This window comes from Sinohyriopsis cumingii, chromosome 19, assembly GCF_028554795.1.
Source record: "Sinohyriopsis cumingii isolate HCF-2022 chromosome 19, ASM2855479v2, whole genome shotgun sequence".
Taxonomy (NCBI): Eukaryota; Metazoa; Mollusca; class Bivalvia; order Unionida; family Unionidae; genus Sinohyriopsis; species Sinohyriopsis cumingii.
This window is the reverse complement of record NC_142979.1, coordinates 18,687,339-18,951,362: the sequence shown is the minus strand read 5'-3', so window position 1 is coordinate 18,951,362 and position 264,024 is coordinate 18,687,339. Positions and strand designations below refer to the sequence as shown.

General features: G+C 37.3%; 1 protein-coding gene and 2 long non-coding RNA genes across 3 annotated transcripts; 2 read left to right on the top strand and 1 right to left on the bottom strand.

Annotated features, from left to right (window-relative positions):
• Positions 1 to 34,369: 34,369 nt before the first annotated feature.
• LOC149775222 (uncharacterized) lies at positions 34,370 to 182,221 on the bottom strand. Its single transcript, XM_089943720.1, has 2 exons — positions 178,572 to 182,221; positions 34,370 to 48,802 (listed from the first exon to the last, which is right to left on the bottom strand). Exons 1-2 carry the CDS (start codon positions 181,378 to 181,380, stop codon positions 48,198 to 48,200), a joined length of 3,414 nt encoding a protein of 1,137 aa, XP_089799846.1. The 5' UTR covers positions 181,381 to 182,221; the 3' UTR covers positions 34,370 to 48,197.
• On the top strand, positions 99,311 to 148,464 carry LOC149775223 (uncharacterized). Its single transcript, XR_016416527.1, has 3 exons — positions 99,311 to 99,406; positions 100,649 to 100,724; positions 148,159 to 148,464. It is a non-coding gene; the product is annotated as an uncharacterized LOC149775223 (long non-coding RNA).
• Positions 182,015 to 202,682, top strand: LOC149775221 (uncharacterized). The gene is made up of 3 exons (XR_016416528.1): positions 182,015 to 182,093; positions 185,970 to 186,118; positions 202,284 to 202,682. It is a non-coding gene; the product is annotated as an uncharacterized LOC149775221 (long non-coding RNA).
• Positions 202,683 to 264,024: the final 61,342 nt, after the last annotated feature.

Genomic DNA, 264,024 nt, shown 5'->3' with positions numbered 1-264,024 from the left:
TTTTAGATTGTGTCGTTTGAATTACACGGCGGTGATAGAAATTTCAATGCCAGTTCGAGAATTCCTAACTTACGTATTGGTTCAAAGAGTTTATTTTGAAAGTTCCATTTCACATGTTGAGTATTTAGATCTCATCTGCTGAATCACTCAGAGCTGGCCCAGTGTCGAGGTTTTAGATAGTATCTTCTACATTGAATTAATGAACAGACTTGCCAACTTATGAAGTTCCTTATGTGCTTTTCCTGAATCACTTGGACTCAGTCCCCACCACCGCTCTGGCGGTCTAAGCGGTTAGAGTGTCCGCTTCTGCTGCGGGAGGTGACGGGTTCGAGCCCCGGCCGAGTCATACCAAAGTATCGTTAAACTATACTAGCAGCTGTCTCGCTTGGCGCTCAGCATGAAGAGGTTAGTGCTAGGACTGGTCGGCGTGGTGTCAGAATAATGTAACTGAGTGGGACATGATGTCACATATCTGCGGTATTATGCCCCAGTGCAAGACATCACTATACACTGTCACACTGATTATACCGTGGCGATATGACTGAAAAAATTGTTAAAAGCTACGTTCTTCTTATCTTCTGTTGTCTTATTATTTCTTTCTTGCTTTTTTTTTAGTGTACCCTTATTTCACACTAGTTTCGTTGCTTCTTGAATTTTTGCGACCAAATACAAGACACATTTTTGTCCTTCATGATCTCCAGACGATCATGTAGTACGTTATGTAATATTGATATGTATGTACTCGTATATGTAACCATGTGACCTGACCTCAGCATAACAATGCAATCTTCTTGAATCATATATCGAGTGACTAGAATATATACCCAATCCTTTGTCTGGCGACATGTACGAGCATGCACATAAATGCACACACAGACGAACTGCACAGAACCGTGCGAAAATTCAGTCATGTATTTTCGATTACTAAGAAGGTAAAAACAACTACCACCCGTCTCCATCGTATGGCTGGCTGGATATATACCCGGATATAAATATACTGGGTAATGGAGGGAGAGGAAAAATCAACTAAACTATACATGAAAAAAGTGTCGTAACGCAATTTAAAATGTAGAGTATTGCATAATTATTTCCTGGAAGGGTTTACATACTTGTTGCGTGATATGACTTTGAAACTTAATATCCTCTTATCACAACAGTTTAAAAAAGCATGTTGAGATACTGAAATTAAATTGAAAAAGTTAGCATACTGATTGCACCGTATAATTCTCTATCCATTAGAAAGGTTCGAAAGATACCACCCACTTAAAACTCTGCACAAACATAACTTATAATGCTTTATACCTTTCCAAACAAATTAACATTTGCATTCAAGAGGTCCAAAATGGACGACATTCATAAGCTGGCTTATTCAGACTACCGTCGAATTTTTTGTGTGATTGGCGTTGAATATACACAGCCGGTCTGAATGACATTCATTGATGTAAGAGGAATTTAAGAAAGGAATGTAAAGCTTTTATTGACTCGCTAAAGAAACACATGAGAAGAATTTCCACCGTAAACTTCTGCCTTGAAAGACTAGTGTGATTTGGTGTTTCTATGGTACATACGTCCGATGCATATTTTTGTCGTGCGGAAATATTAGAGGTTGTTCGAATGAAGTAGGAAGTGCCTTGCCCGTAAACTAAGCATGGTAGCCGATTCGAACTGATCTGATGGTAGGAATCGAACCAGCACCCTAGTGGTCATGTTCATGATTCCAAAGCCTTGACCGTTTAACCACTGAGGCGTTTATTGGTATGAAAGTGAACACCAACTGTAACATTACGTTAACCCTATAGGGAGATGCAGGAGACGCAACTATGTATGTATGTATGTATGTATGTATGTATGTATGTATGTATCCATGCTTAATTTGTACTGTTTCATATTTTTCTGTTCTTCTGTTACATTAACTATTTTTTCTATGTATTATCAGGCGCATGGACAGATTCATATATATATATATATATATATATATATATATATATATATATATATATATATATATATATATATATATATATATATATATATATATATATACACACACACACACACACATAATTTGTAGCAAATTTAAGTGTAGTACACCTCTAACATTTACAACTAGAAATTACCTATTTGTGTGTAGTCATGTTCGCTTGATCGAGCAAAATTAGTTACCGTTAATTATTTTCTAATGTAATTAATGGGAAGATTTTTTTGTATCAAATAATCATGACAGCAAATATCAATGTTTATTAGCCTTTTATAAGCTCCTCGTCAGCTTTATCTATCTATCTATCTACCTACCTATCTATCTATCTATCTATCTATCTATCTATCTATCTATCTATCTATCTATCTATCTATTTACTTAATTCCTATCTATTCAGATCTGAAGCATGCAGAATCCAGTTGTATTTTATTATACTGTAAGGGCTGATCCCTAAATGAAACGACCTAATTTTGGTCTTTGCAATAAAATCTTATGATTGCTAGCTGCGATTAACAAACCATAGTATATTTGTCTCAGTTGCTATGCAACGTTTCATATACTAGTCACAGTTGCCATGCAATGGTCTGTATAACTGTTATCATTAACGGTGATATGTCAGCTGTAAAGTTAAATTTGTCTCCAGAGATATAGACAATCTATTATCTGCAGTTATGAAATGAACAATTGATTTTCACGGGACTCATTTCAGCTGCGGATGACATAAAGTTGTGTTGTTCTATTGTGCGATCCTTACGCCGGATATTGGCGGGTAATTGTGCATGCCGATTTAAATGGCAACTTAATGGCCGTTTGGGACATTTTATATGAAGGATCTGTTATTTTGAATTTATGGTTCTGGGTTTGAGGTATTGGAGTAATATAAGTTTTATCTCGGTGTCTTTCACAAGCATATAAGCAGGGTCTTTTATTATCAAGTTTATTTCTACATCGACTGTTCTCATAATATTTAGGCGTCGATGTCAACTCAGTCCATCCATTGAACGCCTGCGTTGCATTAAGGTTACAATATGACAACTTTAATTAATAATTTAACCATTAATTGGTTGTTCGCACGTTTTATTAGCAATTATAAAGTGAACCAATTTTGAAATTCTCCTTTATAGGGTTGCTCTTCTATGAAGGGGTAGTGTATATAATTTGTCATGCGTAATTGACCTTTGTCTGTCATTGAGGGTAAAAGTTTCGAGTACCTGAATAATTGTTGTTTAGTAAACAACATTATACATCGTTAATATTTGTCTATGATTTTACATTATATTTTAAGATCATTATTACTTGGAGGTAAACATGTTTACAGATGCTGAGTTCAACGTATTTTTTTTCTTTCTTAGAATTTAAGAATTTTTCTTGAGGCTAATCGTTTAAAACTTTGATTGGAAAATGACCCTCATCCTGGTTCTGTTATTGTGCCTTAGCTTTTTTTTAAAATATAAATGTTCTTTACTTTAGAATTACTCATTACTTATCTTAAAAATCAGTCTTAGTGGAATAAAGTTTAGTTGTATTTCAGTTACTATTTGAGGGGTGTGTGTGTGTGTGTGTGTGTGTGTGTGTGTGTTGGATTTTTATCGTAGCTTTCAATTAAAAAAAATCAGTCATATCGCTACGATGTCTGCAGCGTGACAGTTTATAGTGATGTCTAGCACTGGATCATCATGATGCAGATATGTGGCATCATGTTCCACTCAGTCATACTATCTTGACACCAGGTCGACTAGTCCTAACATAACACCAGCTTCTTAATGCTGAGCGCCAAGTGAGGCAGCTGCAGGTACAATTTTTATGTCTTTGGTATGACACTGACGGATTTCAAACCCGCGACCTCCCGCATCAGAGGCATGCGCTATAACCACTAGACCTCTACTAAAAAAAAACAGGTAACAAACAATACAGACCAGAACAAATCACCATGGTTACAAAAACCACCAAGGATTAACAATGAAGCTACCAAATTAGGCAATATAGAAGGACAAGAAAACTTACTAAAACCTGTTAAAATATATACCGATGGATCAAAAACAAACAACCCACCAAGAACAGCAACAGCAATAGTCACCCCTGAATTCAATATACAAACGGGATCCAGATTACCTGACAATTGCTCCATTTACACCACTGAATTCTGGGCTATACTTGAATCACTACAATGGATCAAAGACGACCAAATACCTAAAGCAGTCATTATAAGCGGTTCCCTAAGCGTTATCAAATCGATCCAAAATCGCAATAGGGAAGAATTCCTCGACAGAGCATGCCAATTAATCGACGATATCACCACAGCACATCAGTTAGTCGAGCTCATGTGGATACCGTCGCACATTGGAATCTGGCAACGAAACAGCAGACAAAGTTGCACAAACCAAACTAGGAGATCAAAACTCTATCAAGTTTAACTATAGCTCTACAGAAGCACTAAGCTTCGCACAAACATATATAGACCAAAAGTGGCAAGATTTTTGGAACTCTTCCACAAAAGGTAAAAAGCACCATGAACCCCAAAAAACCGTAGATAGTAACATACAGCTACCTAAGGGTACCTATTTAGAACAGAAAACCATGAACAGGATAATAACTGGAAAAACTAAATTAGCAAGCAGTTTTGGAAGGTTCATAGGACCCAAACCAGCAACCATTAACTGCTTTAACTGCCACACCACCGAAGATCTACACCACGTATTCAATATATGCCCAAAATATCAACCCGCTAGGAAAATATTTATCAAAAACCAAAAGAGATTGGATCACCACACACATACCCAGAGTTACTTATGGACTCTAATAAAAATAAACAATCAACATATAAAAATATAAATAAATTCATAGACTCAGCAGGACTTAGGAACAAAATATAATTACTATCCCCACAAAACCAAAAGACCCAGTAACTAGCTAAATAAATTTAGAAGCAACCACATAAAAATCCATAACATATCATTAAATTTTATAAAAATAATAATAAATAATTCACTTACGAAGCACCTATAAAAAACTAAGGAAACCGCAAAATCGGATGTCCTAGATGTCCTTAACGAACCGAGTAATTAGCTAGGACTCCGGTCCTAGATGTCCTTAACGAACCATGTAATCGGCTAGGACTCTGGTCTTTTGCTAAATAAAGTATGAATAACATTCAATCTCTAAAAACATTAATAAATAAATAACTTAAAGAGGAAAAAAACTTATAAATAACATAACGTAGGAAGCACACCCTAAACACCTCGACATTTTGAAGACCCCCCCCCCAAAAAAAAACCCCACCCCACCAAGAAACACCAGGCAAATGCAACAAGAAACCAGCGATGTGAAGCAACCAGGACCGTTCCCGAGCTCTCATTCTCACTAATGACAGCCAACCATTCAACTGTAAGTGACCTTTATGGACCCACAGATTGAGGCCAAACTGTCAGGGTTCCTTGAAACCATAAAAGCCTGGGGGAGGTGGTACCATTCCCTTCCCCAGGAACAACTAGCAGGCTGCGGTGCAGTCAGAAAAAAGTGACACATGCACAATTGTGCGCACGCCACTATATTAAACTCAACAGCAACAAAACCTAGACTACCGGAATGGTAGTATTTGTGAGGGTTCATTTATTTAATTATTCGTTGGATCTGCAAAGTGCTCATTAATATTTTTCGGACTAAAACACTATTTTGGGATTATTGTGTTGTTGTTGTTTTTGTTGTTGTTGTAGGGTTTAATGCCATTTTCAGCACATAATAGGCTATACATGGCATCCAGCATTAATAGTGGAGGAAGAACCCGGGAAAACCGCGGAAAGAATCACCGACCCACGAGAAACTACAGGAAGCTTTCTCACATACCCACATTAGCCGAACCCGAGACTCGAACACATCAGACAGAGGTAAGATGGCAGTGATCCACTCGGGGCCTCCGGATTATTATGATTTCAGTCAAGGACATTTTGGATGATATCATTGTGATACATTGAGACTGTTAGAACGTCAACACTATTCCAGGCTATTGGTACGTCAGCAATTTCAATGTTGGAATTCATTCGGAACACCACTGGAATTATTTCGGAATACTCAAAAAAAGTCCAATTTCGGTATAACTTTTAGGATTATTTGGAATTAAAATCACAATACTGTCAGTTATTTTTAGATTTTCACTTTGTATTCTACGGAAAGATAGTATTTGTTGAATAAAACCTGTTGGTTTTTGCTCGTTCCTGTTACTTAATTTAAGACCACAGAGTCGTAACAATAGCACTCTAGCGAACCCTTACAAATGTCTCCTATGTATAGCGTCTTTGAGTATACAGTAAGGCAGCTTTTAAAAGGCGCTTTCTTTCTAGCTGTCAATTTTGACGCTGGTCACGTGGAAATTACACGTACAATGGATTCGCTATTACTGACCAGCGGTGTACTTCAGCGTGTAAAAAGTATTTGCTCCCGTATGAATAACCGAGTCTTTATATTCACTGTATTTACTTCTTTAAATTTCCAATAATTTTGTTTTATCAATTGAGTTTGATATCATTTACTTACAATTATTTTCTGATGTTTTTTTAAGCATTTGTCTAATAATTATTGAATGCTTAAATTTAAATTTAATTTTATAAAATCTTGTTTTCTAGACGAACGTGCTATTTGTTGAGTGTATGTGGAGGCTAGTTTATCTGTTATTCTGTCACAGTATTCCTTGCTCAGCATAACAAAATATGGAGAATAAATATAAGAATTCAATGAAATCATGATGAAAGAAACGAAATCGTTCACTTTATTCAAGGGAAATAACTTACATTTTGTAGCACTGAAGATTTATAGAGTCATACCCCTTTACATTAAACAAAATCCACACACAAACAATCCTCATCGTTGTTTGCATTAACAGAATTTGATTCTATCACTTTGATTGTATAACTATTGTATACGGCATACTTATTTTGTTCATTACAGACAAGTAAAAAAAAGGATAGTACAACAGCACATGTTTTTGAGTTTTTTAAATTGAAGAGGATTCTCCGTACATCCGATAAAGTTTCATTCACAAAACATGCTTATTAAATCAATATAATAGAAATACAGTTTTAAAAATCGCTTGAGAATTTTCTTTTTACAGATGGTTATCTCAGATAATAATGTTTCCGGAAGATATTGATTTCCATATGAAAAACTTGTTTCTATCACTATTTCACTTTGCAGGGAAATACATTATTATTAACGGTCTCTTTGCATATCGAAAGAGCTCGAATTTTCAACTGGAGCTGAAGATCAAATTTTGTAATTGGACTAATTCTTAAATCGATTTGAGCGGTGTGAAAATTTGTAGAATGCCTTGTGCTTGGGGAAATCTCGTTTCACCTCACAGATTCCTAAGTACCTAGAGATTTCTTGGCCTTTTCAGTCAAGCCAGAAAAAAAGTAAGTAAACGCCACTGCGATTTTGCTATCCAATTTTAAATATGTCCATATTCCTACCAGTCTGGCGGACATATATGTATGTTAAGAGGCTAACAAATAGTTCCAAATGCATGGCCCCTTGACGTATTTTATTGTGATGACCTGCTATAATCTATCTAATAAATGTTTTCATTGTAATTTGCACTAAGTAAAATTTTTCTAAAGATTTCTTGATGTATGTTTATGCAAAACGTAACATTGCCTATGGTCATTGGTGTACTTAAGTTGTCAAATTATCTGTTTCAGAGACACATAACTTTTGCACGTTGGCAAGCCTTTTAGTTTCAGAGGTCAGTAAAACTTGCATGTAGTCCGCAATCCCATAATGCCTAAGCAGAAGTGATTGATTTTGACAATCATGGAACTTATGAAGTTTGCATCTTGCGTTATAACCCTATCCAGTGACGTCATTCCCCCCCCCCCATTTGCATGTGCTGTAAAATTGCTGTAGCCTATATACGAAAATTAACAAGCCTGTCAAGCCTTGCCCCCACCCCCCGAAAAAATTGAAATAATCAACCTTCTATTATTATCTATCTAATCTGTTATTCAGCCTGACTCAGCGCGTTGGTATTTGCATGAATGAAGTTTTGCCCCCCCCCCTTCAAGTTTTGCCCCCCAATCAAGTTTTCCCACCCCACCCCCCGAAAAAAAGTTGAAATGACGTCCCTGACCCTATATACACCTTGGCGAATCGAACAGATAAATATATTGGTACTTGCGACATATATTGGATTTCATGAGTTGCTTCCCTTAGTATGTTATGGCACTTAACCCTAATAGTGTGGTGCATTGCACATCGGCCGAAAAGGACGGGGCAAGTGAACTAAGAAAGATACACTGAAGCTTAACATCGAATGTATGACTATGTACCAGAGAGTAGCCATTACATGTGTATTTGAGTGAAAGGTATTTGTGCACACATGGGCTGGAAAATTGCTTATTTATCAGCCCATTCCAATAGTGCGCTCCCATTGTCTCGATCATCTAGGAACAGTGTTAAAATTGTACAACTTAATTTTGTTTGGATGCTGTTGCTTGCCGCCGCATCCTATGAAATTCACTAACCCGAAGCACAGAAATATCTGCTCGATACGCCAAGGTGAAGATAGGGTTATCAAATCGGAACCTTGGCTAGCGAAGATGAAGTTTGTTTAATATTCGAGGACACTAGGAGTGAGGGCGGAGTGACGAACCAGTCCTCTATGAGAAGAAGAGTTATTCCAATACTACGGAGGACACTTCCGTTCGAATTCTCTAAATGCGCGCAACATATACAATCATTAAACCGTGATGTTATTTTTAGGTATAAAGCATACGAAGATCCAATCCCAAACTTTTTATAAGCTTTATATCAAATAAAATGTAAATTGTTAGAATAAGAGTTCTGACACGAATCTGGATATAACACTCAAGCAAACCAAATGTTTTCAGCCAGTGGAAACTGAATTTCGGCCCGTATGCTGAAGTTATGGATTGCTTATACACCTGTTAAATATTCTAAACTTACGATTTACCTCTTTGTCAAGAAATAATTTAAATACGAATTGCAAAAACAATGTGTGTACGGTTTCATCTGTTCAGTAACCCACTCTTTCTTGGTTTCTACTGCTACTTAGAAAAACAGTTAAATTTCTTTTCCCTGAATGAGGCATGTGTCGCTAATTAATAATGCTGAATTACATAACCTTCACTATGGCGTGTGTCGCTAATTACTAATGCTAAATTACCTGTCCTTCAATATGGCGTGTACTGCTAATTAATAATCCTAAATTCCTGTTCTTCAATACGGCGTGTACTGCTAATTACTAATGCTAAATTACCTGTCCTTCAATACGGCGTGTATGCTAATTAATAATGCTAAATTACATATCCTTCAATACGGAGTGTGTCGCTAATTACTAATGCTAAATTACCTGTCCTTCAATACGGCGTGTACAGCTAATTAAGAATGCTAAATTTTTTATGCTCAGGCTAATCCGGTGTATGTTGCTGAAGATTTCACGAGAAAAAAGTACATTGGTTTGGCGTTTAAATTCTCATCACGCATATGCTTAAATATCATACACATGCAAAGTAGCGGCATATTAATTTGGTCGTCTGTCCTTCTGTACACCCGTCTATCCGTCCTGCCATCCCGGCCATCTCGTAGGCACAATTACGCGAAAAATTCATCCAGTTTATTTTCTTTTTCCAACTTCTACTCAACCGTTTACGATGTTAACAATTAGAATGCTGGCATGGTTCAAATGGAGAAAGGGAGAGGATGGTGTGCTATGTGAAGTTATTGGCTGCAATCTGTTGTATGGGGCCTGCATAAAAAATACTTGTATTGTTTATCGTTTCCGTTATGTGTCTGATTTTTGGAGCTGGTATGTGCATGAGGTTTTTTCCTCCTTGAGATTCATGTGTATAATCGTGTTTTCAAATGCAGAACAACGTTTGAGGATGGCTCATCTTTCATCAGGCGACTGTTTTTCATCACTCCACCTTCCACTTAACATAGTGCACAAAAAGTGGCAAAAACTCTCCAATTTTAATTACCACTTGAGCATTTTTTTAATAATAATAAAGATAGACATTAATTGCAACACATTTATGTACTACCTTGAGTAGCGCTTAAAGTTAATGTGCCGCCAAAAAGCCGTTTCGCACTGATCGACCTAGGTACACGTACAGCTTCTCTATCACGTTTTCAAGTCTAAAATTTGCTTTTGTTATTGCTATTTTTTTAAACATTCATACTCTCGTTATAATTTATGTAATGTTTCATTTCTATATCAAAACGGAATTTAGGACTATACTATTATTGTTTTATTTGTCTCGACCAGTCTTATAGATAAGAGGGGACTTTTGTTATCTTTTCACATTGGCATCATTAAGCAACCCATCTGCAATACACAGTTGGAACTCTGTGTATTGCCTTTACCTTGGCGGTCTCAACAGGTGTTCATTGAACGCCAATCTGACTTTCAAAGTTTACAATTTTAGGGTAAACATAGCTTTTATGCTCTTTCTGAAGGTGAGGAACTTGTCAACGTGTATTTTGCTGTTGGAAAGTCTTATCTGTATTTACAATGTGCATTTGGACTTCGACCCTAATTTTTCGTTCAGGAATGTGAGAAAAAGATTCCTTCGTTATCACCATTGTTTGGTAGAAATAAGTTCACTCAGGATGAGAATTTGTCGCCAAACTTCTTATTCTTCAGTAGAATTGTTCTATCCTACACCGACTCACATGCGTAGCCGCATTAGCCCAGTGGTTAGCGTGCTGGTCCCACGACCGAAAAGGTGCCGGTTCGAATCCTATCGTCTGTGGTGTGTCCTTGAGCAGGGCCCTATACTCCAATTGCCTCAGCACTAAATAACCTACTTGTGTTGCTGTGCTGTCAAGCACCAAACCTAACAACGCATATGAAGGGTCCAACTAGCCGCCCACGTGTGGTGTCGTTGATGTCGATTTCAAAGAGCCACCAACAGTACTTTATATACGTTGTTGAACGTTGTGCAGTCGATGTATGTGCAGATAAATGTTTACCCTGGTCGTTGGAAGTATTGAGCGCGATGAAAAGCGTAAACCATAATCTACCATTATATGATGCGTTTGGAGATAACAGTTTGCGCTGTTCTTTTGAAGTGACTAGCACAACGATGAGTTGTAACACTGATCTTGGTCTATGCCGTCACTTAATTTATAGGCAGGACCGTTTTGTATTATCAGCAAAACTTCCGTTCTTTATAACATCAAAGTTATTTTTTTGAAAATTCTGTCTGACGCCTCAGTTTTATCTCATATCCAAACACGGTCCATTTAGTCCTGTAAGTGTTAGTCATTTCGTTTACGCTGCAACATGATTGTGTAAGAAATTAAAACTTTTAACTGCTTTCGAGTAGAAAGTTTAAACAAACTTAATTACATTTTGAACTGGGATTATATGCAAAATGGTCTCAAGAAGTAATACCGAGTTCTTAAGAGTCATTAAAACCCTCTTCAATCGATTCAACATGAACAAACTTACTCTTCATTACCGAACTGTAATCTGTATTGCAATTGAAGTGAGAGTCCTACGTATTGCAAAGGTTGCACGAAGTCTTTTTGCCAGCAAACTTTATTGTTTTGAGAGTGTTACTCTATTCTTCATAAGGAACGAATCATTCGGATCGAGCTTATCCTTTTTGTTATATTAAGCAAACTCGTAACCCAAGCAGCGTTGATAGTTCTATATTTTGAATCAATCCTTCTTTTATACCGTGTTTTTTTGGTTTGAATTGGAAATACTGTAGTCAAGATTGAAGGAAATGCAACACAAATGAATGTTTCCTCACATTTCTTCGTGCAGAGAAAGCATAATGCACTTGTAGAAATAAGGTTTCTTCATCTGTAGTGGAAATGGCCAAGGACTATACTATTTTGACTAGGTAAAGCTACGTAACGTTTCGTCCAAAGGATCTTCTTCGTCAGGCGAAATAGAGGAAACAAATAAAAATATCAGAAATCCAGCAATTAATATATAACAACTCAGTGATATCGGACTTAATGTAAAATTGAGCATTTTATTAAGATTGCGATGGATATCCACACAAAGACCTGGAATCAGTATATATTTTGACCATCGCTGACGAAGCCACCCTGTATCCGGAAGCATTTCCACTGAAGGACAAATATGCCAAAACAGTGGTCAATCCTTTACTTGGCCTATATAGTCGTGTTAGCCAATTATCGCTACAGACCAAATCGACATATATTCTTCTACATATACTCTTCTACAACAGCTATATGACATGTTTTATATGAAATATGACATGTTTTAAATGAAATATGACATGTGTTATATGAAATATGGAACTATTTAGTGAGACGTTGAATGCTTGCACGGTAACTGAACAACCTATATAATATTTTACAGAACTTTAATTGCCAGGGCGATGGTAGAACATTTCAAATGAATGAAACAAGGTAGCTACATAGAACTGAACATAATCCGTAATTTATCAGTGTGTTTGAAAACTTAAGCTTTCTCATAAAAGGGAAGTTGTTTTAGGCATATTTCCAAACGTTTCCTTCCAATTTATTACGCAAATATTGATCATGATTAAGACAAGGGGTATGCATGTACAGGGTGGTGTGATTATCAATAAGACAAGGGGTATGCATGTACAGTGTAGTGTGATTATCATTACGGATCACTGCCATCTCACCTCTGTCTGCGCCGGTTCGAGTCTCAGATTCAGCCAATGTAGATATGTGAGAAAGCATGCCAGTAGCTTCTCGTGGGTCGGTGGTTCTTTCCGGGGTTTTCCCGGGTTCTTCCTCCACCATTAATACTGGCCGCCATATATGGCCTATCGTGTGCTGAAAAATGGCGTTAAACCCCACAACAACAACATCATTAAGACAAGGGGTATGCATGTACAGTGTAGTGTGATTATCATTAAGACAAGGGGTATGCATGTACAGTGTAGTGTGATTATCATTAAGACAAGGGGTATGCATGCACAGGGTAGTGTGATTATCAAAAAGACAAGGGGTATGCATGTACAGTGTAGTGTGATTATCATTAAGATACGGGATATGCATGTACAGTGTAGTGTGATTATGATTAAGACAAGGGGTATGCATGTACACGGTGGTGTGATTATCATTAAGATACGGGTATGCATGTACAGGGTGGTGTGATTATCATTAAGATACGGGGTATGCATGTACAGGGTGGTGTGATTATCTTTAAGATACGAGTATGCATGTACAGGGTAGTGTGATTATCATTAAGACAAGGGGTATGCATGTACAGGGTGGTGTGATTATCATTAAGATACGTGTATGCATGTACAGGGAGGTGTGATTATCATTAAGATACGGGGTATGCATGTACAGGGTGGTGTGATTATCAATAAGACAAGGGGTATGCATGTACAGGGTGGTGTGATTATCATTAAGATACGGGGTATGCATGTACAGGGTGGTGTGATTATCTTTAAGATACGGGGTATGCATGTACAGGGTAGTGTGATTATCATTAAGATACGGGTATGCATGTGCAGGGTAGTGTGATTATCAATAAGACAAAGGGTATGCAAGTACAGGGTAGTGTGATTATCATTAATATACGGGTATGCATGTACAAGGTAGTGTGATTATCATAAACATACGGTATGCATGTACAGTGTAATGTGATTATTTTAAGATATTCTGTATGCATGTACAGTTTAGTGTTTGTTTAAATTAATTTTAACATAAGGTAATGTTAGAAACAAGTTAGACAGGTGTCATAAATCTGATCATAATTATCATCCTGGTCCGTGGGATTTGGGCCCGTGTCCTGTCATCACTGTGAATGTTAATGAACCCAGAGTTAGTCTCTATTCTCTGGTTTTCCACTGTCAAGTTTCTAAAGGCAAGATTAAAATTAATGTGGGAATCTGCTTTTGTGTTGGATATTATTATTTGCACCGTTTGTATCCCGTAACACATACATACATACATACATACATACATACATACATACACACACACCTACCGTTCTGGTGGCCTAGTGGTTAGAGCGTCTGCCTTGGAGGTCGCGGGTTAGAACCCCGGCCGGGTCATACCAAAGACTTATGAAAATGGTACTAACAGCTGCCTCGCTTGGCGCTCAGCATTAAGAGGTTACTGTTAGGACTGGTCTAATCCGGACACTCGTTGGGTACATTCTGGCTGATAGGACTGGTCTAATCCGGACACTCGTTGGGTACATTCTGGCTGATAGGACTGGTCCAATCCGGACACTCTTTGGGTACATTCTGGTTGATATCAAGACCGACTTGGATAAAGTTTGTGGATGCAGTTCTCTGTCATAACATACATGTTAGAACTGGCTTCGTCGTTTTAGAGATATTATCACTGACATTAATTTTGTCAGCTGTTTTTAATATATGGTGCTGTATACTTGAATTGTATCATTTGTTGGCTTATGCTAATGGCTGTATGTTATGCGTACCTGTATTTTGACCTGACCTTTTTCCACAGTCATGCTTATAGTGTATCTGACCGGTGACATTTATTATGTATTCAACATAAGTAGTATGGTGGGACGGTCTAGGGACTAGGGGAGTTCCATGTTAAAAAGGCAATATCAACTCTGGGGACTATGTAAAATTTAACATGGGAGAACAAAATATCGACTCTGGGGACAAGGGAATTTAACATGGGAGAAAAAAATATCCATTCTAGGGACAAAGGGAATTGAACATGGGAGAAAAAAAATATCCATTCTAGGGACAAAGGGAATTGAACATGGGAGAAAAAAAAGCAATTCTAGGGACAAGGGGAAATTAACATGGGATTTTTAAATGAAATAAAATAAAAAAATAAAAATAAAAAAGGGGTAGGCAATTGAAAGTCAATCTCTTTTCGAGACCTATGAGTGGCCCTGAAAAGGGCCTTTGGTTTTCTTCTTCTTCTTCTAACACCTCCACTTCTTCCACCATCTTCTCACTTTTTCCATTATTCCTTTCTTCTTCTTTTCATTTTCCGGTATCCAGTCCGGGTGACCCATGGCTCGGAACTTCTGTTGGATTTTTATCCAGTTAGCGTTCAGTTTCTCTAGTTCTTCCTTTTTCTTTCTATTTTCTTCTTCTTTTCTATCTTTTGCCCACCTGTCCTTTATTTTCTCCACTTCTTTATCTATCACCTTTCTCATCTTTTCTTCCCCTTTTTTCAATCTTTCAACACTCCTTTTGACAAAGGGCCACTCTGACCTTTTTTCTATCTCTTCCAAAAACCTTCTTACTTCTTCTACCTTCTCCAGGGCCTCTTTGAATGTCCCCACTCTGACATAAGGGGGATTTATTAGCCCTCTCAATCTCTTCACTTCTTCTTCAATTAATCCTTCTATCATCTCCATGGCTAATTTTAGTTCGTTCACGTAGTGCACACTGGTTCTTAACCTCCAATCTCTTTGAATCCTTTCAACTCCATATTCACCATCCACCATCCAGAAATAAACATGCCTTAAATCATTAAACAGTTGGGACACTTCCATCTTCTTTTTTTTTATTCCTTAGAATGGTTTGAACGACGAATACCGTGGGTTCTTATAGTGAAAGCGCGGACGTGATGGAAAACATGCCCCTAAAACAAAATTGATCTTACCTAGATCATAACCAAACAACGCGCGTACGTGAAGGAAAACATTCCTACTTTTTCTCATTTCATATGATCTACTATCCACATACGTGAACCAGCAATAAACAAACCCCAAATCTACTATTTACACACTCAAATCATTAAAACTAAATCCATAATCTACTATCCACACAATCGTACGTGAACGGTTACAAAACCCAAACTATACTCTCCACATACGCTAGGAAACAATAAACAAACCCATAATCTACTATTCACACAAACGTACGTGAGCGCTTACAAACACAAACACAAACACATACCCTCACACTAGGAAAAAAAAGAGTCAGTGTTTATATTCACACTACTCTACCTACACATTGGCAAATCGATTACTATTTCTTTTCTAGAGTATTGGGTAGCCCTGAAAAGGGCTGTTTTTTTTTTTTGAACTTCATGACACCTGGTTAATGATGGCACCTTCCAGGCCTGGCACCACACACACATCTTCTTCCCCAGTCTCTTTTCACTCTTTTTGGGGGGAGAGCAGAGGCGGGATAAGTGGCTTCAGAATCCCAATTTTCTGTCTCTGGGATTCTGAAATTTCCTCTCTCCTCTTCTTTGTTTCTTCTCTCCTCCTCTTCTTTGTTTCTTCTCTCCTCCTCTTCTTTGTTTCTTCTCTCCTCCTCTTTCATCCTTCCCTCTTCTACGATGGCCTCTGCAGCCAGCTCATTCACTATACGCCTGACATATTCCAGGTGTACATGAAGTTCAAGCAGTTTAGCTAGTCTGGTGTTCATTCTGGTGGTGTTGATCAATCAACAAGGGTAGCTAGACTGCCGAACGATTTTTAATTTATACTGAAAGCGCGGACGTGATGGAAAACATCCCCCTAAAACAAAATTGATCTTACCTAGATCATAACCAGACAACGCGCGGACCTAAAAGAAACACTAACTTTTTTTATACTGCCCATCACTATTCTAAAAAAATTTATTAAACAAATAATATACTATTCACATACGCAAAACAATCCAATCAAACCCCAAATCTACTCTCCCCACACCTCAAACAGCAAAAAACATGATCTTAATCTACTATCCACACAAACGTACGTGAGCACTTACAAACACACAATCATATACACAAACACATACACTCACACTATAAAAAAGAGTCAGTGTTTATATTCACACTACTCTACCTACACACATTGGCAAATCGATTGTTATTTCTTTTCTAGAGTATTGGGTAGCCCTGAAAAGGGCTGTTTTTTTGTTTGCTATGGCAATCTTTTAGTTTCTAAGAATGCGACGTCCTCTGAGGATAGACTTTCTGACGATAGGTCTGCTTCTTCGGAAAGAGAAGAAGAACTCTTTGGTGTCGATACTACAATCGACAAAGCCTCTGTCAGGTTCAGGTTGCTGCTGCTGCTGCTGTTGTTGCTGTTGCTGCTGTCTCTGAAGTCTGTACTTCTCTGTCCATTCTTCTTTCTCTCTGTTCACTTCTTCTCTGAAGAGCTCTTCTATCAGGTCTTCAGTGACTTTTAACATTCTCACATTCTCTATCTCTTCTGGCTTCGGTATCAGACTGTGTCTGACCCTATGCAAATTCACGTAGGCTTCGTTTAGCTTAGCTAGTTTGGAGCACATCTTCGTAGGAGGATGAGTCGACAATGGATGGTTAGACTGGAAACTACCCCGGTTCTTAAAGTCAAAGCGCGGACGTGAAGGAAAACATCCCTCTACGGTTTTCGAGCCGCAACGTTCAATGAGTGTCATGAGAGGGATAGTAAAAAGTCAAAGAGCATGAATCAACATTCTTATAGCCAAACAAAAGACAAAGGCATTTTTTCAAAACACATTTTTTAAAATTCAAAATCACTTAACACTAACCAACAACTCTAACATTTTTTAACAATAATCCAACAATATAACATCAAACATTTTTTTTCAAATCTCAAACATTTTTTTCAATTAACACTCTACTTTAAACAGGGTTGACAACGTTGTGAATGAAATTGTGATTTCCACTGATGGAAGTCATTAGGCCATTGATGGACACTACGTTTCCTAGCTTGAGACAAAAGATAAGCATAATGGTCACAAAACCATCGATCTACTTTCACATCGTTTCTAGAAGAAGAACGAGGATCAAAATGAGTCACTAAATGTTCTAAGGAATAGCCCAGGCTGCGATGGTGCAGAAAATACACACAGTACTGTCCACACACCAAGGAATCTGTGCCTTGTAATTTCACGTTATTGAATCGGGTGGTCTGAGCATTTCTTCTCATAACGTCAATGATATCGTCTTCCAAAGGAGGCAATCCGTACGAATCGAAATATTCCACTCATCCTTCTTGAGGAAAGTAGACGGCTACCGAGTGGGTTCCTGGGAGATGACTGTCGTCCGTGTTGATCACATAATTAATGGTGGACAAGAATGTTCAAGCAAGCCTTTATACCACTGATGCAACACGACTTCGTCCGAGATGAGACTCCAAGCTTCGTCCAGATACTCATTCAATTTTTCTTCTTGACTCAGCATCAGGCATTTATCGTGTTGAATTTGACTGGGATGATCGTTTTGACATCCACAGCAATCTTTCTTGATCAATTACGTCATTTTTTCGACCAAGTGTTTGGCAAAACAGGAGACTAAATTGGCTTCTTGTTCTGGCCATCTTGACTTCATCATAACTTCATCGTCTTTGTCTTAGGATTCTCCTTCCACGGTCTCCTCACATTCCATCTCCAAAGTTTCTCCACTAGGCAAAGAGGGATAACAGTCTTCCATGGCTTCTAATAGTCTAGAATGACTTCTCTCAAACTGTTGATTTCTATGGTATTATCGAATTCGGCATACAGGAGGACGTTCACCGTCTCTGTTAGATTTGTAGTAAACTGAATTTCCACACGAATCTGGCCAGATTTTATAGGGTGGAAATGTCCGTCCTCGCTGCCTTGGTCTGGAGTGAAATCGAAAGCCCACAAAGCGTAGCCTCCTGCGCAATCCTCGTACGTAATGCCGTGACTGGTGTTGGTTCCTAACTGACCGGTGGCTTTGTACAGGGACAAGTACGACCTTAAGTAATTCTTCTTGTCAAAGTTAGGTTCGAAAGGTCGGGTACACAAGGTCTTGCCATCGCGACTGACTTCGATCATGGACACGTCAAAGTGTTGAAAGTGGAAAGGATTTTTAGCCAAAGCTCCCTTGAAGGCTGCATTCTGGACGATACCAAGGATCAAACGCTTGGGTAACTGTCATTGAAACAGATGATCTTCGATCATGGATCGCAGCCCCGTAGGAATGGTGAAGGTTTTCACTTCCACGCGTCGTATGGGATACTTGGCGGTCGTTCTGCTCAACGTCTGACTGATGTCGTTACCCACTTTAGGTAACACTTCCACGCGTCGTACGTAGAGCCTGGCTTCCTCGATGACAGTTTTGCAAGCAGTAGTACCTATCAAATGGAAAGCGGCACTACTACGATTCAGTCTCAGGCGAACATTCACCCCGTTCAGCAAATATTTCTCTTGCAACCACATGTCCAAATGCAAAACGATCCATCAGTTCTAAACTGTGTCCGTCTTTGATTTTGTCTCTTCGTTCTACAAATCCCGCATTGTGTTCTTTCTTTGTATCAATTTCGAATTCTTCAAACTGGCCTGCATCGTCAGCTTCCCATACCACACAGGCATTGAGATGAGTGTTCTTGGCGTCTATTCCGTACGTCAAGAGATTTTCCAGGTACGCTCGATAAGGGTAAGTATCCATGCTGCTACTGACTAGTTTGTTATTCAAGTACAAGTCCACTCCACTGAACAAGGAATGCATGAAATTGTTGACGGGAGCTATTACCTCATCACCATCTAGGGGCGTATTATCCTCATCGACAACTTTGACTTTCAGGTACAAGTAACTGCTATTCAGATCGATGTAATCATCGGGCTGTCCTTTGATTTCAAACTCGATGGGAGCTGAGGCTGTCAAAGAGGAGACGGGGTGAAATTCCACCCACTGGGATTCTTGCATGGTCATCATGGTGGGGAGCATGGCAAACAGATCCAGTTCCGACTTGGAACAAGCGCAAGATTCTCGGTGCATCATTTTTCTGTGTCTCAATACTTTAATAATCGAAAAGGTCTAAGTCTCTGACGGTTCTTATTTTCTTTCTAGCTTTAGAAGTGTGAAGTCTGGTGAAAGGGTGTTTTCTTCGTCGTCTCTTTCTGCCTTGTCCTTGCTGAATGCCTGACTCGGTAGCGTGCAGGGCATTTATAGGTGTTTCTCGTCGGCTCAAAAGGTCTTTACCCGTTTGCAGCAAGACATTTTTGCCTGCCCTCATGAAGGCTTCTTTGGGGTTTTGTTTGTCGATGATGACATTTTGGAGAAATTCTTTGCCTTGTGTCAGTGCCGCATCTTTCAAGGCGTGCAATCCTCGTGTCACTATCGGTTTCAACACCGGAGCCACCGAACGAAAAGCCGATTTCAACATATCTCCTAAACCGTGTCCTCGCTGTCGAGCAACCCCTCGGTACACTGGATACATGACTTACGAGTCGTGAGAGAACTGTTTTCGAAAATGGAGTTTCACCATGACTTTTCCTTTGGTGAATGGAATATTTTGTCCCAGATCTCCTTTTATAGCAATGTTGACCGTGTCCAAATACGACTTACTGACAGGCAAATAGTGAGGATGTACAAATTCGCGGTGGACGTGATAAGTGTTTCCACCTTCCTCGTCAGCGATCGTGGCAGAATCCATTTTGAAAGGAATGACACGCAGTAACGGTACGGAGGTGTGTCCCACCACGTTGTACTCCACCACATCGGAGTACACAAACATCAAATTCAGTCCTTGGTTCAGTTCTACCGTGGCACGAAATGAGTTGCTAAAAGACTCGCTGTCGTAAATGATTGGCAATTCGTTTTTCTTGAGCATGGCCATTCTCATGTCCATGTCTCCGCCCAACATGTCAAACAATTCAGGACAAAATAAAATGGACACGATTTTACTCCCGTCAAATTTCATCAAGAAGCGACGAGCTGCTTTGTGGTATTCCATGGTGACATTTTTTTTGACACTTTCCAAAGCTTTCAGAAACACGACATTAAACCTGGAGGTAATGGTGCTCACCAAATGTTGACCACTAAAATAATAGCCTGCGGGAATGAACAAGTGATAGGTGGTGTACTTTTAATTTTTTTGCAAGGGGTTTTCTTGTCATATTTGCTATGGGTATCCAAGTACTGTTGCATTTGCTCGTCATAAACTTCCACATCAAAAAAATTTTGATTGGGAAGGACATTGAGGACTTGGGTCGGGTGAATGATTTCCACTAAAGCCACTTCCCAATGGGCTTCGTGATCTAATGGGATGGCCTGAGGTAATTTGGCCGTGTAACAGCACAACGTGTTCTTGGGAAACACCTCCATGGAACTGTCACTGGGTAAGGTTAAGTAAAATTGGTTTTGGTGACTCATAATTCCAGAGTTCTGTGGCTGTCCGAGGGGTTACTGGACGTCAGAGGTGTGTCTCCGCCCAAAATGGGGTTGTTGTTGTTGTTATTGGAGTGGTGACTGGCACTGGCACTGGACACAAGGTTCCCCTGGTTCCCGTTGGCAGAGAATTTCAGGGAGGGATTGGGAAGCAGGTAACCGATGCAACTGCCCAATAAAATGGTCCACAATTGTTTGTCTCCTTGTTGCAAACTCAAATTGGCGATGGCTGCCCCGATGACACAATACGCCACGAAGATTTGACAGAAAAAGACGATTTGCGTTTTAGGCACACGTTCTCCACACCACACCCACAAAGGTTGTTTTTGTAAATCTTGCAGAGAAGAACTAGGTGAAGGAGTGGTCGACGTAGCTGCGTCTGTGTGAAAAGGCATGATGGTCACTTCTTTTTATAGTCGATGACTTGCGAAGCGTCAATCCAAGAATCAAAACTGGGTGGATATCCTTTCCAACGTACTTTGACTTCTTTGACACGTCGTTTGCCCACTTTACGGGTTCTGCGTTCGAGAATGCTTTCGATGTCGTACACGTCGTCTTCTTTTTTGGTGACACGTTGTAACTCGGGTAAGTAAAACGTTCCTTTGAGCACTTCTCCGTTCATGTCTTCCAATTTATAGACGGCAGGATGACGGCCATGCACTCGTCCAGTGACACGAAACAATTCGGTCGTCCAGTTAGGTAAGTAACCTTTGTCGAAAGTGCGTTTGGTTTTGCCAATGCGCTCCCAATCTCCTACGGCCAACACTCCACTTTTCTTGGGGACAGCCCTCGTCGGGGACGTACCAAACAGGCGCTCAAACACCAACACTTCGTTGTCTGAAGTCACTTCTTGCGGGGCACGTCCGATGCTTCGATGGTAAGATTGGTTGTACGCTTGCACCAGGTGCGGTAAGATGTCGATGTACTTCAGAGTGTGGTGATGCGTAAAATATTTCCACATGCGTTCTTTCAAAGTGCGTTGAAAACGTTCCACGATGCTGGCTTTGGTTTCGGGATTCTCGGTGGTAAAAAAATGAATGTCACGTTTCTTTAATTCTTTTTGGAAAGCTTGCTTCAGAAATTCGGTACCTTTGTCCGTTTGCCATCGAAGAGGGTGACGACCACTTTGTTTCAACACTCGTTGCAGGGCTCGCACTAACTCGCTGCTCGATTTGGAAGTCAAGGGTACGACCCAGGCAAATTTGGAAAAGACGTCGATGACACAAAACAAATATATATAGCCACGATTGTAGCTGGCCAAATGAGAGACATCGGCTAAATCGGCTTGACATTGATGATCGATGCCTTCCACTCGGGTGCGACTTCTGGCAAACTTGCGTCGAATGGGTTTGTGTAAAGTGTAGGTAGCTTGTTCTTGTAACCATCGTTGCACTTGAGGTAAACGGAGACTTTTCAGTCGCATTTTGGCAGCACGATACAATTTTTGAACTCCTGCGTAACCTGCAGGATGCGAGGGATCGTAGTAAATGCTGGCTAAGACTTTTTCCATTTTTTGTGTTTGTTTGTGTGTTAATAAGTTACCCACTCTTCGGTGTTTCTTTTTCTGGGGGCTTCTTTTCTTTTTCCGGGGTGGTGTCTGGTAAGAGGAGGGTCCCGCCACTGGAGAAGTTCTCCTTGGGGGCCTGGTCTTTTTCTTCTTCTTGGAGCTTCGTTTGACTTTTTTCTTGGGGAGAAGTTTGGGGGCATTAGGATCCCATCTTAAGAGAGAGCGAATGATGACCCCTCCTAGAGTACCGCTCCCTCCAGGTTTCAAAATGATTTGTTTTTTGGTTTGAGTGTCGATGCGGGGATCGGCCAGTTGGGTCAAAGCGACTTTGTTTCGATCAAAAAAGCGTTTGGTTTGATGAGGAATCTGAATGATTCCTTGGAGTAATTGGCGTGCCGTCACCGTGAACCATCGTAAGACTTCTTTGAGACTAGCTTCTAAGACACGAGCTCGTGTTTGTGGATTTTTTTCTCGACTGATGCCATACGAGGCACGAATCAATTTGACGGGAAGATGCGACTGAAGGGACGTCATGTTCAAAATGTGTGTGAGACAGACGAAAAGGGTCTGAGGTTTTTATAGATTTTTTTGTGGAGTGAAATTAAGTCGAGGACGGAGACGTGTACAGGACAGGCCCTCCGTCTTGGCACCAGTGGTGAAACAAGTGGGTACGAAATCGCAAATCATCGGGGGTCGTAGGTTTCAAATCGACGAGTAAATAGGCGTGTGGCGTTTGAGTGGCATCGTCGTACGCCTGAGTCAGCCAAGGCGTTCCTAACTGTTTGGCTAAGACTTGCACTTGCGATTTATCTCGAGGGCTTTTAAACAAGACCACGTAATGCGCATTGAGACTGATGGTGCGATGGGCTTTACTTTGTTGAAACAAATTTTGGGTGATGTAAACGACACTGGCATTACGGTGATGCCCTTTGCGCGTGAACCACAGTTTAATTTCTTCTTCGTCTTCTCCTAACATGTCGTCAAAAATGACCAAATGGGTTAGACGGGAGTCAGAGACGATGCCGTCGTCTTCTTTAGGAATGCCTTCCACAAACACGATGGAATCGCCTTGACTTTCTCGCAAGAGGCTGTACACCGATTGCCACTCTTTGTAACACCACACGATCCTCTGAGGTGGTCGATCGATCAAATGATGTTTATGTTCGATCAAACGTTTGACGAATTCGGTTTTGCCTGAACCGCTAGGTCCAGCAATGAGCATGTTAAAGGGATGGCGAAGATACAAAGCCTCCCAACGGGCACGATATAAGTGTTCGTCGATGACTTTAACAGTGGAGGAAGAGGGAGCAGAGACCGAAGAGGTAGCCATAGTGTTAGGAATGTCACTTGTGACACGAAAACAGACAAGACGAGAGTTTATATACTTTTTTCAGGACACGTTTATTGAATGTTTTAAACATGAATACGAAAGACAAAAATACATAAAAGCCAAAGGCTTAAGTACAACGATAAAAGGCTCATGATAACCATCAACGTGGAATAAACACAAGTGTCTGTACAACAACATGTTTTGGGTAATGTTCTGACCAGTTCTATAGGGGGTAAGGTCAGACAAGTGTCCTCCCGAAAGAGTCTTTCAGGCATGTCCACGACAGTTCTGTCCTGAGTGACGGGTTCTTCTGGCACCATCACTAACACTGGTCGAAAAGTAACTTTTTTCTTTGGACGTTGAAAGGAAGGATCACAACTCTCGAGCATACTGGGCCACTTCTTGGGTCCAAGCCTCAAAATCCCATTTTTTCCAGGCACGGACATCTGTCCAGTGGGGGTGTAAGTCTCAAGCTACACACACATCGTCATACACGTCTTGGGTAGCTAAAGGTTGACGAATCTTTTTTTCCCGTAGCGGTCGAGAAGTATCCAGATGAAAACGTAAGGCTTCGAGCAAAAGGAGTCTCTCGTGAACATTTAAAGGCACCACTTTCATGTTGAATGGGTGGTAAATACTGTTTGTAAAGAGTCCACAAAGAATCGGCTGGTAAACGAAATCCCAGAAAACAAGTCACTAAGACACATACCACTTGTCGACCCAAATTGAATGGATACAGTTCTTGTAATAATCGATGGTAATGATCCACGGTTTGAATATGGTCATTGAGTTCCTTCCACGGAATCTGTTCAATTACATGCGATAAAAGTCGTGGCATGGTAGCCTGTTTTTATAGTCTCTTTGTTTCGGAAACAATACACGTAGTTTCTAGCCAGAGATCTTCGTTTTCCAGTGGGGAATTTAAATGTTGCATACTGTAACCGAAACGTCAGAGTTTGTTTAGAAGTTTCCTCTTCCGCTAAGTAGATTCCACGTAAAATATGTCGGTAATCCTTTACCTTGTCTTCGTCAATGCGTTGTACTAGGTGAATCTCGAAGTAACCAAAATAATCAACACGTGGATCATCGGGGTCCTGGAAGTATTGAACAAGGTCTGACCACTGAAACAATTTCTGACGAATCAGTTCTCTTATACCATTCAGGTACCAGTGGTTAAAGATCTGGTGACGTAACGGATGCAACTGTTCTTTACGTTTGACTTGTATTTTGACCAGCTCTCGGTAAATGCGTTCTCTCAACTCCACAGGCAAAGCACGAATGTTCTCTTGTAAAGTATCCATGAATAGGTCAGTCCGTACAATTCACAATCTTCTCCTAGAGCAAAAGTAATCCACATAGTGAGTAATTTCTGGTCACTGCCATTCAGGGTAACGTCCAAGAATATCACTGAACTCTTTTGACGTAAACGGTCTAAAGCGATATAATAGGACGAATGCACCCTTGACCCAAAGAAATCTAACACACTGGTTGACTTTTTTCACTTTCCTCTTGTGAATTTCTCGACACAAAAGTTCTACAGTGACCCATTGAGATTTCACTCTGGCAAACCCCTGCCAAACTTCTTTGTAAATCTTCTCTTGCAGTTCTTTAGGTAATGATTCAATATCATTTTTGACATGAAGTTTAAATACTGGTCTCGGTGATGTCCAACATTTGACTCCTAACCAATCTGATTTCTTCTTCGTCAACGACATGGTAAGTTACTTCAATGTCTCGGTCCCACTAAGGGTAAGTAATGACAATTCGGTGACCATCGAGCATGTTCTACGTAGGCCGAATCTTGTGGTTCCCAGTGGTGAAGTGACACACCGCAACTGAAGCACTTGACTTTATCTCCTTCGCCCAAGTAGAACAATCTGGCTCTGGCTAATTCTTCGGGGGTCGGTCCTCCCAGATACTTAGGCCATTTTCCTTTAAACGATTGAAGACGATTTTCAAAGTCGCAATATTCCGACAAACGCACAGGAAACGCATATTCGTCTTTCACAGGTTCGTTTCGATGAGGGTTGGGTGACATGGACAGGAGTTTGCTCAGGCCTGGATGACATCCGTAGGGGGGTAGACGTGAAGATGAACATCCACCTTTAAAACGAAACCCAGTAAAATGTCCAAGAGGACGAGCGGCATCGCTTTCGCATCCCTCAGGTTTGGCACGCACAGCATCACTTTCCATGATAGGGGTAGTGAGAACAAAGTTCCCATGATGCTTTACGGCATCGCTAAGGTCACAACGTACAGCATCGTACCCATCGCAAGGATCACAATCGCATTCCACTTCCGAAGCCCCACACTTGAATTGTGCCTGTCTAAACTTGTTTTGTGTTTCTCTGAAAGTATTCATCTTGTTCGCTCGGTCTTGGTAGTCCCAATGAACTATCGATCTTAACCATAGCCACTTTTTATACTAGTCGCAATGCAGTCTCAAGCTTGTACATCGTTCCTTTTTTATGTTTTTTATGTCTTGTTTTGGAAGGTACCGTCTCTAAGGTACCGTCATCATTGTACCGTAATGTCATGGGTGGAAAGGCCATAGAAAGGTAAGGGCAGCGTGGAGACCATGGAGTATGTTCCAGAATAGCCGAATCTTTATAGATACATAGATCCATTCGTAACTTCAGGCCACAAGCGAAACACTGTACTTCATATCCCAATCCTGACTCAGGTCCCAAGTAGACAAATCCTGTTCTAGCTAAAACATGCGAAGAAGGTAATCCTTCCCTATCCGTAGGCCATTTCTGAAACGTGTCCAATCGACGGGCACAATCACAATAGTCAGGTAAGAAGACTGGAAAATGGTAGGGTTTGAACTTGGAGTTATCATCGGGTTTCTCACTCGATTCTTGCTGTGGCAAAGTCATCCTTCTGGTGGGTGGCTATCCTCTTACAACCAATGTTTTATACCAACGTGTCCATACGGCAAAGTAAAGTGGTTGGGTAGTCGCACTCGCTTCTGGTACACGATTTGATAGACTTTTTCCAAGGGTCGACTGACGATGTGGTGAGTGGGTAAACGTACAATCTTGTTCGGTTGATAGGTGGTCACTTTAAAGTGTTGATCTTTTCCAGACTGCAAGGCTTCTTTCAGTACCACAAAGTTGACCACTCAACTGGTACGATAATTCAGAGTCAATCCTTTCACTTTACACTTCGTGTGCACTTCTCCTTGTTTGTCCCGGTATTCGTAGCCGTAATGTTTTGGACCGCCACTGACGAAACTTAGAATCTTGTCGTCGGGATGCTCGTCTGTCCAGGCTCCTAAACGGTCTCCTTCGATGTCAGGGTGCTGTTGACTCGGGTGATGGATGTAAATGCAACTGTCCGTGTCAAAGTACAGGACGCGTTCTCCTAACAGTTCTAAAGCTTCGTACAATTTTAAGCGAGCATGAGCTGCCACGTAAGCCGCAATGATGACATTTCCAAAAGGGTCGTCTTGTACAAAGTCCATATCTTCTTCGTAATTGACCAAGATCAAATCCTCACGAACGACGTCCACGTGTTTCATGTATTTGGTTTTGTCGTGAATCATCTGGAAGTAGCGGGAAGGTTCGGTCAAATATTCCGTCTTGGGTAAACACGGTCGTTGTGCCATTTTACCCCACAAGCAATTTAACATCACTTTGGCAAACGATCGCCTGCCTTCGTTTTTCTCGATGTGATCTAAAGTGATGCCTTCTTGTTCATAGTATTTCTCTTTGAATGTCTTTTCGTCTTCGGGAGTGTGACACCAAGAAGGATAGCGCTGGCTTCTTGCTTCAGTTTCAAAAAGGCATCCACGTAGTCGGCGAAAATGCCTTTCTGCGTGGGGTCACCCTTGTGGTATTGTTGTGTCTTGGGAAAGTGACAAATTTCGTACACTTCTAACAGTTGGTATCCCATGTCCAGAGCTTTGAACAATTCTACGCTGACCCAGGTTCCCGTCAAGTCCCGTTCTTCCTGGGTGTGCTGACAAGGTTGGTCTTGGTTGCACGTTTCGGCACAAGTACGGCACAAAGGAAACATCAGTTTGCCTTGGCAATTGTGAGGTAACACGAGATGGTACAAGTCCTTGGGAGGCCAAACTTTGCACTTGATCAGACCTTCGTATTGTCGAATACTTTTCAGGTCGATGTGTTCCGTCAACAATTGTGGGTGCCCTACAGGAAAGCGACAATATTTGCACACGTAGGAAGTATTTCATTTCTTCTCCTTTCTCTTCGTCGGCTTGGTACAGCAAACAGGTGGCATTGGTCCTTCCTCCGTACAAACTATCCCTCGGGTTCAGCGGGTCCATGAACTGGTAACTTTCCACAAGGCGTTTAAACTCGGGATCGGTTTTCATACGGTGATCGTACTCGTGTTCCCACATTTCCACCACTTGGTATCCTTGCTGTTCTAACTTTAGGCGTCGCTGACAAGTGTCCTGGTACAAGTCTTCCATGGTTCGTTGTAAAAACTGATTTTTAGTGCCACGGTCAGGGTAACAGACGGGACATCTGTGAAATAAGCAACCGTTAAACTCGTACACGATCTTGGGGTTTTCTAAGTCCCAGCCATCGACCGAATGCGTTCCGATGGTCTTTTCGCCTCCTCCGTTGCGGGCATGCTGAATCCATTTGTCTTCCTTGTCACACAAGTAATGTAACCAGCGTAGGGCTTTGACCGAGTATTGACGTTTGACATAGTTGGTCGTTTGAGGACTGATGACAGCCACGGTGTTTTCAGGCATGAATCGTTGTCGATACACTAAGGAACACGCTTTGGCAATGGTGCAAGCTTCTTTCAAAGGATCGACCCCTCCGTGTTCCATGAACAGTTCTCGAAATTTTCCACAGCAACGTCGTAAAATGTCCACGTCGGAACGACAATACATTAACATTTCTTCCTGAAAGTCGAAGGGGTCGGAGGCATGAGCCTGGTACCAAGCGTAGAAAGCTTCTCGTTGTTCGGTACGCATGTTGTCGGGGTCGTAATAGTGAGCCTCAGGTAAATGGGGTAGAACGGCGTGTTGACTGTCTTCCGTATTGAAAAAGTGTGGAAAGTACCCTTTAGCCATTTCTGTCATTCCAAACGTTTTAGGCATTCGGCTCAAAGGCATGGCCAAGTAACTCATCGAATCTTTAAACTGCACTTGTCCTACTTGCATGAAAATGATTTTGGCTCCGTTCAAAGTCACTTTAGGACGTTCGGTGCCTTGTTCCGTATAGTATCTCAAAAGAAACTGTCCATCGTATCCGGAAAAATTGTGAGCCATCACTGTGGCATGACGATGACAATCTCCGTAACGTTCGATGTCCTCTTGGCTCCACGTCTTGTCGATGGGGTCTAAGACCCATTGGGCAAAATCGGCTAACGTGTTCGGTCCTCGAAAGATTTTTTCACGCCCTCCGGGAATCTTACTGCAGTGAGGGCAATGACTGAAGATAGGTTCCTGAATACACTTCTCGCACGCTCGATGAGCCACGCAGAAATTAGGAATGTGAATACCGGTCTCTTGCATGCATTCGAAATCGAAAAAGATGAAATTGCCTTTCTTCTTGTGACCGTCCTCTTTCTCTGGTGGGGGTTGGTATTTTTGCACGTAGCATTCGTGTTCCAAGTCCACGATGTGGTGACAAATGTGACATTTTTTCTTTCCTGAATATACGTGTGCCTTGGCATTATTGATACGTAGGCCTTGTCCACACGTAGGGCACAATCTCAGCAGTTGACAAGCACATTTCTGCTGTGAACCTTGCGTCTTCAGATGTTGTTGGTAACAGACAGGGCTGACAAACGTGCGCAGACAAGCAGGACAATGCAATGGTTTTTGCCCTTCGCTCAGACAGGGTGGAGAGGCCAAACATCCTGAGCATTTCGATCTGCAATGCTTGTGTTGCTCTCGATTATTATAGCCATAGTCACATTTCTCACAGTAATATTTGTATCCCAGGAATCCGGGGATAGTGGTAATGGTATCGAAATGGTCATCGTGATGATAAAGGTGAATGTATTTTCCATCCTTAAAGTCTTTCCCTCGAAACAACAGAGGCCCGCGCACTTCTTGAGGGTGCATTTTCAAGGTGTAGAATGAAGCTAGGACATCTTGCAATGTTTGCATTTCAGGAATACCGCAGGGTGTGTCTTTGGACAGGCCAGCTTGTTGTAACAGGAGTTCTGCTTCACTTCGTTGTTTGGCTCGGTTCGATTTTCGAATGTTCTCCCAGGCTCTTTTCCATTCTACCTTGTCGTTCTTGCTGGCATAGGTTCGTCCCACCACGATAGCCCTGGCTAAACACATCTGGTCTTGAGGGTTGTGAATTTGGACGAGGCTCGTTTTGGTGATGCGAAGGTCGTTCACCAATAACACCTTATTGCGTTGTCCGGTCCCTTGAGGAGGAGAGACGTGGGTCATGTCGAGTGTGGCTTTTCCATCGGTGATGTCAAATTGGTCATTGGATTGTTGTACGTGTTGAATCTTGTCCATGACTTTGGAAGCAGTCAATTCTGCAGGGGTGCTAAACTCGATCCAAACAGGGGATTTCAAACCGTCGTGTTGTATGGAAAGTCTCAAGCGATCGTCTTCTTTGGGTTGACATTGTCGCTTGAGTGTGGTGAGCAAAGAATCCCACCCACACCCCGGTGATGAACCCTTCTGCTTTCTCTAACGGTACTTCGGCCTTGAAATCTTTAAACTTCACCGTGTATTTGTAAGCCGTGGTTCTAAATTTTCTAGAGGAGCACTTTTCCGTCTCTCGAATGGAATAGTACTTTTCAGGGTTGACTGAGCGTGGTGAACTTTGTTTAGAGGGTTCGGATTCTGTTCACTCATGTCCTCTTCAAAATCACTGGCATGAATTTGTGCCAAGACTTCAGCCCTGGTACGAGGCGATAGATCGCGTTTCTGCCTCTTACTTTCTTCTTCTTTCTTCTCAAATGAATCGGATCGTTTCATCTTGAGTGAAAAACGTCAAATGAATCAAGTTTAAACACCATGGACTAATTTATAGTCCTGGCAGACCAGCGTATATAAAAGGGTGTGTGTCTTGTCCTTTCACTATTCATTTCACTCTCAAACCGAGCACAACGATGGAAGAGACTACCCAGATGGAACGTTTCATCAGAGCTTTGCGAGGGGTCATTAGAAAATTCTCTTCAGACCAGCCTTTCCTTCCTTTCGAGATAAAAGTGAAGATACTTGCTATATCTGTCAGAAGAAAGGGCATTGGTCTTCAGAGTGTCCAGACCGTCAAAAAAGAAAAAAAAGGGGCTAGAAAAGACAAAAGTCAAGATACCTGTTATTAATTTCAAGAAAAAGGACATTGGTCTCCAGATTGCCCAAAAAAGAAACAAGAGGAGTCAGAAGAAAAGCGGGATTCTTCAGAAGAAGAGAGGGATTCTTCAGAGGAAGAAAGCAGCCAGGTAAAGAAAAAGAAACAGGAGAAGAAAAGAAGAAGGGAAGAAAGCGATGAGGAAGAGGAGGAGGAAAAGACTGTGACGGTGAAGAAATTTAAAAAACAGAGACTAAACAGTGAGACAGAAGAATTGTATGAACTTTTTAAAGTGCTCTGTTGTGAATTGTGAATTGGATTGTAACTATTGATAAAAGAATACATTAATTATATAAGGTAAGTGTCTTTGGGTTTTGATTTTAAAAGAACGTACACTCACGCACTCATATACACGTACTATAGGGGTAAAATGGTTTTTTTTTTTTTGTTTTTTTTTTGTTGAGTTATTGGCAATTGAAAGTATATCTCTTTTCGAGAGAAGTGGGTGGCCCTGAAAACGGCCTTTGGTTTTTGGTGTAGGGGTGAGTTTAAGCAATCAACTTTAACTGCCTTAAGCCTTTCCCACGGCCAAGGCCTACTTCTGATGATGATGATTGGGTTGAAATCACTAAGGGTGGTATGGTAGGCTTAGTCACAGGGTTGGCGTGTTTAGCTTCGGTCGTGATAAAGAAGTCTGATACATTTGTTTCAGACTTCTTAACTCCGCTAAAATGTCTAACAGTACCGTGACCGTTTGATTTTCACCCTCTTGTTTCTTTGCTGCTGCTTCTTGTTGTTGTTGTTGTTGTTTTCTTACCTCTTCTTGCTGTTGTTGCTGCAAAAGAAAAGCTTGTTCCGCTTCCTTTTGTCGTTGTATAAATTTCTCCAATTCTTCTTTCTGTCTCTGTCTAAAATTCTCCACGTGTGGTAATGAAGGTGACGAAGGTTCCGGAACAAATTCTTGCGAGGTAAGAAAATCCACAAAATCCCAATTCACCTCTTCTGAAAGTAAGTCCGGGTTCCCTTGGGTGGTCTCCACTGCTGGTGCACCCCAATGAATCGTTTTCTGAATTTCCGTCATGTTGAATCACTGTCGCATGGATTGACACCGCACAGGCGCTAGCGAATCTATATAGACCACGTGACGTCACAGACTGTTCTCTTCGGATTGGATGCGGACTGACTGAATTTTGTAACGCGTGTTTGGATTGGTCAATGAACTCAATCCGTTTCAATCCTTCCTCTACATATAAATAAGCGCAGTTCACTGCATTGATTCACCTGTTCTCGGCGCCTCAAGATGTGGACCACAGTCGAATCATCCACCCTTGTGTCTTCAATGATGTTTAGGACGGACATGCTAATGTATGTCCGATCCAAGTGGACCGTTGTCCACAAGTCAGACACCAGTCTGTGGATACGAAGAGTCTATGTGGAAAGACAAGGTTGCCTCAAGAGGACTCTGATTTATGGCCCTACACTAAGACGCAGCTTGAGGACAAGAAGATGCCGCAGATGCCATTTATGTTAAGGGAATATTAACATAAATCCAAAGGCCCTTTTCAGGGCCACTCAAAAAGAGATTGACTTTCCATTGCCTACCCCTTTTTTATTTTTTATTTTACTTAAAAATCCCATGTTCAATTCCCTTTGTCCCTAGAATGGATATTTTTTTCTCCCATGTTCAATTCCCTTTGTCCCTAGAATGGATATTTTTTTCTCCCATGTTCAATTCCCTTTGTCCCTAGAATGGATATTTTTTTCTCCCATGTTAAATTCCCTTGTCCCCAGAGTCGATATTTTTTCTCCCATGTTCAATTTTACATAGTCCCCAGAGTGGATATTGCCTTTTTAACATGGAACTCCCCTAGTCCCTAGACCGTCCCACCTTACTACTAACATAATACATAGCTAATATTTATCTATAAGTGTGGACGAAATATTCAGATCATTGTTAATTTAAATATGTTTACCTAACTTTGAGTTAAAATATACAGCTTTGATTCTGAACTCAGAAACTTCTAGAATGGAAGTATCCATTAAGTGACATAGTATTTTCAGAAAAGATTAAGTGCGACCTTGGTCAAGAGAGGGGTATACAATCTTGTTGAGGGTTGATCAAAAACAAAAACCCGGATTGAAATCACCATACTGGTACTCGCCAAACATGAAAAGAGTAACCAGAGAGATCTGAACGAAATTATCACAGGTCCTGAAACAGGGATTTTCATTTCTGAACCCGACTTAAGAGGAAATACTTAAGATTGGGTCAGAGAAAACGAGCTGATACCGCAAACTGATCCACGTAGTCGGATGTCAAGAAAGTTTCAAAGGCATCAACATTCGATGCAGAATACAAAATGGCATTTAATAACTGAATAATCAGACTGAAAAATTTATATAGGTGCATGAGGAGTACTTTGAAGGGATGCGATGGCGTACTGTTTACTAATAAAGAACTTTGTTGTACGGCGCAATCATATTCGGAACTCATTACATACCGCTGGTACAGAAACAGTCTTAACAGTTGTGTAGATTAGTCCGTAACGGGGCGCTCTAAAGATATTACGTACTTTTGAGAGAGTGATTGGTGTAAGGTGAAGTTGTTTGCATATGTAGCATGCACAATGCAACTAATGTTGGCATAACTCTATGCTACTTTCATGTACTGTGGGTGAAATTTACATATTGTTCTTGTGCAAAATGTAAAAGATTTTAGCACACAGCTGACTAAAATGGCTGCTCTCATGATCTCGAAAAAAATCAGCCTGAATTAGTCTGAAGTAGAGTAACTTTAGCACATTTTACAAGAGGAGAAACGAATTTTGCCAGAGTATACAATACCAGCTTTTGAAAGTGTAATGCATTACAAAATATATACAAAGTATAGCAAAAGTGATCGGCTCGTTCTTTTATTATTTGCTATTGAAGTTCAAGAAGTTAAAATGACCAAGCAGAGCTAGCTGTGTTTTGATAGGTCCACATCTGAAGTAGGACCAAGATTTATACTCATTAACTCAAATTACACTCATCAATCAATCATGCGCCAAAATAAGTGATTAAAAGTTATTTAAACAATATCAAATATTTTTTTAAAGCTAAGATAACCAGTGAGGAAAATCTGGGAACTTCTGTTTCTTTCAAATCTAATCGTGTGCAAAATACGAAACTGTGGAGCGCCACCTTTAGGACTTGTTTTTGTATCTTTCTGTGTATGCGCATGCACATGAACATGTAAAAGCTTCCAAAGACTGGAGCAAGTTGGATAACTCTTTTAATTACAAATTCAGTAAATGAAGGCACATTATTTTTTTCTGATAATATTTCCTAGGATTGATAAGGAACCATTTCAACAAGCAATACAAACATTTGATAATGACTCATTGTCAATATTACATTTCTTCATAATATAAACGTCACTACAAGTCTCATCAACCATAACAAAAGTAACTAATTCCGAAATATACAAATAAAATACTTATATTCATAAAATTTATGTTTTCCCTGTATAATTTCAACAATTAAAAGTTGCCTGCATTTTGTTTAGGAGGCAAGTTAGTTTTTGATCACGTTGCCCATGTATTTGTTGAATCCTTCGGTTTGAAAATGCAGATAAAAATCTAGCAACATTGTGTGAAAGTAATACAGTCAGCAGCAAAGGATCATAATTATTAAGGACAGAATGGGCTTTGTGAAGTTCCTGACAGGAAATTGTGACCCCAGACTAAGAGTTCTTTTTCTTCTTCTAAAATTGTAAACGAATAGCACATTTGATAACTGTACACGCTGTGGATACAATGACTACGCGTGGAATACGCTCAAATGCGTTTCAATCACCTGGCTAAATGTCCGCCCAAGGTAAATTTTACTTATTTTCTACTTTAAGTTTCATATTTTACAAAAAGGTTTTGCCCACGAAGCATATTATTTACTCTCATCTCCAAAAGAAATCATTCACTTGTGTTAAGTACGTTGTGTTATTTTCAATATTACTTTCGTCACAATGTGCCTAGTGTATGCAAGAATTTTACCGAATTCTTTATTTCATGTACATCAATGACTAACGCACCTGTTTAATGGCAGATCAGACTGTAAATAGTAAAAATAATTATAGCTTCCTGGATATCTTGTTTTGCATTTCACTTGCTTGCATTTCACGAACCACATTGTAAAAATGTTTTGAAATTACGATGGGCAATGCGATTGATTAAGCTGGGAATACAATAAATTAGCGATTTCTGAATTGTGTTTATAGGTATATTTCACACTCTCCTTTTAAACATTCTTTTTGATTATATAAAATGCGTCAAAATAAAAAAATAAAAAAATACAGTAAACGAAATTCAAAAACAAAAAACAAAAACCAAGCAAATACTCGAAGAATCCAGAGTTATCCAGAAAGGCGAGTCAAAGGGGTGATAGCAAAGGTATGGATAACATCAAAGACACAAGAATGAAACTCGAAAATAGCAAAACCCGTTTGTGCTAACAAAAAATATTAAGTTCAACAAGAATTTACGAGCGAATGATGCCGGTAAGTGCAACAAATTGACGGAGTGACTGAGCCAAGCTTCATTTTAAATTATGAAAAGAGTTTCAGGAATCATTTAATCAGTTATTAGGCATCAATAGAGGCATCTTCAAAGAAGTTTATCGAAAGTTTGGAAAAATTGAAGAGTGTCTGAAATGCATTAAAACACTTAAATCGCTTTTGATCGTATTCCCAGCATAACTGAATTAATTGCCCTACTAATGCCTAACATTTGACGTTATCGTTAACGAAAAGCAATAAAGCTTGAAAGTAATAAGAAAAAAAGGACAGAGTATCCTACGGAAAACACTCTTTATTAATCTGTTCAAAAATGGAGAAAATTGCGACAGTCTCTAATTTATATATTTTAAATCAGAAATTATATCAAATGTTGAAAGCAGGCCATATTCTTATGCATACAAGGCGCAAAGAATCCAAATGAAAAGACCACAACCTATTTATCGCAAGCGACTTCTACCCGAGGCCAGAGTGATTGTAGTATATTTACATCGATCGTAGTGTTTTGTGGACTACGGTGATTGTAGTGATTTGTGGACTAAAGTGATTGTAGTGTTTTGTGGACTACGGTGATTGTAGTTGTTTTGTGGACTAAAGTGATTCTAGTGTTTTTTGGACTACAGTGATTGTAGTGAATTGTGGACTACGGTGATTGCAGTGTTTTGTGGACCACAGTGATTGTAGTGTTTTGTGGACAACGGTGATTGTAGTTGTTTTGTGGACTAAAGTGATTCTAGTGTTTTGTGGACTACAGTGATTGTAATGTTTTGTGGACTACGGTGATGTAATGTTTTTTGGACTACAGTGATTGTAGTGTTTTGTGGACTACGGTGATTGTAGTGAATTGTGGACTACGGTGAATGTAGCATTTTATGGACTACGGTGATTGTAGAGTTGTCTGGACTACAGTTTATCCTTAAAGTATTAATAGATCAGGCAAAATAACATTATACTAGTATTTACAACATATCTGGAATGTATTCTGCGCGTAATTACACGCGTATTTTCCACGTACTCCGAGCGTTGTCAGTGTTTCTTCAGTGTGTACAATTATATCCCCTGAATACAGTCGCTTATTTTTCTCACATTCCTACAACAATTAATTGATCCAGATTATTATGGCGGAGAAACTACAAACATCAGCATTTGGATCAAAGGCAAGCAGATATCAATTTCATTTCATCGGATGCATTCGTATGGCTTGGGCACGTGTCACATGTGCAAACAATATCAAAGATATCTAGGAATGACAGTGATTGCTTGCCAGTACATTTTGGTTTGCAAAGCATTAGGTCAAGTTTCATATTTCAACCAAATATCACCGACATGAATCCACTAAGGTAGACAGTTTCACAAGAAATTAAAGTTAATATTTATATGCTGGTAGCATAATATTCAACCTACAACACTTGCCAACAAGGAGACGTGCAACATGCACTGTTCATTATAAACTGCTCTCTCTCTCTCTCTGGTAAAAATGTAACAAGTACAAACACGCTCGATTTCGACCAAGTTCCAGAATGTCTTCCAAAGTTGAAAATTGTTGGCTCTTAATCATTTACAACAATGTTACGCATATACGTACGTACGTACGTCCATGCATGCATGCATACATACAAACACACACACACACACACACACACACACACATATATATATATATATATATATATATATATATATATATATATATATATATATATATATATATATATATATATATATATGAGATCAAACCCTAATAAAATAGTCATGATTTCGTTCAAGATTTCACGGCGTACCACCAGGCGTACAATTAAATTTTCTAATCGTGTTTAAGTTAAAAAGAAGTATTGTCTGGTTTTGCATAAATTGATTCAATTTAGTCGTTTGCATGCAATAAAGAGTACTGTTTTGAGTGGAAAAGTGATTGGACTGAAACTCCGCTAAATCCACCTCTGCGATCAACGTGGAAGAAAACTATTCTTAGCTAGGATTGCTGACACCGTCGTAACTACTCGCATATTGCCGTTATCCCGAGAAAAACTTTGAATGTTTAAGATAGGACATTGGCGAATGTCACATTATTTGTTAGTCAGAAGACTGCTTCCTTTTTATTTTTTGTCGTTTCATTGTTTGTTAGCCAGAAGACCGCTTCCTTTTTAGTTTTTGTCGTTTCACAAATACAACTGTGGTGGTTGTAGTACTAAGCTTGAGTTTTAAATATGTTGCCGTCCTCGGCTAACACCAGTTTAACAGAATGATTGCCTCTTCATACGTTAGATACAGGTCCGGATAACCCATTGGTCAATAAGGCTACAACCTTAGGCTCTCCTAATTTGAAGGCCCGCCTTAAGTCCTCCATTTTGAAGTAACACCTGGGCCTCTTAACCTCAGACCATTCACAACCTTAATTCGGCCCTGATTAGATATGCATATTCTAATTGCCCCTGACTGAATATGCAAATTCTAATTGACCCTGGTTGGATAGGCATATTCTGATTGCCTCTGATTGGATATGCATATTCTAGTTGACCCTGGTTTTGCTATGCATATTCTAATTGACCCTGATTGAATATGCAAATTATAACTAACTCTGGTTGGATATGCAAATTATAACTGACCCTGACTGTATATGCAAATTCTAACTGACCCTGGTTGGATATGCAAATTCGAATTGACCCTGGTTGGGTATGCATATTCTGATTGCCTCTGACTGGATATGCATATTCTTATTGACCCTGGTTGGATATGCATATTCTAATTGCCCCTGACTGGATATGCCTATTCTGATTGTCTCTAATTGGATATGCATATTCTAGTTACCCTGGTTTTGATATGCATGTTCTAATTGACTCTGATTGAATATGCAAATTGAAACTGACCCTGGTTGGATATGCAGATTCTAACTGACTCTTGACCCTGGTTGGATATGCAAATTTTAATTGCCCCTTGACCCTGGTTGGATATGTAAATTCTAATTGCCCCTGACTGGATATGTATATTCTGATTGTCTCTGACTGGATATGTATATTCTGTAACGGAAATGCTAGAGAAGTTGCGTTCGTCTACATCAAACACAGAAATTACACAAAGACGTTCAGATTTAGAAATTTCAGTACTTTAGTTGGTTAGATACATATGTAGCATTTTTATGCGAATTGGGCGGATAAGTTTTCGCAAATTATAAGACGGTTTTCTTTACCAAATTACTTTAAGATATGATGTGACAGACATTAGCGATAAACTCGTCTTAATCGCGCATATATAGATTAGGCACCGGAGCATGGAAGTAAAACTAATTTCATATTAATAAAAAATGTTTTCTATATCTGGTTGAATTCATAAAAACTTAACCATGCGTCGAATTCTTTTTCTGAATTTTCTAGGGCTGTTTCCTAAGTAAAAAATTAAACAGACAAAACGTCAGAAAATTCTTGGATATTTCTCCGAGACTGATGTTCAAGTGATTACTGAAAATGGTATTAATTCTCATATATTCACATAGCACGTCACAAGTACTTTTCCTTCTTTCCCATCTTTTACAGCATTTTGTATTTTTGTAAAACAATTTGCAACGTGTTAAATAATCAGAAAATGATTATATTACATTTATCCAAAGAAAGCCATACAGTCAGTTAAACACTACAGTATATTGAAACAAGGAGATATGACACTTTGAAATAAACTACTGTTAAAATCTCCATAGAGTTCTACCCATCGAACAGTCAAATTGCGGATATTCATACACCAGACTAAACTATGATGGAAATCGGCTTAAAGTGTAAACTATTTCTCGGCAAGAAGACACTAACAGTGGCGTAAACGGTAACATCATTATCATTATCTGTAATTGGATATAGCAGACGATCTTCATCCCGAATTTTACAATAAAATATATTAAGTTATCAACTGAAAATGTGAATAAGGTTTGCTATTATGAAGCTTCGTTTTTATTAAATTAAATTATTTTAACTTTAAATTATTTTAACTTTAGATTTTGTTCCCGCAGTCCGTATTTACTGTATTTACCGACCACCTACCTCCGTGTAAGTAGATCGACTGCGTACTTCGGTCATCAGACATTTTGGATGGACTGAATAAATGCCATTTGTTTAACAAAAATTTGGTGCACATAGAGTTCTACAACTTTCCCTCGACGAAATTTCTGCTATGTAACTTTTTGTGTAGGTGGATACGGATGCATTCCAATATCAGACTAAAACTTTAGGGTTATCGGTAAATGGTGCCATAACCAGTCTTGGCTGGCATAGCCAGTCAGAATTTCTGCAGATAAATGGGTTCTTAAACTAGAAACATGAGCTTTATAGACAGACGTTTCTTCACGAATTCAAACAACAGATTTGCTAGCATACGAAGTCAGTTATTGCAAAAAATTCCCTCTTTATTATGCTTCAATTCCGTTACATTTTATTTCAAACCTTTTAGAAGAACAATAAATCTGTCATTTAATATGAAAATATAAACATATTACCAAGAAGTTATTTGATAGCAAGATTTTCAAATACATGAAATATATAAGATACACGCGATGAAAGTAAACGATTTTCCAGAGTTTCAAATTTGACGCGCCGTATGCTGTAACTAATACTTCTACTACAGCCATACCACACATGGAAATTGTTCTGCAATCTGCTCCAACAATTGATATGGCTAGATTGAGACGGAAATGATATTATAACCGATTTCCGAGAAACTTTTTATAAAACTCTAGTTTTGCTCATAAATAGCATCCATCTGAATAAACTGAAATGAATAGGCCATCAAAATGGAGCTTACTTTCTTGGTAGATAATTTGCCTGTTACAAAAAGTTATTGGCACAGTCTTTGTCCACCATGCTACTACTATTACTCATAGGGCCGTCGTAAGGAACGTACGTTAAGGGCAACCGCTTATGGGAAGGGGGCTCCAGATCGTGAACCATGTTCTTTTTATTTTGTATTTTGCTGAAATAAACCTACGTTTTCCTTAAAATATATACATTTAGTTATAAGTTTCGAGACTATAAATACACAAAAAATAAACAGTATCCGGTGCTTTTCGAGGCAGAGGGGCACATAAGGCGACGCTCGCCCGGGGTTCTATTTGACCCGTGCAAAATTGCGCTGACTATTGTTGCTGGTGGTGCTGCTGCATCAACATTTTTTGGTGACGACGTAACAGCATTACGATGAACCAATTAGCAATAGTGTTAGTAACAGCAGCAGTAGTAGTAATATTAGTGGTACCAACAGAGTAACAGTAACAGCATATGGCCAAAATAAAAAAAACCCGCAAAAAGAGCGGAGTAAAGTACCCTGCAGATCTTTAAAAAGTCAACTTTTATTATAAAATCGTGTAAAGCTTGAATTATCACGTAAATCAATCCTTATTAACTTTATATTTCATTTTATCGGTTGAAAGTTTCTTATTTTCTTTTTTTGAGAACAATCGCCTGCAATAGAACGCATTGTATAGTTCTGCTAAGTTTTAACCAAAAGATGAAACTTGTGACGCAGTAACCAGTTTTCCAGCCGATGGATATTATTAGCACGAGTTCTAAAAATAGATTGTACACCTTGCTTGTTCGAAAACAGTAAAAAGTAATATATTCGTGAGTTGATTTGTAGAAAGGTTAATTGGTTATCGAATTTTTGTTTGCTGAATGTCCTTAATTTGTAGTTGAAAATATCCCTAATGTACAATATTGTTTTCGGAGCTACTCCTGATGTATAGGAACGATAAATTCGTACAGTTTAACAGACGTGCCAACGCAATGCAAGATTTATGACACTACTGTCTCGTAATAAACACATAGTTTTTACAACAAAGTTTTGACAGCTAACTAATTGACTCGCAAAGTCCGGAATACTTTTGCTAAATTGGGCTCTGGCATGTGTATTACTTGTGCACCACAGCTGCAGTTCTCCAAGGCAACGACGTGTGTGTCCAGCCCGAGAAAAAACATAATTACCCTATAAATTCTCTCAATGGGTAGATATCTACATCAAACATATCTACCAGCAATATTTATAACACTAATATAACCCAAACAATCTCTATTGATCACGTTCCGTGAAGCTTTAACTGACACGAAATTCAACAGAACAATTAGTCTGAAAGATCAAAATCTAATTTAGTCCACATCCTAAAAGAAATATGTGAAATGAATAAAATTTACAGAAATGTGATAAAATGAACGTTGCTAAATAAATTTGGTCTAAATAAGAAAATATGTGCCACACAATTTTATTGTTTCCATCATGTTTTTAGCGTCTTTAAAACTTGTTTAATATTTGAATAATTTTACATGAGGTGCACAAGATCGGTGGTTAGCATGCTGGTCTCCTACCAAGGAGTAACGGATTCGATTCCCAGACCAGGTTGGATCGATTGCCATGTTGTGTCCTTGAGCAAGATACTTGATTCTCGTTGCCCATCAAAATCACTAGACAGACACTTGAAAGAGGGTTTAGCCAAACCAAATCAGATATGTTACATTACAAAAAGGTACAATAATTTTTGTTTACAAATTATTCTGTCTGGTCAGGGTAGGTTTAATTTCTTGATATATGTCTATCACCTTGTGTTCTTATACAAAATTAATGAATCGGCTTGAATTTATGATAATTTTACGAAGTTGCATCGAGTTTCTATCTTCCTTACTCCAGACTGCCTTTTTGGGAAGACCTATTACACGGAGAAGGGTATCATTCTCATACAAACATCCCTTCCCCCCCGACCATATCCCCCCAGACCATATCCCAGTAATCAATATTAGGATCTAAATATGCGAAGCAAATTGTAAGACATAATGTTCTCGACTTTTGAATTGCTCTTGTACTAAACAATTCACCAACAGTGTATATGCATTTAGTTAACACAATGGCCGCTTTATGAAACGATGTATATCACCTCTCCAGTTCAAGATTTCTTGAGCGATGTCAGCTTCCTTTTAGGAATGAAAAAAAATCTCTTCAAACTCCTGCCTCATCCCTTAACCCGTGAAGCCAACCGACAGATTCCAAATCGCCAGATAGCTTACAAACCAAATTGACAAAACTAACTTTAACCCTCTCTAAATCACCAGCCAAACAGGTAAGTTGAAAAGGATGACATTATGTTTAAACTATTACTATTTAATTTCCCGGGGGCCCCGAGTGGCTGAGTGGTCTAAAGCGCTCTTCGTTACTGATCACTGCCATCTCACCTCTGTCTGCGTGGGTTCGAGTCTAGGATTCGGCCAATGTGGGTATGTGAGAAAGCTTGCCAGTAGCTTCTCGTGGGTCGTTGGTTCTTCCCGGGGTTTTCCTGGGTTCTTCCTCCACCATTAATACTGGCCGCCATGCATAGCCTATCGTGTGCTGGAAAATGGCGTTAAACCCAACAACAACAACAATTTAATTTCCTTATGGTATTAGCCTCCATAAAGGAATAAGTATACTTTGAATTTTTACCAGGTATTGATAGTTAGGGACGGACTATATAATGTTCAGACGAAGATTCTTCATTTATATCCAGAATTTTTTTTGTTTGGCGTATTTAGATTTATACAAATCAGAACAAGAGTACCTTTTCTCAAGCTATGTGAGGGTCACATACCCCCTCCCCCAGATCCCTCAGAAAAGTCAATGGTCGGTCCATTACCTTACTGATATTTTACTTCGGGAACATCATTAGGATGATGATGGTTTTGACGTTTATGCAAATGATGATGATAGTAATATCAAATTGTAATTGCGTTGTCGACTCATCCTGCGATAATTTCTCAACGTCGACTCGTGGTCATGTTTTCTCTCCCATATATTGATTGTTGACTTGTACATCTGGGGTATACCCGGATGTAATACACGACGTCACGACATCTTTTCCTAAAGTGGCAATAACATGTTTTCGTTTATTAACCACGTGGCAGGGAAAATGGCAACGACCGAGTCATTAACCTCATCGACTATCTCAGTAACCCGTACAGGAAACACCAGAATGCGATGCTGACATCACAGACATAAATAAATGAAGTGATCAGCTAGCTGTTTATCGAGGAAACTTGGGAATGTGGCTTGCACATGGGTAATTATTTCATGCTTGGGTGACTCTGTACTTAGTAAAATCTTCGAGAATATGGTCTTATTTTCAATGACACTTCTTCAAAACGTGACAAATTTATAGCACCGAGTTGTTCAAATCTGTCTGCAAAACTTTTTCTTCTAACTTTCCATGTCAATTCTCATAGTTTACGTTCGTTCGTTACCAAAGGCGTTGATACTACCATCACGTGACAGTTTTATAAGCACGCTCAGTCCGTCACGTGACAGTCTTTCGGCGTCATCACGCAGATTACCGTCGAGAAGCAGCGGGTCAATAAACTGAATGGTATTAAGCTGCCCTTCAAATCGCACAGCCCTTGTATTCCTAGGAATGCACAAGAAGAATTCAGGACAATAACGTATATGTTCTTAGACACTTAACGGAGATCTCGGTATTCCTGCAGAGAGAATATTTGTCTGCAATTCCCATTCCATTCCTGATAATGTTATAACACTGCTTATAAATGAACTGCAAAGCACGAGCTTTTGTGAGCAAAATTTCCAAGCTCTTTTTCTGTCTTCAGTGGAACATCTTAAGGTGTTTCCCTACTTTCCTTTAATATGTTTTGTTTTGATTTAAAAAAATACAAACATTTCATTGTACTGCCCCCAAAATAAGGGTAGGTTTTTTATACAAAATATTTTTATTTGATTTATTATTGCATATCGTTCGGTGTGTTTAAGATCCCCCCCCCCCATCATCATCTTCATCATGATGTATGTCTTTTTATATAAATGGATTGCAGAATTTTTTTTATCAAGCACTTTCAATTACGTACATTTGCCACCACATTTGTTCACACACATAACTTAAAAAATATAAGAACATAACTGATTCGAAATTTCCAAGCATTTCTCATCTTATAATAACACAAAAATGGAAAGAAAAAAAAACGTGACGATCAAATTTATAAATTTAAGCAAAGGACTAAGTTCACTTTTGAGAAAAATAGGACTTACGTCAGATTTTAATGATATTACTCAGAAGCTGTCCACAGTATTGATACTTCATAGCACAGTATACTTCATAGCACAGTTTTGACATGGGTATTAGTCTATACTGTGATATTAATACAAAATGATGATGACGTAACATACAACTGAAAACAATCAATTGCATGCATCGACGTTACACACACACACACATATATATATATCGTGTTCTATTCGAGTACTGCAGTGTATGCATTCACCTGGAACTAGAAGTTCAGAATCTCTTTTCTGTTTATATTTATCAAGACTGACATCTTTCTTATGACATATTATACTAAACTTGTATTAAATATGGCGAAGATTTTCATATTCGTTAAAAAGCTTTTAGTTTCAGATACAGTAAATACTTTATTTTATAGTTAAAAGCTATTTTCTTGGCGAAATTATTTAGTTTATGCAAAGATTTATGTTAGTAATGCAGGGTAGATAATTTCGCTCTCTTAAGATTAACTAAACATACCAAAATTACTATTTTAGAAAAATAGCAGTAATTATTCTTTACCCTCACATCGTAACTAGTCGCATCGAATCCGCCCTCATTATTACTGTAATAATTAGTTATCTTTATTAATGGCAGATTCATGCAATCAATGATAACAATCGTCCAAAAAATTGTATATTCGGGGCAAAAATTGTGTTCTTTAGCATCCCATTAACATTTCCGCACATGACGCTATGACGTCACACGTGCTTATGACGTAACAGGGTACCGACTTTGAACTTTTATCGGTATTGTAACTTTTTATAATATAGGTTAATCTATATATGGAAATGAGAACCTGATTTTAATATCGTTGAGGGTAAAACGAACCTAGTTCTTTGTTATTTGCACATACATGCGTAATATTATCATATGCGAACTGGATGGAAACGTTTCGCAAATAAAAGGACGGCTTTCTTTTTCAATCTAACATTGAGATGGGACCTTGGCTATCTAACTGCAAGGGGTTATAGTATACATTTCCTTTTACAAATGGACTGCACACAAGTATGATGAAATTCGTGTGTGTACGCATTTGTGCAAACATTTGTTCACGCACACAACCTTAAATAATAAAATAGCTGAGTTGAAAAATTCCAGTCATGTTTCAAACTTTTTTTGACACTGAATATAAGTTTTAGTCGCATGGAAAAATTAGTCTGCAATTTAAGAAGGTTTTAAAATTAGACTGTAATTTAAGAAGGTTTTGAAATTAGTCTGTAAGTTAAAGAGCTTTTAAAATTATTCTCTGATTTAAGAAGGTTTTATCAGGCATCATCCTGATGCATAAATAGTGCATGATTAAATTTTGCATGATCGAAAAATTAATTTTAATTTTATTTTTCCACATTAGCAAGAGGAAGCCCACAAATCCACCAGCACCCCCCCCCCCCAAAAAAAGAAAGAAATATTCGTAGAGGTTTAGCGAGAATTAAAATTATCAATCTCTCCATATATTAGAATAATTTCGGGGTATTATATTCAAATTTAAAGTAGACCATGATTCAGTTTTCAGCTCCGGTTAAACTCGATCTAAAATCGATCTTACAAATACCTGGCTCAAAACCATTAACACAGCCCGAGCAACTGTCTTCCTGTCTGACCCATTATGCTTTGGTTTTATTATCGGTATTATCACCATATCTTTTGTCAGTATATGTCTACACATTGCTTAAAAATGTAATCATGCGTTAGCTAGATTCCCGCTGCAATTTTTGGTAAATTGTTTAAATTTAAATTTTAAGTGCTTACACTACTAAACCAGACACTAATGGTACAGTCTGAGAAAATAAAACTGTTTTATGCTCTAGACGACGAAATGCACAAAATATATTTCTTGCTCTAGAGGATGAAGCACACAAAACATATATTTCTTGCTCTAGATGACGAAGTACACAAAACTATTTTTCTTGCTCGAGATGACGAAGTACACAAAACTATTTTTCTTGCTCTAGATGACGAAGTACAGAAAATGTATTTCTTGCTCTATATGACGAAGTACACAAAACTATTTTTCTTGCTCGAGATGACGAAGTACACAAAACTATTTTTCTTGCTCTAGATGACGAAGTACACAAAACTATTTTTCTTGCTCGAGATGACGAAGTACACAAAACTATTTTTCTTGCTCGAGATGACGAAGTACACAAAACTATTTTTCTTGCTCTAGATGACGAAGTAGATAAAACTATTGATCTTGCTCTAGATGACTAAGGACACAAAATATATTTCTTGCTCTAGATGACAAAGGACACAAAATATATTTCTTGCTCTAGATGACAAATACACAAAATATATTTCTTGCTCTAGATGACGAGTTACACAAAACTATTTTTCTTGTTCTAGATGACGAGTTACACAAAACTATTTTTCTTGCTCTAGATGACGAAGTACACAAAATATATTTCTTGCTCTAGATGACGAGTTACACAAAACTATTTTCCTTGCTCTAGATGACAAAGGACACAAAATATATTTCTTCCTCTAGATGACGAGGTACACAAAACTATTTTCTTGCTCTAGATGACAAAGGACACAAAATATATTTCTTCCTCTAGATGACGAAGTACACAAAACATATTTCTGGATCGAAATCAGCATATACTTTCTGAAAAATCAAAACAGTGATTCGCAACATTGTTCCGGAATAAACGTCACTAATGTCGCTTGCCTTCACAAACTATTTTTAAATACATTTTCCCATCAGACAGTCACCGTAAAAAGTGTGGATGTCTTGAAGAAAACATGAATTCGTGCTAATGTAAAGATAGAAACTATGCAGAAGCACGTATAAAAGCCCACCCCTACCCCCACCTCCCACAAAGATAAACAGTTCTTAAAGAAACAGTTCAGTGTTATTACAGCCAATGCCTTGCTCTTAAAGCATTTAGTAAGGTATACAATCTAAGACGTCACTTACACTCTTGAGGCATTTAGTAACTTATAAAATATACCAAATCACTCACTCTTGAGGCATTTAGTGCGGTATAAAATACACTACCTAACTCACGCTCTTGAGACATTTAGAGCAGTATAAAATACACTACCTCACTCACACTCTTGAGGCATTTAGTACGCTAAAAAATATGCTACCTCACTCACACTCTTGAGGCATTTAGTACCTTATAAAATATACCACATCACTCACTCTTGAGGCATTTAGTATGGTATAAAATGTAGCATCTCACTCACACTCGAGACTACAACTATGTTCAGTAAAATGTTTTTGTTTATTTTAATTTGCGGTCCGAGTGCAGTGCACCACGGTGTTTATCAGGGTGTACTGAAGTGAATAAAAAACACATATAGTTAAATAATATTAATCTTAATCTTATCGTGCACTTGAAGCGTGTAAGAAATGCGCGTTCTGTAAGTTTTATTAAAGATTCAACTTATTAATAAGATCACATCGGAACATAATTCGTGTCCGGCAACCCTCACATTGGATAAATTCCCCACTGGAAATATTTTTGTAACAGTCTTTGCATTGTCAAAATCATACATTGCTTACGGGTTTTTCTATGATACCTAACTTTGTACCTAGCCATCTACACTTGGCCTTAACATCTTCTTGAACAAGGTTAAAACACATGGCGATGAGAGAAAGACCAAATATAAGGTACATTGCACAGAGTACCAGTTTCTCCTCAGAATCCCACTTATCAGTGTCTGTTCCTGGCACCACATCACCGAACCCAATAGTACTGAGAGTTATAAAGCAAAAGTATGTTCCTGTTATGAAATCCCAGCTCTCCCATTTGGAGAACATTAATGTCCCTAGCAGTATATAGCCAGTCATCAACAAGATACACAGTGACGTTGGCACGTGAACCACCTCCTCTATCTTTTCCTCTTCCCGCATGACCATTCGTTCCTCCTCCATGGAGATTCCTCTCTCCGGATCCGGAAGCTTTCTCCGAGCAGGCCTAAACAAGATGCAGCAAAGCCCACAACACACTCTACCATACAGCCACCGGAAACCTTGAGCCATGACGTCACCAATATTTGTAAGGCACAGTAAGGTTAGCGGTATGCCTAAAACTGCGTATGCTATCGTCACTATTCGTCCATAGTTTGTCTTTGGCGCCACATGACCATAACCTGAAAAATAAAACGAACAGAGTTGCAGACAGGAAAACAATCCCAGAAAATTGTCTTGCAGGTAATTATTAATACAAGACGTCGTCAACGAAATAGTTCCGGTTTGTGCGCTGTTAGATATTTATTTTTTATTTTTTCTTCTTCTTCTTTTCTCGCCCCAGTCGAAGAAAAGCTGATCCTAGCGTGTGTTATTGCCTCGCTTGCGCGTGTGTGTAAGTATGATATTGTGTAACTTCCCATTACACTGAATATAACAGCCTCAGAATATAGTTGCAATTGCTTTGAGAACAAGTACAAAGATTCTGGAATTTTAATCAAGAACCTCGGGTAAGGACTTATGGGTGATATTAATAGGAAGGCTGGGGAATGATTTAACTTAGCAAAGTACTGGAGCATGCTGCTTCGCTGAAAATATTTAGCACCAAGTTGGAATCATCAAGCCAAAGTCATTTTACCTAGAACAAATTGTGTATAATGTAATCACACTATCATGTCACCGGAAGTAAATTGATCTCCATTGATTTGCGCTTTTGAATGCTATATTTTATTTTGTATTACCTCTGAATGAAAAGTGAAGATGATATTTGTGAATATAAAAGGATATTGGGACATTTACATGCAGATATGAATTGCACTGACAAGCCTTAAGGGTTTTTCTTTCCGCTTTATCATTCATTTCTGCAGAATTGAGACTAAAGTATTTCATTTATGAGGATATCTTCAAGATTGTTTTAAATCATAAATGAATTAATGTGATTGTCTTTTACTGCTAAATATGTGCTGCATAGTTCACTCAGATTAAAAGACACGTGAGATCGTCTATCGCACACGAGTGCACTAGATGATATCATGTTATAATATCTATGTCATGAACGTCAGCAATATGCCTCCCTGCTTTAGTATCGACAAGAAGAAGAAAAAAATCAGCTTTTAATCAGGAGTCTTTTTTATCGGCAATATTTGGTAAACTAAATTATTTATGCTCTTTCTAACGACGTGAAAACTTTCAGGAAATACTGGGTGTTTCTATTTCAGTGATCGCCATCTTTTGTAATCATCATTTTTTGGTGGTTAAAATGAGAACAAACGTAATGCAGCATACGCATTGGCTTTGAACTGGACATTTTCACTTACGACATCAGAATTTATTGGCCGCAACTTGGCAGAGTCTCGTTCTTGCCTACAAAGTCAAACTTTCCTTAGCGCTTATGGTTGATTCTATCAAACATTCATGTGATCTATAGTCTCAGATATGGTTGTTAGTAGTACTTACAGATGAGTTAATTTTTTTCTATGAATAATTTTTAACTATAAGCATTGAAGTCGCTTTCAAACTTCATGTACGGCCGAAGCTCTTCAACTTTTGATCGGAGAAGAAAAGGATATAACACTCTACAATAAGAGTGTATATTTGCCAATTTGCCTTCCAAATTTAGGAGAATAGCAACAATTTACAATTATAGACTTTTTGCTGACTTGACTCCATTGTTTTCTTGAACTGTAAAATATGGTATTTGCGAGGTCAATATTTATATTTCACAGCTCGATCGTATAATGTGCTTAGTAAGCTTCGTGGTCTAAATATACTCCCTCACGAACACAATAGGCGGTTTTGAGGAACTAAAATGACTTTTAAGAAATCAAAACGTTTCATTATTGTTGATTATGCGTGGCCTTTTCAGTCAGTCAGAATTCATATTTTTTAAAATGAAAGTAGTAATTATTTATATTGCTCTCTCCAGAACTAGTGAAATATGTGATGTCTTCCAACGCGAAAGCGCAGACATTCTAGTATTTGTACAGTTATATTGGGGGTCAATGCGAGTTGTGTTACTCGTTGACGCATATTTTTCTCATAAAACGCACTTAAAAAATATGTAATGGAAATACAAAGGAATAAAAATCTTGTGTTATTTGAACTAAATAATCACGCAACAATTACAAACTAGTTCTAAGCATTGTAACAAGCATTTAGTTTGGTTACAATCACATCATGTGACGCAGAAAACTAGAAGTTATTAGTTCATAATAATTAAATTTTGTATCCACGCGCATGTTTAAAATATAGTTCTGTTTAGATACACCGGTGAAAATATCCGTAGCATATACGCATGTTGTATTACAAAAAAAACGTGGCAAACCTGGTGTTATGATTTGAATAGGTTTTCAGAAAGCCGTTGAGTCTTCGGTACGTCCAGTCATTCAGACACTACTTTTAGACTTTACAAATTTAGTTTGAATGCTAAAAATGTATACATATTTTCTATAATAACAGAAAATTAAGTGTAAGAGCAAAACAAAAATGGCAAAGTCTCATCCTACTTCATCAAAAAAAGAAATTGAATGCAGGCTAATCTGTCCGTTTGTTTTCATTATATATACAAAGAGATTTGCCCGTTACAGACAAAATATCCAAATATTAATAGTATAAACGTAAATAAATGAGATAATTTAATATCACAATATATCTCACTAACTTTGCATGGCAATGGACACCCTCACAAATCTGCATTTGATCTCATTTATCAGACTGCAGAGTTATCTGGGCTTGGTGCAAACATTATAAGGGCTCAAACAACTGTTTGCTTCGGAACAGGACAGAGTGCAATATCAGATATTGCTCAGAATATAATCTGGACTGGAACTCTGATGACTTTACGATTTTAGGCATAAACATTTCTTTTAATTCTTGTGCAAGAGAAAGCTAAACTATGAATACAGAATTAGTGAAATAAAACATAGACTGCTCCAATGGACGAGATCACGTACACCATGACAGTTATAAAAAAGTGTCGCACTTTATTGTATTCATACATCAAGCTTGAGATTGAGATAGTGTTTAAACTATTAGCCAATCAGAAATGACCTTTCAAATGTACCGTAATTTATGATTTGTTGAAGAAAACACGAGCAAGGTCAAACGTAAGAGTATTGTGATTTTCAGGTATGGATCTCACACTCAGACTCAAGAGTATTATGATTTTCAGGTATGGATCTCACACTCAGACTCAAGAGTATTATGATTTCGAGGTCTGCATCTGACACAAAGACTAAAGTTTATTATGATTTTCAGGTATGGACGTCAAACGTTCTTCCTCAATTTGAGATCTTATATCAAATTATCTTTATTACTGTGTGGTTTGATATTGTGAGTTTTTAACTGAATATTACCCAGGCGTCAGGGATTAAAATTCTTGATCTTTGAAGACAATCTGAGTATTTTTGCGGATTTGAAGAGTTCCTTAAACCGTTTTTTGAAGACCAAAAGAACTCCCAGATTTACAGTTTTAAAACTCAAGATTAACTGTTCATCCGTTGGATTATAAAAATGAAGGTATTGTCAGAGCCTAAACAGGACAATGAAACATCTGAATTGAGGACAGATCTGGAGATATTTTGTAAAAATGGATACATGTCTTTATTCTTAGGACACAGTGTTAGTGAGAATGATGCTTCACATTTTAACACTGAAATAAATTACAAAACAAAATAAGGGCGCATAAGCCTCGCTATTTTCCTTTTTAATAAGAAGTGGCACCTATGCGTGATTAAAATACCCCCAATGTTGGCCATTTGCACCTGTTTTCAAACAAAGCTTTGCACACCCCATCATGAATTTAGACCTGCAAATCTGACGACATACCGTAATATAAAAACATTTCTTGAATTTCATTTCACGCTCTCAAGAAACTGAGAGATGTGATACAAGCATGCCTCAATATCTCTCGAGACAGTTAATTCATTTGGGAACTTTAACACTGTCACCAACGACATGAGTCAGATTCATTGTACAAACAAAAAATAGCAGCCACGGTTTAAAATGCAGATCATACATGCTCTATTTTTATCAAACCCAAATTTCTGTCAGGGAGAATCGTTAGGTATTACCAGATAAAGTTTTGTACGCAATACTATTTAAGATAGCAATCACAAATCAGTCTCTATTTAAAGATATATTATTTCCTGATTATATGTTCTTTGGTTTCATGAACGCAAATGACGTAACTTGTCTAATTCAGTTTTCTTTAGACTGATAAGCAAGACGATATTCCTTGAAAACGAGTTAAAACTTTGCTTCAGTCGGAAACTTAATTCCACTCAGCACATTTTATCTACTCAACGTGTGTCAAGATATCTGGTTCCTATATTTACATTTTACTGTAAGACTGAATGGCATCTATCTTGAATTTTGTTGCAACTGCCATATATGTTTATTCTCGTGTGAACATGTGCCTGTGTGTGCGTGCGTGTGTGTGTGTGTGTGTGAGAGAGAGAGAGAGAGAGATGCACACAAAATAGCAAACGATTCCTTATATTTTATTGATATAATTGCATAATTTAATGTGTACGATGGATATGTAAATATAGAATGTTTAGTACATATTTAATTTTTCACGTCAACAATTATCTTTATTAGGAAATAAGATGATGACGATGACGAGCAATAGAAGAAAGTATTTTTGTTTCTATCGATAAATATATATTAATTTATAATCATCATCATCATCATCATCATCATTTCGAGGCAAGACGGCTAATCTTACGACGAACTTTAAAAAAGAAAAAAAACATTTATCAGGAGTTTAAATTCAGTTCCGTGGCTTATTCCCCAGAGAGCACATATACGTTGGGTCAGCATTGGCAGATAATCGCATGGTCGGCATTGGGAGTATAACGCTGGGCCAGCTTTGGACCATTCTTCGATTGCCGACATTGGAAAAGCATTAGATGGGCTAACGTTGTTCAATGGTTGTCATTCTTACGTTGGAAAAATACCAGTGGGGACAAAGTTGCCTGTGGTTGTAATTCTTACGTTGGAAATATACCAGTGGGGACAAAGTTGCCTGTGGTTCTAATTCTTACGTTGGAAAAATACCAGTGGGGACAAAGTTGACTGTGGTTGTAATTCTTACGTTGGAAAAATACCAGTGGGGACAAAGTTGCCTGTGGTTGTAATACACACGTTGGGATATATGTGCAAGCCAAACGTTGGATCAGGTTTTCCAAGTTGAATATCTTCGACCTATAAGACAAATCTTATGACGCCCCTTCAAACTGGATCTAAAGAATTTATACGTGAAGCAGAACGGTTCTATATGTTGTAGTTTGTTGTTATTATGTTGTTTTTGTTATATGAATCAGTTTTATATTGTATAATGTGATTAGATTTTTTGCATCCTTGGCACTGAAATTACAAAAATGTTTGTGGAAACAAGACGACGTGATATTTATTCAAACATAGCAGGAACAGGAGGGTTTAGCTTCATCGATTGTGAAGTAGTTTTGTAATTAAGTCTAAGTTTTGTTATTAAGCCAGTCTGGATAGAATCTTTCTGAAGCATATTACATACCTTAATGCATGTAAAATGTCACATGACATCTCTAATGCCTTTCTAACATCGTTATGTCCATTGGCTCTCAGTTGGGCCTACGTTGTATTGTGTAATTCTGTGAACTTTGAAGCCCATCGTAGATTGAAATTATATGGTTAAACTAAACTTTTGCAAAATAAATGTTATTCTCTGAGGATACGGGTGAACACAATTGTTGTGGAAGCAAGAAATTTCAACCTAGCGCGAAAAGTCTGAATCAGGGAGAACGTATCCACGACAAATACATTTTAAGTGTACTCTTTTGATTTGTAAACCAAAATATTTGCAAGCAGTTCGGTTCCTTCATTACAAGAGCTTGGCCAATATTTATAGGACGAGTCTTTTGTCTCGAACTCAAGAGTCAATCCTTTAAAATGTATCAATTTAAAGGAATTAAAAATGTCAAATTGCAAAGAAAAAAATTAAATCGCCATGCAGCAAAATATTAATGAAAATCCTGCAGGATGAAATAACTACTTCAAATCCATAGAATCAACGAGGATGAACACGTAGTGGTGGTGGTGGTTAAAATTTCCAAATCGGGTTCAGGTTTGTAATCCAAAATGTAAGAGCTAAATGAATGTATTATGACTGTTGAATCATCATTCCCCCTCCACCCAAAAAAAAAAAAAAAAACAACAGAGAACGACCACGTGGCAACATGAGTTCATAATGATTTAGATCGGATGCATTTGGATTTTATCATTATCAACATGTTCAAAACACAAAGTTTCCGATTGTCGGGCAGTTTTGACGACATATTTAACAATACACTTATTGCAGTTTACCCTTGATTTATGCGAGTGTGAACTCTGAAGGTTAAATTTTGATTTGGGATATATTTTGCTTGGGTGTAATAAACAAGTGTACTTGAGCAAACACGAGAGAAACAGAAGAAACCCGAAAGGTTACTGAGTACTGGCTAGTGCGTGTCTGAATGCAAAAATGTAATTGCTTTTTTTACCGACTATATTCTCAATTAATATCGGACTATTTCTAAAGGATGGTATATCCCTCAGAAAATTAACTTCGCTTCTTCGCTTATTATATGCCTGGTAGCCGACGACTAACATATAATCGCAAACATACGACTATGAAAGATGCAAATATCGACTGTCTGTTATTGCGGTCATGCTATATTTAAAGAAAGATATTTATGACGCCAACAACTGAAGTTGCTATGACAACAGCTGTCAATGTTCCTAAGTATAAACATAATAAATCTAACATTCTGCCTATGTGAGCTTTCCTTTTTTTCACTTCCAAGATAAGATAAAATTAAGGCGCTGAAACTTTGGCGAAAAGAAAACGCCAAGAACTTAAAGGTCTCACTGGATAGTTTCGTATTTTGACACCCCCTAATTTTTAAGGAAGAAGGCATGAACCTAATTATCACAAGCCTAGCATTTATAAATTCACACATAAGCTAAATCTATAATGTGGTTCAGATTTACTTTGAGTTAGGCTTGGAAATAGGTTGGCTTGTTGGTGACTGCCTGTCACAGTTAGATTTGCATTGGAGATCAAATGCGTAACTTGGGCTGCAAATGAGCTGTCGACTTGGCTTACGTATTTATGTGTGTCTGCTACAGAGGTAAATATCTAAAAATCTAGATGGTTGAGGGGTGATGAAAAGTATGCTAATTTGTTATAGTACTAGTGAACTTTATTCATGCATAAGGCACATACTGATTCTTTTAGCTGCCTTGTCACAGAAAAATATTCAAAATAGCTATTTCTTGTCAAAAATGAATGTAAAATTTAGGGGTTGGTGGCAGTGTTGGTTCAGTATAAAAACCACCAGTTGCATCAGGAATTAACCTGATTACTGCAGTCAAAATCTCACATGTATGCTTTCTACAAAAATCATTAGTTTGTTTTTATTTGTATCTTCAGTGTAAAATTATTCTCATTTTTCTGTAATTGGTCATCGTCGGATGAAAATTCACCAGATAAACTGTCCAGTGAGACCTTAAGAACCGGTGTCATTTTTTCAGTCTTGTCAAATGTGATTCACTGTGCCATAAATCATATCCTTATTACCTCCATATCTTGAATCTGACATAGTTAGGTATTCCAAACACACACTTCATATAGATTTGATTGCATTTAATCACAGTAGAAGAAGGGACTTAACTCAACAGTTTTAATGCTACCAGGTATTGCTCCTGACCCATTCTCCTAATGAACAACAAAAGCCTTATAAGTTTCATGCAAGGTGGTTTAATTGAAGTATTTCACATACTTATTCAGTTTATCAACAGTTTCAGTACAAACTTAGTATATTTTCCTAATTTTATGATGATTGCCTTAATTTAATGCTCTTACATCCATATCTGCTCATGATGTAATGTTTCAATACATATATTTCATCTTATTTACATAAATTTAAGTTATAATGACCTATATATAAGAATTTCAGGGTTTTATTTTCTTGTAGGCCTCAAGGTGTATGGGAGCACACCTGCCAAAGTGATATTGCTAACAGCAGGACAACATCAACAATTTATTGGGAGTCAGACATGCCAATTGTTGTGGAGCTTTCACAGGAACAAATATATCTGCACCAGTTTCATTGAAGTTTTTGGTGAGTTATGTTAAATGGATGTCCCTTTTTCCATTGTGTTTTTTCTCCTCCCCTTTTTCACTTTGCATGATTTTCTATTTGCTTTAGATTCAATTCTATGCAGGTGACAATCACTAGCCAAACACACTTCTAAATAGCAGCAACTTCAACAACATTATGTGCCGGCCAGTATGAAAATGATTTAGAGGTGTCCGTCTTAGTGTTCTTAAAATACATTATCCTTGCATATTGTTTTATCAACAGATGGGATCAATATGGGTATAGAATTTCACTGGTTAAGTTTCCTAACTGATGTGGTTCAGTTTACAAAGATTGGTCCATGCATTTGATGTTACCTGATGAGTTGCCTCCCTTAAGTCTATCTTGGATTTCTCTATTCTAGGATAGATTTGACCTTCTTCACGAAATCAGTGAGAGAGTTCTGGTCAGTTTATATATGCAGTGCATCGTTATTATTCTTTCAAGTACTTAGCATGTACATTCTGCAGCTATTGTACAAGAAATTCAGCTTGGCTTCTTTTACATCTTTTATTCACTACTATTTCAGATTGCATGAAGAGTTGTATTATTTATGCTCTCAGATATCTCTGATATCACCAGGCACTCACAAGACAGGGTGTATTAGCTATGAAAAATGATGAAACTGACATATTATAAAGAAATTGTATGTTTCAGAGGGGAAAGTAATACATGAAGTATGAAGCTGTCTCATAGCTGTTGCTCTGCTTGATAGCTTTTGGTCATCGATAAATTCAATAAATCATAGGAAACAAACAATTTTGAATTTTAAACATCTTAAGGTTGCGTTTTATTTAGAATTGGTCAAAGTTTTGAAAATAAGAAGATTTTCCCTTAATCAGACTGCTATTTGAATTCTTAAGGTCTCACTGGATAGTTTCGTATTTTGACACCCCCCTAATTTTTAAGGAAGAAGGCATGAACCTAATTATCACAAGCCTAGCATTTATAAATTCACACATAAGCTAAATCTATAATGTGGTTCAGATTTACTTTGAGTTAGGCTTGGAAATAGGTTGGCTTGTTGGTGACTGCCTGTCACAGTTAGATTTGCATTGGAGATCAAATGCGTAACTTGGGCTGCAAATGAGCTGTCGACTTGGCTTACGTATTTATGTGTGTCTGCTACAGAGGTAAATATCTAAAAATCTAGATGGTTGAGGGGTGATGAAAAGTATGCTAATTTGTTATAGTACTAGTGAACTTTATTCATGCATAAGGCACATACTGATTCTTTTAGCTGCCTTGTCACAGAAAAATATTCAAAATAGCTATTTCTTGTCAAAAATGAATGTAAAATTTAGGGGTTGGTGGCAGTGTTGGTTCAGTATAAAAACCACCAGTTGCATCAGGAATTAACCTGATTACTGCAGTCAAAATCTCACATGTATGCTTTCTACAAAAATCATTAGTTTGTTTTTATTTGTATCTTCAGTGTAAAATTATTCTCATTTTTCTGTAATTGGTCATCGTCAGATGAAAATTCACCAGATAAACTGTCCAGTGAGACCAAAGGACTAAAACAACCGCCAATTGTGCCAGTGTAGTTTTTCGGGTCTGTATTTGCAATTCTTTCATGTCTCGTGTTTTTCTACGAGGACAGGTTACATGTTTCTTTGTGGTAAACACGATTAATGAAAAAAAAAACGTTTAACCCATCACTTCTATTTACTTTTTTAAATAAGCAAGTGAAAACCTAAGATAATTTAAATACGTTTAAATTTATCAACAAGCGTCGCTTATTCAGGTAATAGGAAATGTTTTATGATAGATAGATAGATAGATAGATAGATAGATAGATAGATAGATAAAGAAAAACAGACTTGTAATGAAATTTAAAGATTATATGCTGATAAAAAAATTTTTTGCTGATTATTATTAATTAATAATTATTTTTCTTTCAATACTAAACGAGTAATAAGGGTCTAATTAAAAATGGCGTATTGTAAAATACTGATGTAATTTTCAAACAAATTTACAACATTTCTTCACCAAGACAGCGTAACACGTATTTTCCAGCGTAAAACGTATTTTACAGCGTAAACTTTGAATGACATTTGAATACATAACAGCGTTAAAAACAACAATGGTTGAGAACACTAAGGGAATGGCAACACCCAGCAGCCGGAAGTGTACCATAGATGGCTTGTCCAATGATACAGATATGATAACGATAAGGCATGAAACAATATGAATTAAAAATAAAACAATGACAGCAACGGTATATTTTGTACCCGAAAGCGGCTATTACATATATATATATATATATATATATATATATATATATATATATATATATATATATATATATATATATATATATATATATATATATATATATATATATATATATATATATATATATATATATATATATATATAAGAGAGAATGAGGCGGTCACATTGACAATGGTAGCTTTAAAATAATTTAATAATTAAAAATTTTATAAAAGAAAAGGCTTCCCGCCATTTTGCTTTGACTCGATTTCGAAACTTTTGGTTTTGGTAGCTGCTTTTATTGTTGTTATTATTGTTATTGTTGTTATTGGTGTTATTATTGTTATTGTTGTTGTTGCAGATACTTAATCATACTTTATTGCTTATTGTTCGCAATGTTTATTTTTCTCACACTGTAATAATGTATCTGAGTTGATATCAGGTGTGTAACTCATCACACAGAAAAAATTTGGTTGACCATAAGTGCCGACACTTTGTTCACCACCTAGCTAGTGATAGCGAACACTTTGTGCACCATGTACTTAATGATTGCCGACACTGTGCACCACATACCTAGTGATTACCGACATTATGCACCTAGTTATTGCCATCTGAATGGCTTGTATATAATTATTGTGCATCCCATCTCACCTTGATACAATTGACACATAAACTTGAACATGTACAAACTTGATATCAAGATCCGGTCCTCTGTGAATAATTTGATAAAGTGTTATGTGTTAGATATTCCATATGGCGCTCTATAATATATTTCCAGTGTTACTGACATTTGAATTAATATTTGCCTTCAGTAAAAATAGCGAATGAACAAAGACAAATGAGGTAGCACGTCGCTGATTGTCCAGGGCGACGAATTACAGGGGCGTAGGAGCTGGGATGGTAGGGGAGGGCAATCGCCACATCAATAATTCGGCGAGATAAAAAAAAAAATCTATGTTTAAAATCCACTATATATCTGGTACGAATAATCAAGGAAATATGCACAAATATGACACGTTATTTGTTACCTTGGTGATGCCAGTCGATATTGAAAACAGGCCGTTGCCTAATGGACGTGTTAAACAATGCAATTCCAATTATTTATAATTGAAAGCGATTAATGCACACGAGTAGATAACAGTGACTGCCGATAGGTTAGATGAGTAAAACATCATTGTTCTGTTAAACTGGCGACCACCTTCCCTTTGTTTAGGAGACAAAAAGAATGTAGTAGGATCCTAACAAAGAAGACTTTACATTACTTCGATACTGCATTACTTGATATGACAACGAAAAATTAAAATCATTTTCGTAAATTGCACTTGCTATGTTTTCATGGGTAGTCAGAATCAACCCTTCAACTTAACTTACCCTAAGCGATCTTTTGGGATAAAGAACACAGAACCCAGCTGATTTAAAGCCGAATAGTTTAAACTTCATCCCTGGATTCACTATATCAATATAGGTTTGACCGGTATGAATATACATTGCTTTGAACGTCAATCCGCCGTTTAGAAAGAACGTTTTGGCAATGGTACGTACAAAGCAATCTGCACGAAAGTCTACTGGAGGCAAGGATCCAAGGAAGCAGCTGGCTACCAAATTTTGGTAATTACACAATTTCTTACACAGCTGTTGTATTTTCATGTAATAACACTTGCAAACATTTTTTCTTTTCATTTTCTTACTGACTAGCTGTTTTTGCTTTTCTAGCACCATTGCTTTCTTAGGCCTACTCGACCAATCGTTGTAGTGAGTGAAGCTCAGATTTACTTTAAACGCACATACATGTTATGTTTTTTTTTACTTTGCATTTTTGTATATGTGTGGAGACACTTGATGCCTCGAGACTCAAAATTGGATGAATATTGTTTCATTTATTCTGTTTTGCTGCCTTTGAATAATTTTGGCCACTTGCCTAATTGGCGGAAATCACACTTTATGCCTTACGCTCCGCTTTAGTGAGTGAACAATTTAGCTAACTTTTTTATTTTCTGGAATATTTTGCTTTTGCATATTTTCACCTTGCATATGTTCAACATGTATATTTTCACCTTGCATATATTCAACATGTATATTTGCACCTTGTATATTTATCACTGTTTTGTCCTGAGACATCTAATGTACTGAGACCCAAATTTTGGCTACTTTATTTCAATTATTTTGCCTGGCCTATGCGAAATATACATTTTTAGCTTTTTGAAGCAATTTTGGACTACGCTTCTCGCTCCGCTTTTAGCTGGGCACAACTTTTGGCTTTTTGCATATTTATTTGTGCTTTCATTTTGCATATTTCATTTTGCATATTTCATTTTGCGTATTTCATTTTACATATTTCATTTTGCGTATTTTTTTTATTCAGGGCATGCTTCACTTATGTTTACGGTGAAGCCATTATGAATCTTCATCTGCTAGTTTTTGTTTGATTTTAAAATTCTAAATCATTTTAGTTGCATTTCTCTTACGACATTAATTGCGACAAAAAGTGAAACGTTTTGTCTCTTCAGGGAAGTTACAATCATGTCAAAGCTTGAAGCGTATTTCAGGATGGAAGTCGGGAATTTAGCGAATCGGAAAATGCTTTCGGCACACCACCTTCAAGGGTGTCAGCTTTTAGACTGTACGCACCTCAAAGTTGTGGAAAGGCTGAGACATGAATAAATCCTCACAGCCATGTCATTACGAGATATATATATATATGGAAGAAATAGATGCCCTACAAAACTGCGGTTAAGGAAAATGTGTAATGTGCCCCAAAGGGAGTGTCCCCCTAGTACGCATTGGCAATTTTGAGGTGAATAGGAAAAAAAATCATGGTAAGAAATGCCGTAGTGATACAAAGGGAAAAGTTAAAAGCATACAATTGCGTGTTTCGGGACTACCGAACGAAATTTCTTCTAAAGAAATAAAACACAAGCTTGAACAAAAATTCACAATCAAATACTTGCTACACAAGTCTGCTACCGTGTTGGCCTTAACCAAGCGTGAAATCTGGGCTCCAAAGTTTCACTATATCGAAATACGAAGAAAGTACACACGTTCTTTTAAACAATGCGGGGATAACAACGACAATAAAAATAAAAGGGAAGGTACTTATATTAGAAATGTTTAATACAGGGATTCTGTTTTTTTCAGGGAAACATACATGTAAAAAAATAAACAGGTGGCACGTTCTGAATGTTTATGTTTCTTCCAAATATATCAGTAAATAGTAGAATTTATGAATACATTAAATGACTTCATAGCAAACTACTCCATGAAAAACTTTATTTTGAAGGGAGTGGATAATATAATACATTGAGAGCAGTACAGGACTCTCTGACAAAACATTTTACTAAAACACACATACAATCTTCATAACTCAAAACAAAATCATAGATATACACAGATATTAAAACATGATTAGGAGAGAAATTACTTATCTATATGGAATAAACGGAAGTAGGTTAGATATATTTTATATTTGAGAGACAAGTTTAGGCAGTATTAAAGAGTAAATAGAGTTGAACTAAAAACATGAGATCATTATGCAATGTCCATAGCTATCAACAGAAAATTGTAACATAAACGGGGAGTTGGTAAATGGATGTGTGTGTGTTTTGGGATTTTTAACGTATCTTTAACAATTTTGCAGTCATATCGATACGATGTCTTCCGTGTGGCAGTTTATAGTGATGTCTGTCACTGGGGCATCATGCAGCAGACATGTAGAATGATGTCCCACCCAGTCACATTATATTGATCCACCCGTAATTAAACACGAAACAGACAAGAAAAAAGAGCGCTAAAAAGAGGAAATTTCCTGACTCAGACGGCCTTACATCATAACTGTCCAAAAACTTTTCGACAAAGTCTAATGCTTATTTTAGGGTCATTATATAATAATATTCTAAGGGGAGAAATGTCTAAAAAGATGAAGGAGGGGTCAGTGGAATCTTATATAAAAGGAAAGAAGAACAACGTGATTAAAACATTGGCGCCCAATATCGCTACTATAAAATCATAAACCACATTATAGCAGTGAGGGTAAAAAAATGTTTATCAAAACTTATTAACCCAGACCAAAATTGTGGTGAAAAAGTCAAAATATTCAGAATAATATCCTAAATATAGAGATATAGAACTTTTGAATGTAACATGGAAAAGAGAAACAATCTTTTCTGACCAAGAAAAAGCCTTTGATCGACTTGAATTAAACCATGTCGAAAAAGTCTAAGAAAATTTTGGCGTTGGAAATACTTTACAAAAATAGATTCAAACTCTATACCAAAACATCTTCTCAAAAGTACAAACTAATGGAGCAAAAAATGATGCTTTTATGATAAAGAGATCAGTGAGACAGGGGTGTTCCGCTATCTATGATATTATAGGCAACATAAGTACTGTGTTACAAAAATGAATCCCTGTATAGATATATAGAATCTATGTTAAGGTTTGGGCCAAGACAAGGAAATCTCAGTCAAGGGTTTATATTATTTGTCTCTCCACGAGGCTTGCCCAAGTGAGGATACATATAATATAAACCCACGACTGAGATTTCCTTGTCTCGGTCCAAACCTCAACGTAGATTATTTTTCTCACCCAATATTTTCCTTTAAAGTAAAAAAGAATTCTGCACTAGTGTTCACGTCCAATGTTTACATGCGGCGCATGAATATAAATATGTTAATGAGGGCTGTGGTGTGACCATTGCGTCCTAAGTACACAGTTTATACACGTGAGCAAAGAAAAATAACAACATAAAACGTAGCATATTAATGCGGCATTATCACATTCAATATATGGATGTTATATGAAATTGACAATAAATAATTAATATTTATTACAAGAAACTGTTTTATTTTCATCAATTCCAATTTTGAAAAGTTATATTGTAAATAATAGAACGATATTGGCTACTCAGCTCTACTGTAGTTATACTTAGTACAAGCTGTAACGATGAGTTTCATCTTTCTTTAGATTATTCATGGGTAATTAGAGATCTCTGTCACTATCGTATATAACTATTCTTTTCTTTGGAGGAGATGAAACTGTGTGTGATATACTTTTGTTGTCCTTAATATTGATTGTAAAATTACCCCCGCGTGTAATAGACCCTCCAAAAACGGAGCGGATAACCATGTTCTAAACTTTCAAGTTCACGGATTCTTTGAAGATTTATTTTTCTGTCCTGGAAATATGGCAAGTGCTACAGTGAAATTTACTTACGGAATTGTGTGCTGACGGATAAATTATTCCTTCTGACTGGTAAGTGCATTATTTGTCATTAAATATTGTAGGTATGTTTTGGATTCAACCGGGGCACAATGGAGATGCTTAACAAAATTAGAATAAAGCATGTTTTACATAACACTTTTATGGCTGTTACTAAGTAGTTGTTAAGAGAGTTGGGAGGCTATGAAGTGTATAGGTCTATAGTCTATGTGCAAGGATCAGTGTTTCCGTTGTAGTTCATTTCACACAGCAATGATAATTTTATCCTATCTGTAGCACAGTCATTTTTCAGGTCAGCGTCATTAAATGTAGCTAACATTATATAATTTGTTTCACACGAAGTATTTAAAACTAGTTACGTAGCTTTAGCTACATGTAATGACGCTGAACTGAAAATGTACTGAACAAGGCCTGCATATATGATAAAATTGATCGTGCTGTGTGGAACGAACATGCATAATACCAAAAAGCTCGACATCATGTACGTTTGTCTTTGTCTCTTTCGAAATGTTTTTGTATGGTGTGTTCTCAAAGATGTATTTAACTTTATTTACTATGTTTTTGTTATATATTTATTGCTGTTGTTGTTGTTTGATTTTAGTACAACTACGTCAGGCACAGCAGAAGACAACAAGGGTTTCTTTTTTTAAAGTAGTTCTGAGCGCGTGGACACCTTGACTGAGACGATTGGTCTGAGATGACTAGACTGAGACAAGAAAAGTAAGGTTAGCAAAACAAGTAGATTTCTCTGTCGCATGGGTGAGAAATGAAGTTTATTAAGATACCCAGTCTAAGAGACAAGCTAAAGATGTTACAACATGCCGACGATTGCACAAACTTCATGAACGACGACTCGTCTTTAAAACACATTAGGATGGAGTATGAACATTTTCGAAAGGCCTCGGGCTTTAAGATTAACCATGACAAAACAGGTATTATTAAAAGGCAACTGGAAGGCGAACCATCTCGGATTACCCTGCATATGATTAACAAAAATATCCCAACTTTAGGAGTATTTTTCAGATAAACCTCAGACACAAACTACAAACATTTATGGCGAAATAGAAAAGAAAATATTAAAATTAAAATTTAAAATAGAAAAGAAACTACAAACATGTATGGCGAAATCGAAAAGAAAATATTAAAATTAAAATTTAAAATAGAAAAGAATATATATATATATATATATATATATATATATATATATATATATATATATATATATATATATATATATATATATATATATATATATATATATATATATATATATATATAACAACGTATACAATATTCTGAAGTGGAGGAGAAAGCTTCATTCCCTATCGCGTGAGTATCTTCCCAAGGAAAAAAAAACGGAATGGGGAATGAACCTACCGAGATTCGAAATGATTAAAACCGCTAATATTCTACATTGAATAAGGAACTTAGAAAGAAAACATACATACTTTTGGAAGTCCCTTTATATATATATATATATATATATATATATATATATATATATATATATATATATATATATATATATATATATATATATATATATATATATATATATATATATATATATATATATATATATATATATAATACTTTTAGCAACATCCAGGGATATTACTATATATTATGAATATTATTGTTAAATTTACAAATAAAGAAAAAATATGGAAACGTGATTAAAAAAATGAAAACCATTTAAGAAAGAATTCGTCAAAAATATTAACCTAAAAGGTGCAATTTGAAACCCATATGTACAATGTGAAACCCGAATGTACAATGGGTGAACGTATGGAAGAACTGGACGAGGGATTTATATTCTAAACAGTAAAGCATGATCCTCAAATACTTACACGAAGTGTGGCTGACAAGTCGCAATGCCTCCTTATATTATTGGAATCATTCCGAAGTGTCCTTCACGTAAAGGGGCGATTTTTTTAAAGATAATAAGATATGCAATTCTTTCATGCTCGGAAAATAAGCTTGAGATAGAAGCTATAATAAAGAAATTAAGAGAAAAAGGTACATTTAATGAAAAACAAAACACTTTTATACATAGATAGCATACCTAGTAATTAAATTTTAAAACCTAATGAAATACATACTGAAAACTATGATAGACTGTGGTCAAGAACCACACGCTTAGGATTGAAATAGTGAGACCTATGCTATTATAACATGATATATATATATATATATATATATATATATATATATATATATATATATATATATATATATATATATATATATATATATATATATATATATATATAAGTAGTGAAGGGGGACACTTTACGTATAATGGGAATTAGCATTAAAAACACCCTTGGGACACTTTACGTATAAGGGAAATTTAACATGGAGAAAAATCGTGGGACACTTTACGTACAAGGGGAATTAACATGGAGAAAATTGTGGGACACTTTACGTACAAGGGGAATTTAACATGGGAATAAATCGTGGGATACTATACGTACAAGGGAAATTTAACATGGGATTTTTTTTTAAAAAGTTTTTTTTAAAATTTAAATTTAAATTTAAATTTTAAAAAGGGGTAGGCAATTCAAAGACTATCTCTTTTCGAGAAATATGGCTGGCCCTGAAAAGGGCCTTTGGGTTTTCTTCTTCTTCTAATTTCTTCTTTTCCTCCACCAAGTTCTTATTTTATCTCCTACACTCTTCTTCTCTTTCTTTTTTTTCTTCTCCTCTTCTTTCTTCTTCTCTTCCTCCTCTTCTTTCTTCCTCTTTTCATTTTCTTCTTCTTTTTCAATTTTTTCATTCCATTCTCTCATCCTTATCCTTTCCTCTTCATCCTCCTTTTCCTCCTTTATTTCTTTCAACAGATCACTAATGATTACCTTCATTTTTCGTAAATTGTTTATCTCCATCTTCACTCTATGAGGACTATATGAGTAGTGATCCTCGTTTAGGTTAACCAACATTTGCTCAAACATTCCTAAATTGTCCATGACGTTTTGTAATTTTTCCATTTTGTTAAGGTGGTTTGACGCCATCTTCTTTGTATTCTTTGCAGAATGGTTTGAACAACTAATACTGTGGGTTCTTATACGAAAAGCGCGAACGTGAAGGAAAACATCCCCCTAAAACATAAAATGGATCTTACCTAGATGATGACCAAACATCGCGCGTACGTGAAGGAAAACATCCCCCTACTTTCTCATTTCATATAATATAACCCTAACTATACTCTTCACATACGCTAAGAAACCCATAATCTACTATTCACACAAACATACCTTAGCTCTTACAAACACACAATCACACTAACGCATACCCTCACACTATCTTAAAAAAGAGTTAGTGTTTATATACACACTACTCTACCTACACACATTGGCAAATCGATCGTTATTTCTTTTCTAGAGTATTGGGTAGCCCTGAAAAGGGCTGTTTTTTTAAACTCCAGATGCACCTATCTAATGGTTGCACCTTCCTGGCCTGGCGCCGCACACGCATCTTCTTCCCCAGTCTTCTTTCACCTTTCTTCTGGGGAGCGCAGAGGGAGGATGATTCGCTTCAGCACCCCAATCCTCTGTTTCAGGAATATTAAACGACATCCTCTCTTCTCTTTTCTTTTCCTCCTCTTCCCTCTGTCTTCTCTCCTCTTCTTCCTTCTTTACTCTTGCTTCTTCTACTATAGCCTCCGCTGATAGTTCGTTTACTATCCGCCTGGCATATTCCAGGTGCATCTGGAGTTCTAACAGTTTCACTATTCTGCTAGTCATTCTTCTGGCTGTGTTGATCAATCAACAAGGGTAGCTGGACTGCCGAACGAGTTTCAATTTATACTGAAAGCGCGAACGTGAAGGAAAACATCCCCCTAAAAACATAAAATTCATCTTACCTAGATCATTAACCACAACAACGCGCGGACCTAAAAGAAACACTCGCTCACTTTTTTATGCTACCCATCACTTCAATAGACTATCCACATACGCAAAGCAATCCAATCTAACCCCAAATATACACCTCAAACAGCCCAAAAAACTAACATCATTTTAATCTACTATCCACACCAACCTACTTTATCACTTACAAACACAAACACATACCCTCATATTTTTAAAGAAAGAGTTAGTGTTTATTTTCACACTACTCTACCTACGCACATTGGCAAATTAATAGTTATTTCTTTTCTAGAGTATTGGGTAGCCCTGAAAAGGGCTGTTTTTTGTTTTGCTATGGCATTCTTTTTTCAGTTTCTAAGAATGCGATGTCCTCTGAGGATAGACTTTCTGGCAATAGGTCTGCTTCTTCGGAAAGAGAAGAAGAATTCTTTGGTGTCGATACGACAATCGACAAAGCCTCTGTCAGCTTCAGGTTGCTGCTGCTGCTGTTGCTGTTGTTGTTGCTGCTGTTGCTGCTGTCTCTGAAGTCTGTACTTCTCTGTCCATTCTTCTTTCTCCCTGTTCATTTCTTCTCTGAAGAGCTCTTCTATCAGGTCTTCAGTGATTTTTAACATTCTCACATTCTCTATTTCTTCTGGTTTCGGTATCAGACTGTGTCTGACCCTATGCAAATTCACGTAGGCTTCGTTGAGCTTAGCTAGTTTGGAGCACATCTTCTTAGGAGGATGAGTCGACAATGGATGGCTAGACTGGGAACAACCCGGTTCTTAAAGTGAAAGCGCGGACGTGAAGGAAAACATCCCCCACACGGTTTTCGAGCCGCAACGTTCATGAGAGGGATAGTAAGAAATGAAAGAGCATCAATCCAACATTCTTATAGCTAAACAAAAGACAAAGGCATTTTTTTCTAAACACAACATTTTTTATTCAAAAAATCACTTAACACTAAACAACAACATTTTTAACAATAATCCAACACTATAACATCAAACAATTTTTTTCAAATCACAAACATTCTTTTCTTCAATTACTAACTACTTTTTGAACAAGGCTGACAACGTTGTGAATGAAATTGTGATTTCCACTGTTGGAAATCATTAGGCCATTGATGGACACTACGTTTCCTAGCTTGAGACAAAAGATAAGCATAATGGTCACAAAACCATCTATCTACTTTCACATCGTTTCTAGCAGAAGAACGAGGATCGAAATGAGTCACTAAATGTTCTAAGGAATAGCCCAGGCTGCGATGATGCAGAAAATACACACAGTACTGTCCACACACCAAGGAATCTGTGCCTTGTAATTTCACATTATTGAATCGGGTGGTTTGAGCATTTCTTCTCATAAAGTCAATGATATCGTTTTCCAAAGGGGGCAATCCGTACGAATCGAAATATTCCACACATCCTTCTTGAGGAAAGTAGACGGCTACCCAGTGGGTTCCTGGGAGATGACTGTCGTCCGTGTTGATCACGTAAGCTTGATGGTCTTTAGGTTTGCGATGAGGGAGTTCATCTTTAGCACAGACGACGGGATTCCAAGAAGACGTATACGAACTGTGGTTCAAAAGGTAATAAAGTTCCCAGGTATCCATTGTTTTGTGTTTGTTTTCTTCTTCACAGGTAATAATACGTCGTCAATTCGATCCTGACTTTTTGCTTGAAAATGTCTGACGAATAAACGGTTATTCGTTCTGTTTCCTCACTCTGATTCAGGAGAGCTTCGATACGATGGATCTCTTGAGTGGTTAATGCTGGACAAGAATGTTCACGCAAGTCTTTATACCACTGGTGCAACACGTCTTTGTTCGAGATGAGACTCCAAGCTTCGTCCAGATACTCGTCCAATTTTTCTTCTTGACTTAACATCAGGCATTTATCGTGTTGAATTTGACTGGGATGATCGTTTTGACATCCATAGCAATTTTTCTTGATCAATTCCGTTATTTTGTCGACCAAGTGTTTGGCAAAACAGGAGACTAAATGGGCTTCTTGTTCTGGCCATCTCGACTTCATCAAAACTTCTTCGTCTTTGTCTTGAGATTCTTCTCCTTCCACGGTCTCCTCACATTCCATCTCCAAAGTTTCTCCACTAGGTAAAGAGGGATAACAGTCTTCCATGGCTTTCTAATAATCTAGAATGACTTCTCTCAAACTGTTGATTTCTATGGTATTATCGAATTCTGCATACAGGATGACGTTCACTGTCTGTTTCAGTTGTTCTGCAAACTGAAGTTCCACACGAATCTGGCCTGATTTTATAGGGTGGAAATGTCCCTCGTCGCTGCCTTGGTCTGGAGTGAAATCGAAAGCCCACAAAGCATAGCCTCCTACATAATCCTCATACTCAATACCGTGACTGGTGTTGGTTCCTAACTGACCGGTGGCTTCGTACAGGGACAAGTACGATCTCAAGTAATTCTTGCTTTTGGGATCAAAGTCAGTTTCGAAAGGTCGGGTACACAAGGTCTTGCCATCACGACTGACTTCGACTTTCTTCACTAAAAAGTGTTGAAAGTTGAAAGGATTTTCTTTGAAGGCTCCGTTGAAGGCTGAATTCGAGACCATACCAAGGATTAAACGTTTGGGTAACTGTCCTTGGAACAGATGATCTTCGGTTATGGATTGCAGTCCAGCAGAAATGGTGAACGTTTTCACTTCCACACGTCGGATGGGATACTTGGCTGTCGTTCTGCTCAACGTTTGACTGATGTCGTTTGCCACTTTGGGTAACACTTCTACGCGTCGTACGTAGAGTTTGGCTTCTTGGATTATGCTTTTAGGAGCCTTAGCAAGATCAGCAGCCATCAAATGGAAAGTGGCACTGCTGCGATTCAGTCTCAAGCGGACATTGACTCCGTTCAGCAAATATTTCTCTTGCAACCACATGTCCAAATGCAAACGATCCATCAGTTCTAAAATTTTCTTGTTTATGATTTTGTCTGCTCTTGCCTCCAAGCCGGAATTGGATGAATCTGTTTTTTCTAACTTGCCCGCTTCGTCAGCTACCCACAGCACACAGGCATTGAGATGACTATCCTTGGCATCTATTCCGTACGTCAAGAGATTTTCCAAGTAGGCACGGTAAGGGTATGTATCCATGCTGCTGCTGACCAGTTTGTTATTCAAGTACAAATCCACTGAGCTGAACAAGGAATGCATGAAATTGTTGACGGGACCTATTTCGTCATCGTCTTTTACTTCATTACCATCCTTATCTACAACTTGGACTTTCAAGTACAAGTAACTGCTATTCAGATCGATGTAATTTTCGGGCTGCCCCTTGATTTCAAACTCGATGGGAGCGGAATCGGTCAGTGAGGAGACGGGATGAAATTCCACCCATTGGGATTCTTGCATCGTCATCATGGTGGGGGGCATGGCAAACAGATCCAGTTCCGTCTTGGAACAGGCGCAAGACTCTCGGTGCATCATTTTGTTTTGTGTCTCAATAATCGAAAACGTCTAAGTCTCGAACGGTTCTTCTTTTCTTGGCCTTTCTCGCTTGAAGTCTGGTGAAAGGGTGTTTTCTTCTTCGTCGTCTCTTTCTGCCTTGTCCTTGCTGAATGCTTGACTCGGTAGCGTGCAGGGCATTTATAGGTGTGTCTCGTCGGCCCAAAATGTCTTTGCCCGTTTGCAGCAAGACATTTTTGCCTGCCCTCATGAAGGCTTCTTTAGGGTTTTGTTTGTCGATGATGACATTTTGGAGAAATTCTTTGCCTTGTGTCAGTGCCGCATCTTTCAAGGCGTGCAATCCGCGTGTCACCATCGGTTTCAACACCGGGGCCACCGAACGAAAGGCCGATTTTAACATGTCTCCTAAACCGTGTCCTCGCTGTCGAGCCACCCCTTGGTACACTGGATACATGACTTACTTACGAATCGTGAGAGAACCGTTTTCGAAAATGGAGTTTCACCGTGACTTTTCCTTTGGTGAATGGAATATCTTGTCCCAAATCTCCTTTTATAGTAATGTTGACCGTGTCCAAATACGACTTGCTGACAGGCAAATAGTGAGGATGGACAAATTCGCGGTGAACGTGATAAGTGTTTCCACCTTCCTCGTCAGCGTTCGTGGCAGAATCCACTTTGAAAGGAATGACACGCAGTAACGGCACGGAGGTGTGTCCCACCACGTTGTACTCCACCACATCGGAATACACGAACATCAAATTCAGTCCTTGATTCAGTTCTACCGGGGTACGAAATAACTTGGTAAAAGACTCGTTGTCGTAAACGCTGGGTAATTCGTTGTTATTGAGTATGGTCGTTCTCATGTTCATGTCTCCGCCCAACATGTCAAACAATTCAGGACAAAATAAAATGGACAGGACTTTACTTCGCTCAAATTTTATTAAGAAGCGACGAGCTACTTTGTGGTACTCCATGGTGACACTTTTGTTCCTGACATTGGGATTGGTATTGGCATTCTTAAAAGCTTCCCCAAACACACTATTAAACTTGGTAGCTATGGTGTTGACCAAATGTTGACCACTGAAATAATAGCCTGGGGGAATTAACAAGTTGTAGATCCACGATTTAGTTTTATCATCATAGGTTTTATTGGTATGTGTGCTACTAGTCTTATCCAACTCTTGCTGCAAATGTGAGTCATGAACTTCCACCTTAAACCAATTTTGCTGGTTAATGACATTGAGGACTTGGGTCGGGTGAATCATTTCTACTAAAGCCACTTCCCAATGGGCTTCGTGATCTAAGGGGATGGCTTGAGGTAATTTGGCCGTGTAACAGCACAACGTGTTGTTGGGAAACACCTCCATGGAACTGTCACTGGGTAAGGTTAAGTAAAATTGGTTTTGGTGACTCATAATTCCAGAGTTCTGTGGCTGTCCGAGGGGTTAGTGGATGTCAGAGGTGTGTCTCCGCCCAAAATGGGGTTCTGGTTGTGGTTGGAGTGGTGACTGACACTGGCACTGGACACAACGTTCCCGTTCGAGGAGAATTTCAGGGAGGGATTGGGAAGCAGGTAACCGATGCAACTGCTCAATAAAATGGTCCACAATTGTTTGTCTCCTTGTTGCAAACTCAAATTGGCAATGGCTGCCCCGATGACACAATACACCACGAAGATTTGGCAGAAAAAGACGATTTGCGTTTTAGGCACACGTTCTCCACACCACACCCACAAGGGTTGTTTTTGTAAATCTTGCACAGAAGAACTAGGGGAAGAAGGAGTGGTCGACGTAGCTGCGTCTGCTGCTGTGTGAAAGGGCATGATGGTCACTTCTTCTTTTTATAGTCGATGACTTGCGAAGCGTCGATCCAAGAGTCGAAACTGGGTGGATATCCTTTCCAACGTACTTTGACTTCTTTGACACGTCGTTTGCCCACTTTACGGGTTCTGCGTTCGAGAATGCTTTCGATGTCGTACACGTCGTCTTCTTTTTTGGTGACACGTTGTAACTCGGGCAAATAAAACGTTCCTTTGAGTACTTCTCCGTTCATGTCTTCCAATTTATAGACGGCAGGATGACGGCCATGTACTCGTCCAGTGACGCGAAACAGTTCGGTCGTCCAGTTAGGTAAGTAACCTTTGTCGAAAGTGCGTTTGGTTTTGCCAATGCGCACCCAATCTCCTACGGTCAACTCTCCACTTTTCTTGGGGACAGCCCTCGTCGGGGACGTACCGAACAGGCGCTCGAACACCAGCACTTCGTTGTCGGGAGTCACGTCTTGCGGGGCACGTCCGATGCTTCGATGGTAAGATTGGTTGTACGCTTGCACCAGGTGCGGTAAGATGTCGATGTACTTCAGAGTGTGGTGATGCGTAAAATATTTCCACATGCGTTCTTTCAAAGTGCGTTGAAAACGTTCCACGATGCTGGCTTTGGTTTCGGGATTCTCGGTGGTAAAAAAATGAATGTCACGTTTCTTTAATTCTTTTTGGAAAGCCTGGTTCAGAAATTCGGTGCCTTTGTCCGTTTGCCATCGAAGAGGGTGACGACCGCTTTGTTTCAACACCCGTTGCAGGGCTCGCACTAACTCGCTGCTCGATTTGGAAGTCAAGGGCACGACCCAGGCAAATTTGGAAAAGACGTCGATGACACAAAACAAATATTTGTAGCCACGATTGTAGCTGGCCAAATGAGAGACATCGGCTAAATCGGCTTGCCATTGATGATCGATGCCTTCCACTCGGGTGCGACTTCTGGCAAACTTGCGTCGAATGGGTTTGTGCAAAGTGTAGGTAGCTTGTTCTTGTAACCATCGTTGCACTTGAGGTAAACGGAGACTTTTCAGTCGCGTTTTGGCAGCACGATACAATTTTTGAACTCCTGCGTAACCTGCAGGATGGGAGGGATCGTAGTAAATGCTAGCTAAGACTTTTTCCATTTTTTTGTGTTGATTGGTGTCTTAATAAGGCACCCACTCTTGGAAGAGGCTACTCTTTTTCTCTTGGGGTATTTTCTTGGATTGCAAGGCTTTGCGTGTGCGGCCAGCAATAGGTGTCGAAGAGGAGGAGGATGTCTGAGCAGGGGATATCGGTTCTTGTTTCACTTCTGTCTTCACTTCTGTCTTCACTTTCTTTTTCTCTTGTGAGGAAGAAGGGGTCGCCATCATCTTTTTAATCCATCCAATTCTGGAGGTAGGTGGTGTTGTTAACTTGCGTACTTTTTCTGGTGGAGTTTGAAACCCTTCTTCTTCTTCTTCTTCTTTTCCTTTTTCTGTCTTGGTCACGGGTACTGGTGGTACTGGTACTGGTACTGGTGATGGTGCTGGACTTTTCATCAAGGTCTTAAAATCTTTCAGAGTGGGTAGAGCTGTTTCGTCTAAAGCTTTCTGGTGAAAGAGTTGCAGTCTTTGCAAGAGTTGACCGTACTTTTGCGATTTTTCTGTTTCGGACAAATCTTGGCGATCCAGCAAGGATTGCAATTCGTGTTGCAACTGGGACATTTCGCTCAAATTGGGATTGGGAGGTAAATGCGGGGTGCGTTGTTCTTGCCACCGATGGTATTCCATCCATCGTTTGTAAGGCACTAAAGCTAGTTTTCGTCCTTCCATGGGGTTGTCAGGGGTGAATTCTGAGATCTTGGGACTTCCGAAGGCCTTTTTATCTTGCTCCCATCAGTCCTCCCAACATGGTTCCCAAGACTCCTTTCAGTATGGGGCCTAACAAGAGAGGTAAAATGCCTCCACGTTGGACCAACATCTTCTTTTTTTGACGAATGGGAATTTTCTTTTGAACCATTTTCCGAAGAACGTGACGATGTTTGCCTAAGCATTGTTTCTGGTGTTTGGACAAAGGGATCGTGCCTTTCAAAACGTTCAAACAACATTCGCACACGGTATCGATGACCTCTTTGGAGGCCGTTTGAATGAGTTTTTTTCGTAGGGGTGGAGAAGCTTTGGACAGGACAGATAACAGGTCCCCATGTTTGGCTAAACGTGGTGGTAGTCCTTTTCTTTTCTTTCCTTGGGGTTTTCTGGAGGGTGACATCTTTGAGTCTTTAGGAGCACCTAAAAACACTGATACCCTACTCGGTCACAGGCCTTTTTTATACTGGAACGCGTCGCCACTGATTGTCTTTACGTTTTATCAGTTTGAGGACAGGCATGACACGTCGTGCAGGGGTACGTAACGGACTAAATCGAGCCAGTTCTTGCTTGGACAAATCCAGTAAACTTTGTAACATGCCCGATCTTTCTTGAACTTTGATTTTGGGAGAAGGTACTTTGTGAGCAGCAGCCACTGCCGCTAAATGGGAAGGTCCTGCCACTGGGGAAGTTCTTTTGGGGGTCATCAACGGAGAAGTTCTTGGTGTAATCAACGTCTCCAAGTACTCTTCAGTTCCTGGTGACATCAACGGAGAAGTGGACAAACGTGAGGCTGCCGGAGACGTTGTGGCAGGTCGTGGCTTGCGAGTGTAAGGTTGCGTCCTGGCCGAAGTGCCTCTCTTGCGACTAGTTTTCTTCTGTGGACTTTTCTTTTTCTGGGGACTTTTTCTCTGTTTCTTTTTCTTGGGGCTTCTTTTCTTTTTCCGGGGTGATGGTGGTGGTGTCTGGTAAGAGGAGGGTCCCGCCACTGGAGAAGTTCTTCTTCTTGGGGACTTGGTCTTTTTCTTTTTCTTCTTGGGGCTTCGTTGGACTTTTGTCTTGGGGATAACTTTGGGGGCATTAGGATCCCATCTTAAGAGTGAGCGAATGATGACCCCTCCTAGAGTACCGCTCCCTCCAGGTTTCAAAATGATTTGTTTTTTGGTTTGAGTGTCGATGCGGGGATCGGCCAGTTGGACCAAAGCGACTTTGTTTCGATCGAAAAAGCGTTGGGTTTGATGAGGAATCTGAATGATTCCTTGGAGTAATTGACGTGCCGTCACCGTGAACCATCGTAAGACTTCTTTGAGACTAGCTTCTAAGACACGGGCTCGTGTTTGTGGATCTTTTTCTCGACTGATGCCATACAAGGCACGAATCAATTTGACGGGAAGATGAGACTGAAGGGACGTCATGTTCACACTGTGTGAGACAGACGAAAAAGGGTCTGAGGTTTTTATAGATTTTTTTCATGGGGAGTGAAATGAAGTCGAGGACGGAGACGTGTACAGGACAGGCCCTCCGTCTTGGCACCAGTGGTGAAACAAGTGGGTACGAAATCGCAAATCCTCGGGGGTCGTAGGTTTCAAATCGACGAGTAAATAGGCGTGTGGCGTTTGAGTGGCATCGTCGTACGCCTGAGTTAGCCAAGGCGTTCCTAACTGTTTGGCTAAGACTTGCACTTGCGATTTATCTCGAGGGCTTTTAAACAAGACCACGTAATGCGCATTGAGACTGATGGTGCGATGGGCTTTACTTTGTTGAAACAAATTTTGGGTAATGTAAACGACACTGGCATTACGGTGATGCCCTTTGCGCGTGAACCACAGTTTAATTTCTTCTTCGTCTTCTCCTAACATGTCGTCGAAAATGACCAAATGGGTTAGACGGGAGTCAGAGACGATGCCATCGTCTTCTTTAGGAATGCCTTCCACAAACACGATGGAATCGCCTTGACTTTCTCGCAAGAGGTTGTACGCCGATTGCCACTCTTTGTAACACCACACGATCCGTTGAGTGGGTCGATCGATCAAATGATGTTTATGTTCGATCAAACGTTTGACGAATTCGGTTTTGCCTGAACCGCTAGGTCCAGCAATGAGCATGTTAAAGGGATGGCGAAGATACAAAGCCTCCCAACTGGCACGATCTAAGTGTTCGTCGATGACTTTGACAGTAGAGGAAGAGGGAGCAGAGACAGCAGAGGTAGCCATGGTGTGAGAAATGTCACTTGTGACACGAAAAAGAAACAAGACAAGAGTTTATATACTTTTTCAGAACACGTTTATTGAATGTTTCAAATATGAACACGAAAGACAAAAATACATACAACCCAAATAGTGATGTACAGGAATATAAAACACAGCAAAGCGATCAAAGTGGAATATAAACAAGTGTCTGTACAACATGTTTTGGTTAACCAAGATGTCCTAGGGACAGTGTGTAATGTTCTTACAGTCTCTACATGAGGTATTGTCACACAAGTGTCCTCCCGGAATGACCTTTCAGGCATGTCCATGACAGTCCTGTCCTGAAGCGAGTGGTTGTTCTCGGTGACGGGTTCTTCTGGCACCGTCACTAACACGGGTTGAAAAGTAACTTTTTTCCTTGAACAACTCTTGTGCATACTGGGCCACTTCTTGGGTCCAAGCCTCAAAACCCCCCTTTTTCCAATCACGAACATCTGTCCAATGAGGGTGTAAGTCACAAGCTACACACACATCGTCATACACGTCTTGGGTCGCTAAAAGTTGACGAATCTTTTTTTCCTGTTGAGGTCGAGAAGTATCCAGATGAAAACGCAAGGCTTTGAACAAAAGGAGTTTTTCGTGACCATTTAAGGCCATGGAGGTGGTAAGTACTGATCGTAAAGAGTCCACAAAGAATCGGCTGGTAAACGAAATCCCAGAAAACAAGTCACTAAGACACACACCACTTGTCGTCCAAAATTGAATGGATACAGTTCTTGTAATAATTGATGGTAATGATCCACGGTTTGAATATGGTCATTGAGTTCCTTCCACGGAATCTGTTGGATGACATGTGACATAAACCGTGGCATGGCAGCCTGTTTTTATATTCTCTTTTTTTCGGATGCAATAGACGTACTTTCTAGCCAGAGATCTTCGTTCTCCAGTAGGGAATCTAAATCTTGCATACTGTAACCGAAACGTCAGAGTTCGTTTAGGTGTTTCCTCTTCCTCTAAGTAGATTCCACGTAAAATATGTTGGTAATCCTTTAACTTGTCTTCCTCAATGTATTGCTGTAGGTGAATCTCGAAGTAACCATAATCATGAACATGTCGATCATTAGCGACCTCAAAGTTTTGAACAATGTCTGACCATTGAAAGAATTTCTGACGAATCAGTTCTTTTATACCATTCAAGTACCAGTGGTTAAAGATCTGGTGACGTATCGGATGCAATTGTTCTTTACGTTTCACTTGTATTTTCACCAGCTCTCGGTAAATGCGTTCTCTCAACTCCACAGGCAAAGCACGAATGTTCTCTTGTAAAGTATCCATGAATAGGTCATACTAAATCCTCTTTGGTCTGACACAAGAAATGTACTCTTTGCACAAACATGGTTTCACTTCAGTGTCGAATTTAAATCGTTGAGTCACTAATCTACACATTACAATTCGTTCAGAAGTTTCCTCTTTCACCAAGTTGACATTGTGTGAAAGATGTTGGTAATTCGTTAACTCTTCCTCTGGAATTCGATGCAATACGTTTACAATGTAGTAGATAGAATCGTCAATACCAAACCATTCCTTTTTATAACCAGGAGGTCGTTGATCAATGTCTGTCCAATGGAACACTTTCAATTGAATCAGTCCTTGTATAGCCTTCAGGTACCAGTGGTTCAAACACCGGTGACGTATCGGATGCAATTGTTCTTTACGTTTCACTTGTATTTTGACCAGCTCTCGGTAAATGCGTTCTCTCAACTCCACAGGCAAAGCACAAATGTTCTCTTGTAAAGTATCCATGAACAGATGATTATGGTAAGAAGTTACTTCAATGTCTCGGTCCCACTAAAGGTAAGTAATGACAATTCGGTGACCATCGAGCATGTTCTACGTAGGCCGAATCTTGCGGTTCCCAGTGGTGAAGTGACACACCGCAACTGAAACACTTGACTTTATCTCCTTCGCCCAAGTAGAAAAATCCGGCTCTGGCTAATTCTTCGGGGGTCGGTCCTCCCAGATACTTTGGCCATTTTCCTTTGAACGATTGAAGACGATTTTCAAAGTCGCAGTATTCCGACAAACGCACAGGGAACGAATATTCGTTTTTCACAGGTTCGTTTCGATGAGGGTTGAGTGACATGGGTAGGAGTTTGCTCAGGGCTGGATGACATCCGTAGGGAGGTAAACGTGAAGGTCGACATTCCCCTTTAAAACGAAACCCAGTAAAATGTCCAAGAGGACGAGCAGCATCGCTTTCGCATCCCACAGGTTTGACACGCACAGCATCACTTTCCATGACAGGGGTAGGGGCACTAAAGTTCCCATGATGCTTTACGGCATCGCTCAGGTCACAAGGTACAGCATCGGTCCCATCGCAAGGCTCACAATCGCACTCGTCTGCAAACTCCGTTACGCAATTACAATGGTAACCACATGGACAATCGCAGTTTCCTTCCGGACATTTTCCGTCGCAATGCATGGGTCTTATCCATCCAATCTTTTTCAAAGTATTCATCTTGTTCGCTCGGTCTTGGTAGTCACAATGAACTATCGATCTTGCCTAGGGTTCCTTTTTTATATACAGACCAATACCGACGTGACCGTACGGTAAGGTGAAATGATTGGGAAGTCGAACTCGCTTCTGGTATACAATTTGATAGACTTTTTCCAAGGGCCGACTGACGATGTGGTGAGTGGGTAAACGTACAATTTTGTTCGGTTGGTAGGTGGTCACTTTAAAGTTTCCATCCTCTCCCGATTGCAAGGCTTCTTTCAATACCCCAAAGTTGACCACTCGACTGGTACGATAATTCAGAGTCAGTCCTTTCACTTTGCACGTCGTGTGCACTTCTCCTTGTTTGTCACGGTATTCGTAGCCGTAATTTTTGGGACCGCCACTGACGAAACTTAGAATCTTGTCGTCGGGATGTTCGTCTGTCCAGGCTCCTAAACGGTCTCCTTCGATGTTAGGGTGATGTTGAATAGGGTGATGGATGTAAATGCAACTGTCCGTGTCAAAGTACAGGACGCGTTCCCCTAACAGTTCTAAAGCTTCGTACAATTTTAAGCGAGCATGAGCTGTCACGTAAGCCGCAATGATGACATTTCCAAAAGGGTCGTCTTGTACAAAGTCCAGATCTTCTTCGTAATTGACCAAGATCAAATTCTCTCGAACGACGTCCACGTGTTTCATGTATTTGGTTTTGTCGTGAATCATCTGGAAGTAACGGGAAGGTTCTGTCAAATATTCCGTCTTGGGTAAACACGGTCGTTGTGCCATTTTACCCCACAAGCAATTTAACATCACTTTGGCAAACGATCGCCTGCCTTCGTTTTTCTCGATGTGGTCTAAAGTGATGCCTTCTTGTTCGTAGTATTTCTCTTTGAATTTTATTTGGTCTTCGGGAGTGTGACACCAGGAAGGATAGCCGCTGGCTTCTTGCTTCAGTTTCAAAAAGGCATCCACGTAGTCTGCGAAAATGCCTTTCTGCGTGGGGTCACCCTTGCGGTATTGTTGTGTCTTGGGAAAGTGGCAAATTTCGTACACTTCTAACAGTTGGTATCCCATGTCCAGAGCTTTGAACAATTCTACGCTGACCCAGGTTCCCGTCAAGGCCCGTTCTTCCTGGCTGTGATGGCAAGGTTGGTCCTGGTTGCACGTTTCGGCACAAGTACGGCACAAGGGAAACATCAGTTTGCCTTGACAATGGTGAGGTAAGACGGGATGGTATAGGTTCGTGGGAGGCAAAACTTTACACTTGATCAAGCCTTCGTATTGTCGAATGTTTTTCAGGTCGATGTGTTCCGTCAGCAATTGCGGGTGCCCTACAGGAAAGCAACAATATTTGCACACGTAGGGATACAGCGAACACACGTCCAAGTATTTGATTTCTTCTCCTTTCTCTTCGTCGGCTTGGTACAGCAAACAGGTGGCATTGGTCCTTCCTCCGTACAAACTATCCCTCGGGTTCAGCGGGTCCACGAACTGGTAACTTTCCACGAGGCGTTTAAACTCGGGATCGGTTTTCATACGGTGATCGTACTCGTGTTCCCACATTTCCACCACTTGGTATCCTTGCTGTTCTAACTTTAGGCGTCGCTGACAAGTGTCCTGGTACAAGTCTTCCATGGTTCGTTGCAAAAACTGATTTTTAGTGCCACGGTCAGGGTAACAAACAGGACATCCGTGAAATAAGCAACCGTTAAACTCGTACACGATCTTGGGGTTTTCTAAGTCCCAGCCATCGACCGAATACGTTCCGATGGTCTTTTCGCCCCCTCCGTTGCGGGCATGCTGAATCCACTTGTCTTCCTTGTCGCACAAGTAATGTAACCAACGTAGGGCTTTGACCGAGTATTGACGTTTGACAAAGTGGGTCGTTTGAGGGCTGATGACAGCCACGGTGTTTTCAGGCATGAATCGTTGTCGATACACTAGGGAACACGCTTTGGCAATGGTGCAAGCTTCTTTCAAAGGATCCACCCCTCCGTGTTCCATGAACAGTTCTCGAAATTTTCCACAGCAACGTCGTAAAATGTCCACGTCGGAACGACAATACTTTAGCATTTCTTCCTGAAAGTCGAAAGGGTCCGAGGCGTGAGCCTGGTACCAAGCGTAGAAAGCTTCTCGTTGTTCGGTACGCATGTTGTCGGGGTCGTAATAGTGAGCCTCAGGCAAATGGGGTAGAACGGCATGTTGATTGGCTTCCGTATTGAAAAAGTGTGGAAAGTACCCTTTAGCCATTTCTGTCATTCCAAACGTTTTAGGCATTCGACTCAAAGGCATGGCCAAATAGCTCATCGAATCTTTAAACTGCACTTGTCCCACTTGCATGAAAATGATTTTGGCTCCGTTCAAAGTGACTTTAGGACGTTCGGTGCCTTGTTCCGTATAATATCTGAGAAGAAACTGTCCATCGTATCCGGAGAAATTGTGAGCCATCACTGTGGCATGACGATGACAATCTCCGTAACGTTCGATGTCCTCTTGGCTCCACGTCTTGTCGACGGGGTCTAAGGCCCATTGGGCAAAATCGGCTAACGTGTTCGGTCCCCGAAAGATTTTTTCACGCCCTCCGGGTATCTTGCTGCAGTGAGGGCAATGACTGAAGATAGGTTCTTGAATGCACTTCTCGCACGCTCGATGAGCCACGCAGAAATTAGGAATGTGAATGCCAGTTTCTTGCATGCATTCGAAATCGAAAAAGATGAAATTGCCTTTCTTCTTGTGACCGTCCTCTTTCTCTGGTGGGGGTTGGTATTTTTGCACGTAACATTGGTGTTCCAAGTCCACGATGTGGTGACAAATGTGACATTTTTTCTTTCCTCGACATACGTGTGCCTTGGTATTATTGGTACGTATGACTTGTTCACACGTAGAGCACAATCTCAGCAGTTGACAAGCGCATTTCTTCTGTGAACCTTGCGTTTTCAGATGTTGTTGGTAACAGGTAGGGCTGACAAACGTGCGCAGACAAGTGGAACAAGGCACTGGTTCTTCGCTCAGACAGGGTGAAGAGGCCAAACATCCTGTGCATTTCGATCCACAATGCTTGTGTTGCTCTCGATTGTTATAACCATGGTCACATTTCTCACAGTAATAACCGTATTTCAGGAATCCGGTGATACTGGTAATGGTATCGAAATGTTCATCGTGATGATAAAGATGAATGTATTTTCCGTCCTTAAAGTCTTGGCCTCGAAACAACAGAGGTCCGCGTACTTCTTGAGGGTGCACTTTCAAGGTGTAGCGTGGAGCTAGGGTATCTTGCAATTTTTGCATCTCAGGAATGCCACAGGGTGTGTCTTTGGACAGTCCGGCTTGTTGTAACAGGAGTTCTGCTTCGTTTCGTTGTTTGGCTAGATGGGAACGTTGAATAGTGTTCCAGGTTCTTTTCCATTCTACCGTGTCGTTCTTGTCGGCATAGGTTCGTCCCACCACGATGGCACGGGCTAAACACATCTGGTCATGAGAGTTGTTAATTCGGACGAGACTCTTTTTGGTGTTGCGAAGGTCGTCCACCAATAACATCTTTTTGCGTCCAGTCCCTTGAGGAGGAGAGACGTGGGTCATGTCCAGTGTGGCTTTACCATCGGTGATGTCAAACTGATCATTAGATTGTTGTACGTGTTGAATCTTGTCCATGACTTTGGAAGCAGTTAATTCTGCAGGGGTGCTAAACTCGATCCAAACAGGGGATTTCAAACCGTCGTGTTGTATGGAAAGTCTCAAACGATCGTCTTCTTTGGGTTGACATTGTCGCTTGAGTGCAGTGAGCAAAGAATCCCACACCTCAGTGATGAACACTTCTGCTTTCTCTAACGGTACTTCGGACTTGAAATCTTTAAACTTCACCGTGTATTTGTAAGCCGTGGTTTTAAATTTTCTAGAGGAGCGCTTTTCCGTCTCTCGAATGGAATAGTACTTTTCAGGGTTGACAAAGGGTGGTGAAATTGGTTTAGAGGGTTTGGATTCTGGTTCACTCATGTCCTCTTCAAAATCACTGGCATGAATTTGTGCCAAGATTTCTGCCCTGGTACGAGGCGATAGATCACGTTTCTGCCTCTTACTTTCTTCTTCTTTCTTCTCGAATGAATGGGATCGTTTCATCTTGAAAGCAAAAAGTCAAATGACTCAAGTTCAAACACCATAAACTACTTTATAGTCATAGCAGACCAGCGTATATAAAAGGGTGTGTGTCTTGTCCTTTCACTATTCATTTCACTCTCAAGCCGAGCACAACGATGGAAGAGACTGACCAGATGGAACGTTTCGTCAGAGCTTTGCGAGGGGTCATTAGAAAATTCTCTTCAGACCAGCCTACGGACTACTCTCCTTCCTTTAGAGATAAAAGTCAAGATACTTGCTATATCTGTCAGAAGAAAGGGCATTGGTCTTCAGAGTGTCCAGACCGTCAAAAAAGAAAAAAAACAGGGACTAAAAGAGACAAAAGTGAAGATACCTGTTATTATTGTCAAGAAAAAGGACATTGGTCTCCAGATTGCCCAAAAAAGAAACAAGAGGAGTCAGAAGAAAAGAGGAATTCTTCAGAAGAAGAGAGGGATTCTTCAGAGGAAGAGAGGGATTCTTCTGAGGAAGAAAGAAGACAGGTGAAGAAAAAGAAACAGGAGAAAAAAAGAAGAAGGGAAGAAAGCGAGGAGGAAGAAGAGGAAAAGAGTGTGACAGTGAAGAAATTCAAAAAACAGAGAGACTAAACAAGGAGAAAAGAAGAAATTAATGAACTTTTCTTTATTAAAGTGTTGTGTTATAAATTGTGAATTGGATTGTAAAAAATGGAGAAAAGAATAAATGAATGATATAAGGTAAGTGTCTTTGAGTTGTGATTTTAAAATAAGAAGCTACACTCACGCACTCATACACAGACACGTACTAAAAGGGTAACATGGGTGAGTTTTTTTTTTTTTTTTGAGTTATTGGCAAATTGAAATTGTATTTCTTTTCGAGATATGTGGGTGGCCCTGAAAAGGGCCTTTTTTCTTCATGGTGTAGGGGTGAGTTTAAGCAATCAATTTTAACTGCCTTAAGCCTTTGCCACGGCCAAGGCCTACTTCTGGACTGCGTAATGTTGATGATGATGATGATTGGGTTGAAATCACTAAGGGTGGTACGGTAGGCTTAGTCACAGGGTTGACATGTTTGGCTCGGGAAGGTCGTATTCTCTTCGGTCGTGATAAAGAAGTCTGATACATTTGTTTCAGACTTCTTAACTCCGCTAAAATGTCCAACAGTACCGTGACCGTTTGATTTTCACCCTCTTGTTTCTTTGCTGCTACTTCTTCTTGCTGTTGTTGCTGTTGTTTTTTTCTTACCTCTTCTTCTTGTTGCTGTTGCTGTAGGAGAAAAGCCTGTTCCGCTTCCTTTTGTCGTTGTATAAATTTCTCCAATTCTTCTTTCTGTCTCTGTCTAAAATTCTCCACTTGCGGTAATGAAGAAAGTAACGAAGGTTCCGGAACAAATTCTTGCGAGGAGAGAAAATCCACAAAATCCCAATTCACCTCTTCTGAAAGTAAGTCCGGGTTCCCTTGGGCAGTCTCCCCTGCTGGTGCACCCCACTGGATCGTTTTCTGAGTTTCCGTCATGTTGAATCACTGTCGCATAGATTGACTGCACACAAGCGCTAGCGAATCTATATTGACTACGTGACGTCACAGACTGCTCTCTTCGGATTGGATGCGAGCTGACTGAATTCTGTAACGCGTGTTCGGATTGGTAAATGAACTCAATCCGTTTCAATCCTTCCTCCGCCTATAAATAAGCGCGGTTCAATGCATTGATTCACCTGTTCTCGTCGCTTCAAGATGTGGACTACAGTTGAGTCATCCACCCTTGTGTCTTCCATGATGTTTCGGACAGACTTGCTCATGTATGTCCGATCCAAGTGGACCGTTGTCCACAGGACAAACACCAGCCTGTGGATACGTAGGATCTACGTCGAAAGACAAGGATGCCTGAAAAGAGTGCTGATGTACGGACCAACAGTAAGACGCAGCCTAAGGACAAGAAGAAGACCAATGCGGTGCCATTTATGTTAATGAATACATTAACATAAAACCCAAAGGCCCTTTTCAGGGCCAGCCATATTTCTCGAAAAGAGATAGTCTTTGAATTGCCTACCCCTTTTTAAAATTTAAATTTAAATTTAAATTTTAAAAAAAACTTTTTTAAAAAAAATCCCATGTTAAATTTCCCTTGTACGTATAGTATCCCACGATTTATTCCCATGTTAAATTCCCCTTGTACGTAAAGTGTCCCACAATTTTCTCCATGTTAATTCCCCTTGTACGTAAAGTGTCCCACGATTTTTCTCCATGTTAAATTTCCCTTATACGTAAAGTGTCCCAAGGGTGTTTTTAATGCTAATTCCCATTATACGTAAAGTGTCCCCCTTCACTACTTATATATATATATATATATATATATATATATATATATATATATATATATATATATATATATATATATATATATATATATATATATATATATATATAACTTTTTATCAGCACAGCGATATCTCACTTTTTATTTGGAATTTTATTAAAACAGATTAATCAATGTGCGAACGTTCAGAAGAGAAACAGAGGTGATCCAAGAAGGACCTCTAGAGAAAGAGGAAACCAAGGCGTCATTCCCTCAGAATGGTATCGCCTGCCTCGTGCAGGTCTCTCTACTCTCTATATGTCCAACTAGGAGCTCCAAGGAACCGAATGGAAATAACAATAAATAACACTCCTCGGAGAAACATTTGCCGGTATTTTAGATGTACAAAACGATACTAGTATAAGATATAATACAAAAATTATAATACCCACCCTGCCCCAAAGACAGAAGAGAATCACTAAGGGAAAGTAACTGGGCAAATTCATATTTATACAACGACCAATAAAGGAAACTATTGATGTGTGTATATATATATATATATATATATATATATATATATATATATATATATATATATATATATATATATATATATATATATATATATATATATATATATATATATATATATATATATATATATATATATATATATATATATATATATAGCAGATAATATAACATTATATACTCAATACAATTTTGAGATAGCAATCACAATCAACGTTTATTTAAAGATATAATATTTTCGGCCACATTCCAAGGTTTCTGGCACGCAAACCACACAACTTGTTAAGTTCAGCTTTTCTCTAAATTGATAAGGAAGACGGTGAATTCAAACTTGGCTCAGTCAAAAGCTTACGCCCACTCAGTACAATTTATTTACCAACGTTTTTTTTTCCTTTCAGGTACTTTGTCCCTATAGTTACATTTTAGTATATGACTAACCGGCATCTATCTTGACTTTTATACCTGTCATGTATGTGTGTGTGTTCTCGTGTGAACGGAGAGAGAGAGAGAGAGAGAGAGAGAGAGAGAGAGAGAGAGAGAGAGAGAGAGAGAGAGAGAGAGAGACTGGATGGAATATTCCCAGCAATGCATTTGTTGTTTGATATTGGCATCTCTGATGACTGGTGCTAACATGAAATTTCCTTTCTAGTTCAGATACTTGTTGATGTGCTAATATACTTGGTCTATCTAGCTTGATAAATAGTATGTACAGTAGTCATATCTTGATAAATAATGCTGTACAGTGGTCATATCTTGATAAATAATACAATATTCATAGCTTGATAAATTATAATGCACAAGGGTCTTAGCTTGATAATTAGTAATGCACAGTGGTCATAACTTGATAAATAGTACTAGCCAATGGCCCTAGCTTGATAAATAGTACTGTACAGTGTTCCTAACTTATTAAATATTACTGTACAGTGATTAGGCTAAACAGATCTATGACGGTGACAAAACTTTCAACATTGCAACGTCTTCGATAGATTCACCGGCTACAGATCGTAAAACGTTTGATACTGAGATGGAGTTCCTCTTTTCCTCAACAAAATAAAAAGACTTACCTTTTGAAACGACATTTTTGGCTACTTGTGAATCGAAAACGAATATCAAACTCGTGTTTACTGGTTCGTGATCCCAATCTCTAAACACATTGTCTTTAATCAAATGGGATTTTTTTTAAAAATAAATCTTATATTTAGTATGTAATTTGGAGATGAGGTGTAGCAATTGTCTCGCCAAAAAATCAATGTTGATTGTAAAGACTAATCTGATTCGAATAAACACGAGGCTCAATCGTGATAACAGGTGGGACTTGAAAGAGATCCCTATCATCTTTATTTCGGTAGCCTATTTCCAGATGCTTGGTCCCTATATTTACATTTTCGTACAAGACGAACTGGCATCTGCCTAGATTTTTATGATCTGTGGGTGTTTCGTGTGAACGTGAGAGCGGAAGTGCGAAAACAAGACAGAGAAATTCCCAGCTGTTTATTTCCTGTTTTATATTTGCAACGAAATTAGGCTTAACAATCGTTTAAATTTTAATTATATTATAATTTAAGAATTTTACGTGTAATCCGCGTAGTGTAAAACATTAATTCTCCATTCAAGTGTATAGTGTAGAACTCTAATACCCTATTCACATATATAGTGTAAAATAATAATACCATAGTCACATATGCAAGATTTGCACAAGATGTGAATATCTGCGCATGTGCAAATTTACACAGATATTTAAAGGCATGTTTGCAATATCTTTACATGGATTTTAAGGTGGATATGTAGATAATGGAATGTTTAATACACTTTTTTATACGTCAAACATTAAATAAATGAGCATTCATTATACTAATTATGTGCTACTTACAGATTTTATTGGAATTAAAGTTCCATACAATCATTTGGTACATTTAGCAAGTTTCACATCAAAATTCAAATTTTGATCTTTTTCTAAAGAATTTGCAATGAATTGCAGCAAATTTGACATGTAGAGCTACGTTTAAAAAAAATATTTTGAAAACTGATAAAAGCTATATTTGCTTTTCATTAAAAATACCTCAACAAAATAACAATAACATGAAATAGAATATCTGTAAATATATCTATAAATAGAATGTCTATAAATTCTATTTATAAAATAGAATATCTATAAATAGAATGTCCATAGTTCACTTCAACATATGCTATATTGTCGTAATGAAAATGGAGATGCTGCCTGTTCGCACAATTATCAGCTCTTCGACGATGCATATTACATTGATAAATCAGATTATCTTTTACTCTTCAATGCTCTTAAAATTAGGTCATTCAAAAAATGTTTATATAATTTTGTTTTGTCATGAAACCTTTTCCATTTAAAGTTGATAAATGCGGACTATTTTTCTGACATGCAGTGAAACTTCATATGCCTTTTAAATGAGTCATGTTTGGTAATTCATTTCGATCGATCGAGGGAGAGAGAGAGTTTCAGTTGTAACAAAAGGAGATTGATCACAGTATATATTTTGCTTTGGTCTTTTATACCAAAACTAATTTCTCATTTGAAACTTGCAAAGTATACAGATGATTACGTTTTATCCTTTCAATAAAAATAACAAGCAATGACAAATTTCCTTGACTGTTAAAAAAGCAAGAGATAGAGTCTCTAAGGCGTCGTTATGTAAAGGGTGCATGCTTGTAGGGACTTACCCAATTTTGTTAAAACATCGAACACTTAGTTAATTTTAAAGGTAAGAAAAAAGATTAATTTCAATCACTCTCATATATAAACTCACATTCTTGATTCCACTTAAATACTGATGTGGACCTGGAAGTATTCGCTTTTAATTTTTGATGCATGGGAAGCAAAATTAAGGATTTATGTACAAAAAGCCATATATATTAAAATTAATGTCCACAAGAATTTTGTTATAGTCTTATGTTACGTGTTTAGTCTCGAATAAACAGTAACAAAAGAAAGAGTGAAAACAACACGCTTTGAAAAACTTAACAAATAATCTATTTCCTTGGAAAAACACTATAAAAAATGAAAAAAAAAATAATAAAAAATTACGGTTTTAAGAATCAAATCCAAAAATAATCCAAGAATAATCCACGAATCAAATTTTAAAAGTCCTGGTAATGAAATGTTGTATTTTCGAATCCCGACGAAAAATCGAAAATGAAGGGTGATGACGTATACTGTAGACTTTATGGTGTTGTTTCGTCTACAGTTCGTTTGTATTCCACAGTCAAAAATATTCCGGTGTTTGAATTTCCGAATAAAATTTAAATAAATGTCTTTGTCCAGGAATTCTGTATGAACACTCAACTGTTTCCAGGAAAAAGAAATAATCTTTTAGAATCCAAATAATGTGAATGAAAATTATAACTCCGAGCTGCCACAACAGATACTTTCCAGTGTAAAGAAAAAAGCCCAACTGCTGAATTTCTCTATAAACAAAGGTTATACAGTAACTTGAAACGCAAAACAAATTCCCGGATGAGGGTCAACTCTCCAGAAATTTCGAGAAGTATTTACGTCTAAAAGCACGTAGTTCCAGTATGGCCTTGACATAAACCAATCATTTTACTTAAGAATAAGATTAAAATAACTAGTTGCTTACTTGACTCAGTGATTTCTGAATTAATGTCGGGAACTAAGTCAAAAATAGAAATCGTGTTTCTATTATTAGGTATTTATGAAACGATTCAGGTCAAACTGAATTTTATGGAAAATATCGAATTCCTAGTAAACAAAATTACATTACATTGACAAGCAATGAAATTAAAAATAAAACATTTCAAACTTACTAACAGACAATTAAATTAAATCAAATATACATAATAGTTAGATAAAGACCGGATGGCTCTGATCATGCCTTGAAACTCTAGAATGTTTACATACATTCCAAATTTATTATAAAAATCATCTATATTAATCTAAGAACCGTTTTCATCGAGTAAATCGCTTACATACAAACTTCCATTTTTCACAAGTGTACACAACACTAAAACTTACAACCTTAGTATTATGCTTCATCGATACTAAAGTTTTAAGAAAATCGCCCGAGTATCTATACATTAAATCCAACCTGTTATTCAATATGTGTAGCAAAATTTTTCTGTCCAAAAAGAGTTCAAAGTATTTCTCAGTTTTTTGGAGCGAATTATTCGCCTTAATTTCACGCTACAAAACAACAAAGCTTCAGGCCCAGATGAGAGTAACAGATTTTCTTAAAATGTTCAATTTGCAAACCAATATTGCTACTTTTTTAACAAGTCATTCAATAAACATCAATTTTCAAACCAATAGTAACATTAGCATAATTTTTGAAAGATTTGCTTTTAAATACATGTATAATTATGTCTGTGAAAACGATTTTCTTTACTAACTCAATCTAGTTTTATACTTGGTCGTTTAGCTCTATATCTACAATATCACTGACGGAAGCGAAATTTTAGGCGTTATATTCTGTGACATATAAAGCATTTGAGAAAGTGTGGTAAAGGGGATTAAAACTTAAATTGAAAAACTATGGAATTAATGGAAATCTATTGGCATGGGTTGATGAATTGTTAGTAAACAGGACTCGGTGAGTCATGGTTGGAAATGAATGCTCAAACATTGGACAACTCACTTCAGGAGTACTTCCCTCAGGGATCAGTGTTAAGTCCCTTTCTTTTTCTTGCATACATTTATCATATAGTCGAAGGTTAAAAATCACGGTGTAGATTATTTGCATCGTATTCCTCTTTACCATGCATATTGCCTGATCCACTTTTCATTCAAATTAAATTTAAATAATGATCATCAAAAGTTATTTTACTGGACAAATCATTGACTTCTTACTTTGCATCCTTCTCACCAGCTGGAATACACACAATACTTTGAGTTCTCGGCTCAAAAGATTCGTTTGTTACATTACTTCGACATCTGGGAATGGTTCTGTCATCCAATGGATCTTGAAGTAGCCATATTGAATTTATAATTCATTCTGTATGTATGCAAATTTGATGACTGAGGAAGATTAAAATATGTATTATCAAAATATAAACTGCACAAAATTCTGGAATATGCATAAGAAATTTGGTCTTCCTGTACAAACTCAGATTATGAAACACTTATAAAAAAATAAACTTGAAGCAGCCAGAATGTTTGTGGAGTACAAATATTTGCCAGCAAAGAAGCACTTTATTTTGAAACCGGATGGTCTTACATTTGCAGAAAGTGGAATCTTTTAAAAATTCCCTTCCTTTTTTAAAGAAGTAGACAACCGATCGCTAGATGATATAACTGATTTGCTGCCACCTTGTTGGCGAGAAGGACGCTGTGCTTTATAATCTGAGAAACTGGAACAATATCATTCATTGTCAACGTAGAACCTATTTCTTACAAATATTCGCATATACCAGTACGTATAAACTCGTAGAACGATCTGCCACAATCCATAAGAAATTGTTCATCAATACCGACCTTCAATTAGAAATTACGGAGCAAAAGTTTTCTTCTCAAAGTTATTTAGCAATTTGGAAATATCCATGTCTATTAATCTGCTTAAGATACAAATATAGTTTGCTAAATTATAACGTATGTAGATGGAACATAATCGCCGATCATTCATTTTCTTTTTGAATGCAGTCTCTTTAAGAATGCAAGTTAAGAGATTTATCACAAGTTATCAATAATGAATGTTAATGTTGATTCTGATACACATTTATCTGGCTGCGAGCTTCACACAGCAGGAAACAGAAGCGTTTTGCCAGAAAAGGAAAATGCCTGCATTTGTTATTAACTCAAAAAGATTCACAAATATATGTTTGCTTTGTTTCATTATGACTGCAGAAAGAAATTGTACGAACCGGACTATTTCCACAGTTCTTCTCTGTCTGCTCTATAATTAAGTATTTATGCTCATAATGGTCAGGAACTTGCAAGCTGTCTAACTTTATCCAATCCTTTTGTCCTGCATACATACGTGTGGTCTTCATTGTAATAAAATATGTTTCAACTAACTAAACTTACTCAGTCCAATCGTGTTTTAGAAAAGGACACTCATCTGAACTGGCATGTCTTAGATTAACTGCAAATGTATTTGCAAATTCGACAACGTCATAAGGGGGGCACTGGTTGTGCTCGATCTGGAGAAAATATTTGACGCTGCTTAAAAAAATCACTCAATTCTTTTGCAAAAACAAAAAAAGACGTACTACATTACGGATACTGAATTTATGTGGCTATCTATCCAAACGAACAATTATCTGGAATTATTGGTAGCTTTTCTGTCTCAGAGATTTCAGGTGTTCCTCAAGGATCCATCCTCGGGTCAGTTTTGTTTAATATTAAAGTAAATGTTCTACCCATATATGTTCAAAAAGCCGAAGAAAACATGCATGTAGATGAAGTCGCTTTTTGCTTTGCTCTCTTTCTTCCCTATATCAAGTATTGCTGTAACAGTTAGTATAGTATGCCCCAGACTTATATCGACAGACTTCCGAAAATACCAAATCTCAGCATGTGTAATATTATAACTGCCATTGCCGCACTCAAACTGTTGATATGCACAGCCAGCTTCATTTACTCAGCATTTCAGAACAGATTATTTACAACCTATGCTGATTAAGGTGGAAGGTCGTGCATGACTTGGTTCCCAAACACATAATAGACCAATTCTCATGACATGCTCTTGTACATTTCCCACCGAACTCTACCAGATTCAAAACTGGATGTATATTTTTGAAGAGATCAGAGTAATTAAGGTTTTTTCGTTCATGGCATGTAATGACCTCCCACTAGATGTGTAATCATTTATCGACTTTAGAAAAAAGTGTTTACTATCTATAATATCCAAAGTAATCATTTTATTGTTTATGCCTTTTATAAATGGTGTATCATGTTTATGCCCTGCGATAAATGATGTCTCATGTTTATTCCCTGCGATAAATGATGTCTCATGTTTATACCCTGCGATAAATTATGTCTCATGTTTATACCCTGTTGTCAATGGTGCATCTATTTATGCCCTGTGATAAATGGTGTATAATTTTGTAATTGCTACCATTTTAGCTGTTTTATGTAGAATTATTTTTATGTGATATGTTTTATAATTGCTATCTTCTTTCTCTGAGTTAGTATCTTTTGAGTATGTTTTACGTATGCAGGATATTAGTGTTTCAGTTTGCTTTTATTGTTATATTGTGTCTTACATATCTTTAGGAGGTCAGAGTGCTGAATGATCTACCATGTTATATGCATTAGGTAATTATCTACTATTTTATATCCGTAATGTAACTGTCTACTATGTTATATGCATTAGGTAATTATCTACTATTTTATATCCGTAATGTAACTGTCTACTATGTTATATCCATTATGCAATTATCTACTATTTTATATCCGTAATGTAACTGTCTACTATGTTATATCCATTATGTAATTATCTGCTATTTTATATCCGCAATGTAACTGTCTACTATGTTATATCCATTATGTAATTATCTGCTATTTTATATCCGCAATGTAACTGTCTACTATGTTATATCCAATATGTAATTATCTACTATTTTATTTCCGTAATGTAACTGTCTACTATGTTATATCCATTATGTAATTATCTACTATTTTATATCCGTAATGTAACTGTCTACTATGTTATATCCATTATGTAATTATCTACTATTTTATATCCATTAAATAAATAAATACCTACCACGTTATCTGCATGAAGTTAATTATCTACTGTTTTATATCCATTATGTAAGTATCTACTATTTATATCCATTATGTAATTATCTATTATTTTATATCCATAATGTAATTATCTACTATTTCATATCCGGTATGTAGTTATCTACTATTTTATTATATATTATGTAATTATCTACCATTTTATATTCAAAATGTAATTTTATGTTCAATATGTAATTATCCACTACTTATATCCATTATGTAATTATCTACTATTTTATATCCATTATGTCATTATGTACCATTTTATATCCAGTATGTAATTATCTACTATTTTATATCCATTATGAGATCGCTCCGGTGGCCTAGTGGTTAGAGCGTCCGCCTCGAAAGCGGGAGGTCGTGTGTTCGAACCCCGACTGAGTCATACCAAAGACATAAAAATGGTACTAACAGCTGCCTCGCTAGACGCTCATCATTATGAGATTAGTGTTACGACTGGTCGGCCTGGTGTCAGGATAATGAGACTGGGTGGGACATCATGCTACAAGTCTGCAGCATGAATATAGCTAGACATCGCTATAAACTGCCACACTGCAGACACCACAGCAACATGGCTGAAAAAATTGTTAAAGCTACGTTAAAAATCCTAATCACGCACACATATCTAATTACCAACTATTTTATAACCAGTATGTAATTATCTGCCATTTTCATCAATTGTGTGTGTGTGTGTGTGTGTGTGTGTGTGTGATTTGGATTTTTAACGTAGCTTTAACAATTTTTCAGTCATATCGCTACGATGTCTGCAGTGTGACAGTTTATAGTAATGTCTAGCACTGGGGCGTCATGCCGCAGACATGTAGCATGATGCCCCACCCAGTCACATTATCCTGACACCGGGCCGACCAGCCCTGACACTAACCTCTTAATGCTGTTAGTACCATTTTTGTAGTCTTTGGTATGACTCAGCCGGGGATCGAACCCGCGACCTCACGTATCCGAGGCTGACGCTCTAACCACGAGGCCACCGGAGCGGTCCATTAATTTTGTAATTATCTACTATTTTATATCCATTGCGTAATCATCTACTATTTTATATCCATTATGTAATTATCTACTTTTTAATAGCCAGTATGTAATTATCTACTAATTTATATCCTTTATACAATTATCCACTATTTTATTTCCATTATACCCTTTTCCATTTTTATAGTGATTATGTGCTTCTTTCACTTTTAAATGTACCTATATTATCGAATGTTTGAGAGAAAAAAAAACCACACAATTGTTTGGAGATTGACAATGCAACCACTATGCTACAGAGTTGGGTACCACGAAAAGTTAGTACCAAGGTATTCTCAATACACTTCGGTAGGGTTACACAGTAAACCTCAATCATATTACGTTCCTGGAATTTATTTTTAAATTTCCGCCAATCAAATAGCTGGACAAAATATGTTGCTCCGATTCAAAGCAAAATAACATTAAATTAAACCCATTTTATGATTGGAAAAATAATTATCTTGAGATAAAAGAAAAGAAAACCCATCTCCGCTCGAAAGAAAATCACCGCTCCCCCAACTTCATTAAATAGTCAGTACCATATAGTCGATGTTCTGTGTGTATGTTAATTGTTGTATACTGGGTCATCTAAAACTTGTAACTAACACGGGATGATTAAGATAATACTATAACGGACACCCTGTCTAAGACATTGTGTTGACATCAGAGAGCTTGATGATAAAAAGAAAGTGTTCACACTAAAGCCTTCAATGTATTAGTTATGCTACTGATGTAATAGACAAGAAAACTTTGAGTGGGATGCCGATATCCGGGCATGATATTTATCAGAGAGGCTCAGTACACATTAAACTCACACACTCAACAAACGAGAAGATATTAAGTGCATTACAGAAATTTCAAAAAAATTACAACAGAAAACAATTGCACTCGTGAAAATCTTAGGACGATTTTCGGTCCTAAAAATGAAATGCTATACTTAACACATCAACATAAGCTAGCAAAAAACAAAATAAGAATCCCTCGAGGTGACTGAAGCTATCCTGGGCAGAATGAATTTATAGGAAAGCAAGATAAGACCATTTTTTCCCCTTTGAACTGCTGGGTGTTCAAACCATGTCTAGTATATTTCATTGAACACAAGACGTTGAACCCTTTGCAAATATGACCATTTGTTGTGGGGATCGGTAAAAGTAAGGTTTTCAAGACAACCATCATGGCACCATTAGTAGCAATAAGAATGAAAATTGCATGTCAGTATGATATTTTGGTCAGCAGGAATAGCGATACCAACGATAACGGGGATCATGATGCTATCGATGAAGATGACAATGCCAGCTGTGACAATCATAGTGAGTAATCAGGTTTTATTCATCTTCATTGCCTTTACCCATGGAAGTAGCGCAATGGACATCCTACCACAAACTACCCAGAGCGGTTGGCAAAGACGACACCCAAACTGATGGAAAGATTAGAAGTTTAAAAGAAGAACTTTAATTGCAAAGTTCGTTTACTGAGTTGACAGAAGACATGTCAGAATTGAGTTACATGAATTTAAATGAAGTATTAAAAGCTAAAAACATTAAATTAAAATGGTTCTTGTATGCGTTATGTATGTTTAATTTGCATTTTTTGTTAGTTTTTTTAAAACATTTTTTTTCATTATATGTTGAGAGTAACCAACATTGTATCCAGTTGCTGACCTTGTTCAAAATCATTGACAATTTTGTAAACAACTGTTTTTTGTTCTTCTGAGGATCATTATCTTAGGCTGAAAATCGGTTATTCGTGCTTTAAGATATTGGCAGAGTCAATTGTATTATATTGTGTTAAGTAATTCATTTGGGGTGGAATTTATTTCTTCACGTTATTTAATTCAAGTGATGTTCCTTTTTAAATACAGACCGCTCCGGTGACCTTGCGGCTAGAGCTCCTGTTCCGATGCGGGAGGTCGCGGATTTGAATCCCGATCGAGTGATACTAAATACTTTTACAATAATAATAGCAGCTGCCTCGCTTGGCACTCAGCATTAAGAGGTTAGTGTTAGGCCTGGTGTCAAGATGATGTGACTGGGTGGGACATGATGCTACATGTCTGCGGCATGATGCCCCAGTGCTAGACATCACTATAAACTGTCACAATGCAGACATGACTGAATTTTTTTTAAAGCTACGTTAAAAATCCAAATCTCTCTCTCTCTCTCTCTCTCTCTCTCTCTCTCACACACACACACACACACACACACTAAAAAAAAGTGCTCATAAAACTAATATTCTTCACTGGGATTTATACTGAATTCAAACAAGGAATAATATTACTGTACTTCAAGAAAAGACTGTTGACACAACACCACGACACAGGCCACACCATGCACATCAACACATTCAGCGTTGGATTTAATTTATATTTTCACTAAAGTTCATTCAGGACTATAACTAGGACTTGTGTTTGCAATTCTAGGATTATTTGGATTCAAGTCGCAATACCGTAACTTCCAATTTTTTTTGGGGGTGGGGGGGTGGGGTGGGGTGCATTTTCACTTTGTATTCTAGGAAAATAAATTATTTGTCGATGTTTACAATGCTTTCTTATTTTCACTCTTTTCTGTCATTTAAAGAGCATAGGCTAAAAACATGAAATAATATCCTGTAGGTTTTATGTGTGAGTATGTATTTTTTAACTCAGAAGGTATAATATAGGGCTTAGTTACGCACACACACCCCCCCCCCAAGCAAACAAACAACAACAAAAAACCAGGAGAACAGGTACACTTTATAATATCAACTAGATATAATAAGAAGTATTTGGTGAAAACCCCATGTCGATTCGAATTTCTGTTCAGGAGTTGTGAGAACAAGATTTTCAAGATGGATACCATGACACCCATGATTTCGGCACTATTTTTATTTGGAACCAACAAGATATCATATGAAATCTTGCTGTTAAAACCCCATATTACACGACTATCCATTCAGGAATAGTGAAACAATAGCGATAACAAGATATTCAACACAGCCTGGCATAGCAGCGACATTGACATCAGATGGGCACCATTTTGATTTGGGACCAAGTAGACCTCGTAAGATGCCCTTTTGTGAAAACCTCTTCTGGTCCATGACTGATAGACCTACTAACGACGTTTCGTTTTTAGCCGCAAATTTGAGAAAAGATGGCTTCGACCGAAATAAGTTTCACATCATCCCATTCGGTATAACTAACACGTGTCAAACACACGGTTCAAAGTTAGTAAATAAATTATATTAGTAATACTCGAAATTAATTTGGGACAAATACAACTATTTGTAAAAAATAATAAATAATATTTGGAATTATTTTTACTCATGAAAAAAATGAAAACATGCTTTTGATATGAATAAATTCGTAACAGTATTATTCGGAAATTTCCCTACATTTCATACGAACGAAAACTACTGAAGTACCGTTACAATTAAAAAGTACCGTGTTACGTTCCACCGGGAAAAAAATGCCGCGATAAACCCTTACACATGTAATACCGCACACGCATTCCTTTAGTATCCCATAGCAATCGCAAGTCTCAAATCTAATTATTTGAAAGGCAGTGTCACTCCTAGAAAGCATTAGATCAAGTTACAATAATCTAATCCGACAAAATAGTTTTGTATTACCTTTAAATACCTTCAAATAAGCAAAGGGTTACGTAAAAAGTTATTTCGATTATTTTTCACAAATGCAAATCAAGTCAGCTCATTCAGGAATCGAAATCAACCCTGCACAGTTGTACTGTGAAATTCAATCTACCTTAATGGACAGACATGCAAACATGCAACATAACTATAATATGTAGATACTGTTATTCGATCTTTTTTGCGGCAGAAGAACATTTATATGATTGTTGGCAAACTGTGTCTTGTTTCCACCCTCTATCAATTCTAACCGAGGTAATGCTCGTTTATTTCAAATTGGAATTGCAGAAACATGAATCAACATGAGGTAGGTGCATGTTTTACTGTTCGTTATTCTACTAAAGATATTTCAAATTGTTATCATACAACACAATACATTTGTACTGGGCAAGATATTATAAATCACCTGAAATTCTAAAAATCCTTTGATAATAGCAACCATCATCATAAATTTGCGTGCTGCTGTGTCGAATAGCATTTCCTACAATCTAACATATGTTAGCAATAAACTTCCGATTTTCGTGATGTATGTAGGCTTATGAAAGTTGACACATTGCAATGGGAAAATCCAGCATGCCAAGAAAAACAAGCCCACTTATCAACGGATTATGTTTGTTTGTAGTTTTTCACATCTCAAAGGGAATATGGCCCACAGCTAGCTTATCTGCATCTCCCATCTGAATATACACTCGGTATATCTTGCTTCCATTTTTTCTGTTGATCGCATTCTAATATCGAGAGAGCTATTTCCGGGAGCTTATAGTGCACTGCACGTCTGTGTTAAAACGATTGCGTACAATGTTTTTTGGGTGTGTGTGTGTGTGTGTATATATGTATTACCACTGACTGACTAAGGCTATATCATATGGGGAAACACCCATTTTTAATCTATCCAGAATGGTCAATCACCAGAAAAGGGACAGTCCGAATAATTCTGAAACTTCCTACTACGACTCCTGTTTTGTTTTCACGTCTACAATGGCTATCTTTACAAAAACGTATTCTTTATTTTAAAGGAAATATGACGCATATATCTCTAAAAGATCAGTTCCCAGATTATTTCTCTAAACTGAACTAAGATTATCAAGTACTAAGCGTAATCTCCGATCAAGAACTGTTCTATTTTACTTCTGCCGCTTCTCGTGCTTGATTAAATTGAACCACTGGGAAGGGTTTATCTGATGTTGTGAGAACTGGTAACCCGACTACTTTTGCATAATTTAGCAAATATAATATGTTTAAACCGAGTAACTAACAACGAACTCAAATTTCGTGGTTGAAAACCAACCTTATCAAAAGTTTCCTCATTGTATCGGCAACTACCTTTCGGAAACATTTACCCCTGAGGGTACATAATTCAAATTCCCTTGCTTCGTTTTAAAGTTACATTTTCTTTACTAGCTGGAATGATATGTTCAAGCCCCGCAATTTAGGCTTTTATTATTATATCCAGAGATAATGTGAGATATTTTATTATTTTTATGCATATATGACTTCTGACATGCTGATATGTGTTTGTGTATACGAGTGTATTATATATTGTTCATAGGTGTACCTGTTCGGCTCAAATCTGTCTGAGTACGTGTGCGAGAATCAAGGCCGTAGAGAGATATCACAAGCCTGTGGTAAGAAACACCTCCTAGTTCTTGTTCAAACAAAAGTTTTGTTTTATAAAATTTAAAAGTGTTGTTCGGTCCGGGCCCCTTTACTGGCCTGGGCCCTGGGGATATATCTCCCCTGGCGAGCATACCTGAGTGTGTCTGACCTTTTTTTTATAACATAACCTGTTTGAGCAATTGAGGACCACGTGCCATGTGGATCTTTCGTAACCAAGTGTGTTACCCTTGTTAAATAAAGATTATTATTATTATTATTATTAGTAGTAGTAGTAGTAGTAGTAGTAGTAGTAGTAGTAGTATTACTACTACTACTGCGATATGGGTTTTTCTCCGAAAATATTAACTTTTCCAACGTATTTCATGGTGGAAACAAACCCATCAAAGAGCAAGAAAATAAACCAAACTACTAATTAGAACGGAAGGTACAACACAACCTAATTTCAGGTTACAATACACATCAGAAGCAGGTATAACTAATTTGTTACCTGTCCAAAGTGTAACAATTTTGTTGCCAAAAATTGTTTTCATGTTATCAAACAATTCAGTGAAATGAATGTATGTGAAGCTCAAACGAATACTTCCATCTAGGAAATCATGTTTTTGATGACAGCTTTACCACATATTACCCCCCAACCCCCAACCCCCCAAAATAGCCGTTTATTTCACCACAGACTGGTTCTGCTTTATCTTGTAAAAGGTATTTGCTGCAAGAGAATCCATGCACTAAACACAAATAATTGGCATTGATTTATATGGAAGATATCTCAGTTGTTATCTGAAAACACTTACCCCAGAGACACTAAATGCTAGTATTATGTATATTAGTTTGACCTTTATTTACTCATCTGCCTCTCTGGATTAGTATTATTGAATACTCACAAAGACAATTCATTACTTCCACGGACGATATAAGCTTAAAACTGTGGTAACGGTTGAAGAGTAGCAGAGCGTTGCTATATAAACACCTATTTGGCACACTTCGCTCTAAATCGTGCATTTTAGTCTCAACGGTCATTTGGCACACCTTGGTCTATTTGAAAGTGGGTGACACGAATTTCATATCATGTCGTACAATTCACTCTTTCAATGTATAAAAAAATGTTTATTTTCTACTTCAGCGAATTATGGTCAAACACGAGTGCAATAGGCCAAATTCAACTATTGGCTGATGTATGTAAAGTAAAATGTATATTTCCTTGGAGTCAAAATTAAAATAACTAAATCACTTATTTAAACATTCTCTGTAGTTCGAAATAAAAAAGCAAAAAAACCTATAATTGATGCCTATCAGATCTACTTATCACAAGAAGATTTCGATTTTAACCAGACTGATTCCATCAGTTATCAGTAAGATAGACCTACACCAGCAGAACAATAATAATTGTGCTCTCTCTCTCTCTCTCTCTCTCTCTCTCACACACACACACACACACACACACATATATATATATATATATATATATATATATATATATATATATATATATATATATATATATATATATATATATATATATATATATATATATATATATATATATATATATATATATATATATATATAATAAAATAAACTAGAGACAAACAGTCACACATATAATTATATTGTTATAAAGGATATACAATATATCAATGTAAATTATACAATTTTATTCTCTTAGAGACTTGTTGTAGTGTTTGTCCAACATATTGCATGCTACATTTTTTACAGGTTATTAAATAAATCACATCAGTTGATATGCGATAACACTAACTGCATATCAACTGATGTGATTTATTTAATAACCTGTAAAAAATGTAGCATGCAATATGTTGGACAAACACTACAACAAGTCTCTAAGAGAATGAATAATCATCGCTTTCATATAAAAAATTATAGAGATCCTCAGTTTTCCTCTAATGTTTCAACACACTTTAACACCAATAATCACTCTCTACTTGATTTTTCTTTCATGCCAATAGATATTGTGCATGGTGACATGAATAGACTCATAAAAGAAACTTATTGGATTCATAAGTTAGATACTCTGTATCCTAATGGACTTAATGCTAATTATCTATATAAAATTGTATAATTTACATTGATATATTGTATATCCTTTATAACAATATAATTATATGTTATGACTGTTTGTCTCTAGTTTATTTTATTATTTTACTAATTCAAGTTTCATTAGAGACTCGTGTATCTTTTAGATCCTGTCATATATAATTGTTATAAAATTGTTATAATGATGCATATCATTTATGACGTTACGTAATGACGTAGTTGTTGTTTTAAAATAAAAGACGTCATCCGTTACTTTCAAAACATTTGCCTGAAGAAGCATACATTAAATGCGAAACTAGTTGCACATAATTTTCGGCGTTTGTGTTGTTTTTCTATCACAATTATATATATATATATATATATATATATATATATATATATATATATATATATATATATATATATATATATATATATATATATATATATATATATATATATATATATATATATATATATATATATATATATATATATATATATATATTTGTTCACGTAAACTTCTGCAAAGGACAGCTGAATTTTACTGCCTGATGATTCCTATGTCAAATGTAACAGCTGTTATGTATATTTAATTTGCATTGATTGTTAGGTTTTTATAAATATATTTTTTAAATTTCATTATGTGCTGTGGGTAACAACATTATATCTAGTAGCTGACCTTGTCAAAATCAGTGACATCAGTGACAATGTTGTAAACTCCTTTTTTTGTCTCTGAGTGATAATCATTATTTTATACTGAGTCAAGGACATTTTATTTTTATAGCTAGACTAAGCTATGATTGTCATATGCTGTATTGTGATTTTGAAGATTCTAGTTATAACTAAGATCCTTCTGTAACAATGTACTTTAGACACGTATCCAGGGTCTTCGTTTTACGTCTTAATTTGAAACATAAATCTTGTTTTTTTTTTAAAAATTAGTCATTATTGCTTTAAGATATAAGCAGAATAAATTGTATTATTGTTGTGTACAAAAATTAATTTGGGCTGGAATTTTATTTATTCCAATTATTTAATTCAATGTGATTACTCTCTGGCAATACAACGTACTCTTCAGAAAATAACATTCTTGGAAATAGAGACTTGAAATTTATAGTGAAATTTAAAATAAGTATTGTGAGATAACAAAGGACTGTTGGCACATCGGCATTATACAGGTCACCACAGGCACATCAAAAGAATTTCCACTAAAGTTTTAAATTGCAATACCATAAGCTCCTTTTTTATATTTTCACTTTGTATTCAAGAGAAAAAATCATTTGTTGAATCTTACAACGCTTGTTGAATCTTACAACGCTTGTTGAATCTTACAACGTTTGTTGCTTCTCGTTTTATTCTGTTACTTATTTTAAGACCATTGAGTCATAATGCAGCTTTCTTTTTCCAATCGAAGTACGTTTTCAAAAGGGTTTTATTTAAGCTGTTATTGGCGGTTTATACCACGACAAGCCCACAGCATGCAACATTAAACAGCTGTAATTGTAATTAACACGAATATTTCTGGTAACGGGTTATTTCATGGGTTAAACGTTTTAAACGCTATCATGCCACCATAATCAGCTGGTAACATGTCTGAATAAACTACAACTACAAATACGAACACGGCTCAGTCACTAAAGTATATATTTGGCACAGCGTTCGGAGTAAAGTTGTTGGTAATAAAGTTGTTGGTTGCTGATGGTTCACTTTTAACGACACAATACAGAGGAAACGGAAGCCAAGTGACTTTTCCAACGTCATATAGGGCAGTCGACCCTTGCTGACCTGGGCGGATAACGAACCCGCGATTCTTGCAGTGAGCTACAGTGTCTCTCGAGATTATCGAGAAGAAAAGTAAATAAGTAAAGCTGACAATAGAAAAGAAAAACAAAACAAAATCGTGGAATAAAAGGGAAAGTAAAGGTATGAGAAAGGAAGATTCGAATGTTCCTATGTCTATACAATTGGACCCAGATGGCCAATTGGCACAAGACGCTCGCCTTAGAGACCATCTGACCTCCATCCGCGTGAGTTAGAGTCTCGTCTCGATGAACGTGGATTTGTGAAGAAAGAAAACGAAAAAAAACAAAAAAACTTGCTAATAGCTTCCCGTGAGTTGTTGTTCTTTTATGGGTTCTTTCCATACCAAATATATTGGTCACTGTGTATACCATGGGCTGAAAAATGGTGTTCAACCCACAAAACTAAACCAAAACATGTATATGCCAACCGCTTTCTGAAGTGGCCACCAAATTTCAAACCCACAGGCATAGTCCTAGAATTCATTAGATTTTACTCGCTATTTGACACGAAGTTATCCTTAAATGTTCTGGGTGGAGAGCAGAGTTGGGTACTACGAAAATCTTTGTGCCGCGGCGTACCGCGGCATTTCTAACATACCGCGATACGCACCGTATAATCATATTAGAGAACATCCATTTACAATTCTTCGACAGGGATCTGGAAATTTTTCGGAATCTGGGAATTTTTGGGAGTACATTTCCGGCTGTCAAATAGCTGAACAAAATATCTTCCAATAATGTATAGTGATAGAAGAAAATAAAACATGTCGGCTCAAAAGAAAATCGCATCCCCCACCCCCGCATTAAATTGTCAGTTACTCATTGTAGCTGAATTTGCTATGTGCATGTTAATTGTTGTATAAGTTGTCATCTAAACACCATCACTAAAGTGAGATGATTAAGCGTATAATGTAGCTGACACCCTGAAAAAGACATTGCGCTGACATTATACAACATTTTGATAGAAAAATAAAATATGCTGACACATGTTATATCTTTACAATTTACTAGCTACACTATTGATATAATAGGCATGGAAAATTTGAGTGAGATGCCAAATGATGGGTAAGGTATTGATCGGAGAGGGTTAGTAAACATAAAACACACTGGCTCAAAAAAAAAAAAACGAGACTCAACCAACGAGAGAATATTAAATAGGCGGGGTAAATTAAATAAATTTCAAACAGAAAATGTACTGCTCTATTAAAATTTTAGGATGATTATCTGTCCTACAAATTCATAACGCAATTAGCACATTTAACATACGCGAGTAAGTGGCTAAAAATCACATTTTTCTTGTCTTTTTAACTCGAACGTTTTCGAAAAATTTAATTTTGCCCGATTATCTTTCCCAACATCACTTTTGTCCGACACGAAACAAAACATATGATTATGATTCAAGATTTATATATATATACTAATTCTTTAAAAAATGAAATTGAATTTGTAATTAATTATCAATATAATATGATTAATTATTTATAAAATACTTGATTAATTATTTATAAAATACTTGATAGTAACCGTAATGCACACCATATTTTTATCATATTATTATTAAATAAAATGAGTTCTGATAACCACTATAACAGCTATAAAGATTATACTAGTGTATATGTTGATTGCATTTATCTTTGTAATTTTTTTTTTTTGTAATTTAATTTCTTTTCTTCTAATAAGCGTGTATTATACATAATACTAATATTACTAAAACTGTTTATCTCTATTTGTTAATAAATCGTATATATATATATATATATATATATATATATATATATATATATATATATATATATATATATATATATATGTGTGTGTGTATGTGTGTGTGTGTGTGTGTGTGTAATATGCTAAATTAATGTGACACATATAAGCATTAAACATTTGATATATAAAAAAATTGGGGAATTATTTTGTCATGAGAAACGAAAATATGCTTTCTGTTTCAATTAATTTCTAACAAGATTATTCTGGAATTTTAATACATTCCTTACGAACGAAAACTACCAAAGATCCGGTACAATGAAAAAATACTGTGGTACATACCACCGGATAACTTATACAGCGTACCTGTAGTGGAGAGTTCGCGTTTGAAAGGTGCCAGTCTGGGAGTATGAGCTACAACAGTTGATAAAGAGTTTAATTTTTTAAAATAAATCCTGGTAAGATATTGTATTGTAAAACATCTGTAGATATTGTTTATTGCCTACATTTTAGAGGATGATTTGAACCAGTTCTGGAATATGAAATGGCGACCATAATAGTTTGCGAATCGATACGAAAATGCGTCTCTTTGTACCTAGTTTAAATTAATAAAATTAAATATTAACCATCACTCACTCCTTGACAAGCAGAGTTTGTTAAAAACGAATCGAGGAATGGGGAAGATTTGAGAAGTCAGACGCATTCAGTGCAGAAAATTTCCCCACAGTTGTTTATTGCTACAGGTTGCTTGTTTTCAATTGATACGAAAAGCTAATCAGTTATGATAAATGGGTCACTTGATGTCTGATTGTCTGATAAAGTCTCATAAAATCATTGGTGGCTGCTATAGAAAACAAACATTAAACAGTTAAAGATAATGTTTGTCCATTTTAAAGTTAATAATTAGAACACTGGTACAGCTGTACTTGGACTGTCCGTATACTTTTTAAAGATGTATCAGGTACGTCGTGACCTCGGGTTATTTCAGTGTTGCCTATTGGAATGTCAACTCTCTCTCTCTCTCTCTCTCTCTCTCTCTCTCTCTCCGTAGTAATAATATTTAGAGGTATTTTTATGTTTTCATCCTTGAAACTTAAAAGTTCCTTAATTAAATGTTCTCAAGGTACAGATATTGCCTCTAATAAGAACAATCGCTCGTCGAATTTCCCAAAAACTGCTAACAGAGAAACTTGGCTTAATGTTTTTTTTTCTGATATGAAATATTTCTGTACAAATATAAGCAAATATTTCCATCTTGTTTCTTTTTCCCAGCTTGCTAATTTGAACATTGTAAATGAGTCTGCGTTTTGTCGTTCAGGGAAAATGATCATCATAAGGAATCTCTTCAATGTTAGAAAAAGCTGATTTAAAAAATTGCATTTTTTTTCTGATGGCCAGAAGGGGAAAACTGAGAAATGAAAAAACAAAGAACATAAAAACAGATTTAGGCCAAAGGAAATTATGTCACGATTGCTATTATGCCGAGTTTGCCTATCTAGATTTATCAATACCAGTAAGCACAGCTTGGCTTTCTAGATATATATGCATTAACAGTATACACAGCTTGTCTATCTAGATCTACCTTTACTAGTATGCAGAATTTGTATATCTAGGTCTACCTTTACCATTCTGCAGAGCTTACCTGTCCAGATATATCTTCACTACAAGTATGCCCGGCTTGACTGTCTAGATCTATCTTCACTACAAGTATGCCCGGCTTGCCTGTCTAGATCTATCTTCACTACAGGTATGCCCGGCTTGCCTGTCTAGATTATATCTTCATTACAAGCATGCCCGGCTTGACTGTCTAGATCTATCTTCATTACAAGCATGCCCGGCTTGCCTGTCTAGATCTATCTTCACTACAAGTATGCCCGGCTTGCCTGTCTAGATCTATCTTCACTATAAGTATGCCCGGTTTTGCCTGTCTAGATATATCTTTACTGATATTATGCAAAGTTTGCCTGTCTAGGTCTATCTTGGATAACAAAACTGAAATTCTTCCTGGAGAAATAGTTTCTAAAACACGCAGATATATAGAAGTCAAACACTTAGGATCCTCAAAGGTCACAATTAGTATCTATCCAGGGGGATATGATATATATTTAAAAGGCAAGAAATTGCCCAAGGGATGGGTGTCTGGAAGTATTTGAGCGACTGGAACTAACGATAGAGACGATTCTCCTACGATAGAATCGAGCGAGTCGGACAAGCACATTGTTTTTTTTTATTATTATCTCAGTCTCATTCAATTAGTTCTTTGATAAAATTTGAGATTATTTGTTAAATTTATTTGTTTTAAATTCATGAGTTGACCACAATTGTTTGAATCTGTTTTCTTGATTATAGGAATCACATATTCAAACATTTCCTGAGACAATTGTGTGGCTTATCTGACTTGAATTATGTATGCTGAGAATGAGTTTTACCTAGGTAACAGTCTGTCGCATGATGGATTGTTAGTTAACAAATAATGTAATTGAAACAAGCAGAGAATTTCATTAATTCATTTGTACACTTAAAATGTGAATTCTTTTAACCGAGAAATCAAGAACCTGCCGGCCGACAATTAATTCAGTTAATTATTTATAGTTCACGGCAGGACGTTCGTGTTTATTATGTCTCGTCTATGTTATTGTTCAGTCAGGGATGCTAAATAGCCCGTTAGGGAGTTACATTAATCTTCTTGTACCAGGGTTTTGAATCAGTTGTAAGGCTGCGAACTGACCAATATTAGTTTATGTTGAATTACGATATGACGATATCTGACGTAACGCGAGAGGGGATAATGTTTGATCGCAGAAGTGAAAAGTAAAAAAATAATTTTCGATTGTCTATTTATTTATTTTAAAAAGGAAATAGCTCTATATATGTACACGGCGCGAGAGATTTAAACTCGTGACCTCTTGTTTAGCAAGCGTTACACACAGAAAGAAAAGTAAAAAAATCATTTTCGATTGTCTATTTATTTACTTTAAAAAGGAAATAGCTCTATATGTGTACCATCCAGAAAGGGCAGAGAGGAAACGGTTGATGACCAGAAAGAGAGAGAGAGACAGAGAGAGAGAGAGAGAGAGAGAAATACGTTGACTCTAACCTGTCACTAGCGTTGAATTTGTAGTGACCCGCAAGCACCCAGGTTACGCAGGCATGCTGAAAAATTGAGTTCGATCGCTCACACGATCTTATGATGAAAATTGCCATATCGGAATAAACAGAACGGCTAATTAATTTTGTAATAATTTTTTGGTAATTATTTGCAAATGGAAGGATATCGTTCAAGTGTCTTGTACAATTATTTTGGTTTCGTATAATTGATTAAATTGTTATACTTTACATTAAGGGGAATCGTGATGTTCAGTTCAGATATCTGCTCAGGTCTTTATTTCTTTCCATCCAGTATTGTCCTATTCTCTTTTTTATCATTTACTCTGTCGGGGCAATAACACTGTTGTCGATCATCCTCTAGATAGCGATAACCACCACAACCACCACCACGTAATAGAGAACTTGGATCCAAAATAAGCGTACTATTACGTAGATCTGCAGACTGTGTCCGCCATAACTTGGGGATTTACCTATTTCGTATCTTATATATAATAAATAATCACATTTGATTTTTTTCTGTGTGTAACGCTTGCCAAACAAGAGGTCACGAGTTAAAAACTCTCGCAGCATCCAATTTTTTTAAATCCGTTATTGTATTTGTATGCTCATACTTTGTTTTAAACTCGCTCATCCCAATTTACATTCTAACTGTTTAATGTCAGTTGTTGCGTATATCACCTCGGGGTGCTGGTGGGGTGGGGTGGGGTTGAGGAATATAGTTTTATTACTATTATGTAATTTGCATGCATGTTCTTCATTCCATGATATACTATATCACTGAACATTACTATTACATTTGTCAGAAGGTTGGGATATTGTCTGCTAGATACTTTGTTCCGATTGATAAAGATCTGTAATGAGGTAGGACAATATTGTCAGTAAGACAAATTACTTATTAATTAGATTTATAGGGTGATTCAACGCAAAATCTTTTATGCACCACCCACTACTTTCATTAGCTATCTTTTTTCTTATTTTTTTGCAATCCATTTAGCCTTTGTTATCTACATTACAGCAATAATCTCGTCACCTTAGCATGGTTTTCCTGGGTGTAGTCTTGAGATTTGTATTGGAATCGCAGCGTCACAAGGAAAGGAAGTAACTCTGTAGATATTGCAAATCAATAATAACAGTTTATGATTATTGCCACCTCATTTTTCATGAGCAAATGTCTTTGGTTTTTTATGACAAGGGTACAATAATTGGAAAAACTTGGTTTTTCAAATTCTTAAACAAGGTTTGACTGAAGAGAAAAGAGTCTTTCTGGAAAAGTCAGGATTTTCGATTCATGCTCAAGTTTTATGATTATTGTGCATTTGGGAAGTTAAAATTATTTTTTGTGATTTTTCTAAATTGTCAAAGATATAAATAAATAAATAATTTAATAAATCAGTTATTTTTTTTACTGCTATTGAAAGGTTTTCACAAAATCATGGCAATGCTAAAAGAAGACACAGCTTATGTTTTCGACAGAAGAAATCTTAGCACAAAATTCCTGACTCTTTATGTACGAAACTCTTCAGCCTGAGTGTAGATTCAAAATTCAAATACTGATGCCAAAAGGAGAGTAAAGTGAGTGTTCAATCAAATTCAAATGTTAATACCCGAAAGAGAACAAATTGAGAGTCCTCGCTAAATCAAATATTAATACTCAAAAAGAATATTCAGATTTAAATGTTGATCCGATGCCCAAAAGAGAACACACTGAGTGTACATTCAAATTCAAATGTTGATACCAAGTAAAGAACAAGTTGAGCGTACACTCGGATTCAAATATTGATACCCAAAAGAGAACTCATCAAGTGTATACTTAAATTCAGATGTTAATACCCAAAGGAGGACAAATAGAGAGAAAGTTTACTTAAATTAAAATGTTGATACCAACTAGAGAACAAATTGAGTGTACGTTTCATTTCAAATGTCTATACCCAAAAAAGAACAAACTGAGTGTACATTTACTTTCGAATGTCGATCATCAAAAGAGAACAAACTCGGTGTTCATTTCATTTAAATGTTGATACACGAAAGAGAACAAATTGAGTGCACATTTCATTTCAAATGTCGATACCCAAAAAGAACAAACTGAGGGTACATCTGAAGTACTATCCACTCAGCTAATAGTTTTGACTTGTAATTAGTAAGAAATTATCACAGTCCAGAAACTCAAGTTTACCAATCATGGGATACTGTAATATTTACTTACATTTTCAAATTTGTTAATTTCTTTGACTAATTTTAACCGTATAAAAGTTAAATTTGAGAAATTATTAAATTGTAGAGCTTCTGCAGCATAAGACCCCATCGACTTTCTTAGTAATTGACATTTCTTGTAAAAGCTTGCGAACGGTTATCAATTGTTAGATTAAATGGGTTTTGCACTTAAAACGATAAACAACTCACAATGCTAGTATTTGTTTGCAGTTGAGCAATAAACGTTAAAATGCATACCAGTTAAACACTTTCATGTCAACAAAAAATATAACAGGGACCAAGAGAATATGTTTACAAAAACTGTTATGGTGTAAATTTAAAAAATCATCTCGATGATGGCTTATATATATATATATATATATATATATATATATATATATATATATATATATATATATATATATATATATATATATATATATATATATATATATATATATATATATATATATATATATATATATATATATATGATCGTATTTAATTGTTGGTAAATTGGATAATGAAGGCAAAATAATTCTGATGTTTTTAACTGGAATACTCAAGAACATGAGAAGTCGCGTGTTAGTTTCACTAGACATATATCTGTTTTTAAATCTTTTTACAATAGTATGTGAACAACACCCATACAAGATGAACCCTCTCAAAAGGAATACTTGAAAAAAGAAATTCAGTATTGGTTTGAGAATGATTTCATAGAGCCCAGTAAAAGTGACTGGAGTTCACAATGTATACTTGTTCCAAAACCAGGTAAAACTTTCCGTATGTGCACTGATTATAGGAAGGTGAATAGCGTCACTAAAACAGATTAGTTTCCATTACCAAGAATCAATGACTGCACTTATAAAATCGGAAATGCAAAGTATGTCACGAAATCTGACCTTCTGAAAGGATTTTGGCAAATTCCACTAACGGAAAGGGCAAAGAAAATGTCGGCATTCGAGACTCCAGGTGGACATTATCGATGTAAAGTAATGCCGTTTGGGATGAAAGGTTCACCAAGTACTTTTCAACGTTTAATGAATATAATTACCTTTGGTCTAGATAATTGTGATGATTACATAGATGATGCCATCATCTACAACGACACCTGGAAATAACATTGAGCAGCAATTCGGAAATTCTTTGACAGACTCACAGATGCAAGTTTGATAATCAATTTATCCAAAATTGAGTCATGTCGTGCTTGTGTAACATTTCTAGGACACATCGTGGGACATGGACAAATTAAACCTATAGATGCTAAGGCCAAGGCTATCTCTGAATTCCCTGTGCCTATTAGTAAAAAGCAAATGATGCGATTTTTAGGTATGGCTGGATACTACTAGAAATTTTTGTTTCAATTTTTTCATAATTACTTAACCTTTGACAAATTTATTAAGCAAGAAAACCAAGTTTCATTGGATTGAAAAATGTCAGGACGCTTTTGATAAGTTAAAGGCTATACTTAAGAGTGCACCACTTTCTTACAGCTTCAAATTTCAGTCAATATTTTAAACTGTGTGTAATGCATGTGATGTTGGGGTGGATCAGTATTGATTCAAGAAGATAAAAATGGTGTTGATCATTCAGTGAGCTTTCTTTCGAAGACCTTAAATAAACACCAAAGAAATTATTCAACAATCAAGAAGGAATGTTTGGCTTTGACGTTGGCCACATTTTTAAGTTTACGTTAGTTCAGCTCCTTCTTCAATCATTGTGTTTAGTGACCCCCCCCCCCCCCGACTTTCATCGGCACGATGAAAAATGAAAACCAGAGATTATTATGGTTGAATTTGTTATTACAGGAATATAATATTGACATCAGGTGCATCAGGGAAAAAGATAATACAATAGTAAATACACTTTCACGTGTATAGAAATATATTATTTCATGTATATTTTGTATCATTCATAAGATTTCTTCTTATGTTATTTTTTATATATAAACCTCGTGTATAATTGAACTAAGGTAAAAAGAAAGCTTTATTACATAAATCTGTCTTTATATTTTTTTGGGGGGAAGCGTTATGTATATGTAATTTAATTATTTGTTGTTATTTTTTAAAATTCCATTACATGCTATTGTAATATAACTTTATTTACTGAATTTGACATTGTCCAGAAATTCAGTTCAGTTCTGTTTGACCTGACGTTTTCATTTGATAAACAACTAATAATAGAAACACTGTATCTAGTTTCTGACCTTCATTCAGAACAAGTGGCAGTTGTGGTAAACAACTTTTTATTTTTATTATTTTATTTTTTCTCAAATTAAGAATTATTAAGTTAAGTCAAGGCCATACCTGGACGACGTGATAATTATAGTGTAACAAACTTCCATTCCTTCTGGAAAAATGAACTCCTGACCCCCATCTGGGAATCTATTTTGCGTCTTAAACTTGTATATAACTGTTGTCTTTATAGAGATTGTTCAGTCGGGCTCCAAACATATGTGTTGTGACCAGTTTGAATTTCAAGTGATTCTTTTTCCTGGAAATACACAAGTGCTCCTACAAAATTTTAGGATAAAACCATTTATTGGAAGTTATGCTGAATTCAAAACTGGAATAATATTTTATGTGGTTCAACAAGGAACTGTTGACACAACAGCACCTCGCAGGTTACAAGAGACGTCATCGTCTTCCATTTTAGATTTCGTCGGAATTCGAACTAGATTGTATTCGTACAACCGAAAGTTCTTTTTTCTCATTATCCAAGGGAAATAAATTATTTGTTAAATTTTACAAAGCTTGCTGTCTTCACTCTTTTCTGTTACTTTTTGTAAGAGCACAGACTCGTACCAATGTCTTGCAATTCGTGCTTGTTGTTATGACTCATTTGTGTTATGTAATGTCGGTTAAAAGCTCATTTGAGTTTATGTTGACTTGTTGCTTTAAACGATGCAGACGTTAAATAAATCTTATCTTATATTATGACTTTATTTCAGCCCATGGTGCCTGCTGAATGATGAATGCAGAATTCATTATTGTAAATCAAGCAATAAAATTGTGTTAAATAATCTCATTTGAGCAAGAAAATTTGAGACATATAGTGAAAGGGGGACCTGAGTTTGAGCTAAACCCTGCAGACTGCTCGGTAATGAAAGTATGCACTTCTGAGGCGAACCCACTACACTAGACTGCCCAGTAATGAAAGTACGCACTTTTGAGGAGAATCATGCAGACTGCTAAGTAATGAAAGTACGCACTTTTGAGGCGAACCTAATACACTAGACTGCTCAGTAATGAAAGTACTCACTTTTGAAGCGAACCCACTACACTAGACTGCTCAGTAATGAAAGTACGCACTTTTGAGGCGAACCAATTACACTAGACTGCTCAATAATGAAAGTACGCACTTTTGAGGAGAATCATGTAGACTGCTAAGTAATGAAAGTTATCACTTAGTTTTATTTGATAAGCAATGAAATTAAGTGTTTGGTGAAATGTATCAAATTAATGTGACTTTTAAAACAAAAAGGTAGTTTTTACTGAGATGCCATAATATTTTATATTAAAATCAAATCCTCCGTCTTCCTGTAACCCCTATTGACAAACTTCCTACAGAGTCAAACAATAGTGATATTTTATACTTAAACATATTACTGTAATGCAATCCAAAACGAACAAAGGGGGAAAAGCATCTTCTTATTTAAAAAATTTCTCCTGTGTCCAGTTTTGACTTGTTTTAATTATGTTATTTTGAAAACGCAAATACAAAGAAAGTTAAAGCTGTATAACTAAAGATAGCATGAGCAGATTTTATCGTCGATCACGAGTTGCTACAGCATAGAACAGATACAGATAAACTGCTTGACATCTATCGAAAGGTTAAAAATCTTAACCTCAAATAACTTTTGTGACGTCATTCCACCAAAGTGTTACTTTACTCTTATCCTCCGTTTCCTGTTACCGCTACAGCTGGTATTAGACGAGCGATACAATCTTTGATACCATTCTGGAAAACTGGCGTGATACATAGAGCTTTATTATTGCAAACTAGTTTTATTGCGTACAACTGAAAGTGTAATGAATGGACACCATTCCGTCACTATATGGCATGTAAATTTATCCCTTGTTTATGATGTATACCATGTAATGTTGTAGCTATTCTTTATGTGATGATACATTGATAAATTTGATTTATACAGATGGTTGTTAGTAGTCTGTAAAAAAAGATGTACATTATATTTCATTGTTTACAAAGGTATGGAGATCCTCTAAAACAAGAAAGAAAATAAAAAAAGAAATAAAAATAAAATTAAATATATGACTGAGAGGGATAACATTCATTAAACACAACATTGTTATGTGATGATTGCCGTAAATTCACTTTTCGATCCTTTTAAAATAAAGGAGATAAATGTGAATAGACGAGAGGTAAACATTATAAGGATAAATTTCCACGCTTTTAAATGTTGCGATATCCCGTGTTGTGCGCTTTAAATTTTCAAGATATGGCACAGACAAAATCAGGACATATATGTTATGTACGCTTAATTGGAACCTGAGTTATAGGACTCACGGTACTAATTCCACTCCAATGGTAAACATATGGAAACACTGTCATATTCAAAATTCAATAACTTAAAATTTATGGGTGCTGATAATGACACCTATAATTTTTCGTGCACATCTAACCTTGGTGCAAGCTTATGTGTGGAGAACACCATATGACCCGCGGCAATTTGTTTACATACATGTGCATGAAACACGTGTTATTGATTCTGCACCAAATGAATCAGGTGCTACTTTCAGTATTGAGTACTCCTGAGTCAAGCCTGTAAAAATGCTAAAATTGCATCAGTAGAAATTTGTCAATATTTTTTTTACATTACATATAGGACAAGCTCTCAAAAGATATTTTTCCTAAAATTTTAATTTTCATTATTAACCAATTATGGACCACCAAACCTGTAAATACTCTATCATTTCTTCACCCATTTCTAGACTGGTTCACAGTTCTTCCGTATAATTAGTACCGTGTGTCCTTTAGGCACGCAACTAAGGCATGTGCTCTACAGCGTTTTAGATTTGAACACAATGCAATCGTTCGTCCTAATATACGTACTATAATTATTGCTCAAAACATTCATCTGCATGCAATAAATTATTTTACATTATATCGGTGGATTTTATGTGTTCATAATCTAGTATTTGATTTATTCGTTCACTTGTGTATGCAACACTAGGACTGTGCTGAAGTACACAGAACCGAAACGCTTGTAAACGTAGATCTTAAATCTGTCATGTTCCGTGGATTGAAGCGTCGGGAGGACAACGATTTATCAATATCAAATGTGTTTGTTAACTATGCTTTTTTATAATGAATAAAATGTACATTAATCTGGTACTGCACAACAAGCCATTGAACTACCTGAATCAGCATTTGGTGTAAATTACATTATCCAAAATATAAAACGAATATATTTAAATTGGTATATAACAGATCAGTCTATACTTTGTTTCAAACGAAAAGGATGTATCGGATGCACAGAGAAGAGGAACCAAAAATGCTTACGTTTGCCAGTTTAGTTCCATCTAACTTAAGACGGGGATTGTGGATCAAAAATATTTCCCTGAGCTACGTTTCAAATTAAATTGGAGAATTAACTTTTAGAGTTGAAGATGTATATTTCCATTGATGATCAAAATCTTTGACCAAATTTAAGAAATTTCGGGTCCGATGACATTTGAAATAGAGTGGTCTAAGATGGCGGTTGTATTAAAGAGTGCCCCAAGATGGCGGTTGTATTATACTGCAATACTGATACTTTGTACAAATTCGCTTGACATATATCAGCAACCGAGGAGGAACTGTATGTATGTATGTATGTACGTACGTACGTAGCTAGGTAGGTACTAAATAATATACTAAAACTTGTAAAAAGTTCCACGTGACAGTATTAGTGTTGGATTAGCAAGACTGGTTTCCAGTTAACACTGTAAACAATTTTGTTAAAATGTGCATAATTTGGCTGATCAGTCCGTATTTCTGCCGTTTCTATGACAACGAAGCTCTAAAATATCCACTGACAAAGTTAAAGGTGTTATATATATATATATATATATATATATATATATATATATATATATATATATATATATATATATATATATATATATATATATATATATGACAAAATCCAGTTTTGAGAAATGGCCAAAATGGTCACAAAAGGATGATTGTATTTAATATAGCTTTCAAATTTCAGAACATCTGATCACAGACAACCAGTATCAGTGGGAAAACAGGTGTATTTGAGAAACCGAAGAAAGAAAAAAACACTGACTGCTTTATTTTGCATACATATTTTACACGTAATGACTGAATATCGAACCATTGTAAAATGTTTAAATGTATGTTCACTTACCTCAAATGTCAGTTGTTTTATTATTATTATTGTTGCAGCGTAAAACTAATAGGACTGCTTCTAAAGTGTATAATGGTGATTGGATTTGATTGAAAAGAGAGAAATCGAAGGTTGTGTATCCTAAACTTTGAGAAGATCAATGGATATGCTGTCATTCTACCATTTTTGACTTTCAGTTGCAATTTCTTACACACTAACCATTTGTTTAAAGAATGAAATTTCTTTAGAAAGGAGCTTCCTTGAAATAAATATTTAAAAATTACACCAAACGCTTGAGAGAATTTTCAATACTACACAGATCATCAACCTACCTACTTCATAGAATAGAATTCTATAGAATGTACGTATGTAAAAAGGCACAGTCAATACAATACATGATTCAGATACAGTGTATTAATGTATAAATGAATGATTAAATGCGATAGAAATGTGTGTACACATAAATCTGGAGAGAGAGAGAGAGAGAGAGAGAGAAGATAATTGGCATTGTTTATTACAAATATTTACCTAGTTATTGTACAGTTCATATATCTTGATATTGGAGTATTTTGTAGTACTTGTAACTGCTTGGTTCCTGCCAATAACAAGGATCACTATCAGATTTTCTAAGTCAGAGGTACAGAGTCCAGCTTAAGAAAAAATGAACTCCGGTCAGATTAAGAAAAAATGAACTCCGGTCAGATTAAGAAAAAATGAACTCCGGTCAGAATGAAATATATATTTTAGTCTTTGATTAAAACGAGATAAAAATGAAGATAACTGGACTGAATTAGGGTGATACTAGACTTCTCTAAAGCCTGACTCAGCAGCATCATTTTACATTGAAAACCTACTGCCATCGCAATGGATAAGCATCGGAAACCTAACATTTGCGAAGAATGCAATATTTGTGTGCTTAGCAATTTGAACCAGCGCTCATATCTATTTACATGTACATATACAAAAATATTGGTTTTAGAAAGTTCAACATCAAGCAGGCACTTAAAATATTTTCTTTCTTCCCGTTCTATATTTTCTGCTTTCATAAATCGAAAATGTCAAAGTAGGAAGACTAAATTGGATATACAACAGAAGCAAATAAATCAAGAATGATATTCACTAGAGGTTTTAGATTATTAATATAATTCAAAAGTATAGTCATGGCTTTGACATCGTTGCCAGAAATAGCATCTATAGCCTATCGAAACGGGCCTTTGTTGGGAAAAAAACAATTAATTTATAAATAATTAAAATGATCCACAATGTCTAGAAACACTTCTCCGTACTGAAATAAAGCGTCTTCTAACTCTTTTTGTTAAACAGCCTAACCTTTCTTGTACAAATATATTCCGTCTCGGATACAGGAGGTCACGGGTCATAGCCAAAACTTATAAAATTGGTATTAGCAGCTGTCTCACTTAGCGCTTATCATTAAGAAGCTAGTGTTATGACTGGTCGGGATAAAATGACTGGGTGGGACATGATGCTACATGTCTGCGCCATGATGCCCAAGTGCTAGACATCACAATAAACTGTCACACTGCAGACATTGTAGCGATATGACTTAAAATTTTAAAGCGACGTTAACAATCCAAATCTCTCTCCCTCCCTCCCTCCCTCTCTCTCACACACACACACACACACACACACACATACACACGTTTCATCGTAAACAGTTTCCATATAACTTATATAAGGATGGTTGTGGACCATCTGCTGTCTCTGAAAATATCACTGTATCATCAGCAAACAATAAAAGTTATCACGGTATTTCTTCTAAAATGATACCCATCTCTATATTTGATTGTAATGTAATTTCAAGATGATAAATATAAAAAAAAAACAAAAAACAAACAAAAAAACAGAAATGGACAGAGGATTTCTCCTTCAAGAAACCAAAGTAAACAACCGAAATTAGTCCAAGGACAGCTCAGTTGGCTCATTCTTATTTCGATTGTTTACTTTGGTTTCTTGAAGGAGAAATCCTGTCTATTTCTGTTTTTTTTTTTTTTATTATCAGACATCCGTCAACTCCTTTGCTACATTATTGACTTTGTTCATCATGAAGTACATTATGTGCCAAGAGACTATGTGTTTCTCATACACTGCTGAGGCCATCTAGCTGAACAACGTAAGCATGAACCTTTCCAAGATGTCAGTCAACCATTCTTATTAACTACTTATTTAATTATCTATGGTCAATGGGAGGGCAATCAACATAGGCCTAGTGTTCGTAGTTGCATCATGTTACATATTGTGGGGCAACAAATGGGAAATGTTCCGACAAGCTGGAGTATAGTATCGGAAATATATAGTCACTTTGAGCCAAACGTCTTCGATACAACTCCTTTGATTTTACCAAACTTTGTAATCAATCAGTCATTTGCAAATGGGCATGGATGGGGCCTGGACGGAGCGTAGAATTGGCGTTGAGAAACTTTCGGAAAGGTTCCTTGGCTCCCATCGTGTTGGGAGCAAAACTGATACAGGTGTAAATTATGTGTGTGGCAAGACTACCGCATGGTGTAAAATGATTGGAGAGAATACATTTAATCTGATTGACTATATGGAAAGAACGTTTCGTTTCCTTTTTGACAATCAATTAAACATGGACTAAACTGAGTTGTAAAACTTAATTTAAAGTGATATTATCTGACCAGAATCATTATACTGGCTATACTGCCCCAAGAGGAGGGGCTAACAGGAAGGAAACTACGTCCCTTTTCCTTTAGATTTTAATCTTCCCCACCGGTCTCATGTAATCCTTTCCATCGATGCTGCGCACAGGTCAACATAGTCACGTGGGCAATATCTGAACTGACGCATGCGATAACCAACAAAATTTGATGAATCAAAATACGCATGGATAGGTATCGATGCAAATCTATGTGAGAAGAATCATCTGAAAGATTGATCTAGAATGACGGGATCAACAATCGCATGGATCAGGCACGTCAAGTGTAGACTTTAAAAAAGTGGTTCCCGATCACATGGACCTGTTGTGCTAAAAGCACATCTAGGAATGCTCTGTAATTCCATCACTGAAAAACACGTGTGCGGAATATGCTACCTCACACGTTATCGAGCGAGCCTGTCATTTTATAGTCCAATATAAATATGACCATTACATTTCTGCAAGACTTGTTAACAGCTGGAACAAAATAATCGTAAACTTTTGTCTTAATATGTTCTCTAGCGTTCTTCTTAAAGGAGTTATCAATTTTGATGTTACTTGTACATCACCATCTTGTTCATCGAACCTTCCAAATACATGTTTATTTTCTCAGATTCTGATTCAAATACTACAGAATCCCATTCATGTTCCTTTAACCTCTATTTCAAACAGCTACAACCACTGTTGCCAGGAAGGTGTATTCATTGACTCCACATGATCTAGACTCCAAAGTGTAATTATCAAGTTAAGTTGGCGAGAAGTGTCTACTTTTGAACTACTTTGACGTCAAGAATAATCTTTACTGATGGAAAAGATTATACGAGAAAAGACCAGTTCTCGAGAGAGATGAAGCTATTAACACATGCAAATTATATTTAAAGTTATCAACGATAACGGTATTTCACAAGGATCAGAGGCACATAAATTTATCCAAGATTTGAAGTTTATGTCATAATGTAGTGGCCGATTCAGTTAATGTGGCTTTTACATGCATAATCGTGTGAGAAAGGGTAATGCAAGCATCAGAATATGAGGGTACGAACACCACAGAAGGAACCAACACAGGAAAGAGAAAAATTTGATGGCTTACATGTAGAATTTTGCAATCCATTGTAATCAATATGAAAACACAGTTCTTGAAACATGTTTTTGTGAAATCATATTGTTCTTAAAACATGAATTCTGAAAACATGTTGTTCTTAAAACAGCATTTGTCTGAAAACGTGTTATTTTAAAATACATTTTTCTAAAAACATAATATTCTTAAAACACGTTGTTATGAATACATATTGTTCTTTAAACACATTATTATGAAAATATATGCTTGCTCGAAGCCCAAAGATTTATCATTTTAAATCTATTTCTTTTTATAGAGACAAAGAGGTAATTATACATTTTTTTAACCGTGATATTGGACGAGTCCCTGATATCACGTAACAGTAGCAAAACCGCAATTATTTCTCCATCAAGCTGCAAAATATGGATATATGCAATAACCCAAAGCTCATTTATTCTAAAAGAATGTAAAAATTCATTTTCTTTTCAATCCTAGAAGAGCATTATCATTTATGGGATAGATATATTTGTTTACTTGTCATGAAAGACAATGGACCATTCCAACTTTTTGGACTCCCCCATTAGCATTGACATCATTGCGGTGAATGTACTGGAGTAGTGGATAAATATGAGTTTGAGATAATTTTATCCGATTAGGTTTCTCCTTCAATTCCCCATGACTTTACTGTATTTTATAACCGCGAGTGTAGCGCGAATGAATCCCCCAAAACACGGGTTCCCCCGCGAGATTGATTTTGTTTTTACTGTTATGCGTCGGCCCCTTTGTCACAGATGCAAATGTAGCGCGAGTTTGTTCCCGTGGGTGAAAAACCCAAACCCAAAACGGTGATTGTCCATGGTGGTTTTCGTGCGAGAAATCCTCCCTATGGATTCCTCTCGCCAGAAGCTATGCTTTCCGACCTGGTACTGCTGTAAATTGCTGGTCTGTTATGGGCCGCTGCTCTGGTTCAAACGTTTAATGCTGTTGCACGTAACAATTCAATCTGAATAAAGATGTTTGATTCTATGTGCCTATAATTCTCACACTAGGATCGAAAATGTTTCAGATTAAGGTTCCCAGAAGTCAATCTTAGCCATCACCGATGCAAAAACACTCAAATTTGTGTTGGAAGACTTGCCAATTTAATCGTTCTGATATACACAAATTTCTGACTGGCCGTAACTATGTGTGCTTGTGCACGATCTCGATATTTTTCGGCGAGTCATTGTAATAGAAAGAAATATAGCACTAGAAACTATTATTACATTCGAAAATACCAATCCATAAATGACAATTCTAAAATGAATCCGTTTTATATCGGTAACAAGGCACGGGTGTATTATATGTTGTTTGCCAACGTTCTTAAGTTTGTACGCAAGTTGCTTTTTTATACTAAATGTTACGTGTCATACTCTTGCACGCGGAAAAATTATGTTTTTATTTATTAATTGAGGAATCGTCGAGCACATGCTGAGCTGCATATGAGATATGGAAGTCAAATCTAAAGAGCAATTTACAATGTTCATTACAAAATTAGCCAGTCATAATTCCTTCAGCGGTAGTCTAGTGTGAAACAACCTATGAACTTCCTAGGATGTCTTTTTCACCCTAGTAGCTCACCTGGGGCTGATAATCTGCTGTCGACTATTGCCGCGGCTCACGTGTATTTTCCATGGTAGAATCCCCGAATCAAGTACCATCGTTTTTCTTTCGTGGACGAGGACCGTTATGTGTTGACCCTTCGTGGGAGGCTCCGACGTTACAACTGTACATTTAAGATCGACATTTAATGAATAAAATGATAATCGTACGAGTACGATTGACATTCGTGCGTGTTGTCAACACACAAATCTCATTTAGGCAACATATCATAGAAATGACATTGGCTTTAATACTCTGGGGATTGTTCATGGGAGCCCTATATGTTTTCGCTGTCCTGTTCTCCCATCCAAGACAAGAGCGCCCAAGCTGGTTGGTAAACTCATCAATGAAGCTATTCAACGACGTCTGTCCCAGTTAGCGCAAGCTAATACCGATTCTGATAATGGGGGTGGGGGGTGGATTACGGTTTGGATAGCATATATATCTTGCAAAAGGTACTAGACGAAACCGATAATGTATAAGTAGAAACTAAAGTTTCATGATGGCTCAATTCAAAGATGTATGTGATCCCGCATGTAACAGGGACGCACATGTGTTGCTTAATAGAAGCATTAAATATTTCCAATACTGTGTGTTCGATGTTCGGACACCAGACACCCAAGGGCCAATACAACTTCAGGTTCAGGGCAAATCTCGATATTTTCTTCCCTGCAATGGCATTCTTGGAAGTCCAAGGAAAGAATAACGCCGCAAAGTTGGCAACAACGGCATCATGACGTTTTTCAGCAGCGCAAATTTTCTCATCCACGTAAAGGAAATCGAAGCCTGTTTAGACAACGCTGACGTCTCTAAAACAATTCTTGATCTCACCGATCGACTGGCCCGTCTATAATGTTTTACAAAGGACACAATCGAATATGTTGACTACATAAAGTACTGATTAAACACTACATGTAATACTGTAACCGGAGACAATCCCCATTTAAAATTTGGTTTTGTTGCGCGACATCCCCAGATTAAAGCTAAGGGGAGTTTCTCCTACACTCACACATTTTTCGGTTTTGCAGTGACTTTCGCGAGGTTATTGTTGGGGCCAAACACACAAATGTGTCAACCTTTAAGAGCAACGCCGACGATTCAATTGGGCGAGGTGTTGCCCTTGCCGAGGGTAAAGTTCAGTTATCCAAACTTACGCTTTGGATGCCCTTAATGAGTCCATCACTAGACATAGGAACGCGATTGAAGTCATTTATATAATCTGGGGAACATCTATGATTTCATTCCTAACGATGACCACAAACTCAGTGCTGGGCAACGTTCAAGCAATATTCGCACGGAAAATAAGTACCCATCAAGGTGTCAGCGCACCACGTTACGCGTAGGTGGCTTTTCAAATCAGGAACAATCTGAACAAAAACCATCTGGAAAGTAAGATTATATTTTCAAAACTGGCAGTGACTAAGCTCTCGCTGAGGTTAAAAAACGGCCACCAAGAACCAGCCCGAGACATTTTTCTTGACTTAGGCAATCATGTCGTGCGTGTGTATCATCAGTATTTATTCAATTATCCAATTTATTAATTTTCTCTCAGGCATCTAGACCTGGTTATGCAGTCTGTAGTAGAGATGAACTTAAAAGAACACATTTCGAAGGAGCGGCTGGTGACCCGAATATAGATCTATCACGGTGGACGAATGAAGGTCATTTACTTGCCTGTGGAAAATTCATTGTAGTTGCAATAAATTCGTAATTAAACCTGTAACGTTTCAAATCAAATGTGGTACCAGCGTAAACTTGTTATGTTAAGCCTAATTCAATTCGGAAAGACCGCGACAGCGACGAAAAATAGTTATCTTGAACATTGCCAAGTTGCTGGAAGGTTATTAAAGAAAAAACCTAACCAATGTTGACACCAAAACAGCTGCAACGGTTCGATGCGGCCTAAAAACATCAATGTCGCAAAATAATTTTTAAATTCTATGCTGTAGCGGTCGCCTCGATGAAATACGATGGTGGAACATTTTTTGTCCCATTGTTCGCGTAGATTTCAGCGCTTACAGTGGCTGCGGACCCATGGTTTCAAAAGCAGCTGAGCAGAGAAACATTTTAAAACGCTGTTGGCGGACGCATGGCGTCAAAAAATGAAAAGGTCTTAAACTATCCGTGAGGACTTGGGGTTAATATCTTGGTCTGTGAACTCGCGATGACAAAATCAATCAAACGTTTCTAAGGCGTCGTTAACTTGGATTCGTCAATAGGACCAATAACTCATTGGGTCGTATACGCGATAACGATTCTACATCTTTCGTATGTTTGACTCGTACAGGCTTTGATTATTTCTCAAGGTTTTGTACATATGCTGTTAGTTGTTATTGTTACAGCCACTGAGTGTTTCTCAAGGCTTTGTATATATGCTTAAGTTATTTTTGTTACAGCCATTGAGTGTTTCTCAAGGCTTTGTACATATGCTGTTAGTTATTATTGTTACAGCCATTGAGTGTTTCTCAAAGCTTTGTACATATACTGTTAGTTATCGTTGTTACAGCCACTGAGTGTTTCTCAAGGCTTTGTTTGAAATTAATCTACATGAATTTAATGAAGAGTTAGCCAGGGTTCCAAAAAGTCTATCACGAAACAATAATTTTAATACAACATCTGAACCTTAAACTTTAACATCGATAAATGTTAATACCAACTTCTATCATAAAACAAACTGTTACTTAAATTACTTCTGTTTGTCCGACTGCACGCTACCACTGTGATATAAAATCAATGAGTTATTATTTGGAAGTGACACACCTGATATTTGAGTCTTAAAATTTAATACCATACAAGCATGTGACTTAATAAACCACATGAAATTTAAATTTGAGTCTCCATTTCATCCCTATTCCCATTCTTATTGTAAGGGTTCCCCACTTCATTAGAGAATCAGAGACCTCTTGGAGTTAAGGTCTAAATTTAACTAGGCCTTTGCTCTGATGAGAGTTTATCAGCCATAGAGAATATAGTGAATCATTGAGTGGTCGCCGGAAGTTTAACGGCCAACGCTACCCCGTAACACTATTTTATTTGCAAACCTTAACCGATGGCTCCGTATGTGGACATCTCGTCGTTGAAGTACGGGACGCTCTCAAGCGTTCGTCCACCCAGCTCGCGCTTGTCTATACTGCGTTGTAACTAAAAAGTTATGCTTGATAGCATACAAACTGCCTGTTGACATTTACGGCCTAGCCAGAGCAACAACCCGTTGATATGATCATGTTTGGCACCAAAGCCGATATGGTTGATCTGAACAACCGGGTTATCGTTAGTTTTGTCCACTCAACGAACTTGCGATTTTTCTAGAAAAACCGGAAAACTGCAAACTTCCAACTTGGACATCAACGACATTGTTCTTAAGCCGTGATAATGGATCGTGAAAAACCTGTCTGAAATTACCGAAAAGGAGGGAATTAGAGGTTTGGTTGCCTTCAGCAATGACTACGTTGATGCGGTTAACTGATGAGATGAAACGATACGTGGATGCAAAGGACTCCGATGTGCTGTCAACCCTGCATTCACCTGTTCGCGTAGTAACTTCATGGGGAGCATATTACGAAATAATAGCCAGCAAAGTAGAGGAAAAGATGATCTCATAATGTGGTCGACTTATTTTTATTTTGTATGGGGAATGCTTTTGATTGGCCTAAACCTTATAATTTAAAGGTGCGCGAGCCTGGATAGCATTTTTGTTTCTCTTATGAGTATTTGGTTGAATATGGGGTATAAAGACAATATTAATAAATAATAATCAGCATATAATACTATTTTGTCAAAATGACCATCGAGACGACAATATTAAAATATCTTTCATATATTCAATATCAATATCATTAGTTGCCGGATATGAAATTCAGCTTGAAGGACTTATTATTTTATATACGTGATGGGTTCTGAACAACCACGTGATAATGATGCAGAATTTAACGGTGACAAGGTACTGGATCAGATGGGAGGGCGTGTCAATATCGATGGTGATTTTGTGCCGCTTGTTTATGAATATCTACATAACAATGGCCTTCATATGCGCCCTTGCATATTCTACGCGAGGGCCAGCCAGATAGAACCGACCGTTGGGATTACCCTTGTGAACAAAAAATCAACCCAGTCCAATCATCGCGTTAGTGCCGTTGGACGTAACAACATACAGGGACTGCTTCTACAACTATAAAGTAGAATTCACCAACAAATCCACCGCGATAAAATTATCCATTAATTGATAGGAATATGATTTATTTTCTAAAAAGATTATGAAAATAGCATTCGTCATGTCTTTAATCCGCTGACAGACGAGATAAAAGTATGTCGTTGCTGATCGATTTCATACAGATATATCTCGTGTGTGTGAGTGTGTGAGTTAGATTTTTAACGTAGCTTTAACAATTTTTCAGTCATATTGCTACGATGTCTGCAGTGTGGCAGTTTATAGTCATGTCTAGCACTGGGGCATCATGCCGTAGACATGTAGCATGATGTCCCACCTAGTCACATTATCCTGACACTAGGCCGACCAGTCCTAACACTAACCTCTTAATGCTGAGCGTCCAGCGAGGTAGTACCATTTTTGTAAGTCTTTGGTATGACTCGGCCAGGGATCGAATCCACGACCTCCCACATCCGAGGCGGACGCTCTAATCACTAGGCCACCGGAGCGGTGATATATCTCGAGGTATATCACATGAAGGGTCGTTCAAGTTTGCTGGGCCGGCTTGTAGGCCGCTAGCATATGCCGACACCAAATGGTGTCGGCAAATTCCAACTTTTCGATAGGGAATGGACTCTGACCATACACCCCAACATAAATGTCCAAATATAAAAAATGGAGTGACAAAAATCAGAGGAACGTCGAGTCATAACTGACACGTACACATGATTCGTAAGCAGAAACAAACGAGAACACGGTCGAGGATGGGGGTGGGGTGGGGAGGCTCTCTCGCGTGAATGCACTGGCGCTGCACTCGCATGTGCATAATGTACTCCTGCTACACTAATTTTTAAAAAATCTGTAAAGGTCATGTTGTATAGAAGGAGTGAAAGCTGCCTCAGGTAAATAAAAGTGTCTCGAACTCATATCTATTACTACTAATGATTGAAGCAATTACATACATACATACATACATACATACATACATACATACATACATACATACATACATACATACATACATACATACATACATACATACATACGTTAATCAAATCTCTGGAGCACTCAACCTTTGTAGCCTAAATATAAAGCAGTACAGTTATCACAAAACACCAGAGGTATCAAGAAATACAAGTACCGAAGCTTCAAAGGGAATGTTTGGGGCTGTGAATTGAAGCAGGTCAAATAATGCATGTAGGGTACACTTTACCGTCTGTAAAGATAATTAATTCAGTGAGATCATCTGCGACCGAAAAGATCAACCAGTTCAGTGGTAATCCTTCGCACCTTTGGAAATCAACAGAGCTCATTAAAGCAATTAGTGTTGATTATGCATGCAGTACACAACTTCGTGTGAGGTGAAATACCACCTCAAACTAAACTGATTTTATGATTTTTTAAGTTAGCTTATCTATTGTTGTGTTTTAATTCCAAAATATATTCATTAACCAAACAGCTAGCATTCATGAACAATTCAAATTGTCATGAATTGATCGTGTTTTCAGTCGTGTGAGTCGCTGTCAACGGTCACGTGTTACTGATATGGGCTTGCTATCAAACACGAGTACATAGGCGCATGGGCGCGCCCGCAGCGTAAGGGGGGGGGGGGTGGGGTCACGTGACCCACATGGAAATAATACTGCATATTAAGCTGAAAATATTTCACAAGATTCTGTTCAAAGCGCTAAGTAAATATTGGTTTTAGTTTCAGACTGCTTACTATACTAACTACGCAACTAACTCTCCCAGCCGTGACTGAATGCCCCCCCCCCCGCAAACAATCTTGTGGGCGCCCATGCACGAGTAAATTATCGGGCCTACTTCCAGGTCCCAGTGCAATTCTTTCGAGCTTTGCCTGTATCAACTCCGTACAACTTCCCAACAAAAACGACCTCCTTCACCCACCCCCACTGTGATTTCAGATTAAATTTGGAAGGCAAACAATATTTCCGATTAGAAGTACAAACACTGCAATCACGAGTCCTTCATGACCCAAACAGTCACCACTGTTGCCAAAGAATATGGCCGGTTTCAAGAGCAAATGTACATTCATAAAGTGCTGCATTTTCACTTGACGTCATGGTTTCGATTAGATGTTAACAAGAGCAGCGAATTGTACAAAAGATGAATTGGATATTTTTGGAAGGGGTGGTAACGGGGTTCGAAATGACTATAAAGCAGGAACATTGAACGCTAAACACATAAAACATATTATCATTATTTCGTGTGGTGATTTTTACGGGTTAGATCATCTTCGCACTTTGTTCTATATCGTTGACAAACTGGATCGACGAACCTGGCTAACGAAGATGAGCTTGGTATTCAGGAGCCGTTTGAAGAGGTTAATTAAAAAAAATACGAGCTACCTTAAAAGGAATCCTTTGTTGATGGAATTCACTAATTTGATGACAGAAAGAAAGAAAATTAGAATTATAACAATTAAATGATCATGATTGGGTATTCATCGAAAAGATAATGTTTACTTGATCACTCTAAAAGTAAATAAACTGTGGAGTTCTGTAGGTGGCGTTCTACAGTTTCGTATTTTGCAGAGTTTAGATTTTTAAAGAAAGAGAATTTCTCATTTTTTCCCCACTAGTTATCTTGGCTATTTTTAAAATAAAATAAAATGTGGAAATCTTAGGTATTGTTATAAAAAAAACTTTTACTTCCTTTTATTTAGGTGTATAATTGATGTGTACTTTATATTTTAGAGCTTACAACATCGCATTACTTCATATGTGCACTGCATATAAAAAATTGCCAGCTCCGTTTGGTCATTTTCACTTCCTGAACCTAAAAAGGGTAAATTGTGACAAACTGGCCAAAAAACTTTTTTTAAATATATTTTATATCTACTTTGTAATTCATTTATTGCTCTTTCAGAAGCTGAAATTTCTAGTCTGTCAAAATTCGTTTCCCCTATTTTAATGACTGCTAAAAATAGTGTGCTTTAAATCCGGCTGATGTTTTGAACACATAGGATTAGCCATTTTGGTTAACTGTGCATGTTGAAAATACCAACAACTTCATCTTACACCTATCACTCTCACAGAAGTTCATTTTATCTATACAGACAGCCCTCACAGTACAGTAGTATGGCGATATTGCTATCGAAAACTATGAGACGGCTCTGTGGAGGCGCTCACCAATTAATATGTACTTCAGAGAGAGTGACGTATGTAAGGTGAAGTAGTTTGCATTTAGAACATGCACATTGGAGAGAATATTGGCATACCTATATGCTACAGTAATGTAATGTGGACGATATTTCTTTGGATATTGTACTTTTGGAAATTTTACATGATTTAAGCACACTGCTAACTAAAATGACTGCTCCCTTGTGTTAAAAAATCAGCCTGAATTAGTCTAAAGTACACTATACATAGCAGCTATTAAAATAGGGAAAATGAATTTTGCCAGACTAGACAATACCAGCTTCTGAAAGTGCAATGAATGAATTACCAACTATATAACATGTAAAAGAAAGTTATCAGCTCTTTTTTATACAATTTACCTCTGAAATTCAGGATGTGAAAATGACCAAGTAGAGCTAGCACTTTTTTGAAAGATGCACATTTGAAGTAAGGCCAAGCTGTATACTCTATAACCCATAGTACACCCATCAATCATACATCAAAATAAAGGGAATTAAAGGTTCTTTTAATTATACCTAAGATACACAAGGTCTTTTTTAAATAGCCAGTATAACCAGTGAGGAAAGCTGGGGAAATTCTTTTTCTTTAAAATCTTAATGGAAAATGCGAAACTGTATAGCGCCACCTGTATAACATTGTTTTGATCACGTCACGGGATGGTGAGGTCAAAATGCACATCGTACATCGAAAAGAATGAAAATGGTATAGGTGGCGCTCTACAGTTTTGTATTTTGCAGAGGTCAGAATTTCATAGAAAAACAATTTCCCCGGGTTTCCTCACTGGTTATGCTATCTTTTTAAAAAAGACCTTGTATATCTTAGGTATTGTTCAAAGAACTTTTCATTCCCTTCAGTTTGGTGTATGATTGATAGGTGTAATATGCGTTTTAGAGTATACAGCTTTACCTTACACCAGATGTGCACCTTTCAAAAAACTGCGAGCTCCACTTGGTCATTTTGAATTTTTGAACTTCAAAGTTAAATTGTAAAAAAGAGCCGACAACGTTTTTCTTTTACATTTTAAATATTTAGAAATTCATTCATTGCACTTTCTGAAGCTGGTATTGTCTAGTCTGGCAAAATTCAGTTTCCCTATCTTATTAGCTGTTAAAGATAGTGAACTTTAGATTAATTCATGCTGATTTTTTTAGTGCAAGGCAGCATTAATTTTAGTTACCTGTATGCTTAGATCATGCACAATTTCCACAATATCCAAAGATATGTAAGCCACATTACATCAAATTAGCACAGAGGTGTGCCAACATTCTCTCTACTGTCCATGTTTCAAATGCAAACAACTTCACCTTACATAGGTCACTCTCAAAAGTACATAATAACCGGTTAGCGCCCCCTATGAAAAAATACATATAAATGACTTTATGAAAATAGCAGAAGATATTCAGTCGGTTGCTATAAAGTGACGGTTCTTGTATGACTGCCGACAAATAGAGTCTGAAACGGGTGATTGCCGATGTGACTGCGTTTCGTAACCATTTTGATTTTGTTTGATGCAAACAAGATCGCATTGCTATGATTATATATATATTTGATTTACAAAACTTTACGTTCTCCAGAGGAAATGTAAAAAAAATATATACGTAATTTAGACAACCACCTGCAACGCAATACTGGAAGATCATCTGAAGGGTGATATAAGGGAAACATAAATACTACACGGCGATTAGTTTGTGCAATGTACCATGTGCATAAAACTTGGTACCGTTTCGTGTTTCAGTGGTTCTGTTGCCTTTTCGTGGCTTTCTTGGCGTCCCCTGGTTTGCTAACGGTGTCCTATTATGCTTGATTACAGTGATCAAAGCATACTGTTGTCAGTCATTTGTGTACGAGTCTAAGTGGATTAATTATCGTATCGTCTTCGTACCGTTTCTGACCGTGCGTGTGCCGCACCGTACCATTCGGCCTGATGTTTCGCATATTACCAGAGAGGTTTCTATTATTTTACATTCATAAATCAGTGAAAAATCAGCATAAACCTCATGTTTCTGTCATATATTCGCCCATCCTGGCAATGTTTTGTCATATAACATGATATCTGTTTTAGTATATATCGACTCAGGAACATCCACGACGCTACGAATAGCGTGTCCTCGTTACGTATTCGGCCCGCAAACTTTACTATGTATTAGGAGTCACCTTGAGAAAAAAATTACAAATTACCTCTTGCGACATAATTTAATCAGAGAACTGAATTTTATTTGATGAATAAACCGAAATTATTGTAAGTTAATTGAACAATAACTCCTGAAAACATGTATGTTACTCACGATGCAACAGGTACACATAGAAGAGATAACCTGAAATACCGCCAATGGTAAATGGATGAGATACATGTAGCCACAAAACAGAGAACCTGAAATACCACCAATGGTAAATGGGTGAGAAATAACTCTTGCAATATTTGCACTGGCAAATGACACCGAAATTTTAGAACTAGAGGAGAATGTCTTGACTTCCTACGGATCAGTCTTAATGTTTCCTCCGGTTTTCTCCACTTAAAGGAATATACACGGAAATCATAAAACTTCTGCGCTTGAGGTGAAAATATCAGGCAATCGGATAGACCTTTTAAAAGTAACGACATTTTTGATTGGTTGAAACAAAATCAGACGTTCGAGAGTTTTATGATTTCCAAGTGAGATCAAGCCGACATCTAAGTGTGTGTGTGTGTGATTTTTAACGTAGATTTAACAGTATTTTCAGTCATATCGCTACGATGTCTGCAGTGTGGCAGTTTATAGTGATGCCTAGCACTGGGGCACCATGCCGCAGACATGTAGCATGATATCTCACCCAGTCACATTATCCTGACACCAGGCCGACCAGTCCTAGAATTAACCTTTTAATGTTGAGCGCCAAGCCAGGCAGCTGCTAGTACCATTTTTAATAAGTCATTGGTATGAATCAGCCTGGATTCGAACCCGCGGGATCCCGTATCCGATGCGGACACTCTAACCATTCAGGCCACCGGAGCCATCCGACATCTAAGTTATCGTTGTAAAATTTGTATAATCTTATGTGTAATGGATGTAAAATTTTCAAGTTATTCGGGATTATGGATTGAAATATATTCCTTTCATCTTCATCTCAATCTACTAAAAGAACAAAAGACCACAAACTTGTGTTAGCATAATAAAGACTCCCATATTAAAACGTTTGTAGGGATTTGTTTCATCGTTGGGTAAAAAAGATACGCTTGATATTTTAACGTGTTGCGAAGCCACGAGTTCAAGTCTCGTTTTCTGTACTGCAAGATGAAATATATAAGGTATTCATAAATTAAAAGATAATTTTGTTTTCACTATATGTGAAACTTGCTGCTGAATCGGAGCTTTGATGATTTACTCGTCAACACACCATCCCCATCTCTTTTTCGTAAGTTCACCTCATTTTCAATCGTATTTATTGCCTGCGCAGAAAAATGGATTTAAAGAATATCAGATATTTGAGAGAACAGTAGAATTGGGATAATCTGTTATATTAATATATATTATATTGCTACATTTTATGACCTATTTTTCCCTATTTGACCTAAAAGCAAGCGTAATTGAGCAATGCAGGACACCGAATTTCCTCTCCAGCATTGTTGTCAAAGTTACGTAAGAGAGATAGCTTCGTAAAGAATAAATCGGTGATGAGTCATATATTTTCAACGAAAAATAATAATTTTCATACCTGAGCGGCTATGCAGTTTTAAATTATTGTGCAAGCTCACAAAATGCAGGCTCACACAGCATCGCATGGCATGATAGGAAATCTTGTATAATCTTAGGTATAAAAAAAATATAAAGCATATTTTCAAATTTGAAAATATAGTTATTAAGCCACATTATATATATATATATATATATATATATATATATATATATATATATATATATATATATATATATATATATATATATATATATAACCTCTAATTGTCTATATTACACAGCTAAGAATGTAATAAACGTTTTTTTTTTTATATATACTGATAACCAGCTGACCTTTATTCTATTTACTATCTCATTTTTGTGGAAAATCGTGCTAATGCTAAAGATTATCTCCTATATATAACATTGGTACTGGAGGAAATTGCATGAGAAACTTAATATCAGGAAACAAATCATGAGATAATAATACAAGCGTGTATAAGGCAGACAACTCCAAGTCAAAGATATTGCTGTCTGGAGCTGTTTATTTTATGTGCTAGGTCTAGGCAATGGTTGTAACGAAAATCTTAAAATACCTATCAGAATACATTTACATGCATCGGTACCAACTTATCGCATAGGTCATTAGTTTTTGCTCTTTGATCATTCTGTTTGTATTTTTCTTTACGTTTACTTTGGCGTGATATTGCTCATTCAGATCCGTTGTTCTGTTTCCTAAGAAACAATGCAGGCGAAGCGTAGCTGAAAAACCAAAAAAAAACAAGAGTCTTTTCAATTAGAGAAGTGCGGTTTACCGCGGTATTTTTTTTTTTTTCTTTTTAAGTGGTACCACTGGATTTGTCATGGTACTGGTACTTCGGTAGTTTCCGTAAGTGCGGAATGTAGGGAAATTATCTAAGTAATCTTGTTACGAATTTAGTAATATCAACAGAATTATGTCGTTTTCATGACAAAATAATTTAAAAATTTTTTTTTAAAATTATAAAACTGTTATATCAATCATAAATTAATTTTCAATATTGCAAATATAATTATACATAGATGATCGTTTATTCACGTTTGACATGTGTCACGTATGTCAACGCTGTGGCCAAATGGAATGTTGCACAAGAGAATAGGACCAAATCCAACTTTTGATACAATTCAGATTCACTCATAAACATGTCGTTTTGTAGTAATTTATTTAATTATGTATACATCCCTTTGTAAGCCTGAGAATCATCATAAGATTTTCCGGAGATCAGTTGTTTTCTGTTTGAAGTTTACGGAATTTCTCAATATTTTCTCGTTTGTTGAGTAAGTGTGTTTTATGTTTACTCGCCCACTCTGATTTAATCTTGTTTGTGAGTCCGCGTCTCACTCAAAGTTTCCCTGCCTATTATATGAATAGCGTAGAATCTGGTGTCAGCACCTCCTTATTTTATCAACATACTCTCTAATGTCAGCACAATGTGCAGGCTTAATCACCGCACTTCAGTTACAGATTTTACAAAACTTGACAACAATTAACATCTACACAACAATAAACATATACACAACAATTAACATCTACACAACAATTAACATACATAAAGCAAATTCATCTACTATACAGTACTGAACATTTAGTTTTCAGAGGTGGGGAGCTGCACTTTTCTTTTCGGGTGAGATATTTTATTTTCATTTATCTCATGATAATCATTGTGTTTTTTCTTCAAATAATGTAATGGATATAATATGGTGCTATTGCTATAAATCAGAACAAGATATTTTTTACAGCAGTTGACACACGGAAATTTATAAAGGTATCAGGCTCGTGCTCCAGAAAATTAAATTATTTGTCCTTAATATAATTGCGGTATACGGTGGTACGCATCGCGGTATTTTCAAAAATACCGCGGAACAAAAGTTTTCATGTTACCCACCTCTACCTCAAAAGGACTGGCACCCTCCTAGCCGAAAATAAAGTCCAGGAAGTCAATAGAAGACCATTTAGGAGCGTTGAAACCGTCTTCAGTAATAGCAAAATTGTCCAATTAGCTGCTTTGATACACTGGATGTCTACTTATCACCATTTTAATTTGGGGCAGAGGATACATTATTAAAAGTCATTTGGTGAACCCCATGTCATAATGTATTCTGAGGGAATAGTTGCAACGTGATTTTCAAGACAGCTCTCTTGTCAGCCATATTAGCTCTATGCCTAGTTCCATTTTCATTTAAACCTTATCAGTCGCCAGATTTACACCATTTTCATCTAGACCATATCGGTCGTCAGATCGATACCATTTTCATTTAGACCATATCGGTCGTCAGATCTACACCATTTTCATTTAGACCATATCAGTTGTCAGATCGACACAATCTTCATTTAGACCATATCGGTCATCAGAGGGATACCATTTTCATTTAGACCATATCGGTCGTCAGATCTACACCATTTTCATTTAGACCATATCAGTTGTCAGATCGACACAATCTTCATTTAGACCATATCGGTCATCAGAGGGATACCATTTTCATTTAGACCATATCGGTCGTCAGATCTACACCATTTTCATTTACACCATATCGGTTGTCAGATTGACACAATCTTCTTTAGACCATATCGGTCATCAGAGAGATACCATTTTCATTTAGACCAGATCTTTCATCAGATCGACACCATTTTCATTTAGACCATATCGGTCGTCAGATCTACACCATTTTCATGTAGACCATATCGGTTGTCAGATTGACACAATCTTCATTTAGACCATATAGGTCATCATATCGACACCATTTTCATTTAGACCATACCGGTTGTCAGATGGACACCATTTTCATTTAGATCATATAGTCATCAGATCGCCACCATTTTCATTAGACCATATCGGTTGTCAGATCGACACCATTTTCATTTAGATCATATCAGTCATCAGATCGACACCATTTTCATTAGGCCATATCGGTCATCAGATCGACACCATTTTCATTAGGCCATATCGGTCATCAGGTCGACACCATTTTCATTTAGACGATATCGGTCGTCAGATCGACACCATTTTCATTAGGCCATATCAGTCATCAGAGGGACACCATTTTCATTTAGACCATATCGGCCGTCAGATCGACACCATTTTCATTTAGACCATCTAGACATCATAATAAGTCTTTTATTGAAAACGCCATGTTGAAATGACCATCCATCCAGAAGTATTATTAATAACACAATTTTCAAGATGGATACTAAAGTGGTAATATTTTATATCAGATCGCAACCTTTTTTTGGGCCAACTAGATCATGCAATATATATATATAAATATAAATATAAATATATATATATATATATATATATATATATATATATATATATATATATATATATATATATATATATATATATATATATATATATATATATATATATATATATATATATATATATATATATGTGTGTGTGTGTGTGTGTGTGTGTGTGTGCTATATTGAAATTATATTGTTTGTTAGTTTTTTGTATATTCATTATATTCTATGGGTTTGTAAAATTGTATTTTGTAGCCGACGGTGTCCAACGTAACCAGAATCATTCATTTTTAATGGTGTGTGTGTGTGTGTGTGTGTGTGTGTGTGTGTGTGTGTGTTATATTGAAATTATATTGTTTGTTAGTTTTTTGTATATTCATTATATTCTATGGGTTTGTAAAATTGTATTTTGTAGCCGACGGTGTCCAACGTAACCAGAATCATTCATTTTTAATGGTATGTGTGTGTGTGTGTGATGTTGTTGCATTCAGATTAAGATTTGGTTGAAGTTATTTATTATTCCCTGGAATTACAAGTGGCTCTTTAATACTATTCTTGGATAGAGACATTAACTTGGAATGATAGTGAGTTCAAACAAGGACTTCTTGGATTGTATTAATGTAATTCATTATAAATGATTTAACAAATAATATTGAAATTAGAATAGAAAGGCACTAACGTGGTGGCATGAAAAATATAATTTATAATATTACCTATTGCTATTAATTACGTTTTCTTAGCTTTCTTCACGTTCTAGCGACTGGAGTCGAGTTTTTACATCCGGTAAATACAGTAGGAATGGGGAACACTCATAAGCGGAAAGGTCAATAGAGTTATAGGGACGAAAGACGCTTTATCTTGGAGTCTTCCAAAGAATATATGCAGACTGTGAAGAGTATCCATCAGTTTAAATAAGTAGAATCTATAAAATATTCATATTTAGTTGTACTGGAGACTGGCTTGAGGCTTTTCTGAAGGACTCACCGAGACAGCCAACAAGAGCTGACTGACTTGTTCTTTACTACTGCAGGCCACCCTGGGTCGGCTGCCTACATATGTCCTTCGGAAAAGCACAAAGCTCAGTTTTATCGGCACGATATAGCCAATAATGTGTTAAAAGCGCTGTTAAGAACCCGCCAATTAAGAACTGAACACAGACTGGCTTTACATCCCCGTTATTATCAATTTCCGTGATTTTCCCTGACACCTAGAGATTTGTTCAAGACCTGAAAAGCTTATTTTTCTAACGTTTAACGAATGCTATAGGTATGCGTCATACTTATATCAAGAAATTTGCATTTTGACTGTTTAATTCCAAGGCATATAATTGCAAGTAATAACAGGTATGAACAGTGTTTCAGACATAGATATGGCTTTTTTGTTAGTGCAGTAGAGCTTCACAGAAAGGAAATTCATTCTCAATGAAGTTATATCATGAATAAAACAAATCAATACAAATTTGATTGAAGTTATCTCTTATCTGAATAAACTACTGAGCTAAACTGGGATTAAAGTTTAAAAAAATCTTGAATGATGAAAATGCCCTATTAAGCTTGCATTGGAGATAGCATCTCTGAATTTAGACCTTGTTTCACAACCAATATAAAACCTCCAAAATACTTACTGAGTTGTAGATAACTTATCTAAAAGTGGCAGTTACCTCCCAAGAAGAAAATAAATATTCTTTTGAAATATTTTATCTAAATTTCCACAGAAACGCTTTACTCCAAAATGTGAGAATTCATCTTAGACTTATATCGACATGCACATCCGGTTTTATAGATGGGAAACGCATACACTTATTTGTAAGCATTAGTTTTACGCAGGTAGGGTCTGCTGGGTGGACTGGTACACGTGGTCAACTTGCTCGTCACGAGCATTTGTTTTAAAAAGGAAATCACTTTTCAGTCTTGACACTGTCATCAGTCTCCTGGTTATATTAGCGTTATCATGCATTTTGAATTAGCACTTGAGAATGTTTTTTTTTGTTTTTCAGTCACAATAAAACAATGTTTCTACTCACTTTTAAGTCGAGTTCAAATGCAGACTTCACAGCCCACATCAGCCATCGCCCGGCAGATCTGGGTCTATTCAACTTGTTAGGAGTAACCATTAGAACAAGCAATGTAGACTATAATCTGCCCGCATTATCCTTTGGTAGATCATAGTCCATGTTGTTTGTGGCTTGGCTCGAATTATATACGAATATAAGTGTTTCAGTGCCCCATAAACATTCTTCTATTCTGACACATGATCTACCTGCTTACATTCATATCATATTACTAAATAATAATAATGTTGTTGTTGTTGTGGGGTTTAACGCCATTTTTCAGCACAAGATAGGCTATGTATGGCAGCCAGTATTAATGGTGGAGGAAGAACCCGGGAAGAACCACCGACCCACGAGAAGCTACTGGCAAGCTTTCTCACATACCCACATTGGCCGAATCCTAGACTCGAACCCACGCAGACAGAGGTGAGATGGCAGTGATCCTTAACGGAGAGCGCTTTAGACCACTCGGCCACACAGGGTCCCAATACTACTACTACTACTATTACTACTACTACTACTACTACTACTAATAATAATAATATAATGAAAATAATAATAATATTGTATGTATGTATCTATGCATGTACGTGCGTGTGTGCGTACGTACTTACGTACGTATGTATGTATGTTGCAAAGATAAAATATTTAACATAACGCCAATCTTTCAAGTTTTAATAATAATAACAATTATATAATATATTATGTATAGTTGCATACAATGGTTAGATACGTCAAACTGCAAACATAAATCCTAATTAAAAATACTACAGTTGAAATCAGTATAAACTGCATCTTTAAGATCAAACATTTTAAAGAATGAAGATAGACTTAGCTGTTTTATTTTATTTTGATGTGATTCTCTGATCAAATGGAACAAGGTTTAACATAGTAAGAAAATCTGATAATCATAAGAGCACCTATTTTGTGAGCTATACAAACACTTTGTAGGGTCGAAGTGACCCAGAATCCTTGGGGTCGCGAGTTCGAGACTCTTGTTGGTGGCCAGCCTGGGTATGCGCTGCCTCCATATGTCCTTGTGGAAGGCAATTGGCTCTCATTTCCCATATATCCAGTGATGTCGTAAAAATGAGTCGTACAACAAGTTAAGTGAGCGAGCTGACATCTTAAATATCGGGGAGAATATTAAATGACCAACAGATCACCGGAGAGAGAGAGAGAGGATAGGGAGGATGTGTGTCCTTGCGATGCCAATTTATGATTGCTTTTATATCTTACTGCGATATATATATATATATATATATATATATATATATATATATATATATATATATATATATATATATATATATATATATATATATATATACATATACATGTATATATAATCACAGATGCATATGATTTCATACGGAATACTTTAGTCTAAACCCTTTAGCCACCGTATGGAAAACTTCAAAACGCATTCACATCTCGATGGCTGAATGATATACCCAAGTTGCATGTCTCACATTATCGTGCCATCTTTGCAACATTTAAACATTTGCCAGCTCAAGCAGCCTTTTAGTCTATAAGTTTTCGCCAAATTCTTTAATAAAAGACACGTTTCAACGTAAAAATACGAAAATGTTAGTACGACTTTTTAGTAAAGTATCTAGAATGCACTACGGCGTTGAAATTTGCAAGAATACTTCAATGATTTAAGTCTTGATACAATATATTGTTATTTGGCCAGATTCTCGGTTTATTTTGCAACTTAACATTTATTGTCTTTTTAATCATTCACCCCATTTCACTTGTAATTGAAAATTTCAACAAACCGCTTTGAAGAAAGTACGTAGAGACCAATCTCTATATTGCTACGAAAAAAATACGGTTCCTTGACTTCTTTGTGGAAACGGTTTGAGATTGTTTGAAAAGGCAGTAGTATAACAGATAAAATATCTACTGCATTTACATTAGTGTTTGAGACTAAAAAACAGACATTGAAACTTTTTCCTGAAATGATGAATTCGAAATTTCTTGCTGCGAGAAAAGTTTGGTTGCTATGGACTCGACTTTTGACAGAAGAATGAACTATGATTAAATTTCACAAACGCCCCATCAGCTGACCTAATTTACACATGTTTCTAGTACGGCTGTTGCCAGAGATATGAGTCCATACCCCCCAAAGGTCTTGACTCAGTTCGAAAATTCTTTACTTTAGTAAGTCTAATCTTATTTACTCGAGCTGATCACTGTAGATCTATTTTTCTCCAGGGATAACACTGGTTTATTATACGCAAGTTCCATCATGTTGTACACACTTTTTCAAGGAAAGAGAAATACTTGATGCGTCAATAACAAAAGGTCGGAAATGTCTGATTGCATCAAAGTGTGCAAGTTGTCTGGACTCTTTATTAGAAACTGTTCAAGACGAAACCAAGGTCTCTCACATCTTGTACTGTTTGAATTGTTTACAATTTGATGCTGTTTGGCGCAATGGACGCCCTCGCCTCGAATAGAACTTGCCGATTACAGCTTGATGATGTCTGGCATGAGGGATGACTCCAACACGTACAGAACTTACTGCGTACGCATGGATTCTGTTTGATACAATGGATGCCCCAGCCACGTACAGTACTTGCCGATTACAATTTGATGTCGTTTGTCCTGGGCAATACCACAGCATCGTATAGAATTTACTGATTACAACTGGAAACTGGTTGGCATGACGGATGCCCCAGACACGTACAGATCTTACTGACTGCAGACTGATGCTGTTTGGCATGATCGATGCCCATGCCTCGTACAAATTTAATGGTTTCAGTTTGATGCCGTTTGAAATGACGGATGCTCGTAACTCATATAGAACTTACTGGATACAATTGAAATCTGTTTGGCATGATGGATGCCTTTGCATCTTATACAACTTACTGCATACAATCGGGTTCTGTCTCACATGACGAATGTCCTCCCTTCGTACAGGGCCTATTACAATCGGATTCTGTTTGGCATGATACTTCGGTAAGTTCTACGTTACTAAAATGCCTGAAGCATCTGGTTGTCATTTCAGGCACGCGGCAGATACGGCAGTATACACTGGATCAATGTTCACTTATGAAGGTCAAAAGGTGTAATATCTTCTCTTACGTACACATGAGCATACAGGTGTGATTATCTCTCATCCGTTGTCAAGATTAACTTCGGAGGAAACCAGTGGGAAAGTACACAAAAGAAAATATCGAAGTGACTTTATCAGAAGGTTGTTTGAATACTAAACCATTGAAACGTCCTGATTGGTTGATTCTGAAATGCCGAGTTCAGAAAAAATATATATGTTTGGAAAGATGTGAACCAAAGCACGATTAAAGGTGATATCCAATGAAAGGGGCAAGTGCTTTGTCCCCCCACCCCCGTTACCCCATGTGCGGGTGCCCATGCCCACATCTCGTATGTAACAGAAGTACGGAATTGAAATCATGACATGGGGCAAATAAATAGATTTTAAGCAAACCTATAAAAAAAAATTGTCGCTAACTGGAATTTATTTTGATTAACCAAATATTTCTTTAAAATTCATGGTCATACTAATTCCAATCTTCTAAGCGGTTTAAAAAAAATATTCTAATCAACTATATAAAACCGACAAAGGCAAATGCATAGAGAATTTTCAAAATGGAATTAAAATAAGACATTTAGCAGTGAGTAGGTTAGCCAGGCATTTATAAAATATTCATATATTTTGAACACGCCATGATAGCTAACAAATTGGATAGAGGCAATACGAAAAAATTACCTACATATTAAATAATTCACCGTCTTGCCGCAAAACAAATACACATGACGATGCATTTCATAACGTTCCGTAATGAGGATTTTTCCAAGGGTCAATAAAGTATTTACTCTCTGTCTATACTGGGCTAAACTTTTTCAAGCTAAAAAAAATATGCGTAATGGGACTATATCAGTTTAGTTTAACAGCATATGCTTCTCCATATGTTGAATATATCTCGCAATTTTTTTTATTTTTACTCTGAAACTTTCGTTGCTCTCGTACCAAGCAATATGACCTTAACTATGCAATCAAGGTCATTTCCGGTTTTGCTCAGTTAGAACGACCACAGGTAATTTAACTAACAAACAATGGAGATAACACAATCCTGTGGTGGAGCATTCTATGAATTTGTGTAAGAATGTATGTACATAAATTTACCATTCATTGCACTCGATTGATTCTTTTTTGTCGTCATTGTTATTTAGTTATTATTCCACATATAACTTATTTTATTATTGTAAAATCTTTTTCTTTGATACAATATATATATATATATATATATATATATATATATATATATATATATATATATATATATATATATATATATATATATATATATATATATATATATATATATATATATATATATATATATATATATATATACTTACTATTGTAAATTCTTATTCTGTGATACGACATATATTAATATCAAATATGTTATGTGACAATATACATTAATGCAACCCGTATATTGCTCAAAGAAGCTTATTGCTTTGACTGTTTGTTTTCTTTGAGTGGTTTAGAATTACCAAAAGAAAGAAAATGTATAGGTATCACGAATTCGTCTTGACGAGAATTTCAGATATACTCTGAACTTTGTGAACAAAAATAGGTTAATGGATAGAGACGGTGCCAAATATGTAGACACGCACGCCGAAGGTATGCGAACAATACAGATGTTTGCTTTCTAATAAAACAATTTAATATTGACATGAAACCTAAATCTTTAATCTTAGATCTATATGGATTTGAGAGCTGCTTGGTTTCACTGTCTCGACCAATATTTTTCATCACTTTGACATAAACCTCCCTGAACCAATTTAAAAGAAAGGTTTCGTTTTGACAACATGTTCACATTGTGATCCCTTGATTGGAATTCAATGGGTTAATTCAAACCAATTACTTTATTTTGCTCCATTAGCATAAGACACAAGATGCGTTCCTTGGAAGAAATGACCAAAAGTGTGTGTGTGTGTGTGTGTGTGTGTGTGTGTGTGTGTGTGTGTGTGTGTGTGTGTGTCTGTCTGTCTGTCTGCCTGTTTAATGTCTTTACCAACATAGTCTAAAATGTGAACATTTTGAAATTCTGGGAAAAGGGATCACATATCTCAAAATTCACTACTTAATGTATGGCTAAACTACATGGTTCATGTCATTTTGGCATAGATATAGCTTTACATGAATGCATTCCTTTTTTGCCGTTCTGTGGAAAATTCGTGAGGGCTTGGTCCACTTGAAATATTGATGGATCGCAACTCCACACACATGTTAGTTAAACGTGAACAAATGACAACGACCAATTACCCGTTGACCACTGCTGTCACTGGATAGGTTATTGTCTACCTTGGCCAAGCACCCTTGATATCTTCATAATCATCGTGATATATCGTATACAAATACAAATTGTTATAACAACAAAATCACTCAATTTTCGTGATATTCCATTGTACCATAAATGGACGTGTTTGATATAATAAAGACTTTAAATTATGCATATACAGTGTTATGTACATTTAATTTGCATTTGTTGTTATTGATTATATGTCATGTATAATTGTATTTTGGACTTGACCTTGTCCAAAATCAAGTTCGCTGCGATTTTATTTTGTAAATAAAAACACATAGTTAATATTTCTCTATGAGTGCGGGTTAAATATTAGGATTATTATTGATAAATGTAAACATGTTTATGTGGGTCCGGGTCCTGGATATTTTGAGTTCCCCCATGAAGAACCCGTGGTACCTGATGCATCCCGTGTTCTTTAGCATAATTTTAGTAAGAAATATCATCTGTTTACAATTTAGAATTTTCTAGAAATGACATTTGGACCTACATCCAGACTCTGCTTTGTGTCTTATTTTTATATAATCTTGTTTATTTGAAAAAATTATTCATTCTTGCATTTATTATCTGAGGGAGAATCAGTCTTATTGCAGTGTTCAGTATTTCATTTAGGTTTAATTTAATTTAATTATTTATTCAAATTATTATTCACTGGAAATACTAAGTGTTCCTCTATAATATTCTTGGACTGGAACGGTAATTTGGAATTAGAGTGATTTCAGACAAGAACATCTTGGGATTATATTACTGTGATACGTCAAAATACCCTTAGCACATCATCACAATCCAGGTCACCGGTACGTTGCCACGTTCGAGACAACATGAACTTCAACACATTCAATCTTGGAACTATTGGAATTCAGTAATAACTTTATACATTTGAACTTGTGATAAGCCTCTAAGACTATTTGAGGTTTGATTCGCATTTTGCAAGTTCTTTTTAAAATTTTCACTTCACTAGTTTAAGATCACAGAGTCGCAATAACAGCTGTGCTAAAAAAGACTTTAAACTGTACATATATCGCTATCTTAATAAAGACTTGGGTAACATATATCGGTATTCTAATACTTTAAAGCGTACATATATATCGCTATACTAATACAGAGTTTACATTTTACGTATATTGGTATGCTTATAAAGAAACTGAAATATCTCTGCTCTTGTGATGCATCAGCACTGATGTGTCAGCCTCTTGATTGCATGGTCCAGATGAAACATGCACAATGCACTCATGACACATTGCCCTTTTCATGCAGTGGATAAGGCCCTAATATCTATTCTAATGTAAGGTTAAGCCCTTTTCTCTATTCTAATGTAAGGTTATACCATATTCTCTATTCTAATTTAAGGTTATGTCCTATTCTCTATTCTAAGGTAAGGTTATGCCTTATTCTCTATTCTAATGTAAGGTTATGCCCTATTCTCTATTCTAATGTAAGGTTATACCATATTCTCTATTCTAATTTAAGGTTATGTCCTATTCTCTATTCTAAGGTAAGGTTATGCCTTATTCTCTATTCTAATGTAAGGTTATGCCCTATTCTCTATTCTAATGTAAGGTTATACCATATTCTCTATTCTAATTTAAGGTTATGTCCTATTCTCTATTCTAAGGTAAGGTTATGCCTTATTCTCTATTCTAATGTAAGGTCAGACCCTATTCTCTATTCTAATGTAAAGACAGGTCCTATTCTCTATTGTAATGTAAAGTCAGGCCCTATTATCTATTCTAATGTACGGTCAGGTCCTGTTCTCCCTTCTAATGTAAGGTCAGGCGCTACTCTCTAGTCTAATATAAGGCTAGACCCTAATCTCTATTATAATGTAAGACCAGGCCCTATTCTCTATGCTAATGTAAGTGTAATGTGTCGAATTTTGAATAAGTATTGAACCTTAAAATTGAATACATTGTGCATTAAACTTTTAGTACAGTCAAGTCAGCAAGGTTTTATGTGAGTGTTAAATGTCAATTGTTCAATTTCGTGGGAGAAGGAGAGGCCAGCATATGTGGCTAATTTGGAATTGACCCGGGCATCGCAAAGCCTTCCTGGGAGAGAAAACATTAATATGCCGACCTTATCCGCTTAATGGGAACGTCATGTCGAATAGTCATTTAATAAAACAATGTTGGTATGTGTCGTATTTCTCAGATTCGCTAAAGCTGTCAAAATCTGACGGAAGTAATAAGCTGTCAAAATCTGACGGAAAGTAATAATTATCTTGGGGAACAATTAGAAACGACTGATTACTATTGGTCAGTTTAACTTAAGGCGTACACCCTGGAAGAAATTCCTGCAAGAGGAGCGAGACTCGTTTGACTCCGGGGAAAACTAAAGAGTAGTTCTTTCTCGTTAAGACAAGTAAGGGGACCAGGTGGCTGTCTTGTACGCAAAGACAGGCCTTTAGTGCTATGACGCACACTTTCTTGGAAAGAACAGCATTAAGGTACGCAATTTTAAGTTTTCATGCAATTTTCTACTTTGTTTCTTTGTTTTATGCAAATGTGTTTGATCTGCCTAGGATCAATAATATGCATCGTTTATTCGATTTCATGGAAATCTGTTGATATGCTAGAATTCTTTATGCAGTTTATGTCTTTAATTTATAGTTACTGAGTTCATTGATATAATTGACTGACTGCATTCGATCCAGTTTTCAGATATGTAGGCCATCATAGGGTTATATAATTAATTTCATTGTCTTTAGGACGATTTTAATTTTCGTGAGTTAACGATAATTGCATATTTATATCTGATTTTTTTTAATGCTTAAAGAATATTGTAGGTTATGGATTGCCGTGAGCTAGAAGTTAGTTAGCCTTATGCAATAATAGTCGATAGCATGTATCTTATTGAGTGGAATTGACTAAGTTGGATGTATAAGGAGCCATGTGGTAGCGTATGCAGAAAGATCGGGAATGTTTGTTATAAGCAAGAATCACTTGTTATTTTAGAGCCAATTGCTGTGAAACGAGGGTGGTGAACTGTCGAATTAGGTCAGAATTAGATGTACATTAACAGGGATCGTTTGTAACTAGAGATAACGATTGTACCTTACTCAAAATACAGTCTAAATTTGTAAGGACCATTAACCGTTATGGTCACCTTATATCAGAATTTATGCAGTGCTTAGATAGCTATTGTATGCTTTCTCAGTGACGAAAGTGAAAGAATTTTATATACGTATAGTAGGTGTTACAAACAGAGACTGAGTGGTAATCTTGTCATTCAGGGAAACAGCTCTCTGGAACAGTCTGGGGAAGTCCGGATAAGAGATTGAGCGGTTAGGATAGAAGGCTCAAGAAAGATCACACGTATACACGTGAAGTTAGGAAGACGTGGGATACACGGAGACAAAGACGTGGAGCAACACTAGATGATGCAGATCAGGCGTGGACATTGTGCTCGTTTCACCACTCTCGTTACCATGATGAAATGAACCAGCAGTACAACACTGCTATTGAAATTATGTAACGTAAATTTGCTTGAATTGAATCTGACACTATTAGTTTATGTCATTGATTAAATTGTTATTCTCAAGGGGGCTCGTTTTGTCTTATTTCTTCCCAATAGTTATGCTCAGTTCTCTGTTGATGTTCTATCTATCCATTCACATCGGGCAATAAAATCGAGGTAGGTCATCTAGATAACGACAGCCAAATCTAATCAACCACCCCTCCTTACCAAGAGGGAACATCATTACAGTAAGGTCAAACGTCTTGCTGTTCTTGTCGAGTTTTACCAGTGGCTTGTCCATGTTACAAGGACATCTAGCTTGTAGGCACCTACAATTTATCTCTTTTTTCTGGGGTGGGTGGGTTGCTATTAGATTGGAAACGTTTATGTCTCCAATTATTGCAGAAACAGTATTTTTGCTCCATTTAATTGATCAAGTACCCCATTTAATTTGCTAAGAATAAAAGTTTTAATTTTTTAAATTGGGAACACCAACTCAACTCCGGTGTCCCAAATGGTGAGAGCGTCCGCCTCTGATGCGAGAGGTCGCAGGTTCGAACTCCTGACGAAGATTTAAAAAAAAAACGGTATTAGACTATGCCTCGCTTTTCGCTCAGTATTAAGATGCTAGTCTTAAGACTGGTGTCAGTATTACATGACTGAGTGGGAATTGATGCTACATGTCTGCGGCATAGTGTCCCAGTGCTAGACATCGCTATAAACTGTCAAGCTGAAGACATCGTAGCGATATGTCTGAAATTTTTTAAAGCTACGTTAAAAATCAAAATCACACACACACACACACACACACACACACACACACACCGGCTTAAATTTCACCCACCAACCCACCCTTAAGCTACAATAGTCGGTGCCTCAACTAAGTGTGCGATTGGTAGAATATTGTTAATTATATCTTTTTATATCTAATTCAGTATTTTTCCAGAAAACTGCAAATATGTTCGACTCGGCTGGAGCGGACTTCTATTAATTAACATTATTAGTTTATGCCTTAAAAAGACCGAATATTCACACCGATGGTGATTTCCTTATAGCACAAGACTAACACGGCCAATAATTTATTTAAGGTGTTCAGACTCTTATTTATATACATGCGAAGATGGAAACATTTCTAAAGATAAAACAGAGCAAATCATGAAAACAAGATATTGGCTTAACTGCTTTTGCGATACGTCCCCCCCCCCAGATATTGGTCAGTTACTAAGGAGATCTGACCGTAACTTACTAATATCATAAGTATACCTTAGGGCCATAGCCTAAGTGACACAGTTGCCATGGCAATAGGTTCGTACTGGTCCAAGGCACATTTGCCTCGTGACTAGGCTGGTCATAAAGATAAAGCATGTTATCTGCTGAGTGCGTATTCTGTTGCAAAATATTGTATCAGTTATGTTAGGGGTCTATCTGCAAAACAACAAAGACACAGATCTGCTGGCGAAGTATGCAAGGGCAGATCTGGCTCTATGCAGTTTGCAGTTGGATCAGATGTATAAGCGAGTATATACGGTATTATAAGGAAGGATCAACTCCAGGAAAAAAATATACCTAGCTATCTCTGAGATTAATGGGATTCCCGTTTTTACTGTCTTAATGATGGCTGCCTTTCAAACGAACAGTGAAGGCGGTAAAATTGAACGATCCCGTATAAATACAGTAAAATAGTCAAAATAATGGCCGATCAAGGAAACACGTCCAATTTTATAAGCGTGTTTGGAGAAAATAAAAAACGCAAATATAAATTATCTTATGTTATACTATCATGATATGACGTCATTCTATGACGACGAAAGCACTTGAGAGGGTAATTATTTATAAGATACCAAGCTTTTCCTCTAATTAAATCGGTGTTGGTCGGCGTGACTGGGTTACTATTTATATCAAAGTTTTCTTTTGTGATCAATCAAATGTTACTTTTTAGAGTGTATGACGTTATAGGTTTTGTGTTTTATCTCTTTACTGAGGCCAGCTTACGAGGTTTACCTCTCCGTGACATGGAACCTAATTCAACCGACCAGTGTTTGCGATAAAGATAAATATCGGGGCCACCGAGTGTGCTTAATTGTTCAAATTTATTGTACTATTATAAACATAAAGTAAATATACTTAAAACAAGACTGAGATAGACAGATGGATGTACTTTAAACTTGTCATTTGGTATCGTACCACGGCAGACGCAGCTTTCAGTTGAATACATGCATATTAGATTTGTTGGATGGTTTTCGTCTATGAATTTAAGCGCAAAGAAATCACACGGTATCTCTTATTAAAACACGCGTGTCTGCTATGCCGTCATAACAGCTCTGCGAAAGCACATTTGCCAATTAACAAGCAAGTGTGCTAATGAAAATCGCAGGGATCAGAAGCAAAATATATTTGCAGTTCAACATAAGAAATTACATACATAGGGAAATGTCCGATAAAATAAGTATTTTAAAACCAGATGCAACTTTGGTATATACTCCATCGTCGACTAGCGCTGAAAAAAGCCCATGAGTAAACTCAACGTATTCCAATTCACCAAAAGATTATCGAGTTTCAGTTTGGCTTTTGGATCTTAAGTCATTAAACGTACCTGATAGTTTGCCTTCATTCAGTCAAGTGTCTTGATCATAGACTCCGAAACATGAAACGTTTTAGAGTAAAGTTTTAGTGTTGTGTTAAACTCCACTATGGTTATTACTGAATTACTGGTCGGTCGATATAACAATTATGTTTAATTTGTGTTTATAAGTTCTTCATAGGTTTTGAAACAGCGCTTGTACGTATATTCATATAAATACTAAAAAAATATTTTTATTAAGTGTCTAAAACTGAATGCATTTTGTAGAGTATTTCCGCTTTCACATGGTCGTCCTTTTCTTGACCTGGATCTAGTTTTGCTAACATTGTCACATTCTCCTGCAGTAACATTTTTGTGCATTAAAAAGTAAACTAGCTAAAACAAAATAAAGTTATTAAGTTTTATAGTTTTGGTCGCAGCTTCATGTTCTTTAGAGCAGACGACTCGTTTCGGTTTTATCTGCTAAATGTCGTGTGGGAAATGCACGACTACCTACGAATTTGGTCAAGATGGACGTCCAACCAGAAGACCAAACAGTCGAGTGCATGATCCAGCGAAGAGATAACGAAATCCTCTTTATATTAGATTTATAAAATAAAAACGTCCAAAGTGTCGTCTATTCGATTGATATCGATTATCTTCAGGAGATGTCTTCCCAATATAAGTTTTGATGCAGCCTGGATTGTTTTTAAACTCGGCATTCAAATGTTGTTCTCTGACTCTAAAACCGTGCACGTTATATTACTCCCATGAAATCAGTTTGGCTCGAGAGAAAAAAAAAAAACATTGGTACATAATTTAATACATTCTAAACTGGTTTCGTAAATATCTCTCATGCAAAAATTATAAACAAATCTGTTGGAAACCTTCAGGATAGTTTTGTGTCTGTTCCTATGCCAAAGTTTGCAAGCGAAACGCATGGTTGACAACGAAGCAAGTAATTTAGTTATCTACAAAAAAGAACATCTTAAATAGGTTTTTCATATTAAACTTGCGTGTCTTCTTTCTAACACCTGGATTTCCAGATTTATAGCAACCTTTGATCGATAGTCAAAGATGGCCGAAAAAGAACATAAAATGAGATCGAAAAGTGCCACGTTTCCATTTTATTTTTCTGTCCATCAACAAGTTGCAAAAGAGAGGTTAACAATGTCGGTCTGGGTGATGTAACACTATATAACGGAGGGCCACCATGATGGTGGTCCATCTGATCGAAGGGCATATATAAAGTTTTGGTCTTGTTCAATATTTGATGTGAAAGGAGAAATCAAGTACGAAAGAAGCAGAGCTTAAATAAGGCGAGGCTAGTTAGTACATTTGAAATAATGAGGTGAAGTGGAAACGATTTGTACTGTCACTAGTGTCTTCGCCAATTCTGACCTACACTGTTTACATATCACACATCATCTCTCTCTCTCTCTCTCTCTCTCTCTCTCTCTCTCTCTCTCTCTCTCTCTCTCTCTCTCTCTCTCTCTCTCTCTCTATATATATATATATATATATATATATATATATATATATATATATATATATATATATATATATATATATATATATATATATATATATATATATATATATATATATATCGTTCAAATAGCCTTCTGTAACGAAAGAAGACGGTGCTTCAACTGTGCTTGTGAAATGTCTACATCCGGAAAAACGCGAATGTTTGATTCTCTCGGTAGTGAGATCCCTTGCAAATAACAGTTTGTAACTTTTAATTATTCTAAAGTCGCGCTTTTTCTTGAAAACGAAAGAAAACACTATATGATTGCCATGAGAAGGAATATTTACTGTCTTCGGTATAGGAACGACCGATAACACTGAAATAGACGATAATATGGGTCACACGTTCTTAAAAAACGTTATCTAAATACTTCTTAGTTATGATCAAAAGATATTATTTCCATTCTTTAATAAATTGCACGTGCAATATGCGTGCAACATCATAAGCTATTATGAAAAACATTACACAATAATAAATAAGAGGATATTGCCATATTAGACACGTGGCTTCTGTCAACTTGATTAACGAATAAAGATTGACTCCCCCCCCCCACGCATTATTCGTATGCAATCAAATTAAAAAAAATCCCTCCTCTCCCTCTCTCACACGCATTACTCGTATGCAATCAAATCAAAAGAAACATTAATCCATATAATACAACTTGGAATGCGACTTCTCCATCAACTTTATTTTTGGATAGTATTCGCACTTGCTTAATGAAATAGATAAATGTGTTGTGTTAATATTGTTTAACCAGACTGTTGCATGGCGCAATGAGAGCTTCACCATAATCAGGACTTGTAACTTGCTTAGTTGATCGGTGTTACCGCCAGAAGACGCATCGGTAAAACTTTGTGCAAATGAAACAAAAAAATCTCTCCTTATACTACAACTAATATACGTATGATATTGAAGACCGAAAAGGATATAATTTAACAAAACCACCAACGCAGGAGGTGTTACTATCAGTGAAAATGCAATCTTATCATAATAATGACGAAAGAGATTACCACATCTCATTGGCCATTGAAGTAACTTTGACAGTTTTTGGGAAAAGATTCGTTCATGCGTTACGAGAAAGAAAAAAAAACGACAAAACAAAACAACTCGCGAGAGACTGATTGAAAGATATTATTAATGGAACGCGTAAAGGTAGTGATACAATTCATCCCCAACGTGCATATTTATACAACATTTAACACATTTTGATTATTGTTAATTTACTATACAGCATAAAAGATATGTTGCAATTCATCGCCATTTTTATAAAAGTCACATAAAAAAGAGAGATCTTAAACATCTTCACTCTACATAACAAGCTGCAAGAGCCTTGACCTTGGGAAAGAGGTCCAATCTGCAACTTTGGAAGTTCTGAGCGCTCCATCTGACTGAGCTTATTTCGATCACTTGTTAAAAAGGGAGAAGATAAAACATCCACGCATCGAAAGCGTCGAGAACCGAAAAGGAGACTAGAGAGTGAAAGAGACATAGACAGACATACAGACAGACAGACAGAAAAAGAGCTGGCATAAGACGTTTTCACTTAAGCTTCTATTTTGCATCCAAGAAACTGAGAAAAAGGACATGTGTGTAAATTTTTCCCCTTAGTAAATGTTTCCGCTTAGTAAAAGTAAGACATTTATTTATGGATTCATTTACAAGTCTATATTGGCACTTCAGGTGATAAACCAATCAAGCAGTTGCATGGAGAGCAAAAACTGGAAGAAGCTCATAAAACTGTGTGGGGTCATGTCTGATTCTGAGAACCGATCGTGGTGTCCTGTCTATATCGTAGCTTATGATTGGGTACAAGTGGCTAAAGCATAAAGCAATCAAAGAAAAGATAGCTGGATAAACTGTACGCTGAGAAATTAATGATTTGTGGTAGAAGTATAAGCGTCCAAGATGATTTGAAGAGACAGCTGCATGCTGGGATTCAAAGGTTCATCGACAATAAAAAGAATCTAACATTACAATACAACATAGTCATATCTATCGAAAATCCTGCCAAAATAAAATATATCACATAATTGAAGCATACAAATTGCAAAGAAAAGCCATTTAAATTGAAGACTGAGAATAAAAATATATTTTATTAATAGAGTCGGACTGACTCATCTGACTATCAGTCCAAGGGCTTCTGGTCTGCAGGTTTTTTAGTAATATGTTAAGGATAGAGCCGCCATTATGGAGCGCCGTCTGATACGTGGATAGAACCAACTTATTGGCATACTACGCGCGCGCGCACACACACAGACACACACACACACACACACACACCGCAATGATGAAGCGCCGTCTGATACGTGGATAGAACCAACTTATTGGCATAATCGACACACACACACACACAATATATATATATATATATATATATATATATATATATATATATATATATATATATATATATATATATATATATATATATATATATATATATATATATATATATATATATATATATATCACATGAGTGAAGCATACGAATTGCAAAGAAAAGATAGCCATTTAAATTGAAGACTGAGAATAAAAATATATTTTATTGATAGAGTCGGACTGACTCATCTGAAAATCAGCACAAGGGCTTCTGGTCTGCATGTTCTTAGGTAGTATGGTAAGTATAGAGCCGCCATGATTAAGCGCCGTCTGATACGTGGCAAACTCTACACACACACACACACACACACACACACACACACACACACACACTATATATATATAATAATAATAATAATAATAATGAGGACTTTGGCGCCTAATCTTTAGAAGCTCTAAGCGCTTTACAACATTAGACAACACCTCTAAGATAAACAACCACATATATTATATAATGTTATGATTACAAACACAAACACCATGAAATTAGAAAACATAGAAAAAACATGCCGAGAATATTTAAGGTAGGACACATTATTAGGTCTTTAAGTTTGTTCTTGGAGTCGAAATAAGTGAGTTTGAGAGCACTCTTGAACGTGATTACTGTGTCTTTGTGTCTAAGTTCAGTGGACAATTCATTCCACGTTGCTGTGTCCTGGTATGCAAAAGAACGCTGTCCATATGACTTTATTTTCATAGTGGGAATAATGAGCATACGATTGTCAGAAAAGGAGCGTACGTATATTGCTGGTGTGTACACATGGGTGAGGTCGGATAGGTATGTTGGACTAGAGTCCGTCAGTGAAACGTAGCACAGAGAACAAATTTTGTGTTTGATTCTGGATCGAATGGATAGCCAGTGTAGGGTACAGAGCAGAGGGGAGGTGTGCTCTGATCGTGGTACTCTAAGTATGATCCGAGCAGCTGTGTTTTGAACTTTTTGAAGTTTTTGGAGTAGATAAAGAGATGAACCAGCCAGAACTGAGTTATAATAGTCCAGTCTTGAAAGTACTAATGAACACACAAGTATTTTAGTGGCATTAACTGAAAGATATTTGCGAATGGAGCTGATGCGTCTCAGCTCAAGATATGCAGCCTTGCATATGTTCATGACACATTAGTGCAATGCGAGAGTACTGTCCAGAGTAACACCTAGATTTCGTACTGATTGTGTGAGTTTAATGTTGGTGTTGCTGATATTTATTGTTTGAAGTAAAGGATGTGAATGAGAATGTCTTTGTGTTGTGATCAGAATGGCCTGAGTTTTATCATCATTCATCTGCAGCTTGTTACATGTCATCCATGATTTCACATCAGAAATACACCTCTCTACACCTTGGATGGTAGCACCAACTTCAGCTGGGTGGTTAGATTTGTATATTTGGGTGTCATCAGCGTACAGTTGGTGAAACACTGGATGATGGTCTATGACACTTGAGAGCGGCTGAGTGTATTTAATGAAGAGAACAGGTCCAAGAACAGACCACTGTGGAACACCACATCATAGATTAACTGGCTGGAGTGTGTTCCATTTGCATACACAATTTGTGTCCTGTTGACCAAGTAGGACTTGAACCACAGTAAGCCTGTATCATGAATGCCAAATACATGCCGGAGACGGTGAAGTAATATATCATGGTCTATTGTGTCAAATGCTGCAGACAAATCAAGGAGGGTGAGGACTGTAATCTTTCCGCCATCCAACGCAGAGAGAATGTCATTAACTACTTTTAGAAGAGTAGTTTCAGTAATGAGGCAAGGGCGATATGCATATTATACATGTATATGTATGTATGTATGTATGTATGTATGTATGTATGTATGTATGTATGTATGTATGTATGCATGCATGCATACATGCATGCATGTGTGTGTGTGTATGTATGTAAGTATGTATGTATGTACGTATGTATGTGTATTTGTGTGTGTGTATTGTTTTCATTTATCTGCAATGTTTTTAACGCGCTTTCGATATTTAACTAGAATAAGATGATCAGATTTAAAATACGCGTAAAAATAAACATAAATCTTGAACAAATTGCGTATATAGGCAGAAAAAATTCACTTAAAATACTATGCAGATTGATAAATAACACATCCATCTCCTAATTCCTGCCATTTATTATCGCACTCGATCATGCGTTTAATTGATAAATAGTCTGTCTTTATCCATTGGGTACGTTAAAATTGCTGGGTGACTCTGCTACACATGACTGTAGCGTAGCATAGTTTTAGCTCCTCCAAAATTGTCAGTGCAACCATAGAGTAATTCTATTTAGGATCAGTGCATGCTGAAGTTATCCATTTTGTGACCAAAGGAGTGAAAGATTAAGTGTGTTGGAAACTGCTAAATCTCAATTTAATTCAAATTAGCGACAACTCCAATACATGTTTCCAACACTAGACATGTTTTAAGACGCATTGAGAAGTTGAGAAAAAGCAAACACTTGTAAACAAGATGTGTAACAAACTGTATTTTGCAAGCCTTCATTTTTATGATGTTTTGTTTTTGTTGCAAAATGAGGCATTTTGTTTAAAGAGAAAATATGTTGATAGTCATTTCAATTTCTAATATGCTGCGTCATTGCATTGCAGTCACTTCAATTTCTAATATACTGACCTCATTGCATTGCAGTAATTTCAATTTCTGACATGTTGACCTCATTGCATTGCAGTCACTTCAATTTCTGACATGTTGACCTCATTGCATTGCAGTAATTTCAATTTCTGACATGTTGACCTCATTGCATTGCAGTAATTTCAATTTCTGACATGTTGACCTCATTGCATTGCAGTAATTTCAATTTCTGACATGTTGACCTCATTGCATTGCAGTAATTTCAATTTCTGACATGTTGACCTCATTGCATTGCAGTAATTTTAATTTCTGACATGTTGACCTCATTGCACCTCAGTCATTTCAATATATAATATGCTGCAGTATATACTTGCATATACAACGAGTCAGAGTGCAAATTGCATAGACCCAGATCTGCCGGCGCGTTGTGCAACGACATATATTTGTCTATGCAGTTTGTTAGGAGTGTTTAGCTGAACAAACATCAAAGATCCTGATCTTCTGGAGATATATGTCGACAGATCATGATCGACGTTTTTGCCGTTCGACTTGACTTACAATCGAGTTTATTCGGCATTATAATAGCCATACTGTGGAATGTATAACAAAATAACACAATTTCCGAGGCAAGTGTGTTATCTACGTAAGTCATACATTGTGAAAACTTATACAAGATTATCTTCATTTTAAATAAAATATATACACTGAAATTGTTAAAGAGCATAATCTTGATGCACACCATTCACCAAGAGCCATTTACAAAATATACCGGAAATTAGTCGTGAAAAATTCATAATGCTTTTTCTATGCATATATTGTGTTAAAATATTTATTTTAAATAATAAATTAGATATATACATGTTTTTATTCATATATAAGTTCTAAAAATAAGTTAATTTTACTGATAATGGTCGCATCGTTAATGTTTATGTGAAAAGGACAAAATAATCAGCACAGTCGATATCTGTTAACTGTGTGTGTGTGTGTGTGTGTGTGTGTGTGTGTGTGCCACTCTGTGTGCATGTGTCTGTTCGAATGGATTGAAGAATCGTAAAGAACTCCCGAATCTTCAGATGAATTAGAAAAATATATGTACAAACCAAATCAAAACGTTGGAATCAAATGGATGCAATCACGTTTGAACTTAGGAATGACATGAATAAAATCACCGGTGAATACTGGAATGACAATAATACAAACACAGGTGAACACTGAAATGACATGATGACATGAATACAATTACAGGCGAACACTGGAATGACATGAATAGAATCACAGGTAATCACTGGAATGAATGCCATGAATGTGATCACGGGTGAACACTGGAATGACATGAATGTAATCACAGATGAACACTGGAATGACGTGAATACAATCACTGATGATCACTGGAATGACATGAATGTAATCACTGGTGATCACTGGAATGACATGAATAGAATTACAAGTGAACACTGAAATGACATGCGTAGAATCACAGGTGATCGCTGGAATGGCAAGACATCAGAACAGTACTTAAAATCAAAGTACGTGAGTTCATCTCCGTTGATTGCAGTCTTCAATTGTTCTGCCACATGTACAATCAGAAGAGAGGCACATACTAATTAAGTTCTTTATGAAAACATATAAATATTTCTAATTAAGATATAAATATATCTAATTAAGATATATAAAAAAAATCTGTAATTAACAATTGCTTTATACATAATAGATGTATATACAAATGCCCCACACATAATATTGTATATATTCAGTCCTTATGTTTTTTCTCTGTAATAGTTAATTCAAAGAGATATATGATGTATTTCATCTTTTTAACCTATAACAGTTACATTAGGCATTTAATCATGTTGGTTCAGTAGGAGAAAGCATGATCTACAGGTTGATGTTATCATATCTGGATCTAATTTTGTTAGCTCTTGGTGAAATCCAGGAATCCTTTCAGATTTGAAGTGATAACTTAAAATAGAAAAATGTTTTAATTTCAAGCTTTTACATTTATTCAGATTTCGTGGTAAAATACGAAAATGCGTTAGATCTTAAGTATGGGACACATAGAAACGTGAGAGCATTTCTGAAAAAAATTCAGGTATTGTACAAAATAAATTGTATGATTTTTAAATGGGTCTCTTAATGACATAGTCGAATATGTTAATACATCGTGAGGATTTGCCGATTGATAGACTGACCCATAGAATGACCCATATGTGAAACCGGTCCTCTAAGTTGCTTCCACGTCATTCGCACTCGTGTCCCATATCTGATAGACGAACGCGGTAAAATCCTCCAGCTATGGAAATCGGATGCAATTAGTGCAAATTGACAAAAGCATCACATTCTTTCTTGATAGGCATAAACGGAAACGCTGAAAGTATACGCACAAGAAGTGCAAAATGAGTCGAATCAGTGATCTATTGACGCAAAACCAAGTCTACAACCTGACTCCATTGAGTTTGAGCCAAACGTTTAAAAAAAAAGAACACCAAAAATAAATCATTCAAAGCCAGTGTGGTGGAAATCAGTTTTCATCATCTTAGGTGAAGGCGTGTGAATAACCAGCTAAGAATAGAATATTTTGATATATGTTGATAGAATCGGAGGCAATTTGCATACTATAAGCACCTTCATGACACGATTATCAAATGGTTGATGAACATAAATTCGTCTCAGAAATTCACGATGACTTTGATATTTTGTCGTTTGACGTTTTGGCGCCTCAGTGTTCTATATCGACGTTATTTTGTTATTCCTATGTTTAGCTGTTTGCGGTTTCGTCGCCCTTTGCTTTCAAGTCTTTCTATTTAAAAGTAGTGAAATGTTTTGGTTTTTATGGTTCGAGATTATAGATATAGTTGTTGAGTATATTTTGTTCCATACGGTAATTTGAGCACTGCAAAGATGCCGGGTTCCCTGCCTTTTTCTGTGTAATCTCTTTTATATACAACACATACAAAATGTCCGTTACGTTATATTCCAAATTTCTTTCATCTAAAAATTAGCTGTGTTCGTCTTTCAATCAGTGTGACACAATCTGCGCAAACTATCTTTTAGTTCCAGTTTTCTCTGACCCTTGCTGTTCATTATTCGTATTTGGATATTTATTTTGGGGTGTGCGGTCAGAGCCAATTGCCGATCGCAAAGTGGGCCTAGGGTAGTCGCGTACTAGCTGGCCTATCAAGCTTGAGCGACCATGCATTTGGTCACACCTGCATGAAATCGATAGGAAGATTATTTATTTTCTCAGAAATTGTGGGCATAACATTCATTGTCTTTAATCTGCTGACAGACGAGACTAGACTACAGCATTCATGAAATTTGACCTGGACTCAACATTTGCATTGCTAGTCACATGGCTACCTAAATCTCGCAACCTACGTGTCAATGGCATTAGAAGATCCATAGTCACGTGATATCAACAATAAAGTAATTTCCAATGTGCTGCACACAAAATTATAAAATATTAAACGAAAGCCATGTAATGTTTGTAAAATTGAACGCACATTTTATTTTCAACAAGGGACCAGAATCGTATCGGTATCGCAGTAAACTGACAAAAAGGCAGATTCATCAAGCATTGAGCACGTATCGGTCCTTTTATTGTGATCACGTTCCTACCGCTTTTTTGTTCTCATAATAAATATGTTGAGAAGTTTGTGTTCCTTCGTTTTTTTCAATAAACATTACGTGACTTTCATTTATATTTTGAGTTGATTTCTACAATAACATTGGAAATGGGTTTTTGTTGATATCACGTGACTATTGGACCTCTGATGTCATAAACATGTAGGTTCCGAGATGCAGAAAATTAGTATAAACACAAAATTATTTACAAACATATGATTGTTTTTTGTTTGTTCCATTGTGATTTCATTGAAATTGAACGTATATAACCACACCTAACACCATCCCTCCGCTCGTATCCTTTTTCTTTCCTCTCGATTGATTATATGTATGACACGTGTCCTGACCTATTCCAGAATTCTTGGTTGCATGCTCGTTAATTAATTATTTATGTTTACAATGGAGAGAACTTATAAGTTGAAAAACCTGTTTTTAATCATTTTGCCCTGCATCCATGATTGTGACCATCTTGGCAACTATTTTTAAACAAGGAGCGTTTATCTATAAAATAATAAAATAAACGATTAAGAAATTGTCGAACGTAATGTAACATATCACCGCAACCACAACCGCAGATATTGCACAAATCTGATGTCAGACGAGTGTTACAGAAATACGGGTTACGGCAACTGTCAGCTTCTCAGAGTTTATCGTGCAAAAAAAATTAAACATATTTTGCAGTAGTCGAGTATTCTGGCACTAGGCCAGCGATTAGGAAAGCTTAGATGGCAAACGTTGTTAATATTTAAATGCATTTGCACAGAAGATCGTTAAATACAGTACAAAATATACAAGGAGGATAAGAAAAAGAAGGAAAGAAAAGGACAACACCCTAGATTAATAGCAGACGACGTATTTGCGGTAATTAGCAAGCTGCACACTAATACGTGTATCCAGGAGTTTATTTTTAGGAAAAAAACTAGGAAAAAAATGTCTTTTAGTGTTTACAATATGTACTCCAGTACAAGTCAATTCAGACTGCAAGCAACAATGATGCTGATCTGCCGTAGTAGAAAGCGCATGCAGATCCGGGTCAATGCAGTCTGTTCTGCTGATTACTCCTATCAAACTGCACGCACAGACTCAGATCTGCCGGCACATTTTCCTTTTGCAGATCTGTTTCTGTGCAGTTTGCAGTTGCACTCGGCTTGTAAACGTGTACATATAGTACTTAGAAGAACAAATGACAGGCACGAGACATATGCGTAATTGTGTTTTAGGTGTAGATAGAAATGTCAACTTAGGTCGGTTTTACGTTACAGCGGTTTCTTACAAAATTTGGTGTATCACTAGCAGACGAACCCATCAGTTCTCCCTTTTGACGGGACAATGTATGATACATTTCGACACAGATGGACACATGAATGGAAAGTTTCTCTACGATGGCAGTAATCATACTGGAAAGGGGGAATTTACCGTCGGCAGTGCGGAAGAAATAAGCATATCAAACGGGCTTAAGTGAAAATGCCTAACTTATTCGACACTTAAAAAAGGGACATCATTTATAGAAAGAGAATTTTTTTTATAAATGTTTCTTCAAATGATGATTCTGGGATTGTATTTGCCTGTGATCATGCCGAATTTAATGCCAGGAGTTTAACATTAGATATTTATTTCGCTAATCACAATCATTTAAAAACATTTTGGGAAAAATTAAAAGTTACATTTTGGGAAAAATTAAAAGTTACATTTGGTGTGCCATTAGGAGATTCTAAAGTTACTCAACTTCGGAGAAACAACAAAAGTGAGTCAGTGAACCAAAATCTCAAATCAGCAGTTAATTGAAAACAATCAACATTTCCATAACTTATGGATAATATGGTGAAAATTATGGAAAATAAACTTCTGTACCGGCGTTACGCCCTTTACGGAAATGGACTTGTCTGACTGGCACGAACGGAAAAGTTCGTGACATCAATATCCTAAAAACACAAAAACACTCAAACTTTGTTGAAGCTACTTTTTAAGTTAAGTTCATATGTGCAATGACAACATATAATGTGGGGGAAAAGCCTGGTCAGCGTAAACGAAGGGTGGCTGAGAGAACAAGAACTGTCGTTCATGACTGAAGACCTTAATTCTGGATAGCCGTTACGGATGTGTGTTTCATGTACGTGATAAACATATTAGTGGGTAAATCTATAAATTGATTATTATTAAAGAATCTACAAGAAGATCTGTATGTGTATTCTAATTTATTGTTTTAGTCACCTCAAGTGTCTCTATATGAATATCGGTGTGTTCTAATATATTCCTGTTAGTCACCTCAAGTGTCTCTACATTAACATCTGTGTGTTCTAATTTATTGCTTTTAGTCACCTCAAGTGTCTTTATATGAACATCCGTGTTCTAATATATTCATGTTAGTCACCTCAAGTGTCTCTACATTAGCATCTGTGCCTTCTAATTTATTACCCCCAAACATCATCACAAACAACAACGAACTTGAGGTAGTCAGTAAGTTCATGTACCTCGGCTCTACCATCATCAACAACCTCTCGCTCGATGCTGAGCTCAACAAGCGGATTGGAAAGGCATCAACAGCTCTCCCTAGGTTGTCGCAGAGAGTGAGGAACAACAGCATGTTGACCCTGAACACTAAGATCTCCGTGTACCGTGCCTGCGTGCTAAGCACTCTCCTTAACGCCAATGAAACCTGGACTCTGTACGCCTCACAAGAGAAAATACTGCGCTCCTTTCACATGCGATGCCTCCGACGCAGACTAACAGATGCCAACCAGAATTAAACTTTAGTTCTTCTTGAGAGGAATCTACATTAACTAAGAATCTACAAAATCTGTGTTGTTCTAAGCATCTACAAGATATGTGTGTTCTAAGAATGTGAGAGATATGTGTCTTCTAAGAACGTTAAAGATCTGTGTGTATTCTGAAAATGTAAAAGATCTGCGTGTATTGTAAGAATCTTCAAGATCTGTGTGTGTTCTAAGAATCTACAAATCTGTGTGTGTTCTAAGTACGTACAAGATATGTGTTTATTCTAAGAATCTACAAGGTCTGTGTGTGTTCTAAGAATCTACAAGATCTGTGTGTGTTCTAAGAATCTACAAGATCTGTGTGTATTCTAAGATTCTTCAAGATCTGTGTGTGTTCTAAACATTTACAAGATATATGTGTTCTATTAATCCACAAGATCTGTGTGTGTTCTAAGTACGTACAAGATATGTATGTATTCTAAGAATATACAAGGTCTGTGTGTGTTCTAAGAATCCACAAGATCTGTGTGTGTTCTAAGCACGTACAAGATATGTGCGTATTCTAAGAATCTACAAGGTATGTGTGTGTTCTAAGAATCTACAAGATCTGTGTGTCTTCTAAGTACGTACAAGATATGTGTGTATTCTAAGAATCTAGAAGATCTGTATGTGTTCTAAGAATCTACAAGATCTGTGTGTATTCTAATATTCTTCAAGATCTGTGTGTGTCTAAGAATCTACAGGATATATGTGTTCTATAAATCTGCAAGGTCTGTGTGTGTTCTAAGAATCCACAAGATCTGTGTGTGTTCTAAGAATCTACATGACATGTACGTGTTGTAAGACTCTACATGATATGTGTGTGTGTGTTCTAAGAATCTACAAGATCTGTGTATGTTCTAAGAATGTAAAAGATCTGCGTTTATTCTAAGAATCTACCAGATCTACGTGTGTTCTAAGAATCAACAAGATCTATGTGTGTTCTAAGAATCTACAAGATCTGTGAGTATTCTAAGAATATACAAGATCTGTGTGTGTTCTAAGAATCTACAAGATCTGTGTGTGTTCTAAGAATGTAAAAGATCTGCGTTTATTCTAAGAATCTACCAGATCTACGTGTGTTCTAAAAATCAACAAGATCTATGTGTGTTCTAAGAATCTACAAGATCTGTGTGTGTTCTAAGAATCTACAAGATCTGTATGTGTTTAAAGTGCGTACAAGATATATGTGTTCTAAGAATAAACAAAATCTGTGTGTGTTCTAAGAATCAACAAGATCTATGTGTGTTCTAAGAATCTACAAGATCTGTGAGTATTCTAAGAATATACAAGATCTGTGTGTGTTCTAAGAATCTACAAGATCTGTGTGTGTTCTAAGAATGTAAAAGATCTGCGTTTATTCTAAGAATCTACCAGATCTACGTGTGTTCTAAAAATCAACAAGATCTATGTGTGTTCTAAGAATCTACAAGATCTGTGTGTGTTCTAAGAATCTACAAGATCTGTGTGTGTTTAAAGTGCGTACAAGATATATGTGTTCTAAGAATAAACAAAATCTGTGTGTGTTCTAAGAATCAACAAGATCTATGTGTGTTCTAAGAATCTACAAGATCTGTGAGTATTCTAAGAATATACAAGATATGTGTGTGTTCTAAGAATCTACAAGATCTTTGTGTGTGTTTAAAGTACGTACAAGATATATGTGTGTTCTAAGAATAAACAAAATCTGTGTGTGTTCTAAGAATCTACATAATCTGTTTGTGTTCTAATATACAAGATCTGTGTGTATTCTAAGAATATACAAGATATGTGTGTGTTCTAAGAATCTACAAGATATGTATGTGTTCTAAGAATCTACAAGATCTGTGAGTGTTCTAAGAATCTACAAGATATGTGTGTGTTCTAAAAATCTACAAGATTTGTGTGTTGTTCTAAGTTATTGTTTTTGTTACCTCAAGTGTCTCTAAGTTTAATGTGAATTAAACTTTCATTATTCTACATGAACATCTGTATCTTCTATTTTTGTGTGTATATATAAATTGGGGTAAATTGGGGTGTATTTTGGTTCATTTGGGATGGAATTAGGTGTATTTGATGTAGACTGGGGTGAATTTGTGTGTTTTGTGTAACCCTAGTGATATGTTGGAATGGACATAATGGATTGCAATGATATATATTTTTAGCGACATAAAACATATTTTGAGTGTTTAGGGTCAATAAATAAAACTCTCTTTCAAAATGCAACATATTCAACAGTCTTCCTTACTTGATTCAACACTTGATCCTTTATTTGTACCTGCATTCTTGAAATTCTTATACCGTTCTTTCCTTCGGTATTAAAACACCTAAAAGTGGGTGCTATACATCTCGACGGATTAATGGTTGTCTGACATCTATCTTAGGCTCATTGCCAAGAAGACAAACGTAGGGTTGAGAATTGCAAGACCATCAGTTAAATCAAGCTTGCACAATATATATATATATATATATATATATATATATATATATATATATATATATATATATATATATATATATATATATATATATATATATATATATATATATGCTTGAAGAAAGGAGGAGTGTTATTTTAAAACCATTATTTCCGGTAAAGAAATTCTGTACTTATTACAATTCAGTTATACTTGCCAGCATCGGGCTACTAATACAGACTTTTTATTTTACAAATATCGATAAGGTTTGAGAATTTCCATTTAATCATTGTTAGTAACAACAACAACAACATAATAATAATAATAATAATAATAATAATAATAATAATAATAATAATAATAATAATGATAATAATAATAATAAAATATTTACATTTTCAGGATAATTTTAGATATACTTCATACATGGAATTTTAAACAATTTGGGAATAGGGAGCCCCTAAGAACATCAACATGCGGGCGGCGGTAAAACACATACATAGTCCTAATCGGGGTGTGCAATACCGAATTACGAATTGAAAGCCAAATCCTATTAAACGCCTGATCCTTTAGAAGGCCAGATCCTATCGAACACCAGATCCAATTGAAATGCAAGATTAAAGCGAACACCAGATCCAACTGAAATGCCAGATTAAAGTCAACACCAGATCCAATCAACTGCCAGTTCCTATTGAACACCATATTTCCATCGAAAGCACCAATCAAATGCCAGATCCAATCAAATGCCAGATCCAATCGAAAGCCAGATCTTCAATATAGGATCAAATGGGTATATGACAGGGATATTCTAATATGATGTATGCTTATGTCCAGTAGCTATGGTAACTGCAATAAATATTATTTATCATGCAAATCACCGGTGAGCTTGTATTAGGTACCAAATAGTCATTATTTTGACGATGTGCCATTAAACGCTGATACATGCATAGTAATACTTACAAACTGGATTCTTTGCACTCGAAATAGAAGGCATGTACATACGATGAAAAAATCTTTTCTAATTTGTGTTTCAACTGTCTTGCCCGTTATCAAGAAAGTTTTCTTTACGAATGTGCCAAAAGTGCCTAAGTCCATGAAGCACAGACGGACTTTCAGTCACATTAATGGCGATAAATGTGGTCGATATTTTAAAATTTAAAACTCGGAAAGAACCTAATTGCTTAAGTTGGATTTGAAAAACAAATTTTGAATTTTTTTCTTTGGGAACCTGCTGTAATTAATATCGCTAATGTGTTCTTTTTGTGCACATTGTTTGATTCATTCATTTGGTTGAAGGAAGATTGTGTTCATTGTGTAGTTCAATCTCTACGAGAGAGTTTTCCAGTATGCAACAAACCTTTATCGTTTCCTTTACAGAAGAGCATCACATTCGAGGAGCGGGGACTTTTTCGTTGTGCCAACTAAATCTTTGAATGAATGGTTTATATGATGATACTTAATAAATCTACATATTTATTTTGAAAATGTTGAGCAAATTACATTGCGTGTTAGTAAATGTAGACACCCGAAAAAGTTAGCATCTTCCACACGAAAAAGTTCTTATCTTCAAATTAACATATCACCTTAAAAAAACGTAGCATCGCGTCGAAATTGCCAATGACAAATTGTTCTTTTCTCTTTTTAAATGATATTGTTGTAGTAAGAATAGACAAAATCTGTATTCAGGCAGTTAAATGAAACCAAACAGCGGCAAACAGCCTAAAACATGTGTCAGATCTATAATACTATGAACTGAAGTAATGTATTGTTATTTAACTCCTCCAATCTGGTTGTCATAAGCTAAACATTGGAACTAACAATGACCTACTACTAACCCGTTAGCTAACAACTTTAACGCTGGAAATGTTTTAATGCTTTATATTTTCCGAGAGGCAGAAAAGCCTGTTAGCTGGATATCACTCCCACACTGTCGTGTAATTACAGACAGGCAGAAAAGCCTGTTGACTGGCTTGTCAATCCGACACTGTCAGGTAATTACAGACAGGCAGAAAAGCCTGTTACCAGGATTATCAATCCGACACTGTCACGTAATTACAAACAAGCAGAAAAGCATGTTACCTGGCTTGTCACTACGACACTGTCATGTAATTATGACAGGCAGAAAAACCTCTCACCTGGCTTGTCACGTTTAAGATTGCTCCTATATAACATTATACCATTTTAGTGAAATATTAACTCTATACTAATAATGCTTTTTGCTATCCATTAAAGTTACTTTTCGTACGTATTCTGACATGCTAAGGAGCGTGTGGAGCTCTCTATCAATTATTTTACATGTAACTATTATAACTGAATACGATTGGTAGTCAAATGAGCGTCCGACCCAAAAATACAGACTCTATGTTTATTTCAAGCAATGTGAAAAATATCTGGTACATTTTCAAGACTGTGCTTCACATTGAAATCATGATATAATATCGTTACCTCCAGCAATATTTTCAGTTTGTTATGAATATTGGCTGGTTGATTAAAACAGAGACGTTCATAAGTTATAACGGTACCAATTGCGCAAGTCCAGGTGGGCGTGGCTTAAGATGTAGGGAAGATTGTATTTCGAAATAAACAACAACACTACCTGTGATTGGTGCATTATATAAGAGTTGTACTTTCTGTTAGGCTTAAAAAAGTTGTGCCTCCTGGCAACATTTGAGATTATGTTAATTCCTATCTAGATGATATTTTGTATTTTTTATGATTTTTTTAAAATGTGGTACGCATGTGTGAAACTGTGTCTGTTCTGACTAGATAACTCTTACCCCGTCTAGTTCTAGCAGAGTTATCTCTCTTAAATGCAATGGAGTACCTGGTTTTGTCCTTGTCAAATTGACAATCTAACACTGCTCTCTAGAAAAGTGTGTGACATGCACGCTAAATTGGATAGAAAATATATTTATTTCTGCAAACATTAGCATTAAGGTCTATGGAAAAACAATTGGTACCGTGAGGGTGGAACAAGTGCTCTGAATTAAAGACAATCACGTGGGCAAGATGAAAGTCAGTTTACACTAACTAACCCGTGATTATTTGCCACCTCCAGCATTTCGGCAAGAAATCTGCCATCTAATTTCTTAACAGTGCAAATGTCTTGTTTATGAAGCCGTTTTATCTCCTATCAGATCTCGCGGTATTTTGATGAACATACGATCGTTTATCATTTCTCGTTCATTCTTAGCGGTAAACTTACGGCAAAGTCATAATAGTGAAGGAATCAGCTAGATTATTGAGGCAAACGAAATCCTGGCCTTGATTACTTTTTGAATGCGTGTCTCAGTCCTGTAGTTGAGATGAATTGCTATATTTATTTCTAACCTGTCTTCGCCAAGTGGTTCGCAATAAGTGCTTTTAAATAAATTAAGGCCAAAAAAAGTACGAGCCCTTTATCAAATCACTGATGACAAGTACAGAAATAATGATATCTTTGCAAATATCCCAGAAAATGTTATTTAAATTATTACCAGTTGTACGCGTCAACATCGTTGATATTTTCGCCGCCAATCGACTATATACATGTAACCATCGTTGATAGTTGCGCTGTTAATCACTGTGAGCCAACAAAGTGGAGTGCACCTTACTTTTATGGTTCAAACATAAACCAATAAAACCTGTGTGCCAGGAAGCCTATTAATGCACATGCGCACACTGCCATTATCCAATAATTAGGATGCATCTAATGCATGGGACGAAAGTACTCAATCAAGAAGCTCTTCACGCTCAGCTACAGGTAGGAATGTGCTCAAGGCATTACCTATAATGATTCTCTATTTCTAACATTGCACAACTTACATAAAGCTGCAGGAAAGGGATTTAAAGGTATGAACTAATATATATCGTGTTGGGATGTCTGGATTATTTTCATAAAATACACTTCCTCAATTTAATTGATCTTACCACCTGTGTTCATTTTTTGGGGAGTTTAAGAAAATAGAACACGGTTATCGAATTCGAGTCGACGACAGAGAGCTTGATACAAAAGCTCCATTATAAATCGCTTACAAGTCGAATCCAACTACAGACAACTCGAATGTCTGACTCTCTATATGAAAATCAAAATCATACCCCTGTATTCAAAAGGTAATATTTAAAAAGAAAAGAAAAACCAGTAGTGAAATACCTACAAATCCCGTATCATGTTGAGCCAATATTTAAACAAAACGGCACTCGAATAACAGCCGTGATAATTAATATCTTATTAGCAATCCGTATATGTTATCACATTAGGAAACTTAAGATTTGTCAGATAAACAGAGAGAGGATTTTTCATGATAGCTCGTTGAAAATGAAATTTATGAAACAAGTCGAACAATTGTTATCATTTACAATCCCTGCGAAGGTAAAAAGTTCATTTAAAATGAGCAGAAACAAATGCGAGATTCTGTTTATCGCATGAAGAAAAATAATGATTTATTTATTTTACCAAATCGCAGAATAAGTGCAGCGATATAAACTTGGAGCACATTCGGATGCCTCGGTCGGTACGCCTTTTCTTTCTTATCACTATGGCATTGTGACATGAGGTGTTTTGTGGTATATATATATATATATATATATATATATATATATATATATATATATATATATATATATATATATATATATATATATATATATATATATATATATATATATAACCAGTAGCATTCAGAAGAAGTTTCTTTTTTAATTTTACAAAAGTATAATTCAAAGGGAAACTGTCGATCGAGATCAATAGATCATTTTATGTGGACAACACATTTCAACACTTGATCTCCTGTGGAAATTTCTGTGTGATATCATACAGTTCCCTCGCTTTGATTATTTGATGCATCATATGAATTTCGATTATACTGTTTACAGTGTTTCCACCTAAAGTGTGTTGATTCCATTAAGGTAGCATTCCGGTTGTTGGATATTCGTGTTCAGGGAGGATGCAGATATTTTATTATATTTAGGCTACAAAGTGTTATTGTGTATAATAATATCACAAAATTTAATGTTTTGTGTCCACATATTTGCATTATATGATTTGGAAGACTGATGTGATAGGGCAATATTCTCTCAGTTGGGAGACCGGCATTTGTCGACATTCTTATCAAAACAAATCTGAGTTTATTTACTCCTATAAGCTGACATTTAAATCATGCTTGTCCTGTGGATGACTAGCTATGATATCGTAAGCTCGACATGGTCCACAAAGTAAGATACTAATATTAGTTTTCAGGTGATGGATAAAAATGTACTCTTGTTCTAGTTTTACATTTGTACGCCCAGCCCTCTATCCATTGACGGATATGCTTAATTTACATTTGTATAGGAGCCCCTGTTTGATAAATAGTAATACTAAAAGCAAAAGAAAATTCATGCAGCTGCTGCCAATCAGTAATGAGAATACTGAAGAAGAAGGTCAGGAGCTGATTTGCACCAGTCAGATTCATACAAAGTGATATGTTAACCTCTTGTCATATCAACCATATTAAACTGCGCAAATTTAATGTAAAGGTTACCGGTTATTCGATAATTTAAAATAATGATATGTATATATTGAAACAAACAATACTGTAGTAATATGATAGTTATGTGATAATCCTTACAGTCAGATTGTGTTGTCTTTCATAGGTATTCGTGCGTATGTATGTGGAACTAATTTTATTGATGACTTGTACGTGTAATTTGCTTTACTTGATGGCTATTTACCTGACTGGCTATATTGTGATTATTTGGATGGAGTTTTTCTTCATCATCTCACAACTGCATCTATATTGGTCATATCCACCTATCACTAGACAGACACTTAAAAGCCATATGGATATGTATGTAGAGTGATAGGGGGAATGTACGAAGCTGACGTTAATAATGTGCTCCTAATGAGAGCCAGGTTGACTGGAGTTTTATCGTCGTTTCTTGTAGCACTATGTACTGAATGTTGAAATGTGTACAACGGACTGTGCTGAATAACATGCAGGATGAGTCACAAACTCTCGTCTGAAAGGGGGTGTGTGTGTGAATTTCTGATGCTATATTCTGGATACTTCAGAGCTACTGAACTTGCACAAAAAATCTATAAAGTGTATCAAACCCGTCCATTGCCAGACATTATACATGTACACATGTATATGGGCTTTAATTAAAGCCCTGGTACTCATAGGTTATAATCCTATTTTAATAGTACGTGATATTAATTCAAAATCATGTTCTTATTAGAAACTAATGGTATAAAATCCTTCTTAATTTATTTAGATATTTACAATTTTCTACATTTAAAACAATTGTGAGTTTTATTAAGATTTTCTATTGGTTAAATATATTTTGTAAAATATTTCCTATACTTTCCACACTACTGACCTAAAGATTTGCTCTTGCTTTCTAACTCTACGTTACTATATTTGCTCGCTTATCAGACGAATTAGAGTGCAAACTGTGCATACCCAGATCTGTCGTAGCATAATACACCGGCAGATCTGGGTCTGTGCAGTTTGTTAGAAGTAATCTGCAAAACGAACAACATAGAGCCTTATCTGCAGACGCATTATGCTACGGCAGATCATGATCTTTGTTGTTTGCAGTTGGACTCGACTTATATGCGAGTACAGATGGTAATTAAATCAAACTCCTAGCCTTGATGGCAATGCGAAATGGATGTATGAAAGGAAAACCCTGCTGGCAATGCGAAATGGATGTATGAAAGGAAACACCCTAGTAGCAATGCGAAATGGATGCATGTAACGAAAGGTCCTGGTTGCAGTGCGAAATGGATGTATGTAAGCAAAAGCCTAACCTTGATGGCGATGCGAAATGGATGTAAGTAAGGATAAACCCTAGTGGCAATGCGAAATGGATGTATGCAAGCAAAAGCCCTGCTGGCAAAGCGAAATAGATGTATGTGAGCAAAAGCCCTGATGACATTGCGAAACGGATGAATGTAAGCCAAAGCCCTGGTGGTAATGCGAAACGGATTTATGTAAGCCAAAGCCCTGGTGGTAATTCGAAAAGTATAGAAAATACGTTTGCAACTATGTATTATATAAAGTGATAACATTGTCTTTCAACCTTGATTATATTTTGATATTGGTAAAGTTTGGTAAGAACACTGTTCATCCTACTTGAGATACAGGGTTTTAAAACAGCTTAGAAATGTTGCTGAATTATAATTATTATTATTATTATTATTATTATTATTATTGTTGTTGTTGTTGTTGTTGTTGTTATTATTATTATTATTATTATTATTATTATTACATAAAAAATTCCAATTAACACCACGGATTGTGAAGGAGTTATTATCGTACAAGGAATCTGGTTTAAGAGTATAACTGTTCCCTTTACAAGGAAAATAAAAAAAAAAACAAGGCAAGAAAAAATATGAAGATAAAAGGAGATTCTAATGTGTTTGTGTATGTGTGTGTGTATGTGTTTGTGTATGTGTGTGTGTGTTGTAATAACGGGAATGGTTGAGATGAGACATTTTGCGTGCATGACGGCGATGATGAGCCTCGCGCATGCTCATTAAACATGACTCATTGCAGAAAGGAACAAAAATACTTTTTAGTAAATATGCTTTTCTAAAAACATTAAGAATCAACATTAAGAATCATCATGTGATAGCTTCTGCACAGCTATTTCTCAATCATTCAACGAGATAAAATAAGCATTATCAAATTTAAGTTGATTTTAAGCCTAACATGAGATTTTAAAAAAATGAGAACTGATTCTTGATACCATCTTTCTCATTTGCTTGTGAACAACATGGAGCGTTTTTTGGCACCAATTACAGGTTGATTCTTCTAGCAAGAAGAAAAGCAAATTGATATATTTAGCTGCTATCTGTCTTGATCTTGACTAATACTTCCTTCCGAGTGTTAAAAACTAATATCGTTTCGTCTTAAGTTGAAATAATATACAGCCAGATGACACCCAGAGCAAAGGCTAGACTAGTTCTATATTTTATACTAGTCCTATGTTGTAGACTAGTCCTATATTCTAGACTAGTTCTATGTTGTAGACTAGTTCTATATTCTAAACTCAATGTCCTATATACAATCAGCTGTGGATCAGTTTCTATACAAGGGTATAGACTTATACGAAATGTTCTCTCTCACACAAACATTGTTCAGAGTGGCTGTATCAAGAACGAAAATTAACATAAAGGTTATAACCTTGTAACATTGCAAAACAAAACAAAAGCAGTTTTATTTGTAAAATCATATTATATATGTAACACTATAACAACATATCATATATATGTAAGAATAATTTGATATATTATATACGGTATATAAATTTTCTGCAGTTGAAACAAGCAAAACAAAAACAAAAAAGACCCTCTCCGTTCAAAAGAAGAGAAACAAAACAACAACAAATACCAAAAATAAAGCATAAGAACCGCATCCCCCCCCAAAAAAAAAGAGACCAAAAACCAACAACAGCAGCCCCCCCCAAAAAAAACCTAAACCAAAAACACACCCCACCCCCCAACAAACAATCAGGCTTATATTTGAATAATATGCACCTATCCGCAAACAAAAACAGTAAAAAGTAATTATTATTCTCGCGAATTATAATGCAAAAGCCAGTAGTTACCGTACAAAAAATCCCAGTCCATTAGCTGCCTAATTATGCTATTTTATTACAATATTTTACTTTTTTTTATATCTACGAATATTAGTATGTTGTTTCCTAAATAAATTTACCAGATAATGTATCGTTCATTATTAATCTTATATTAATCACACATTCCATTAACTATTATTAAAGTATTGCTCCCTACAGATCAAAGGCGCAACCGTAGCGTTAAGAAAAATGTATTGAAGTATATGAAAATTCCTGATGTGGTACATGTTCCAGACTATTCTAAAATTGTGCCTGTACGATCAAACAGTTGTAATTGCACATTCTGACGCCTGACTCTGAATATTACGGTAATAAAACTTTTATGACAGCAAATTTTGAATTGCCGAAAATTAATATTTTAATAAAACGAAATCCTTGATAATAATAATGTACATTTTATTGTTACAGAAAAAGATTTTTTTCTAATAGTTCTCAATGTTGAAAGCTTTGAATTTATTTTAAAACTAAATATTATTTTAGCACTGTAAGATCCTTGTCTAATAGGAAATGAAAAAGAATTTCGGTGGAGTGTCATTCTTTCAAACTTTATTTTGGATGCTGGTGCAAACATCATGATATTCCATTGTTGGAGAACAAAGATGGCTGTTTGTGTACAGAAACCAAATTCTACGTTACCCAACAGTCACCAGTTCCTACCATAAATGTTTTGGGACACGTGATTTTTTGTACCCTTTCTACTGAGCCTCAAGACGTGAAGCCAAATAAATCTTTTGCAAGTCTTGTATCACATGGTGCGAAGCCAAATATTTTTCCTAGTCCTGTATCACTAATTGAAAAGGTATATTATCGCGCTTTTGGTGAAGTTGCCTGATTATTTACCAGAAGACAGCACGATCGACGGATACAACAGCATATATATATATATATATATATATATATATATATATATATATATACATACACACGGACAACAGAGATTTTCTAAATGCATGTGTTATTGTAGCCTTCATCACAAATAAACAATAGTCACGATAAAACAATATTATAATTACTTGCAGAATATTATTCGACTCTAAGGAAGCATCCAAGTCTTTGAAGTAAAGACTGCAATGGCCCGTGCCGTATGAAGGGAGTGAACATGTGAAAATTATTCTTTTACATCTGTCATCATTCCACATAGCAGAAGACATCAGACATGTTGTTTAAATTATTTCATATGAGGTTTGATAATGGAAAGAAAATACTCGAATCTAACAAAAATATGAAATATTTACCGATAACAATAATACAAACTAGGTGTTCAGTCAGTGTCTATATCGGATCTGTTTCTGCTGATTTCATCTCTGTATGCCTTGTTTGAAAAAGGCAGAACTCCCTCAAATAAACTGCCAGTCAGTACCAGCAAGCTTGTCCTCATCAGAAGCAGTTACAAAAACCGTGGCAGACTCTTTATAAACTACACACCGTCTGTACTCTCTTATAAGACGAGTCCAACTGCAAACTGCACAAACCGAGATCTGCCGTCGCATAATTGGCCCTAAGATAAGGATCTGTTCAGTTTGTTGGGAGTAATAAGTAGTACAAAGATAAAGACCTGGTTTGCTGGAACATTATGCTACGGCAGATTAGAATCTTTGTTGCTTGCAGTTTTACTCTACTTAAAAGCGAATATAGACGGTATATGACAGTTAAAGCGCATTCTGGTGTAGATTATTCTCCCTTTCTCGGTCAGTCGAGTCTTCGCACTTAAGGAATACACAATGCACACCACCCAACCCCTCTCCCACAAACAATTGTTATGGGTGATTCCCTGTCTTTTTCTGCCAAACGTCGAGCAATTATAAAATTATGTCTTTCAACTGGCCCGTGCCAAGTAGATACGATTCCCCCGTAACAAGAAAGGTCACAAGTTTACAAATTTGTTACAGGGCAATAGGGTACCGCAATTGTGCGTAATCTGTGCCTTAAAACTTTGCTTATTTTCTCACAAGGTTGCCGTGATTGTGTTGCCACTGAACTATAGTTATTTTCCTGTCAGTGGAAGGGCACTGGCATGTGCCGGGACAAGTAAGTAATTGTGTTATTGCTAATGACTCAACATTGTATCAGTGATTGCGTTTTTAATTGAACTTATCGAACTGAAAATGTCAGAAACCTTACCATTTTGGTTAATAAATTACTTTGTATTAACGTTAAAATTTATGGTCCCCGGATTGACTGAATCCCAACGAAACGACAAGAATCTTTCCGAGCACCAACATGGAGCAAACAGCCAGGGAAACAGCGCCCGGGTGGATGATGAAGGCCCAAAGTAGTTTTGGCGCCCCAAGACCTCCGGCGCCCGGGACAATCGCCCCATTGCCCCCTTCTCCCCGTTAGTGTTTATTTTCAAAACTACATAAACTTAACAAGCTGTTTCCCAGTGTAGGAACAACATGTGTTTTGTTTCTGTTTGTTTTAGTAAAAGTTGTCAAAGGTATATATTTTCTTTCCGTGTAGTGGTCGTGTAGCAGTGACATTCTTTATACATTTATGTAGATTCTTGTAGATTCTTGTTTTAAACATATACATATCGCATTTCTAGTAAATCATGACCATTGCGAACATTTCTCTCCTGAAACATGCCCTAATAAATAAAGATTGCGGAGTGGATTTCACATTTTTTTTTGTTTTCGTTTCTCATTTAACACAAGCATCCATTGTTGTGCTGGATTCAGAACAATGCAAATATATTGCATGTACGTATTTAGAAAACGTGCGTGTAGCGCTGTTTTATTCGAAATATACGAAATAACCCTAGAAGGAAGAGGCAATGTGCATAATTAAGTAGGACCACAACCACGTCTGAATGGATTAAAGATGTGTCTTGTAAAACTGTGTCTGGAACAATTAGATATGGTCAAAGTAATTGTTGGACGATGTTCTTTAATCATTTTGTTTCCTTTGAGGCTTTTATTACTGCCTTACGCAAAAAGTCAGAGCGGGGTTGAGCTATATTGCATAGACCATACTGTGGTCCTTGTTTTACACATTTATTAAAATTGTTCTTCGTTGTTAAAATCAGCATGTTTGTCAGCTAATTGTGTAATACTAATTAGTCATGTTGCATCAGTGGTTAATCTATTTATGGAGTATAATTTCTAATTAAAACAGCAGCTGTCACTGAAACTTTTACCTTTAGATATTCTGGGAAATTTTTTGCCTGGCATTTAAAAATATTTAAATGAAGATCGAGATAAAAGAAAGTGACGTACAGTAGAGTCAATACTATTCGGAATATTTCGGCATTTTCTGTGGTCATTCGAACAAGTCATGTCCCAACTAAGTTTTTATGCATACAAACACAGACTTGGTTATTGGAAATCTCGATTATCTCCATTATTGGAAATCTCGATTATCATGCCGATTCTCCCGTTCCCCGATGTGTTGGAATAATCCACGTTCTCCTCCTGTATATGCATAAGTAGAGAGAAAGAGACAGAGCGACAGAGATAGACTAATAGATGGATAAAAAGTCACGTGAAAGCGTAGGCCATCGAAATCTATAAATACAAAGATTTTAAAAAACCCTGCATCAGTTACAGTTTGAGATTTTATCCGCAGCTCGCATTCGCTTTGTCACAAGACAAGTATTTCAAGAACTTTCTCCGGTCGAACATATATTGGTATTAATTTGTACTAGAAACATGTAACATGTGTGCAGTTATAATATATTACTCACATTTAGTTTGTTTAGGAATACGGTTTCAGAGAGAGAGAGAGAGAGAGAGAGAGAGAGAGAGAGAGAGAGAGAGCGAGAGACTCACCTATTGTAGTCAAGATCGTTATGGCAAAGAGTAATGCACTTGGAAAGGTCCATTGCTCGATCTTAACTTCTTCTCCATTCCCCGTATCTTGTCCATCCCAGCCTCGTTCTTTCGTAGCTTTGTGAATTTTTTGAGAATAATTTCTTAAAATCTCATTAACATTTTGTTTAAAATTAGTTCGTAGCATTTTGCTCATTTCCATTTGATCTGAATAGTCACTTGATGCATTGTTCATCTTCACCTCCACGGTAAGGTCCCAAAGTAATGTCACCAACCTTTCCCTTTCTCGTGCAATGTCCATTTTTGTCGTCTGCTCAAACGGTGATTCTAGGGCTCTGAATATAAATCCACCCATAATGGAATATGCAACAACAAGTGAACACAAACCTATATGAGAGAAAAGAAAAGCAACGAATTTCTTACAACAATCTATTACCTTCTTCTGCCTCTGTCTCACTTTGCTGTCGCGTCGTTGCGACAGTCTTGTATTGGTCTGCCTTTGTCGGATTCGATCTTCTTCAGTAACTATTGAAATTTCGTCTGAGCCGAAATTAATACCTTTCTTTTCAGGATATGTCGAGTCATATGGTTCAATGTAATCGTCCCCCAAAATAGCTGTTTCTTTGAGCTCTGCAAACTTGCTTAAACTGATATTATACTCATTCTCAAACAGTATGGCTGAAGGCTTGATTTCTTTCATTGAGTCAATGCGTCTTTTTATATCTTCATCCGTTTCTTTGATCGTAGTCTCGTCAACAACTTTCTTTTTTCTCGACATGCTGGCCTTTTTCCTTTTCGCCAACCTTTTTAACGCCATTATCGTGCTGAAAGAGACAGTTCCACTTGGTTTGGAATTAGAGTTAGATACCTCGTCTGGTTCAGTGGGTCTTTGGGCTATATCTGACTTCTGTTCTTTGCTATGTCCTTTCTTGCGAGTTTTCTTACCCGTTCTGGGCTCAAATTCAGCATCCTTTTTCAAAATGTTTTCTTCAGACTTGGCCTTTACAAGCTTTACTTCTGTGCCATCTTTCGAATTATTACACTCTTTGCTTCCTGATCTATTATTAGCATCGAATAGTTTTGACAAGGAGACAGCCGTTGGCAAGGACCCCTCTGAGATGGATCTCTTTATGCTCGAAAACTTGGTCATTGCTAATGCAGGTCCTTTTGATTTCTTTGATTTCTGACCAGGATGTTCCTTCGAGAAACTTTTATCTGATTCGACATGTCTCTGATGGACCATCTTCTTCACAGTCTTTTTGCCGTATTCATTTTCCTCAGTATTACTTACGTATTCTGCCGCATCTGTACCTCTCAAACATTTAACCACCTCCGTTATTGCAGGGTTTCTATTCAAATCATTTACTTTGGCTGTGGTATAAGCTTCCTTATCTTCATTTTCCGCACCATTTTTGCCATCTCTATATTTATTATAATTTTCTGATTTTATAGATTTCTTGAAGGTTTTATCTTTACGTAAGTTACCGCGATGCTTCTCAGAACATTTTGTAGATATTCCTTTGCTATTATTAACTATTTGTGAAGAAATCGGTCTTTGTATTTCGGTGGACTGCGAGTTATCTGATTTGGACGATTCACTATTTGTTGATGAACTTGAATGTTTCTTAAATCGTCCTAGGGAGGTATGACCTAATGCTTGTGTACCTTCAGCGGTCAGATATATTTTGTCTCTTTCACTTTGACTATTCATTTCTTTGGGTTGGTGTACCTGTACTTCGCTTGTCAGAACGCCACCCGTTTTGCTATTTGGCTCTTTTCCATGCCCGTTTGGCTCGTACTCGATGACCTTATCAAAGTCATATTTGACGGTATTTTCTTGAGGTTGTGTCATGTAGGAAGATGTCATGCATGAGGGTTTCATTTGACTCAACTGTCGCAACGAAGATGTGTATAAAGGAGTTTTTTCTCTTAGTTTAAGAAATGTAGAAAAAGACTCGCGTCTGCTTTCAGATGTTAAAACTGACGCCTTATCCTTCACGACACTTAGATTATTTTGCAAGCTGGAATGGGGCAATTCTTCAATTGTTTGAACAGTATTTTCACCGGGTTGTTCAGTTGGCTGTTGAGGTCTTTCTATCATATATTTCCGCTTGTCCAGCGGAAGATACCTTTCCGATGGTCTATATTCTTTAACATGATGTTTTCTTTGTTCTTTCTTATTGGAAAGTTTCCCAGCTGATCTGCTGCGCTTTTTATTTTTCTGCTTAGTTTCTGATGGTACAGGACCTGCATTATCGGAAGGAATTTGGGATGAGTCTCCACCGTCGTCCACCATATTTATTCCGTCCCCTGAGGTTGAAAGTTGAGGTAGTGAAGATGACCTTTTTTTGTCAAGTGAGAGATGTTGATCGGACAGCACTCTCCTTTCTAAACTTATTAGGTCTTTACAGGGAGATCTGCTCCTTCTTTGTCTTTCCACTAAAGCATCTCGAACCGTCATACCCTTTAAAACACTTTGCTCAGCCATACTATTTCCTTTCTCCCCTGACATGACGTTTTCACATTCAGCAAGTGGAATGTCTGAAGCAAATTCAACGTCAAATTCAAAGTTCTGTCTCTGCGGGCGCTTTACACTCTGAGATCTAAGTAAATGAGCACTGGAAGGTCTGAGAAAGAAATGGGAAAATGATTTCCGTCTTTTTTTAATTCGTCTTGTGTGATTTTCATGGACAATCTTCCCCTCCGAATCAGAGAGCGACCTGAATTCCTCTACACCTTTTTCCTTTCTAGTTTGCTTCTTTTTTGATGATTTTCTTCTCCCACGACTTTTCTCCTTCTGACCCTCCATTACTGAATATTTAACAAAAATTATTCCATGTTACAAAGCAATTGTGGATACTGGAAATTGAGACAGACATTTACATTGGAATACCAGTATTATTCAAATATCAGAATGAAAATGTAGCATTCGAATAATTTTGCAACTTACTTTTGGTATTTGACCTAATACTAATAAGACACTGTCGCTGCCTCTGAGAACAATTGCTTATTTTGGTTTGTGGAATCAGAATTAAACGTAAGATCATCATTCGTCACCGACGCGTGTAGTGAACGAAAACAATAAACGGCCTTTTACCCACTCTAGGTTATGTTGATCGCAAATTTAAGAACTAGTCAACTAATGTATCTTAAGTTTAGAGCTTTAAATTTTCCAGACACTGACCACATATTTAAGTTTTCCAGACACTGACCACATAACACCCTTTAGCATAACCGCAGCACTGCAAAGCTCAGATACTTTTAACTTCATCCATTTGTAAGAACCACATTCTTGAAGAGCTGAACAGTTATCCTTTCCATGGCATTAGTATAGTGTAACATTGCAATTTCATCTCTTACATGGTATTCCACTTGGTTGTATTCCCCCGTGTTCTACAATTAACAGTATGGCTTGAAGTGAGTCAGCCAGGTACGTACCAACACTATTATACCGAGATAACACATGCTCTGTAGAAGTATACTGCAGAGCGGCTGCTGAACAAGAGGCTCATAAAGATACAGGTAAGCCGACACTGAATTCTTCAATTTCTCTACCCCCTGATGTAAGAAATAATCATTATTCATTTCTCGCTTGATTAACATACGCTGTCAAAGACAAATGTGCATTACCACCATTTCTGTAAACTGCCATTCCAAAGTCATGCACTGTTCCGTACCAGCAGGTAGTTTTGGGACATCATCGGAACAATTGTTTTTCTCGATTCTTATTGGATGATAACGTTGATGGCATAAACATCTGGAGTGTAGACGCAAACCCGACTTTACTAGATTATAGACCAGTCATCAGCAAAGGATATCGTCCTTGATGGGTATTCACCAGCAAACCTCACAGAAACATAAACCTTATATCTATAATCTGTAGCCATCTCTAAAAGAGTTCTTCGGCAATACATATGATATACCAGTAATAACCTTTAACTAATGTAGTAATTTATCGATATCTTTTTATTTCACGTTGGATATAATGAGAACAAATCAAATTTAATTTAAAATCAGTTTGCACTCTTTTGTATCCAGAACTACTTATCACTGCATTACAAAAACTTGACTTGTCATTTGCAATACAAAAACTTGTCTTGTTGCGTATAAAACTCACAAGATCCTTCCCTCGAATTTGTGACAATTAATATCGAACACTTGTTGAAAATACTTTTTATTCTTTTTCTTTAAAATGAATTATTATACTAGAAATTCCCGTAAACCATCTTCAAAGAGATGGCAAAGTATGTTTGGATTATAAATACACACTAGCCAGTTCACTGAAAACCAAAAAGTTATAACAATAATGTGTACTTATTATTTTATCCTCGATTTTGCGCAATCGCACACGCATGCTTAAATATACTTAAAAATACGTTCTATGACATACGAAGACAACAGTCTTCCTAAAATTTTCAAAATATAGAATATCGTAATGATGCATCATAGTAATCGACATTTATAGAAGGTATTTTTGCGTTTACAAAAACGCAGATGATTTATAAAAATAATAAAATTATGAATCGTTTCTCTGCTTTCCTCTTGTCAGAAAATTGTATTCGTCTTACATGTATGGTAGCTTAGTAAAGAGAAGCGTTCTATTTTTATCATATATTTTCTCGACAAGGATACAAGGCTAAGAATAAGAAAAACATCATAATGAATGCATCATGTCAGTTTTCGAAACGTCGTTCTCCATTCTGATGCCTGTCTGTCATCACAAAAACAGACACGAAAAGGGCGATAAATAGACACTTATGCTAGCACACCACGACTATCACTAATGTACAATAAAACAGAAAGAAGAGAGGAGAAAAGCTGAGAAAGAGGAAAACTCTGATCTAATGCTGATTATCGAATATGAGACAAAACATTTTCAGACAATCAAATGAAAACGAGAATCATTTGTATATTTTTTGAGCCATGTAAAGTTGCAGTATAGTCCATCATTTTCAGATTACTTTTTTACAACAACGGCGATGCTTATGAAATATTTCCTTGAGAGTTTAAAAGATTGTCAGAAATATTTATTCTAAAGAAAATTTGTACATTTTGCACTAAACTTGAAGACTACGAAGAGATGACGTCACCCATAGCTCTGTATGCAAACTTACAGGAGATCTTCCATTTGTGATCGACGAAACATCGGAATAACGAGCTGCACGAAGATCTCCGAAACATCGGAACAACGAGCTGCACGAAGATCTCGTTTAATCATTCCAAATGAGCTTGGACTTAAAATAAGATTATAACTTATTTGCCTCTCTATTAATATGCACAAAACATGCAAGCAGTCTAACTATTAGGTATAGTTTAAGACGCATAAAGAACTATTGAATTATCGGGTGAATGCGGCAGCTGTATACAAACTATTGCATGACAGGTATTCCAACGGAGAGCTTACCAATCTAATTATACAGGTGGGCGTGAACATTTAAGCTGGACAAATACAAAAATAGCCCGGCCAGTCACCCCCTTGATGCTAGCTAATATGATCGATTTCATATCTTCACTACTTAAAAAAAAAAAATTTTCTCTAATTCTTTGTTTCTATTTTTTAAAAATATTTTTATTATTTATTTTTCGTTTATGCTTTGTAAAGTAAAAAAAACTCAGATTTTATATAAATATTTAGGCTAATTAGTAGACCGAGTATTTGAATTTTCGTCTGATTTTCCGTTTTTTTCTTTTCTTATTCTTATCGAAATTGCATTGGACAATAGCTAATTAAAAGAGTTGTTGTTGTTGTTGTTGTTGTGGGGTTTAACGCCATTTTTCAGCACGATAGGCTATACATGGCGGCCAGTATTAATGGTGGAGGAAGAACCCGGAAAACCCCGGAAAGAACCACCGACCCACGAGAAGCTACTGGCAGGCTTTCTCACATGCCCACATTGGCTGAATCTTAGACTCGAACCGCCGCAGACAGAGGTGAGATGGCAGTGATCCGTAACGAAGAGCGCTTTAGACCACTCGGCCACTCGGGGCCCCAATTAAAAGAGTTAAGAACTATTTATACACTGATCATAGTTTTATCATATTACAACGTCCAGTCTGATAATCTTGGTAGATTTTGCAATATTATCTTAAAAATGGTGGCAAGATGATTGCAGTTTAATATTCTAAGATACGCTCATGCATAAGAATACGTTTCCTAAGGTTTGAATTATTTGAAACGACAAGATAAATTTCACCTTGACACATGACCTTTTGCTTTGTTTTGTTTTTTTTGGGGGGGGGTTGGTACAATGCATATATTTGGAGGATAGTGTTACAAATCCGCTAATTCATGCACCATCTTGATTCAGTATATGATTTGGGGCAGGCTGAATCATATCATGCTGACTGTTTATGTGGTTTCGTTCCTCAAAGCTGAAAGCACAGCTAATTTGGTCTGTTATACTGCATCAAATTCTTCGAAATGGCACGTTCAGCGTTTTGAAGCAATTTGATCTAATAAATCTCGCCTCAAATGGCAATTCCTCAAATATTACTACTATTATTTACACAATAAATATCACCACATTTAGTTTTGATAAAGATAAATGCATCCAATGTTCAGAATTATATTCCAGGCTGTTATAAATATTCTTAACGAATTGTTTACTCCTAATTTCCAGGCTGTAATAAATATTCTTAAGGAATTGTCTACTCCTAATTTCCAGGCTGTAAAAAATATTCTTAAGGAATTGCCAAGGCCTAATTTTCTGGCTGTAATAAATATTCTTAACGAATTATCTATTAGTAATTTCCATGCTGTAATAAAGATTCTTAACGAACTGTCAAGGCCTAATTTCCATGCTGTAATACATGTTCTTAACGAATTGTTTAGAATATAATATTCTGGCTGTAATTCATATTCTTAACGAACTGTCAAGGCCTAATTTCCAGGCTGTAATAAATAGTCTTAAAGAATCGTCAAGGCTAAGTTACAGGCTCTAATAAATATCCCTAACTAATTGACAAGGCCTAATTTCCAGGCTGTAATATATATTTTAACGAACTCTGAAGGCCTAATTTCCAGGCTGTAATAAATCTGTAATAAATGTTCTGACTGAATTGTCAAGGCCTAATTTCCAGGCTGTAATAAATCTGTAATAAATATTCTTAACGAATTGTCAAGGCCTAATTTCCAGGCTGTAATACATATTCTTAACGAACTGTCAAGGCCTAATTTCCAGGCTGTAATAAATATTCTTAACGAACTGTCAGAGCCTTAATTTAACTTACGTATGGCTTCTACCTATTGAAGTCTGGACCTTGTGCTTTAAAGGTGGATAGATTGCAAGGGCTGACTCTCTGGTCACACAAATATAGTTCAAAATACGTTTTTCAAAAAGAAATACATGTTTTATATTTCGCTTCAAAAATCTTTTTTTTTCTTTTTTGTCCTTGCAGATGTTATGCAGTGCCTTCAACTATGAATGGCCTCTGTCGTTGTATATAACTAATCAAGTTGTCGCCGTTGCCACATGACACGCCGAGCGTCTTGCACAAGTTTTCAAGTGACAGCCGTATGTCGTATACTAAGAATTAAACTTTATTAGGTAATCAGATTCAACACAATAGCGTACAGCGATCCTATTATGTGCCCCAGCTTACCATTGATGTTTATTCAAGGAAATTTAAAACTACTGGTGTTTCCAAAATGAATTTCCGTGTAAATGTCTTTATCGTTATTAATCTCAATATATGTATTAGTATAATTTCGTTATTAAATTAGGTCACTCTTGATATAGACCGAGACTCTTTCGTCACGGAAATCGCTTGTTATTATTTGGTTATTACTGTCGATTTCAATGACAGAGCCTGATGCACATAAACCATGTGTGGAAAAGTACGCAATTTTTAAAAAAAAGTGTTTGACAACACTAGTTTTCAAGGGCTTATCTAGATTTAGGAACTAAAGCAGTACATACGTGTTAACCTGAACTTTAAACGTCCTAATATAATCTGAATATCTCCCAAATTGTCCTTTTTTAGTTTTCGTTTTTTGTTTAGTCAGCTACCCAAGACGAGTTCCACATGTTTTGAATATTTGTAGCTCGTGCCTAGTGCTACAAATTAATTACGATCTATGGGTATTAGTCAGAGTAACATCACATACAGGTATTAGTCCCCAGTAACATGTCAGATGGGTATTAGTCCCGAGTAACATCTCGGATGGGTATTATTTGAAGGTCTTATCCTTTGGTTTTGGGCATTTTCTGATGGTTTTGTCTTCCTACTTGTGTTTTTATTCAAGAAATCATAGTTCTTGTTACATTTTAGACGGGTATTAGTCCCTAGTAACATCTCAGACGGGTAATAGTCCCGTGTAGCATCTCAAATGGGTATTAGTTCCGTGTAACATCTCAGATGGGTAATAGTCCCGTGTAACATCTCAGATGGATAATAGTCCCGTGTAACATCTCAGATGGGTAATAGTCCCGTGTAACATCTCAGATGGGTAATAGTCCCTAGCAGCATCTCAGATGGGTATTATTCACAAGTAACATCTCAGACGGGTAATAGTCCATAGTTACATCTCAGAAGTGTAATAGTCCCTAGCAACATCTCAGATGGGTATTAGTCCCTAGTAACATCTTTGATGGGTAATAGTCCCAAGTAACATCTCAGATGGGTATTAGTCCCTAGTAACATCTCAGATGAGTAATAGTCCCGTGTAACATTTCAGATGGGTATTAGTCCATAGTAACATCACAGATATGTATTAGGTTAATGCTATTTTGCTTCCTAAATCTACGTAAATCTTTGAAAACTCATTCTATTTTTTTATATAAAAAGCTAGTAAAATTAACACTTTTTGCACATGATTTATGTCATCAGGCTTTGTCTTGAACCATCAAGGGACGGAAATAGTTTGCTGTGAACTGAAACATCAAGAGACAGAAATAGTTTGATGTGAACTCAGTGAAAAAAAAGTGATGGTCATGTCACACCAGAGAAAAGTTGGTACTTTTGGAGCAAATATCGTTTATATTACAAATTCTTACTGTATGTTGCGAAGGGTTTTGTCATTTTTACCTTTACCTTTAAATTTATATACCTTTAACATAATTTTAACTTCGTTACCTTTCTACTTTTTTTATATTTTCTGAAGGCTTTGTCTTCCTATGATTTTTTCTATCAATTGTTTTTCCTTAAAGTTTAAATTTAATCAGCATCTCATAGCCTGTATTGTGCTGAGGTTCATCTAAAGCCACAATTGCTACTACAATATCCTCTATTTAGACAGTACTAGCGAAATAATAAAAAGCGATTTCCAAGGCAGAAGAAGCTCGGACTAATCTTAATATTGATGAATTGCATCATTTATTTACTAATACTCGACATCTTCCCTGTTTGATATTTTTATTGGTCTGTCTATTTTAGATATTTTTTTTATTAGTCGCCATCTTTCCTTTCTTGGTACCCATCGGTCTGTTTGTACCATTATCATTCATATTTGATTGTTTAATGCATTGATCAAAGTGTTTACAATCAAATTATTACCAGTCATAAAAGCTTCTCCGCATGCCAGAAGAAATGATAAGGAGCAAGGATTTTCTTTTGCGCAGTTGGCTAGACTTGTATATGGATTCATACAAACTAAATTGACAGTCCAGGGTTTGTATTATGTCAGTAATTACTAACGAAAATAGTCATGAAATCATTGCTTCTCCTCGATATTTTTTTTTCCCATGTGTTATATACGTTCTGCAGAAAATGTATACCTTCTTTTTCCCAGTCACTTCGTAAAAATGGCTAATCGCCTGTGCTAATTCGCATTACGGTCGGCCATTAACCTCTACTATTCACAGATTATTTATCTCGAACTTCGTGACCAACATGTGCATCGCCTAAGTATAAAATCGTTCGTCAAACCTAAGCCTTTAAACTTCACAGATGGGTTTAGATATTTACCGCTCCACCAAGTCCTTATGTATACCTCGTCTTGTATTTCCGTACTGGTAAATTTGTGCAGTGCTTATGTATTGTAACTTAATGGATGAGGGAATTCTTTTAAATTCCATAAACAAATATGTTAAGTTTATGGAATGATTAAGTTTATGGAATGAGCTAAACTTTAAGAGAGAGAGAGAGAGAGAGAGAGATACAGACACAGAGAGAGAGATACAGACAGACAGACAGAGGGTCGAAATCAACCCTAAAAGTACTCTTGTGATATAATGTGTTTCTTTAAATCAAGGATGAACATTTGTTGTATGTCTAATTATTCGAAGACACAAACTTAATCGACGAAAGGTTTATTTGCCGTTCTTTTAACTCGTATAATAGACCGCTAAGGTGGCCTAGTTGTTAGAGCGTCCTTCTCGGAAGCGGGAGGTCGTGGGTTCGAACCCCGGCCGAGTCATACCAAGACTTACAAAAATGGTACTAACAGTTTCCTCGCTTGGCGCTCAGCATTAAGAGGCTAGTGTTAGGACTGGTCGGCCTGGTGTCAGGAGAATGTGACTGGGTGGGACATCATGCTACGTGTCTGCGGCATGATGCCCCAGTGCTAGAAATCACTATAAACTGCCACAGTGCAGACATCGTAGCGATATGACTGAAAAATTGTTAAAAGTTACGTTAAAAATCCTAATCACACACAATTCGTGTAATAATGTATGTATGTAGTGTGTATGTAATATTATTACTGGATCCAGGATTATCTTTTAGCGGGTGAGGAGCGTAAACATGTTAGTAAGGGGTTTGTGCGACAGAAGTCCTGGTGAGATCCAGGGGATGAAGCCCTCAGAAGCTCACGTGTTTCAAGCGTTTCCGTTGTTAACCAAATGTAAAGAAAAATTACTCTAGGAAACGTTCTGGTTGTTGCGCGCTCATTTTATGACGGAAATAACTTTGAATATAACCGTCTGGCTCTGCATTAATTGGTCGTGGCTCTTAATTTATTTTCTGGGTCAGATTAAGGCAAACGCATTTTAACCAGTCAGATCCCTATATCTTAAACTTAACTTTACACCCAGTTTGGATTAATAGACTTACACCTCATAAAAGAGTTTGAGCGTTTTCCTCATGGCAAGTCACGTGACACTGGTAGAAACGATTTTGTTTTCATCATGTTTTATTATTCCGTGTGCGAATACGAGTCTTTGGTTATTGCAACGTGCTATGGCCAACCGTATGTATTACACATGAAACTTCCTCTTTTCTTGCTGTCTTTGTCTCTCCGATTTATATATAACTGAAGATTGATATGAAAGCACCGAATCATATCAAGCCTGTTCTAAATTTGAAGTAGCGGTGTAAAAGAAATGGTCTATTCATGGCGTAATTTACTTCAAATCACGTCATTCACTGAGTTTATTTTTCTTTTTAATATAGCGACTATTGCTTGCACTCAGTGAAGTACTGAGGTCTACATTTATAAATCATTATAGACTCCAGCGGTTTGAAAACTCCAGTTGGTGTTTATTATTGAAGAAGTAAACTATCTTTGAATCGTTGATGGACTTAATCCTAACATGTTAACGAAGGTGTTGCAAATATACAGCAGGCCCTTTCTCCGTGATTCACTCGTACTGATAAACTTCGTTTTGAATATGAAGTGACGATTCAACGTAAACCCTTGGCAGCAGCTAATGGAAACAAAGATGCTCGTGTTCTTGTAATCAGTCATTTTACCTGGTAATGCTAGCAGCATAGACAATTTCAATGCTGAAAATGATCTCTTGTGGTAATGAAGGAAGATGCGAGCGAATATCAGACGCTGAAACAAACTAGATAACATTCAGAAAGTTAAGGACATCGTCATATCAATAAATGTGAAATTTTTTAAATAATAGGATCTTGAATACGAAAGAGTCCAGAGAATCCTAAGCAAAGTAATATAACTGGGAAGAGTTGGACGACTATATGGCTATCCCTTTAGTGAGATCATTTTTATTAATTGAAAATTTTAGATGTTAGTAAGTTTTTAACTCTATTGTATGCATGTACGTATACTTTAATTTCATGTCATGTAAATAAATACACATCCGTTTGTTGCAAATTCTGTGATGCACTTTTACGAAATTTGATTCAATTAATTAACATGTATTTTTAGAAAAAAAAGAAATATGTTTTATAGTCTTATGTAAGTCTGGACATTGGTCAGTTTTTAAATGGTTCAAAATGATACTTGACAAAGACATTTGGTTTTCATTACAGGGTTTGGCTTATTTGGTTTTTTTAAAAAAAGATTTTGAAAAATAAGGGAAAATTAGGGCAGGAAACTAATATTGGGACGATTTCGATTTATTGATGTTTCGGTTTTAATAGATTTTATTGTTATTTACGGGTTATTATATTTTTACTGCAAAATATGTTTGGCAGTGCATGCAAGCACATGAGCCAATCAGCCACAATGAAGGGTACACACGATTTTGATTTCCTTTGCAGTACGAATTAAATAACCTGTTGTATCAAATACGCTGAACTAAAATCAGATACAATATTAAAATGGATACTTTAGAAAACTTTCAAAAGAAGACATGAGTGAAATCGAGTCAACATAGCACTGTCTGTGTTTCACATCAATCCAAATGAAATAGATTTTCTTCTCTGACCCTTATAATTGACAAAAATATGAAAGTCTGTGCTAAGTAGGAACAAAGAGAAAATTTCGTGGAATGCAAAATCTCTACTGCTTCGCAGATACTTAAACCCAAAACATAGCTGTCTTGGAAACTGAGCTACATGTATTTGACAACAACAACAAAAAATAAAATCAAAGAAAATAAATCAAAATCCAAAAACCCATTATACGAAATGAAAATATTAAAATTTAATAACGAAAGTAATTGTATGTCGTGAGTAAATGTATGTCACGTGCACTTATATGATTTCTCTGCCTGTGGCATAGATAAGCACCAACCCACAACAAAAGGGATGTGACATCTCTAAAAGAAGAAGAAAAAAAATCATACTGTCATTTTCATCTAGTTGTGATTGTTACACTAACCCAGTCGTGTTGAATGCACGATGTCCTTTCTGAGTGCAGCTCGACTGGTGATGACAATAATAAGATAAAAATTAAAAACTACTAGCGCAATAGGACCTATCAACACGAAAATAAACATACCAGTACTCGTTCGCGCGGTGCAAGGTCACAATGGTCGACAATATCTTATTTTTAAAGAATAAATGGACATTATATTACAAACTCAACATCCACATGGTATGGTACGAATGATCGTGCCTTTGGCGAGACTTTCCCTCGGCATTCTATACGTACCATTGTTACGGTCAAGTGCACGTGTACAGGAAGTTACACCTACAAGCATTGATCCCTAGCGTCGAGCCAAGAAACATTAGTGACTTGGTGTTATTTCTTTAGTCATGTGGAACAAAATACCACAAGGAGGATATGTGTTCACTTAACAGCTGTTAAAATAAAAAAAATCAGGAGGGACAAAGCACCCGGTCACTAGACTTGGGATTTTGCCATAAAGTGTGGTAAAGTTCAAAAATAAGAAACTTGAAAGGTCATCTTTAAAGATTTATTGGCTTTATCTTTATTAACGTATTTCATTGTACATGTATTCAGATATTTCTCGTTAAATAAAATACAAAATATACAAATATATTTTGAAATAACCACTTATTTCCTAAGCTCCTACTTTAAGTTCTGGAGCTAGTCCTAAAACTCAGAAGCACTGTATTCAATGACGAAAAGTAAATGCAGATCAAATGAAGCGAATTGGGTACAAACATGGACCCCTCGTATGCTAATTGTTTCATGGAAAGACTAGTAGGTTCAACTTTTAGCATCGGAGGAGAACTTACACCGTACCATACCAGTAGGTACGCTTCATCTATAATGTAGAAATGAAGTGGCAATATTGCAGAGAATAGATGGATGATTTCATATCAAAACAAACAACTTCAGTCCTTCAATAACGTTCACGACAGACGTTTCCAGCTCAAATCACATTTTTTTTCTGGACAAAACAACCAGACTGGTAGAAAACAAAATCCATGGAAACATTTACTCAAAACTAACACCAGTATCCTCTGCTATCAAGCTGTCATCCAAAACATTACCTTCTGAACATTCCGTATAGCCTGGCACTCGGGACATGCAAAATTTTATCTGGTGATTAAACATTCCAAAAGGGGTCTGAAGAGTTATCTGAACATTTGATGAACCGAGGCTACGACAAAGATGTGATAGCGGAGGCAACTCAAAGGACTAAACAAACAAATGGAAATGATCTACTAAAATAATATGAGAACCGCAAGGTTGATTAGATACCATTTATTCAGACCTACCATTCAGACAACCACCAAAGTAGTCATAATCATCTAGAAGCACTAGCCCATCGTGGAGTCTTATAACGCACTAAAGTTAACCCTTCCGAGCAAAAATAACTTACTAGAGACCGAAAAACCTCAAAGACATTCTAATCAGAGCTAAGCCAATGTCAGTCACAAGCCAAGACTATCATAGCAAATCATGTCCAGTTGGCGAATAAAGGTGAGAGCCTGTCAACATATACTAGAAACCAGCAGAATCTCTGTCACAGCGACGAGTGCAAACTTTAACCTACATGGTCCAAACAGAACGTACAAAACACAGAATGTAATTTACCTCATAACATGTAAGATCTGAGGCCTTTCGTAGAAACTGAAGAAATAAACGATACACAAATAGATCAACGTTCACTCACTTGAATGTTTGACAACGATGCTGCACAAACGTATATTCCCATGACCACACTTTCAGTGATATAACACTGACTAAAACTGCTCAACAACCCAATTCGACTTCCGAAACCAGAATTGTTTTAAATCTTACCGGACACGCCGCCTTAGAGCACTGAAACCAATCCACTTAAAAAAGGACAACCACAATCAAATAAAATCAGTATCTATTTACAGCCACTGCTTCTTAGATTAAATAATTAATTGATTTTGCTAATTACTCACTCAACTATAATTAATACTGTTTGTTGCAGTTCTTATTAATATTATTACTGATATGGTCATTACGGAGACAACGAAACATCCAGGATGTAATTTGCAGTTACATATCTTTACAATGAAAACAGATGGCGTTATAGCTCCTCATTTTATAGGTCAATACCAACTAGTGTACAGTATCGTCAGTCAAGCTGAAGCCAACCAGACGAAACATATGACACCGAATTTCACCGGTTCCTATTTATGGATCAGAAGAATGGAGATTTATTTTCAGAAAATTCCGCTGAAAGATTGGTACTAAAATGTTTGTAAAAAGGACAACAACTTATAGGGGTTTAAAACTATTTAAATTAATTTTAATATGGAGAATTAGTGTCGATAACCATTGAGATCGATAGATATTATCATATTTTCAAATACTGGGCTAAGCTTGTCCCCTTTGATAACACAGTATACTGACGTACAGCAAAGAAAACAATCGGGCATTGTAAGTTCAGGATTTATTGAATAAATTCTTGGACTGGGGGAAGAGTAGATAAATCACTTTTCTGGAAACATACAAGTTTACTTATCTTGGATCAAACAGCCTCTAGCTGAGAATTTATTTAAGGTTGGTAATCTAGAATCTACCGGATTATATTGAATTTTGTAATGGCTCCTTGGTTATGAGGGGTATCTTGGTACAGTGAGAAAAGATAGAAAATCCTTTTCAAAAATAAGGATATCTGTCCGTACTCTCCATGTTGAATCAGAAGGACGATAAAGACCACAATCTTATCCACTAGGACAAATGACCTGGGGTTTATTTGCAATGTAATGGAAGTGTGTGTGTGTGTGTGTGTGTGTGATTTGGATTTTTAACGTAGCTTTAACCATTGTTCAGTTATATTGCTACGATGTCTGCAGTGTGGCATTTTATAGTGATGTCTAGCACTGGGGCATCATGCCGCAGACATGTAGCATGATGACCCACCCAGTCACATTCTCCTGACACCAGGCCGACCAGTCCTAACACTAGCCTCTTAATGCTGAGCGCCAAGCGAGGCAGCTGTTAGTACCATTTTTGAATGTCTTTGGTATGACTCGGCTAGGGATCGAACCCATGACCTCCCGCATCCGAGGCGGATGCTCTAACCACTAGACCACCGGAGCTGTCTGTAATGGAAGAAGGGTATTGCTGCGTTATTTGCCACCAAGAAATAGGTGTATTGTATTGATCAGATAGAAGTATGTTCAAAATGTATTAAATTACTACATTACTGGAAGGGGCACCCGAGTTGCCGAGTGGTCTAAAGCGCTCTCCATTACGGAACACTGATATCTCACCTATGTCTTCGTTGGTTCGAGTCTAGGATTCGGCCAGTGTGGGTATGTGAGAAAGCTTTTCGGTAGCTTTTCGTGGGTCGATGGTTCTTCCCGGGGTTTTCCCGGGTTCTTCCTCCATCATTAATACTGGCTGCCATGCATAGCCGAAATCTAATGAGGTTAAATTTTTTTAGGGAAATGCTATCCAAAGGGAACTACTTGAACGTAGAAAAGTGATGAATGCTATTTAAACTTACATGATTATATGCATGTATGTGTGTGCATTACTAATCGATGACATATTACAGATATTATGTTGAACTATCAATTATTATATGCTCATTTTTTTCTCCGTTAACTTTACATTGCCAGAATCGTTCAGTATTACCCGATACTGAACTCGCGCGCGAATGCACATATAGCATTCACGTGCATAAAGGAACTTCTTTCTATTGTAAACAAACACTGGACGCAGGCGCCAGCACTTTGATTTGTAAACAAATCATGTACACTCACGCTTTACGTTGTGGTTGTTTAAATTTATTTCTGAATGAACTAAAACAGATGTTTCGTGGACTGCCACATACCAGCTGCTTGGCACATTCCGCGTTAAATTTGTTGATACAATGTTTCGGACTTAGGCTAGCTACAGTAGAAAACAAGTGCAAGAAAGGGTCATTACAAACAACATACAAGAGACAAGTCATATACTGTCTTCTTTAGCTGATGATAAGAATGGCAAAAATATATACTTACAGTTTTACATCCCTAATGTCCTCAAAATGTACTTTCCTAGTTCTGCAAATCCGAATTACATGAGCCATGTCATAGGTTCTCAATCTCGATTACACATTTCGAAGTTGTACTGTAATTTAGATGATAAGTGCAATTAACACTGGTCAACAGTGAAATCATTACTGACTTGAAAAGGCCCTAATCTGTAGTATTTTGGTGTGCCGAACACGAATATAACCGTGAAAAATTTGTATTGGCTCTCGTTTTGAAGATATTCATATACCTCATTTTCTATGTTTCACTGTGTAAATTTCTCCAGTAGGACTGCAGCAACATCCGGAATAATGATGTAACATTGCATAATACCATCATGCTCACATCATCCACAGTTGATTGCATCATTTTCTGATGCAATGCAATACTAATGCCATGCGGCTGCTGAAGTAAGTTGACGTCAGCAGTGTACTATACATGTGTAGGCCTATTATACTAATGCCAGGCGGCTGCTGAAGCTGACGTAAGCAGTGTACTATATAAAGCCCAATCAGATAGGTTCAGCATTTAAAATATTTTAGACGTTGTGCGAGACAGTTCAAGCTACTGTTACGTAAAACTTATTATTTTATCCATTTACGTACAATAAAGAACAGTAATGCCTCGAAAGTGTGTTAATACCGCGGACAATTTTTGCTATATTTGTGGGGAAGTGACATTTGCCAACCAGAAGAAAAGTATCAATTCTCAAGTGAAGAAGGCATATCATCTTTACTTCGGATGCAAGGTTGGTGACCAAGACAAGCCTTGGGCTCCGCATATATGCTGTGCTACATGTACAACACAGCTTTCACAGTGGTTGAATTGCAAAAGGTCATCAATGCCGTTTGCAGTCCCAATGGTGTGGAGAGAGCCAAGCAACCACCTAAATGACTGTTACTTCTGCTTGGTTCCTCCTCTTTCCGGCGGAATAACGAAGCGAAAGAAGTCGAGAATAGTCTACCCAAACATTCCGTCTGCATTGAGACCAGTTCCACATGGTGAGGGACTTCCTATTCCAGAACCTCCAGCAGAATATTCTCTTGATTCATCTGACGAAGACAAAGGTGAGTCGACCTGTTCTTCTCCTGGTCCATCAGCATGCAGTGATCCAGATTTTCACTGTGGTGCATCATCAACCCCACACAGAATAACACAGGAAGAACTAAATGACCTGATTCGTGATTTGGACTTATCAAAGAACAAGGCAGAATTGCTAGGATCAAGACTCCAACAATGGAATCTTCTAGAAGAAGATGTCACAATTACTGCATATCGAAAGCACCACCAGCAATTGGAGCCTTTCTTCAGAAAGGAAAGTAATCTGATATTCTGTTCCGATATTGAGGGCCTCATGAATGCTTTAAAAATCACTCATGACCCACAAGAATGGAGACTATTTGTGGACTCTTCGAAACTGAGTCTCAAGGCTGTGCTTTTGCACAATGGAAACATTCTTCCATCTATTCCAGTAGCGTATGCTGTCCACATGAAAGAGACATACGATAACTTAAGGCAGCTACTGAATTCCATTGAGTATAACAAGTACAGCTGGCACCTCTGTGGTGATTTGAAGGTAGTTGCCCTTTTAATGGGACTGCAGCAAGGATATACAAAATACATGTGTTTCTTATGCGAGTGGGATAGCCGAGCAAGGGAAATGCACTACATGAGGAAGGAATGGACTCACAGGCAGAATGTAGCCATTGGAGAGAAGAATATCCAACACCCAGCTCTGGTTGAGGCTCAGAAAATCTTGCTACCACCCCTTCACATCAAACTAGGTTTGATGAAGAACTTCGTGAAAGCCATTGACCGGACTTTGCCAGCATTCCGATACCTGCATGAAAAATTCCCTCGACTCAGCGAAGCAAAGATTAAAGAGGGAGTTTTTGTGGGTCCTCAGATTCGAGAGCTTTTCAAAGATGACCGGTTCAACAACTTGCTGGAAGGTGACGCGAAACAAGCATGGAATGCTTTTCGCCTAGTTTCTACAAACTTCCTCGGAAATGTTAGGGCAGAAAACTATAAGGAACTAGTAGAAGACATGTTGATGAAGTATAAGAAACTTGGCTGCAATATGTCTCTAAAGATTCACTTCCTTCATTCCCATTTGGATTTCTTTCCTAGCAACTGTGGTATTGTTAGTGATGAACACGGCGAACGTTTTCATCAAGATATCGCAACAATGGAACAAAGATACCAGGGAAAATGGTCCACTACAATGCTGGCTGACTACTGCTGGACACTCCTCAGAGATGCTCCCGAACAGCTGTACAAGAGACAGGCGAAGAAATCTAAGATGTAGTCAATGACTTGATTTTTTATAGGTAGGCTATTACAGTTGACCTTTTACTATTGGAATGCATTTCGTTATGTAAACATTAATTTCTTGCAGATTACAAAAAAACTAGAGCCAATTTTGCAATTTGACTGTCATATTCGTGTTCAGCACATAAAAATTGATAAGAATTGACTAATTTTATTTCAGTAACATGACTTTTGTAAAAATTTGTTGTCCAGTGTTACATCCTCCTTACTGCATTCAAAATTAAATAAGCATTAAATTCCATAGCGTCTTTTTGATAATTGCATTGAAAGACTTCATATTTTTCCCACATTATGATTTCAAACATTCAGTGACAGAAACAGAAACACATCTGCAGATGCCATCACGCTTCTTCCTCGCTTCTTCAATCCCGTGTATTACATGTGGAATTGTCACATATAAATCCAGTCCATAATCGCGAAATTTCGTAGAATCGAAACAAATACCAAAATCTATTTGTTCCAGATCAAAAGGAAAATTTGTTACAATGCGCATTTATTCACAATATGACTCCAAATTTCAATTTTAACTAGACACGCCATTTTCGTTCGAAAGTTATGTCGAGCGCGCGACTAAGTTCAAATTTATCTGAGCGGAGTTATGTGCGCAGTAATAATGTTGTTGTTGTGCAATGATGAATATGCGCTTGTGTATTTAGTTTGGAATGCAACATGCATTCAGTTAATTTGTTCGTGTAGTATATTTTGTTAATATAATTAAACATTAGGTAGAATAATTTTTTTTAGCATATAATAAAAAGATTACTGCATTTGTATGGGAAAATATAAACTCGTTTTGTCGGATGGATATACAGCACCCCCAAGGTCGTGCAGTATTTCCATTCGAAAAACTCGTTCATATTTTCCCATACAAATGCAGTAACCTATAAATATATCTATATGAACCGGTACATGGGCATCAGTGCTAGACATCACTATAAACTGCCACACTGCGGACGGACATCGTAGAGATATGACTGCAGAATTATTAAAGCTACGCTAATAATCCAAATCACACACACACACACACACACACACACACACACACACACACACACACACACCGCTCTGAATTATCCCAGAAAGAACTTGAAAGGTGTTTTGATACTGTGCAAATAAGACCGAAGAAATTGATTTTGACGAGTTGTACAACACGACAAATAGAGAAGATCTCTATGCTATTAGAAAGTCCCCAAAATTTTGATTTATTCCAACTGACGAAACCGTTTATACCGGCCACTAAATATTTCTTCCATGAATGGCGTTCCCAATGACAGGCCACATAGTCTTCAATATCTAACAAGGCATCCATTTGAAAATCAACAAGGAATAAAATATTTATGCTCACAAAATATGTATCTATTTTGGTTTGGATGGTGAAGTTAATATTCAAAACAGTCGTCCAGAGCAATTCTCTTTCTCGTCTCTTCGAATGACCTTGGCTGCATATTGAAAATCTATAGTCCCTCTGGATATATTGTTATGTGTAAATGGGCATGTTACCATGATATCTAGTTGGTACTGAATTAATATGGTGCCTGTCTTACACCTACTAGGGCAACCATGGTAGCCATCTTTAATTATTGCTATTGCTGAAGAATAAAATAAATGGTTGCAACTAACCAGTAGAAATGAAGAAAAACGGTCTTAATTGTGATTACTAGAAATTCTATTCGGATAGACGAGTGCTACATCCTTTCAAGGGACTCTTGTTTTTATTCACGAAAACAGAACATCAATTTCAGATTTAGAAAGCTTTGAAATTGTTGCTTTTCAGATAATAAGAACAGTATTAATGTTGACAAATTTACTCAGCAAAGTTCATCGAATATTGCTAAATACAGGTAAAAGTTGTAGATTTTAACCAGATTAGCGTTTGTAAAATACAAAGATGTAGTCCGGAGGAAATATTCGGGATGGATGGGTCGCAAAGTATATAAATATTACCTGCATAATAGATTTTAAATGATTGAGGTGAGCCTGCTGACTCTTTAAAATATCGAGGTCTACAAACTAGACTGTATAATTTTCAAAAGCTCCAAAACTGATAAAAAAATTTGTGAAGGATTCTTACGGTCTTAAAATCTAATCAGGTTTTGTACACAAAGCTATAAACATCCATACTGAATGTACACAAAGCTATAAACATCCATACTGAATGACAAGCGCATATTCATCATTACACAACAACAACATTATTACTGCGCACATAGTAGGTACCGTTGAGTAGTAGTCAAAATGACTGCAATACAAATGTTGTCACGTTGTGGGGAAAATTTGCTGATGTTTCATGCTTAATCTATACACACATTTTCTTATAGTTAATTCGATGTAAGAGTACCTGGAATAATGTCAACATGTATTATGTAAGATTACGACTATAGACCGATTCTGGACACAAATAAGTTGCCTGTCTGTTGTTTAAACATTACACAACGACCCGTTCACGGTTAAATTCAAAGGGAATTCTATGACCAGGTAGAGACGTTTCTGTTTGCTTTGCACTCATTCAGTGATGTCTTGACCGACTTGGATCAGATCGGACTTTAGGGAACCGGAAACCCGAGAGACAGAGGTAAGTGTTAAAATTTTCCTTGGGCAGTTTTCAAACCGACCAGACCAGACCAATCGAAACCGAGAGATTCAAATCTAGGACAGTCTCAATAAGCAATTTGTTCGGACTAAGTCCATTTTTCCGCTAGTACATGTTTTGCCGTCGGGAGACATTAGAATGTACTCTGAGTGACGAAGTTGTGCGCTCGTTAAAAGGCGTGAAGGAATTCTAGTGAAATGCTTAGTTTGGACTGCGAACAAAAGCTTCTTGAGCTAACTTATCTTCGCCCGAATTTGTCTCACTTTCACAATTAGGTGTTGTAAGATTGATACATTATTATGTACATTTAATTTATTAGAAATGTAATCTTCCGAGTATAACTGAATTATCAGTATATGGTAACGTAGGTGTATAGCGAATTATTAACATGCAAGATTAACGTATGTAGATTGTTGGATTGTGTAAGGTACTGTGTTGCATCGTAATGCATGGCTGAATTTATTAGTGAATTGTGTTAGAACTTGTACTGGCTTTATTAGGATATGAATAAATAGTCATTGATCGACTTGTGTGCTTATAATTAAGTATTTGTATATTCTTATGTTACGTGTTTAGGCTCGAATAAACAGTAACACAAGAAAGAGTGAAAACAACAAGCTTTGAAAAAATATAATAATTAATTGATTTTATTTTCCTGGAAAAATTCTGTAAAAATGAAAATATATGAACTTATGGTTTCCAGAATCAAATCCAAAAGTAATCCAAGAATAATCCACGAATATAATTTTTGAAGTTCTAATATTGAAATGTTCTAATGATTCCATGTTCTAGTCCCGACGAAGAATTTAGGATGGAAGACGATGACGTATGCTGTAACTTGTACTGTGTTGAAGTCTACAGTTCCTTGTAGAAACACAATAATTAGTCCTTCGGTCTTGGAAATCCAAATATAATTTTTAAGAAAAGTCATTGTTCAAGAATTCTGTATGAATACATTAATATTTCCAGAGAAACTAATTAATCTTCTAGAGTCCAAATAATCTGAAGAAAAATTAACATATAACACAACAATTCAAAACTTCAGTACTGGTCACAACAGAAGAAAACAACTTGACATCAAGTGTTTAAAAGCCCTGACTCTGAGACATCACTATTAAAACTAAGTATTTCGCAATTTTGGAAATGCCTAATTGCGAAATAGAGTATCACGTGATCATGTTTACATGTAAAATAAAATAATGTAGCCCCCGTATGTCCTTGATAAGAACCAATCATTTTACTCAGAGAAAAAGTTGTTTAATTGACCCTCAATCAAGGCCAGGAATTAAGTCAAAAATAGAAACAAGTGTTTCTATTATTAAGTATTTATAGAAAGATTCAGGTCAAACTGAATTTTCTAGAAAATATCAAATTCCTTAATAAACAAAGTTACATTAAATTGACATGTAAAGAAAATAAAAAGATTCCAAAACCCCCAAACAATAAATTCAAATCAAACACAAATTAAATCAAATATAAATTAAATCAAATATACGTAACAATATGTGTATTTTATAATTCGTTGGGTAGGAAATGTATATGACTGTATTTGATGATGATAGTTTACAATAACGAGAAGTTAACAAGTGGGCATGTGTATGCATGTATTAGAAGTAGTTGATAATATTAGTATTGTTATAGCACAATTATTATAGAACGAAGTTTTTAAGGAATATTTAGATATGAGTGCGTGAGTTGACCTGACCATTTATTCGCCATTATTTTTACGAAAGGTCTGTGAGTGTGTGATTATTTCTCCTGAGATTAGATAAAAGAGACAAGATTATACGTCCCTTCTAATTCCACAGGAAGCTTTCCGGGTGGGTGTAGAGTCGACGCAAGATGATCGGAGAGAGAGACAACACGTGGAGAGCACGTGAGATCTAATGTGAAGAAAGCATTTGTGGGTAGGCGCAGTGCCGGAAGGAACATATGGAAGAGAGTACCGGAAGTGAAGTGTTGGAAGGGTGGATACGGAAATGCCGGTAGAGCACGTAGTCAAGGGTACCGAAAGTACCAAAAGAGGAACAAGAGTCGGACAGATGAGAAGCAATACCGAAGGAAACACTCTCACTTAAGACCTTAACTTCATATGATGATAGTAATTGGCAATGTGAATAGGTCATTGTTTGTAATTGTTCGAAGGAAATTGCGATTGAGAAATTTGTCGATGAAATTGTTGAATATATTTTATATATTTTATTAAATTGTTTTTTATACTCCAAGACCGTCTGTATTGCTGACTGGGGGCTTGGAACTATTTATATTTTAATTGTCCACCTTCTCCGGTGTTAGAAATAGTACCGTAGGAGGCATGTGATAAATGCCATAGTTCAAAATGTATTAAAAATTTATTAAATACTTTTAAAACTTGCTATAATGGCCTGAAATTCTAATGAAGGTCATCTATTAAATTCTATTTTTCAGTATGGAGTGCTTTTTAGGCGATCGTGCTCACAATTTATTATCATTATTTGCACAATTATGCTCTCAGCTAACTGGACATGACCAAATCAAGATGTCCCGGATGTAATAAAAGTGGAGGTCTTAAAAGTACCAAATGCTAAAATAATATGAATCAAATGAAATATTGCTATAATGACCTGAAAATCTAATCAGATCATCAATATACACAAAACATATGCGTCAGAATCGTATACTTCCATGTTTATTTTTTGTGCTCTTGTGCTCATTTTGCTATTGTGCTCATTGTACTCATTCTCCTGATGTGCTCAAACTTATTTGTTATGGACGTACAGATGGATAGTAGTACAGCCTGATATCCATTTGCTATTTACCTGAGATTTGTTAAATACGTACAGGTGGATTGCAGCACAGCATTATACCCATTTGCTATTTACCTGAGATTTGTTAAATACGTACAGGTGGATTGCAGCACAGCATTATACCCATTTGCTATTTACTTGGGGGCATATACCTCCTTGTAGATAGTTTGTATTGATGAGGCAAAAGTAAGGGAATGAGAATTATTTTGAAAAGAAATATAATTTTTCATCTATTGTGAATTTTCACGCTAAGATGCATACGTGTTTACTATGATTGACAGGTTCACAGACAATGCAACCATGGTTGTTACGTCCTATTTACTAAAACAAAAGGGCAAAGTTACCCTCAGAAATGAGACCATTACTCTTTTCCAGTTTAAGCAGTGGTTTTAATTTGGCGGTTTAACAGTGCATTCATATTATGTTTGATTTTATATACACCAGAGTTGAAATCTTTGTATCAAAATTAATAATTTAAATAACACACAATACATAGGTTCAATAGACACTTTCTTGTACATATAAAATAATCTTTGGCATAACGGGGGCAAGTCCTGTCATAGCACATTGCACAAGCCCAGCTCTGAATTGTTTGTTCAATATGAATACATCAGGAAGAGAGACTTGGGGGAGTTTGTAGGGTTGTGAAGTGTGTCCTATACTTGTATGTGGAACCACAAGGGGCTGATACGGGGTATATAGGGATATTGAAAACAAAAACTCGACAAGTCTGATCCTGAGGATGCCATGATAACAAACATCAACCGATACTCCATACATGCATCTTTGGAAGCGGGTATGAAGTATGTATAGGCATAGTAACTGAGTACATTTAAGTACTGACACAAATTGGGGGTCAAAAGCAAAGTTGTGAATGCATGAAACTTGGCAATGGCCCTTTGTTGCATATGAATAGATCACGAAGAGAGACTTTGGGAGTTTGTAGGGTTGTGAAGAGTGTCCGACACCTGTATGTGGAGCCGCAAGGGATTGATACGAGGTATATGGGGACAGTGATAAGCGAAACTAGATAAGTCTGATCCCTAGGATTTCCCTGATAACAAACATCAGCCGATACTCCATACATGCAGCATGGGAAGCGTATATATATGAAGTATGTATGGCCTAGTAGTTGAGTATATTCAAGTACTGACATACTTGGAGTTCAAGCAGTTGTGAATGCACGGACATGGGGAATGGCGCTCGAGAACAAAAGTGGAACAGTGTGCTATGCAGGTAATGCCCCAAATAAATGACATGGTGGAAGGAGAGAGGCGGGTGATTCTTTCCGCAGATAATTTTAAGTTAAATGCAGCGCCAGCACCGAAAAGTACGCATCACTACAGGCATCCCATTAGCTGAATGAATGCCTCAAACAACTGACAAAATGTTTGATCACGTGCTCCAGCTCGGTCATCTGATTGGTTCAACAAGGCAACATATCTAAATTTTATTACTAGCTTATTAACATATACTGGCTGCAATGACATCATGTCTGGCAGAGCAACCATTGTAGACAAAGAGGGGCCCAGCAAGGGGCCAGAGAAGGATGCACTCTGTGTTACTCAAACTATATTTAATCAATTAAATTACAATTAATTAAAATTAATTAATCCATAATTAAATCAGTATGACTATTACGTCTTCTATTTATTCATTAATATTTCAGTCCGACCTGCTCTATATTACTTGGCGTATATAGCATAACAGTGATTCGAAATTCACGCAACTCTGTTCACCAATATCAAACCGTCAATATTTCATAAAAGGATTGTCAGTCACTTCGTACAACATTGTACAATTACATTTACACACACTACTATTAAACACTAATTTAATATAGATAAAGCGCAATTAGCAGCTTGAACTCTTGATTTCGTTTAATGAGTCTCAAGTGCATATTTTATTTAAGGCGATTTTTTAAACAAACTTTTATTACAACTGGAAATATGTAGTGTTAATAAGGACAGATATAAAATACAATTCCTGGACTCCCATTTAAACATAAATGTCGATCACTGTTGGAACTGTTGAGCGTTAAATGGTGTATCTAAAAGTACATCTTCGTCTCACCAACATATTTGCCGCCTGTGAAATATTCGTTAGAAAAAATGTCAAGAACCAAAAACTGAAAACTGGACGACACGGTTAATGAACGCTTCTTTCATAAACACAATCCTATCCAACCAAGTACGTCAAATTACAAAAGATAGCAGACTACGTCAACAAACAACAACAAGACATGCGACAAATTATATGTAGGTGAGATGAAAAGGAAATTTCACTGAGAATAAAAGAACAATAATTAACATCGACAAAACGGATACTCCATTTTGTACGCAAGCGGTGTTCAATATCAGACAAGAAATTAATTTGCCTGACCCGGAACCTTTAGTTGCAGCAATGAGCGTAAAAATAACAGACAACATTTGCTGAGATAAACTCACTCTTAAATTCGGAGACAGAACGATATATATGTTAAAATTAGAGTTTAGGCATTATATTTTATTGTTTATTATTTTTCTGGTAATATATACTTTGCTGTATATGCACCATTAGTAGTATAGTGTGGCGTTATACGGAGCAAAATCACCATATATGGACAATGACCTTAAATGGGCAATGAGAATTTTGCATCAAAATGGTTCTATACGGACAAGTGGAATTTAACATTAAGAAGATTCAGTAGTGATAATGATTGGCATTATGGGGACAAGAGAATGGTAATGTTAAAAGTGTCCATATGCTTAACATTAGTGTGGCACTATCACAACAGGGAAACGTAATGCTAAACTACACTGACTAACCAACAAAACCAAACGTTTTGACTGACCAACACGAAGTCATCTTCTGACCAATACCTACACTAACTTACAAGCATCCCGTGTGACTGACCAATACCGAGTCATCTACTGATCAGAAGCTACACCTAATACCTAACGAAAAGTAAGGGAATTTTCACACACTATGCCCACAAAACAATTTTATATTACCACACCAGGAGTAGCAGTTCTAACATATGCACACAATACTATCAATTCTGAAATGGCAGGTGTCCTCGCACATATGCGGGCACATTCTTATCTTTATTAAAGGTTCGAGTTAGTGATCACACCATAACATATCGTAACAATTACACTTTTTTTTTGTTTTGCAAAAGAAATGTTTACAATTGCAAGAATTTTGCTGGTTTGTAAAACAAAATCAGTGTTGGATTGTATGTATGAGCGTTTCTCTTTAAGAAAGTGTGATGGTCTGTTCGAAACCATGATGTTCCCATACAAAATAATGAGTTTGTGTAGCTGGGTGGCGGATTCTAAATATTTTGTGTTGGATGGTAAGGGATGGTGCTGGTTAGTAAAGGTAGATTATGTATTACATAAAATAAATGTTCCTGACCATTACATATTCTATACCATCGTCGTTTGGTTATAAGTGTTGTTATAGTCTCTAAGCGAGTGTGGTGGCGAGTAATTTGATGTGTGTCTATTTATTTCTAGTTCATTGCCGTAGACGATTATGTTCAGACTCACCAACTGAAGTTTATACCATCCATGATGTTACAGTCCCAGAAACCCTATACAATCCTACAAAACATGGCCCATTTTCAAATCCAATAAACCTCATATCATCACAGGGCTGAGTCCATGTTAAAGTCCATTACGCTCGCAGTGTCCCACACATAATGTTAAATCACGTAATTCCGGGATTGTGTTCCATAACCACTGCTGTTGTCCTAGTGAACCCATCCAGTGACTTAGGTAGCAGATATAATTCAGCCTTGAAACAAAAGTCCATCAGTTAGTCTCTTCAGCAAAGTCACAAAAATGTTCACCTTTGACAACCTTTGAAAGTAGTCTCGGCGGAAATTCACTGGTGCTTGAGGGGTTGATACTAGATCAATTGGCTTATATCTTCCTTGATATATATTAAGACAAAGATGTTAATGGGGAAAGAAAAAACTAATACAGGAAGAAAATAATTATGGGATGAGATAAAGAGATGCAGAGAAGGAGGAGATTAAGAAATATATATATATACGGCTTGTATGGAGGAAAGCAAAAAGCGTAAAGCTGAGAAACAGGAAAGACAGCTGATATCAAATAAGAAACTAAGCAGTAAATACATGACCTCCTACCAGTGAAGATGCCACTATCACTGTGATCTGGATTCAATTTAATGTATGTAGATCCTGGTCTGATGAAGTTTGCTGTGATATCACTCAAGAAGTTGATGACGAGACTCTTACATTTTAGTTTTTGCATTCCATAAATAACTATGATTTGTTGGGAACATTTTGTTATTGATTTTTTTTAAATGTAGCGAACAATTGTTAAAGTTTGGATTTATTGCGTTCGAAAAGGCATAATTATTTTATCATTATTGGGAAAATTCGTTATATTTGAGAAATACTTTAAATGAAAGAAACTTTTTATTAGATTAGGAGTATATTTTTTATAATATGTGGTACAAAATATAAAACTTGGTGGTGATTTTATTCATCTTCATATGTACATCATTAAAAAACAACAAAGAAACAAAAAATATCATACAAAATATTACCAAATGAGGTTCTTTATCTTCTAGATCACAAAAAGCAAATTTTATTATGTAACTATATTATACCCATCTGGAAAAACAAAACATGTTAGATAATCCTTCCTCAGGAATTATTGTTTCTCTATTATCGGATTGAAATATTTCCAATTTATCTGCCATTAATAATTCTCTATCTTGTGATATAATGAAAAAGAAAGCAATTTCGTGTACTTGTTTAAACATAATTATTCAACAATAGCTCAGAAGAAAATGTGTTCTAATAGAGGCAAATATTCTCTATTACATCATCTTGGCTTGCACCTTCATTTATTTAGAATGCTATTCTTTCAACATAATGATAAAACTCAAATCTAGAACAAGATACCCCAAATATCTCTCAGTATATGTAAATCTGGTATACTATTGCACTTCCTGAGTATAAAATAAGCTGATTAAGTACCATGTGTCTTGTGCATTTGCTGTTCATTATATTATTTTCTCATTTTGTCATTATGTCTGCCTCAGACCGATTGTTTGGCACTAATGACGTTACTCGTTCCTCGTATCTGATCTAAACGTAAGCTCACAGACAGCCTTGTTTAAAGTAAACACCATATTTTATCGGCTATATCATTCGATAAATGATACTACCGCGAAACAAACAATATTTTATCGGCTATATCATTCGATAAGTGATACTACCACGAAACAAACACTTGACAGCTGAATGAACTAGTATAACACATACTGTGATCTTGACCTTTACAGTGTAATTTTCAAAGACGTTTAATGGGTTTGGTCTCACTAGAGCGCATTCCATTTGAGCGCCGCTCAGTGAGGCGCTGAATTTTATTTTTCTCATTAGGGTTAATCCCATTAGGGCGTAAAAAAATCTCACTAGAGCGCATTAACAATAGGGCGCGGAGAAAAAAATTAAGTTCAACAAGATTGAATTGCCATCACGTTTGATGTTATATATATACATATGTATATATATATATATATATATATATATATATATATATATATATATATATATATATATATATATATATATATATATATATATATATATATATATATATATATATATATATATATATATATATATATATATGTATGTATATGTATATATATGTGTATATATATATGTATATATATGTATATATATGTATATATATATATATATATATATATATATATATATATATATATATATATATATATATATATATATATATATATATATACACAAAAACGGCGGTCTCGTCACTATTAGAAAATAATTACTAGACAGAAACCAGAGAACCATCAATACACATTATTTTATACAACTATTATACCTTACAGCGGTTTATTCTTTTTTGTACGCAAATAAACAAGTAGATACAAATGTAATGCAAATTAAAATATATAAAGTGGTCATTCCTAGCACAGACACGATATTACATGACTAAAACAATATAGATACATATATATAACACAAACACAATACTGTAATAGATTGATCCTTGGTCAAGATCACTATAATTTAGGGACCATGTTATAGAAACCAGTCGCAAGACCTAGTGTCTGAAGAAGGAAGTATATGTCATAAAGAAATATACCGGGAAGGAAAACAAAGAGACCAGCTCCAGGGACAGTACGAGTACGACACATCGTAAAATAATAAAATGCAAAGATCAATGAGCAGCCCCCGAACGAGAATAATAAATACTTTGTTTCTTCAAAATTCTTTTGATTAGTTACAGAAAAACAAACACCATTTAAAATAAATATAGAGTTACAGTTAACAAATGTGTTTTTCATTGTTCGTGCTCTAGTGAAAATAGTTCTTCGCGCTCTAATGGGATGCGCCTAGTACTAATATTAGTACCCTTACTCGTACCTCGTGGACAGGGTACTAACATGAGCATATACGTGTTAATGGAGCAAGCCGGGTGTGATTCACACCCGGCGCTCTCTTAGCCTAATAATAACACTTTAAACATATTCCTTGCATATAATCCAATAAATTGAGTAGTCCTCTTATTTAATACCGGAAATATCGAAAATCGTTGTAGAAATAGTTGAAAAATCTCGTTTACCTTTTTTAGCCGATATTTTCGTTTAGATCGTCTGCCATATTATTTCAAATAATGATTACTTCCGTTCTCAGCCTCGTTTGTTTGTGTGCCATATAAGGACATTGACGCCTTATTTGGAAACGTAAACAAATCGTAGTAAAAATTTGGCGCCGTTTGGGTCAGAAATTCTGCGCATTAAAAGTAAATACGGTTTATCGGCAACTTTGAAATTCACCAAGAAGCGATTATTCGCACTTGATTGATAATAATATAGCGTAGAATATCCAAAATATGGTCTGGGAAGCCTTACGTAGAAAAGGGGTCACGGCGAGAGTCTCGCGTTATCTGTCATGGCGGACAGTATAAGGTTAGAGTAACCATGCCAATTTATTTTATCCTATAAGAGCTTAATAAATTCAAAAAAATCCAAACTTCTTTCACAGCATGATTATACTTATGTAGTTGATTTCTACACTGTTTGTTTTTCTGACTTTAGTGATTATATTTTTTGCTCCATTACATGATATGGGATCAGTTCGTAGCCTCAACCACAAGAAATCAAGTTGAGGCTACGACATCGTAGCTAGGATGCGCCCTAATAAGATTAGCTCTAGTAGGACAAACATATTTTTTGCGCTCTAGTGTGGTAAGCTCTAATGGTTTGGGCTCTAATGAGACATTACCGTTTAATGACTCGTATAAAAAAATACTTGTAAAATAATTGTTTCATGTGTAGCATATGGTTTTTTTAAAATTTATATAAGTTTCTATGGTAACGAAAGGATTATACCTTGTTGCAGCACGAGAGTAAGGTGAAAATCTAAAGTCCATTACTTATTTATTTAAAGATTTCAAATTCAAGAAATTTTAAAATGTAAAATAATAGCTTACAGACATTCGCTTATTGTTTAAGAATGTGGTTTAAGCTAATGAAAAGATAAATTAATGAGTCATATTAGTTGGAATAGATACTTTGCTTGAATTGCATGGTGACGCTATGGCTAATGATTCTCATTGCTGGGATTTTGTTGATTAATTAATTAATATTGTTTGATGGCAATATGCCTAGGGTGTTTTTTTAACGTGGTTTTTAGCTTATCTGGTAATATTGATGTTTGCAAAAATTATCACGGGTAGTATCGTGTTAGTTGTTGAAACAAAGTGTTTGGATGCCCTGGGGTAGGTTTATTTATCTTGAAAATGAGAGTGCCATTTGTAAATATGTTGTAGTGGTTTGGCTAATTCGTGGTACGGTTTTGTAGTCGATTTGCTAATTCGTAGTATGGTATTTGGGTTTTTAAAGAAAAGGATTTAACATTGGGCTTATTCTTGTCAACTGATTTTGTTTCATATGGGATGGTGTTAGCATTTGAAAACAAAATAAAGCTGTTTCTGGAAATATCTTATTGGTTCGACAAAAATGCATATATACTACTTATGTTTGTGACATGATATATTGGCCAGCTCATAAGTATGCATTAGCTATATACTGTTACGTTGTGGGAAAATTTGCCGATGTATAGATATATCTTCTATAGTTAATTCGTCCAGTGTCTTTGTTAGACCATGGTCAAAGAGCTAATGTACATAGGATAGGATGTTTGTTGCTAATCGGCTGTGACTCCCTACTGACATGAAAGAAATTCAGACCGTGGGAAAATGGGAAACAGAGTGACCATCAAAGCAGTTTCAAAGAGACCAGGCCGTATCCAATCAAAACTAGATATTCAAATTCAGGCTGGATTTTCTATGCAAACAAATTCATTTCTATTTTAGTACATGAGTGAAGCCAGCCAAGGGAGGGTCACAGAAAGTTTAGATTGTACTCCGAGTGGAAAACTTGCCATATAAGGAAAGAAATTCTCGTGGAATTCGAGGTTGGGATCTGAGAAAAATGCATATGATTGCTATAGATGATGATAATTTACTATATCGAGGAATTAACAATTAGGGATGTGTATGCAGGTATTTGAACTTGTTAACGATACTATTATTGTAGCACAGTTATTACAGAACAAAGCGCGTATAGAATATTTCGATGTTAGTGCGTGAGTTGACCTGTTAATTTATTCATTATTCTGATAAATGGTCTGTGAGAGAGTGGTGAATTTTCCTTGGAGTAGAATAAGGGGACAAGACTGTATGTCCGTACTAATTCATCACACTGTAGGAAGCTTCACGGGTGGAAGTGGACTCTTGTATCGGGAACGTGGGAAAAGGCACAAAGAGCGCGAGGAAAACACTGTAGTGACGTCAGAGTTTGAGGTGCAGTGGCTAAGGAGCATGTGACCATGAGTACCGGAAGTGCCAGAATAACACAATAACAAGGGTACCAGAGTACCATTTACGTTTCCATTACATCCTAGAAAAATCCTCGGATGATGTAAATAGTGACTATTCTGAACCGCTGTCAAGCCCATAATTTTATTACACCGTACTACCTTTAGGGTCGCAATGATTACATAATGTGTCATCACTAATATCATCAGTTTCAAACTATTTTTCTCAATATCGTTTATTACAAGGTTGCATGAATATAAAACAAATAAATGCGTGCATTTCATTGAATGCTGAAACGTGAAGTGATTTATTCGACATTGTTCGTTTACAAGAATCTGTTTTTTGTACATATTGCCGAATGTTCTTTCGCCAAAACCTTACCCAAATAGAATGTATCCCAACTATCACCTCCAACTGAAACTATTCGTCTCTCATTGGAAAGAGACGAGAATGTTCTAAATGGTATGATGATTATTGTCCATTCGGAACGTTCTTGTCTCATACAGATGCTAGTTGCAAGAGAACACACGGCACGTGTTTCAACCATCGTGGTATTTCTTTGTAGTCAAAAGCCGGCATAATACTGGCCAGTATTCAGAATCGTCTTTTCCGTCATATTGGTCAAGGGCTCATGCCAAATAGTCAATGTGGCTTCAGGAAAGGACGAGGGACCACATACGTGGTGTTTGCATCTCGTCATATCCAGGATAAAAACCAGAAACAGTACTCCAACCTGTACATGGCGTTCATTGACCTAACATAAACCTTTGACACAGTCAGCCGTAAAGACCTTTGGAAGATCATGGCATACTTTGGGTGGCCAGAGAAAGTCACCATGATGGTTCTTCAGGTCCATGATGGTAGGCCCACTAGTGTCCTGGACTACAGCGAGTCATTTGAACCATTCCAAGTCGCCAATAGAGTCAAATATGCTGTGCGTTGGCCGCAACCGTCTTCAGTAGGACATTTTCTGCCGTACTTACTAATGTATTCTGTGACTATGATACTGGGATCGATATTAGATATTAAACTAATAGCAATCTCTTCTATAAGAGGAGACTAGAGGAAAAGAAAAAGTGACAGGGAATGACTGTTAGTGATCCTATTTGATGAAGACTGCCCGCTGAATACCAAATCTGAGTCTGATATGTAACTTAAATTTGATTCTTTCTCTTCAGCTTGTGACAATTTCGGTTTCACAATAAGTAACATGAAGGCAGAGGTAAGACACCACGAAAGCCTTACGTAGACCTGAAAATTAGGAAATGGCCAGACCCTAGTGGAAAGTTCACCTATATCGGCAGCACACATAGATGATGAAACCAACTCAGAAAAGTGTTTTGGCAGACTACGTGGAAATGTTTTGGGAGCACAGAGGAACCAGTCTACAAGCAAACCGTAAGGCCTATAAACCATTATGTTGCATACTCTACTGAACGCATGCGACAACTGGATGGTAGTTGATGGTAGCTGATGAGGATAAGATGAAGGGACATAGTCTCAGACTCTGGGGTTCACGGGCAAGCATTCCAAGCGTTCACACTCTGCTGATGAAATCACAGCTGAGTAGGTCGGGTCTCGTCACCAGATGTCAGGAGAGCGACTGCTAAAGATATTCTATGGGGAGCTTAAGGAGCGAAAGCGAATTCAGGGTGGTCAGAAAAATACCTTTAAGGATGTCCTCAATTGATCCTTAAAACACGTCAACATTGATCCTGAGTCTTATGAAACTCGCGCACAGGATATATTTCCTTCTTGAGAAGCTACAGACTTTGAACGGAAGATAATTTCAGAGACAAGGCCGAAGCGTGAACAGCGGAAATCTCAGAACTGCACCATGTCTTTTATTGATCGAGCAAACCCAAGTGACATCTCTAGTAAAGTGCGCCACAGACAGTACAAAACATAAATTAGCTTGATCAGTTATTGATGTACACAAAGAAACCAAACCACTTAGCGAAGCCAATAACAACAGCACGCTGCAGACATCACAATATACCGACAACCTTACAATAAAACGCACATGAGCAGTCTTACACAGACTTGTTGCCTGCACCTCGTTTTCCATTATGCAATAGACATAAGAGAAAATCAAGTCAGCGTACTGGTGTGTTAATGCGCAAATAAGATGTACTAAATTTAGATGACCCAGGGGTCAAAACAGCTATTAAGGAGCGATATATTCTGAATTAGTATTAGCTGTTAGGAGCTTGGCGTATGATATTCGGTCTGACGACCACTGGACGTGTAATGTAGTAGTCAAGAAATTAATAATAATAATAATAATAATAATAATAATAATAATAATAAATATATAATTAATAATAATAATAATAATAATAATAATAATAATAATAATAATAATAATAATGTTGACGATAATAATAATAACAAAAATTTTAAGACATTAGCAAAATGTAAACTGGAAGGATTTTTATACATTTTAGCTTCCACGTTGATATTGACTCTCTACATTGTGTTATTCTCGTACTAATTTGAAATTTAGACAGCTATCAAGTACTAGTCGACAAGTTTTCTTTGTCTTGTGTAACAGAATCTCTGGACAATCAGAGCTGGCGTTCGTCCCGTACATCCACAATCAAAATTTTCTTGAAGAAGCAAAACGGAATGCATTCAGATCTGTACAATAATATGTAATTGAGTAGGGGATCATAAGAAGAGAATAGATGCTTTCAATTGCTTGAAGGCAACAAGAAAATTGCCAGATATATATTTGTACAAAATACACATTTTGCTAAGAGTTGGGAAAATATATTAGGTCCAAATGGGGATGTAATGTTTCATTTGTTCAAATAAATCAAATGCTAAGGATGTTTTATTAAATTCAATGTACACATCAGTAAATTAATATTCAGGGTAAACATAAGCTTATTGGAGATATTAACGCTCAAAATCGCAAGATGCCATACATAAAGACACCTGGCCCATTCAAAGACATGTCTGACCTCGATGAAGACATAGCAGAACGTATCTCTCATGTCCATAATGAAATTATAATTGTAGCAGGTAACTTTAATCGTACCATGAACCTTGCTATAGATACTTATAATTATTTGAATATCAGTAATCCCAAGGCAAGGGAATAAGTCATTGATCTGTCATGAATTTAATCTGATTGTTAGTTACAGAAATGAAACATGAGTTCACATAGGTAAAATTTTAGAAAAGCAAGCTAGGTTGGATTTTTTAAAAAAATCTCTGAACACCTTTTAGTGGATGTTAAGGGAACTTGAATACAACCCGGGAACAAATCACTCTATGTTGATCATTAAATCTGAATTCTAAAACTTTCTAAAGTGAAAAGACTTTTGGAAGTTGAACCATTCCTTATTCAAAAATGTAGAATACGTACACTAGTTGAACAAACTGTAGATGTTGTTGTAGAGCAAGACCTACTTGAGATTTCGCACGATGAATGTCAATATCATTTATGATAAATTAGTATATGCTCATTTTTTCCCCCGTTAACTTTACATTGTCAGAATCGTTCAGTATTACCCGATACTGAACTCGCGCGACAATACACATACAGCATTCACGTGCATAAAGGAACTACTTTCTATTGTAAACAAACAATGGACGCAGACGCCAGTATTTTTGATTTGTACACAAATCATGTACACTCGCGTAAGAGGCTCTTTACGTTGTGGTTGTTTAAATTTGTTTCTGAATAAACTAAAACAGATGTTTCGTGGACTGCCACATACCAGCTGCTTTGGCACAATCCGCGTTGATACAATGTTACGGATTTAGGCTAGCTATATTAAATAAGATACGCAAGATAAGGTCCTTTCAAACAACATACAAGTGACAAGTCATATACTCTCATCTTTAGCTGGTGATAAGAATGGCAAAATAAATATATACTTACAGTTTTACATCCTGAATTGGGGCCCCGAGTGGCCGAGTGGTCTAAAGCGCTCACCGTAACGGATCACTGTCATCTCACCTCTGTCTGCGTCGGTTCGAGTCTCGGATTCGGCTAATGTGGTTATGTGAGAAAGCTTGCCAGTAGCTTCTCGTGGGTCGGTGGTTCTTTCCGGGGTTTTTCCGGGTTCTTCCTCCACCGTTAATACTGGCCGCCATGTATAGCCTATCTTGTGCTGAAAAAATGGCGTTAAACCCTACAACAACATCCTGAATTTCCTCAAAATGTATTTTCTTAATTCTGCGAGTCCGAATTACATGAGCCATGTCATAGGTTTTCAATCTGGATGACACATTTCGAAATTGTTTTGTAATTTCGATGATAAGTGCAACTGCACTAAAAATGAAATAAGCATTAAATTCCATAGCGTCTTTTTGAAAATTGGAATTGAAACACTTCATATTTTTCTCACATTATGTTTCAAACATTCAATGACAGAAACAGAAACACATTTGCAGATGTAAACACGCTTCTCCCGCTTCAATCCGATGTATTTCATGTATAATTTGCACAGATGAATCCAGTCCAAAATCTCAAACTTTCGTCGAATCGAAACAAAATACCAAAATCTATTCATTCCAGATCAAATGGAAAAGTTGTTGCAATACGCATTTATTCATAATATGACTGCAAATTTCAATTTTAACTAGACACGCCATTTTCTTTCGAAAGTTATGTCGAGCACGCGACTAAGTTCAAATTTATCTGGGCGGAGTTATGTGCGCATTAATAATGATGTTATAGTGTAATGACAAATCTGCGCTTGTGTATTTAGTTTGGAATACGGCATTCATTCATTTACGTTGTTTCTTGTAGTGTATTTTGTTTATATAATTAAACCTTAGGTAGAATAAAAAAAATCAACATACAATAAAAAGGTTACTGCATTTGTATGGAAAAATATGAACTCGTTTTGGCGGAAGGATATACTGCACTCCCAAGATCGTGCAGTATTCCATCCCAAAACTCGTTCATATTTTCCCATACAAATGCAGTAACCTATAATTATCAGTTATTTTAGTAAATATTATTATTAGAAATAAGATGTAAAACTATTTCTTGTGCCTAATGCAAGCAAACAGAGAACATTAAGAAAGAAGCATAGTTGTTAAAGCAAACTTAATAAATAACAAAACGATTGTGAAACTTCAGAACACTCGTTATAACTGAGAAGAAGGAAGGACAAGTAAATGGAGTGAAATAAAGGCGTCATGATTCGCTCCACAGCAAAATGGGTTAACGAAGGAGAAAAGGAAATTATATTAGTAAAATGATGTCTGTCTTAACAGTGGACGATGGGTCTCAGACAATTACTCAAAAAGAAACTTTACGAGAAACTATGGCCTATTGTCAGTATTTGTATAAATACAAAAGCACACTCCATTAACTTTAATGAACTTTTAAATAATATGACTGGATATTCCAAAACTAGATAATTTGAAAAAACCATCATTGGAAAAACCTATATCACGTGAGGACACTTTCAGATGCTTGAAGCAGGTTCAGATGGTTTTACCGCCAATGGAAGACACTAAAAGTCCAGGTTCAGATAGTTATACTAAGGACGACAGACATAACAAGTCTAGGTTCATATGTAGCGGTTGCTACAGGTGGTGTGGTATTATGAGGTTGTACCTTATTACAAGGTGTCCGCTTTATTCGGCTATCGTTATCAAGAGGGTGATCGCCCTCGGTATTGTTGTTGACCGGATCCAGTAAATATTAAAATAAAGTGTGAAGTTATAGATGAGTAGTGAAGTGGGATACCCTAGCGACAATGGGAATTAGCATTACAGAGACCCCTGGGACACTCTGGCGACAATGGAAAATTAACATGGAGAAAAATCGTGGGACACTCTGGCGACAAGGGAAATTAACATGGGAAATAGATTTTGGGACTGTTGAGCGACAAGGGGAAATTAACATGGAGAAAAATCGTGGGACTGTTGAGCGACAAGGGGAATTGAACATGGAGAAAAAAATCGTGGGACTGTCTAGCGTCAAGGGAAATTGAATATGGGATTTTTTTTTTTTTTTTTTTAAATTTTTAAAATAAATTTTTTTTTTAAAAAAAAGGGGTAGGCAATTGAAAGTCATTCTCTTTTCGAGAAATATGGGTGGCCCTGAAAAGGGCCTTTGGTTTTTTCTTCTTGTTCTGCTTCTAATTTCTTTTTCTCCACCAACTTCTTATTTTCTCTCCTACACTCTTTCTCTTCTTTTCTTTTCTTTCTCCTCCTCTTCTTTCTTCTTCTCCTCCTCCTCTTCTTTCTTCCTCTTCTCATTGTTTTCTTCTTTTTCAATTTTTTCGTTCCATTTTCTTATCCTTATCCTTTCCTCTTCATCCTCCTTCTCCTCCTTTATCTCTTTCATGACACCACTTATTATGTCCTTTACTTTTCTTAAATTGTTGATCTCCATCTTTACTCTATGGGGACTATAGGAATAGTGGTCTTCATTGAGTCTCACTAACATCTGCTCCATCATTCCTAAATTGTCCAAAACGTCTTGTAATTTTTGCATTTTGTCAAGGTGGTTCGAAGCCATCTTCTTTGTAGAATGGTTTGAACGACGAATACTGTGGGTTCTTATACGAAAAGCGCGGACGTGAAGGAAAACATCCCCCTAAAACATAAAATTGATCTTACCTAGATCATGACCAAACAACGCTCGGACGTGAAGGAAAACATCCCCTACTTTTCTCATTTCATATAATAAAACCCAAACTATACTCTCCACATACGCTAAGAAACAATAAAGAAACCCATAATCTACTATTCACACAAATTTACGTGAGCGGTTACAAACACAAACACACAAACACATACACTCGCACTATGAATAAAGAGTCAGTGTTTATATTCACACTACTCTACCTACACACACACATTGGCAAATTGATGGTTATTTCTTGTCTAGAGTATTGGGTAGCCCTGAAAAGGGCTGTTTTTTTTTTTTGAACTTCATGGACACCTGGTTAATGGTGGCACCTTCCAGGCCTGGCGCCACATACACATCTTGTTCTCCAGTTACTTTTTACTTTTTTGGGGGAGAGAGCAGAGGGAGGATAAATAGCTTCAGAATCCCAATTTTCGGTCTCTGGGATTCTGAAATTTCTTCTTTTTCTCTCCTTTTCCTCCTCTTCTTTGTTTCTTCTCTCCTCTTCCTCTTCTTTGTATCTTCTCTCCGCCTCTTCTTTGTATCTTCTCTCCTCCTCTTCTTTGTTTCTTCTTTCCTCCTCCTCTCTCATCCTTCCCTCTTCCACAATGGCTTCCGCAGCCAGTTCGTTCAACAGGCGCCTGGCATATTCCAGATGCACATGAAGTTCCAACAGTTTCGCTAGTCTGGTGTTCATTTTTGGTGTTGATCAATCAACAAGGGTAGCTGGACTGCCGAATGACTTTTAATTTATAGTAAAAGCGCGGACGTGATGGAAAACATCCCCCTAAAACATAAAATTGATCTTACCCTAGATCATGACCAAAAAACAACACGCGGACCTAAAAGAAACACTCACTCACTTTTTTATACTACCCATTCCTATTCTAAAAATTTTTTTTTATTAATCACTTCAATATACTATCCACATACGCAAAGCAATCCAATCAAACCCCCAAATCTACTCTCCCCACCCCTCAAACACCAAAAAACAAAAAACAAAAAACAAAACAAAAACAAACATCATCTTAATCTACTATCCACACCAACGTACGTGAGCACTTACAAACACACAATCCTATACACAAACACATACCCTCACACTATTTAAAAAAAGAGTTAGTGTTTATATTCACACTACTCTACCTACACACATTGGCAAATTGATGGTTATTTCTTTTCTAGAGTATTGGGGTAGCCCTGAAAAGGGCTGTTTTTTGTTTTTTTTTTGTTTGCTATGGCAATCTTTTTTAGTTTCTAAGAATGCGATGTCCTCTGAGGATAGACTTTCTGGCGATAGGTCTGCTTCTTCGGAAAGAGAAGAAGAACTCTTTGGTGTCGATACGACAATCGACAAAGCCTAAGTCAGGTTCAGGTTGCTGCTGCTGCTGCTGCTGCTGTTGTTGTTGTTGTTGTTGTTGTTGTTGCTGTTGCTGCTGTCTCTGAAGTCTGTACTTCTCTGTCCATTCTTCTTTCTCCCTGTTCACTTCTTCTCTGAAGAGCTCTTCTATCAGGTCTTCAGTGACTTTTAACATTCTCACATTCTCTATTTCTTCTGGCTTCGGTATCAGACTGTCTGACTCTGTGCAAATTCACGTAGGCTTCGTTTAGCTTAGCTAGTTTGGAGCGCATCTTGGTAGGAGGATGAGTCGACAATGGATGTTTAGACTGGAAACTGCCCCGGTTCTTAAAGTCAAAGCGCGGACGTGAAGGAAAACATCCCCTCCACGGTTTTCGAGTCGCAACGTTCAATGAGTGTCATGAGAGGGATAGTAAGAAGTGAAAGAGCATCAATCAAACATTCTTACAGACAAACAAAAGACAAAGGCTTTTTTTTTTCAAAACAACATTTTTTATTCAAAAATCACTTAACACTAACCAACAACAACTCTAACATTTTTTAACAATAATCCAACCATATAACATCAAACATTTTTTCAATTCACACTCTACTTTAAACAGGGTTGACAACGTTGTGAATGAAAATTGTGATTTCCACTGTTGGAAGTCATTTGGCCATTGATGGACACTACGTTTCCTAGCTTGAGACAAAATATAAGCATAATGGTCACAAAACCATCGATCTACTTTCACATCGTTTCTAGAAGAAGAACGAGGATCAAAATGAGTCACTAAATGTTCTAAGGAATAGCCCAGGCTGCGATGATGCAGAAAATACAAACAGTACTGTCCACACACCAAGGAATCTGTGCCTTGTAATTTCACATTATTGAATCGGGTGGTCTGAGCATTTCTTCTCATAAAGTCAATGATATCGTCTTCCAAAGGGGGCAACCCGTACGAATCGAAATATTCCACACATCCTTCTTGAGGAAAGTAAACGGCTACCCAGTGGGTTCCTGGGAGATGACTGTCGTCCGTGTTGATCACATAAGCTTGATGGTCTTGAGGTTTGCGATGAGGGAGTTCATCTTTAGCACAGACGACAGGATTCCAAGAAGACGTGTACGAACTGTGGTTCAAAAGATAATAAAGTTCCCAGGTATCCATTGATTTGTGTGTGTTTTTTTTTCTTCTTCTTCTTCTTCACAGGTAATAATATGTCATCAATTCGATCCTGACTTTTTGCTTGAAAATGTCTGACAAATAACCGTTTCTTCGTTTCGTCTCCTCACTCTGATTCAGGAGAGCTTCGATACGATCGATCTCTTGAGTGGTTAATGGTGGACAAGAATGTTCACGCAAGTCTTTATACCACTGATGCCACACGTCTTCGTCCGAGATGAGACTCCAAGCTTCGTCCAGATACTCGTCCAATTTTTCTTCTTGACTCAACATCAGGCATTTATCGTGTTGAATTTGACTGGGATGATCGTTTTGACATCCATAGCAATTTTTCTTGATCAATTCCGTCATTTTTTCGACCAAGTGTTTGGCAAAACAGGGGACTAAATGAGCTTCTTGTTCTTGCCGTCTTGACTTCATCATAACTTCATCGTCTTTGTCTTGGGATTCTCTTTCCACAGTTTCCTCACATTCCATGTCTAAAGTTTCTCCATTAGGTAAAGAGGGATAACAGTCTTCCATGGTTTCTAGTAATCTAGAATGACTTCTCTCAAACTGTTGATTTCTATCGTATTATCGAATTCTGCATACAGGAGGACGTTCAACGTTGGATTAGTAATAGCGGGGTCTCGCAATGTAAACTGAATTTCCACACGAATCTGGCCAGATTTTATAGGGTGGAAATGTCCCTCGTCGCTGCCTTGGTCTGGAGTGAAATCAAAACCCCACAAAGCATAGCCTCCTGCATAATCCTCGTACGTAATGCCGTGACTGGTGTTGGTTCCTAACTGACCGGTGGCTTCGTACAGGGACAAGTACGATCTCAAGTAATTCTTGTCACCAAACTTAGGTTCGAAAGGTCGAGTACACAAGGTCTTGCCATCACGACTGACTTCAATCTTGGACACGCTAAAGTGTTGAAACTCAAAAGGATTTTCGTTGTAGGCTCCGTTGAAAGATGAATTCCTGACGATACCAACGATCAAACGTTTGGGTAACTGTCCTTGGAACAGATGATCTTCGATCATGGATCGCTGTCCAGCGGGAATGGTGAAGGTTTTCACTTCCACGCGTCGTATCGGATACTTGGCGGTCGTTCTGCTCAACGTCTGACTGACGTCGTTTCCCACTTTAGGTAACACTTCCACACGACGCACGTAAAGTCGGGCTTCTTGGATGACGGTTTTGTAAGTGGCATCAGCGGCAGCCATCAAATGGAAAGCGGCACTGCTGCGATTCAGTCTCAAGCGGACATCCACCCCGTTCAGCAAATACTTTTCTTGCAACCACATGTCCAAATGTAAACGATCCATCAGTTCTAAACTACGACATAGATGAACTTTCGTTCGTCGTTCTACAAATCCCGTATTTTGAGCATCCCCAGCAACTGTAATGCCGTTGAACTTCGTCGCTTGATCAGGTTTCCATACCACGCAAGCATCCAGATGAGTGTGTTTGGCTTCTTTTCCGTACGTCAAGAGATTTTCCAGGTACGCTCGATAAGGGTAAGTATCCATGCTGCTGCTGACCAGTTTGTTATTCAAGTACAAGTCCACTGAGCTAAACAAGGAATGCATGAAATTATTGACGGGAGCTACTACATCATCATTGTCTATGCTAGCGTTGGGTGGTTCGATCACTTTCACTTTCAAGTACAGGTAACTGCTATTCAGATCGATGTAATCTTCGGGCTGTCCTTTGATTTCAAACTCGATGGGAGCGGAATCTGTCAATGAGGAGACGGGATGAAATTCCACCCACTGGGATTCTTGCATGGTCATCATGGTGGGGGGCATGGCAAACAGATCCAGTTCCGACTTGGAACAAGCACATGACTCTCGGTGCATCATTTTTTTCTGTGTCTCAATAATCGAAAACGTCTAAGTCTCGAACGGTTCTTATTTTCTTGGCCTTTCTAGCTTGAAGTCTGGTGAAAGGGTGTTTTCTTCGTCGTCTCTTTCTGCCTTGTCCTTGCTGAATGCCTGACTCGGTAGCGTGCAGGGCATTTATAGGTGTGTCTCGTCGGCCCAAAAGGTCTTTGCCCGTTTGCAGCAAGACATTTTTGCCTGCCCTCATGAAGGCTTCTTTAGGGTTTTGTTTGTCGATGATGACATTTTGGAGAAATTCTTTGCCTTGTGTCAGTGCCGCATCTTTCAATGCGTGCAATCCGCGTGTCACCATCGGTTTCAAGACTGGGGCCACCGAACAAAAGGCCGATTTTAACATATCTCCTAAACCGTGTCCTCGCTGTCGTGCAACCCCTCGGTACACTGGATACATGACTTACGAGTCGTGAGAGAACCGTTTTCGAAAATTGAGTTTCACCGTGACTTTTCCTTTGGTGAATGGAATATTTTGTCCCAGATCTCCTTTTATAGCAATGTTGACCGTGTCCAAATACGACTTGCTGACCGGCAAATAATGAGGATGGACAAATTCGCGGTGAACGTGGTCAGTGTTCCCACCTTCCTCGTCATTGGTCGTGGTACTATCCACTTTGAAAGGCATGACACGCAGTAACGGTACGGAGGTGTGTCCCACCACGTTGTACTCCACCACATCGGAGTACACAAACATCAAATTCAGTCCTTGGTTCAGTTCTACCGGGGCACGAAATAACTTGGCAAAAGACTCGTTGTCGGAAACGATTGGTAATTCCTTTTTCTTCATCATGGCCATTCTCATGTTCATGTATCCGCCCAACATGTCAAACAATTCAGGACAAAATAAGAAAGACAGGATTTTACTCCCCTCAGGAAAAAATTTCATCAGGAAGCGACGAGCTGCTTTGTGGTATTCCAGGGTGACACTTTTTCTGGCAAGCTCCAAAGCTCTCAAAAACATGACATTTTTTATAAACCTGGAGACCATGGTGCTGACCAAATGTTGACCACTAAAATAATAGCCTGGGGGAATGAACAAGTTGTAGGTCCACGTTTTAGTTTTGTCATCATAGGATTTATTGTCATATTTGACACTCTTATCCAACTCCTCTTGCACTTGCTCGTCATGAACTTCCACCTTAAAAAAATTTTGATTGGGAAAGACATTGTGGACTTGGGTTGGGTGAATGATTTCCACTAAAGCCACTTCCCAATGGGCTTCGTGATCTAAGGGGATGGCTTGAGGTAATTTGGCCGTGTAACAGCACTGGGGAAACACCTCCATGGAACTGTCATTGGGTAAGGTTAAGTAAAATTGGTTTTGGTAACTCATAATTCCAGAGTTCTGTGGCTGTCCAAGGGGTTACTGGACGTCAGAGGCGTGTCTCCGCCCAAAATGGGGTTCTGGTTGTGGTTGTTGTTGTTGTTGGAGTGGTGACTGGCACTGGCACTGGACACAAGGTTCCCGTGGTTCCCGTTCGAGGAGAATTTCAGGGAGGGATTGGGAAGCAGGTAACCGATGCAACTGCTCAATAAAATGGTCCACAATTGTTTGTCTCCTTGTTGCAAACTCAAATTGGCAATGGCTGCCCCGATAATACAATACACCACGAAGATTTGGCAGAAAAAGACGATTTGCGTTTTAGGCACACGTTCTCCACACCACACCCACAGGGGTTGTTTTTGTAAATCTTGCACAGAAGAACTAGGTGAAGGAGGAGTGGTCGACGTAGCTGCGTCTGTGTGAAAGGGCATGATGGTCACTTCTTTTTATAGTCGATGACTTGCGAAGCGTCGATCCAAGAATCAAAACTGGGTGGATATCCTTTCCAACGTACTTTGACTTCTTTGACACGTCGTTTGCCCACTTTACGGGTTCTGCGTTCGAGAATGCTTTCGATGTCGTACACGTCGTCTTCTTTTTTGGTGACACGTTGTAACTCGGGCAAATAAAACGTTCCTTTGAGCACTTCTCCGTTCATGTCTTCCAATTTATAGACGGCAGGATGACGGCCATGCACTCGTCCAGTGACGCGAAACAATTCGGTCGTCCAGTTAGGTAAGTAACCTTTGTCGAAAGTGCGTTTGGTTTTGCCAATGCGCACCCAATCTCCTACGGCCAACTCTCCACTTTTCTTGGGGACAGCCCTCGTCGGGGACGTACCAAACAGCGCTCAAACACCAACACTTCGTTGTCGGGAGTCACGTCTTGCGGGGCACGTCCGATACTTCGATGGTAAGATTGGTTGTACGCTTGCACCAGGTGCGGTAAGATGTCGATGTACTTCAGAGTGTGGTGATGCGTAAAATATTTCCACATGCGTTCTTTCAAAGTGCGTTGAAAACGTTCCACGATGCTGGCTTTGGTTTCGGGATTCTCGGTGGTAAAAAAATGAATGTCACGTTTCTTTAATTCTTTTTGGAAAGCTTGCTTCAGAAATTCGGAGCCTTTGTCCGTTTGCCATCGAAGAGGGTGACGACCACTTTGTTTCAACACTCTTTGCAGGGCTCGCACTAACTCGCTGCTCGATTTGGAAGTCAAGGGCACGACCCAGGCAAATTTGGAAAAGACGTCGATGACACAAAACAAATATTTGTAGCCACGATTGTAGCTGGCCAAATGAGAGACATCGGCTAAATCGGCTTGCCATTGATGATCGATGCCTTCCATTCGGGTGCGACTTCTGGCAAACTTGCGTCGAATGGGTTTGTGTAAAGTGTAGGTAGCTTGTTCTTGTAACCATCGTTGCACTTGAGGTAAACGGAGACTTTTCAATCGAGTTTTGGCAGCACGATACAATTTTTGAACTCCTGCGTAACCTGCAGGATGAGAGGGATCGTAGTAAATGCTGGCTAAGACTTTTTCCATTTTTTTTGTGTGTGTTAATAAGTCACCCACTCTTCGGTGATGCTACTTTGGGTGGGTCGAAAGGGTGGTTTAGAAACGGATTTACGTGTCCGATGGGGTACGGGAGTAGAAGTCGAAGGTAGTGGTGGTGGAGGTGGCAATGGAATGGCTTTGGTTTTCTTTTCTTTTTTCACTTCTGGTTTCCCTTCTTTCTTTTTCACTTCTGTCGAAGGAGGAGTGGACATCATCTTTTTAACCCAAGCTTTCATTTCTTCTCGTTGGGGTGTGGGGGACGGGGTCAACAAGGATGCTGCAATCTTACTCGAAATGGGAGCTGTTGACGGTGTTTGAAACACTTCTCGCATCTCTTCTTCCTCAGGCCTTCGTGGGGTAGCATCTCTGGTGACCCCTGGGGATGGTAGTAGTAGTGGTGGTGGTGGTGGTAATGATGATGGTGCTGGACCTTTCATCAAGGTCTTAAAATCTTTCAGAGTGGGTAGAGCTGTTTCGTCTAAAGCTTTCTGGTGAAAGAGTTGCAGTCGTTGCAAGAGTAGACCGTACTTTTGCGATTTTTCTGTTTCGGACAAATCTTGGCGATCCATCAAGGACTGCAATTCGTGTTGTAACTGGGACATCTGGCTCAAATTGGGATTGGGAGGTAAATGCGGAGTGCGTTGTTCTTGCCACCGATGGTATTCCATCCATCGTTTGTAAGGCACTAAAGCTAGTTTTGGTCCTTCCATGGGGTTGTCAGGGGTCGATTCTGAGATGTTGTGACTTCAGAGGGCCTTTTTATCTTGCTCCCACCAGTCCTCCCAACATGGTTCCCAAGACTCCTTTCAGTATGGGGCCTAACAAGAGAGGCAAAATGCCTCCACGTTGGACCAACATCTTCTTCTTTTGACGAATGGGAATTTTCTTTTGAACCATTTGGCGAAGAACGTGACGATGTTTGTTTAAGCATTGTTTCTGGTGTTTGGACAAAGGGATTGTGCCTTTCAAAACGTTCAGACAGCATTCGCACACGGTATTGATGACCTCTTTGGAGGCCGATTGAATGAGTTTTTTCGGAGAGGTGGAGAAGCTTTGGACAGGACAGATAACATGTCCCCATGTTTGACTAAACGTGGTGGTAGTCCTTTCCTTTTCTTTCCTTGGCGTTTTCTGGAGGGTGACATCTTTGAGTCTTCAGGAGCACCAAAAAAGGACTGATACCCCCGACTTGGTCACAGACCGTTTTTATACTGGAACGCGTCGCCACTGATTGTCTTTACGTCGTATCAACTTCAGGACAGGCATGACACGTCGTGCAGGGGTACGCAACGGACTAAATCGAGCCAGTTCTTGCTTGGACAAATCCAGTAAACTTTGTAACATGCCCGATCTTTCTTGGACTTTGATTTTGGGAGAAGGTACTTTGTGAGCAGCAGCCACTGCCACTAAATTGGAGGGTCCTGCCACTGGGGAAGTTCTTTTTGGGGTCATTAACGGAGAAGTTCTTGGTGTGATCAACGTCTCCAAGTACTCTTCAGTTCTTGGTGTCATTAATGGAGAAGTGGATGAACGTGAGGCTGCTGGAGACGCAGTCACTGCCGTGGCAGGTCGTGGTTTGCGAGTGTAAGGTTGCGTCCTGGCCGAGAAGATGTACCTCTCTTGCGACTAGTTTTCTTCTGTGGACTTTTCTTTTTCTGGGGACTTTTTCTCTGTTTCTTTTTCTGGGGGCTTCTTTTCTTTTTCCGGGGTGATGGTGTCTGGTCAGAGGAGGGTCCCGCCACTGGAGAAGTTCTTCTTCTCCTTGGGGACCTGGTCTTTTTCTTTTTCTTCTTGGGGCTTCGTTGGACTTTTTTCTTGGGTATAACTTTGGAGGCATTAGGATCCCATCTTAAGAGTGAGCGAATGATGACCCCTCCTAGAGTACCACTCCCTCCAGGTTTCAAAATGATTTGTTTTTTTGTTTGAGTGTCGATGCGGGGATGGGCCAGTTGGACCAAAGCGACTTTGTTTCGATCGAAAAAGCGTTTGGTTTGATGAGGAATCTGAATGATTCCTTGGAGTATTTGACGTGCCGTCACCGTGAACCATCGTAAGACTTCTTTGAGACTAGCTTCTAAGACACGAACTCGTATTTGTGGATTTTTTTCTCGACTGATGCCATACAAGGCACGAATCAATTTGACGGGAAGATGCGACTGAAAGGACGTCATGTTCACACTGTGTGTGAGACAGACGAAAAGGGTCTGAGGTTTTTATAGATTTTTTTTATGTGGAGTGAAATTAAGTCGAGGACGGAGACGTGTACAGGACAGGCCCTCCGTCTTGGCACCAGTGGTGAAACAAGTGGGTACGAAATCGCAAATCCTCGGGAGTCGTAGGTTTCAAATCGACGAGTAAATAGGCGTGTGGCGTTTGAGTGGCATCGTCGTACGCCTGAGTCAGCCAAGGCGTTCCTAACTGTTTGGCTAAGACTTGCACTTGCGATTTATCTCGAGGGCTTTTAAACAAGACCACGTAATGCGCATTGAGACTGATGGTGCGATGGGCTTTACTTTGTTGAAACAAATTTTGGGTGATGTAAACGACACTGGCATTACGGTGATGCCCTTTGCGCGTGAACCACAGTTTAATTTCTTCTTCGTCTTCTCCTAACATGTCGTCGAAAATGACCAAATGGGTTTGACGGGAGTCAGAGACGATACCGTCGTCTTCTTTAGGAATGCCTTCCACAAACACGATGGAATCGCCTTGACTTTCTCGCAAGAGGCTGTAAGCCGATTGCCACTCTTTGTAACACCACACGATCCGCTGAGGTGGCCGATCGATCAAATGATGTTTATGTTCGATCAAACGTTTGACGAATTCGGTTTTGCCTGAACCGCTAGGTCCAGCAATGAGCATGTTAAAGGGATGGCGAAGATACAAAGCCTCCCAACTGGCACGATCTAAGTGTTCGTCGATGACTTTGACAGTAGAGGAAGAGGGAGCAGAGACAGCAGAGGTAGCCATAGTGTGAGAAATGTCACTTGTGACAGGAAAACAAACAAGACAAGAGTTTATATACTTTTTTTCAGAACACGTTTATTGAATGTTTTCAAACATGAATACGAAAGACAAAAATACATAAAAGCCAAAGGCTTAAGTACAAGGATAAAAGGCACATGATAACCATTAACGTGGAATAAACACAAGTGTCTGTACAACAACATGTTTTGGGTAATGTTCTATCCAGTTCTATAGTAGGGGGTAAGGTCACACAAGTGTCCTCCCGAAAGGGTCTTTCAGGCCTGTCCACGACAGTCCCGTCCTGGGTGACGGGTTCTTCTGGCACCGTCACTAACACGGGTTGAAAAGTAACTTTTTTCCTTGAACAACTCTCGTGCATACTGGGCCACTTCTTGGGTCCAAGCCTCAAAATCCCATTCTTTCCAGGCACGGACATCTGTCCAATGGGGATGTAAGTCACAAGCTACACACACATCGTCATACACGTCTTGGGTAGCTAAAAGTTGACGAATCTTTTTTTCCCGTAGAGGTCGAGAAGTATCTAGATGAAAACGCAAGGCTTTGAGCAAAAGGAGTTTTTCGTGACCATTTAAGGCCATGGGGGTATGGTAAGTACTGTTCGTAAAGAGTCCACAAAGAATCCGCTGATAAACGAAATCCCAGAAAACAAGTCACTAAGACACACACCACTTGTCGACCCCAATTGAATGGATACGGTTCTTGTAAGAATCGATGGTAATGATCCAAGGTTTGAATATGGTCATTGAGTTCCTTCCACGGAATCTGTTCAATCACTTGTGACATAAGCCGTGGCATGGATTCCTGTTTTTGTACTCTCTTTTTTTCGGAAGCAATACACGTACATTCTACCCAGACATCTTTGTTCTCCAGAAGGAAATCTAGAATACTGTAACCTACAGTTCAAACTTCGATTAGAAGTTTTCTCTTCCACTAAGTAGATTCCATGTAACATACGTTGGTAATCCTTTAACTCGTCTTCCTCAATGCGTTGCTCTAGGTGAATCTCGAAGTAACCAAAATGATGAACATTTCGTTCATTCACTAACTCACTAACAAGGTCTGACCACTGAAACAATTTCTGACGAATCAGTCCTCTTATACCATTCAGGTACCAGTGGTTAAAGATCTGGTGACGTAACGGATGCAATTGTTCTTTACGTTTGACTTGTATTTTGACCAGCTCTCGGTAAATCCTTTCTCTCAACTCCTCAGGCAAGCCCAAAATGTTCTCTTGTAAAGTATCCATAAATATATACACTGTTTTTGGAATCCTTGGGTGGTGGCCAATAGCCTCGTTTACCTTTGTGCCTGATGTAATATCCACTCATAATCAGTCTTCTTATACTTTGAAACAGAGCATAATTTAAAAACGGTTCAATAACTTTGCGTTTGCGTTTCACTTGTATTTTGATCAGTTCTCGGTAAATGCGTTCTCTCAACTCCACAAGCAAAGTATCCATGAATAGGTCATACTAAATCCTCTTTGGTCTGACACAAGAAATGTACTCTTTGCACAAACATGGTTTTACTTCAGTGTCGAATTTAAATCGTTTAGTCACTAATTTACACATTACAATTCGTTCAGAAGTTTCCTCTTTCACTAAGTTGACATTGTGTTCAAGATGTTGGTAATTCGTTAACTCTTCCTCTGGAATTCGATGCAGTAAGTTTACAATGATGTAGTAGATAAAATCGTCCATAACAAACCAATCCTTTTTAAAAATAGGGGATCGTTGATCAATGTCTGTCCAATGGAACACTTTCAATCAGTCTTTGTATAGCCTTCAGGTACCAGTGGTTCAAACACCGGTGACGTAACGGATGCAATTGTTCTTTACGTTTGACTTGTATTTTGACCAGCTCTCGGTAAATGCGTTCTCTCAACTCCACAGGCAAAGCACGAATGTTCTCGTGTAAAGTATCCATGAACAGATTATTGTAAGTTACTTCAATGTCTCGGTCCCACTAAGGGTAAGTAATGACAATTCGGTGACCATCGAGCATGTTCTACGTAGGCCGAATCTTGCGGTTTCCAGTGATGAAGTGACACACCGCAACTGAAGCACTTGACTTTATCTCCTTCGCCCAAGTAGAACAATCCGGCTCTGGCTAATTCTTCGGGGGTCGGTCCTCCCAGATACTTAGGCCATTTTCCTTTGAACGATTGAAGACGATTTTCAAAGTCGCAGTATTCCGACACACGCACAAGAAACGAATATTCGTCTTTCACAGGTTCGTTTCGATGAGGGTTGGGTGACATGAACAGGAGTTTGCTCAGGGCTGGATGACATCCGTAGGGGGGTAGACGTGAAGGTGAACATTCCGCTTTAAAAAGAAACCCAGTAAAATGTCCAAGAGGACGAGCGGCATCACTTTCGCATCCCTCAGGTTTGACACGCACAGCATCCCTTTCCATAATAGGGGTAGTGACACTAAAGTTCCCATGATGCTTTACGGAATCGCTAAGGTCACAACGTACAGCATCGTACCCATCGCAAGGCTCACAATCGCATTCCACTTCAGAAGCCTCAAACTTAAATTGTGCCTTTCTGAACAACTTGTTTTGTGTTTCTCTGAAAGTATTCATCTTGTTCGCTTGGTCTTGGTAGTCCCAATGAACTATCGATCTTGCCTAGGGTTTCTTTTTATATACAGACCAATACCGACGTGTCCATACGGTAAAGTGAAATGATTGGGACGTCGAACTCGCTTCTGGTACACGATCTGATAGATTTTTTCCAGGGGTCGACTGACGATGTGGTGAGTGGGTAAACGTACAATCTTGTTCGGTTGGTGAGTGGTCACTTTAAAGTTTCCATCCTCTCCGGATTGCAAGGCTTCTTTCAATACCCCAAAGTTGACCACACGACTGGTACGATGATTCAGAGTCAGTCCTTTCACTTTGCACGTCGTGTGCACTTCTCCTTGTTTGTCCCGGTATTCGTAGCCGTAATGTTTGGGACCGCCACTGACGAAACTTAGAATCTTGTCGTCGGGATGCTCGTCTGTCCAGGCTCCTAAACGGTCTCCTTCGATGTCAGGGTGCTGTTGACTCGGGTGATGGATGTAAATGCAGCTGTCCATGTCAAAGTACAGGACGCGTTCCCCTAACAGTTCTAAAGCTTCGTACAATTTTAAGCGAGCATGGGCTGTCACGTAAGCCGCAATGATGACATTTCCAAAAGGGTCGTCTTGTACAAAGTCCAGATCTTCTTCGTAATTGACCAAGATCAAATCCTCTCGAACGACGTCCACGTGTTTCATGTATTTGGTTTTGTCGTGAATCATCTGGAAGTAGCGGGAAGGTTCTGTCAAATATTCCGTCTTGGGTAAACACGGTCGTTGTGCCATTTTACCCCACAAGCAATTTAACATCACTTTGGCAAACGATCGCCTGCCTTCGTTTTTCTCGATGTGGTCTAAAGTGATGCCTTCTTGTTCATAGTATTTCTCTTTGAATTGTATTTGGTCTTCGGGAGTGTGACACCAGGACGGATAGCCGCTGGCTTCTTGTTTCAGTTTCAAAAAGGCATCCACGTAGTCGGCGAAAATGCCTTTCTGACTGGGATAACCCTTGTGGTATTGTTGTGTCTTGGGAAAGTGGCAAATTTCGTACACTTCTAACAGTTGGTATCCCATGTCCAGAGCTTTGAACACTTCTACGCTGACCCAGGTTCCCGTCAAGGCCCGTTCTTCCTGGGTGTGCTGACAAGGTTGGTCTTGGTTGCACGTTTCGGCACAAGTACGGCACAATGGAAACATCAGTTTGCCTTGACAATGGTGAGGTAAGACGGGATGGTATAGGTTCGTGGGAGGCAAAACTTTACACTTGATCAAGCCTTCGTATTGTCGAATGTTTTTCAGGTCGATGTGTTCCGTTAACAATTGCGGGTGCCCTACAGGAAAGTGACAATATTTGCACACGTAGGGATACAACGAACACACGCCCAAGTATTTGATTTCTTCTCCTTTCTCTTCGTCGGCTTGGTACAGCAAACAGGTGGCATTGGTCCTTCCTCCGTACAAACTATCCCTCGGGTTCAGCGGGTCCATGAACTGGTAACTTTCCACGAGGCGTTTAAACTCGGGATCGGTTTTCATACGGTGATCGTACTCGTGTTCCCACATTTCCACCACTTGGTATCCTTGCTGTTCTAACTTTAGGCGTCGCTGACAAGTGTCCTGGTAGAAGTCTTCCATGGTTCGTTGCAAAAACTGATTTTTAGTGCCACGGTCAGGGTAACAGACGGGACATCCGTGAAATAAGCAACCGTTAAACTCGTACACGATCTTGGGGTTTTCTAAGTCCCAGCCATCGACCGAATACGTTCCGATGGTCTTTTCACTCCCTCCGTTGGGAGCATGCTGAATCCACTTGTCTTCCTTGTCGCACAAGTAATGTAACCAACGTAGGGCTTTGACCGAGTATTGACGTTTGACATAGTGGGTCGTTTGAGGGCTGATGACAGCCACGGTGTTTTCAGGCATGAATCGTTGTCGATACACTAAGGAACACGCTTTGGCAATGGTACAAGCTTCTTTCAAAGGATCGACCCCTCCGTGTTCCATGAACAGTTCTCGAAATTTTCCACAGCAACGTCGTAAAATGTCCACGTCGGAACGACAATACTTTAGCATTTCTTCTTGAAAGTCGAAAGGGTCCGAGGCGTGAGCCTGGTACCAAGCGTAGAAAGCTTCTCGTTGTTCGGTACGCATGTTGTCGGGGTCGTAATAGTGAGCCTCAGGTAAATGGGGTAGAACGGCGTGTTGATTGGCTTCCGTATTGAAAAAGTGTGGAAAGTACCCTTTAGCCATTTCTGTCATTCCAAACGTTTTAGGCATTCGGCTCAAAGGCATGGCCAAATAGCTCATCGAATCTTTAAACTGTACTTGTCCCACTTGCATGAAAATGATTTTGGCTCCGTTCAAAGTCACTTTAGGACGCTCAGTGCCTTGTTCCGTATAGTATCCGAGAAGAAACTGTCCATCGTATCCGGAGAAATTGTGAGCCATCACCGTGACATGACGATGACAATCTCCGTAACGTTCGATGACCTCTTGGCTCCACGTCTTGTCGATGGGGTCTAAGACCCATTGGGCAAAATCGGCTAACGTGTTCGGTCCCCGAAAGATTTTTTCACGCCCTCCGGGAATCTTGCTGCAGTGATGGCAATGACTGAAGATAGGTTCTTGAATGCACTTCTCGCACGCTCGATGAGCCACGCAGAAATTAGGAATGTGAATGCCAGTCTCTTGCATGCATTCGAAATCGAAAAAGATGAAATTGCCTTTCTTCTTGTGACCGTCCTCTTTCTCTGGTGGGGGTTGGTATTTTTGCACGTAGCATTGGTGTTCCAGGTCTACGATGTGGTGACAAATGTGACATTTTTTCTTTCCTCGACATACGTGTTCCTTGGCATTATTGGTAAGTATGCCTTGTCCACAGGTAGGGCACAATCTCAGCAGTTGACAAGCACATTTCTGCTGTGAACCTTGCGTCTTCAAATGTTGTTGGTAACAGGTAGGGCTGACAAACGTGCGCAGACAAGTTGAACAAGGCACTGGTTCTTCGCTCAGACAGGGTGGAGAGGCCAAACATCCTGAGCATTTCATTCCACAATGCTTGTGTTGCTCTCGATTATTATAACCATAATCACATTTCTCACTGTAATAACCGTATCTCAGGAATGCAGTGATACTGGTAATGGTATCGAAATGTTCATCGTGATAATAGACATGAATGTATTTTCCGTCCTTAAAATCTTGGCCTCGAAACAAAAGAGGTCCGCGCATTTCTTGAGGGTGCACTTTCAAGGTGTATCGTGGAGCTAGGGCATCTTGCAATTTTTGCATCTCAGGAATGCCACAGGGTGTGTCTTTGGACAGTCCGGCTTGTTGTAACAGGAGTTCTGCTTCATTTCGTTGTTTGGCTCGATCGGATTGTTGAATAGTTTTCCAGGTTCTTTTCCATTCTACCGTGTCGTTCTTGTTGGCATAGGTTCGTCCCACCACGATGGCACGGGCTAAACACATCTGGTCTTGAGGGTTGTGAATTCGGACGAGACTTGTTTTGGTGTTGCACCAATAACATCTTTTTGCGTCCAGTCCCTTGAGGAGGAGAGACGTGGGTCATGTCCAGTGTGGCTTTACCATCGGTGATGTCAAACTGATCATTAGATTGTTGTACGTGTTGAATCTTGTCCATGACTTTGGAAGCGGTCAATTCTGCAGGGGTGCTAAACTCGATCCAAACAGGGGATTTCAAACCGTCGTGTTGTATGGAAAGTCTCAAGCGATCGTCTTCTTTGGGTTGACATTGTCGCTTGAGTACGGTGAGCAAAGAATCCCACACCCCAGTGATAAACACTTCTGCTTTCTCTAACGGCACTTCAGCCTTGAAATCTTTAAACTTCACTGTGTATTTGTAAGCCGTGGTTCTAAATTTTCTAGAGGAGCGCTTTTCCGTCTCTCGAATGGAATAGTATTTTTCAGGGTTGACTAAGGGTGGTGAACTTGGTTTAGAGGGTTCGGATTCTGGTTCACTCATGTCCTCTTCAAAATCACTGGCATGAATTTGTGCCAAGATTTCAGCCCTGGTACGAGGCGATAGATCACGTTTCTGCCTCTTACTTTCTTCTTCTTTCTTCTCAAATGAATAGGATCGTTTCATCTTGAGTGCAAAACGTCAAATGACTCAAGTTTAAACACCATAGACTAATTTATAGTCATGGCAGACCAGCGTATATAAAAGGGTGTGTGTCTTGTCCTTTCACTATTCATTTGACTCTCAAGCCGAGCACAACGATGGAAGAGACTAGCCAAATCGAACGTTTCGTCAGAGCTTTGCGAGGGGTCATTAGAAAATTCTCTTCAGACCAGCCCACGGACTACTCTCCTTCCTTTCGAGATAAAAGTCAAGATACTTGCTATATCTGTCAGAAGAAAGGGCATTGGTCTTCAGAGTGTCCAGACCGTCAAAAAAGAAAAAAACAGGGGCTAAAAAAGACAGAAGTAAAGATACCTGTTATTATTGTCAAGAAAAAGGACATTGGTCTCCAGATTGCCCAAAAAAGAAACAAGAGGAGTCAGAAGAAAAGAGGAATTCTTCAGAAGAAGAGAGGGATTCTTCAGAGGAAGAGAGAGATTCTTCAGAGGAAGAAGAGGAAGAAAGAAGACAATTCTATTTACAAGAGGCAAAGAAACAGAAGAAAAGAAGAAGGGAAGAAAATGAGGAAAAGACGGTGAAGAAATTCAAAAAACAGAGAGACTAAACAAGGAGAAAGAAGAAGTCAATGAACTTTTTATTAAAGTGTTGTGATGTGAATTGTGAATTGGATTGTAACAATGGATAAAAGAATAAATTAATTATATAAGGTAAGTGTCTTTGAGTTTTGATTTTAAAATAATAACGTACACTCACGCACTCATACAAAGACACGTACTATAGGGGGTAAAATGGTTTTTTTTTTTTTTTGAGTTATTGGCAAATTGAAAGGCTATCTCTTTTCGAGAGACGTGGGTGGCCCTGAAAAGGGCCTTTTTATTTTGGTGCAGGGGTGAGTTCAAGCAATCAACTTTAACTGCCTTAAGCCTTTGCCACGGCCAAGGCCTACTTCTGGACTGCGTAATGTTGATGATGATTGGGTTGAAATCACTAAGGGTGGTACGGCAGGCTTAGTCACAGGGTTAACGTGTTTAGCTCGGGAAGGTCGTATTCTCTTCGGTCGTAATAAAGAAGTCTGATACATTTGTTTCAGACTTCTTAACTCCGCTAAAATGTCCAACAGTACCGTGACCGTTTGATTTTCACCCTCTTGTTTCTTTGCTGCTACTTCTTCTTGCTGTTGTTGCTGTTGTTTTTTTCTTACCTCTTCTTCTTGCTGCTGCTGTAGGAGAAAAGCTTGTTCCGCTTCCTTTTGTCGTTGTATAAATTTCTCCAATTCTTCTTTCTGTCTCTGTCTAAAATTCTCCACTTGCGGTAATGAAGAAGGTAACGAAGGTTCCGGAACAAATTCTTGCGAGGTAAGAAAATCCACAAAATCCCAATTCACCTCTTCTGAAAGTAAGTCCGGGTTCCCTTGGGCAGTCTCCCCTGCTGGTGCACCCCAATGGATCGTTTTCTGAGTTTCCGTCATGTTGAATCACTGTCGCATAGATTGACTGCACACAAGCGCTAGCGAATCTATATAGACCACGTGACGTCACAGACTGCTCTCTTCGGATTGGATGCGGGCTGACTGAATTTTGTAACGCGTGTTCGGATTGGTGAATGAACTCAATCCGTTTCAATCCTTCCTGTACCTATAAATAAGCGCAGTTCACTGCATTGATTCACCTGTTCTCGTCGCTTCAAGATGTGGACCACAGTCGAATCATCCACCCTTGTGTCTTCCATGATGTTTAGGACGGACATGCTCATGTATGTCCGGTCCAAGTGGACCGTTGTCGACAAGTCAGGCACTAGTCTGTGGATACGAAGAGTGTACGTAGAAAGACAAGGTTGCCTCAAGAGGACACTGATTTATGGCCCTCGAGTAAGACGCAGCTTGAGGACAAGAAGATGCCGCAGATGCCCTTTATGTTAATGGATACATTAACATAAACACAAAGGCCCTTTTCAGGGCCACCCATATTTCTCGAAAAGAGAATGACTTTCAATTGCCTACCCCCTTTTTTTTTTTTAAAAAAAAATTATTTTAAAAATTTAAAAAAAAAAACAAAAAAAAAACAAAACACATATTCAATTTCCCTTGACGCTAGACAGTCCCACGATTTTTTTCTCCATGTTCAATTCCCTTTGTCGCTCAACAGTCCCACGATTTTTCTCCATGTTAATTTCCCCTTGTCGCTCAACAGTCCCAAAATCTATTTCCCATGTTAATTTCCTTTGTCGCCAGAGTGTCCCACGATTTTTCTCCATGTTAATTTTCCATTGTCGCCAGAGTGTCCCAGGGGTCTTTGTAATGCTAATTCCCATTGTCGCTAGGGTATCCCACTTCACTACTTAGATGGAATAATATAGATCTGAGCAGATATATAGAACATAATGACACGAGCCCCCGTATATGTAAAAAAAACAAAAAATTTTTTTTAATCAATTACATAAGAAACTTGTATAATACATTACATTAGGAAGATACACTTCTTTTTAGAATAAATATTTCACCAAATTTAAACACAAATATATAAATAGCCGATCAGTTAAATGATCGAATAGGTTCATCATATAATTGAGTGAATGATTGAAGTCATTGCCTTGTACAACTTCATAACCTGCTTATTCCGGTCCACTCCGACTTCACTATGGCGTTTCCGCCAGGTCCTTTCGCTTTTTCCCTTTTCCGACCTCCCTACTGTCTTACCTCTTTTCGGCCCTCAACCTTTGTGTGGGTAGGTGGATACGTAAGAAGATACTTTAGTGGATACTTCAGTGGATACGTTCGTGGATATGTCCGTGGATACGTCCGTAGAGCTATTTCCCCTTACAAAATAAACCTAAATATTATGTCAGTTGTCTTACTGGGAACAGATCATTACTCCCCTCTCGTTATGTCCGATATCGTTCTATTGGAATTCAAACAGACCAAAGGCTCTCTGGTCAAGCTAAACATGGCAGACCATAAACAAACCTAGTTTCACAAGATTAATATACTTCCTAATGGATATTTCATTACTGATTCCCATTAACATTACACGAGACATAACGGTTCCATTCTCGTCTCAATTACACAAATGAGTGAATGAAATCCATTATACAGCTTAACTACGTTATTTTCAGCGTCTTAATCATAAGTGGAATCATCTAAGATCGATGAATTCTAACGGATTCTCGTAAATCATATCAACTAAAGTAATGCATGAAATTCTTAGATTCCTATAACAATCAAGACGACAAATTCAAACAATTCGTCAAACTTATATAAAGAAGATCATTGTACGGATTCAGATAGATTAACTCAAATACAGTGACACTCATTTCAAGAGAATTGATCTACGGATTTAACAAATAATTTCATGCAGATATAAACAATTAAATTCAAGCAAATCATTATATTTAATGTTTTGCGAAAGAATTTCTTCCAAATTTATTCTCGGAGTCACTTATATTTTCACTCTTGCAGTAAAATTGCAGACTGACCAGATTTCTTTCCATGAGGCAATTTAATCCCAAGAAATTTTAGTGTGGGAACCCCGCCTCTTAGTTAGCGTAACCAATCAGTATTAAATATATTTATCGCCTTTTAAAACTAGGCGCCAAAATTGAGGTCAGCACGACTTATAGAATTCCAAACAACAGATCTGAAAATTTCAAATCTGACAGTTCCAATATAACATCGAAGGTACCCTTCCCTTTTCAAATCGCCTAACGGTTAATTAAACGAAGGCTTAATTAGGAATCACTTCCTCTCCCGACGCAGACATTAAAAATCATTGCAGTATAGTGAAGAAACAAGCACCTGTCCCCATAATCTAATTAATTGTTCTCTGACCCCAAGTTAATGCGTTCTTCATAAATCGACAGAAATTTGCATCCTTACAATATGGTTATACCACTGACGACAGACATAAAACGTTCAGGTTAAGACGGTTGTACGACTGTTTATTTAAATTTTTGTTGGAAGTAGTTTCTTGTCAGATCCATTAACTATGGTTACAGTATAGGGAAACATTCATCAACAGAGAAACAGGGAATAATTGCTTGTGTACCCAAAAAAAGCGACAAATCAAAGCAGTATTTTAAGAAGTGGAGACCAATAACATTGCTGAATGTTTTATATAAGATGGTGTCTACTTGTATAGCTAATAGAGTGAAGGACATCTTATCTAACATTATAAATGAGTATCACATTATTTCTGATGAGTAGCGTTTGCTAATGTGTTAAGTACACCTATTACTTTATAAGATCTGGAATCATCCTTAGAGTTTCATGACCGCAGTTATGTTTTTCTGATTGAATTTCATTAAATATGTTCTCGTTTGTTGAGTCATTGTGTGTTAATCTTTACTGACCCTCTATGATAAATATCATCCCGCTAAACAAATTTCTCTGCCTTTTTATATCAACAGGATAGCTAGATAATTGCAGGGTTCAGGGCAAACACTTCCAATTTTTATCAACACGCCCGTTAAGGTCAACACAATGTCTTAATCGTGGTGTCAGCTATAGTGTAAGTTTAATCATCCCACTTTAGTTAGGTCTCTACATTACAACTTATGCAAAAATTTACTCATTATGTATTATAAGGTACTAACAATTTAATTTTCAGAGGACAGAGGGGTCTGCGATTTTCTGCTGAGCTGAGAGATTTTTTATTTCTTTTATCTAAAGATAATTCTTTCTTTTTAACGAATAATGTAATAGACATAATACTTTGTCATTTTCCTAGAAACAAAAGCAAGGTATTGTCAGACGGAATTGTTCTAAAAAAAAATATCAGAGCCCAGCCCCTGAATATTAAATTGCTGATGCCTAATATAATTGCGGTATACCGTAATACTATCGCAGTATGTATAGAAATACCGCGGTGTACAAAGGTAAAATATTTTGTGCTGTAGAATGAACCAGTGTCAAATTTTGTTTTCAAATCAAACAAATAGTCGAATATATCAAGGCTTAACAAGAGCAACAACTGAATATCAGACAAAATTGGAATCTGAAAACGCGCCGATTCCTGAATCAGCTCTAAACTACTTTACGTTGTAGCTGTCAAAAACGGTTGCAAAAGTATTTAAAAGAAAGTAGTCAACAATGGGGAAGTTCCTGCCTCAAGAGACAAGTGGCACATATAGTTTGGTCAATTACAAGATGACGATTGGCAATACATTTTTTCTCTTTCATACAGACTGTCCCCAAATAAGGTGGTTTCAGATAAGGATTCATCATATAATTATTGCTACAATTAATCTTTATTTAAGGTTGCTATAAAAGAAAGTATTTTGTGCTTTTTGTGGGCAGCTACCTGAATCCATAACCCATTTGTTTCGGGAATTTAATATAGTTCAAAGGTTTTGAGCAGACTTTGTGTCACTGATTGCTACTAGATGAACTATAGCACAAAAATTATTATTTATCAAAGAAAAGACGTTGTTTGGTGTACACAATGGACAAGAGACGGATGGTGTATTCCGTTTTATCATATTTCACGCATAGTATTATATTTTAAGTGCAAATATTGTCATACCCATCCTCATATGTAACTTTCAAAGCTTTAAAAACTTTTATTGGTAGAAAAACCTTAAGCGTTGTGAAGACGAAACATTTCTGAAGAAGTGGACGACTTACATAAATGTGCTTCAAAGTAGCAAGGTGACTCAGGAGAAAGTTATAGTCAGCATATATCATGTAAGGACCAAGCAAGGTTTATATGACATCGTAACAGAAAATAATTTATACTAAATTGTTTGCTTTCTTCTTTCTTCATCAAAGTCAGCTAATAATCTCTCTCTCTCTCTCTCTCTCTCTGTATCTATATAGTGATATTTGTGTACTATGTGAACTATGTAAAGTCAGTGAATCCTGGGAACCATCCCTGGCATCTATACCTTTGTGTCTAGGATAGTTAAATAATAATAATAATAATAATAATAATAATAATAATAATAATTTTATCTGTTGAACTATCGTCTGTTTTACTTCTTTCGCCTTCAACTTTCAAGACATATTTAATATTTATCCCGTATTAATGACTTAATAAGCTCCACGTGCCTATTTTTGGAAACTCACCGAGTTCGTCACTAAACTTTCTCGAGTTATTTGTTATTATCAGCTATTGGTTATGGACAAAATCAGTTTCTAGGTTAACACAAATTTTATAGATATTCTGTGTGCATAATGCTTCTGTGCTTGGCAAAAATAACGGTTTTCTGAAGAACACAAAAAAACATTTGCTCGCGCGCTCACTGTCAAATTTAAGCACCATCTTACCGATAACTACGCAGAACTAATTCGCCTTTGAACTTTAGCGGATAAAGCGTTTTGTCGTATTTTGAGTCAGAATGATTCAAATTCAATTTAACATTCTCCTGACAACAAGAAAATTGCTTCACCACTGAGATGACGAAGGAATTTTTCAAACGCTCTCCATAAGATGAAATCTTTTCCTTTGAAGATATCTGAATTAATTTTCTTTCAGAAGTTTCACATCGATAATTTGAACTGAGCATTCAGTCAGTGTGTAAATGTTGAGCAAATTGTCCGCTGAAAAACATACTGTACTTAGTTACTTAATAAAGTAGCTTCATCATTAGTTACAGTGAAAATATTTATAGCAGACAGGTTCCAAAAAGAAAAGCATACTTTATCATTCACATACAGATCAACAGTCGAGATTTGCATTGAATGTGGAAGCTTAGCGGGTGCGTAGTACTAAATTGTGGAGGGGACATTCTTGATAGCATCCGAAGGGCAAATTACTTGTGTGTGTGCTTCATTATTCATATAGATGATTCATCGCCTTACACTTAAAATGTTTCATCATTTGGTGGGCAAGAATACAGACCGTTGCATGTGTGGGTGAGAGGGAAGGAGGGCCTGGACTTTTTTAAAAATAAAATCCGCGATAACTAAATAAAACATTTGGAGAAGGCAAATTCCTGCTGTAAGGAAAATTCCAGCCGGTGCATCTGAATTTCATTATCAGATTCGAAGGATAGCTAGAATGTTTGCTAGACGTTATTTCTTTTGGAGTAATTATTCAACAAGTTTCCAGATAGTACGGACGAGATTGAGACAGGTTGCATTTAATGCCGCCACTAAAAGTTCATCCATACAACAACAAAAAATACCAAAGCTAAAAGAAAACAAACTACAAGCAAATCCACATACTAACCAAATATGCCCTCTTTGTTTGGTTTTGTTTTCAAAGGGATTATCTGATTGTAAATGAAGCGTTATCACACGTTACTTTTAATAATGGGTTATATGCACATATAAATGTGGCTTGTTTGACGTTTTGGAGAAGAAAATTGCCATCTTCTTTGATGGTGGCTGTCTGATTAGAAAAGTGAAAAATTCGCATTTATATATGTCGCTTTTTACTATGTTCTAACGTTGCTATCCACCACGGCCAGTAATGCCAGAAAACGACAAAGTGTAGCAGAGACAGTCAATAGTCCTGTCTATCATTTTTTTTTTGCCACGACTTGCATCTATTCCTCCAGAATGGGCACTTCAAAATGGTCAATGTAGTTATATTTTTAGGTCATTAAAATATCAACTGTCACGAAATGAATGATATTTTTTGTAAAATGTCCATACTTGGCATTTTACGGCACAGTAACACTTGACGATTAAATTGTGCTGAAGCAAGTAAAGTGCATTGCCATAGAACACAACAAGCAAACCGATTCAGACTGATTCGAGGGTGGTGAACAAGCCACTTCCGGTGACGAGTCAGACGTTTTAACCCCTGACTTAGCTGGGCTTGAAGGAGACGAATGATGTTGTTTGTGAGATGTAATAAGACACTTTTCCAGGGGCTATACCTATACTAAAAGACTGCACAATATGCTTTTTGTCTTTGCCATGTTATGTCTAGGAAGCATCTACTAACTGAGGCACAGGAAGAAATGTGAATGTTGAATATTGTTTTTTTAAAATAAAACTATATACTATGTGAAAAGCATTAAATAAATAGTTTCCCATATAAGTTCTCGTCAAGAAGTATTGCCGTCGATAACGAGGCGCGTTATGGTAGTATGCTGCCATCTAACTCTGTACATTAATACATCTCCAGACTAGCTTGGATACGTCATGAAAGAAATTATATATTAAAGAAATTGCATTTTTCTTCAATATGTATAGTTTTTGTCATAGAAGTCATAGCAATTCGAAGACTGAGTTTGAGCTTGAGATTTTGTGTAAAGTCAATTATAAAATCATTTCACTGGTAACGCGACGTGTAAATTCAGTTTCAAATTCAAGCTCGGATTTTTTAATTTCCATAAAGATAACTGGTGCATTATGGTTAAAATCAGCAGATCTCATCTGACAGCGACCGCTTAGGGGTCATGTGCTTCTGACATATGTTATTACCATAATTGTTATTTTTATCAACCAATTAGATAAAATCTTATCTCTTCGTGTTTGGGAGACTAAGCAGGATACCGGAAAAGCTTCAATGTATTTATGAACGATATATTCATCCGTCTGTCACTCAGTTGACCCTATAAGCTGAACTCCATCTTGACTGATTGAGGGAGGTTGGTCACCAGCGGCGTGATGTTTCAAGAGGATGAGAGGATGACAACAAACGTTTCTCAGATTGTGGATTCGGCTACACGAGGATGAGACAGTAGGGGGTGAGCGCGTGTGTGTGTGGTATGGATTTTAAACGTAGCTTTTACAGTTTGTCAGTCATGGCTGTTGATAGTGATATCTAGTACTGGGGCGTCATGCCGCAGACACGAAACATAATGTCCCATCCACTCACATTATCCTGACGTCAGGCCGGTCAGTCTTAAGTTCTCACTGGACAGTTTAACTGGTGAATGTTCATCCAACAATGACCTATTGCAGAAAAATGAGAATAATTTTACACTGAAGATACAAATAAAAACAAACTAATGATTTTTATAGAAAGCATACATGTGAGATTTTGACTGCAGCAATCAGGTTAATTCCTGATGCAACTGGTGTTTTTTATACTGAACCAACACTGCCACCAACCCCTAAAGTTTACATTCATTTTTGACAGGAAATAGCTATTTTGAATATTTTCCTGTGACAAGGCAGCTAAAGGAATCAGTATGTGCCTTATGCATAAATAAAGTTCACTAGTACTATAACAAATTAGCATACTTTTCATCACCCCTCAACCATCTAGATTTTTAGATATTTACCTCTGTAGCAGACACGTAAATATGTAAGCCAAGTCGGCTGCTCATTTGCAGCCCAAGTTACGCATTTGATCTCCAATGCTCATCTAAGTGTGACGGGCTGTCACCAACAAGCCAACCCATTTCCAAGCCTAACTCAAAGTAAATCTAAACCACATCAAATATTTAGCTTATGTGTGAATTTACAAATGCTAGGCTTGTAATAATTAGGCTCATGCCTTCTACCTTAAAAATTGGGGGGGGGGGGGAGTCAAAATACGAAACTAACCAGTGAGACCTTATGAATTCAAATAGCAGTCTGATTAAGGGAAAATCTTCTTATTTTCAAAACGTTGGCCAATTCTAAATAAAACGCAGTCTCAAGAAGTGTAAAATTCAAAATTGTTTGTTTCCTATGATTTATTGAATTTATCGATGACCAAAAGCTATCAAACAGAGCAACAGCTATGAGACAGCTTCATACTTCATGTATTACTTTCCCCTCTGAAACATACAATTTCTTTATAATATGTCAGTTTCATCATTTTTCATAGCTAATACACCCTGTGTTGTTAGTGTCTGGTGATATCAGAAATAGCTGAGAGCACAAATAATACAACTCTTCATACAATCTGAAATAGTAGTGAATAAAAGATGTAAAAGAAGCCAAGCTGAATTTCTTGTACAATAGTTGCAGAATGCAAATGCTGAGTACTTGAAAGAATAATAACGATGAACTGCATATATAAACTGACCATAACTCTCTCACTGATTTCATGAAGAAGGTCAAATCTATTCTAGAATACAGAAATCCAAGGGAGACTGTAAGGGAGGCAACTCATCAGATAACATCAAATGCATGGACCTATCTTTGTAAACTGAACCACATCAGCTGGGAAATTTAAACAATGAAATTCTATAACCAGATTCATCCCATCTGTTGATAAAACAATATGCATGGATAATGTATTTTAAGAACACTAAGAAGGTCACACTTGCATCATTTTCACACTGGCCGGCACATAATGTTGTTGAAGTTGCTACTATTTAGAAGTTTGTTTTGCTAGTGATTGTCACCAGCATAGAATCGAATCTAAAGCTAATAGAAAATCATGCAAAGTAAAAAAGGGGAGGAGAAAAAACACAATGTCAAAAGGGACATCCATTTAACAGAACTCACCAAAAAACTTCAATAAGTGAATAAGTATGTGAAATACTTCAATTAAACCACCTTGCATGAAACTTATAAGGCTTTTGTTGTTCATTAGGAGAATGGATAACTAGCAATCCCTGGTAACTCTAACAGTGTTGAGTTAACTCCCTTCTTCTACTGTTATTAAGTGCTATCAAATCTGTATGAAGTGTATGTTTGGAGTACCTAACTATGTCAGATTCAGGATATGGAGGTAATAAGGAAATGATTTATGGCATGGTGAATCACATTTGACAAGACTGAAAAAAATGACACCGGTTCTTAAGGTCTCACTGGACAGTTTATCTGGTGAATTTTCATCCAACAATGACCTATTGCAGAAAAATGAGAATAATTTTACACTGAAGATACAAATAAAAACAAACTAATGATTTTTTTAGAAAGCATACATGTGAGATTTCGACTGCAGCAATCAGGTTAATTCCTGATGCAAATGGTGGTTTTTATACTGAACCAACAATGCCACCAACCCCTAAATTTTACATTCATTTTTGACAGGACTAGCTATTTTGAATATTTTCCCGTGACAAGGCAGCTAAAAGAATCAATATGTGCCTTATGCATGTATAAAGTTCACTAGTACTATAAAAAATTAGCATACTTTTTATCACCCCTCAACCATCTAGATTTTTAGATATTTAGGCCTACCTCTGTGGGGCCCCGAGTGGCCGAGTGGTCTAAAGCGCTCACCGTTCCGGATCACTGCCATCTCACCTATGTCTGCGAGAAGCTACTGGCAGGCTTTCCCACTTACCACGGTAGCCGAGCCTTGGGCTAGAACCCATTTATAAATGCTAGGTATGTAATAATTAGGCTCATGCCTTCTATCTTAAAATTTAGGGAGGTGTCAAAATACGAAACTATCCAGTGAGACCTTAACACTAACGTCTTAATATTGAGCGTCTAGCGAGGCAGCTGTTAGTACCATTATTTGGTATAACTCGACTGGGGTTATAGTGTGAGAAAAAGCTTACAGGGGTCAAATGTCACATAAAACATGACTGTAGTTTGGAACCTGAATTACGTCCACAGTAACAAGGGGGAGGATGTCGTATGTTTTTAAATGATGTTTCGTATGGCAGGGAAGGGTTTCGCTTCCGATTAAACCCCTTGGAAAGAGGGTGTGGATCAAAAATCACATTTTTTACACGTAATATTACATCCACCCTTTAATCTGAACTCGTTGCACGCCGATTGATGGAGAGTGATAAATGGTATGAGGTGTCATGTAGTTAAGTAGATAACAAGGAAGTCTTTGAATTTTAAATGCAATATCAAGGGTGGGAATGATGAGGAGATAGATGCGGCGGTAAAACTCAAAAAGGCAAGGATAATTGTGGTGGCTCTCATCTGTAATAATATCATATCTGGAAAAGTAAAAGTGCTGAGTATTCCTTCGCCATCCGTTCGTACGCTCCCCCGCACCGACTGGCTATCGGCGGGCATGAGCCCGCCTCCCTCTGCGGGTCCGCTACTTCACTCCTGGCTCCGGATCCGGAGAACAAACTGATTAGTGACACTTATATTAATTTCCTCCCGCCCGCACCGTCAGATACAATATTAAAATCTGACATGCGGGAAACACTCTGCGGTAAATACCCTGCGGGAAAAACATCCGCGCTTCCACAAATCCGTATAAAAACTAAATTCTCCACTCATTCTTCACACTTCAACCATGGAATCCAACTACTTTGGACTCGTTCTGTATCCACTCGCTGAAAATACCATTGAAGATGTTACTATTCGCCACTATACAGATGGTACCTTCTCTACACCTATTGAAGACAAAGCATTGTCAGCCATATGCAAGTTTCTCAACAAATTCGAAGAAGCAGCAGTATACTTCCATCCAGAAGATAATTCTGATTCCTGCCATTTTACTACCAAAGAACATTACCATATCGTCATTCAAAACGATAACCATATCTCTAGACACAGAAGATACGCCGATCTCAAGAAAATACTACAAGAAAACCAGTGGGGAATCAGATCTAACACGATCCATCACATTAGAAACTTTCTAAATTACCTCAACAAACCACCAAGACAATTCGTCGGAGCAAAGCCTGATTCACTCAACAACATGATTGACCAACTACCACATGAACCAGTAGAAACACATAACGTTCTCCAAAAAAGAAAACACGCTCCAGAAGAAGAATCTACCTCTAAGAAATCCAAGCTCAACTCTACTAAACCTCGTCGAACTATTTAGAAAATACAACAAAAAAACCGTAATCTCCACTCTACAAGCAGCTCAAAACAAAGACCGTCAAGATTATATCGAACTTTTCAACATTCTTGCCAGCGGACAAGCTTCACAACTCGAGAAAAAAGCCGGAACTCTAGTTTCCCTTACCGATCCTAGACCATTCTACGACATATTCATTGAAGGAACTTTGGACGAATCCGTCACCGAACATTACCATACCAAAACCATGTCTGTCAAAGAAACTCACGAACTTTACCGAAAATGGGCCCAAGAACGCGGAGGTGAGATTAAATCTCCTACCTACTTTTTAACTACCATGTGGACAGTTGCTCAACAAAAAGTACCCAACAAAACACTATGCTGATCATAGGAGCAGCATCCAGCGGAAAAACTTTCTGGACAGACCCACTACTATGGCAATCTAACTACGTCGGAAGAACTACCAACGACAGCCATTTTTGCTTCAGTGATTTATCCACCAGCAAAGTCGGACTTATCAACGAACTTCGTTTCAGTAAAGAAAGCATCGAAATCTGGAAAGGCATCGGTGAAGGAAAAGAAACACCAGTACCCGTCAAAAATCTCAACTTTGGAATCGTTCCAAGCCATCCTCTCTACATGACCGTCAACACCGATCCATGGGCGGGATGTCCAGAAGCTTATAAACCTGTTCACGAACGTTCCTTTATTTTTAATTTTAACCAACAATCACGGGCATTATACTTACATAAAATGCAATGTCAATCTGCCGCAGCACATCCTGCATGGCTTAAACATGATTTTACCATCATTAATGACCGCCTTAGCGGACTCAATGTTACACAACTTTTAAGTAAGGATCCTAATAACGATCCTATTTGGTTTGAATTAGAAGAAGAACTCAGTTTAAATATTAGACCCATTCCTAATTTAGACGGGGATGAAGAAATCACCAAGATTTTGTCCATTGAACAAATATAACTTTATTGAATAAAATACATGTTATTTCAAATGTCTTTTCATGGCTGGTTCATCAATCCCATACGGTCCTCTTCTAAGTCTTTTTCTGACTCCATCTCCCTTGTAGCACTTGACATTAAACTTCTTTAGAGCTGACTTGTCCACCTTTCTTTTACGTAGATCAGTCAAATCTCCAATCAATTGAGTAATGTTCTTTTGCGCTTCAAACAAAGACGAACTCAATGTAGCCACATTGTTATTCAAGGCTTGCACAGCCACCTCAATTCCTGTCAAACGTGTCTGGAAACTCAGTGGCGGTAATCCAATCCCATTAATCCAAATGATAATCGATCCAGCCGGAAAATAAGGTGAGGTCTTTTTAATCACACAATCCACCAAATAATTCACCTCCCAAATTTGCTTTGCAGCCACAACTGACTCACTGCTACTCTTCCATCCAACGTTGCATCCACCGCCGCACAAAGCGATACTCCTTCAAACAAGCAAGGCACCGTGACCACTGACTGTGGATATCTCTTATCTTTAAACATGATGCCCACCTTGATGCTAAATCTATCATATATCAAGTCACCCACATCAATTCTAAGTTCTCAAAGGCTCTCACTCCATCACCGTAAGGACCCCAAACAGCATGAGAAATCAACATCCAAGAATGACCTTCTGAATCATTAAATGTCAATCCAGTATCTGCCTTCGGCAAAGTCACACTATAGTCCTTGTTGATATTCGTTAAAAACTCTCTCTGAGTCATATATTCCGTAAGTATTGTATTCTTTAGTATAATGCTTCTCACTTCGATTCGACACCAATTCGTAATCCGAATCGCTCATACGCTCCTCTCTTCGATACGGTGATCTTCTTGGAGAGCTCACTCTAGCACGTCTCATCGGTCCAGCTAATCCAGTTGAAGTGTCACTCTGATTTCCCGCTGGCGGTATATATCCTGACGTTCCTGCAGAAGCGGGACCGTATAAAATGTAATCCGTCAAACCTTGCGGAACATCCATGCTGTAGTTAAACGTATTCAGCGGGTAGTTCACCATATCAGGATTATTAAACGTATATCCGCTGAAATTACATAACTTCATGTAATCTCCCGCAGCGGCTTCCGCTTGAGCTTTAGTAGGATTCTTACTCAGCGGGTACGGGAACGCTCCACACATCCGCTTTCTAAATTCCACTTCCATCCAATAGCGGACTTCTATCTGACACGTAATATCAATCGGTCCATCCTTCCCCACGTAAGGATAAACTTTAATGTAGATCGGCATAGGTCGATTCGATACCACATCATTCATCTGCGTGGTTCCCTTTGTTTCTAACATGCCCACCAATGGAGTCCGTTCTCCACCAAACGCTGTCGTTTTCACTTGCGTCTGCTCAATACTAGCAATAAAGTTCTTATTCGCTGTATCTGTATTACAATACGCAGGATCTTCTCTACTAATCTTTCCTAACGGATACCATGCAGTCGGTCCATGCCACGCATGACTGATCGGCTCTGTTCCTTTGAACTTCTGTATAGGAAAATCTTGAAAAAAATCCACTGTATGATACTTGCTTGGAGCAGCTGAATCTCCACCCGTATTCACCACCCAACTCTTCAGGAACTCATCATCAAATCCAAACTTCACTCTTGGTAACGTTCCAGTCTTTTGAGTACTCGGATCCACTGTGTCCAAAAAATTATTATTATGCTGGTACACTCTCGTTCCATCCGTATTACTTCTCATATGATCTGTATGCATCCATGGATCACTCATCACCATAATTACTGGAATAGGAGTCAAATCACTCTCTATCTCTGTCGCTGTTGCTGAACTCTTGGTCTTAGTAGTCATTGGCACCACATCTGTAATCTCAAATCCCATGGATTTATTTCTATAAGATGAAGCATCCATCGGTCCAGCATTCCATTTCACTGAAGAAATGCTTGCTGCCATTGCTGCCCATGGTATGTAATGATAACCACAATCATAACTAGACTTAAATCCAAACCATTCCTCTGCTTTGAAGCCTTCAAAATTCATATTATTCCCTATGTAGGAAATATAGCTCTTGGAGAACCTTTTAGTTTCAATCGCTCCTTTTCCAGCTCTATGTGAAGCACATCCAGGACTTGATATTCCTGTTCCAATGGTTGAAGAAATTCCATAAACACTTTGAGCTTCTTGTAATTTCATACGGTCCTTCCATTCCATATTAGGGTCCCAATCCCTCCATTCTGGAGTACCCTGACTAATTCTTCCATAAATCGGCACTGGAGTTGCGTTTGCCATCTTCTCTCTTCAAAATCCAAATGGATAATGAAAATCAGTTCTCCACTTCTCTATTTATAATGTGCGGGAAATACTCTGCGGAAAAATAAATACTCCCGCCGATATGAAAAAGATGTGCGGGAGAAAAACGGAATGTGTGACTAGAACTTCAACCTTATAAAGGTTCATCGCGGTAACGTTGCGGTAGCGGGAAGATCTGGTAGTCGGTTAATGATGTTGTTGAGTGAATCAGGCTTTGCTCCGACGAATTGTCTTGGTGGTTTGTTGAGGTAATTTAGAAAGTTTCTAATGTGATGGATCGTGTTAGATCTGATTCCCCACTGGTTTTCTTGTAGTATTTTCTTGAGATCGGCGTATCTTCTGTGTCTAGAGATATGGTTATCGTTTTGAATGACGATATGGTAATGTTCTTTGGTAGTAAAATGGCAGGAATCAGAATTATCTTCTGGATGGAAGTATACTGCTGCTTCTTCGAATTTGTTGAGAAACTTGCATATGGCTGACAATGCTTTGTCTTCAATAGGTGTAGAGAAGGTACCATCTGTATAGTGGCGAATAGTAACATCTTCAATGGTATTTTCAGCGAGTGGATACAGAACGAGTCCGTAGTAGTTGGATTCCATGGTTGAAGTGTGAAGAATGAGTGGAGAATTTAGTTTTTATACGGATTTGTGGAAGCGCGGGTGTTTTTCCGCAAGGTATTTACCGCAGAGTGTTTCCCGCATGTCAGATTTTAATATTGTATCTGACGGTGCGGGCGGGAGGAAATTAATATAAGTGTCACTAATCAGTGTGTTCTCCGGATCCGGAGCCAGGAGTGAGGTAGCGGATCCGCAGATGGAGACGGGCTCATGCCCGCTGATAGCCAGTCGGTGCGGAGGAGCGTACGAACGGAGGAGATCTAACGGGCACGTTCTATTACCACGGCAACTGAGAAATACACTGATCGTCGGTATACGGTATAAAAGAAAACCATACACAAAATTATATAAATAAAATGGGGACATTTTACATAAAGGCAACACAGTTAATAAAAAAAATATTAAAATTTCATAAATTTAATTAAGATCGTTGTATGCCCGAGTTGTAGATCCATCAAAAAATTACGATTTCTGATATGTTCATTGTATTAAATGGCATTTTTAAAGTAACCTCAACTGCCGTAGATTTACTTGTATGCACTTGCCTAGAAAGCACATATTTTGAATTTGAGAAGATGGCAGGGTTAATTAACTTGGCTTTATACAACGTATCTAAGAAACCTCACTGAAATGAAACTAGCGAGTTTACAATGCACACTAAATGAGCATCCAATCCATCCAAGTTACATAAAAGCACAATTTTTAATCGAACAGCTTTATATATGTTACCAATTTATGGTTGTATTATTTAAATTGTGAAGCAGACGATTTGCTGATTTTGCGCTCTGCATGATGTTATGAATGAAAATCATAAGCAGCAGAGAGGACGAACAGTCTCTAATTGACTCACACATGAATTGCAAAAATAAGCCTTGCTAAAAATCGCAAATAAAATCTCAAAAAAGGGGATCGCGGTGACTGGGTGCCGAGCATGAGACTTCTCCGTCTCTGCTGCTACTATCCAAAAATTGTATCAAGACCGACTCGGTATCTCGACCCTGGGTCATGTAAGTTTATTATTATAAATCCATGGGGGAATAACTAAGCCTGACTAAATAAATTTCTAAACTTAATTATGTCCATATCTCCGCTGCACCAAGTCTGATGAATATTTCGCAGAGTATGTGTATCAACTCCGTTAAATACAACTAAAATATTGCAGTTATCTCTGATCACTTTTGGTATTTATGTATACCGCTGCGTTACATAAATTACATGTGTGTTTTTATGTCTACCGCGTGAAAATATTCTGGCAGGATTTGATTGCTTATCCAGCATTACATCGTCGTATACAACTAAATTATTAATAAATCCATCAATATCATCTACAGATGGCGCTTGATTAATATCAGTAATAAATTCAATAACATCGTCACCGTTTTCATCCAACAACTTTGCGTTTTCATTAAAGTCTTTACATCGCTGATCATCTACAGACGGAGCTACTAATTACAACTTGTCCCATTTGATCCATCTCATTATCAAATTAAGCAGTAGTTGCCTTTTAGCAGACCCAGATGGACCTATTATGATCATTCGGACATAATTTGGTAGCGCAGCATGATGCTTGACCGGCTCTTGATTTCATGTCGCCGAAAAATCAATTACATCCATGTAGAAATATAATAAAAATATGGATTTATAGTGTGTAAAATGTAGGAGACGTACTCCCACAAGTGGACTAACAACTATAACAACCAAAAAACAAACGACAAGCAGTTACAGGTAAGTGTGAACGATGTGGTAGAAAAAAAAGTTTATTTCAACAGGCGGAGTTTTAAAGAAAAGGAGCTGATATTGCCGCCCGGTTAACAAAGCTACCAGGAACTCCATGGGCGAAATATCCAGGATAAAAAACATCTTCCAGGATATAATTACTCTGGTCCTGGAACCCGACTTAATATCAGGCTTGATAACCAAGATTAAAAAAAACCAGGTGAATATCCAGTAAATGCAATTGATAAGGCGTGTCACGCTCATGTTGTAGCTTATAAAAGTAAAAATCTACAACATAGACATAGTGCAGATGTAAAATTAATTCATGCGCTAAATTCCATAAAAAATGAATCTTTCAAAGAATCATCAGCTAATTGGTTGGTGAGATCTGCGATGAAGGGTAAGCTTGTATTAGGAGCCGGTAATTAATCAACCGATTATTATTATAATGGAGTCGATTTATTATAGCCCAAGCTGATACTGGAAAGGTAGAGCAGCGATTAGTAAACTCGCTGAAACAGCAGGTGTCGAACGTGTTGCTGCTGAAAAATGGTTAGCACGACAGGCAATATGGCAAATTTATCTACCACCACCTAAAACAATGCAGCATGCACATGGTGATTTTAGCGTGCCAAATGAAGTTCATCAGGCTGATATTTTATTTTTACCACATGATGCTATCAAAACACGTAGACGTCGTGTAACATACAAATACGTGCTAACTGTCGTTGATGTTGCAAGTAGATACAAGGAAGCAGAGCCGCTATCAACAAAGACAGCAACTGAAGTAGCTTCTGCGTTTGAAGGAATTTATCGACGTGGTGGTTTACGATGGTCACAGCTGCTACAATTTGATCCTGGCAGAGAATTTCAAGGTGCAGTATCATCGCTGATGAAGCAACATAACGTCAAAATACGACGAGGACATACTACAATTCATCGTGATCAGGCAATTGTTGAGCGATTTAATCGAACACTTGCTGAGCGGTTATTTGGATATCAATACGCAAAGGAAATAATTCAAGACAAAAGATCTCGCGAATGGGTTGCAAGATTACCAAGTGTGATAGCTGCATTAAATAATGAAATTACTCGAACAACCAACATGAAACCCATCAATGCAATTACAAAAAAACCATATACCCGTACAACGACGTGATTTTTCAGCGCAGCCAGTGCTGGGTAATGTTACTGTAAGATATTTATATGAACCCGGTGAACTTGAAGGTGGTAAAAAAAGAGCGACTGATCCTAGCTGGAGTATTGCCACACACAAAATTTCCAGTGTGGCTACATCTATGGGTAGACCCGCAATCTACAGATTAGATTCAACTGCTCCTCGATTGGATTTACACGTGAACAATTACAAGTAATTCCTGAAGATACACAATTACCACCGCGATCACTTAACTAGCACCCCTACTTCGATTACACTCAAGACAGGACAACATCACATTTTCGCGTGTATGACCAAGACTACTATCTTTTCTATCTACGGTAAATTGTCTTGGATCATTATTTGAATATCGCCACAACATTATACAATTACAGCTCGCACAATGATTATTTTGCTGTTGTTTCAGCGATATGACAAATTCAACATCGAGATCAAAGTCTTTTTTTTTGTTTTTTTGTCACTTTGTTTATAACCAGCCAGTTTTGTTCTTACTATATCACTATCGAGGACATCATCAGTGTTTTCTGTAGCGTCCATGACAATTTTCCGCAGCTGAGATATTTTTCTGACTCGAGACACTGCGAGATAAACTATGTTTGACCACTCGACACGATCATCGACAATCTAAACTCGCGTATCAGCGATGGTTAACCCTTGAGATGAATGAATTGTCATTGTGTATACCAGTGTCCACGGGGATTTATCCCTGCTCAGCGCATCCTCAACAACACTGACATCAACTGCGACAACATCATTTAATACGAGATTCTGTTTCTCAGTCTGTCCTGGTATATCAAGTGTCGATAACACAATGGTACACGTAGATCTCAAACTTTATCTTTATGCAGCTGAAATAACCGATGTTGAAGTGATCACAAACTATCTTTCTACTTGCCACTATCAAATCATTTGGTTTCCACGTTTGCAGAAAGTCGTTCATAGAAGTTTCTGAAATTATTTTACGCGCTATTTCACATTGAATTTTATTCGGTTGTGGTCTGATTAATTTCTTAAACTCCCTTAATTCTATATCAAGAGATCTATGATCGTCATTTATCTCCTCGTAATAATCCACAAAATTCTTTAGCCACCCGTGTGGAGATAACCAAACAAACGGTGGTGGTTGACCATGATCGCCGCACATGACCACAGCTGTATTTTTTAATAATAGCCAATCGCGAAACATTTTTAATGTATCTAGCGATACTGTACATATCTCATCCCAAATGATGATCCTTGGAATATATTTCTCGCCCATCCGATCAGGAGTCCATATGTCACCCTTGTATCGAAAAAAGCTATGATAAGTACATGATTGCACTGCTCGTTGTTTCATTTCTCTTGCGAGTCTGTGTGTAGGTGTTAAAACAACCATATCATCCGAACTCTGTCGAAATAATTCAATAACTCGCGGTGTTTTATCAGACCCCCCCCCCCGCTCCGTTTCGATAGACCGTCTTGTGTCTGGATACTGGATCATACACAGATGCCGCAGACGATAATTCTGATATCTGATTATGTTTGCAATAAATATCTTTAACCGCAACATCTGCGGATTCAGAATAATTATATAACATTTCTTGTTTTATTCTCCAATTACCCCACGATGCATATGTGGTTGTAAATTGAGTCAGTAATTCTGAATATTTTCTTTCAATATAAAACGAATCCGTTGCAACTCTGACTGCAGTGGTAGGGAATTAATTTATCATCGATAATAAATTTATAGAAACTTAAGCGAGCATTGAGGATCTTAAATGAGTAAACTGAGGTGACTCGCCATCAATATAACCAACAATTGTACCTAATCGCGTTCCGTGAGACAAGTAAGCGTTTTCTCGACTTACAAATATATCTCTCATTGTTGCATCAGCAATTATAAAATCATATTCAGCATCATCCATGATTAATCGTGCATAATGTCGTTTATGATCATATGCCCCGCCTTGAGTAAATTTACCGATTATTCTTCTACCGAGATCCTTTGCGGTTTTATCATCATCAGGTGGTCTCAACCAAATTTCGGTCTGAGGACGGTATGATATAATTGCATCACTTACAATCAACGATATTAGTATTTTACAATCAAGCATATATCGTAACAGCACTATTGGTGCCCAGCGTTATTCTGAAAAGTGCCTACCAAACCAAACATAAAAGATCGGAGGAGACCTTTAGCAAACTCGAATGACTCAGTACGGGCGAATCCAGTTAGATAAAAATCAGGTAGGGGTCCGTTTATCGATACTCTAGTCATCTCGTGTGTGTAATGTCCAAATCTTTTAAAATATCCAGAACACTCTCCGTAACCAAGAAAACTTCTCGGATAACATGCGACCATGTCAACCGAGATAACATCGTTGTGGTCATACTTGGTATTCCACAATCCACCGTGTCCGTATTCACAACAACTTAGTTGTACGTCTTCGAGAAATTCAAATCGTGTTGGCTTCCACAAATTTTTCTCTCTTGCAAAGTGAGCTGCAACTGACGGAACGGTGAAACAATTATTTAATAATTGTTCAGCATTCTCTGTTGAAAATTTCTGCGCAAGATTTTTCATTTCTTCATGAAGAGATTCTTTACGATATATTTCACCGTTTGGTCGTACAAATTGATCATATTTTTCATCATCGGAACTCTTAAATGGCCATATTGAGACAGGATTGTTTTCACTTATTTCGTGAATAAAATCAAACATACCTCCTTGGTAAAATCTTACACTCCGATCTCGTGGAAATATTGTGACTGCGCTGGTACACGCGTACGCATTATGATCAATAATTTCAATTGGGGCTCCTCTCGATTTATTCTTTGATTCGTATAAAATCCTTCCTGTGATCGTTGCTACAATCATTGGAAATTTTAATATCATTTCCTAACTCGGCGACCTGATTTATTGTAGCACCGGTATCCTTGACCAATTCGGCCCATTAGTTTATTTTTTCACGTCGTGGATCCGATAAGCCATTTCCAATCATCGCTTTTGTAAAATGTTCGATTACTCGTTCGGCTACACAATTCAGCTTTGAAAATCTCATTGGAGCAAGATCATTAATGCCGGGGTTATCATTTAGCTGATAAATTCCATAAATAACCGCGGTCATAGGATACGCTTGAGCGTAATACGGTCTGTCAATTCCAGTCAGCATTCCTGGCTTGAAAGTTTTACTTAGCACAGCGGTTTTTCCATTAGCAAGAACGGGATCTCGTTTGTCACGGATAATTCACACAGCGGAATCTGTTTCTGATAATACAACAAATTTTATTCTGAAAAAATACTTTTGATCGTTGAGATTATCGATAATTGTTTTCGCACGCTCATCGTTCATTGTAGCATCGATGACATCGTTGACACCTTTGTCATCGCGTATAATTTTGAATGTTGACAATACGTGAGATGCCCCATCGTCGCGAAATTCTTTATTAGCATCCCGAAGAACATTAATCACATTATTCGTCGGATCAGCTAGTGCTCGCCTACGCAGGTCGGAAGATATTCTGTCATGATCGAATCTGGATTCAGGAAACGAAGTTTTCCATGGCTTGATTGTAGATGATCTCCCAAACTCTTCCATTATTATATTTAAAACAAGTTTTTAAATAAAAAATATTATATATATATATAATGACTCAAATAAGGAATCGATGCAAGTGGTTGATGATAGGGTCTTCAACTCCTTGTAACAAATCCTGTGTAAATGAATTCTGCGGACAGCATTTGCAAAGCGTAAGGAGTGGAAGTCTTGGTCCAAAACCGTGCTTACGGCGTGGTGTTGGAGTTATTATGATTAAAAAAAACCATGAATTTGTCAGGGACTCTGCTCTTGATAAGTTATAAGAAACCCTGCAGATTATATAGCTAGATTTGTAAAGATAAAATTTAATTTAGACAAATAATATTATATATAAATGGAGCAAAATGAATTTGTCAGACATCCTATCATCAAGAATTATGAAGCATCTCGTGCTGGTGTAATAAGACACTGTCAACGGAAAAACGAGTTGGTTTTGTTACTTATACTGGTTATCTACTGATCGGCGCCGAGGGAAAAAAAAATTATTACAATCATAAGTTTCTATACGAATGTTTTTCGGGGTGATCAAAGACGTTCTTGTGATTGATGATATTGACTCAGATCCCAAAATTAATGATTTGAGTAACCTTCGATCTATCACGCAGAGCAAAAATTGCAAGTTCGATGGTACTGGAAAGTATATAAAAAATTCCTAGACCAGTTAAATCAATAAATGCCACTACTGGTGAAGAAATAATATTTCAATCGATGAATGCGGCTCTCAAGTATTTTGATATATGCATGCATTTAGCATGAAAAGCCGCAAGTAAAATATACAAATCAGCTTTTTCACAGAAGTATGAACAATGGATTTAATTTTGTTATATCCCATAGAAATCAGCGGAGATACCTCTGCCGCGGATATATAGCGTGGTTGTTAGAGTTATCGTTCTTCCCCTTGACGCCGTCTCTGATTTTATCAACGGAAATAAATTTCAGGATATTTGTAAATAAATATTTTTTGTAGTTAATTCTCTCTTCCGGAGTTTCTTGGGGTTAGGTATTCCTAAAAGTCACAGAATCTAATGGTTGGAAAAAATCAAATCGATTTTCGAAGGATTCGGTGCAACACAATAGACAGGCCTATTACTGTAATGTTATTTCGACAAACACGGAATGAAATAACTACGGTCTGTCGAGGCTGCGTTACCTCAGGAAGTACAAATATTATCTACTTGAAGCGCTGACAGTTGTCTCTGTTGTTTTATAACATTTCCTCCCTTGACTTTATCAAGGATTGCCAGTAAAGGTAGGTGTAATCGTTTATTGAAGATAAATGATGTTTTGTTTTCAGAAACAATATTCCCGTTTTGCTGAATCCGTTGGATTTCCTGTTTCATCTATATTTTTTGCGATTATAATTAAGAAAAAATAAATTACAAACAGCAAAAAAGCCACGCCCAACGCGCGAACTACTGTTGGATTTTTCTGAGTATTAGTTAGCTTATATATCATATAACCCGTTTTATTATTCGGAGTCCTCTCCTGATTGCTCGAACCTCAATAAACAAACACACCTTCCCACCATGTCACCACGTGGTGAGTGCCCTTTTGCACTCTCCCGGGGTTGATTTTGGGTTGTGTGTGTGAAAAAATCTATTGAACGTAGAGAATGGCTCCCGTGTATGTTTTTCTGTCCTTAGATACGATTTATGTATTAAGCCATCCTTAATTAATTGTATATACTATATGTAATGTGCCGTCCATAATTAAAATTGTATACACTACATGTACTGTGCCGTCCTTACTGTAAATATATCTTCCTGAGCCTGCAAGACTGTCATATCACAATATATGGTTTCATGGGAGACTGTGTCATCCTTAGAATTAAGGTTTACTCTAAATATATTTTCCTGAGCCTGCTAGACTGTCATATGGCAATCTACGGTTTTCATGGGAAATTGTGCCGTCCTTAATTAAATTTGTATACACTACATGTACTGTGCCATCCTTACTGTAAACACGACCTCCTGAGCCTGTTAGACTGTTGTTTGACAATCTGGGGACTCACATGGGTGGTTGTGTTGCCTTTAGAATTAAGATTTAGAATTAAAATTAATGTACTGTACCGACCTCTACTAAACACGCCCTCCTGAACCTGCTAGACTGTCATATGGCAATCTAGGGGTTTATGGGAGATTGTGCCGTCCTTAGTGTAAAAAAAACACCCTTATGGACATGCTAGAATGTCATATGGCAATCTAGAAGTTCACATAAAGTTTTAAAATATTTTTCTTTTAGACGTATATTTAGTATATAATGAATTACGAAAATAGCAATGCTATTATTTCTGCTATTAAAATATTGGAAAAAGACGGCATACATATATCTGATGAACTAAATCCTGAAAAAGATATTTCTGATTTTGAAACATTACAAGAACGTAGGGGAGAGAGGGATGACACTGCCATCAGAATACCGGCCCGTAAAGCAAATTCAAACGGGGATGTTTCAGTCGCTGGCTACAGTTAAAGAAAGTGAAGTGAGGGAATTTGTCCCTCTTTCTCGTAATAGAAAAAATTAGATCAGAACTGTCTCGTGAATAAGAGGCAAAAACGACAATCAATACTCGCATAAGACAATTAAGAAAAATTATGCCAGAAACTGTCAGTGGTAATGAAAATGAAAGTTAGACTCATTCGTGGAAATGAAAGTGAAAGTATGTCAGATTTTAGTCTTTCTCTCACTGATTTTAGTTGATTTGTCAATTATAAAAATATTCCACCCCCGTTGATAAAATCAGGGGGATGAAAATAAAGACGGGGATTACTTTTTTTATACTGTTTTAATGTGTATCACCCGTCAGTGGCATGTTTTAGGTATGAAATGTTCCCTTGATAAAATCAAGGGAGGCTACATTCTACGATTAAAAGTCCTCGAAAACCGTAGATTTTTAAGATTAAAAATCATTAAGATTTCACATATTAATTCTGACTTAGCGTATGTCCACGAAGGTCAAGCAAATTATTGATCTGATTAGTTAGTCTGAAATTCATTCTTGATAATAATAATTATGACATCGTAGATAGACCGGGTTAATAGGTTCTTGCACAATCAGATATCCGGGTGGGACTTGCGGGGTAATTCTATATCAAATATATCCTTGCTGTGCTTGATTTGATATTTCTATGTTCATCTGATAGCTGCCATCAATTACGTCACATACAAGATTGACCGCGATCGTTGAGGTTATGTTTACAATTCCCGGCGAAATTTGACGTCATTGTCCGTGTTGTCCATTGTTGTATCTGAGAATACTTGCCGGCGGCAGTGCTTATCTCCACTGTTCAAGTATTTTAGGAAAAAACTCATCAATGATATCATTAACTGAATTTTTTTAGTTCGTCTGGGTTATACCCGGGAAATTTAAATGTAGGTAGATCTGATTCATTTATTGAATAATATTTGAGAAATTCTAGCTTGGGTTTTTCTTCTGACTTAACTAGAATTTTTCCTCGGCGATAACAAATCAAGAAGATATTCTGTAAAACTCTGTCGTATGTTTTCTTAATATTGTTTGTGTTTTTCTTTAACTTCACCGAGTAACGTGTTTAAACTTGGTATACCACCACCCGCTCTATTGGTGCTACCATCAGTGGTAAAATAACTGTACTCCCAATATAAATCCTTCCCCATGAACAATAATTTACCGTTACCATCATAATCATTAATTATTGCTTTATAATAAGTTTTTATGTATTATTCTGGAACAGTTCCCCAGTACGAGCTTTTGTACGAAGTAAAATCAGTTCGAGTTGGTTCAGATATTGGAGGAGGTGCCTCTGGGGCAATTCAGGGCATCATAACACTGATCTGATCGATGACTGATCATAATCTGATATCGTCGTATCGTCAAGGCTTGATGATATCAACGACGACAATTTAGCGTACGCGCGTGTTGCCGTGTGCGCGCACAGAGTAATCATGCAATTTTGTGCTCGTGCACGTATATATCTTTTTCGCGATAATATTAAAAACAACAGCAATTGTTGCTGATGATGAAACACATATCGTTGCTACTGGTAACGTTAATGGTGTTAGCGCTGATAACACTACGCCGGTGGACGCAACCAGTGCAGATACCGAATATACAATGACATCGATGGCAACTACACGTCTTCGGTATTTTTTTTACTTTCGTTGTATACTTGTCAACGATCGTTTTTAGCGCTGTTTGCCATTCACGTACTTGATCATATCTAAATTTTTGAACGCTTGATTCTGTTGAGGCCATTATTATATTTTACACAGAAACCAATTGAGGCGTTTCAGCAACAAATACCAGACACCACCAGTAAGATGTTGCGGTTAATTTCTTATCAGCTGCTTCCAGTATAAATGTCTCTTCGTCGTTGCATATTAACACAACAGTCACAACCCCGGAAAACTTATCGGTTGAATGCCGTCAGGGATATGTAGTGTATATATTAAATTTTGCAGTGCTGAACACAGAAAACCTGTACACACCAGTGACCGTTGCGGTATGTTTGATAGTATTAGTCTGCTGTGACCATGTTGAGAGTCCTGGTTATATCGTGTATACCACGTTGGTAATATGTTTGTGGTGAATTTTAATCAGATTACTTTTGACATCTTCTAGTGTTTTTTTAATCGTTTCAATGCTCGTCTTGACATCAGAGTTTCATGTCAGCGGTCAACGGGGTGCCAAAGAAATCATCTGCGATTTCTTAAGTTTCTACAGAGATTTGTAAACGCACTTACGTGGACATCATACTCAGCCCACAACGTGGATAATTTACCATCAACGGTAGTTAACGTGTACATATTTTTGCTTGTTGCGGCATCTTCGTCCGATGTTGGATCTCACGATTATTTTACTTCAGTTCATGCTGAGTTCACCTGTCATTGTGTCGCCGATATTCTTCAAACGTTTAGCAACGCTTCTTGCAATTTCATCTCTGATGGTTATAAACAATATATGTGAGTCTCTGATTCTACCGCCGTCAGTAAACACAGGGATGTCATCCGTGGTAGCACCGAGAACTCTACGAACTATATCATTCCATTTGATATTACTCGTTTTTGAAACACCGTATTTATCCTGAAAAACAACAACCTCATCTCGGTCAACCCCAGAGAGGTTCATGATATCTGCGAGTTCGTCTTTAGTCGCGTAATTTGAAAAATCTATTTCGTCGAACTTTTTTAAAAAAAATCTTAGTAGTATCACCGCGGGATCTTCCGTAATATCTACCATTATTCTTTTCTGTCTGATCTAAATCAATGATTTCTCAAACTGTTGACCTGTATAATTAGATACGGCTTTGTGAGGTGGCACCGATGGCGTCGCTGATACAGCGTCAAGTACAGCAATTGCTTCACGGCCGGATATTGGTTAATGCTTTTATTAGTAGCGCTGAGTACCAGATTGGCACTCTGTGT

Coding starts and splice junctions, on each gene's coding strand:
- LOC149775222 (XM_089943720.1), bottom strand. CDS start 181,380: ATGGAGGGTCAGAAGGAGAAAAGTCGTGGGAGAAGAAAATCATCAAAA. Junction 48,803..178,571: donor AACGATCTTGACTACAATAG/GTGAGTCTCTCG, acceptor TTTATTTTTCAG/GTTATGGTCATGTGGCGCCA.